The sequence below is a fragment of the Dasypus novemcinctus genome, chromosome 11 (assembly GCF_030445035.2).
Source record: "Dasypus novemcinctus isolate mDasNov1 chromosome 11, mDasNov1.1.hap2, whole genome shotgun sequence".
Classification (NCBI taxonomy): Eukaryota; Metazoa; Chordata; class Mammalia; order Cingulata; family Dasypodidae; genus Dasypus; species Dasypus novemcinctus.
In genome coordinates this window covers 103203165-103491522 of record NC_080683.1, presented here as the reverse complement: position 1 = coordinate 103491522, position 288358 = coordinate 103203165, and the positions used below count along the sequence as shown (strand labels likewise).

General features: G+C 40.4%; 2 protein-coding genes and 3 long non-coding RNA genes across 9 annotated transcripts; 1 reads left to right on the top strand and 4 right to left on the bottom strand.

Annotated features, from left to right (window-relative positions):
• Positions 1–52851: 52851 nt before the first annotated feature.
• Positions 52852–60655, bottom strand: LOC139440016 (uncharacterized). The gene is made up of 3 exons (XR_011650132.1): positions 60441–60655; positions 55344–55466; positions 52852–55022 (listed from the first exon to the last, which is right to left on the bottom strand). It is a non-coding gene; the product is annotated as an uncharacterized lncRNA (long non-coding RNA).
• Positions 60656–61680: 1025 nt separating this feature from the next.
• On the bottom strand, positions 61681–84224 carry LOC131280445 (uncharacterized). The gene is made up of 3 exons (XR_011650131.1): positions 84017–84224; positions 67400–67498; positions 61681–65440 (listed from the first exon to the last, which is right to left on the bottom strand). It is a non-coding gene; the product is annotated as an uncharacterized lncRNA (long non-coding RNA).
• On the top strand, positions 82631–109735 carry HDDC2 (HD domain containing 2). 3 transcript variants are annotated; one of them, XM_071218648.1, is made up of 7 exons: positions 82792–83424; positions 83757–84191; positions 88319–88440; positions 90671–90773; positions 97699–97767; positions 104316–104454; positions 106832–109735. In XM_071218648.1, exons 2-7 carry the CDS (start codon positions 84075–84077, stop codon positions 106927–106929), a joined length of 648 nt encoding a protein of 215 aa, XP_071074749.1. In that variant the 5' UTR covers positions 82792–83424; positions 83757–84074; the 3' UTR covers positions 106930–109735. The 3 variants fall into 3 exon arrangements, with proteins under 3 accessions (XP_004466853.1, XP_071074749.1, XP_004466852.1); XM_004466796.4 differs by lacking the exons at positions 82792–83424; positions 83757–84191 and adding an exon at positions 82631–82789; XM_004466795.4 differs by having other exon boundaries at positions 82827–84191.
• A 4536-nt stretch (positions 109736–114271) lies between these two features.
• Positions 114272–235007, bottom strand: TPD52L1 (TPD52 like 1). 3 transcript variants are annotated; one of them, XM_004466791.4, is made up of 8 exons: positions 234763–235007; positions 166821–166936; positions 143803–143951; positions 129021–129122; positions 124626–124640; positions 123096–123134; positions 120098–120158; positions 114272–114514 (listed from the first exon to the last, which is right to left on the bottom strand). In XM_004466791.4, exons 1-8 carry the CDS (start codon positions 234779–234781, stop codon positions 114386–114388), a joined length of 630 nt encoding a protein of 209 aa, XP_004466848.1. In that variant the 5' UTR covers positions 234782–235007; the 3' UTR covers positions 114272–114385. The 3 variants fall into 3 exon arrangements, with proteins under 3 accessions (XP_004466848.1, XP_004466849.1, XP_004466850.1); XM_004466792.5 differs by lacking the exon at positions 124626–124640 and having other exon boundaries at positions 234763–234915; XM_004466793.4 differs by lacking the exons at positions 123096–123134; positions 124626–124640.
• LOC131280446 (uncharacterized) lies at positions 226654–231512 on the bottom strand. The gene is made up of 2 exons (XR_009188043.2): positions 231406–231512; positions 226654–230199 (listed from the first exon to the last, which is right to left on the bottom strand). It is a non-coding gene; the product is annotated as an uncharacterized lncRNA (long non-coding RNA).
• Positions 235008–288358: the final 53351 nt, after the last annotated feature.

The window sequence follows — 288358 nt, the reverse complement described above, 5'->3', positions numbered from 1 at the left end:
AGAGAGAGCATGACCCTCCCAACACTTGATTGTGGACTTCTAGCCTCCAGAATGGTTAAGACAATAAATTTCTCTTGTTTCAAGGCACCCAGTTTACAGTACTTTGTTATGGCACCCTAGGGTTTTAGTTCCCAGCTGCTAAAACCAATACCATGCAACAGATTGGCTTAACAACAGGAATTTATTGGCTTACAGTTTCAGAAACTAGAAGGCTTGCTTCCTTCCAGCGATGGTATCTTTAGCTGGCTGGCAATCTTGGCAGTTCCTTGTCTTTTCTGTCACATGGCAATGCACATGGTGGCATCTTCTCCCTTCTCTTCTGGGTTATGTTTACTTCCAGTTTCTTGCTTCCTCTGAGGCTTCTCTTTCTGTGTCCAGTATCCTTGCTTATAAGGAAATCAGCCATATGGCTTAAAGCCCACTCTCGTTCAGTTTGGGCACACCTTAATTAATATCATCTTCAAAAGTCCTATTTACAAATGGATTCACACTCACAGGATCAGGTGTTGGGAACTGAGCATGCCTTTTGCAGGAAGTATGATTCAATCACCAACAGGGAGTAAAGGAAAAAAAAAACATTATTCTAATTCCTCAATTCTAGCCACATCAAGCCCTGACTATGTCTCACCCTACTAGTCTCCCCAAGAGAACAGCCTACTCATTCCTGAGTTACCAGGACATCTCTGTGAGATATTTGACCCCTTGTTTTCCAGATGTCATTGGAAGCAAAACCACATGTGGTTTCTGAATGACTCAGAGTCAGCCTCCTTTATACGGAGAAGTTAGCTTGAACCTCATGGGCCCATGTATTCCCCAGGAGGAAAAGGGATACAACAGAAAACTCAGTTGTCCCTCTTCCTTGCCCAGGAGGAATAAGGAGAAGGGTTGAGCTACATCGTGTAGCGTGGCAAAATGTTTCTCCTCCAGGGTGACCATTGTGTGTCCCCTTTCTGTTAGCAGAACACTCTGGGTTCTGGGTTTCTAGGTTCTTGGCTATGTCACATAAAGGAATTTAAGAACATGCCATAGGGTAAGCAAGAGAGTAAAGAGTTTATTAAGAAACGAAAACAGGAAAAGGATACACCCGAGACATGGGTGTGGGCCATGCTACAGGGTGAGAGGCGTTCATGGGGCTCTGGGTGTATTAGCCACAGGGGTGTTGATGCAAAGTACCAGGATTCTGTTGGCTTTTATGTAGGGTATTTATATGGGCTAGAAGCTTACAGTCACAAAGCCATGAAGAGTAAGTTGCTTCCTTCACCAAGATCTGTGGCCATGTGTTGGCAGGTCTCTGTGAGGGTTCAGCCTTCCTCTTCTCCCAAGGCCCTATGATCCCAGCTTCTTCCCATCTCAGCTGTAGGCTGGCATAAAGCTCATCTGTCTTCCCTGGGCTCATTTCTTTCTTTGCTTAGCTGTTCACTTCTCTTCAGCTGCAAACTATCAGGCTCATCTCTCTTCCCAGGGAACCAGTGGGGAGGCCTTTCTGTTTGGGCCTATCCTGGGCTACTTCTTTTGAGCCTGAGAGTTTCAAGTGGGACCTCATGATGAGAGTCTTTGGTGGGCTTTTCGGCTGTAGGAGTTATGGCTTTGTTCTCAAGCAGCTGCCTTTCCTCAGGGGCTTTCCAGGCAGGGTCTCATGATGATGTTCATACCAGCAGCCTTCCCTGTTTCCTATACTAACCTGCCTTACTTCCTTTAGAGTAGCAGCTTTATTTATGTTTTATTTTTGCTGTGTGTGTATGTGTGTTTCAAGCCTAGCATGCTGCAAGTCTCTACTGACAGTGACAGCTTCCAAGAAGGCTGAGGAATGTTCCACCTGGTGAAACATGCCATGCTGAGATCTGGATTAGAGGAAGGCCCAATACACTTCTATTTATGACTTTTCTCCTTTAAAAGTTCATAGCAAAGTACTTAGTTTATGTATAACTTTCTGTCTCAGACTCATCTCAACATTATTCCTTATGCTTTTAGCTACTCACAAAGGGCCACCTATCATTAGCCTTGCGACCTGCTTAAACCATAGCCACTTCCTTCCATTATTCCTTGAACAGTCATTAAAGCATTTCAGATCCATCATCTCCTACTTCTTTGTGTTTTCCCATTATTTTCATTTCCATTGTTTTTCGGAGTGCCTTTTTCTTCACTGTTTGTTCTTTACAAAGGTTCCCATGACCATATTCATTCCTTTCCTTCCCCCTTGCTCTGGCTCGGCACTGACTAGAGATGATGGTCTTTAGTCTTTATTATGGCCCCATCAGTCTTTGGCCATTTTATTTCCTTGGCTCCTTCATCACTCATGGGACTCAAGGCCTAGGCTAACCTTCACTCTCATTTTCCCAAAACCCAAATGTGCAGCAATATCTGGCTAATAAAATGCTGGCTAATAAACATGCTCTCATACACTGCCATCCCTTTATTTAAAACTAATTGACCTTTCCAGCTATTTTGCTGCTTTATTCCTTCCAAATTAACTGTTTCCTTGAAGGGGGTCTTTCTTGGCTTGTCAAGAGAGGAAGTAGTATGCAGGGAAAAGGAGAGCAAAATTTCATAATCTAACTTGACTCCTCAGTGAGTCACGCAGTGCCCTGCCATTAGAGATATAGGTTTTTGCTGAATAAACTTCAGTGACCTCTTCAGTGAAGAAAAATTTCTCTCAGGCCATAATAACTAAAGACAGAGCAAGGATCCGTTTCACTTCATAAATTCACTGGCCCCTGCAACCCCCTCAAGGTAACTTATAAAATAACTGGCCAACATTTTCACTATACAACACAAAGCCATCCTCATGTGGGGGATTCTCTCACCTCCTTGAACAGCACCCCCCGCCCCACACACACACAGACAGATTTCCACAACTCCTGCATATTAGGTAGAAGTTTTGAAACAAAGAACCAATCAATGTTCTTTCCTTCTTCCTAGTTCTTTGAAGAAGGAAATGTGACTCTTTGGGTCACTGGGCCTATTCTGATTGGTCCCCAGGGTAAGCTGACCCTCTTCACTTGGGTTTCAAACTAGGGATGCTTAGATGACAAACTGGGATGAGGAGTATAATGGGGAGAGAGCTTTCACAGAAATTGGAGGAATTTCAATTGTTAAGAGATGAACTATCCTGTTTGGTCTCTGGTTTAAATTTAAGTTTACTGCTAAAGGTCACATGATGCAAGCAGTCATGCGGGCAGTCTTCAAGGCGCCCAAGGGACAGAGCCTATTCTCTATGAAGTGATGTCCAGGCAGGATGCCCTTTAGAAGTCTGTGGTTTCCACAGCAAGAGGCTGCATTGTGTTGCCATCTCTAATTCCAGCTTATAAAAGCATGCAAAAAGAGTATCCAAATCCTACAGTTTAGTAACAATATTGAAGACAGATTGGCTTTGAACATCAGTGGCCAAAATGATCAAGAAGATGAGAGAAGACAGAGGTGGAGTAGAATAGAAATTTCCATCTAAAAATTATATATCTTTAAGATTAAGCCATTTTTGAGAGATGTTTCCATACTCCCTGGACTTCATTCTGCTTTTGTATTTAGGAGATAACTTTGTTCATGTCTGCAAAGGAGAGACCTCAAAATATGAATTACCTGAAAATGGCAAATAAATCAATAAGCAGATATTCCTGTTACTATAGACATCATTCTGACATTGTTTTTGTGTGATAATTTAATCAGAGTCCTGAGGCACTCTTTAAAGATCAAAACCGGCACAATCTTTTTGGTTATTTGATGAGATCTATGTGAGCTCTGTATGTTAGTCAGAGTTCTCCAGAAAAACAGAACCAACAGGATATATATGTGTGTGTGTATATGTATACATATATATATATGATCTATCTATCTATCTATCTATCTATATATGATCTATCATAGGACTTGGTTCATGCAAACATGGGAGATTGGCAAGTTCAGATTCCACAGGGCATGCCCCAAGTTGAAACTCTGGTGAAGGTGAGGTTGAATTCCTAAGGGAGGCTGACTAGCTAAAGTGGAGACAGGAATTCTTCTGAAATCCTCATTTCTGTCTTTAAGACTGTTGATGATTGTATCATGTATCCCACAAAAGGCATGTTCAGATCCCAAACCCTGGTCCTGTGAGTATGAATCCATTTTTAAATAGGACTTTTTAAGATGTTATTTGTTAAGGGGAAACCAAATTGAATGAGGGTGGGCCTTAATGTAATATTGCTGAAGTCCTTATGAGCAAAAGAAATTGAACACAGAGAAGCTATGGGAGAAGCAAGAAGGTGACAGTCAGTGGAACATAGAAGAGAAAGGAGAAGACACTTCCAAAATTCTACCATTGTCATGTGGTGGAAAAGCCAAGGAACCCCAAAGATTGATGGCCAGCCAGACGATACTAAACCAGCGGTAAAAATAGCCCTCTAACCTCTGAAGCTGTGAGTCAATAAATTCCTGTTTTAAAACCAACCTATTGTATCGTATTTGTTTAAGCAGCCAGGAAACTAAAACAAAGACCTCCAACTAATTGGATGAGGAGACTATTCATTGTGGAGGGCAGTCTCCTTTGTTGATTGTAGATGCAATCAGTTATAGAAGCAATCAACAGACTATAGGTGTTTGCTACTATACCCTAACAGTACCAATCAGGACAGTCTTGCTTAACCAAACAACTAGATACCACAAATTGACAGGTGAAATGAACTGTGGTAATCTATCATAGTTATGATTGCAGATATACTTCTATGCAACAGTTTCAGTGTTAAGAATTTGCCCAACAAAAATACTCTTCTTTTTAGTTCAATAACATATGTTCAAGATAATTCATAGGTGAGAACTATTAAATATATTCTAAGGCATCTATCTATTCGAAGAAAGAACACAGCTGTAAACAAACAAACAAAACAAGAATGGCAGAGTTCTACGTGTATTTTTGTAGGGAGATATCCAAGATCTCTGAGTTTCAAACTCATGGAGTGAGTTGCTATACGGTATGTCGTGGGAACACAGGCTCAGGCACAACAAAAAGTTTCGGCAATTCACTGCTTTGTTCTTACATACCATAAAGGGTCCAAATAAGTAGGGACAGAGATCCCACTGTGGCCAGTTCCCCAGAGAAACCAAACTGCCCGTTCAGGAACACACTCCACTTCATGTTAGAAGGGAGAGATACCTGCACTGTCTGAGGGCGGGTATTTACACAGCTCAGGGGGAGGGGGCCCTGCCACTGCCAGCACCCGCACTGATAAGCACATGGGCTGCTCGTTCCCAGTGTCTAGGTTTAAAAGGTATGATCAGGCCTTTTCATCCCCACCCTCCCACCCACCCTGCAGAATGGAAACCTGCTGATGCATCTGTACCCAATAGAAAAAGAATGGGGTAGGTGAGGGCTGAGGGATAATCCCTAGTATGTCTGTGACTTCACCAGCAAGGCTTTTCTAATCCTGGTTTTCATATAATTCAGAGGGAAATTTAAATGCAGGTTGTATGAACACCTTCCTTCTTGAGGGAGGGCTTATGGTTCTATGAGAAATCTCCAGAAAGGGGCCATCGAGCTGAGGGTTTGGGAGTAAGACTGAGGGCTTCCAGCATATTATGTGCTGTGCAGTCAGGCTGCCTGGGTCCTCTGGTCATGTGACCCTGGCAATGCCTCTAACTTTAATTTGAAACTCTGCAAAATGAGGAAAATACTACGCCATCAGTTCTAAGAAGCCATCAATTGTAAGATGTACCATTAACTTATATATACCTAAGAAAGAAAAAGTCTATGACTTGTCACTGTAAGATGCATCCTAATTTAGGACATGTTCAAGTGTGAAAAAAGTACACCTTAGAATCCTCAAAATAAAGATATATACCTATAGAGTTGTGAGGAGTAAATGAGTGAATACAAGTAAATGGTTAGCACGGTGCTTAATGTTATGTGCCCAATAAACATGAGTTATTGTCATTATTATGATCCTCAGCTTGAATTATGATTTGTCTTTGGAAGGTTGTCTAGCTGGGTTGAAATCGATCAGACCCAGTGGCAAGGGGCAGAAGGAGAAGAGAGTAAAAGGTAAGCCATGTTGAATGAGGCCTGATTTCATCTCTCTTGATTCAGAGCTCTTTTGTAGCCATATATCTAGCTGGTCATATATGATGATGGAATAGCCACAAGGTTTAACTATAAGATAATTCATATATCAAAATTCTACCATACCAGGTGCAATGGATGTGTCATGATGATGGGAGAGAGTGTTGCGGTGGGGGGAGTGGAGGGTGGGGGTGTGGGGTTGAATGGGACTTCATATTTTTTGAATGTAATATTTTTTAAAAAATGAATTAAAAAAATAGGAAAAAAAAAGACAGTAATTGCAGTAAAACTGACACTAGATTATATATATATACTATTGTATATACTGTTTATAATCAGAAATAAACAGAAAATGTTTATGATGAAAAAAAAAAATTCTACCAGTGTTTATGATGTTGCTTCAAACCTGCTTTTTTTCCTTCTCATTTGTCATTTTTTAAAGCCTATTATTGACAGATAAATTGTAAAAGCTATTGTGATTTTTGCATAGGCCTAAAGTCATTCAGAAACAAATCTAATGACTAGGTAAAAACATTATAAAAACGAAAACCAGATAATCACAATAGGAAACAATAATAAGCCCCACAAAGCACCCCCACAGTTTTTGAGCTAGCTAAAATAAAAATCTCCTGACTAATGAAACTAGTTTTTAAAACATTCCTCAAATTTCAAGTGTTGAATATGGATGTCACTTAGGACAAGGGTATTATAATTATTTATTTCATTTTAATAAAATATTCTCTTTTATATATTCCTCCCTTGAAGTACATCTATACAATTGCAAGTTACCTGGGAATCGGAGCACTTGGATTCAAATTCTGCCTCTTTATCATGTTATTTATCCTTTCTGAGATTTGTTCCTGAAGCTCTATCTACATCAAACTTTAAAGTTCAAAAGGGTTTAAAATAAGAAAATACTATTTATCCTTAAGGCCTATGGTCAAGTTTATATTAAGAATTTATTATTATTGTCAGAATAAAGTCTCAGGCTTCAACATTTCATGCTGGGCAGACAACAGCTCTTCCCTATTTATTCAGCGTTTGTGAGAGGCCGACTTGTGGACATTGCTTGAAGAATTCTAGCTCCTGAAGAGAAGTTAACTCTCCACACCCGACACTTACTTGCCAAATTCACTCTTTCTTTACAGTCGCTTTGAAATGTTCCCCAGTGGCTTCAAAGTTCTTACCACTGCTGTGACTAAAATGGCTTGATCTTTTCCCTAGGAACTATTGCCATCTTGGGATTAAATCCACACTTGGCATTTCCTTCTCCTTAAAGCCACTTCATGGTTTTGAGGGCCAGTATTGTTCTCCTTCATCCAGTGCCATCTGCTGTGGGGAAACCTCAAGGACACATGCCCCTCAGCCTCCCATGGGGGGTCCTGGCCCTGTGGGTGCGATTGGCTTCCTGAGCTGCCCACTGTGGCAGCTCTACTGACCCACTCTCAGATGTCACAGACACCCACGGTCGCTGACAGAAAGCTTTCTGCAAATACACATGTGGGCCTGCCATGCAAAGTCCTTATCATCTGCAGATTATCGTCCAGAGTAGCTACGAGCTGTGGTGTGATCCTGTCACGCAGAAAGACTGGTCACAGTTTCAGAGTAACAGGAAACAGGTTCACCTGTAAGCTTGTATGTACACATTGGATTTTCAAAATTCTCCATGCAGCTTCATGAAAATTCAAATAAATGTAATCATTTACCTGCGAAGTAAATAATATGACAGGAATGCATCAACTCCCACTTTGGCTTTGCTTTTTTAAGTGGAAATGAAAACCAGGTGCAAAAAGAGTTTTTTAATTTACCATTATTTCCCCTGATAGTTTAGCAAAATTGATGGTACTAGAAAGCTTTGTAAAAGTACTTTCTGAGCTTCCTGTGATATTTTCTCTGTGGTATAAAAAGTCAATAGTTGATAGCTTAAATATCAATATGGACAGAAATAAAATTATTTAAGTAGAAACTCAGATAGTAAAACAACGATTTTATATAATACCCCTATATTTTAATATTTTTAAAGTCCTTGGGGCACAGTTATTCTTAACATGTGCTAAGCATTAGATATTACAAACACCACTCACAAGTTGTTTCGAGGTACCTCTTATATCCTGGCCATGTTTAAAACTTATGGCTTGTGGTCATCTGAATCACCGTTTAAATTTAAACTAGGAAAATGCCTAGGCTTCACCCAAAGCACCCCTCACTCTCCCTTTCACAGAAATATATATTATTTAAAGGGGGATCTGCTCTATGGTCTCGCAGAAACTTCTTGGGTGTTATTTAAAACCATTGATAAAAAATTATTTTAAATATTTAAATTATATGTGGTTTTGTTATTGGCTTTTCCTCTCATTTCCATTGTCATTGACTACCTACTTTTCTTTCTTTTTTTTTTAGATATGAAATGTCAAACTTGCAAATATACCACCAAAACAAACCAAACAATAACTCAAGATGGGTGGTTTTCTTTAAATAATTTCTTCCATCATTTCCCTATTTTCTACTTATTTTCTCTCTTCTTTTTCCTTTAATAACAATGTTCTGATCTGTTATTTATTTATTCTAAGAACATTTATAGTGTCTTGTTCCAAACTGTTAACTTTCATGGGTAACTTTTCATTCTTTAGCCTCTCACTCTAGCAATTCTTCATTTTGTATTCACTAAGCTTTATACTACTCCATTCCATATCCCTCATATGTCACTCCCCAAAACTCATACTATTATTCTCAGTACTCTCTGCTTTGTTTTTCTATTTATCATTACTAGGCATTCTCTCTCTTCGAAACAGAGCAAGCCAACACACAGCAATACCTTTTGTCTTTCTTAGTTCTTGATCAGTCATTTCCTATTATACCTCCACTTCTTCCTAGAGTGCTGTTTCCTTAGAATTTCTCAACATGTATTTAGTATTTGCTATCAAATTCAAGTTCATCTGCATAAGTTTCCTTCAAGGTATCTACATGAGTTATTTTCCATTTATAGGCTCAATTGCCATCTATTTATGACCTCCCCCTATCTCTACCAATCTTTTTATTACTCGACACTCTTGCCCCTTTTCCATGTTACTTCCTTTGAGAAGGGTCAACTCTCCCATCATGATTTCCAGTAGGAAAGTTGAAATAACTCTTTGCAACCTACCCTTTCCCTCTCCTTATTCAAATGGTAACAACAACAATAACAAAAAGTCTCTGTAAAGGGAAGGTCTCAACTCATTCTCCCCAGTCTTTTGCTCTCCTAAGAGAAAATTTCACTAGGATCATTTAAAGTCTGTTTGACCTACTGTTCATAAGGCAATAAAAAACTGTCTAAACAAGAGGTATCTTATTCAATTTAGGTGAAACGAAAGAAAAATTTGCATGTGTAACTATAAGCATATAGATAAAGGTGAAAAAACTTCAATAGAACAAGGAAGAAAGAACATTTAAAATCACATCTAAACAAGATTTGCCATGTGATTGGCAGGTAGACCATTTCTTCTATGAAGTTGTTTTTTTTTCCCTCATGACTGTATGTTGACCATGTGTCTTCCCTTTATCATATGAGTTTAATATCAAACACCTTAAAGAATACCTCTACAGGGAAGCAGACTTGGTCCAATGGATAGGGCGTCCGCCTACCACATGGGAGATCCATGGTTCAAACCCCAGGCCTCCTTGACCCATGTGGAGATGGCCCATGTGCAGTGCTGATGTGCGCAAAGAGTGCCATGCCACACAGGAGTGTCCCCACGTAGGGGAGCCCACGTGCGAGGAGTGCGCCCCATAAGGAGAGCCGTCTAGCGCAAAAGAAAGTGCAGCCTGCCCAAGAATGGTGCCACACACACAGAGAGCTGACCCAACAAGATGACGCAACAAAAAGAAACACAGATTCCCAGTGCCGCTGATAAGGATAGAAGTGGTCACAGAAGAACACACAGCAAATGGACACAGAGAGCAGAAAACGGGGGTGGGGAAGGGGAGAGAAATAAATAAAAAAATAAATCTTTAAAAAAAAATAGCTCTATATTCTGACACATACTTTGTCTGACAGTAAAGGCACACTATACAGGTGAAGCTTTTTTGTCCCCAATACTAAAATACATTGAAAATAATTTACCTTCAGATTTTAAAAAAAATTTTGTACAATCCTGTGACGTATTGTCAGTTTTCCACAACTACTTTGTGAGGAAGCCGAGGTAGGTGTTATTATCCTCCCAAAATTTTAGATAATCCTGGAACAAAGACTACATAATTTGTCCAGCATTGCTGAGCAGTCGATAGAGCTGGAACTTGAGTGAGCTCTGCTCCCGACAAAGTCAGGGTTCTGTGCACTCTGAGACTTATGTAAGGAAAATGGCCTTTCAGACCATATTCTAAATTTAAACGCCTTTGAACAGTTACAACCCGTTTATCCTTTGGAAGAACACTTAACTTCTCTCTGTCTCACTTTCTACTCTCATAAAATTAGCAGGTGCTTCCTGGTGGTTTCTCTGTTGCTCTGGCTTCCAAAGTCCCTAAAGTCCCCAAAGCACTAGCACCAGTGGTGTGTCTTAACACCAATAACTTTTTAAAAAAATTTTATTGAAGTATATCATTTGTGAACATACATGAACAATAAGTATATAGTAAAAGTTGTAAACGTACAACACAAACATGCATAACATCATACAGGGGTCCCATACATCATATCACCACCAACATGTTGCATTGTTATGAAAAAGTTATTACAAATTATGAAAGAATATCATCAAAATATTACTGCTAACTTTAGTCCATATCTTACCTTTGGTATATTCTCCTCCAACCCACCTTATTATTAATATTTTTTGGTATATTTTTGTTACAGAAGTTGTGAACTTACAAAACAATCATCCACATGTGTAGAATTACCATACAATACCCCTTCACCAACACATAACACTGTAGTGGAAAATTTATTATAGATTATGAGATAATATGATCAGACTATTACCATCAACCATGGTCCATATCATACATATGGCACACTTTTCCATATCCCCCATTATCAACATAGTACATCGTTGGCATTGAAGCAAGAATATTACAGTATTGCTGTTAACCACCATCCAGAGGTCATACCAGTTGTATCCTTCTATGCTTCACTGCAATAGTGATGTACATCTGCTCTAGCAAACAGGAGGACACTCTTGCATCTGTACCATCAACCACAATTCTCATCCACCTCTGGGTTCGCTGTGTTATTCAGTCACTAGATTTTTCTCTAACTTTCTTTCAGTTGACATTTATATCCTTAAACTACTAATGCCAATAATTTTTACCACCTGGGATCATTTATGTCTGTTGTTAATTACTCACCCATGACTCATACTACAGAGTCATCATTAACTTTTTCCATTTCCTTTTCTGCCTTCAGTTTTTCATTTGAGAACATCACATATTTATTGAGCATCTGCTACTTCAGATGATGTGCTAGGTACCACAGCTGGAGATCTGAACAAGGGGTAATTCTTTCCCTCAAGTCAAGATACCACTCTCTGAGATGCATCTGCCTGCCTCTTCCCTTTTCTCCAGAATTAGGGCTCAGGGAACCAGCATTTCATCTCCTGTGCTTGGTCCATGATAGACTTGCTTAAATTTACCCTTAAGCACTTTCCTTCTGAGAGAACCAGCACCACAGCTTTTCATTATTTTGCCACCGCTCATACATTTTTCTTCCCCATTTCCACTTCAGGTTCAATGTGTGATCTGCAGTTTCTAACAATCCAGGCTTACTCTGCCAAACCATCCTTTCTGCCCTAGCAACAAATGCTTTTCCTGAGCCCTGGAAGGGCCAAGAGCTGCTCACAGATATGAGCAAAAGGAGAAAGTAGATGCCCCAACAGCAGTGGCAGCACCTCTTTCCTATGCAGCCACCTTGTCAGTGTGGAGAATGAGGGGCTTAGAGTAAGAAGGAGAATTCTCCATGGCAAATGCACCCTAGGGAATCAGAGTTCTGTGTACTTGAGTTCAAGTCTCAGCTCTGACATTTCCTTCCTGAACAAATTTGGGGCAAAAAACATAACCTCCTTATAAAATAGTAGGCCTGCTAACAGCACACACATTTTAAACTCTGTTATGGTATGACTCAAATGAGCTACGTTATATGGAAGGGTTTTGGGAAGCTGCTACAGATTAGTTACTGAGAATAGTGGGGGAGGGGCCGGGGGTGGAAAGAGTATCTAGGATGCAGGAGAAGGAGCAAGAAGTGGGAGAGAACCAGCAAACGAGGTGAAAGAGGCACAAAGACTAGTTCTGCTTATTTTGTAGTTTTGCACAGATATTGCTGCTTTAGATCTTGGTGCCAGAATTAGGAAATTCTGACCCATTGAAAGGCTGCAGGCTCCAGCTTCTCTCAGTTCAGGCAGGTACACTCATGAGGGTTTGCAGGTACATCTCTTAATTCATGCTCACAACAGGCAAGTCCCTTCTGCAGTCTTGCCCAGTGCTCCCATCCAATTCTATCTCTTCTCCAGGAGAAATTGAAAGAAGAAGGACTGTGTCCTATCTCCCCAATCATGAGGTTGTACATGAAGAGTCTCTCCCTGCTCAAGAAAGCCTTCAGAAAAAGCTTGCTCTTGGAATGCAGAGGTTCTGTCCGCCATCCTCTTTGAACATCTGTCCTCCAGCTTCTACCGCCTTTCCTTCTTTACTTTCTTTTTCTTTTGCGTCCTTTCCTCTTGCATCTTTGTTGGCCATTCCTGGAGAACTTCAGTGTGGCTGTCCTGTAATTCTTTCTTTAGTCTCTGGTTCTCAGTACTGATCTGCCATTCCTTAACCAGATGAGGATTCAAAAAAAATTTTTTTGGTGACTATCTCATATCGAAAGACTTGCTTCCTTCATGTCATCAGAAATTTGAGAGGTTTGCTCTCTCTCTGTTCAGAAAATGTTGCTGGCAATATGTCTTCTCTTGCCTCATCTAATACGCGCCTCCCTCACAGTTATATTTTCCTGACTGTCAAAGTCTTGATCATCTGGTTTATGATTTTGCAGCATTTCTTTAGCCATCTGACTGCCTTTTCTGGCAGCCATTCAGATACTCTGAACATAGGACAGTTTATCTGTGACCTACTTATAATAATAGTGCTGCAAGCAAGCCAGAAGTTCTCTTTCTTTTCCAGAATTTTTTCCCCAAATCATCATCCGTTTCCTTTCTCTTAAAACTGACCTCATATGAGCTCACTCATGGTCTCTTTCTGGTGCCTTTATAACCAAACTTCCTGCATTGTTATCCTTGCATAATAGTTGTTGATCTACCTCTTTTTTAAAAGACTCACTATTCTATAGGATAATGGAGTTTCTTTTCCCCTATGTAACTCTAAATGAACCCCTCTTTCTCTTTGTTCCTTTTATTTTCTTTCTGGGATTTTTGAGGAATGAACTGGTTATACTTGGCACCAATGGTTACGAGCACCTGCTGTACACAGGCACAGTTCTAAGTGTTGAAAATACAGTCTTGCCTTCGAGAAAATTATAAACTAGTTGTGGGAACAGGTCATGAATAAGCTCTGTGCTATACTAATTAAAGACCTGAATTAGGAATCCAGACTCCTGGAGACTGTTCCAGTTCTGTCCCTGACTTAATTTTGAGACCTTGATGGAAGTTTGCTTTTTCTGTATAAACTAATGCCCACCTCAGTAACAAAGAATTTCTAAGGTTAACCTGGGTTCAAGAGAATTGAAGAATACCTGGGGGTTGCTAAACAAAAATAAAAGCAGAAACAAGATTAGAGAGACCATGTTTCAAATAGCCCTAAGAATGCCACTAAATGAATTGTTCATAATTAATTTAATTATAATTGTCTTGTTTATTCATTTTATCAGATCCTGAAGGGACTTCTAAAGTTTATTATGAGAAAATACATGCGTATGGAAGTCGTCATATGAGTGTACACATGACAATGTGTATTGTGTGTATGCTCATATCCCCACTTGAAAGTAATTAACAGGACTTTGTTCTATGAAATTGATCATTCACGAAGCATTAGTCTTTTCCCAGATGGTGGGAGCTCAGATTATTTTGCTACCTCTCCCCTGGATTATGTCATGGAGGGCATCTGAGTATTGATGAAAAGGGGAAATTGACCGCAGGGCAATCAGAGGGGACAGCCTAAGGTTAGAGAGCATGTTAGGGACAGAGCCAGGAATAGCCCAGAGCAGGATTCCTGAGTGATAATCAGGCCCTGTGACCTCCGGGCAGGGTTCCCTGACTGCAGCTGGAAAGCTTATCAGTCCTCATCCCCAGCAGTGCCTCCTGAGAGAGGTGCTGCCGGCTGCTGGAGTGAGCGGCAGAAGTCAGGCCAAGCTTGGCTCGCCCTCCTTGGGCCAGCACGTCCTTGTCAAGGACCTTCCAGGCCCCCCGTGGCTGGCTCTTTGCCCAAGCCCAGCAGGAGGTGCATAAGCCAGCCTGGTGGGAAGACCAGACAGACGTGCGCCTCCCTTTCAGCCCTCGCTGCCCTATCATTCACTGGGTGACAGATGCATTGTTCTCCCTGCGAAGCGGGCAGCTGGACTGGGGCGCTGGCCACCCACTATCCCTTCCCTGCAGCCGGCTGGCCAGGCTGCCCGCGGCACACGCACGTTGCAAGCAGGAGGGTCTCAGCTGGGTGATTGGGGCTCCCTGGGCTTTTAAAAACACCTGCTAGGAGAGTGTCTGTTGGTGGCATGAATAAAGCTTGCTGTTTGTATAGGCATGTTTTTATTTATTACCCTGAGGCGGAAGTCCTGGAGCTGTCCTGTGGGACCGGAAGGCAACAAGAATGGGCGGGAGGGAGAAAGCCCTGGAGCTGCAGATAAACTGGGTGCCCTGGAAACCCTTCATGGAGCCCAGGCTAAACAGAGCTGTGTGGGACCTGCCCTCTTCCTCTTACCTGGCATGGAAAGACAAAGACAACTTACATTATCTTTGGAAGTTTCAAATCAGCTCCTTTGCCATATTGCAAGGAAAACAGTTGGGCACATGGAAATGGAATCTGCAAACAGAGTTTCCTTTCTGAGGGAGCTTTTCAGCGTGTGACTCATGCTCTTTTCTTGGGCAGGAAGAACTCTGAGGGAATAAAATTTAATTAATTGAAAAAAAAACGGATTATTGATTTGTTTTAGGCAAATGCACTTCCAAATGCCTGTTGAAATTTCCTCCTCCAATCACTTAAAATAAGACATATAAAAAAATTGAACTTGGTGTTTTCTCTCTTCTAACTGGCTTCACTGTTCAGCTTACTTATTGTATTAAAAAATATTACCATCGTCATCCAGATTTGTACATCTGAGGTCCTCTTGACTTTGCCCTCTACTTTGTCTGGCACATCCTACTTTTTAGGAAATTCTTCACCTCCTCCTATCTACCATCTTTCACAGTGGTCTTGTCCTTTCTTTTTCCAAGGACATCATCCTAGCTCAGACAATGATCACTCTTTCCCTCGCAGACTGTTGCCGCTGTCCCTTACTCCCTGGACCCACCTCCCTCCAGCCCAGTGGCATGGTGCTGTCATATTGTCATATACTGTCATCTCAATGGCATTAGATGACTCCCTATTTTCTGTAGCAAAAATGGGCAACTCCTTAATCTGACATTTGAAGTGTGTCCAGACTTTGATTTACCAACATGGTTTACCTCCTCACTATTCAAACTCCTTGCTTCAGTCAAAATAATCTATCAAAAATTCCCTGAAAATATCTCATGCTTTTTCTGCTTCTGTCTCATATGCCCTATTTACCGTGCCTTTCACCTCTCTGTTGAAATTTTGTCCATCCTTCAAAGTCCAGGCCAAGTGTCCCCTTTACTACAAACTCTATCCCAACTTCTCAGAGGAAAATGATGCTTCCCTTCTCGAAATATCTAACACTTGTTTGCATAATGCTTGGGCCATTATTATACATTGTAGTATTTTTTCCCCATATCTTGTCTATCTATATGTCCTCTGACATGTCCTGGGAAAGATGGACAAAATGTTTAGTCACTTGCTTACTTGACGCAAGCCTTGAAAATACCCATTAATTGTCCTTGAAGTGTTTAACGCTGTTCACAAATGAATGAGCTACTTAATGCAAAATAAGAGATTGCTTTTTTTCTTTTTTTTTTTTTTTTTGAGTTACCAGGGGCCAGGAATTGAGCTTGGGACCTTGTATGTGGGAAGCTGGTGCTCATCCATTGGGCCACATTGGCTTTCCTGAGTTGGTCTTTTCTTTTTTTTGCTTGTTGTTTGTATTTGTTTTCTCAGGAGCCTGTGGGAACTGAACCTGGGACCTCCCATGTAGAAAGTGGAAACTTAACTGCTTGAGCCACATCTGCTCCCCCTGACACATTTTGAAGGGTCAAAGATAAAGCTACAGCTCTTTCCCAAGCGCTTTCCAGTGCTGAGCCTGGCTGTGCTTCTTACCACACCCATTTCGAACCAAAGGCATGTATTTGCATAGTCTATAGGTCTGGAAGGACAGAAGAGATCAGTTTATATTGAAATATTGGGCTTAGTGGTGCTGCAGCAGAAGCCAAATGACCTAACCACACCTAATGACCTAACAAGGGGTTATAGTATGGTCTATAAACCCTATAGTATGGTCACATAGATCCCAAGTTAGAGCCATTTAGTGATCTTGAAAAACCTTTTCAGGAGAACAGGTGTAGCTCAGGGGTTTGAGTATATGCCTCCCATGTATAACATCTTGGGTTCAATCCCTGGTACCTCCTTTAAAAACAATAATAATACTTTATAAAAGTTAACATAAATTACATATTTTGGGGAGCAGATGAAACTCAGTGGTTGAACGCCTGCTTCCCATGTATGAGGTCCTGGGTTCATTCCCCAGTGCCGCTTTAGAAAAAAAAATCACTTCAGCTATTAGATTTTATCTGATATAATCTGAATAAGCATATGTGTGCCTCAATTGAGCAATATTTCCAATGCTTGAAGTTCTCCAGAAAATGTTCTTTTTTATTTCATTAGTTTACCTAAATTTGGAGATAAGATAAAATCCACTAATCTTCCTTCAAAATGCTTTGTAACCAGAAGGGTCCACAAGCCCAAATGGCCCTAAATGGTATTCTTTCTGAGTTGAGGCTATCGGTGTGGCTTCAGGTCAGCTGAGCTGGAAGGTCAAAGGTGAGTGAAGTGTGAAGGAGAAAGAACCCCAGACAGCCCAGTGGGTCCTAGAGACGGCCATGTTCTCAAAGCCAATGGCTGCGCCAATGCTCCCCGGAGAGGGCGAGGGAATGAACATGGCTTGGAAGGAGAGGAAGGACTAGTTTTGACCAAAAGAAATATAGAAGTACGATTGGAGGGCTCAGGTATATTTGTATTGCTTGAGAAAAAAACACGGCCTGAGGTGTGGGAAGAGGTAAGAGAAATAAGGGAGAATCAAATGAAAGCATTAGAACCGACACTTGTCTATTTTAATTTCACTCTATAAAAAACCTTGGGAGAAAAGACACAATCATATTCAACCACAGCACAGGCCCAAGCTATTGATGATCAGTAACAAGAGATGTAAGAACTAATGTGATAAATGATATACCCAAATGTAAGTAGATACCTCTGTTCTTTCAAAACATGGGATTCTGTCTAAAATTTTGATTATTGAAATATTGTCATTTCAGGAAATTCAAACAGTGGAGTGTTACATGAAATACATTATTCTGTGCCCCAGTTATGCAGGTAGGTGTACTTCCAAACATATCCTCTGCATAACAAAGACATATATGTGCATACTATTTACATGTAAATAGAATCATGCTATTCATACTGCTCAGCTACTTGCTCTTTTAAAAATTTTGTTTACTTTTAAAGAAGCTTTAGATTACATAAAAAAAATAGGGGATTCCCATATGCCCCACTCCCCCACCCTCCCACACTTTCTCACATTAACAACATCCTTCATTAGTGTGATATATTTGTTACAATTGATGAACACATATTGAAACATTGCTACTAACCGTGGACTATAGTTTACATTACAGTTTACACTCTTTCCCACACAATTTTGTTGTTTATGACCAAACATATAATGGACCGTATCCATCATGCATAATGTCATGCAGGACAATTCCAATGTCCCAAAAATGCCCCCATATTACACCTACTCTTCCTTCTCCTTCCCCTCAGAACCTCTGGTGGCCACTGCCTATATAGCAATGACAAAGTTCTTTCATTGCTGGAGTAATAAGTCTACTTTAGTCCATTGCTTATTTCCCAGTCTTGAGGATTTGGGAAAGGTGATTCCCACTCTGCTTCTAATTGAGAGGGGCCTTAGATTCCATAGGGGTAGATGGCTGGAAATGACACTCTCTGTTCCTTGGGATGGGTGTTGTCTATCATCATTTCCTGGTTAGTTGTCCTGGGTGAGTCTAATGAACTGGAGAGTGAGAGTCAGGGTTCAAATGGCACATGGATGGACCAAAGATTTAAGTCTCTGGGACAAATTTTTATCAAATATAGTGCTAATTATAGGTTCAAATAAAAGAGGCAGAAGAGCCATATTATGTGTGGGGAAACTGTAAGTGAGTATAACTCTGTTACACTGGGGAGCATAAATTCCAAAGTAAGGCCCACTGACGGGTGCCAGATTCCTGAGCTGTCTGCCCTGCTTATAGTATCTGGATGTCTCTAGAGCCCTAGGAGCCACACTATTTGAGGCACTGTTTACTGTGGCATCTGCTACTTGCTTTTATACTTTTAAAACATTAGGGACAATTTTATATAATTGTATGTAAAGATTTCAGGTTCTCTTTTTTTAGGAGGTACTGGGGATTGAACCCAGACCCTCATACATGGGAAGCAGGCATTCAACCACTTGAGCTACACCCACTCCCCTCAGTTTCATTTTCTAAAAACGAATGATGGAATGACATTCCACCTAATGAATGCAGCATGATTTATTTAAATGCACATTATGATAGTACTTTTCTAGGTTTTGCTTTCTTTATTTCACTTCCCAACATTAGGAAAACACACAGTTTTTATGTTCAGAGGGGTCACGTTTATGCAATTCTCAGCAGGATCCCAGAGACAGCCAAAGTAGATATAACCCCAGGTACTGGTGCTCCTAAGGGCTACAGAGACACACAGGTTCTATGGTCATGGCAGATGGCACTGGAGTTCAGTGCCTTGTCAGTGGGCCCTACTTTGGAATTTGTGCTCCTGAGTGTGATGGAGTTGGACTCAGATGTGACCTTTCTACACATGCCTCTTCTGTCACTTTACTGAACCATTACTGGTTCATGCTGGAGTGGGTGTATGCTCAGGAGACTTGAATCTTTGGACTGGCCATGTACCAGCTGGACCCTGAGCCTCAGCAGAATTGCAACACCTACTGTCTGGTTCATTGGACTTACCCAGGTCAGCTAACAGGGAAGTGAATATGGTCAACCACCGCACCAGGGAACCAAGAATGCATACAACTGCAAGCAGGAGAATTGCATCCAACCACCATGTGGGATCTAAATCTCCTCTTGATTTAGAGGTTGAGTGGACATCACCATCCCAGGGTCTACAGGATGGAGGAATAGAATATGAATTAGAGTGGACTTACTGGTATTCAACTACAGAACTATTGTGACTCTAGCAATGGAGGAAATTGTATCATCGATGTGGAGACAGTGACCACAGTAGTTGCTGAGGGCAGGGAGAGGGAAGAAGAAATAAGATGTGGGGGCATTTTCGGGACTTGGAGTTGTCCTAAATGATATTGCAGGGACAGATGCCGGACATTATATATCCTGCTATTACCCACTGAATGGACTGGGGGAGAGTGTCAACTACAGTGTAAACTATAATCCATGCAGTACATCAGTGCTCCAAAATGTCTTCACCAAATGCAATGAATGTGCCACAATGATGAAAGAGGTTGTTGATGTGGGAAGAGTGTGTGTGTGGATATATGGTAACCTCTTATATTTTTTAATACAACATTTTTTGTGATTTATATATCTTCAAAAAGAAAGACAATAAAAATTAAAAAATAATGAATCTCTCAAGAACCACAATAAAAATGGTCAAATCTCCACCCATATTAGAAGTTTTATTTCCCTTCCATTAAAGCTGCTAAGAATAAAATAAATATATGTATAATATAACACAGCATGTTTAAACAGGTAAGGTATTCATCAGCAGTCCTACATAAGCTTATAATCTTTTTTAAAAAAGATTATTTATTTATTTATTTCTCTCCCCTTCCCCTTGCCCCCACAGTTGTCTGCTCTCTGTGTCCATTTGCTGTGTGTTCTATGTCCACTTGTTTCATCAGTGGCACCGGCAATCTGTGTCTCTTTGTTGCATCATCTTGCTGTGTCATCTCTCCATGTGTATGGCACTGCTCCTGGTCAGGCTGCGCTTTTTTTTGCACAAGGTGGCTCTCCTTATGGGGTACACTCCTTGTGCATGGTGCTCCCCTACATGGGGGGATACCCCTTCATGGCACGGTACTCCTTGTGCACATCAGCACTGCGCATGGACCAGCTCACCACATGGGTCAGGAGGCCCAGGGTTTGAACCCTGGACTTCCCATATGGTAGGCGGCTACTCTATCAGTTGAGCCAAATCCACTTCCCAACTTATAATCTTTTTTAAAAAGCAAATTAACTCAGGAAAAGTTGGTTAAAAAGTGATCAGATTACTCCAGCATACAAAAACATTGACAAATGTGTGAAATAATGGTGGGAAATATTCATTTTTAACCAATGAGTTTTCAAACAATTTACTTGGAGTCATAGACAAAATTTTAAGGAATTTCATGAAAATCTAAATACATGAACAAAGCAGATGTAACTGGCAAAAATCATTGAATAGTGCTGATTTAATAAAAAATCTAAAGAGTGCATGGAAGATTTAGCACTGCCCCAGGGGTCAAAAAAATGTATAAAACACTTAATTTTTAAAATCAGTGATCCAATATGCACATAATATTCATGGGGGGATTATAAGCATGTGGAAAAACAGAAATTACAACTGTTCAATTTGACCTGTGTATCAGTTTGATCATCTTTTTTTTTTTAAACTGATTTGCTTTTGAACCATTTTTTAGAGCCCCATTTCTCACTGATATGGATGGGGAACCAGAAGGTCTGGGAAGTGTTTCCTCAGATCAGACATCTCAGTGTGCTACCATGTACACTTTTACAAGCTGTGGAAATATATTGGTACATTCCATTGATTAGTTTCTGGAGTAACAAACAAATGGCGGGTATAGTCTGCATTTCACCTTTATATACAGGTGTCCTGAAACACATAAATATACAACATGCTATTGTACATTAGTATTGGTCATTAGTATATATCCTTAAAAGGAATAATTCTTTTACATTTCCCTTTTAAAACTGCAGCCACAGTGGTCTCTTCATCTCAGAATGCCTCTTGCCAGGCCAACAGAACTCTCCTTTGACAACAAGAAACAGTTCCCTAAATCCAACTCCTGTAAGAAAGTTTGCAGTGCCACTTCATACCACTAAGATGGCTATAATTCAAACACAGACAATAACAAGCCTTAGTGAGCATATGGGGAAACTAGAACTCTCATATATTGCTTGTGGGAATACAAAATGGTGAAGCCCCTTTGGAAAACAGTTGGGAGGTTTCTAGCATGCAAAACATAAATTTACCATATGACCCAGCAATTCCACTCTTAGATATCTACCCAAGAGAAATGGAAACATATATCCACATAAATTCTTGCACACTAATGTTCATAGCAGCAGTATTCATCAAAGCCAAAAAATTGGAATTAATCTGAATATCCATCATCTGATGAATAAACAAAATCCATACAATGGATTACTATTTGGCAATCAAAAGAAATGAAGTATTCACACATTAGACAACACGGACGAAACTTTAAAACATTTTGTTAAATGAAAGAAGTCAGAAACAACAACAACAACAAAAAAAACACATTGCATGATTCCATTTATATGAAATGCCCGTAAAAGACAAATCCATAGAGACAAAAAGTAGTTTAGTGCATGCCTGAGCTGGGGATGGAGAGTGGCTGCTAAGAGACAAGAGGGCTCTTTGTGAGGTGATGGAAATTTCTAAAATTGGATTTTGGTGATGGTTGCACAACTCTGTAAATTTAATAATGATCACTGAATTGAAATTCACTTAAAACAAGTGAATTTATGGTATGCAAATTATGTCTCAACAAAGCTTTATGAAAGAAATGAAGAAGAGAAAGAGAGAAAAAAGAAAGAAAGAGAGAGAGAGAGAAAGAAGGAAAGAGCTGCAATGGAACACCCCTCTAGGCGGGGAGCTTTGCCTTGTAAGCACCCAACAACCACAACACACAATGCCCTATCAGATTCTCCTATTTCTGGAAGAATGAGCAAGTTATGTACAGGACTAAGGAAGTTTACAGGCTTCTACGGGTGGAAAAAACAATCTTTCCTTTCATCTATTTTTGTAAAAATAGCAGAAGCTATAAACATCTTTGCTTTCCTGGCTTGATAATTTTATCCTTAGTGACCTGTCTTTAGCCCCAGAAAAGGAAGTCATTTAATCGGAGCCATGGTGATGGAGAGGCACTTGCAGCCTTCTCACGCTCTCCTTGTTAGCACACAGCTCCCTCTGTTGCCACATCGTCTTCTCTCACCTGCTTCTGGCTTTAATCTTGCCAATCAGCTGCAAGAGAGAACAGAACAATTAGCTCGGAGCTGTGACCCGACACAATGAACTGACCCAGGGGCCGGAGAGCAGTTTATTTGTTTGACATGGTTTCCTCAGAGCTGACCAGGCAGCCCTTCCTTCTGAAATCACTCTGGGGTCACCAGTCCACTCAGATACCAACTGTACACAGCTGGGAGCAGGCCAGCTTCGTCCTTCATCATCGCTATATGTTTTCCTAGCAACAAACCAAAGGCTGTGTCAGAGCGTTGCTTACTGCAGGGTGAACCTCCCAGGGGCCACCAAGCTGCTACAGGGAGGAAAAGAAAGAGGAAAGCACTAAATACAGGAAAGTTCAAGACACAAACCTTCTCTAGAAGTGAAGAAAACCAGTGAAGGAGTAACATGTGGAATCTCTGCTTGTCCTTGGGGTTATAGACACACCCATACTTGTTCACATCTACCCAAGGAAGAGCTCATTCTTTGTAAGCACATCCTGTGCCCCTTGAAAACCTAAGGTTAGATGCAATGTACACCTTTTGGTCAAAGCAGTGTTCAGTGTTTTCTGTTTTCAAGCACTCATTTCCAAGAGGATCATTTCCCTATTACAGCAAGTCAAATATCATATATGGGGGGTTGGTAGGGTGGAGGGAGCAGTTAGTCGATTTGAGATAAATGGTTGCTTATTTTCACATCTTTGGCATCAATATAAAGATTTCTCTAAAGAAGCATATCCCTAAAGCTCTATGGATGTGGATGAGTGGGAAATTGGCCTGCTTCACATCCTGGGATGCCTGCTCCTGAGTGACAGGTAGAGGCCTGAGAATGCTGGTGCAGTCGAAATTGTCACAACATAATGAGACACATCTAGACAGAGCTGTGCTTAAGGTGTGTAGGGGGCACAAAGGTTGAGTACCTAACCCAGACTTAGAAGGTGACATCAGCATTCCTGGAGCAAGGGGCATGGGCTAAGTCCCATCACATACAGATGGTCTCGGATCACTCCAGTACAAAAGAAACACCCTCATTTGCCCCACATACTCTTCGAGCTTCTGTCCGCCTTCCTCTGATCTTCTGTAGAACAACATTTCTAGAGTGAATGTTTTACCCATGGTACGTTTTACCCTTCCTCACCTCCTCACCTCCTACTTACTTGTCCACTTCCTTCTACCTGCCTTTTGTGCTAAGCAATCTCCTGAATCCACCCTGGCACAAGTCACTATGACTTTGTGGTTTTAAATCCAAAGGATGTTGTTTGGGACTCATCTAACTCAACTTTTTGACAGCATTTGATGTAGCTGTCGTTTCCCCCTTTTGGAACACTCCTTCCTAGGATTCAGGGTATCTTAGTTTCCTATCTTCTAAAACAAGTACCTTACAATGGGTTGGCTTGACAGTAGGAATTTACTGGCTCACTGTTTCAGAAGCTAGAAGGCTTGCTTCCTCCTGGAGTAGGTATCTTCTGGCTGGCTGGAACTCTTTGGGGTTCCTTGGCTTTTTCATCACATGGCAGTGTCTTCTCCTTTCTTTCTTTCTTTTTTTTTAAGATTTATTTTTTATTTATTTCCCTCCCCTTCCCCTCCCTCCAGTTGTCTGCTCTCTCTGTCCATTCACTGTGTGTTCTTCTGTGTCCACTTGTATTCTTGTAGTGGCACCAGGAATCTGTGTCTCTTTTTGTTGTGTCATCTTACTGTGTCGGCTCTCCATGTGTACAGTGCCACTCCTGGGCAGGCTTCACTTTTTTTGTGCTGGGCGGCTCGCCTTACGGGGTGCACTCCTTGCACGTGGGGCTCCCCTATATGGGGGACACCCCTGTGTGCCACGGCACTCCTTGCATGCATCAGCACAGCATGTGGGCCAGCTCACCACATGGGTCAGGAGGCCCTGGGTTTAAACCCTTGACCTCCCATGTGGTAGGCGGATGCTCTATCCCTTGAGCCAAATCCACTTTCCAGTGTCTTCTCCTTTCTCTTCATGTTTCCATTAACTTTCAGCTTCTGGTTGCTCTCTGTGGTTTCTCTTTCTGTGTTCAAATTTCCTTTGCTTATAGGACTTAGGCAATTTTGGATGAAGGCCCACCCTCATTCAGTTTGGGCACTCCTTACTAATAACATCTTCAAAGCTCCTGTTTACAAATGGGTTCACACTCATAGGACCACGGGTTGGGACCTGACAGTGCCTTTTGTGGGGACATGGTTCAATCCCCATACAGGACCACTCCCCTTCACTAGTTTTCCTTCAGCCTTACTGGCTCTTCCTTCTCAGGTTCGGCTTTTGGTCCTTCTCTTGTACATGAAACTGACATTGAAGAAATTGGACTGTCCCTTGGGCTCTGTCTTTCCCTCTTTGCATTGATCCCATCCATTCTTATGACTTTCAATATCTTCAAAATGCTAACAACTCCAAAATGTGTTCGTCCTACTCCTCAGCTCTCCTCTGATCTCAACTGGTTTATACAAATTCTTACTTGACATTACCTATTAGTTATCCATTGTGTGATTCACATTTATATGGCCAAAATGGAACTCTTGATTTCTCCTCTCACCCTCACCCCACCACCAAATCTGGACCAGTTCTATGGCACCAGACCCTCCAAGTCTTGCAGAGGGGGTGATGGAGCCTAAAATCCAGCCTGCCCTTCCCTAAACAGTCCTAGCATGGGGCTGCATCTGCCTGAAGGCAAGAGGGCTTGTTTTCCCATCAAGACATCAAGGCGTCTGTTCAACAAGCTGGGCACTCAAGAGGCTGTGTCTGCCCAGATAAGGCATAATTTTTAATCCCCATAAAGATCCTTTTTAGGTACCAAAGATGGAAACCCAGGGTCATTCTTGGCAACTGCCATTTCACTAGAAATTTCTATGATCCCACCTCATCTCCACATCCTAGTTGAATCAGCATCCTCTATCAGGCAGTCTACCACTCAGACCTTCATCAGATTCCCCTTTTCATATGTGTCCATTCTGATCTATTCTTTACAAAGTAGCAAAATGTATTTGATTGAAAACAAAATCTAATGTTTATTAGCAGCTCCCTGCTTCCCTACAAAAAACATTGTAATAATTTCCTATTACCCTTAGAATTAAATTCAATTACCATGACCTACAAAGGGGCCCTCCATGGCTGGGCCCCCTTTGCCTCTCCAGTCTCATCTCCTCTTGCTCCTTACCTTGCTCATCAGGCATCAGCAACAATAGCCTTTTGTCTGTTCCCAGAATGACCATGCTTCTTGCCCACGTCAGGGTTTTATGTGCTTTTGCCTCTAGAAACAGTCTCTAGGTAATATATTAATTTATTTATTTTCTGCTTTCTGCCCAAGACTGAAGGTTCCCAAGAGTAGATCCCTTGCCCAACCTGTGTTCCTTCTTACCTTCTGGGCTCACACTTTCTGGATCATAACAGGTACTTGGTATGCATTTGTTGAATGAACACTTGAATGATTCTGAGTTTTATTTCTGAATTTGGAAAGATAAAGAAGTTACCCACGTGAGGAACTTTCAAGAGCCATTCTCAACTGAAAGAAGCAAGAGCAAAAACTAATGAGAAAGAGCTTGCAAAGAGGTGGGTCTTTGTCTGTATGGGGAGGTGTGGGCTAGAATGTAAATTGGTGGGAAAGAGTGACCTAAAACAGGCCAATGAGTCTTAGACTACGTTGGGCCAAGAATTAAATTCTGGAAGAGATATAAGATGACCATCTTCCTTTAGAACAGAGCTAAGTGACTTTTGAAAGCAACTGAAATCTTCTGATTGTATTATTACTTGGTCTTTGATGCAATTTTGAAACAGGAAATTTCATGATAATTATTGCACAGTTGAGCATTCAAGTCACTTAGTTTGATGTTAAACTTCCAAGTGTATTTTTCTCTTGGATTTAAAGTTTGGCTAAGAGAACCCTTGCAAATTTAATATCAGATCCATTATTCAGTTCTGGAATCCATTTGCCTGCTTTGCTATTTATCAACTTTGCAACTTGAGCAAGATAACATCTCTGAGCTGTGATCGCCTTGTTTGTAAGTGGACAGGGAGGAGTTAATGATGTTGTGAGTAGCAGGATACCTATACAAATTTAAGTTATCCAAACAAGGTGAATATTATGTAGTGTATGCAAATTGTGTGTGTGAAAATGAGGCAGGGATAAATATAGGTTATTTGCTTATATTGGAATAGAATTGAAGCTGCTCTGGTGGGCACAGGGGTTGGTGAAAGAATTTTCACAGTATGTTCTTTTGTCCTTCCAACTCTTCTCCCTCCTCTTCCTCCATCTATTACTGTCTTTTTCATGACCTATGACAGCTATTTTTAAGTATATCCCTTTTCTCCATGACTCTCATCTTATATCACAGAACTGTGCCTTTTAATTCACAAAAAATATAGTGAGTATCTCCAGAGAGTGCCTCAGTTTTATGAGCATTTTCTTACCTGCATTGACACTAGATTTAACTTCATTTCTCCCATTTCAGGGGATGAGGTCCCTTTCTTGTGTTCCTTCTCCCCATTGCTCTCTGCCCCTCACCCTGTCCATCTCTATCTCTATCATCTCTGTCTCTATCTCTCCTTGCACTTTGTTGACAGTATTGAAATATCCTCATATGTTTCCTTCCTGGAAAATGTCTCTCCATACTCTCAACCTCTTTAGCTGTCATTTCTGCCTCTTTTCCACCCTTTTAAGACAAGTTTCTTTAAGAGTTTTCTATATTTTCTCTCTCTGCTTCAATATTAACCATTCACACCCCACCCCACTGGCTTCAATTCCCTCCACATCCCTGAAATAGTGTTCTCCAAGTTCACTAAAGTCTTCTTCGATTAATAAGCCCAATGAACACTTTTCTATCTTGATCTTATTCAACCTCTCTGCAATGTATTGTCACTGTAGGCTACTTACTCCTTTCCATTTGCTTTCATGGCTTCCATAATATCATCTTCCTCTGATTTTCATCTAGGTAGGTATAACATTTTCATTCTCATTTATAAGCTGCTTTTCCACTGGCCCCTCTTTAAAAGCTGATATTCCCTAGTAATCCAATTTTAACATGCTTCTCTATCTCTGAAGTGCATCCACATTCAAAGTCAATTCCATGCTCTACCAACTCTTGCTATTTCTTCCCTCACATTTTCAGCTATGATCCCATGAAACCATTATATTTGAAGTTTCAGGAACAAACCATGTTTTTTCTGTCATTCTACTGTACTTATCATCCTCTCTTGAAATATCCTTTCTAGTTGCTTTTCACCTGGTTAATTGGGTTGTTAATTGGGTTGTCAAGAATCTAGACATTATTTCCTCTTGAAAGTATTAAGTCATCTTCCTTTCTCTAATCCTTGTCTGAATGGGCAGCTTGTCTTAATCGTTCTTGTAGAAATCCAAATATACCTCTATTATGTAAGTGTCTAAGGCCATGAATATCTCCTCCATTAGACTATAATATTCTTGAGGGCAGGATCTGTGCCATTTTGATCCTTTGAATCCTTAGTGCCTAGGGCAGTATCTACAACATAATCAGCAAATATTGGTTTATTGAAGGTTGAATAAATGAGAAAATATTCTTCTATAACTTTAGTTTTACTATTAAATATGATAGGAACTGTTAATGGCTTTGCAATATCCATTCTCCCCCTTCCTTTTGTAACAGAACCTTGAATGTGCTCAGCTGAAAATTACATTTTTCAGCCTCCCTGTATAACCATGTCTTAGTTTGTCAGGGCTGCTATGACAAATATCTTGGACCGGTTGACTTAAAAAACAGGAATTAATTGTCTCACAGTTTTGTAGATCAGAAGTCCAAACTCAAGGTGTCAGCAGAGTCATGCTTCCTCCAAAGTCTGTAAAGTTGTGGTGGGGGCTTGCCAGAGACCCATAACTTAATCTGTATTCCACCATATAGCCACCCATCCCTGTTTCCTCCACACTTCTCCTGCCATGTCCAAATTTCCTTTGCTTATAAGGATTCCAGTCATATTGGATTAAGGCCCATCTTGATTCAGTTTGTGTTCATCTTAATAGGATCTTTCAAGATCTTATGTACAAAAGAATTCCCACCATAGGACAAAGGGTTAGGATGGGAACATGGCCTTGTGGAGGTCATAATTCAATCCAAACCACCATGTAAAGATAGGGCAGTGAGACAAAGGCAGAAATACTCTGCAGTGCTTCCAAGAGGCTCTTAGGAAGGAAGGGCACCCTTCTCTCTTGTCTCCTCAAATGTGAACTAAATGGCTGGAGTTCTATCAGCCCATTTGTGACCTTGAGAACAGTGGCCGAGCAGCAAGAAAGAAGGGGTGTGGGTCCCTGATATCTTTGTAGAGCTAACACAGCAGGCCTGTACTGAATATCTCTGGACTTATGTTAGATATTAGACCCTTAAATTGTTTAATTCACTGTAGATGGGTTTATGTTACTAGTAACCAAGCATAATCCTAACTTACACACATTCTAAAATTTAAAATTCTTAAGATAGGTTAGAACATCTGAGTGTTTTCTAGCTCACTTTCTGCAGTAGGGAAGATGAAGGACAACAGCTTAAATTTAGGGACAACACAGAAGCCAGAAGATCTCTAGCATGTTTGATGCCCATGGCTTAATGGGTTTCTCCAGAGCAGCGGGTTCCTGAAGGAAAAAAGTGGGAGCTAAAGCCATAACTAATGACAGATTGGACCCAGATTAAGATACATGGTTTTTGGTGGCTAATCTTGGAGAGGAAATGTAATTGGATCAAATCTACACTATATTAACCCACCACCCCCCCCCCCCCAAAAAAAATAGGGGAGGAAGATTGGATTAAATAGATCAGTTAATTCAGTCCAAGTCATTCTCTTCTTTTAAAAAAATTCTAAATTGGAATTTTTGCAAGAAGATAATCCCAAAACCAAATGGAAATTCAGTCACAAAATGGGGTATTTCAACACCACAGGAGCATGCCAGTAGGGTCCAGGGGGGTGCGTGCTTTCTAGTTATGAGAACTGAAAGTAATGTAAGGAGGAGGCCTCCTGGATCAAAAAGGCTTGGACCACAACAGTCCAGGTGGTAACTCATGTGTTAATTAATGCCTTGGAAAGCTATGCACTTGATTTATCCTTAGCAGCTTTCGAAATATTTAGCAGCCATAATCTTAAAATAGATTTTGAAATAATTTGAATACCTGAATGTATGTGAAAGAGTCCAGACTTATGTTTTTACCCTGGAAAGCCTGATAAGCTAGAGTTTTTCCCATATAGGCAAGCAATTGATTTAACTATAGGCTTGACCCATGGAATTCCCTTGTAAACTGACAGCATGAGAAAACCCACTCTTGCTGTTGAGCACTTCTCCTGAAAATAGAGCAGACATTTCTTGCCCTTTCTCACAGTCCTCTTGGCTGCATGGAAACAAGAATGCTCTTTGTCAAGGCATACCCAGGAGAAGCATTTTGGAGCTCAATTTTCTCATGGAGCATTAAAAACAAAAAATGAAGATAATTCAATTTGAAACATGTCCAAGTATTCCTAGTATCATCTTTGTACTGTGGCATGTTTCTGAAGCAAATAAGATAGTAAGGAATCCAATATGGAGAATGTCAGCTGAATGTTTAATGTCCAAAAAATGGCCATTGATAGACCCTTTCTAGAACTTGCCTTGGCTTTTCTTTTTACCCTCCTTTTCTGAAATAAAATGTTTCACAATCTGGTCTCCTCAATTGAAGAAAACCAGAGATGGTTACCAAAAATGGTCATTATATCTGTGACATATAAAGTACTAATTTGTTCAGTAGTCTTGCTTCTTAACTTCTTTCCAGACACAGTGAATGGATCCAAGGAGAGAGTCTCTAATGGAGAAAGGGGACCTGGTCAAGGCTTCATCACCTGCATTGGAATCTATAAAGTACGGCTGCTAGGGGTCTTGAAGTCATCCCACCCCCCACCAGGAGCCTTGGTTAAAGGTAGTACCTGCTCAGAACCTGGTCTAGCAACTTACCACTGCTCTTGGCCTTGGACCAATATGTAAATGCAGTTAGGGACAGCACATAGTAGGCACTTGGTTAAGATGAAATATGTAAGGGAGTGTGAAGTTTTAATTACTCTCTATTATTAGGTAATCTGGGTAAAATCCTTATTTTGTTGTTGTTCATTTTCCGCTTTACTGCTGGACAGTGAACTCATATATTCACCAGTAAAGGTGTCCACCAAATTACTGATTCAATGCTAATGACTGAAAACTATTTTTACATAAGCACATGAAGTGTCTTAAAATTTTCTTAATGTGATTTCCATGCTGCTAACATATCAAGAAGGTTAAGAACCAAGGCTCTGGAAGCAGAGTGCTTAGGACTGGATCCTAGAAATACCACTTTCTAGTAGTGTGATCTTGGAAAGTTCCTTTACCTTGCTGTGCGTATTAAGTTGTATGTAATAAATGGGTATAACAACGATAGCATGTACTGCTACATAACAAGTATTCAATATACTTGACAACATACAGTGGGAGGCATCAATGTTGCAGGATGCAAATTAAACTGCTATACACATGGGGGAAAATCCAATGTTACAATTCATGTCTGTGACTGCAGTTTGAGTTTTGGAGTCAGTCTGATTCAGTTTTTGCACAACCATTATAGAACTCTCTAGGTAATAGGTCTTTAACTGGATGGCAGCAAATAGTCTGGTAATTCATTTGGCCTGCTGTAATGACATTCCAGGTGTAATTAGAAAGTCGTAGAATGGATTAACTAAAAAAAAAAAAAACTATGCCAAAATTTACATCAGAAAGACTGTAGACCTTCAAAGCTGTTGCCCTAAAATGTTTCTACACATTCATTCTAATTTTGCTATTGTTCCTGAAAATGTTACTGGTTCTTCTGTTTGGGAAAGGCCCTCAGAGACAGTTTACAGCTACAGGCAAAAATAAATCTAATCCATTTTACTCCCCCTTCACATCTGACATTGATTTTGTGACTATTTCCCAAAATCGTATTTACCCTTAAAAAGAATGGGAACACTAATAAAAGTCCAAAGAGTGAATAACTGGCCCTGAAAGCAATGAATGAATTTATTCCTCATTCAGTCAGTCAGTCATTTTTATTTCAATGCAGTATTAAAGGTGATTTTGTAATAACATCCCCATCAGTTTAAGTGCATTATTTCCTCAAGTGATTGTTTTGATGGGAACGTGTATAAATTCTAACACACATTTTTTTTTAAGATTTTATTTTATTTTTCTCCCCTTCTCCCCTGCCTCCTCCCCGCCCCACACCTCAATTGTCTGTTCTCTGTGTCCATTTTGCTGCGTGTTCTTTTATTTTCTGTCCGCTTCTGTTGTTGTCAGCGGCATGGGAATCTGTGTTTCTTTTTGTTGTGTCATCTTGCTGTGCCAACTCTTCATGTGTGTGGCGCCATTCTTGGGCAGGCTGCACTTTCTTTCGCGCTGGGCGGCTCTCCTTAAGGGGCATACTCCTTGTGCGTGGGGCTCCCCTACACGGGGGACACCCCTGCGTGGCAGGGCACTCCTTGCGCACATCAGTACTGCGCGTGGGCCAGCTCCACATGGGTCAAGGAGGCCTGGGGTTTGAACCGCGGACCTCCCATGTGGTAGACTGACGCCCTAACCACTGGGCCAAGTCCGCTTCCCAACACACATTGAATTAAATAAAAACTATCCAAATTAGTTTACAGACACATCTCAGACTTGAGAAGTCCCACAAAGATGCCACTGCTGAGAACGCTGCATGAAAGTCCTAAGAATCCTTTTTTTTCCAAAGTAAATGAAATTTTGATGTTGGTGAAATATGCATCATTTACATTTATTATCATTTAGTGTTATTTTAAAGACACCATAATGGTCAGTTTTTCTGTGTGAACTTGGCTAGGCCATATTCCCAGTTATTCAATCCAAAATAAATCTAGGTATTTCTATGAAGGAATATTGTACATGTGATTAAAATCTATAGTCAATTTACTTGAAGGAAGATTATCCCAAACATTCTGGGTGGGTCTGACTAAATCAGTTAAAAAGCCTTTCAAGCAGAACTAAGGCTTCCCTGCAGAAGCAATTCAGCCTGTGGATGGCAGCTTCAGCTTCTGCCCAAGAATTCCAGCTTCTCCCTCCAGCCCACCTACCCAGCAGATTTCAGACACGCCTCGCCAGCTCCCACAATCGCGTAAACCGATAGCTTGCAATCAATCTAATGGTAGAGCCCTGCCTGATACAATGCCTAAAGGAGTAGAATGTCTCTTGAAATCAAACTTTCCTTCTTCAGAAAACTTTTGCTGAGCACATGCACTACATCCTGCAGGAGGGGAGAGGGGCTAAGTGTGGGGAGAGGGCTCTGAAGTCAGGCTGCCTGGGCACACAGCCTGGCTCCACTGCCTACTGGCTCTGTCCCCTTTGGTAAGTAACATCTTCAAGCCTCCCTTTCCTCATCCAGATGAAGGAGAATAATAGTAGTGCCACTGAAATACTTACAGCACTTAATTCTAGTTAACACCTATAGCGGGAAACGGACTTTGGCCCAGTGGTTAGGGCGTCCGTCTACCACATGGGAGGCCCACGGTTCAAGCCCCGGGCCTCCTTGACCCGTGTGGAGCTGGCCCATGTGCAGTGCTGATGCGCGCAAGGAGTGCTGTGCCACGCAGGGGTGTCCCCAGCGTAGGGGAGACCCACGTGCAAGGAGTGCACCCATAAGGAGAGCCACCCAGCGCGAAGGAGGGAGCAGCCTGCCAAGGAATGGCGCCGCCACACTTCCTGTGCTGCTGACGACAACAGAAGCGGACAAAGAAACACGACGCAGCAAAAAGACACAGAAAACAGACAACCGGGGGAGGGGAATTAAATAAATAAAAATAAATCTTTAAAAAAAAAAAAAAACACCTATAGCAAGGGGTGTGTTAAAGCCGACTCATACTGGCTCAGGAGAGTCGATTGAGTTTCAAGAACTTTCATAGCCTCAACTCAGCCATGGTAGGAATATTCTGACACCATAGAAAGTGACAAACACTGTAAGTCAGAGTATTGTGGGCTGTTTTGTTTTGCTTTGATTTTGTTTCATTTTTAAAGAGCTGTTTCATCATCACACCCTTGCTTGTAATAGTGTCTGATACAAAGTTGTCCCTCTGTAAACAGTAACTGTTCTAGTAGGTAAAATGCAATAAGAAAAAAAAAGTGGATAAAATTCATTCCTTACCCTGAAAAAGAGTGATTATTGCTCTTCCATATGGTCCTTTGTGCAAAATAGAAAGAGGCACTTCCTTCCAGACACTTCACTGACATCTGCAGGAAGCCATCATATTAAATATAAATATATAGTGTGAATGGAGCTGCCTAGAGTTATGCACTACAGAGCCTAGCTAGCTAACTACACATAGTGGCACTTCAAGAAACCCCACCTAGGGTCACTATTTCATTTTCCATCATTGCTTTAAGGGCAATTCTTCCCACTCAGTAAGTGTGTGAGGTGTTACTTTATTTCATTTTATCCTCAAATATAATTTAACTCCTATAAAGAAACTGAAACTTTATTGAAAAGATGTTTAATTCTTAACTAAAGCAAACATTTTCTATCCCAGGATATTTTGAAAGATCTTGTTGGTCGTGAAAAGGACGCCAGCAAGAGGAAGGAAAGCGAAATAAATGGTGGCTGGAGACAGTAATGGTGGAGGGAGGAACAGGGACAGGGATTCACAGAACACTGGCCCAAAGCTGGATAACGCTTGAGGACAGCAGCAAGAGCAGGAACAACAAGGAGGACTTTAACAGCGATGGGCTTTTAGGACACTTTTGAGAACGAATTCCCCCTGGCCGAGGACCCCAACTTTGCATCGTGGTGCCCAGCAGTCGATCCCGCAGAGCGCAGGGCCAGCCAAGCTGCCAGTTTCTATAGGCCAACGGTGGCCATCCTGGAGGGGCACTGTGCCCACAGCCCCTGCCTCGACGGCCAAAGCGTCCCCAGGCTCTGCTGCTTCCCACATCTTCAAGATGGGAACTAAAACCTCCAGGGCTGCTTTAACAAGGACCCCAAACCCTCGCAGCCAAAGGCTCAGCCCTGAGGGCCGAATCATCCTGGATTCCCACGAGAACCTTCTGACTCTAGTTCCTCTAGGCCACAGCACTTTGCAAACAGGAGGCTCCAAGAGTTTAAAAATACCGTGACTGCTGGAGACTGCCCTGGCCCTGTTCAGTTCAGCATCTCATGGCAACAGGGAAGAAGCTGGAAAGAGACAGAGGGAGGCCAAGGACACAAGGGCTGCGGCTGCCCGCGCTGGACATCAGGACACAAGCCTCCCTTGCCCTGGCCAGCGAGGCTCTCTTGGGTGCTTGTTTTCTCTCCAAGGGAACTGGAGCCTGGGGTACTCCTCCGCCATCCCTGGACATCTGCTTGCCTGTCTATTTTCTGCCACGGGCAGAGAACAGGAAGGAAGAGTTTGTTTCCTGTAAATAGAGGGAGAGAAAATTACAGCTATTATTGTTTTGACAACGGAAGCCCTCCCCGAAGCTCGCACCAGGCTTCATTCCTGACAGACAGCAGGTCGGAGTTGCCCGGTTCTCGGCAGAGAGTCCTCCAGAGGGGTCCTCAGGGGAAAGCTGAAAGCCTTGATGGCTTTGCATTAGATGTTTAATGGCATGAAGATGTAATTTAGCCTGGCTGCTGGGCTGTGGAAATGGAATGCCGCCTGTGCTGTGATTGTTTTGGTGCCCACCTCTGCTGCCACATGAGCATGCTGGAGCTTGACCCTAAGCCCACTCGCCAGCTGATGCCAACACACACCCCATGGCTGAAAACTCCTTGATAACACAGATTATTTTTATTTACGTTTTAACCCTCTTTCCCTGTTGCCTACTCTCCCAGACTTTGTTTCTTCTGAAGATATTTTGGCCGTTTAAACATATAGATACATACATGTTCAATGCAGAACTGTGACATCACCTACCACCTCCTCACTGGGTAGCCTGCCACTTACTTTCCATATTTGATGTATCCATGTATATTTGCCCTTGATCCTCAGGCCTAAGTTGGTTATTTTTAGACATTTTGCATCTATCTTTGACCTGATCTGTGTCTGAAATCTAAAAAGGAAGGTGGCGAGGAGCTAAGTGTTCCTGTTGGGTTGGGAGCCAGATGAAATCTACTGCCATGTCCACTGGCGATTGGGAATGAGATTTGTTACTCAAGGGGCGTGGTTATTGCTTCTTGTTATGAGAAATACAGTTAATTTTGATAGTTGAAGAAGGATTCATGTCTTTTTAAAATATGTTATGATGTGGTCATTTGGATTTCTTTGCTGAAATTGCCCCATTAATAGAATATCCTAAGCAGAATTAATTTAATGTGATATTTTTATTCCTGGCTTTCTTGATACCACAGCCGTCAGATTGTCCTCTTTCATTAGGTACTCCTTTTTAGCATTCTTTGCTGGCTTGTTCCTCTCTGATCCACCTCCAGATGATATTATACCCCAAATTTAGGTCCTGGTCCCTCTTCATTTCTCCATCTAGTCCTACAGCTTTAAATGACATCTATATACTCATGATTTACAAATTTATGATACCAGCCATCACCTGTCACCTGCCTTCCAGATTCTTACAAGCCACAGCATCCCTGACACATCCACTTGGCTGTCTAGGACATCTCCTAAACTTTACATGCTCAAAAGAGAACTCTTGTTTTCCTATCTCTAAAGCTGCCCCCTTCCCCAACCTCTTCCACCCCACCACCTCCCCTATCTCAATAATTGCTATCATCATTCACCTATATGCTCAATTGTGAAATTTTTTCCCTTCTGCTCTACATCCAATCCACCAGCAATTTCTTTCTGCTCTACTTCCCACATACACCCTCTATTAGTCTATCTTTCTCAAATCCCATTGCTACTATCCTAGTCCAAGCCACCATCCTTTTTCATCTGAACTTCTGCAATAGCCCCCATCTGATACCTCTGCTTAGACCCTTTCACAACCCAAATCCTTCTACACACAACAAAGTGAATTTTTGAAAATGTAAATTGGAACATATCATTTCCTGTTTATAGCCCTCCAGGGCTTTCTTCCCACTACATTCAGAAGAAAATGCAAACACCTTACCCTGATGTGCATAATCCTGTTTCCCCCCCTCCCCATTGTCTCCCTTACATCATCTATCCATCTTCCTCTTCTCTAGAGCCATCCCTTCCACCCTAGGACCTTCACTTGGATCCTTTCCCATGGAATTTTATACCCATGGCTCCTTCTTGACACTCAGGGCTAAGCTTAGATGACCACTTCTCAGAGAAGTCTAATGGTCACTCATTTCTATTTCTGGCACTTCCTGGTGACTTCTTATTCATTTACTTGTATATTAATTCTCTCCTTCAACTACACTATAAGCTACATGAGAAGAGGCCTTGTCTGTCATGTCCAGTGATGAGTAGATGGCACATAGTGATGTTTGGCAATGGTTGAATGAATGAAAGACTTGATAATCATAATGTCAGGGGTTCTGATCTCTTCTGGAATATCAGGAAAGTCTTTCCTGAAGAAGTTTTGTTTGAGCCAAATCCTGAATGATGAGAGGTAATTCACTGGAAGAATATGTAGAGAGAGAAAAGGAAAGAGGGGGAGAAAAGCATTCTAGGGAAAAGAAAAAATAGTTGCAAAAACCCAGGGATGGGAGGAACATAACTCATTTGTTATACCATAAGAAGGTACCAGGTTTGGAAGCAAAGGAAGGAGAGTAGTGTGAGCCGAGAAATGGGGAAGTATGCAAGGCATCTAGACCAAGTTAAAGATTCCAGGCTTTCCTTTGAGGACTTTGGCAAACCATTGTATTTTTAAGCAGCCAATGGCATGGCATCATCAGATTTGCTTTCTAAATATATCCCTTTTGTTATGTGTAAAGAAGAGTCTGAGTGTGGGCAGTGTGGCTACTGCCCTTAGGAGGTTGCTGCAGTGAGCTACAGGAAAGATCATGCTGATGTGGATAAACATAGTACTGGAGGAGATGGAGAAAATGGGACCATCTCCAGGAATATTTAGGGAGTAAAATAAATAGTGATGCTTAATGAATGAGATAGAAGTGGAGTGATGGGGAGAGGATGGAGAGATGGAGATGTGAAGTCTGAAATGCAGAGTTTTGGCTTTCATGCATACTTGGATGGATGGTGGCACCACATTCATGGAGAAAGGGAACATGAAAGAAAATAAAAGACAAAAAAAAATTGAAAAAAAACCCTCAAAAGTTTGTTTTTGAGTATGTTGAGTCTGAACATCTTTCAGATACCCTAGTGGAGAGGTGGAAGTAGACAGTAGGATTCAGGAGTAAGGAGGTCAAAGAAAAAGTGTACTAGGCAGGTGTAACAGTTTGATATTATTGATGAATTCCAAAAAGAAATATTGGATTATGTTTGTAAACTGATCTTTTCCTCTGGGCATATTAGATTATATTGGATTCATAGGTTTACTTGATTAAGTAATTATGTAAACCTCTTGTGCCAGTAGGGCATTGAGTCCCCACCCTTTAGTGGGTGGGGACTCACAGATAAAAGGCATGGCAAAGGACAGAGTTGAGGGCTTTTAATGCTGGAGTTTGTTGCTGAAGCTGGAGACCCAGGGAGAGACAGTATGCCTAATAGTCTACAGCTGACCTTGTGGAGCGAGGCAAAGCCTAGAGAGCCTTATAGTCTACAGCGGACCTTATAGAGAAATCAGAGGAGCTGAGCCCAAAGGAACCCTTGCAGATACTGGCAACCATCTTGCTCCAACATGTGAAAATAGACTTTGGTGAGGGAAGTAACTTACACTTTTTTTGGCCTGGTATCTGAAAGCTCCTACCCCAAAAAACACTCTTTATAAAAACCAACTGACTTCTGGTATTTTGCATCAGCACCCCTTTGGCTGACTAAAACAGCAGGCGACATAAAATGGGGCACACAGGCATACAGCCTTTAGACATTCTGATGACAAGGACCACATTTTATTATTTGTTCTTGGCATAGAGTCTAACACAAATATGAGCTACCATGCCTGTGGCAAAAAGCAAATATGTAGAGGATAAACATAGATACATCTTAAAGAAGCAAAGATTTATTTAAAACATAGTCATTTTAGAAATTAGAATATAGGTTGCCAGGGCCAGGGGATAGTGGGAATGAGGAGTTAATGCAAAATAGGTGTAGGGTTTCTGTTTGGGGAGATGGGAAAATTTTAGTAATGGAGGATGGTGAGAGAGTACTACCACATAGTGAAAACCATTAATCCCACTGAATAGTATGCTGGGGAGTGGTTGAGATGGGAAAGTTTATATATATGTTTCCACAATTTAAAAAAAGAACAACTAAAAGAGACAATGACAATAAATGCAATATATGATCTTGGATGGGATATCTAGCACGGGAGGAGAGAAGACTCAAAAGGAATTTATTGGGACAGATGAAAAAATGGAATATAGACTAAAAGCTTTATATCAATGAATCAATGTTAAATTTATTGAACTTAAAAACTGTACTTAAGGTGGGTACATAGTGAATGTATTTGTTCTTAGGAAATGTACATGGCAGTATTAAATGTTCAAGGAGCATGATGCATACAATCTACATTCAAGTGTCCAGAAAATGGATTGTTAAATAGACAGACAGATGAATGGATAGATAGATGGATTAACAGATTGATGGATAGATAGAACCACATAGCAAATGTGGCAAAATATTAAAAATGGTGGATCTTGGTATTTTGGGGGAAAGGGGTATATTGGAATTCTCTGTATGGGGTTTATATTATTTTTATAGCTGTCCTGTAAGTTTGAAAGGATTTCAAAATAAAAAGTTTAAAACTAAAAAGAAAAACTTTATATTCAGCATGTCAAAAAATGACTCCACAATGGGAAAAAAACCCACAATAGTCATTTTTAAAGAACCATAAATGATAGGAAAATAACACATTTTACGCTTGCTGTGGATATTCACAACATGTTTTTCAGCCAAAAACTTGAATGGTTAAAATTGTTACATAAAAATTCCCAAAGTTACTTTGCTTATGGACAAGTTTACTAGGGTTCTAAAATTAGGTTAATGATGGGACAAATATATTCAAAGTGAAGAGTTTTGCTGTAATTCTGTCATAACTTTTCTGGGTTGGAGAATCTTAATGAAAGGGGGAGATTTTCCTAACTTCTAAAGCAGTGTTCAAAGTGGTTGTTGCCCACCTTGCAATTCTGACTCATCCTTAATCTTACTCAGAGCAGGACAGCTGGACATGAGCTATTTGTAGGAGTACATGAGTGTTTAAGTTTCTATGACTTTAAGTGAGACGTAAACATGAGTGTGGAAGGATGCCAGAAGATACATGCATGAAGGGCCCTAAGTGTGAGGATGTCCATATCATGGAAGTGAACCAGGGGTGACAATAGAACTCTGCACATGAGTGTGCAAGTGTGGACTGAGTGCATGGGAGTGTGTGTCTGTGAGTTTTTATACGAGTGTGTGTGCACGTACTCAAGAAGTAGAACCTAGTAACCAGTTCGTTGATCTCTATTTCACTTCCTGATTCTTGTTTTCAGTGGTTGCTTGGCTGGCTTTTATGCTGTCCCATGACTCCATTCACCATGAGTAATGAATGGTTTCCAGGCTCTCACATGTAGCTGCTCTTGGCTGTATGCATCCCTTGCTGAGGTCATAATGGCTGTTGGTAATGTAATTTATTACTCTGTCAGGCATGCTCTGGAACTCTCAGTGTGAAGACCATTTTTGCAAGTGCCAAAGTGGTGCAAGGCAGGCCTTTCTTGGTAAGGTAATATGTTCCATAGCTCCTGGGCCTTGGCATAATGAGGCATCAAAGTCACAATGGTTCCACCGGAATGCTGTAAAGATTTCCAACCACAGAACCATCTGGTGGGAGGGACAGTAGACTACTGTTTGAACAAGTACTACTGCTTATGACCTGAAATTGGAATAGCAAGAGATCACCCCTGAAATGATCAGAACACTGTATTATTATTATTTTATTTGCCTTAGAATTATTCAGAGGGTGACAAAATTCCATCTAAGAAAGAAAGAAAAAAATACCCTAAAAGCAATATTGAGGGTGTCTGGGGGATGGCAGGTGCCAAAGCCCTTGCATGCCCTGCAGTGAGGTCACTCAGGCAGCCTACTTGAGGACTCAACTCTGTACTACCCATGAACTTACCAAATTAGCTCTACAAGATGAAGCCGTCTTGTTTCTCTAGAGGATCAAAGTAGCTGGACCCAGTCCCAGTCCTCTATAGATACCCAGGTCACAGGATACGTTTGCACCCTGTCCTGCTCCTGGTACACCATGAAGCAGATTCTTCTGTATTCCCAGTTTATAGCCATAGAGGGAACTTGGGTTCATGCACTTCTCCATTATCTGCACTAATCTGGTGACCTGAGATTATTTATGTCCCCTCCACTCTTGTTACAATGCTTCTGGAATGGCATAACATTTTTTCCTCCTGTGTGAGGCTACTGTTCCCAACCAAGTCCTTTTATCCTTCTATAATAACTTTTGTAATAGTAACAGCACCTCCTTGTAACACTTAAAATGCTTGTCTCACAAGGGTAGCATGACAAGGGAAAGTATGTCAATATGATATTTAAATGACATCTGAATAGTGACAAATCACAAGACTATGTAGAGCCAAAGTAATAAATAACAATGACAGTGAAAAAATGTAATAAAATAATAAATAAAGAATGGAAAAGAATAATTTAAGTTAGAACAGCTTCCATCTGTTCAAGGGTGGGTAGCGCTGGATGATACACTGTGCTTGGCTTCCTTCTCTGTTTTTCTGCTGCTCAATTCACATGTACTTAAGATCACACTCTACAGACATCCACATATGCAAATACATAGTAAATGTGCAATAAAGTAGTAAGATCAACTTTTTAAAATATAACAGAAGTTATATCTCAAAATTATTACTTTCCCCAATCCTGGAAGCACTGGTTATTCCAATGCTGCTGACTTCACCTAAAAGTTTTTTTGGAACTGCTCTTTTAGAAGCACACTTTAATCTAATTTATGAAAACTGCAGACAAAAAGCAGGCTCATTACTTTGTTGTTACATCTCAAATTTGTCATCACACTGTTTAATCATCTTGGATAGTCATCATTTTCAAAGAGTTGGTTCCAAATGACTTTGGCTTTTCCTCTTCCCAAAAATCAAGCAAGCCTTCTTTAGATGAACTTTTATCATCATATATTTTAAACTTTATTAGACATTTGTCATGACAAAAGTGATACATGCTCATTATAACAAGTCAAAGAGGTGTATGAGGAAAAAATAATCTCCATCCTTCCAATCTCATTCTTATGAAACTAATAAAATATGGTATATCCATGCTAAAATAAAATAAGCAGCTTTACGTATTAAGCTGGAGGAATGTCCAAGATAGATTTTAAATAAAAAATAAAGGGAAGGATATATACAGTATGACCTTGTTTTTATTTTTAATTTTGTCTATACATGCATTTATCTCTAACATGGATGTGCCATTTTTTTTCCTAACACCTGCCTATAGATGGGCAATCAAAATATTTGCAATTCACTACCTCTGCAAGCAATGCTCTAGGAGACTACTTTAATTATGAACCTTGATGTCTAAGTGCCTTTATTTCTGTAGACTAGATTCCGTATGTGGAGTAGCTGGGTGAAAATGTATGTCAGATTTTTCCATTACTCTTAGGAAGAGGAAAAAATACTTAGAACTGGTAAAAACATTACTGAAATTCAATTAATAGAAAAATGAAAAACCCAGTCTGTGTTTCCTTGTGCCCATAACCAGAGAATACTAGCCAGAGTACTGTTTGATATTTGGTGAGAATGAGTTCAGATCATACAACAAATCCATTACAGTCCTGGTCAGTTAAGATTGCCATACTTAAATTATTTTTCCAGTGTCTAAAGTCAAGTTTCAAAATGAAAATGACAGTGATACAGGACGAAAAAAGTACAAGCCTATATTATTAGATATAACCATACCAAAAGTACCCAGTAGGCCCGATGTGAATGGGATGATACTATTTTACAATAGCCAAAACCTAGCATGTTATTAAAACATTGTGAATTTTGCCTGAAAAGGCAACAATTTTAATTCATCTGTAACATTTTCTAGAGTCACTCCATAATAACTACTAAAGCCCTGTTTTTCAGGTTGAGTCGTGCTAGTCCTATCACCTTCCTAATGTCTGCACAATGACTATGTAATGTCTGCACAGTGAGTATGTAAGTTACACACTGACGGGAAACGCTGGCTACCTGGTTCCAAAGAGCAACCTGAACAGAGACCAGCAGAATATTGTGTCTACCAATAGTCATGGACTGTTTTCTTCAGTCGGCATATTTTTATTATAATTTAATGTCTCAACCATTTAAGAAAGAGAGCATACTGGTCAGGCTTTATAAAATAATGAGGATCAAGGTCATTACTGAAGAAAAGTTCTAGTGTGTCCCTAAAATTATCATTTTAATTCCATTCCATAAACATTTATTGAGAGCTTCCTCTCGGCCAGGAATAGTCCCAGGCATAAGGGATATACGGATGGACAAAATGGTCATGGGCCCCAAGGTGTAAGAATCCAGCAGCAGAAACAAACCAATAACCACATTAACAGCACAGTGTGGCAGGTGCGATGGAGGAGACGTGCAAATTGTGCTGGAAACCAGACACTGATCACCTCTGTACTTAAGATGGTCTAAAATACTTGCAGAGTAACCACACTGACCAAGGAAGCACACAGAGCTGAATACAGTGGAAGAGCAACTTGACCAATCAGTGATCTAATAGTAAGTTGAAAATAGTAAAGTTATGTTTAAATTTTCATTCTGAGAAAATCAAAGAGAGACTCACATGTGTTTACAGACGGGCCTCATTATAATCCTCATGTTGGGAACAGGAACAACACAAGCTTTCTAACCTGTGAAATCAATTTAAGAAACAATATTCTTCTTTGACTCCCACTATATCCACATCCATGGAATACTAAGCCATTGTATAATGAAGTTTGGCTATATATGTACAATCTTAATGAACCAAGGTTATTGAAAACATAAATCTTACCTTTTGATTTAGTTTTTGTTGACATGGATAGATTTTCATGTGACGCAGCACTTAAAGTTTAATTCAGCTTCAAAGATGAGCTATAAAAGAATCCCAGGGAATATATGTATTTTTTAAATGGATGATGTGTTAGTTTTAAGAACATCTGCATAATCCACTTAAAAGGAAATAGTAAAAAATGTGGATGTAAAGAAACACTTCATAAAATATTTCCATCAATGTTTATGTTCAATCTAAAAACATAATAGTCTATAAAAGCAAAATTTTAACCCTTGAACTTTCTTTTGAAAAATCTGTTTTTCTCAGTTTTTTGTTCCCACACAGCAGAGTGTTAGTTGTTGGTTTTGCATTTGAATATATAACATGAAGAGTTCCTAAGTAGTTTGCTTAACTGAAATATTGTACACAATTAGTTTTTTTCCCTGCAAGGGAGTAAAGGAAATGATTTTAATTTTTTTTCCCCTAGGGTCATTTTGTAGGGATCATAGTATATCCACACCTAGCACTCATCTACATACCAGTGAATGATGGTTAATTCCTTCTTCCTTCCTCCTTTTCTATCCTTTCTTCCTTCTAGCCTTCCATCAGTGGAATTGACCAATAATAACTGCATGCTTATCATGGTGCCACTTAGATATTTCCCAAAAGCAGGCTTAAAAATTAAAGGGATTTATACAGCAGTCTGGTATCAGATTGCAAATGTGTTTAGAAAAGTTTAACATGTCTGACTCAGCATTGTCTAATAACTTCATTAATAGAATGAATGACTGACTAGAAGCCTAGTTATTGGTATGCAGGGACCAAACCCATTTTCCTCTGCCTTTAAGGATAGGTTCTATATTCCAGGTGATCAAGGTAGGTTGAAAAGGAGGTCAAATGGAAACCGATTAAAGTCAACACTAAGTTAGAAGTGGAGAAACACATGCACAATTAAAATTACTGAGAATGACAGAAAAGTATCTTTTAGCCTTGGACTCACAGTGGATACGAAATGACTTACAGCAGTGTAGAATTGTCATTTTCCAAAGCCAGCATGACAGAATGTAGGAGCCCAAAGGTAATTTTACTTAACATTCACTCACAGTATTACCAAAGTAACTATTTAGTTGAAATATATTCAATGAGAGAAACATTGAGCAACCTATAGAAGATGCATAGAAATGTCTGTATTTGTGATATAAAGATTATTATATCTCTTGGAAAAGGTTGTCAAGTAGTCTCTGAGTATAATCACAATGTGACCCCAAAAAGACCATTCTCTTCCTCCATTGAAGATGGACTCAAGGGACATATATGTGGAGAAAAACACAAAGGTGAAGGGAACAGGCAAGAAATGAAAGTTGCTTCTCTGGTTTGAGATCAGTCCAGATTCTCATCTTTCTGAGATGTTTGCCGTGTGGTCATTCCTAAATGCAGGGAGAAGTGAAATCCAAAGCGCTGACTTTCAAGAGCTACTAATAAGCAAGCAGCTTCTCAGGAACTCTCTACAAAAGCATAGGTATATTTCTACCCTCTTTAGACTACAGTATATGGATATATATGAATTTCTCACATTAAACATAAAGCCTTCTGAGATATATCAGGGAGAGCTTTAAATTTTATTTATTCATTTGTTTTATAACATGGCTTGGTTCAAAAAGGATTTAAAATGACTTACAAACATTCTAGAATGATGACAGTGGCAGAATATTTAAATATTCTTGAATCCCCTCATAAAAGCAGGCAGAAGAACTAGGACAGAAAATCCCCCCAAAACTTAAATGAAACATAAATGAAATGAAGAAAATTATAGAAGATATGAAGAATAATGTAAATCAAAAATCGAATTAGGAAAACTCAAAAATGAAGAGATTGGAGAAAAGAAATATTAGAAAAGAGAGGTGACTGAACTTTTATAAAAGAATTAGAAATAAAAGAAAAAAGATGCCATTATTTAGGACTAAACTAGAGGGAACGCAAGAGGAAAAAACACAACAGATAGTATCTTTCAAGAATTAGATGACTCAACAAACTAGGAATAGAAGTGAACTACCTCAATCTGATAAAGGGCATCTATGAAAAACTCACAGCTAACATCACTAACATCATATTTAATGGTTAAAGATTAAACGTTTTTTTCCTAAAATGAGGAACAAGACAAGGATGTCTGCTCTCGTCACTTTTATTCAACATTCACTAGAGGTTTTAACCAGGAAAATTAGGCAAGAAAATAAATTAAAGGGCATCCAGATTGGAAATAAAGAGGTAAAACTATCTGATTACATCATCTTGTGTACAGAAAATACTAAAAATGTACTAAAAAACTATTAGAACTAATAAATGCAGACAGCAAATTTGTATAATGCAAAGTCAATAAATTTATCCTAAATTCATAGAGAAATCCAAGGAACCCAAATTAGCCTGAAGAAAAATAAAGTTGGAGGACTAACACTTCCTGGTTTCAACAAATTGTGCTGGGACAACTGTAAATTCACATGAGAAATGATTAAATTGGACTCTTACCTCATACCAGATATAAAAATTCATTCAAAATAGATCAAAGACCCAAGTGTAAGCGCTAAAACAAATTCTTACAAGAAAATTACAGTTTCCTGGGCTGCTCAAGAAAATATAACAATGGGTTGGGTTAAACAATAGGAATTTATCTGCTCATTGTTTTGAAGCTAAAAGAAAGTCCAATTCGAGGTGTCACCAAGGCGATGCTTTCATCTGAAGGATCTGGAACTGCTGTTGGCCATCTTCTGTCCTTCGCTTGTCATATGGCAAGGCACGCGGTGGCTTCTCCTGGTCTCTCCTGGATTCTATTGATGTTCAACTTCTTGCTTCCTGTGGCTTTCTCGCTGTCTGAATTTCATTCTGCTTATAAAGGACTCCAGTATGAGGACGAAGACCATCCTGATTAGGCTGGCTCACACCTGAACAGAAGTAACCTCATCAATAGATCCTACTTGCAAGGTAATCACACTCACTGGAATGGATTAGATTTAAGAATGTTTTCCTGGGGTATTTACAGCTTCAAATCATCACAAAAATATAGGCATAAATCTTCATTACCTTGTATTAGGCAATGATTTCTTAGATGTGACCCCAAAGCAAACACAACAGATGCAATAAATAGGTAAGTTAGACTCCATCAAAATTAAACCTTTTGTGTTTCAAAGTAAACTACCAAGAAAGTGAAAAGACAACCCGCAGAATGAGGGAAAATATTTGTAAACCACATGTACAATAAGTGACTTGTATCTAGAATACATAAGGAATAAGTACAACTCAGGAACAAAAAAGACAACCCAATTGAAAAATGGGCAAAGGAGCTGAACAGAATTTTTCCAAAGATATATAAAAGGCCAATAAACCCATGAAAAGATGCTCAATAGTATTAGCCATTAAGGAAACATAAATCAAAACCTTAATGAGATACCACTTCATGCCTACTAGAATGGTTATAATAAAAAAAGACAAATAATAACAAATGTTGGCAAGAATGTGGAGAAATTGGAACCCTCATACACTGCTGGTGGGGCTGTAAAATGGTGCAGCCACTCTGAAATGCATTCTAACTGTCTCTCCAATGGTTAGGCAGAGTTATCACTTGACCAAACAATTCCACGCCAGAGAAATGGGAACATTTGTCCACAAAAACTGGAACATGAATGTTCATGGTAGCATTATTTGTGATAGCCAAAATATGGAAACAACTCAAATACCCATCTATTAGTGAAAGGATAAATAAAATGTGGCTTATCCATACAATGGAATATTATTTGGAAATAAAAATAGTGTTGATTCATATTAAAACATGGATTTGCCTAGAAAACGTAATGCTAAATGACAGAAACTCATGTTGAAGTACCATATATTTTATGATTCTATTTATATGAAATGTCCAGAATAAGGAAATCTAAATAGATAGAAAGTAAATTAGTAGATGCCTAGGGCTGGGCAGGAGGGGGATGAGGGAAAGTGGGGAGGGACTGTTCATGGGTAGGGAGTTTTTTGTTGGGGTATTGAAAATGTACTAAAATCGATTAAAAAAAAATTTTTTTTTAATTGATTTTGTAAAAATATTATATTAAAAAAAAAAATGAGGTCCCATTCAACCCCACCACCCCCACCCCACCACTCCACCCCCCAGCCACATTCACTCCCATCATCATGACACATCCATTGCACTTGGTAAGTACATCTCTGTGCATCTCTGCACCTCATGGTCAATGGTCCACATCATGGCCCATACTCTCCCCCATTCCATCCAGTGGGCCCTGGGTGGACTTTCAATGTCCGGTGATTGCCCCTGAAGCACCGTCCAGGGCAACTCCAAGTCCCAAAGGCACCTCCACATCTCATCTCTTCCTGCCATTCCCCATACCCATATCAGCCACCATGTCCACTTTTCCCACTCCAATGCCACCTTTTCTCTGTGGACCTTGGATTGGTTGTGTCCGTTGCACCTCTATATCAAGAGGAGGCTCAGATTCCACATGGATACTGGATGCAATACTCCTGCTTTCAGTTGTAGGCTCTCTAGGCTCCATGGTGTGGTGGTTGTCCTTCTTCAACTCCATCTTAGCTGAGTGAGGTGAGTCCAATAAATCCGATTGTAGGAGCTGGAGTCTGTTGAGGCTCAGGGCCTGGCTATCATATTGTCAGTCCAGAGATTCAAATCCCCTAATTATATCTTAAACCCCAACACCAACTACAATTCCAGTAAAGTAGCATGAAAGTCTTATGAAAAGAGATCCCATCTGAGTCCAGTTTCATCACGCAGAAACACCAGCTCCAAAGAAGGGCCATCTGACATGGCAGTGAACCCCTTCTGCCATGACCATAGAACCCGTGGGTCTCTTTAGCCCTCCAAGGAACCAATACCTGGGGATTGTATCTACTTTATCTGTCTCTTAGACTCTGCTCAGTTGTGCATAAGGGCAATCCTTCTGACAGCCAGACTCTTTTTTAGAGACTCGTAGCCATATAAACTCATTTCTCCTTTCCTTTTCCCCCTTACATTAGGTCAAACAGCATTTTAAAGCCATGTTATTATATGTAGACAGGGATATTCTGCTGATCCGCATCGAACCTTCAATTCAAGGTCATTTTCCAGTTGCATCATCAGTTGGTAGTTGATAGTGATCCCTCGGTGCCAGGGAGGCTCATCCCCAGGTGTCATGTCCCACGCTGGGGGGAAGGCATTGCATTTATATGCTGAGTTTGGCTTCGAGACTGGCCACATTTGAGTAACATGAAGGCTGTCAGGAGGAAATTCCCAGGCATCGATTTTGATGATAGTTGCACAGCTCTGTGCTTATACGAAAACCTTTGAATGGTACATTTTAAAGGGGTGAATTGTATGATATATGAACTATATCTCAATAAAACTTTTATAAAAATATATTTTAGGGGAGTAGATGTAGCTTAAGCAGTTGGGCACCTGCCTCCCAGATTGGAGGTCCCAGGCTCAGTTCCTGGTGCCACCTAAAGAAGACGAGCAGACCAGTTCATTGGTCTCACCCAGAACAACTAACAAGTAGATGATAATGGACAACGGCCATCCCAAGGAATGGAGAGAGTCTGAAACTGCAAACAAGACAGTCCCATCCATTGGGCTAAATGGATCGCAGTTCCCTCTCAACTACAGGTGGAGTGGACAGCACCATCCCAGAACTGTCAGGATTGCAGAATGAACTATGGACTAAAGTAGACTTACTGGTATTCTACTATAGACTTACTGTGATTCTAGCAATGGAAGAACTTATATCATTGGTATGGAGGTAGTGTCCACCAGAGGTTCTGAGGGCAGGGACAGGGAAAAAGAGGTGTAATATGGGGACATTTTCAGGACTTGGGAATTGTCCTGAATGACATTGCAAAAGACAGATATAGGTCATTATCTATCTTGCCATAATCCACAGAATTGGGGGAGAAAGTGTAAACTATAATGTAAACTTTAATCATCACTTCGTGGCAATGCTCCAAAATGTGTTCATCAATTGCAATGACTGTACCACACCGATGAAGGATGTTGTTAATGTGGAAAAATGTGGGAGGTGTGGGGAGCAGGGCATATAGGAATCTCCTATAATTTTTATGTAACATTTTTGTAACCTAAATATCTTTTTAAAAAATAAGTATAATATGGCTGCATTTTCAGGACATTGGAATTGTTCTGAATGATGTTGCTGGATGGATACAGGCTATTATATATCTTGTCATAACTTACAAAAATGTGTGGGAGAAAGTTTAAACTATAATGTAAATGATAATCCACATTTAGTGGCAATGCTCCAATATGTATTCATCAATTGTAACAAATGTACCACACTAATGAATGATGTTGTTAATGTGGGAAAGAGTGGGAGGGGTAGGGAATGGGGCATATGGGAATTCCCTACATTTTTTATGTAACATTTATGTAATCTGAGTATCTTTTTAAAAATGAAAAAAATAAAATAAAAAAAGATGACCAGACACAATGAGTAGACACAAAAGCAGACACAACAAACAGACACAATGAGCAGAGACAATGAGCAGACACAATGAGGGGAAGAGAACTATTTGAAATGGCTTTAAAACCATACATTTAATGGGATACACTGAAAGGGAAAAAAAGGTACAGTAAAAAATCTCAAATGGTCTTCAAGAAGTTTTTGGATAATGCAAATGGGTAATTATATTTTTGAGGTTGAAAACCAGATTTTTGGTGTAGGAGAAATGAGATACAGTGGTCATGTCAACAAGTTTAAGTAAAAACGCTGTAACTTTAAATTTGAATCAGAATTTTCACTATGACCTCCTGATGCATTTATCTTTTTTAAAAATACGTATTTCTTAATTCTGTCTACTTGAAAATGTCCACATAAAACATTTTTAAACTAATGTCAATGAGCACTCCTAGAGCTTTAACTTTGATTTCTAAATACTATTTTTCACTGAAAGGAATCAGAACTACTTGGACAAATGGTTAAATCCATGTCTGGGACAGAAAAAAATACAAGACAAGCCTGGAACATCTTGTCATCCCAGAAATAAGATAGCTATCAAAGGGTCATGTCAAAAGAACTCCAAACTCAATTTAAGTAGGATCCCTCTGGTCAAAGATGAAACTGTTTGAGCATCAGTTACTATTAATATACATCAAATATGTTTAAATTCATGAATACATGATGTGTTAAAAGAACACTCATTGCCAACTTTGGAGGATGTTAGCTACTTATTGTGGATTGAATCATTTCCCCACGAAAGAAATATTCAGGTCCCAACTCCTGGTCCTGTGAGTGTGAACCCATTTGTAAAAAGGACTTTTGACAATTAGCCAAATAGTTGATGAGAGGATGTTTCCCTTTATATATTTATATAAATATATATATTATATATTCTTTTTATATATTATATATTCTCTTTATATATTCAACTAACAAAAGAAAAAGGAATGGTAGAATCAGAATACAACCATATATTATAATAAATTAATGATCATCAGTGGCTGCTAGCATGGGATTGGGGAGGGAGAGTTGGAAAGAGAGACTGAATGAAAGAGGAAGAGAGAAAGAACTAAACATAAGTAACATGGATGTACTTATGAAGTAATCTTGCCAAAAAAGGAAACCTAAATTTGAACAAGCCTCTAGATTTCATTACCAATTTACAAAGAATATAGGGATAACAGAGACAAGTTGAACAACATTTCACAGATACAATCAGCAATATCCAGACCATGGGACAAACTACAGGGCTAATGACCCAATGTTCAACAGAAAATAGCAAGGGAAAAAAATCAAAGAAAGAAATGGAGGATGAATCCAGAGATCAAAGGAGACTTAAAAGACCTATTAAACATTCCCAGTGTATAGAAAAACTATTTTATATATTTAAAGACAATTTGCAAAATGTAAACACTGATGAGATATTTGTTGGTAAGAAATTACTATTTTTAGGCATGAAAATATTTTGGTTATATTTTTATTTTTAAAGTGTTTATTTTAGAGAAATGTTTTTAATATTTACAAGTCCTATGATGTCTAGAATTTGTTTTTCAGTAATTTGGGGTAGGGAGTGGAGTAGAGAATGGGAGTGATAGATGAAACAATATTGGTCATGTGTTGATAACAGTTGAAGCTGGGTGATTGGTACATGGGACCTCATTATACTATTCTCTCTCTCTTTTGGATATGTTTTAAGCTTTGTGTACTAAAATAGTTAAAAATAAACATAATCATAAAAGTCCTAGAAAAATAAAGAAATATGTAAAATGGCTGTGTCTTCATTTGTCAAAGACTGCCAATACAGAAATACCAGAAATGGGTTGGCTTTTACAATAGGAATTTATTAGATTTATTAGAATCTTATAGTTTTGAGGCTGTGAAATGTCCAAATCAAGGTACCATCAGAGGTAATTTCTCACCAAGGTTGTCTGCTGGTAGATCCTGTAGTCCCACCATGTGGCAAAGAAAGATGGCAGTCAATCTCTGCTGAGACCCCTGCCTTCCCCTCAAGGCTCACCATCTCCCAGAGCTCAGATATGGGTGATTAGGCATATGGCTTGTCTGTTTCCAAGCATGCTCTCTCAGCCTTGGCTGCTCTAGTCTGTCCCCGAGTTCAGCTGTGGGCAATCAGGCATAACAGGGTTTGTCTCCTGAGCCTTGAATGGCTCCATGGGCCCAGCCACTTGGGGACCTCTTTCCATGACTCACTCTGTGCTCTGCTGATTCCAGACTCTGAGATCCCTCTTAGCCTCTTGGGACTTCTCCGTCTTGTTGCAGTCCTTTCTCACACATTGCAGGATCAAAATGGCTGCTTCCTTTCTCTCTGTCCTTCTTTGTGTTTTCAGTTTATATAAGACTCCAGTAAGAGGGCAGAGACACAACCTCACTGATATAGTCCAATCAAAAGTGATCTAATCACACAAAAGAACATTCTAAGTGAAGAAATCCAGACACAGAGTACTACATATTGTATGATTCCATTTATAGAAAATGTAAATATAAATCAATTTATAAATATGAAAGGAGATTAGTGGTTATGTAGGTCTAAGAAAGGAATGCTAAGGGGTCTGGAGTCTTTTTGGAGTAATGAAATTGTTCTAAAATTTTTGAGATGATGAATGTACAACATTGTGATTGTAGTAAAAGCCATTGATTATATAATTTGGACAGAATAGCCAGAAACAGCAGCTATATACAGTGGGGGTAGCAAAAGGGATTGAGAGGTGAGGAATTTTCTTGTTTGTTTGTCTGTTTTTTATTATTATTATTGCTGAAATAATGAAAATGCTCTAATAATGATTGTGATTGAAGTGCTGAATGCACAACTATGTGATTATAACAAATACCATCAATTGTACACACGTTGGATGAATTGTATGTTTATTAATATGTATCAATAAAATTCATTTGTTAAAAAAAGCAATCTAATCAAGTGATCAAGGTCCCTTAACAGAATCAGTGCAATCAAAGGGCTGTGCCACACTCACCTGAATGGAATAGTTCAAGAACAATCTTTTCTGGGATTCACAAAATTCAAACTGTCGCAATGGAAAAAAGATGTTTACAAGGATATATAAAAAGAAGAGAGAGCATGAGAAAGGCTAGACAAACAAATGAGGAAAAATAAAGGTGAAACAAGGTACAATTAGGAACAAAGCTAAAAATGCATATCATGAAGATCTACGTACACAGGCTACTGGCAGTCAGAAATATGCTTAGAACTTTCCAGTAGTTAATGTAAAAAGTGAAATCATTTGAGTACAAAGTTCATAATGCCCATTAGCTAATGCCAATTGCTTAGGAAAAGCCACTTGCTTCTCACATCTAATGAATCCAAAACCCATTCCAATTTTGTCTCAAAACTTGCTCCTCTTCCAGTCTTTCCAGGTCAATAATGGCCACTCTGTCCTTTTTGGTACTCAGACCAAAAACTGTAGGGACATTTTTGGCACCTCTTTCTCTCACAATCCAATCTGTCAGCAAAATTTTAAGCATAACAGGACTCTGGCCCCTTCTCACCACCCACTGCCACTGCCATTATATCTTGCCTGGATTATTTTACAGCCTCTTCCCACCTGATCTTCCTGATTTTATCCTCAGTCTCCCACAATGCGCAAGACTAGTGGCTGGAGGAATGTTTGTTTTTTTTTTTAATATAAGTCAGATGAAAGCATTCCTTTACTCAAACCTCAATGACTTCCTCACTTACTTAGAATAAAATTCAAAGTCCCTATAATCATCCACAGTTCCTACATATTCTGGTCTTAGTCTATCTCTCTGACTTCATTTCTTACAACTCTACCCTAGTCCATTAGCAACCTCCTTGCTTTTCTTCAAATATGCCAAGCACATTTAGTTATTAGATACAGAATTTGTTCTTACTGATACCTCTGTTTTCAATACTCTTACATCAGATACCCCCATGGTTCTCTCTTACTTTGTTCAGGTCTTTGCTTATATCTTACCTAAATATCATCTTGTGAGTGAGGTTTTCCCTAGTCATACTACATGAAATAGTGATGCTTCTCTCCCAGGTTTCCCCATTTCCTTATCTCAATGTTTTTTTCTACATAGCACTCATGACTTACTGTACACTTTCTGCTAATAAAATAACCCCCAGATTTCAGTAGCTAATGCAATAAGCACATTTATTTTTCATGCAACATGTGCCTGACTAGCAGTTTGATATTATTGATGAATTCCAAAAAGAAATATTGGATTGTTTGTAGATGGCCTTTTCCTCTGGGCATAGTAGAGTGTATTGGATTCAGAGGTTTTACTTTACTTGATTAAATAATGATTAGGGCTTTGATTGGACCATGTGAGATAAAAGGTATGTCAAAGGGCAGAGTTGGAGTTTTTGCTGCTGAAGGTTTGAGCTGGGTCCAAGAAGTGAACACACAGGAGAAGAATTCAGAGGAATAGAGATGGCTCTTTAGACACAGCAGAAGCCCCAGGGAGAGAGACAAAGCCAGTCTCCCGATAGCCTACGGCTGGCCTTGTGGAGAGAGGCAAAGCCTAGAGAGCCTCATAGTCTACAGCTAACCTTGTGGAGAAACAGAAGCGCCGAACCGAGAGAGAAATGAACCCTGGGATGAGAGGAACCTAGGAAGCCTGAACCATGGTAGACATTGGCAGCCATCTTGCTCCAACACGTGGCAAAAGACTTTGGTGAGGGAAATAACTTATGCTTTATGGCCTTGTAACTGTATGCTTCTACCCCCAAATAAATACTCTTTATAAAAACCAACTGATTACTGGTGTTTTACATCAGCACATTTTTGGCTGACTATACACTGACCAAGCATCATTTCAAGGTGACTCACCTCTTAGCAGTAATTCAGGAGTCAAGCTCCATTGATCTGTGACATCTCCATCAACTCAGACCTCTGAATCCACTGCTATTACTTGCTGCACTTTCCCTAAAATGGGTGCAGTAGGAGCAATGGAAGATAACACTGGAGTTCATTTTATGGGTTAAACCTAGGAACAGCACACATCACCTCTACCCATATTCCAGTGGCTGGAATAACATGGCTACACTCAACTACAAGGGAATATGGGAAATATAGTCTAGTTCTGTGCCCAGGGGAAAAAACAGCATGGTGAGCTCTTAGCCAATCTTTACCATACTCTGCCATTTATGGACACCAAAAATCTGCTTCACTCTTCTACCCGTATGTAGAGTACCTCACTTTTTCCCCATGAGAAGAGTCCTAGTTCCATTCAGTCAGTGCATTCACCTTAAAAAGTCCAAGATTTCTGGGTGATGTACAGTCCCATCTTCATATGGTCTGTGATCCATGATCTAAAGGATGAGTTATTGGCCCTCGTATCCAATATTCAAGAGTGGACAGGAAAATTCCCTGTTCAGAAAAGGGAAAAATAAGAAATACTGAACAGTCACTGCTGGAAACAGTTCTTAAATCTTGCCAGGACTGGGAAGTTTTTGCACTCCTGTACAGTGATTCTGCTCTCTAGAAAGAACTTTTTATCCATTGTTCTCTGTAATTCCTTGCTCCTCCTTCTGATAAATTCCTTCTTGTCCATTATCCCCCATAACCACTTCTGAGTTGGGGAATATGACCTCCTTGAAGAGAGTAAAGGTTTTAGTGCCTCCTTCCTGTTGGTGCAAATATGAGGCCCAAAGGATGTTTTAAGCTATAAACAGTTAAAAGTTTTGTTTTTTTCTTTTTTCTTTTTTTCTGGATCATGGTTTATTTGGCTATTTAATTTTCTCAAAAATTTAGTAGGTTTTCAGTCTGTTTGTTTAGAATCAGTTTCATGTGCCAACAATCAAACTCCAAGTTCATTCTTAGGCATAGTTCTCAAGCCTGTTTTCATTACTGTGCTTTCTTGCCCCATGTCTTGGTATTTCAATATATTGCCAGTTTTTCAAGGTCATCTGAAACAATAGGCAGGAAAGCCACAACTTAATTTGATCTTATTCTAAGCCTAATTAATTTTGTCTGAGAAATTTTACTGGGCTCTTATCGCTCAGTCTTTTTTATTCCTATGTCTTACTGTTATGTATTTAGCTGCAATGGATTTTCCCAGCCCTGCAATACACCCAATTTTATAACTAGTTTTTTCTTTTTCTTTTCTCTCACAAAGAGGTCAATTTCCAATTTCATTTCTTAAATACAATAATTTGGCAAAATAGCCCATAGTAGTTCACACAATCCAACATCTGATTTCTCCTGACCACCTCCATTAGAGCTATCAGTTCAGTAGGCACTTAACTCTGTCTTCCAAGTGATTGTAGGCAATAGGTTTAAAAAATATTTTACCAATGTATAACATTGATGATCATATTTCCTGCCTCAAATGTTGTTTTTATCATTGCCTCATATAGCATTTGACTGCTAAGATACTACTCCATATTCTAGGTTCTTTGTAATAGCAGCCCTTCATTCCTGGTGACTAGCTGTTCTCCACTTATATGAGGACAGTGCAAGGAAATCAGCCCTGTGCCTGGCACACCGCAGACAGGGTAAATGTCTTGGTAAGTTATCTATTCCTTAAAGTCTTTAAAGACCAAGTATTTAGAATAGTTTAGATTTAGGGGTGATATTTCTTGGAAGCGGACAAAGGACTTGAAACCCAGATTAGACATTCCTTACGCAGCATAGGACTAGTGCTTTCTCTTAGTTCACTCCCCATTAACCAAACTTCTCAAAGCAGAGCCCATTATGCTCAGCCGTTCCTTGGGCCCTAAACTGCTATTCCCTCAGGAAAATGTGCCACTAATACTTAGCCAATCCCACCCATTCCACACTCTGTGATCTCAAGAGATGAATCTCACATTCCTAAGTCAATCACTGAATCAGAATTTTAGAGGTAAATGGTATTGAACCAAGAAAGGGAGAAAAAAAGGATAGTGACTTTTAAACAAGCCTGAACATTGAGGATTGTTAAATCATATCTCTTAATTATTCAGGATGATGTACAACACTTGCAAGCCATTCCATGAATGCCCAGGCCTTCTTGCACTGGCATTAAAAGTCAAAGTAAGGACTTGCTTGGGGCAATGCAATGATGTAGAGTTAAGTTCAATAGCTTAGACCTGCTTAGTCCTAACTCAAATAATGCTTTACAAAAATTGTCTCATATTAACTCATCTGAAGAATATATCATGTAATAATGTTCCATATAAGAGACAATCTGTTATGGTTTGAATTGTGTTTCCCACAAAGATATGCTCAAGTCCTAACCTCTAGTCCTGTGAAGGTGAACTTATTTGTAAGTAGGATCTTTGATGGTATTAGTGGAGAGGAGGCTAAAGTGAATTAGGGTGGGTCCTAATCCAAAATGGCTGGTGTCTTTGTCTGGAGAAGAAATTTGGACACAGTATGAGAAAGAGAGAGAGACAGAGACAGAGACAGAGACAGAGCTCCATGTGATGGAGACAGAGATTGAGTTATGGTGCAAGCTGAGGGGCACCATGATTGCTGGCCACCCACCAGAACCCTACATCCGTCAGAGGAAGCATGGCCCTGCCAACACCTTGAGTAGGACTTCTAGCCTACTTCTACCCTCTGGAACCAATAGACAATACATTTATGTTGCTTAAGCCAACTAGTCTGTGGTACTTTGTTACAGCAGCACTGGGAAACCAAGACACTATCTTTATTCAGAATCATCAAGCTAATTCACATCCCACTGGAATAAATCCCAATGCAGCCCTCAAATTAGACAGAGAAGTACACTATGTATTGAAATGCAACCATTTTTATGCATGTGTGGTAGAACACAGAAGCTATTTTGTTTCACAAGTATAACATGATGGTTTTTATGGGGGAAGCGAAGAATAATTTATCCAGTGGGGGAGGAATGTAATTAGCCTGAATACAGAGTATTGGAATTTGGCCAGCACAATGGCCCAGTTATTGAGGGAAAAAAAATATTCTGTTTTAGATTATACCAAAAATTAAAATTAAAACTGTGTCTCCTGGTAGAACCTTGTATCTCATGGTTATTTTTCTCTCTCTTTCAAAGGAGAAAATATCATCCAGCAAAATATGAAGGGAACATATCAGAATGAACATTTGTTGAGCACCCACTGCTTGTTGGTTACTCTGCTAAGCATTCTCAGTCTTCAGGATACCTCTGAGCCAGGCTGCCCAGACAAACTCTGTCCATACCTCCTGAACACTTGCCCCATGGCCCCAGCTAGATCTAGGTGTGAAGTCACAGCAGTGCAAAGTACCTTCACAAAAATGAACCTCGGAAGGTGCTTGAGAAGGTAGGGTCCTTTGGGCAGGAAATTCCAGGGCCCCTGGTACCTGCACTGTCACCTAGAAGGCGGAGTAGTGCTGGGAGCACAGGTTCCAGGAGAGTGTACATCTTTACTTAGGCCCATAACAGGCTAGTGTTTGAGAGGCCAGAACAGGGCTCTTTAGAATGGGGGCTCAGTGCCTGTCTCCTGCTTGGGTCTAAGGCTAATCCTGCCAAACTGTGTCGAACTCCAAAGATTAGGCTCTTCACCACTGGGCTAAATAGCTTCATAGAACACAAGAGGTGTCCAATGAATACTGTTACAGTTGAATGAGAGACTGCACGACTGACAGTTCTTTTCCTCTAGGAGTTTAGCAGAAAAAGACGTGAACTATTAATAAGATGTCAAAGGCTGCTGAGCTAAGGGAGCAAGCAGTCTGCATGGGAGGCAGAAGTCCTGATGATGCACCACCGCCAGTGTCAAGACTCCACAGAGATGGGCTTTCAGACACTGAGTCAGCTCCTTAAAGCTCTAAGAGATTCCTTCCTTCTTGCTGCATCAAATCAAAAGGAGCACTCATCACTCCATGTAAGGTAAACAGAAAAATGATGTCAAGCAAGGGATTTTTCTCCTTTGGATTTTCCTATGTTTCAATGATAAATATCTGTGTGTGAAAAATCCAGGTTGGGAAAAATCAATGCCCAAAGCATTCACTTATGGAGTTTTCATGTCGATGACATTTGTTTGGACTTTCCACGAGGAACACTTTGTGGCTTAGCTGTCAATAAAGATACTTATTTCCCAGTGCACAGGCTTCAGCATGAGGATTTTCCACCATAGTTCAGGACCCAGCATTCTATCCATTGGGATTCAATGAAAACAAACCCAAAATATAATACTGGGGTAACAACGTGTACACAAGGTAAGTCCAGGTTATGTTGCTTAGCCTGTTGTATCCTCTTAGGGGTTGATCAAGAAGAAAATAAAGGAACTGAAAATACTCTAAGAAATCAGCATCAAACTATGTTCTCAGCAAACTGATAGTCTCAGCAGGGTCTCATGGTAGTAGATTAAGTTTGGATTGAACTCAAAAATAATAATCCCTAAGAGTAATGGAGGTGGGGACATGGAATCTTTTAAATTCTTACAACAAACAATTTTTTAAAATAAAGGTTTTCTTTTATGATTACGAAAAGTGATATATGCTATAAGGGAATAATTTTGAAAATGTGGAAATGTACAATGAAAAATGAACCATCATCCCACCACCCAAGACAATCACTACCAGCACTTTATTTCACTTATGCATACTACGATCATTACCAGCCACTCAATTATAGCTTCTCTTTTCACCTAACATTTAAATAATTATTCTCCTATATTATTAAAAATCTTTGGAAGCATCAATTTTAGTAGCTACATAAGATCCCATTTATGTAGAATTATTTAGGATTAACAATTTACCTAAACAATTACTCTATTGTTCTCATTTTGGTTGGGGCTTTGTTTTTTCATGTTGTTTGTTTTGGCTTTGATGAACACTATTGTATTTATTTTTACTTTAATATAATATAATAGGCACATAATATATACACATAAAATATATTTCAGGAAGCTGGGATAGCTGGATCAAAGGGCAAGACGATTATCAAGGTTCTGCTAAATTGCTTTCTAAAACTGTGGATCCAGTTTAAACACAATAGTCTCATTCCACTTTCCCCCACACTATCATCTGTTTAGTAAACATAGTATCATATTTTTGTAATTTAAAGAAATTAAAATTTAAAGAAATGAAATCACAATATACTCTCATTGAAATGTATTAAAAGATCATTTTATCTGATTATTAATAATATTTCCTAACTTTCAATCAAAGAGAAACACATGATAAATACTGCTGAATTTACTTGTTTTTAATGTTTTATTTTACTTACTGCTCTTTCAAAAATCAGAGTTGGAGGTGTCATTGGCTTGGTCTACAGAAAGTATAGACTTCTGGCTGCATATCCAGAATTGGAAATTGAGTTAAAAATGATTCCATTTTACATCTGGAAACTGTTTTTAACTCCCCAAATTCAATTCCTTAAGATCCACATTATTGCTTCTTGTCTTAGAAACTTACCTTAGTTTATCTTCTCATATTTGTGACATTTCATTTTTATCACACCTCCAATTCTCTAAAGAACTCAGATTTAATTTTCTGTAGGTCTTTATGAGGATTATGCATTCTTATTCCAGCTAACTGTTCTTAAAAACAAACAAACAAAAAGAAACCAGGTGTAGGGATAGCGGCTGGAAGGAAGACACACTCACTAGGAAAGCATCCTCACCAACTTCAGCAGGATGTGGGATTTTTGCCACTGACTTTTTTTCCATTCATGGTCTCCCTTGTGAAAAGTATAAGCAAAACGAGCTGGTTGGTGGTCTGCGCCTGTCCAGTCATTGCTGGGAACTGTCGGGATTACAATGCTCCTTTGTTGGCTGACTTGGCAGCGATGCCCAGGGCTGAATGGGCCACAGAGACTGAACCAATCGTGACGACTACTCGGTCCCCTTGAACGACCAGAAACCCCCCACGTCACAGCCCGGCCACCCTGAGATGACAGCAGAGACCGGCAGATATTCTGATTCCTCCCACCAGAATGCTGCACCGATTTGACTAATGGGAAATTTTGCCTTCCTAAGGAGCCAGACTTAAATTCCGGAGGAGCGCCATTCTCACTTGAAACCTGCAAGAAGAAAGCAAATAAACAAGACAGAAAGTAAATCACAAAATACTAGAGGGTGATGATGTGCTAATCTATTCCACCAATTGCACTGGGTAAATAGCAGAGGGGTTGGAGGGTAAAAGACTAAAAAATAAAATCAGAACTACACAGAAAAAGAAGGCACCCTATGATGTATCTGTGGGGCAAGGCTGGAGGAAAAGCTGGAGGTAGGCAGCTCCAAAGTCTGATCCAACTAATTTATGTCATAATGAACTTTTGTTTGTTTTTGTCCTATCAGATCTCCCAAGGCCCCAATTTTCAGATTTAAATCCAGCCTCTAATGACAGAGAGAAGGAAACTGATGATTATGAAGCAGGTAGGACAAAAAGATCATGAAACAAACAAAATAAATGAGTTGTTTTCTCTTCTAATAGCTTTCTCCTAACCCAGATTCCTGGTTCCATTTAAGAAGCCCACTGCCTTTGAAAATACACAGGGTCTTTTCAATAGCAAAAGATCAAATGATGTTAATCAGGCAGTGGGGCCTAATCCTTTAATGCAGCTGTCTCTTTATATTATAAACATTCCAGCTTTATAAGCTGGAATGATTTTTATCTTAGCTTGTCTTTTCTTCTGTCTCTCTCTCTCTTTAAATCTTAAGTTTTGACAATCAGTACAGAATTTGCTTTCTTCCACCTCCTTTCTAAGTGGCATCAAAGAACAATCTATTGTTGTGCCTTTGAAGAAAGGAAGACAAGAAGACGGAACAATATGGCCATCTCTTCCTTCTCTTCTCCACATTCCTCATACTTTTGGTTGACCATCTTAGACTATGTTCCATTGGGAAAACTTCATCCAGGGGTCACGAGCTGTAGCTCTGGTTTCTCCCTGCTCGCCATCTCTGCTCTTCCTCAGCTGTTGGTTCTACCAGGTGGATTAAGTTCCACTTAACACAGAGGTAAAAGCATTTGCAGCTGTCACCAACAGTTTCTGTGGAACCAATCTTTTCTTCAAGCACACAATACTTGTAGTTTGAATTTGTTGGCATTTTGAACCTGAATATGCCAACCTGAAGAAGAGACTGAGGTGACAGAGTCAGCTATAGGACAGTTGTCTTCAGATATTTGATCTGTCATCCTATGAGGTGGAATTGGACTTCTGCGGGTACATAGGGCCATGGAAGAAGTGATTCTTAAATGGTGGTATCATGGTTATTGGAGTCCATCGGGACTTTCTTCAGTTTACAATCCTTTTCTGTTATTGATGTGTGTGTGATCTATTTCTTAGTAGCAGTAGGACAGGAAAAAGTTGAGAAAGATCTATTGAATTGGGCTATAAATTCTCCATGATCACTTAAACTGAATATAATTTCTTCATTCTTTTATTCCTAATGCCTAACAGAAGCCAGCAAGTGGCAGAAGCTCAAAATGCTTTTTGAACAATGGTTTTTGTTGATGTTTAATTTAAAAAAACAAAACAAAACTTCAGGGAAGCAAATTTCATTTTGATATAAAGTAGAATGATCTAATAGGAAATACTGTCCAAGGTGGCTGCCATGACAGACAATGAGCTCCCCATCTTTGCAGCAGTTCAAGAATAAGCTGGGGATACTAGTACATAAGTTGGAGCATTGACCAAACCTGTAAGACTGACAGAGTAGCTGTCAATATGGCCTCAGGCCAAGAGAAAATTCCATCTCTTTCTATTTCATGACCATGAAGAGATTAGTTACTAGACGTGTATGAAAAGTACATACTGTTATCAGTTTAAATCAAGGGAAATACTTTTGCTTTTCTTTTCGGCTTTTCTGTGTTAAATTTGAAGCACAGTTTATTACATCCTCAGTTTTAAATTTCTTTTTATAAAACTTTGGATTTTGTTCCCAAGAACAATACTTGTACCTTTGAAAGATTCCAAGGACAAGATCTTTTTCTCTAGAGCACTGTATGAATGCTGAAACATCCTAGCACAGAGCTATGTCTCACAGGTCCGAAAACCTGATTCCTTCTCACTACAGAGACATCAAAGGTCCCTAATCTTACCTCTTTGTCACCATAATTTAGAAGTCAAATTTTCAAATAACCTTAAGAGTGGCCCACAAGAGAATTCCAACATTTCTCGATGTATTGGAAGTCTTTAAAGGCTTATTTTTCTCTTCCTCCTTCCCCTTAATTCTGAGTAAAGTTTTTCATCCAAGGGAATGTGGTACTTTGATAATCCCTTTTTAAATATCCATGCATGTCCAATTCATTTATGCTGAATGTCTGTGGCCCCTTAAAAGGCAGGAATAAAGTGCCAAGTCTCAGTGCCCACCAGGTCTGGCTGGCAGTTTTGCTGTGATGATCCTTTGGTCAAGAGCGCCACCTCTCATCAGCAAACCAAGGTGGCATCTCTGTGGACCAAGTCAGTGGAACCATTTGCCTATGGGTTGTTTCCAACATGCCTGACTTCAATGAAGACTTTTGAAGCTGTTCACTCCGAGTGCCAATGGAGGAAATTTTATCTCTGATAACATTATTTTCTGTCAAGGATGGTTCTGTGCAAGAGAAAGATAATGGACTAAAGGTGAGAACATTTGGCTTCAGATCCACTGTCTGCTACTTACAATTCTGTGACTTAATGCAAGCCACCTTAACTTTTCTTGGTGGAGGTCTAGGGGAAGGAGGGGCAGTGATAAGAACATCTAAATTGCCTTTCTCATTCAGCTGTTGTGAGGATTAAATCCAATAATGTACTAGAAACTTCTTTGAAAATTATAAATCAAATTCAACTTTATGCTAGTATTACAATGGCTCTGGCCATTGTAGGGGCAGGGTGTTCAAAGGCTGAGGTGGCCTCTTTAATCTACCAATTTGGATGGGATCCCAGCATCACCACTTACTAGCTGTGTGGTCTCTGGTGGGTCATAACCAGCCTAACCTTGTTATCTTGAAGGAATACTAATATAGCTCATATCTTTTGGGGTTGTGTTAAGACTAAATACGATGATGCATGCAAAGCATCAATGAATGTCCAGCCCATAGCAAATAAATGTTAGTTTATCTCAGTATTATGAAATTCTCAGCTCTTGTTTTCCATATGGAGCTCTGGGGTAAATAATCTGGGAGAGTTCAGCCTCTTAGCCCTCAAAATATTTTACTTATATAGAGCTCTGATAGAGACAGTACCTCAAAGAATATAGAATAAATTAATGGTCCATGAAATAAAATAATCAGCAATAAGGGTTAATAAGTTTGGGTGCTAAACCCAAGAATATCTGCTTTTAATTCTGCCACTCTTGTCTAGAAGTCCAGAAAAATTTTGCTCCAAGATAAGAGACTACATCAGGTGTCTTCTTTACCCTGAACCTAGCAAGTGTCCCTAATAATCTCAGGTCCTTTATCAACTTTATGACTTATTCATAAAATCATTATCTATTTTTTCATTTGTATTACACATAATTTGGTTCGTTTACTCTATTTCTCATTCCAGTTGTGAACTTCACAAGGGTTAGTCTCTTTCTATATTTCCCCACAATACTCAATATCTAAGGTACGAGTAAACCAAACATCACCAGTGCTTTGTGTTAGATAAACTTGGATTCATAATTTCCCTCTATTTATTTGTTGGATATTCTTGGGAAAGTTGATTCAATTCTCTGAAGTTCCATTGCTTTGCCTGTAAAATCCAAGCAACCTTGCAGGCTTCCTGTAAGGCTTGGAAGTGATACCTGGAAAGCTATTAACTCAACACGAGCGCTCAAAACAAGCTCACTATGATGATTTCTCTCTTTAAAGTTTTCAGTTCTATCATGACCATCACAGCCAGCTTTTCTCTGTCCACCCATAGACATTGGCCCAGATTCCCAAGAATGAAAGGAAAATGCAGGAAAAAGAAAAGATAGAGAAAGCCAGGGAAGTGAGGTGGGGGCAGAAGCCTCTACGCCATAGTCAGCAAACACGGCACAGTTAACTGTATTAGATGGTCCAGAAGGGCAGGGCAAGCAGGTTGCCGCGCACGGAAAGACAACACTAATGAGAGGGTGCCACTTAGTGGCCCTCTCCTAATACTACAGGTGGCTGCCGGAGAAGAAATGGGTATCATGGCCCAGGGAGCCTCAAATTCAGTCACTTCTTATCTTCATTGAATAGATGGAAGGACAAAAGCCACATTTTTAGGTGCACTGCTTGTTACACAGCCTTTGCTCTCACCCATCCCACAGGCTGTGCACAGCATAGGCTGTTCAGCAGTACTTCACTGCTTTGCTTGTAGCTCCTACGTTAATAATTAGATTCCTTCTGTCCATACAAACCAGCTTCTAGGCCATAACTAGCTAACATTTTAATGACAAAGTAACAAAGGATTACGAGATCCTTCTTGACATTTGCAAGTTAAACTGTGGTCTTGGTCTTCATTCACAATTCTTTTTCCCCATCTGAAAAGAGGAAAGAAAATACTCATCATTAATAATAAAAGATTAAGGAAGAATATTTTATCCGACAGTACATTCTTCCCATTGTTAGTAACAGTGATTATCTTTTAAACACAGGGAGGGGTCCCAATGTGCTCTGCAGACATTATCTCTGGGAAAGAATAAATGAGGAGATTCAGTTATCCTTATATTATTCAATCACTTGTTTATATTTGGATCTGAATCAAATTGCCAAGTAGAAAATATATCTTTCAATGATGAGGCAGTCCTGTTTTGAAGCTTTAAAATCAGAAGACACTTTAAAGATTAGATGATCCAGACCCTTCTTTTATAGATGACAGAGAGTTCTATGTTTAACTTGCTTATGTTTGTGCAGTTTTGCGCTTTAACCTGAATCGCCATGTTTGGTTTCACTGCAGAACCATCTGACTCTATTAACAAGCCAGTCTGTCAAACACCTTCTACAATGTGTCATTTATTGGGAGACAGTGGGCCAGGGAGAGAATTAGAAACAGCTGAACATGCACACAAGCCCATGGCTGCTTGTATTTTAAACGCAGGTTTAAAACTCAAATGAAGAGAGAATGGGAAGAAGCAGAAAACTAAAAGCAGAAGAGACATTGCTGCCGCTCCAGCTCTGGCAATCAAAAGCTTTTGGCCTTGGAGAGGTGGAAAGGCGACCCCTGGTTTTCAAAGAGCTTCCTCCGCAATGCCCTGCCAGCCCAGCCTCTTCCAGGAACAGCGAAGAGAAGAACAGGTGTATCCCGATCCTGAATGCCCTTGCTTTAGCGCAATGCCGTGGCCCTTGGACCAACAGCAGCTGTCCTGGTAGAAGCTGGGAAACATCTCCCAAGTAGACAGGTTTTTGTCCATTTAATTAGCCTTTTTGAGCTCCTGGTTCATGCCACTCTGCAAACATCCTGATCATTCACCCTCCTTGCTTTGGGGCAAAGTGATTCTGGCCCTTTCTATATTTCACAGTCCCCACCCCCCAACATCACTCCCACCCCCACCACCATTTTGGTGTTACCATATCTAGGGGATACCATGCCAGGTTCTTGCTTTGGGAGATAAAAGATGGATCAGACACAATGTTTACCCCGAAGAATCTTTCTGAAAAACATTCTAGGAACTTAGAAATGCAATTCCAAAAAGTTAGAGAATTCTGTCACTTCCTGGTTTGCTATTTGGTTTAAACACCTTCTAAGGTCAGGTCCCACATTGATATGAACAGGGCAGCCATCAGAATGGAAAATTGACCAAACTTACAAGCTAAAACACTTGCCTTTCCTGTTAGGGTTCAGATGAACCAGAAAAACCGAATGTATCCATAGAGAAAGCTTGAAATGCACTTTATATAGAAGGTTTTTACCCTACATTCCCTTCTGCACTCTAAAATATGATTCCCTGGCAATGCTGCCACCTTGGGTTTACTCAGTATTTACTTGGTAGAACCATATTTGACATAGCCTCTCACCACCTGAGGTGGTCTCCCCATCCAGAAGACCGGGGTGGTTGCCAGGCTTCCCACATTGCAATTCTGGAAAGTCCTCAGGGATAGTGTGGGTACTAGAAAATGCAAAAGCCCTGGCACTGCCAGTTTGAATCTTGACACAGCAATTTATTAGGCATCCTGCCGGGGCAAAGTATTTGACCTTTCTGAGCCTGTTCCCTCACCTGCAGAAAGGAGGCAATCATATTCTGAAGGTTTGCATGAATTTGGATAATATGGTAGAGTTCCAAAAAAGATGCCTGGCACTAATTAGATATTCTTTAAAGAAAGATGTTATCATTGCCATCTAAATACTCCTTGTACTCTCTCCCTGATGCCCTCTTTCCCTCTTTCCCCACCACCTGCCTCCCACCTGTCCTGTGAGGCAAAGCACTGGAGCTTTGGTATCTGCACTTTTATCAAATGCTCCCCCGGTGTCAATGTCTGCGGCCACCACTTGTGATACTCACCACTTGCTGCCTTTGGTATTTGTCACTTCCCTCTCTTGAAGTGTTTCTTGTTTTCTTCTCCCTTCCATCTTGTTTCCTCTTACGGGTTGACTTGTGTCCCTTAAAAAGACATGTTCAAGTTCTAACTCGCATCCCGTTCATGTGACCTTATTTGGAAATAGAGTCATTCAGATGGATTAAAGGAAGGTCAGACTAGAGTAGGGTGGGCCCTGGTTCAATATAACTAGTGGCCTTATAAGAAGCAGAGAATTGGACACAGTCAGAGAGGAGAAGGCCAAGTGATGACTGAGGCAGAGATGGAAGCTCAAGGAAGGCCAGCAACCCCCCAGTAGACAGGAGAGAGGCCCAGGACTGATTCTTCCTAGGGACCTTGAGGGAGCATAGCCTGCCAACACCTTGATTTTGGACTTCTGGTGTCCAGAACTGTGAGACAATAATGGTTTTAAGCCATGCAGTTTCTGGTACTCTGTTTTGGCAGCTCTCAGAAATGGGGATACTTCCTGTACACTTCTTGGCTTGCATGCTAAAGTTGTTTGCCTTTTATGACTATTTATAAGACAGTTCCATGGCACTGTTCCTTCTGGACATCAATCCAAGAGACCACTAAGTGCAAAGAGTCATCTTGGGCCAGATCCATATTAGTATTTTGGTTTCATGGCTTTCAGGCTGGATGCTTTAGATCTGCTTCTTCTCTGTTAGGTACACTTACAAGTTTTTTTCCCCTTTTAAGCTTCTGGGTTCTATGCCATTCCAGATGCATTAGGTTACTGGAATTTTGGCCTTTGGAGTAACAGAAGTATTGCTGCAAAACTTAAAGATCTGCTCTTTAGCAGGAAGAAATGCACTGGAACAACAATAGAATTTCCTTTACTTATAAATAAAGAAAAATATTCCAAATGATTGGAAACAATATTATCAAAAATTTTTTAACTTTCTTTTAATGTAACTTATTCTACATGTAACTTAATTTGCCACTGTTTTATATGAGTAACTGTATTTCTTTATTTAAAAAGAAAAACACCACTGGTCAGCAATATGCCATAGTTTTATCTCTTTCCCCTCTCTGGAGGACTGTGCTGCCAAGTATAAATTACCTGATAGCAGCTCCCAAAGGCACTGGCTGCAGCCAAGATCCTCTGGGAAATTCACCCAGAACCCTTGCTGTGTATCTGCTAATGATCAGAGTCCAGTCATAACTTTGGTCATGCTTAAGAGATAAAAAGGGCAAGTCTATCCCATATGAGAAGGATGGGGGCTATTGGACAGACAACTATTCTTGTACAGTTTTGAAAATCTTCAGTCACTGAAGAGAGTCATCTATGGGGTAGGTTTGAGGGTTTACCAGACGACTGGTATAAGGGATTATTTACTTCTCATAATTTAATTATTATTTAAAAAGTAAAACAATGATCAGGTCTTCATACACACAAACCCTCTCTACTCTGTAACCCAGATTGTCCAGAGTTGACTCTAAGACATATATTAATGGCAACTGGCTTGGGGACTAGAGACCAGACTAAATTTGTTTTGCTTATGGTTACCTGGAAAAGATGCACTTTTTCTCTGGCAATGTCTTCACAGTCCTTCCCAGCACCATAGGCTTAATTTGCTCGGCCACTGCTCATGGAGCAGAGAGCTGTCCCTTAGCTCTCCAGTTCATGGCTGGTTGGATGGGGGAAATGGTGGGCACCCACTGACTCTTTTTTTGTATGGCACTGCAATACCATGCCATGGGCAAGACAGTGGCAAAAAGCAACAAAGCCCAATTCCTTTACCTTGAATGAACATTCCTTTTTTTATTTAATTGTTTCTTTGCTCTCAGACTTAACATTCTCACATTTATCTTCTTTGAGCTGAGTTGCTGTACTTTAACCCAGTTACATAAATGATCAAAGCCATTCTCTAAGCTCCCTCATCTTATCATTGTCTCTGCCAAGGGCAAGCTTAGGAGCCTTGCTCTGCTAATTTAAAAAGAGACAGAATAATGTAAAATGTGTTTATTTTCTTTCCCTCACTCATTTTAGCCAATGCCTTGGCTTATACTTTTGGCCTCCAAAAGTAATAAATTTGTGTTGTTTAAGCCAGCCCATTGTGTGATAATTTGTCATAGCCTGGAAAATGAAAACATAGCCCAAATGAAGAATTTCTCTAATTAGAGCCATCTAATTTCAAACATCTTTTCTTCCAACTGACTTAATCGAATTGGTGCCAAATTGCTCCTTGCCTCTTGCTTTAAATCAGCATTCTCTTTTGTGGAAATAAATTAACTCCTGTTTCCTTTGATGCTTGGGGGGAGATGGTTGGCAAACATGTCCTTTAAATAAGTGATTGGTTTGATGGAATGGAAATACACTTGTCAATTTCCCTTCTTCAGGAAAAAGGTAAAGAAGGGTCACTGGTGAAAAGGAATGAAGGTCACCTAGTATGACTAGTATTGTATTAATTTCTTGTTACTGCTGTGACAAATTACCACAAACGTAGTGACTTAGAATGACACAAACTTATTATCTTACAGTTCTGAAGATCAGACGCCCAAAATGGGTCCAACTGGACTAAAACCAAGTTGTTGTCAGGGTTGCCTTCTATTCTGGAGGCTTTAAGAAATAATACATTTTCTTGCTTTTCCCAGCCTCTAGAAGCTGCCCACATTTTTTTTTTTTTTTTTGGTTCATGGCACCTTCCATCTTCAATGCCAGCAATAGCTAGCCAAGTCTTTTATATCACTCTGACACTCACTCTTCTGCCTCCTTCTTCCACCTTTAAGGATCATTATGTTTACAATGGATAATACACAATATTCTATGTTAAGGTCAGCTGATTTGCAACCTTAATTCCTTAATTCCATATGCTATCATTCCCCTTTGCCATGTAACTTAACATTAGCACATGGACATCTTTGGGAAGTAATTATTCATCCTACTACAGTCACTTTCTTCTTGGTATTTTTGATGACAAGGTAAGAATAAACACTGTTACAAGTTCTGGTGAACATATGCAGTTTAGAAAAGCAAGAAGTTGACAGTATGTTTTGAATTTTTACAATAACAATTGGTTGTGGGACAATAACATTCCCTTAAAAGATCCATATCATCTTTAAAATATGGCCCCTCAAAAGCTACATATACCCAATTCATAGTTTTAAGTTTCTCAGCAACTTAATGTCTTCTAATTCCTGGATGACTTGGACAACTGGAGAAATTTCTTACAACTCACTACAGAAAGTTAAAAGAAGCATGTATTCTGTTAAGAAAGTTTGCAATACTGATGTGGGCTATGGGTGGAAGGCTCTGTGTCTCTTCAGAGATAACTAAGTTGTTTGACTTGTGGGTGTGGAACGGTAAGAGGCTGCAGTCCTGCCCTTAGGGACAGTGACAGCGGCTCCAGTCCCAGGAAATGTTTAACAATGCAAGGGCTATAAACTTTAAGTATTTAGGGGAAATGCAAAAACCAAGGCTTATCTAGAATGTCTGGAGTCCATGCTAAAAGCTTACCTAAGATGTGGAAGAGATATATGCTAATTGAAGCCTATTGAGAACTGAAACAAAGGGACCATTTGGCCTTTCCTCTCTGTATAAAAGACGTTTGAAAATCTTGTTCGGGGCTCGGGATTCAAACTGAAAGCTCCCGAGTCCGGCCAGCCGTCAATAAACCATTTTTCCTTCTCAAAATCATTCCTGAGTCCTGGCCTCTCTATACTCAAATAATTGAACTTCTCTTAAATTCCACAACATTTTTGGCGACCCAGATGGGACAATAAATGAAGGCCAGAGACGGTAGCATTTTGCTGCCCCTTCCAAATCCCCGAGGAAGCCGGGAGGACTCGGGTGAACCCCAAATCTGGGCGCCCCTGGATTAAAATTTAATCCAGAAAAGATGTGGGCTCCACCAGAATCTTCCCGACAAAATCGAGGGCAATGGAAGGTCTGAAGAGAAAGATTCTGGGAACGAAAAAGAACTCCGAACATGGAAGAAGGTAAGACTCCCCAGGTGAGCACAGTCTGGAAGGCCCTAGCTTTAATTGCTAGGAAGGGGAGGCTGATCACCTCCCGAGAGAACCCTAGTAGCCCCAGAAGGCTGGGGGGAAGCCGTTCTCTCTAGGCTTGGGAAAAGGAGGAAAACCGGGGAAAAGCCCTGGTGTTTTGGGTTTGTCTAACTGCATGTTAGAATCTGGTACTGGTCTTATATCCACTAAAGGAGTGGAGTCTCGATTTTAATAGGAAGGGCTATTTATAGGTTCAAGTCCTAATGTCCTGGAAATTGGTCTAGATTAAGGGAAACAAAACTTGGTTACAGGAAAATGGATCGGCTTTTCTGGTGGAGCTTGGTCTAGGTGTAAAGTTTAAACAGTGGAAAAGTCTAGCTGAAATCTTTTGTTATGGTGCTAATTTGTGAATGAATTCGCTTTATACCAAATGTTAAGTGTTCTGAGGTTTGTGATGGCTGTGGGGGCAGCCATGGTGAAAATAAATATATAACTTGTGGGTCAGATTAGTGACCTTTGTGCTTCTGTCTGTGTCAGCTCAATGCTAGTGTTGGAGTTGTGTCCTTATGTAAAGTGGAATTACAGCTGAGCTGGAGCCCTCCCTTGCCATTGGCAAGGGAGTGAGATGATTCTGGGGCAAAAGCTGAGGAGTCTGGATGTTTGCGGAGTCTAGATGTTTGTGCATGCTCTGCTGTCTTGTCTCTGGTCTGGCCCTTTGCCGGGGCTTGGAGGCCATCTGTGTCCGCGCCACGCACCCAAGTTTGTTGGGGATGTCCCAGTCAGGGTGGCTGGGTCCCTGGGAGAGTTGCCAAATTTGAGTAGGTTCTGTCTGCCCATTTTGGCTGAAAGCTGGAAAGGGGGGAGAGGCTTGCCCCTTTCCAGTGAGTCCACCCTTCTATTCATAAGCCGCATTCCTGTTTGTTGTGCACCCGACTGCCTGGAAGGGGGGGAAGTGAAGGGGGTGAAAAGCAGAATCAGAATAAATGCAGTAAAGTTCCCCCCTTAGGGTGTCAAAGCCAAAATACCTTTGCATTCTGCCCAGGTTCTTAGAAGGTATTGTAGTAACTTTAAGTAAGAGAATGTGTTCTGTGAAGGTAAAATTTGCCTTAAGGGTATAAATAATTATAAAAGTTTTACAAAGCATTGTTTAAATTAAGGTATTTAAATGGCTAATTGCAGAAGGTCATTATTTTTAAAAAAAACTGTTTCTGGTATTACATGCTACTAAGTATTTAAAGTGAAGAAAAGTTCATTATTTTAACAAGCTTGTTTAGTATTAATGGCAATTATATGTTGTAAGAAGTTTGCCTGGTAACTTAGTATGTGGGATATATGGAGTGTGTTTTTATTGTTAAGGAAACAGAAGATGATTTTGTCCTAAGATAAAATGATTGATTATTGGAAAGAGTAGAGTGTGGGACAGAACCTGAATGAATACTGAAAGTGTAGAAGGTTTGTGGAAGGAAAATTTTTATGATTAAAATTGAATAAGATCAATATACAAAGAAAATCTTTTATCAATAGCTTCTTGTGCTTTAACCTCATCATTTCCTCAGTGTTTAAAGAAGAGTCTTACCTCTTTTAAAAGAACATTTATGTTCTAGAAATCAAATCCTGAAAAGTAGTTTTTTATTTCAAACTAACTGCAAGAGATTCATTCTTTTACTTTAAAGGAAAAATTAAGGTAATAAGTTCATTTAATATGTTATAAGTCGAATGAAAGGTATTTAAAGGTGTTATAAAATTAATAGGTTTTCAAAAAAATTAATAAAACTGTAACTAAGAGTTAAAATCATTTATAAATGCATTTATGTTATAAAATAGTGGAAAGGTAATAACTGAAATTATAGCTGGGTGAATTTAGCCTGAAATTATTAAGTGTAAACTCTAAACTAACCTTTCCTTTGTTTATGGTTACTTCAAGGCTAACCTCACCCTTTGCCTTTGCCTATGGTTATTTCATAACTGAGAAGAGCTGGGACATCACTGTCTCCTCTCCTGGTATTAGTAACCCTTTCTCTCATAAACTCAAGTGTAACTAAATAAACTGCTGCCTGATAGAATAAGGTTAAATGACCACTGGAGTTTTATTATCTCCAAAATCAAAAAGGGGGGTGGAGGGGGAGAAGTCTCCTGCCTTGACGGTCAGTGTTACTAAGAGTGGCAATTCATGAGAGAAAGCAGTCTGTCTCCCTGAGGCTTCAAATAGCCTCAGTAAATATATATATAAAATTAATCTTGTTGCTTATCCAAAATTCTGCTAATTTCAAAGTAAAATATAAAGTTCTAAAACAAAATGGTGCTAAGGCATTGAGAACATTTTGGTTATTACAATCCATTAAGTAAGAAGAAAAATTCTTGTGGTAAACTGCATGGTCATAGTGCAAATTAAGAAGAGTTTCAAAAGTCTTTGAAATGTTTTGCAGTCACACTTGTTTTGTAAGAATTAGAAGTTTAAAGTAACTAAAGTCATGTTGTTGTGTCAAACTATTCATGTCTGCCTATTTGCTCAAATTGTTGAGGTTAAATATGCAGTTATATAAGTAATATATATTTCGGGACCCCAAATTAAGCTAAACAGTATATAAAATAATGCAAATTATAAATAATATCAATAAGTTTTGTTTCTGTGTCTTAACTCTTTGTGTCTGCCCATTTGCTCAGTGTATGTCTTCATACATCAGGATAATAATATCAAATTAACAAATGAAAATTCTTAAAAGAGCTCTATTCAAATTGTTAATTGAATATGCAGTTATATATGTAAATAAATATTCTTAAAGCCCAAATTAAACTAAGCAGGATGAAAAAGTCATAGAAATCTGATTACAGAAACAATTGGGAAAGGGCCTCCTCTTTGCAAGAGCTTTAAAGGCAACACTAGGTGTAGCAGATCAAATCTATCTACTAGGCTAGGGAATTAAGAATCAGTTTGCCTAGTAATTTCCCAGTTTAAACCTTTTGTCAGCCATAAAATGCAAAAAAACAAAGATTAGGTTAATTTTCACATAAGAAAATGTTGATGTAACCTGGCGGCCTGCTGCCTCAGTCTCCCACTCCCGGGTTGGACAGCAGTGGAGGAGACCAGTTTAGGCCAGTCCTATGGGCAGTGGAAGGATGCCCAAGAAGGAGCTAACTAAGTCGGTGCCATTTCAGCACTAAATTCTATTCCTTATTTGACAAAGAGGGGAGCAGGTAAAAACTAAAATGGTTGAAATGTGATAGAGGAAGCAGTTAAATCAAACTTTTGCGTGGGAAAGTTAAATCTCAGATAAGCTGTAACTTCTGAAGTATCCAATCTATGGAAAAACAGAGAAAGAGCTTGCATGCTAGGCTTAGAGGTATAAATTGTGTCATTTTCCTTTGTTTGTGGCACCAGCCATATCTGGCTCTGTACCCCTTCTTGCAAGGTTGAGAATAAATTATTTTCTTCTCCACAATCTGGTGAGCCTTATTTTCTTCCAGAAGATTTCTTTCCAACAAAATAAAGGTAATTAGTGGCTCTATTAACAAATTTCAGTAAGTAAAGTCCATAAAAACCATGGAGAAATCTTTCCTGGGTTATGATTTTAAAAAATTAAGTAATTGTGTAATGTGTTTTAAAACCTGGTAGTCAGTATGCATGTATTTTAAAACCTGGTAGTCAGTTATGCTTTTAAATTAATAATTTTCATAACTTAAAGAAAAGAAGTTTTTAGCTTCCTGTAAGGGATAAAGAGAACATTCCTTGCATAAACTATTATGGTTTCAATTTTATTTAACTTAAGTGTAATCTCCAATAGTTAATTTATAAACTAAATTAACATTATGTATGAAATCTTTAATGAGTGAAATTAGGCTAAAGGAAAAAGATTGTAGATATGCTCTCAAATAAATAGTAAATTTCTTTGGTAATTGTAATTTAATAAGTTTATTTAAACATGAGGTGTCTAGTCAATGCGGTTATAGTCAATTATAAAGAGTTTGTAAAACATCCTCCAACTGAAAATGTTTAAATAGTTCTAGTTCTAGAAAAGTCATTGTTAACTAAAACTTAGATTGGTTACTGGTAGCAGAAATAACTTCATGATAATAAACCTGTCTGAAGGCCACTGCAAAGTACACATTTAAGTAAATGGTAATAAAAGGTTATCTTGATTATATTGGAAGTCTTCTGTTTTCATTTTAACAAGGAAAAATAATATTTTTCTTCTTACTAAAGTAAAGTACCTACTGTTATCTCCATAATAAAATTGTGTAAGTAGACAGTCATTTAATATATGATGTGTTGCATTAAATTGTTTAAAAGATATATATAAACAAGGAATAAACGTTAACATTATCAAACTCTTGTGCATTCGAACCAGGCCTTGTATACATTACAGGTGGCCTCTCCATGTGAGTTATTGGCTAGGCTGGTCACTGACCCCTCAATTAAAAATATGTGCTATATCAGTTTCTGGTTCTGCTCCTGAAGTCGATGGAAACTATATTGCAGTTTCAAGCTCCTGCAGCAGCCAATAATGACTCGGTACAGCCAAGTGTACAATGGATATCGCCTCCAGACTGGCACTGTTTCATGGTGCCAGAGAGCACTATGCACCAGGCTAGTAGAATACTGGAAAATCTCTCTAAGATGAAGGATGCTGCAACTTGCTCACTGCGTTGAAGAACATGCTAAGTGGAGCCATGATACCAGGATACTGTAAGTAAAACTTAAACACAATTGGCATTATGGCCTGCTCTCATGGAGAGATAACATGTAAGGTATTACAAACCTGAAACTCAAAACTAATAATTGCAACTCTGAATCCTTATGCATTAAGTAATACATTAGTTAATATTAAGTGCTGTACTTTTATCCTGTACTAAATATATGCCTAATAATTGTAATGTTATCTTTTCTATTTTGGATCAAGTGCAGAAGTATATTAGACATGTTAAATTCCTGGCAAAATCATTTTCTAAACAGTTAATAACATGTCTATAGAATAAGGTGGCAGTCTCAGCCAGTCTCAGTCAACTTCTATATTCTGCTGTACTCTGCTGTGTAGCAAAAGTGAGGCTTGCTTGCTGATGGTGAGTCACCTATTGAACAAGTCAAAATTGCTAGAAATTGTACAATGAAAACCAAGGTGTAAAAATCTTTATTCTGTAGTTCTGATCACTCCCACAGGTGAAAACTAAGAGTATTTCCAAATTAGTGTTCTAATCCTGAGTGAAGCCAGTTGCCCAAGGAGTGCCAGTTCACCAGGAGCATCTGACAGAGCGAATGAGTGTCAATCATTGAACAGCTTGGAATGTGTCTTCAGACAAAGCTAAGTGTCTGTTGCAATTTCTCTCTAAAGATGGATAACTTAAAAAAGAATATATGCTGTTCCCACCAGCTTTTAAGGAATGCCATCTTTATAGGCACCTAAGCTTGTCTACCTCTGTAATCCAATGTGTCCTCTTTTAAAAACAGGTATTCCAAATTTTTAATTAAGTTTGTTTCTTTCAGAGTGAACATCTTATTAACCATATGAAAACTTCATCCAACTTCGTACAGAATGCCACATCCATCTTCCTCCAGTTAGAATAAATTAAAGAGTTTTATACCTTATTAGGCAATGACTACAGCCCATGGCCAGCAGGAAGCAGTTACAGAAAAGAGATCGTCTCCCTTCAGCACCCCTTTTAAATTAAAGGTGTAAACTCTTTAAGAGTAAAATAAAAGTAATAGATGGATCTGGAACCTGACTGGAAATCCACGTGAGTGCCAGTGGCAGCAGAATAACTGCAGGAGGCCCCTGCCCAAGATTCTGCTGTCCAGAATGAAAAGTTCTAAACTTCTAAAAACAGTCCTGGATGCTGTACTAAAGACTGATAAATAATCAATCAAGACAACAAACAGCCATCCACCTCATAGCTCCAACAATAATTATGCCAAAGCTTAGCAAGTAAACTTTGGCAAAAGGGGGGGAATGATGTGGGCTATGGGTGGAAGGCTGTTTGTCTCTTCAGAGATAACTAAGTTGTTTGACTTGTGGGTGTGGAATGGTAAGAGGCTGCAGTCCTGCCTTTAGGGACAGTGGCAGCGGCTCCAGTCCCAGGAAATGTTTAACAATGCAAGGGCTATAAACTTTAAGTATTTAGGGGAAATGCAAAAACCAAATACGCTAAAGGCTTATCTAGAATGTCTGGAGTCCATGCTAAAAGCTTACCTAAGATGTGGAAGATATATGCTAATTGAAGCCTATTGAGAACTGAAACAAAGGGACTATTTGGCCTTTCCTCTCTGTATAAAAGACGTTTGAAAATCTTATTCAGGGCTCAGGATTCAAACAGAAAGCTCCCGAGTCTGGCCGGCCGTCAATAAACCATTTTTCCTTCTCAAAATCATTCCTGAGTCCTGGCCTCTCTATACTCAAATAATTGAACTTCTCTCTAATTCCACAACATCGGGAGGTGATCAGCCTCCCCTTCCTAGCAATTAAAGCTAGGGCCTTCCAGACTGTGCTCACCCGGGGAGTCTTACCTTCTTCCAAGTTCGGAGTTCTTTTTCGTTCCCAGAATCTTTCTCTTCAGACCTTCCATTGCCCTCGATTTTTGTCGGGAAGATTCTGGTGTAGCCCACATCTTTTCTGGATTAAATTTAATCCAGGGGCGCCCAGATTTGGGGTTCGCCCTAGTCCTCCCGGCTTCCTCGGGGATTTGGAAGGGGCAGCAAAATGCTACCGTCTCTGGCCTTCCTTTGTTGTCCCACCAGAGTCGCCAAAAATGTTGTAGAATTTAAGAGAAGTTCAATTATTTGAGTATAGAGAGGCCAGGACTCAGGAATGATTTTGAGAAGGAAAAATGATTTATTGATGGCCGGCCGGACTTGGGAACTTCTGTTTGAATCCCGAGCCCCGAACAAGATTTTCAAACGTCTTTTATACAGAGAGGAAAGGCCAAATGGTCCCTTTGTTTCAGTTCTCAATAGGCTTCAATTAGCATATATCTCTTCCACATCTTAGGTAAGCTTTTAGCATGGACTCCAGATATTCTAGATAAGCTTTTAGCATATTTACTTTTTGCATTTCCCCTAAATACTTAAAGTTTATAGCCCTTGCATTGTTAAACATTTCCTGGGACTGGAGCCGCTTCCACTGTCCCTAAGCGCAGGACTGCAGCCTCTTACCGTTCCACACCCACAAGTCAAACAACTTAGTTATCTCTGAAGAGACAAAGAGCCTTCCACCCATAGCCCACATCACCAGTACATCACCCAAACCATTTTTAACACAGGTCCCCTGTTCATGACATTCAGTTGGCTCTTAATTATATTTAGTACTAGTTCTGTCTCACTCTCCAGACTGCTATATTATGCCTTTCCTCTCTCTTTAAACTTCCAGTGTCTCCTCTTCCATTCCCAAATATTTTGGTTCTCCTCTTTTTCCAGGAACATGGTAAGACTGCACTTTACAGCGCCCTTTCAAGTTAGGTATGCCCATGTGGCTTACTTTGGCCAATGACATGTGAGCAGAAAGGTCATATATCCCTCAGTGACAAGCTTTAACAGGCAAGTAACACTTTTCCTCTTTCCAGTCTCTGCAGCAGAGAAGTACAGAGATGCTTAGCCGCATGAGTGGGGTTAAAGCAGTGTTTTAATTTGCTAAATTAATATATATATTGTTCTAAATTATATATATATATATTATATATATAATATTCTGATATATAGAAATATATCAGAAATGGATAGGCTTCTATAGTGAGATTTTATTATTATTAGGTTAAAAGTTTACAGTTCTGAGACTGTGAAAATGTCCAAATTAAGGCATCATCGGAGATGCTGTCTCACGAAATCAGCTGTGGATGATCAGGCACATGGCAATTTATCTAAAGATGCTTTCTCTCCTAGCCCAGATATGGGTGATCAGGCATATGGTTTGTCTCTCCCATCTTCTCCAGGTCTCTCTTTCAGACTCTTGGGGTCCTCTTTCTGTGCCTCTGTGCTCCGTTGATCCCAGCCTCCACTCTCTGGGACCTCTATCTAAGCCTTTAGTTTAGAAAGGACCAAGACCCACCCTGGGTCATACCTAACTGAAGTTAGCCCATCAAACTACCCCCCACCACCACCATTGACTCCAATCCAATCAAAAGGTCCCATACCCCCAGGAATGGATTAGTTTGAAGAACATGAGCTTTTCTTGGATCCACAGAAAGCTTCAAACTGTCACAAGCAGTATCTAGCTCACTTGCAATAGGTGGGGGCATGAAAGAGGAAGAATCCTCTGGTGGATCAACTGCTGAGAAACGAGGTTGGTTGTTACTACAATATAATGTGTGACTGAGACCCACCCTCACTCTCAGCTGATGATTTTGCTTTCTGTTTCAATGAGGAAACAGAAGCAAACAGAAAAGAATATCATCAACCTCCCACTACTACATCTACCATTGATTTGCCACCAAATATTTTGTCACCCTTCTGTTATTATGAGTGAATTCTCCATGCTCCTATCTAAGGCCAACCCTTCATTCTGTACACTGGCTCACACCCTCTTTTACCTACTCGAGGCCATTATCCAAGCATTTCTCTATTCTGTCTCTTACATCATCAATATTTCCTTCCCTAACTATATCATGCCCATCAGTAAATAAACACTCTCTCCTCTAGTTACTCTGACCTCCATCTCCATTTTGAGTTAGTTGTAATAACTCACTCCATTCTCTCCAGAATCATACCCAGATATGATTCTGCTCCATGCCATGACACTAAGACTGCCCTTGTCAAGGTCATCAATGACATCAAATTTGCTAAATCTGGAAGTCAAATCTTAGTCCTTATCTGACATCATATTGACTTGGTTGCCTATACTTTCTTCTGAAATATATATTTTTTAATTTGGCTTCCAGGATACAACTGTCTCTTAGCCTCCCATCGCACTCAGAATAAAAGCCAAAGTCCTTATACTGGCCTCCGAGGTTCTCCGTGAACCAGCCACTCGCATTCTTCTCACCTCATCCTCTGCTACTCTTTCATTCATTCTCTTGGCAACAGCCACACCAATCCCCTTGTGCTCCTGCAAATTTCTAAGTGTGTTTCTGCCTCTGGACTTTACATTGTGTTCTTTCCACCTAGAATCCTCTTTCCCAGTTAGACTCATGACTCACTCATTTTCTTCTAGTCTTTGCTCAAATCTCACCTTATCAGTGAGATCTTCTCTAACTACCTTATGTAAAACCATATCCCCACATCTCTAGTCTCCTTACTCTGCTTAGTTTTTTCCAAAGTACTCCTCACTATTTGACATACCTATTTGTTTTCTTCTTATTATGTTTTCCTCCAACTAGAATACAAGCTCCATGAAGGTAGGACCTTTTCCTGTTTTGTTCATGGATACATGCTCAGTGCCTAGATAGTGCTTGGAATAAGAGAAAACAGGGATAGGGATGGGCAACTTGTTGTTACTGCAAATTTTGTGAATAGTGGTGTCAGAAACTTGTACCCTTCTGTGCTTTTATTTTGGTGGAGAATTCCAAAAGTGTTTAACTACTTCTTTAGAGCTGCCCTTCCAGTTCTGGGGAGCCCTTAAAATATTGGAGTCCTTTCACCACATGTGGTTGTCTCAGGTAGGGATTCACAGAAGCTAGTCTGTGGTTTTCTGAACCATCAACTTATTGTTGCGAAGAATAAATAAAACCGCGTAGGTAAAAATTTTTAGTAGTTTCCACTGCAGAAGAGGCCCTGTTTAGACAGACTGTGGAACTGTAAGCAACCCAAGAAGCAAGGACCACCCTTGCGTAGTTCATCACAGTATCACCAGCACTTAGTACCAGGCACATAATAGGCATTCATCAATCATTTGTGGAAAGAACGAAAGAATTCCAATTCTTTTTCATGCTCTCCTCACAATCCTTGTCCATTACCCTTTCTCCCTGCATCCCTCAGTATGCTTGACCATTAACTGCCTTTATTTATTCAATTTATTTGTTCCTTACCCCCCGCCCCCCTACCATTGTCTGCTGTGTCCATTCGCTGTGTACTTTCTGCGTCCGCTTGCATTATGCTGTGGCACTGGAAAACTGCATCTTTTTTTATTGCATCATCTTGCTGCTTCAGCTCTCCGTGTGGGCGGGCCACTCCTGGGTGGGCTGCACTTTTTTCACACGGGGCGGCTCTCCTTGAGGGGTGCACTCCATGTGCGTGGGGGACCCCTACGTGGGGTCACCCCTCCATGACAGGGCACTCCTTGTGCGCAACAGCAGCACTGAGTATGGAACAGCTCACCACCACATGGGTCAGGAGGCCCTGGGGATCGAACCCTGGACCCTCCATATGGTACACGGACGCTCTATCAGTTGAGCCACGTCCGCTTCCCAAAACTTGGTACCATGGGTTGTTGATTGCATCAGGACAGAAGATCCTAACCATTGTTTTGGTGTAGGGCATTCTTCAGCATCTCAGGTGATAGCACAGAGGGACCACTTTGCCTTTCTAGCCCCTTTACCACTGCCTTTGAAGTCTCCCAGCATTCTGCCACTGCTCGTGAATTTCTCCCTTCCAAAGTACTTTCTTTGTGCCTTTATGAAAATGATTATCAGCCGCCTGCTTTTAATCAGTTACTTATTTCTCTGCCTATTATGGACCGAATTGTCCCCCTCCCGCCTTTAAAAAATACACTGAAGTCCTAACCCCCAGGGCTCCTGAATGTGAGCTTATTTGGAAATAGGATGATAGCACATGGAATTGGTTAGCTTAAAATGAAATCATACAGGAGTAGAGTGGGCCCTTAATCCAGTATGACTGAGGTCCTTGTAAAAAGGGGAGGCCACATGAAGAGTGAGACGATTAGAGTTATTCTGCCACAAGACAAGGCACGCCTGGCTCCATCAGAAACTGGAAGATGCAAGGAAAGATTCTTCCCTAGAGCCTTGAGCCACAGCATGCATGTCCCTGCCCACAGATTGATTTCCAACTGGTAGCCTCCAGAGCTGTGAGAGAATAAATTCCTCCTGTTTTAAACCACCTAGCTTATAGGTGCTGAGTTCCTAGAAGGCCAGATTTGGGGGGGGGGGGGGGGGGGGAGAGGGGAGACATTTCACAGCTTCCCCCCTCCCCAACACATTTGCTACTTCAAGTTGCCTCCGCCTGCCTTCAAATGGAATTCCTTCAGAAATTTTTTGGAGTTCAGCTGGGTGGAGTCGAGCAAACAGGTACTGAGTGCCTCCCGTGCCAAGCACGGCCAATGCCCGGGGCTGCTCACCGCCTAAGCAGCCGCCGCCAGGGCCAGGAGGAAGGGGGGAGGCGAGGGAGGGAGGGGGAGGAGCCACGAGCCGCGGCCTCGCTGCCGGCTCCGCCGCCTTTAGAATCCAGAAGCCACATGGCTGCGGCCCCGGCCGCAACCTCGGGCCCCGGGGCGCGGAGCCTGCTGCAGTTCCTGCGGCTCGTGGGGCAGCTCAAGGTGAGGGGGCGCCGCCATGCGCCCGGGAGGCCTGGACGGCGGCCGCAGGAAGGAGCTGGGCCTGCGCGGCGGCTCCCCACCTGTCTCGGCCCCGGCAGGCTGCGGTTGCATCCTGCCTGCTTGTCCTGGCCTCACCCCGCTCCCCGCGACCTTCCTCCACCCCCTTCCCCAGGCGCGCTCCCCACCCCACCTCCCCAGGCGCGCTCTCCCCAGCCTCCCTCCAGCCCTCTCCCCCCAGGCGCGCTCCCCGCGGCCTCCCTCCACCCCCCTTCCCCAGGCGCGCTCCCCGCGGCTTCCCTCCAGCCCCTCTCCCCCAGGCGCGCTCCCGCGACCTCCCTCCACCCCCCTCCCCCAGGCGCGCTCCCCGCGGCCTCCCTCCAGCCCCTCTCCCCCAGGCGCTCTCCCCGCGGCCTCCCTCCAGCCGCTCTCCCCCAGGCGCGCTCCCCGCGGCCTCCCTCCAGCCGCTCTCCCCCAGGCGCGCTCCCCGCGGCCTCCTTCCAGCCGCTCTCCCCCAGGCGCGCTCCCCACGGCCTCTCTCCAGCCCCTCTCCCCCAGGCGCTCTCCCCGCGGCCTCCCTCCAGCCGCTCTCCCCTAGGCGCTCTCCCCGCGGCCTCCCTCCAGCCGCTCTCCCCCAGGCGCTCTCCCCGTCGGCCGCGGCCTCCCTCCAGCCGCTCTCCCCCAGGCGCGCTCCCCGCGGCCTCCCTCCAGCCGCTCTCCCCCAGGCGCGCTCCCCGCGGCCTCCTTCCAGCCGCTCTCCCCCAGGCGCGCTCCCCACGGCCTCTCCAGCCCCTCTCCCCCAGGCGCTCTCCCCGCGGCCTCCCTCCAGCCGCTCTCCCCTAGGCGCTCTCCCCGCGGCCTCCCTCCAGCCGCTCTCCCCCAGGCGCTCTCCCCGTCGGCCGCGGCCTCCCTCCAGCCGCTCTCCCCCAGGCGCGCTCCCCGCGGCCTCCCTCCAGCCGCTCTCCCCCAGGCGCGCTCCCCGCGGCCTCCCTCCAGCCGTTCTCCCCCAGGCGCGCTCCCCGTCGGCCGCGGCCTTCCGCTGCCCCTTCCTTCCCTCCCACTCCCTCCTCTCCCCTTCCTCTGCTTCCACACGGCCCCTCCCCGGCCTTCCCCCTCGCCCTCAGCTCCCGGTTCCCCGCACCCTGCCCGGCGTGCCCCAGCACACCTCTCCGGCGGCCGCCTTCCGCCCCCCTCCTCCGCCCTTCCACCTCCCTCCTCTTTCCTGCCTGCCTCGCGGGGTGGGGGCACAGAGAGCACCCTCTAGTTGCGGCCGAGTCTTGCGTTGCGGATGGCAGAGGAGGACGAGGGTCGGGCTGGGGGGTGGGCGGGACACGGGTGGCAGATGCCCGGGCAGCCGGCTCGGAGAGGCGCGGGACCCTCCACCCAGGGCCGACCTGTGTCTGCAGTGAGTACCTTCCCGGGCCCTGACCCCAGAACTGGAGCGCGGGCTGGTGCTTGGGGGGCAGCAGGCGGAGGAACGGCATCCCTCGTGCAGATGTGAGGGGGGTGCTTTAAGTCTGTCTCGCAGTTACTTCCAGAAATAGCAAGACTTTGGGCTGAGGCTTTTATATAATACACACGTACCTCGACCCTTTTCAGTTAGTGGTTTTGTAGCCCTTCTCCAAATGCAAAGAGGATTATCCGATTCCTGCCACTGTTAGCACTGTTGATAAAATTCCTTAGAGATGTGGAATTCTTTAGAGAAAACGCATTCTCCTAAAGCTACATCATGGTCTGTATAAGAGGAAGAGTCAGGACTTGTGGAAGCACGAAGCAATTAGAAATCCTTCATCAGGCGTCAGAATTTAGGAGTCTGCTTCGTTCAGAACTTTAACCACCATGAACTGGAGTTGTTTGAAGGCAAAGAGCCCCGACTCTTGTAGTTGTGAAAAAATAGATTCTCTATAGTTTTGTGTATACATACCTACACACATGCATATATATACACAAGCATACATATATATGTACGTACATATATATATACAAAGGACTTGTACAAGTCTGTAATTATGCATCACCAATACAGAGTAGCTTGACTTTTATATTGCATACTTTAAAAAAAATCTTTTAATTTTGAAATGCTTTCAAACTTACAGGACAGTTACAAAAATAATACAGCCCCATACAGAGAACTCCAACATACTTCTACCCCCAGATACCCATATTCACCAATTTTAATATTTTGACACATTTGCCATATCATTCTATCTATATCTTTCTATTTGTCATTCCATGTTCTGAACATTTGAGTGTAGGTTGTATACATCATGCTACTTGAATACTTAATATTGCCATGTACATTTCCTGTTCATGTATACCACCACTTTAAATGCAGTTATTCAGTTCAAGAAATTTAACATTGATATAAAGCTTACAGTCTATATTCCAATTTTTTCATATATCCTAATGATACCCGTTTGAGCTTTTTCTCTTTTGTTAGATCCCATCCAGGATTATGTATGGCATGTAATTATCATTGTTTTTTCAGTTGTTCTTTTTTTTAAATTTTAAAATGAGGGAACATGTAAACAACATAAACTTTTCCATTCACTCACAACCAAGCCTACCATTCAAAGGGTGTTATCCCATTCACAATATTGCAGTACCCTCACCACCAAAACTTTCCCAGCACAACCTCAACAGCCCCCACCCCCTGACAATATGTAGTCTAATTTCTTTCCATGAGCTTACAAATACATTCTCCAATATTTTCTTGTAGTTACCATGGGGCTTGAACATACCATCCTAAATCTGTAATAATCTCATTTGCTCTGATACTAAATTGATAATTTGTTGTATACACAAATTAGGTTCCTATACCCCTGCAACCCCCTTGTCACAAATACATGTTTATACATTGTGAGTCTAAAAACACTGATTTATCATTACATTTCATGCATTTGCTTTTTAGATCTGTTGGGAAGTAAAAGTGGAGTTAGAAACTGAATATACAACTGGCATTAATATTTACCTATGTTTGCCCTTATAGAAGATCTTTATTTTTTCATGTGGCTTCCATCTATTGTCTCTTGTCCTTTGCTTTCAAGAGGGCTAAGACTAGTGGTGGCAAATTCCCTAAACTTTCTTTATCTGGGAATTTCTTAATCTCTCCCTCATTTTTGAAACACAGTTTTGCTGGATATATAACTCTTGATTGGCGATTTTTTGTTTTCAGTATTTTAAATATTTCAACTCACTCACTGACTTTATGCCTCCTTGTTTCATATAAGAAATAAGTACTGAATCTTACTGAGGCTCCCTTCAGTGTGACACGTTGCTTCTCTTATGGCTTCCAGAATTCTCTCTTTATCTTTGGCATTCAGCAATTTGATTATATTATGGCGTGGTGTGGGACTATTTGGGTTTATAACTGGAGTTCTTATTTATATTCATGTCTTTTGTTAAATCTGGCAAGTTTTCAGCCATTATTTCCTTGAATATCCTTTCTGCCCCTTTCTTTCTTCTGAGGCTTCCATGATGCATATATTGGTATGCTTGATGGTTCCCGAGGATTCCTTAGGCCCTGCTCATTTTTCTTCATTCTTTCTGTTCCTCAGACTGATGATTTCAATTATCTTATCTGCTGGCTCTCTGATTCTTTCTTCTGCCAGCTCCAATCTTCTGTTGAACCCCTCTAGAAAAAAAATTTAAATTTCTGTTACTGCGGTCATCAGCTCTGTTTGGTTCCTTTTCATAATGTCCATCTTTCTATTTATAGTCTATTTATGCTCACCTAATATTTTCCTGATATTCCTTAGTTCTGTGTCCATGTTTTCCTTTAGCTCTTCGAGCATATTTAGAACCATTTTTTAAAAGTGTTTGTCTGGTATATTCCCAGGTCTGGTCTTCCTCATTGATTTCTAATGCTTTAATCTTCTCCTTTGCCTGGTCCATAACTTCCTATTTCTTTGTATATTTTGTAACCTTTTGTTGAAACCTCAACATTTTGATATTTAAATGTGCTGTTGCTGAAATTTAGACTCTGAGGTGTCTGTTCCTTTTAGATTGTATCAGGCTAGTATTATGACAGCTTTCCTTGATTGCTCCAAGTTAAAAAAAGGAAAAAAAGAAAACACCTTTGTAGACTGACCTTTGTAGATTGACCTGCACAAGTGCTGTCCTTCAAGGCTTATCCATATAGTGCGTAGATACAGCTCCAGGCCAAAGGGGCCCCCCTGGACTTTCCTGGGCATGCCCTAGTAATATACAACTTACAAAATTCTAAATGCCTCCTCTTCCTTAGGAAATAGTCTCCTTACTGTCCCAGGCACTGTACCGTATGTCCTACAGCCAACAGTTCCTTGCCCCAGGCAGCACAACTTGACTGCTCTCCCATGGTGTTCTGTAGGAGAGTTTATTAGTCAGCCAGAAGGGGTGCTGATATAAAATAACAGAAATTGGTTGGTTTTTATAAAGGATATTTATTTGGGTTAGGAGTTTACAGATACCAGGCCATAAAGCATAAGTTACTTCCCTCATCAAAGTCTCTTTTCACGTATTGGAGCACAATGGCTGCCAAAGTCTACGAGGGCTCAAGCTTCCTGGGTTCCTCTCTTCCCGGAGCTTGCTTCTCTTTCCTCTGTGGGCTTACTTCCCAGGGCTCCAGCTTAAGACTTCAGCATCAAACTCCAACATCAAAACTCTAACATCAAAAACCCTCAACTCTGTCCTATGCCATGCCTTTTATCTGTAAGTCCCTACCCACCAAGGGGTAGGGACTCAATGCCCTAATGACATGGCCCAATCAAAGCTCTCATCATAACTTAATCATGCCCAGGTACAGACCAGATTACAAACATAATCCAATGTTTTTGGAATTCATAACAGTATGAAACTGCTGCAGAGAGCTCTCTGAACTGCCTTCTACACAAAGGGCAAGTTCTAGAATGGTGAAGCCCTTAGGCCATCACTCGACAGATTGGGCCATGCATACATGTTCCCTGTATTTGCATGAGGGCTGCTCTGCTTCCCGTGAAACCGGTGAGAGCTCTGTACTGAGTGTGTGGCTGGCTCCATGATGGGCTGGCAAGGGGGGGAGGGAGGTTTGGGGCCAGCCAGGGTACCAGGAGATCCTATGACTTTTAAGTAGCTTCTCTTCTTGACTCAGTGCTTGCCATTTACTGTAGTCCATTAACTGTTTTCTGGAGTTTTGAGAAAGATGTTTCTTCTAGTTCTTGCTAGTTGTTCAAAGCCTCTGTGTGTGGACAGAGCCTTGAAGCATCTCACTCTGCCATCTTGGATGGGATGGGGCCCTATGTTGTCTACTTTTCATTACTTTTGTAACCAGTGAGCACCTGAATCAGTCCATCTTAATTTTCTTTCTTTTTCTCTTTGGGCTCATTGGCTTATTTGAATGATTTGAATGAGAATATTGATCATTCTGATTAAAGTCAAGCATTGTTAAATTTGTTTTTGAAGCTATGGCATGACCTTGCTTCACCTAGTCCCTGGACATCTCTGAGAACAGTGCAGTGCAGATGGTTAATATGATAATTATTGTTTAAGCTTCTTTTTCTTTTTTATTATCAATAGAGGACCCCACGGACTGGCTGGGTATACAGAAATGTAGAGAAGCCAGAGAGTGTTTCGGATCACATGTACAGGATGGCAGTTATGGCTCTGGTGACCAGGGATGACCATCTTAACAAAGACCGGTAAGCAGACATGACCTTTGATGCTTGTAGGTCTCTAGGTTCGTACAACTTTCATGACTGGTACCTGGGTCAAATGCTTGATGGTTTATATATAAAAATTATTTAAGGCAAATCATACACATTCTGGGTGTGGAGAAGAGGAAGTATGTGTTGATTGTTGTAGCTGCAATCTGGATTTTCTGTTGGCAAGTTGCAGAGCCTGGTTTGGTTTCAGAGCAAACTAAAGGGTCATTAGGGTTTCCCAGGCCTCAGTTTCAAAGGAGTGTTAGTCTAAAGTCCCATCACTATATTAGTAAACTGTATGCTTTTATCTAGCACCTCCTGAGAATATTAGCATTTATAAAGTGAATTTTAGGAATTATATATGCAAGCTATGGCTGAGAAAGAGGTATCTTCTCTCCCTTCTCCTTCAGTCAATCAGCAAGTATTTAAAACACTTTTTTTTAAAAGCAGAACAAAAGTTTATTAACAATGTAAGGTATTAGATCAATCCCAAATGAATTACACAGACCAAATGTGGCTTCTATAAAAATTGCAAAATACGTTGTTAGAAATTTAGCTCAGCATGGATTATAATGGTAGGGGAAATCAACTGTTGTTGGTGGTCTTAATGGAGGGGGTGGAATCTGAGTTGAGCAGTAGGGTGTACATAGGTAGGGAAGCATAGCACACAGAGAGAAGGACATAGAAACCAAGCCCTGGTGGGGGAAGTAAAGGTATTGTATTGTTTAGGACTCTCCAGGGAAATAGAAGTAACAGGTTATGTGTATATATATGTATATGTCTTTATATGTTTTAACATATATACACACGTATATATATGTGCATGAATATACTTGTACACATACATATACTTACACATAGACAAAGAGATTTATTTTAAGGACCTGCTTCATACAATTGTGGGAGCTGGCAAATCTGAATTTTGTAGGGCAGGCTGCAGGTTGGAAATTCCAGTAAGGGTGATGAAGTTGAAGTTTTGAGTCCAAAAGAGTAGAGGGTGTAGTCTTGGCAGAATTTCTTCTGATTCCTGGAATTCTTACTTCTTTGTTCTTAAGACCTCCAGCTGATTGGATGACACCCACCCACATATAAAAGTCCTCTACTTTATTTAAAGCCAACCGATTGAAGATGCTAATCCTATCTACAAAATACCTCCGCAGTAATAACTCTAAATCAGTGTTTGACCCAACAACTCAGCATAACCTAGCCAAGTTGACACATTAAAGTCACCACTACAGCTATATTTTGGAAATGACAAGTAAATCAATTTTGACTGTGGCAGAGGGTTTATTTAGTGAGTTTGAGGAGTCCTATGACTGTAGAAGGTATGGAACTGAGGAGATTTTAGGGAAAGGGTACAAGATGAAAGTGGTGTCATGGAGATGAACCTCGGGAAGTCTGCAGAGATTTGAAATGGGTAAGAGACTGAGGCAGGTAAACCCAAGAGGAGGCTGCTAGGTCTCGCACTGCCTTGGTAATTGGGGAACATAAAACAGACTGGCCCTCAGGGGCCTTTGTATCAGGACCTACTTTTGTTATTTTGATGATGATTATCATAATTACTAATTATTTTCACTAATAATTGTAGCCATTTGTGGAATGATTAACATGTGCCAGGAACATAAATTAACACATTTTAATGTTCACATCAACCTTATGAAGTATTATTATCCCTTTTTTACAGATGATAAAATGAAGCTTGAAAAAATTGAGAACTTAAAGAAGTTTAGTAACTTGGCAAAGGTCACACAGCTAATAAATGGTGGTTGCTTGGTTCAAATGCGGATCTGTCCCACTGTAACCATTACTTTATAAACTGCCTCTTTTGGCATCTAACACTTGCCCAGAAGCAGGATGTTAAATACAGATGGGATAATGATTGTTTCTGACTTTTGTATCATTAAGTAAATGCTATAACCAGATCATCTCCTGGCTTTGTGATCTGAAGTGATCAGGTGAGATTTGAGAAACCAGCTATTTTTAAAAGAATTCATGTTAACTCTAATTATTTTTCCCTTGTTCACTCATGTATTGTGTTGAATATTAATTAGCAGTTTTGACTCAGACCTGTCCTAGGCTGGAAAGATAAACTTTAGAAAATTTTCCATTAAAATACTCTGTGAGGTTTGAGAAAGAAAAATATTTTATGTAACTTTACAACAGTATAAGAAGGTGCATGTAGTACATGTGATTCTGTGTAATTATTCAACATTTCTCACTTGGTCAGATGTGTACGCCTAGCCCTGGTTCATGATATGGCAGAGTCCATCGTTGGGGACATAGCTCCAGCAGATAACATCCCCAAAGAAGAAAAACACAGGCGAGAAGAGGTCAGTATTGACAATTGACTCTGCAAAAGGCCACTAGAACAACCTGTGGCTAAAGCAAGGCCAAGTTCATGCAACCTTCTGCTGTAGGGAGGACACCATCTTGACAGTCTTGGTAGTGTCTCAGGAAGAGGAAGGCTGGTGGAAAATTTTTATGGGGTTTTAGGGCCAGGGCTGGGAAATATTAAGATGGAACTTGCAAGGTGGATGAGTAGTTGGGATTGAATGGTTTTGAGGACATAATAGCTTTGGATTTGATGGGAGCAATGAGGGAAGGGTATTGAAGAGTCTAGAGTAGGCTGTTAGTTTTATTGAGGAAGCTATTTTAGGTGACTTACAGTCTCTCTTTCCAAAGGCGGAGATTTCCTGGATTAAGCAGCTAATTTATTTTTGCTTGTTCTCAGTCTTTTTTAGCACAGCAACAGGTAAGTATGCCTGCTCCCTCCTTTATTTAATACAGGGACAGAAAACTGTGGGTTTCAGTTCTCATTAGCTTTGGACACAGAGCATATGGCTTACCTTAGAACAATGGAAACAGATGGGACCTTAGTGAATTTTTGGAAATTTCCCATGCTAGTAAAGCACTTTGGTGAGAAGTTCTATAAATCACAAGCGCAATTGCTATTGTAATTATTATTTAGTAAATTTAAAGTTAGTCCTTTAACTTAGTGGATAGAAGTAAAGTAAGGAAAAATATTTGTATTAGGAAAAAATGAACAGCACCAATGAGGTATCCAGATTTGGGCTCCAAACACAGAGTCCGGGGCCAAAGTGAGAGACATCTGTGAAGCAGAGACTGGGAAATCCAGCAAGGGTTTTTTTTTCAGTGCCAGATGGCTGGTTCCCAATTCAGGGCTTATCATAAGCTGCATTTATTTTAAGCCAGAGAGATTGGTCCTAAGTGCTGAGTGGTTCAACAAGGGTGGACTGAAATGGCTGTCTCAGAGCTGGGGGAGACAAACTAAGTGGCCAATAGGTTTTTTGCTTCTCTAAGAACATTCATAAGGAATTGAATATCAATTTCAGAGTTTCAATCTACCCTGAAAACAGGAACAAGGGGAATGGTGTAAGGAATATGTTGTTCTTCCTGCCAAAATAAACCAAGGCTGCCCACCATGGCAAGAGAAGGGAAGAAAGGAGAAGGAATGTTTCACTATATGAGTCTAGACCATCTTGAATAAAGAATTCCTAGGTTGATTGGCAGTTTTAATATCTGTGTTTTTTTTTTTTTAAACCCAGTTAAATATAGAAAAGGACTTATCTACTGAATCAGGCTGATTAATAGCGGTTAATGGTATATGGCATTAGAAAGGTGAAAAAAAATCCACCCTCATTCTACAGCTCATATCAGGCTGGATGATTGCTCATTCAGAAAGAAAATCTGGGGAAACGGACTTTGGCCCAGTGGTTAGGGCGTCCGTCTACCATATGGGAGGTCCGCGGTTCAAACCCCGGGCCTCCTTGACCCGTGTGGAGCTGGCCATGCGCAGCGCTGATGCGCGCAAGGAGTGCCGTGCCATGCAAGGGCGTCCCCCGCGTGGGGGAGCCCCACGCACAAGGAGTGCGCCCGTGAGGAAAAAGCCGCCCAGCGTGAAAAGAAAGTGCAGCCTGCCCAGGAATGGCACCGCCCACACTTCCCGTGCCCGTGGACGACAACAGAAGCGGACAAAGAAACAAGACGCAGCAAATAGACACCAAGAACAGACAACCAGGGGAGGGGGGGAAATTAAATAAATAAATAAATCTTAAAAAAAAAAAAAAAAAAAAGAAAGAAAGAAAATCTGGACATTGTGGAGGAAAAGTAATGGCCTCTGTATCTGGGCTATAAAGAAAAACCTTTCTGCCTCATTGAGCCTCCTGATTGTTGCCCACTTCTGATTCATAGGGGAATAAATGTCACAATCAAAAGATGTCACCATCAAAAGGGACCAGGAAACATCTTAAAGAACCACAAGTTCTTGGACAAGAAACCAAAGGCTTAGAGAGGGCTGATATTCCATTGCTTCTTCCTGCTCTTGGTTTTGGAACAGAGGGGGATCTGGGAGGTGAACGACTCTATGCAGATGGTGTTTACGAATGAGATTTGGCTGTCTGCACCATGCATTAAGATAATTTAACGAGGGCTTCTTGGCTCGAGGTGGACCACACATAATGAGAACCGGGAAGCACTGTTTGCCCAGAGGCTGGCTGACTGGATCAGCAGGGCTTGAAACTGAAGGAGGAGGGAGGAAAAACACTTGATAAATCTGGAAGGTTTTTATTAAGATGAAAAAGGAGCAGAGGAACAAATTTAGGAAGGGGGCCAAAATCAACATTTATAGCCTGACCCTTTTCCTAAACATGCTAGAATAAACCTGCTCTTGTAACCCAAGTCGATCGATGCTGCCTAGTGCAGCATCAAGGGTTAGTAGGATGGGACTTGGGACAGTCATACAGAAATGGCAAGTTATATTCCCAAGTGAAGAGAAAAATCTCTCAAGATGGAGGGCATACTCGTGGTATGTATGTATCTTTTCAAGTTAAAGGTGCTGAAGAATACAAGGAAGGGTAAAAGAAGGGAATGAGCTTTTAACCTGGTTGTGAATGTGGCAAGATGGAGAAAAATGAAAAATAAAGTGCACCTTTATGGAATACTTATTATGTACCAGGTAACAAGCGATTTGTACATATTAGTCTATTAATGAGTACTCTGTAGCCATCCCATTCCATAGTACTATTGTTAATCCCATTTTATAGATGAGAAATTTGAAGCACAGAGAGACTAGGTAACTTTCTCAGCGTTCCTTGGCTAGTAAATGGCCAAGCTGGGTTTTGGATCTAGAATTTGAGTTTAACTACTATACCTTTTGGCCTCATCAGGGATGTGTGAATGATAATTAACGCTTCCCAGATACTTGTCACAAAATTGGCACAAGACATCTGCTGGAAACATTCAGCTGAGAACGTTTGGCAAATATTTGACATGCTATGTTAACAGAGGAAGGCACTCAGGAAATTGCCCCTCTAAACCTTTGAACAACAAGGTGAAACTCAGTGTGCAAGTGGAAGTGTCAGGACCCAGATCAGGGAGAGAAGGGCTGGCCTCTTCAGCCATGTGCCCTGGACCTTAGGGAAGTCAGAGTGCATTTGAGAAGGTAGGCGTGATTCCATGGTGGCATATGCTGCTAAACTAGGAAAGTGCACTTTCTAAGAGGTCTCAAAAATATGATTCTGATTGAATAATATCAGTCCTCCAGTAAGCTTACTCAAAATAATTTTTAGTTTTTCTGATTATGAAAGTAACAGATGTTGATTGTATAGATTTTAGAAAATATTAAAAAGCATATTGCAGACCATTCATAACACCATAGTTCTTCAAGTCCCTTTTTTATATGCTTGCGTGTTATTTATTTTGCATACTGGGGTCATGTTACTTTTAAAGTATTTTACTTTATCTTGGACTGATGAAATTGCTACTTTTGTAGGCCAAAGAAAGGCCATATTGGCCTCTCAAATGGCTCAACCTATTATACTGTAAACATTTTTCATGTCATTAAAAATCTTTATAGGGAAGTGGATGTGGCTCAAGCAATTGGGCTCCTGCCTATCATATAGGAGGTCCAGGGTTTGATGCCCAGGGCCTCTTGGTGAAGGCAAGCTGGCCTACGTGGAGTGCTGGTCTGTGTGGAATGCGGCCTGTGCAGAGTACTGCCCCATGCAGAAGTGCTGCCCCGCACTGGAGTGCTGGCTCACACAGAGAGCTGGCACAGCAAGATGATACAACAAAAGGAGACACAGAGGAGAGATAAAGATGCAGCAGATCAGGGAGCTGAGGTGGCGCAAGAGAATGATTACCTCTCTCCCACTCCAGAAGGTCCCCGGGTTGGTTCCCAGAGCCATCTAATGAGAATACAAGCAGACACAGAGTAACACACAGCAAATGGACATAGAGAGCCAGCAATGGGTGGGGTGGGGAGGAATAAAAAAAAGAAATGTTTGTAAATACAGATTTTTCATTAGCCATATCATATGTATGTACCATCATTTGTTTGAACTCTTATTGTTGAGTTTTTCCACATTTTTTTTTTTCTGCATACAAATCGTTCGTGTTTCTGATTTATTTCTTAGGACAGATTTCTAGAAGCAAAATGACTGAAATGACATATTTAAGGCCAGTGATACATTTTGGCAGATGGCTTTCTGGAACATTTAGACCGATACAACAGTATACGAGAATGCTCTTGATCTTGAGTCTTCACTAACATTAAGCGTTATTATCTTAAAAGTCTTTGCTAACTTGATAAGGATAGGATCTTCTCTCTAGTGAGAATAAAATTAGCATATTCAATTTCCTCTGTTAACTCTCTACTTCTGTGATTTGCTTGTTTTTCTATCAGGTTATTTATTTTCACCAGAGTAGGCAGTTAGGTTAGGTTGTGGCTTATTTATTACTGATTCTCTCCCTTGTATTCTGATATGATTTCTTGACTGGGAGATTAAGATGCATGTCATAAAGGACTGGAAATTGCCATGGCCCTGGCTACTTATCTGAGCATGCCCGTAGTATATGTTACATGTGTGGCTGTCCTGGGAAGAAGGGTTTGAATTGCTGGTCTGAGGGTCACATGCAGCTATGTGGATGGAATCTGGATGGACTGAATGTATCAGAAATTGGACAGAAATGTAAGATCTTGATCCTAGATCCAGAAAATACTGCTCAGTTTCAGGAAGGAAGCAACAGCATTTTGGTTGGTTGGTTGGTTAGTCTTGATCATTTAAAGGACATAGTAGTTTTAGTCAACAGGAAGTTGATTAATAAATCAGTTAATTGGATGTGATCTCCAAAAAGCCACTTTGGTTTTAGGCTGCATTTGTAGAAACATAACTCTAGCATGTGGGAGGTGGTGAATGGTTCCATTCTATTCCTCCTTAGCCAGATCGTATATGAATCAGTAAGTACTGTCTTATATGAATCATATTAAGGGAGAAAAATAATCCTGTAATCTCTTGTTGCTTCAGGAGCTTTATGTTTGTACTCTAAAAATTTAGATTTGATATACCTGTATAAAAGTGTTAAACAAAAGAAATGAGCAAACCTGTTTCTGGGACAGTGTAGGAAAAGGTGATCTCTATTAAAAAGTCTTTAATTTGTGAAAATGCGAAGTATTTGCACAAGCATTTTGCTAAAATTTCTGGAAAAGAAATGAGAGATTGCAAACAAAATTCACTAAGTTTCCTATCATTAATAGGTTTGAAAACTTAGTACTTAAAATGCTACTCGATGCTAGTCACTGTTCTAAGTAATTTGTACATGTTAACTCATTTAATCCTCAGAAAACCTTCAGAGGTTGATAGTAGAAATCTCTACATTGTACCTGAAGGAACTGAGGCACAGAGAAAACTTAAGTACTTGCTCAGGATCACCTAGGTACTGGTAGGTTCCAGAGATGGGATTTGAACTAGGGGTTGGGCTCAAGCAAACACTCTGTTATCTGTGTTGTACCCACACCCTGTGTGTATCCTCAGCAGACTGATACTAAAGCTCTGTTTGAACAAAACATTCATGATAGCAGTGATACCTAGAAGAACAGATTATTACCACTGCCAAATGTGGTTTCTGCTGGGTAATGAATACACACACGCAAATATCCATTTTTATTTTCATTGCTGTTCCCTAACTCTCTATGTTGCCCAAAATGGTTCTTATAACCTTAATTCTTTTCAAGGAACCTAGTCATTGCAGTAGGATACAGACCACATGCACAAAAGGTGATATTTTAGAGAGATACTGTAGTAACTCAGAAATGAGTCATGGGAACAAGAGTAGCCTTGGGACCTAGAGACTAGAAGTAAGTTGGGAACACCTTCAGCTCTCTCATTCTCTCATACTGGGTTTTGGTGAACTCTCAGGCCTCTCCTTGTTGGGGGGATGTAGCTTCTTTCAGCCTCTGCTAAACAAATCATGTAGGTGGTTCCCGATTGGCCTGGTCTGAGTTACGTGGCTGTCCCTCGGGCCAGTCGCTGACCAGCGAGATTGTGGCTCCACTGAGTCACTGCCCATGTGATTGACACAGGATTTGTACATGAGGGAAGGAACCGAGGGAGGGGGTTAGGCGTGGTAGAAGAACTACAGGGGCCTTTTTCAGTTGCATGTAAGAAAATCCTTTCTGCCAACACTGCTTAAAGCCCATGTGGGCAGCCTATGGAGGTGTTGCACTCCCTGCTACATGTTTATGGAGGGAGGACAAGAAATGGTCAGCCTTGTGTTTGAAGGGTTCAGATATTGCATAGACGGTCTAAGTGACTTTTTACTGTTATTGTTTTTACTGAACTCTTTGTCAGTAACCTAATTTCTAAGTGCCTTTCATTATCTCTTTTAAGCCCTTGAGTCTGTATATATACAAAATTCTATCATGTAATTTCCTTTATATTACTAATAATAATTTCCCATTTGTATAGTTTAAATTTTGCAATTAAAACATAACAATAGAAAATGAATATAGTATTATATAAAAACAATTCTTTGAGCTGTGTAATCCAGTCTCACTTTCTCATTCTCCCCATTCTTAGGTTTGTTTTGAACTCTTTTTTGTTTATGAATGAAATTTATGTGGGTAGTTGCGATTCATCCACATGATGTACAGTCATTATCCTTTCTTCTGGTTCTTCCATTGTCATCTCATAGATTAGTCATTGTCTTTTTTGGGGTCAGATGTGCTGCAGACCACAAAATAAGTGCTAAATGAAACCCATATGCATAAATACAGTTATTTATTTAAAACATGCAACTGCCCTCCCAGTAAGGTGTAATACCATTCAATACAGACTTCTACATTCTGCTGCCCCTCTAGGAGTTTATACGAATCTGAGCCCTTTAAATGACTTTTGTTGACTAATTGTTAACTTAGATAAATATAAACATAATTTTAACAATGGTTTGATATTTCAGAAAGCTATGAAACAACTAACCCAGCTCTTACCAGAGGACCTCAAGAAGGAGCTCTATGAACTTTGGGAGGTAAGTATATATAATGGATTACTTTTTATTTATCATAACTGACTTAATGTTACCCTTCACTGTTTTAGTTAGCTTATCTTAGGCTGTTTCTAACTTACTGCTTCTTGGTTTCTGCTTCAGAAATCTCTTTTGGCTGGTAGAAATTTCCTTTCCCTCCAAATTCTCCATTTTCCTTGCCACCACAATGCCTGGTACAGATCCTGACTCATGGACCCTGGATTTTCTGCTTTCCCCCACACGCCCCCACCCACCCACCCCGTTCTCATCCATGAAAGGAATATGGGCTTTGGGGGGGGGGGTTGGAACTGGGTTTGAATCCCATGCCTCCAGTTCCTGAGCCTGTGACCTTGGGCCTGTTCCTCTGGCCAAGCCTCTCCCACCCATTTAAAGAAAGCCTTGCAGGGCCGTTAGGGCTGAGCGAGACCAGGCAGGAAAGTGCTACTGTTACGCCTGGCATAGAACCGGCTCCATCAGCGCGCCTCCTCCCAGTGCTGCTGATAGCAAGGGCTGCGGGTGACCCCTGGGGCTGGAAGGAAAGGGCAGAGGAGTGGAGAGGGCCAGGAGTGGTGCTCCCACTGCTTCCGTCACCTAGAGCTGTTTTCGTTGGTGAAGGAAAAAACCCTGCCAGCCGCAGTTTCTCACCCTCCTTCTGGCCCTTCCTCGCTTGAGTCTCTCACCCACTCTTATTCCTTATTCTATGCCTTCCTTCCTTCTGTCTTCAGAGCCTGAAGGTCAGTCCTCTGTTGACCAGTACCCAAGCCCCCACTCTGCCTTGACCGCACCCGGGAACCTTACAGCTGGCAGTTTCCCTCCCAGTGCCTGGTGTGCTGAGTGAGTTCCTCCCCTGTCTAGGACAGACGGGAGCGAGATGGGAAGGGCCTGCACAGCGTGCACAGAGGTCTCCTAGAGGTGCCGTGTGACCCAGTGGTTAGGGTCAGTGGTGCACTGTCGTTTCCAAGGCTTGGCTGCATTATGGATAAACTGACCATTTTTAGGCAGATGGGAGTGGTGCAGAGACCAGGGGCTTGTGGCCTGAGACCTGGGTTCAGATCTCAACTCCTCAGCTTACTGGGTGTCCTTGGGTAAGTTAATCAATTTTTGAAAATCTCACTTTCCTTCTCTGCAAAATGAGAACAATATAGGTCCACATACTTACCACAATTAGGAAATTTAAAAAGCTCAAGAGCCAGTTTTTAAAGAATTTATTGGTGGTAAAACCTGACCTAACCTGAATTCATTTGACAGCAAATCTGAGCTGGACCAACATGAGGCTACTTTAGAGGCTCCATTTTTTCCCCCTTGGTGTGAAATTAATACACCTCGAAGTAGGATATCCATGTGTTTGGTAACTAAGTGCTGCCCCAGACCCTGCTAGAGGCATTCTGTAGTCTATACAGTATGTTTTATTATTTTTATAAAATAAAAAATGCTGACATCCGAAATAGTTCTGGCCTAGGGTTTCAGGAAGAGATGTTTGGCCTTTAAGACCTACCTTGTCAAATTTTAACTTGGCGAAGTAGGGGCAGGATCGTGGTCAGAACCTGCTGTAGGGTGGTATCTGTTACCAGGGAAAGTGTTCCTCTTTCATAGGAAAAAGTGTTCCTCTTTCCAAAGCTTGTACTTTTAAGTGATCTTTTGGAAGACTTTTTGTAAGTAGGGGGCTAGCAGAGAGGAATTAGATTGCACCTCATATATAAGAAGAAAAAACAAACACCTGTTTTGTCTCCTAAAGGGTAAACACTCATAATACTACCTTGTAAACATCGTTGGTTGGATCTGTTAAAGAAGATCTCAGGACAGGCACCCAGGGGTAGTATGCTAATTATCTTGTAGAATTGTTGCTGCTTGATCAACCAACAGTTTAAAAGATGAAGACAATGGGTTAACTTTTTTTAGGGGTAATAATGTGGGATGCCAGTGATTGACAGGGAGGAGAATAATCGTGAGCTTTTTAACTTTCTGATATGACCCCTCATCTTTGCGTGTTGTGAAAGGTTTGGGAAACCTTTTTTAATTCTATTAATGACCAGAGGGGGAAAATGGGGACATCATAAGTAAGCAGCAGCACATTGTTAAAATTGTAGCTGTGGATAGTAAATATTATTCATGGCTTTTAAACTCTCCTTAATACTTTGCAGAGCCTCTGTATGAAGTAGCTGCTGCACATCAGTAGGGTGAGATCCCAGGGGTACAGACTGGTAAACAATTTAAGCCTCCATTTTAATTCTCAAATGGACTTTGTGTGTGTAACACATGTGAGGATACGTGGTTATTTAAGCTTACCCGGAAATCATTAAACAGAAGGGAAGGAAGTATACACCCCTAATACCTAATGTTATACTATAGAGAGGGTTTGGGGCATTAGAATTTTCCCTAATTTCTTTGACCATTTCTCCCCATGCCTCTTAACCCTGCTATTTCAAGGACAAGAGGATTGTTCTCTTTTGTCCACAAAATGTGTTTTCATAGTCTTCCAGAATCTCCTGAGAAAAAAATCTAGCTCCGGGTGGTACCGGAAAAGGAGATATTGATGTCTTTCACCCTCTTGGATACTTTTGGTACTACACAGTGGCTACTTTACTATCTTCTTAACTATTCTCTAATTACCTGTACATTCTCTATTTTTGACTCTTTACTCTCCTAGAATTTTGTAAAGTTAAAACCAGAGGAAAAACTAGTTCCAGCTCCCCTAATTTATGTATAAGAAAACTAAGGGCCAAACCACAACCCTGACTCCTAGGTCACTTGTTTTCTTTGTGTCATCATGCTGTATGTTGATTAACTGAACAAGCATTTATGGTTCTCCTATTGTGTGCATGGCACTATGTCAAGTTACTTAAAAGTAGGGGACTATAATATTAATTTATGCATTTTTATAATTCCTCCTCCAATATTAGTTAAATGAGCTTTGATATCAGACTTCATGGTTCAAATACCAGCTCCCTTATTTACTAGCTGTGTCATCTTGGGCAATTTACTTTACCTAACTTCTGTGCCTTTATTTCCTTACTCGTAAAATGGCCACGAAAATTTCTGTCTGCCTACATACTTAAATCTATTTTATGAGTTGTTGTAGAAATTGAATTAATAAATGTAAAGCACTTAGAATGCTACTTGGTACATAGTAAGCTTTCGTTTTCCTGTCTCCAGTCCATATATCCTGATTTTGGTTTAAGAAAATATGGTTATTCTCTGCCCATGAAACTTAGAAAAGTACTGGTTACATAGAAAATGCCAGTTGATTGATTCTGAAATGTTAATCACAGCTATTCACTACTATAAATAGCTGTCAGTCCAGGGGGTCACATAAATTTAAAGCATTTAAATATCCTTGATTGTAATTTCTCTTTCACTGTAGACGTGTGAAATCAGATTTCAGCAAGCCAAGAGAAAACATTTCCACTTTTTCCCTTAAAGTTTCATAGAAAAACATTTGCCCCACCACCTGTATTTAGCTTTAAAGAAATATCTTTGTGAGCCCCAAGGCATAGCAGGGAGCTGCCTGCCCCGGGACTATTCCCCTCCTAAGACTGCTTCTCTACAGTGTCAGAAGTTCAATTGGAGATAGAGTTGGGCTAACAAGTACCCTTTTAAAAATAATGTCTTCTATTCCTCAAAATACCGTGCTGAGTTTTGTTGATGGTTTGATGGTCGTTTGATGTAGAGCAAGCATAGAGGAAGAGTCACTAGGATGTAGAAGATGCAAAAGGTGAACTTCCTGTAGATCAGAACTTTAGTTAGGGCCAATCTTTCCCCAGGGAAGAGGGAGGAAATGGATTATCCTCTTCCTTTCTCTTCCCTATTTAGCTCTCTATTATCAATTCTGATTCCTGAGAAGTTTTTTAAAAAATTGTTTACCGGTGTTATCTCCATTCTTGCCCTATTTTTGTGTCTGGCTTATACTCAACCTGATGTAGTCAAGGTTCATCCTTGTTGTCTCATGTATCAGAACTTCATTCCTTTTTAGGGCTGAGTAATATTCCATTTAATGTGTACACCACATTTTGTTTATTCATCTGTTGTTGGATACTTGGTTCGCTTCTACCTTTGGGCTGTTGTGAATAATGCTTCTGTGAACATTGGTGTGCAAATATCTCTTCCAGTCCCTGCTTTCAAGTCTTTTGGTTTTTACCTAGCAGGTTGCTGGGTCAAATGGTAATTCTATTTTTAGTTTTTTGAGGAACTGCCAGACTTTTCTGTAGCACCTGAACCATTTTACATTCCCACCATCAGTGTACGGAATTCCTATTTCTCTGTATGCTCACTAGCATTTGTTATTTTCTGTCTTGTTAATAATAGCCATACCAGTGACTGTGAGGTGGTATCTCATAGTGGTTTTGATTTGCATTTCCCTAATGGCTAATGATGTTGAACATCTTTTCATATGCTAATTGGCCACTTGTATATCTTTGGAGAAATGTCTATTCAAGTCCTTTGCCCATTTTTTAATTGGGTTGTTTTTGCCTTTTTGTTACTGAGTTGTAGGAGTTCATATATTTTAGATATTGAACCCTTATTAGACATTTGCTTTCCAAATATTTTCGCTTATTCTGTAGGATGTCTTTTCACTTTCTTGGTAATGTCCTTTGATGCACAGATGTTTTTAATTTTGATGAAGTCCCATTTATCTGTCTTTTCTTTTGTTGCTTGTGCTTTGGGCACAAAGTCCCCACCTATGTCTATTTTGGGATGTGTGAGGTCATCATGTCCCCTAGTTTGTTGTAAATGTTATCCATGAGGTTTTGGTTTTCTCTGACTTGACAAGTTTTTTTTCCATTCTCTTTTCATTCTCTATTTTACCCGAGCCAGAAACTAGGGAGTCCTTTTTGACTCTCCTTCTCATTCACTTTCATATTTCAGTCCATCATCCTTACCATTTCTCAAATCTGCCCACCTCTCCCCATCTTCAGTGCCACGATCTGAGGCCAGATTCTCATAAATTCTCAGCTAGGGCCACTAAGGCTCAGAACCTGATTTCTCTACTCCAGTCTAGCCATTATCTACTCTGCAGTAGAGTGGTTTTTCTAAAATGACCCTTCCTGCTCGAAACCCTCCAGTAATATCTAGTAGCTGCAGGATGAAGCTGAGACACTTTAGCTTCACCACAGACCTTGCAAGACCTGTCTTTTGCCTTCATCTCTAGCTTCTTCCTCCCTTAGCACTCTGTCCCATCATTTGAACCACTTGCTTCCCAAAGATGCCTTGGCTCCTTCTCAGCCCTAGAGCTTCATCTGCCTGCTATACTCTTCTCCCTGCGCTGCCTCCTTGGTGGAAAGTGAAACTGGGAAATGTCTGTGCCGTTATTTTTTGAGGGAAAAATCAAATAATTTCTATTTTTAAAAGAAATCTGTAAGATTATGTTATAAAATGTGTTGTACTTCCTACTGGTCCTTTTTTTTCCCTCACTTTAAACAGAAAAATCCTAGACTACTATGCTTGGAATGTTCCATATTTTTCATTAAATAATGAATTTGAATACATTAAATCTAAATCTATAATTATGAATGAGAATAAACGCTTAAATAAAATGTGATTATCTCTGTGCCACCGAAATAAAACACAGTGTATTTAAATGCTTCCCCTATACAATTTTGAGTTCTGTCAAAATCCAAAAAGCTGCCTTTTTAAGAATAAGGCATTCAATAAAAGACAAGAAACCTTTCAGCGATTCATATCACACCACCCTGCCAAGAAAGCATGACAGGTTCGTTGTCCAGACACGTCTGGGTGGAATTACAAGGGAGAGCTTGGCAGCGAAGCCCTTTGGGAACACTTGGGTCTTAATAGAAGGACGGTTCTACCTAGAGTCACCTGGGGCTGGTGGCCGTGGCCTGCGTGGTGCTGCAAGAAGGGGCCTCCCTCAGCCCTGGGTTCAGGCATGCCCTGGAGAGGTGGGGCCAGTGGGGCAGGGGAGGGAAGGAAGCCACATCCCTCCAGCTTCTCCCCTCCTTTCCCCAACACATGCCGACCTCACAGATCCTGGATATGCCTGCAGGCTCCCCGGAACTCAGAGCAACTTGATTAAATCATCAGTGGAAAGAAAGGAAAAACAGGTTGCCAGCACAAAGCAGTAATGGAAAGTAAGAGTGAAACTAGAAATTCACTGACGAAGGAAAGGAACCCGGCATTAAATGGAGAAGAAAGTAAAAGTTTGAGACGCTTAGAAATCTGTTGGAAGTTGAAAGGTTTAAGATCTAAGCGGCTCAGGTGGATTAAAGAATACTGATTTTGAGATGAAGTCAGGATATAAAGAGGGAGAAAAGAGCTTGAAGTATCAGGAGGCAGAAATGAGTCTTCCGAAGCAAAGGGCAGAATCTGTGAACACGTCCTTCCGGCAGGAGTCCTAGGGTCAAACTGGGAAACTACAGCTGAAGCCGCTCTGTGAAGAGTTGTTAGACAGAAATGTGGCCAGAATGTGGTTCAGAAATGTGGCCACTGCTGCATGTGCTTTTGGCTCTGGCTCTGATTTCAGGTACGGGAAATCAGGATTCCCCTGGAGTCCCCCGTCTTGCCAGCCCTAACACGCTGCTTTAATTGTCCCTTCACAGGAGTATGAGACCCAATCTAGTGCAGAAGCCAGGTTTGTGAAGCAGCTGGACCAGTGTGAGATGATTCTGCAGGCATCTGAATATGAAGACCTTGAAAACAAACCAGGGAGACTGCAGGACTTCTACAACTCCACAGCAGGTACTCCCCACTATTTTCAGCCAGAATCCACTTTGGTTTGGCTTACTTTTGGTGCTGTGCCTGAAGTCATGTTTCCAGAACCCACTGGTGGCACCCTCTGGCTGGCCCTTTTTTGTTGGAGCATACAAAAAGGAAACGGTGGGATTCCTGGCAAAAGGCGGGTTGACATAGGAGTTGCTGACTTGCAGGGTGAGTGTGGTGCCCACACTCTGGCTCTGTGGCCTCCTGGCTGTGCGCCCTGGGGCAGTCTCCTGCCCTCTGTGACCCAATGTCCTGATCTGAAAAATGGGAATCATAACATTCACCTTACGTCAGAGGTTGTTTTTGAGATTCAAGAGAGAGAATGTATTTGAGAGCACTGTCATTTGGAAGTATGACAAAGAAGATGGTGTAAGGCGTAGATGGTGTAAGGTGTAGACGTCAAGATTTGAAAAAGAGCCCAAGCAGCAGCTTTGCCTTCTTCACACGGGCACTTTGTAGCACAACCCTGGAGTTGCACCGCTTTGCTTTGAATCCTGGTTCTGCTGCCTACAAGTTGCGTAACCTTTGATAAATCGCTTAACCTCCCTGGGCCGTGAAATGAGGATAATAATGGGATCTACTTTCTAGGGTTGTTTGAGGATCTAGCAGGCTAATTCAGGGACATGCTTAGGACGTCGTAAACCTTTCATTCAACATCGCCTGTCTTTGTTTTGCAACAGTTCAGAGTGTGGCGCTAAGGAGGTTGTATTAGTGATGACTCTTTCATGTTGCTCTCTGGAACAAAATGCCGTCTGTCCCCCCTGGGATTTTTTCAGGCTTGGTGCCATCTCTGCACCCCTAGTGATAGATTTTCCCTGAACTCGCAGGGCCCTCCCGTGGCCTCACCGCGTGTGCCACAGCTCCCAGACCATGTTGCAAAATGTGATTTGCTTTATCGTGTGTCGATGCATTTCTCTTCTCTCCTTTCCAACCCCACTTCCTGTGCCCTGGAGCGGGCCCTTGTCATTTCTGAAGTGCGCTGCTACAGTCACTGCTTAATGCTTGACATCACCTGCCCGCAGGCTTGCAAATGCACCCTGCTGCTGGTCTCAGTGATTTCCTCCTTTGCAGGTAGAGGTATCATGCCATGTGTATTAAAGAATCTCCCATGGCTTTTCTCTTGTTAAACAACAAAACCCTGACAGTTTCTAGTGTCCTCAACGACCCTGCAGTCGAATGCCACCCATCCCTCTGGCCTCCTTTGTTGAGCCTCCTGGGCAGAAGTAATTGTTCCCTTCTTGCGCAGTCTGCCTTGGTCTACAGCTTGCCACAGTGTCCCAGTCTGCCTTGCATCTACTTCATGATGTTCCTCTCTGGTTCTTTCTCCCAACCCTCCACCTTTCTCCCTCTGAATGATGAGCTTTCTGAGGGCCAAGACTATGTCTTGTCTGTCCTTGATATGAGGGTGCTCAAAAACGTTTGACTACAGTTAAGGAGAATAACGCTCTAAACCAGTAGTCAGCAAACAATGGCCCATGGGCCAAATTGGCTTGTCACCTGTTTAGTAAAAATAAGGTTTTATTGGAACACAGCCACACCTATTTACATATTGTCTGTTCTGCTATTTGAATTATGATAACAGAGCTGAGTAGTTGCCCCAGAGACCATATTTCCCACAAAAATCTAAAATATTTGGCTATTTGCCAAAAAAAGTTTATTGCTCTCTTATAAACAATGATTAGGTTTGAAGGTAGCATGTTTTGTCAATAATATAAAATAGAATTTATGTTTATGTGGGTCTTTGCATTTTATACGCTGTTATGTAGTTCTATTCTGATACAGCCACAATGAAAATTAGGAAGTGAAACACAAGAATACTAGTGGACTCAGGGACTGTTTACTGGAAGGTTACCTAGTCTGAACTCCTTGTTTTACTGGTGGAGAACCTTGAGCCCTGGAAAATGGTGACTTGCTCATAGTAAAGGCAGAGAGCCTTTTGCATCCTTGTTTGCCTCCTGAAGGCCTGCCTAGAATGCTTTGTCTTCCCCCTTATCATTTTATATGTAGGTGCTTTGTCCCTCTTTACTTATTACAAGTTTTAATGGGCAGAGATGATGTTTTCAGCTTTTTCAGTGCTTTTCCCTTAGCTCTTGGCAGAGGCTTTCAGGGGCTGCCTGGTTCAGTTTCCCTTAGCTCTGATTGACGGCTCTGTGCCTGAGTCTCACCCAGCCTCGCTGGCATCAGGTGCCGGAGAGCACACCCCGCTTCAGGCCCGGGGATCGCAGTCTCCTGATGGGAGTGAAGTAGGGGTTGAACCCTAGAATAAAGCCCCCGAGTTGCCCTGGGATCAAGCTGTGCTACCTGGCTTCTTCTCTCACCAATATGAGAATGTCTTTCTGTCTTTTTTGCTTTGCAGGAAAATTCAGTCACCCTGAAATAGTCCAGCTTGTTTCTGAACTTGAAGTGGAAAGAAATGCAAAAAGAGCCATAGCTCCCAGTGAAGCTGGTTCCTGAGATGTCCCCAAGTCACTGTGCTCCTGAGACAGACTTTTCATTTTCCTGTTTCATGGCGTTGTGTTTTGCCACTGTTGGTCTGTTGATTTTTCCAATGTGAGTTTTTATTTTTGGGTGTCTGGGCTGCAGCAGGAGGTGTGATGGAATCTGAGCAATCAAAGAAGCTACAGGATGAACTGTGGTGATGACGGTACCATGGACGAAGACTCAGGGGTACCTTTTTTATGAACTAAATAAATGTTAAAAAGCTAAAACTTTGGAGTACTTACTGGAAATTTTAAGTCATCTTACTCAGAATTAATAACCTATATCCTTGAAGGCCAGATTCATTGAACAAGGGAAAATTTTAATTGTAATTGTTTTTAAAAACAAATCATTCAGCTGACTTAATAATGAGGAGCCAGGAAGAAAAAAAAAAGTTAAAAAAAAAAAAGGCAGATGAAATGCCTTATTCGAATGACCACTGTCTTGAGCCCAATTTTATGTTTCACTGTGACCTGCTTTATGTTCCTGCCGACAGGTTCTGTACCCTCCTCACCCCCATCCTTGTTTATATCCCTCACTTGGGTGTATAAATCAGAGCATCCAATCGCACATGCCACTTCTCTTCCTTTGTGTGTTTTTCCATTTCTGATTCCCAAATCTTGAGACCTTAATGAGGAGAACCAGGTGAGACGTAGATAATTGGAAGTGTATATTGTTGCGCCTTATGTTGGGAGCACATCATATCAGGCTGCTTCCTCTTATTTCCCTTCCTTCTGTCCTCCCTTCACTGATTTATTCCTATCCAAGGGGAAGGGGCCATTCGAGACAGGATACGTAGCCCCACCCTGGCTGGCCTACAAATGGCAGTTTTCCATTTGAAGGCCTTTTAGGCTGGAATTCTAGGTAGCATTTCTTTAGAAACTTCACATTGGCCATGGATCCCCAATTTGCAGGAAGCAAGGTGCATGAACTTTTCAGAAGCAATACAAATATGTACATGAGGTTGCTCTGCATTGAAAAGCAGAAAGAATGCCAAGTCTGATTATTATTGGAGAAGTGGTTGATAGGAAAACATTTCTAGCTGTCAGTGTTGTAGGTATTTTTTCCCCCTGGCATGAAAATGTGTGCAGATAAAAGTTCATACATTTATAGCCAATAGGGTTTCTGTATCCCTGGAATTTTATTAGGTTGGTGCCAAAGTAATTGCAGTTTGCATTGTTGAAATTTGCTGTTTCATATTGGCATATATTCTTAAATGGGGTTGTTATGCGTCATTTTAATGTGCATTTCTCACTTTATGTTCTTTTGCTAATGACTTATTACTTGCTATTTTATATTTATTTTAGACTATGGAAATGATGTTAGACAAAAAGCAAATTCAAGTGATTTTCTTATTTGAGTTCAAAAAATGGGTCTTAAAGCAGCAGAGACAACTCGCAACACAACACCACATTTGGCCCTGGAACTGCTAACAAACATACAGTGTGGTGGTTCAAGAAGTTTTGAAAAAGAGACAAGAGCCTTGAAGAGAGGAGTGTAGTGGCCAGACATTGGAAGTTGGCAGCATCCAATTGAGAGCATTCATTGAAGCTGATCCTCTTAGAGTACACAAGAAGTTCTGAAGAACTCAATGTCGATCATTCTGTGGTCCTCCAGCATTTATGCAAATTGGAAAGGTGAAAAAGCTTGATAAGTGTGTGCCTCATGAGCTGACCGAAAATTTTAAAAATTGTCGTTTTGAAGTGTCATCTTCTCTATTTCTATGCAACAACAATAAACCATTTCTCAATCGTGGATTGTGATGTGCTGCAAAAAATGGATTTCATATGACAACCAGCAACGACCAGCTTGGTGGTTGGACTGAGAAGAAGCTCCAAAGCACTTCCCAAAGCCAAACTTTCACCAAAAAAAGGTCATGGTCACTATTTGGTGGTCTTTTGCCACTACAGCTTTCTGACTCCCAGCAAAATCATTACATCTGCGAAGTATGCTCAGCAAATTGGTGAGATGCACTGAAAACTGCAATGCCTGCCTCCAGCATTGGTTAACAGAAAGGGCCCAATTCTTCCCCATGATATCGCCCAACCGCACATCGCACAACCAGTGCTGCAAAAGTTCAGTGAATTGGGCTGTGGAGTTTTGTCTCATCCTCCATAATCACCTGACCTCTCGCCACTTCTTCAAGCAGCTTGACAGCTTTTTTCAGGAAAAATGCTTCGACAACCAGCAGAATGCAGAAGATGCTTTCCAAGAGTTTGTCAAATCCCAAAGCTTGGATTTTTACACTACAGGAATAAACAAACTTATTTCTCATTGGCAAAATGTGTTGATTGTAATGGTTCCTATTTTGATTAATAAAGATGCATTTGAGTCTGGTTATGATTTAAAATTCACAGTCTGAAACCACAGTTCATTTTGCACCAACCTAAATATTTTGAATGCTTTGCCTGCTTTGTTTTCATAAATAGGCAGCATGGTTCATAGAGTGATCTTGAAAGCCTCTACTGGGTCAGCCTTACTATACTGGTCACTTAATCATTATTTCAGTTGATCTTTCAGGTTTAGTCATAAATCTTCCTTAATAAGGTAATGACTTACCAAAAAAGAAAAAAGAAAAAGAAAGAGAAGATGATGGTGCTACAATGAAATTGTACTTAAAAAGAAAAGAAAACGACGTGAAGAGGAATTAAAGAAGATAGCTATTGAATCTACCAGCAAAGTCTTTAAATATTTGAGCATTATTACTTAGATTTTTTTCTTTCACCCTTGGAAAAGAGGCCTGTCTGGAATTGGTCTTCTGAATAAAAAACTCCTAGAATTATGATGTAGTGTAAATTATTATTCTGGGGCTGAACTCCACAAAAAAGAATTTTTTGTTACCGTTTTACTTCTATTGACTGGTATTTCACCAGCTGTTAGATAATTCTCAATGTCCTTGTATATGAAAACTGTTGATTTCAAAAAAAGTCTAATCTTTCCAATCTCAAAGCCTTGTGGTGATGATCCATGCCCTTGAGATAAATGACTGGTGAAGTGCTTTGTGAAACAGCATCCTCTGTACCCGGCATTTTTATTTAAATATATTGCCAGTATTCATATTCAAAGGTGAGATTGTTGATGATTTCTGTGGGAGATTTATGACTTATTTTTGGCTTGCCTTATATACCCTTTATGATATGAACTAAAAGTCAAGTAGAAATGTAGTAATAAAGACTTTTATCATTTTTAGATAGAGATTATCAAAAGTAACTATAAGTAAGATGACGCAACAGTAGACAGAAGAGGAAAAACATAATGAGAGATACAACAAAGCAGGGAATGGAGATGGCTTAAGTTTGATTAGGTCCCTCCCTCTCACATCAGAGGTCCCAGGTTCAGTTCCCAGTGCCTCCTATAGAAACGACTAACAGATACAGCAAGTGCTAACAATGAGGGGGTGGGAAGAGATAAATAAATCTTTTTTTTTTTAAAGTAAGATTTTGCCAAGAATTACGATAGTTTCAAATATCATTTGAATATCAGGCTTGGAAAACATTTACATATTAAATCACTATTTAACCTTCCTCCTTTCTCTTCCTCTTTCTTCCCTCCCTCCCTCCCTCCCTTTCTCTTTCTCCTCTTCTTTCTTGGGTTTGAACCCAGGAACTTGTACATGTGAAGCAGGCGCTCAACCACTAGACTACATGTGCTCCCCACCACCTTTTTTTAGTCATTCAGGTGTCTTGAAACTGCATCTACTCCCAGGAAATCAAGTTAAACCTAATCTGTTCCTGTGGGTGTAAACCTCTTCTAAGTAGGGCCTTTGATGAGGTTACTTCAGTAAAGGCTTGGCCCAGCGTGGGTCTTAATCCTCTTACTGGAGTCCTTTATAAACAGGAAGTATATATATATTTAGAGAAAAGCCACAGAGGCAAGAAGCTGAAAGCAAGGAAACCCAGAACAGAAGGGGGAGATCAGCAGACACTGCCATGGGCCTTCCCATATGACAGGAGTCCAGGATCACTGGCAGCCGCTCTTTGGGGAGAAAGCATCGCCTGATGATGCCTTGATTTGGGCATTATTCTCAGCCATAAAAACTAAGCTCTTAAGCTAATAAATCCAATTGTTAAAGCCAACACATTTCATGGTATCTTCTTTAGGCAACTTAGCAAACTAAACCACACCCCAACTCCAATGGTGTTGGGACTGAAGTTCACAACTTTATTTTTATTTATTTATTTATTTTTAAAGATTTATTTTTATTTATTTAATTCCCCTCCCCTCCCCCGGTTGTCTGTTTTCTGTGTCTTTTTGCTGCGTCTTGTTTCTTTGTCTGCTTCTGTGGTCATCAGCGGCATGGGAAGTGTGGGTGGCGCCATTCCTGGGCAGGCTGCACTTTCTTTCGCACTGGGCGGCTCTCCTTACGGGGCGCACTCCTTGCGCGTGGGGCTCCCCTACGCGGGGGACACCCCTGCGTGGCAGGGCACTCCTTGCACGCATCAGCACTGCGCATGGGCCAGCTCCACACGGGTCAAGGAGGCCCGGGGTTTGAACCGTGGACCTCCCATATGGTAGACGGACGCCGTAACCACTGGGCCAAAGTCCATTTCCCCAAAGTTCACAACTTTATTCACCATTTTATATAAGTCCAACAAATTTCAAGCCAACAAGTAATTTTGGAACAATAAGCAGTGGCAGAAGAACAGCTTAAATCTCCAGTGTTCTCTCCATGTTAATCACAGGACAGCACAGTATAGCAAACTGTTCCATAATAGAGCATGCAGTTTGTTCTGTTTTCTGTAGTTCAAGAGCAGATTTATAAGAAAATGTGTAATTTAGAATAGGACACTGATTGCTTTGCTGGCATAGCCTACTGATAGTCATCTTCATGAGGTGTCAGTTGTAAGATAAAGTTGCAGTGTAACTTTATGAATATTTTCCATCATAGCAACAGTACTTAAAAAATAGTAAAGGGTTAAATTACAGAAGGGTTCACTTTTTAAAAAGCCAGTTTACTGGAACTTACTGGAATTTTTTATTGTTAAAATACATTTTTGTTGAGGTATCATTTCACCCACATGGTGTAGACCTGAAATCATTTTGATTTACTAGTAAAGGGTTATGGCCATTGTGTACAAATGCCTTTTAGCACTTGTGGAACAATTTAAACTGCTGCATGTGCACTGCTCAGCTGGACATCAATTTGGGATCAAATTGGGATGAGTTTGCACAAAGTAAGGGAAAACAGGCAGCTCTTAGGTGATTAAGTAGTAAGGTAATGAAACCTCTGTGCTGTACCCATTTACCAACTAATGACTGGATTATTTTCATCTGATCGAAGTGGCTTATTCACACACATCTAATGACAATGAAAAAAAAGGCAACTCATGGCCATTATGCACATGATTCTGAATAACAATTTTATAAAAAACCTTTTTTAGAAGTGATGAGAATATGGTTTTTACAAAACAGTAAATTAGAACTTTGAAGAATGACTTAAAATAGTTCAGATGTATTTGAAACTTTGAGATAGTATGTTACAACTAGTTTTCCTGATTGTTTTTCTGCTGTTTTAATACTGTTTCTAGATTGTGAGGCTGAGTCTTGTGCAGAAGTGGGACAGTAAAGATACTTGTTTACAGTTCCATGCCTAATATGTCTAATTTGTCTAATATGATGCAGCCAAATGGAAGGCGGCCATGAGTTTATAATGCCGACTATTTCAAACTCACTGAGCAACTGCAGTTTGGGCTCAGAGAAGTTGAGTGCCTGTCTGCGTCAGTGGGCAAACCAGCATGTTGCAAGCCAGCTGGGCAGTGCTTGGCTTTTGTGGGACCAAACTATGTGGGACTGTGACTTTAACCAACAAATTAGGGAGAAGGCCAACACTACTGGATGGGCTGCTTTGTCCACATTTGTCCATTCTTGTTCAAGTTCACAGTCCCATTCCTGCTGAGATTCCAGGCCTCAGAGATTGTGAGCCCTCAACTAGCTTGATTTTCAGTTAGGTGCACAAGTTGTCTAGCTCCATTAATTAAACGGAATTGTTCAGACTGGCTTTATTTCACTATAGCACAACCATCCACTTATATTTAAGAATACAAAAGAATGAACATGATAAAATGTATATGTGGATGTTTTCAGATTATGGTTTTTAGTTAGTAGACTTATTCAGTGTACATTTTCAAATGTCTCTTAAAGATATAACACTGCTACCTAATGAACATATGTTCCCGTTTAGAAGAAGAGTAGTGCATAGTGTGGAAGTTAAGATACTTGCTCCAGGAAATCTGATTGTATTAATATGATGCTCTTTTGATACACAGGAACAGTTTGCAAGCTGGAAGGGGTTGCAGAACTCTGCTTCTTCCATTTTCCACATGTCCCTTTCTCAGATATCTCACCTGAGTTAACTACAACTCTAGATTGGAGAGGATTTTAAAGTCAGAGTTTCTTTAAGCAGCCTAGGTTAGCTGAGGTGTATATATTTTTCCCTCAAGTTCACCAAATTAGTAATAACAGATGATTTCAAATAGCATCTCTGTAGACTCACAACTAACAACTTTAAGACTTAAATTAAGAATTCAGAGTCTAATCATTAAAATCAAGTGTTTTAATTGCTTAAACAGCTAATTTACGTCATGTATGTAAGTGAGGGAGTCACAAGTAATTTGGAGAATCTGCACGAAGTCTCTGCTGGAGATAGCAAGCTCTCTTCCATCCTGCCCCTCTGAGCTGAAAGGCTTATTCACTCAGCCTTCAAGGACAGGCGCTTTTTACTGTACGGGCATCAAAGCAAGTGATGGGGGAAGCAGATGTGGCTCAAGCAGTTGGGCTCCCATCTACCATATAGGAGGTCCAGGGTTCAATGCCCAGGGCCTCCAGGTGAAGGCAAGCTCACTTGTGTGGCAAGCTGGCCCATGCAGAGTGCCGCCTCTCACAGGAGTGCTGCCCTGCGCAGGAGTGCCGGCCCGTGCAGAGAGCTGGCAAAGCAAGATATACAACAAAAAAAGAGACACAGAGAAGAGATAATAAGGGACGCAGCAGACCAGGGAGCTGAGGTGGTGCAAGAGAATGATCACTTCTCTCCCACTCCAGGAGGTCCAAGGATCGGTTTCTGGAGCCTCCTAATGAGAATACAAGAAGACACAGAAGAACACACAGCGAATGAACACAGGAAGCAGACAATGGAGGGAGGGGGGAGAAATAAATAAAAAATCTTTAAAAAAAAGCAAGTAATAGGTACATGTTTGGGAAGTACACCTGACTTACAGGGAGAGGAGGATTCTGGCCACTTGTGCAACTGCTCAAGTGAGGACCTTTTAAAGGTAACCTATGAACACCAAAGTATGATGTCGATTGAGTCCATCAGAAACAATTGCCAGCGGAAATTATTTTATTCAACTCGGAGAGGCCGTTTGAATAGCAACACCAAGGCCTGGGATTTTCCCGAGGGGGCGGAGAGAGGGGCTGCTGCCCGGGCGGCAGGGGCCTAGCACTGCAGCTCCTGTGCCCCGTCCCGCCGCGGGCCCCCGGCCGAGCTCTGCGCGCTGGCGTGCGCCGTGGAGTTGAGGACCTCTTCAAAGCTGCCTCCGCTGTGGTTCGTCCCGCCTACTTTCGTCTGAAATGGGCAAAAACGCAGTCGGTTATTATTTTTGTCATGTTTTTGTAAGAATGCCATAGCTTGATTATGCTCAAATTTCGAAATACTTTTTTTTTCTTACGAGGAGATGAAAAGAATGTGGAGAAGTAGGTGTCCTTTAATAGGGTGCTAGAATGTCCGTTCTACTTGGGTTCTGAGGCAGAATGCGAATCTCGTTCTATACAAGGATTTTAGCCACTTTGCTGCATTTAAGGCGAGTCGTCAATCCCTTCAGGAGCTTACCCGGGTCAGTGGGCTCGCACGACACTGTCCACTCGGCCAGAGCACCTGTTTACACCATATGCAGCTTGGTTTTAGGATTAATTCCCCGATTTTACAGACTATAAATAAATGTCTCTAAGTGACTTAGGTGTAGGCCTTCCCCTGGGGCTTTGGCAGGGCAGTGTGGGTTTGGCGGGACTGTCTTGAAGAGCCAGTACTGGCTCAACTGAACAGGACTGTCTGCTAGAGAGGCGCTGGGTCGGGCTTAAGGCCCTGGGAATTTCACTTCCTTCTAGACTGGTGCCTTTATAGCAGAAATATCCCTTAAAACAAAGCTTTGGTGCTTTTCATGTCCTTGTTATCAGTTAATCAAAATAGAAACAGGAAGAAATCAACTTACAACTTAAAAACAAGTTTAATTTGGAAAACTTGTGGAAGAGCCCTTGAAAGAATATTTAGTAATCCAAACGCAAGTTTTATTAATATCAGCGTATGTGGATAAACGCTGTGGAGAAAGAAGGTAGAGATAAGAAGGGCTATTGCCAAAGTACTGCCTAGCCTCACCTGCGCCGAAATGTGTGCTCCGAGGAACGTGAGCAGCACCGCACCGCACCACCGCACAGCACCGCACCGCACCGCACCACAGCACAGCACCGCACCACAGCACCACACCGCACTGCACCACAGCACCGCACCACAGCACAGCACCACACCGCAGCACAGCACAGCACCACACCGCAGCACAGCACAGCACCGCACCGCACCACAGCACAGCACCGCACCGCACCGCACCACAGCACCGCACTGCACCACAGCACCGCACCACAGCACAGCACCACACCGCAGCACAGCACCGCACCGCACCACAGCACAGCACCGCACCGCACCGCACCGCACCACAGCACAGCACCACACCGCACCGCACCACAGCACCGCAGCACAGCACCACACCGCACCACAGCACAGCACCGCACCACAGCACAGCACAGCACAGCACAGCACCACACCGCACCACAGCACAGCACCGCACCGCACCACAGCACAGCACCGCACCGCACCGCACCACAGCACCGCACCGCACTGCACCACAGCACCGCACCACAGCACAGCACCACACCGCAGCACAGCACCGCACCGCACCGCACCACAGCACAGCACCGCACCGCACCGCACCGCACCACAGCACAGCACCACACTGCACCGCACCACAGCACCGCAGCACAGCACCACACCGCACCACAGCACAGCACCGCACCACAGCACAGCACAGCACAGCACAGCACTACACCGCACCACAGCACAGCACCGCAGCACCGCACCACAGCACCGCACCGCACCGCACCGCACGCACTGCCTGGCCTGCCCTTTAACTCGCCTTGACCAGGGTCTAAACGCAGTCCCGTCATTGCAAAATGAATACACGTTCCGCCAGTTGTCACTAAAATCCCTCTCTGCCTCAGCCCTTCCATTTACTAATTTCAGTTTTTCTGCTCTGCTCTACGGTTTAGAGCAGGAGCTGAAAACTTCTCTGTAATGGGCCAGACAGTCAATATTTCCGGCGTGGGGCCACACAGCCTCTATCGCCAAAGCTCAGCCCTCCGTCTGTAGTGGGAAAGCGGTCACAGACGGCGCCTAAGTGAAAGAGCGCGCTGGTCTGGCAAGTAAACGTTTACCTAAGGACACTGAAACGAGAATTTCAGTTTCACCTAAATGTCACGCCAAAAATATTATTCTACTTTTGATTTTTTTCAACTAATTAAAAATGTAAAATCATTCTTAGCTCACTGGTCACACAAAAGTAGGTGGCAGCCGGGATTGGGCGTTCGCTGCTGCTCTCTGGTGTAAAGCATTGATTTCCTCTCAGCTCTGTATGTGATCCTAATGAAGAGGGGGATGCTTTGTAATCTATTAACAGTCCCCACGCTCCTCTTTTTTCTTTTAAAATTCAAATTCTCTTTTGCAATAGAAGCCATAAACAGAATTGAGTCAGGTGAACAATTACTGTAGTTCTCTTTGAGGCTTTGTCTCATTCTTCTAGTTCTTGATTTCCTCAAAGCACAAGAATTAAGATAAAGAAGGTGGCAGCCACTTTGAAATAGAGCAATTTGGCAAAGAGCAGAATGGAGTGAAGGGATTTCTTTATCACATGGGCTTGATGGCTGTGCACTGGGATACTTAGGCGAGGACCTGCTTAAACAAAGACAAAGAAACCTCTCTGCACCCTTCCGGTCATAATGGCTTTCATCCAAGAATTTTTTGTCACTTTGTTCTAAAAATTGTAATTGTTCTTTGCATATAATTTCATTATAATTATTGAGTTGTACTTCCTAACCTCTCTCATAATAAAGTAGTTGATTGAGAGGACATAAAGAAACAAGAAGTATATCTGGCTTTTTAAAAAAAGGTGTTGATGTAGGCCATAGATGCTCAAAGAAATATGCTTGACATGGGTGCAGAGTAAAAGGGGTGTGGGTGCTGAGGCTTCATTGGAACACTGTAGGGTATACCAAGTGGGGTTCATGGGCATTAATTCTCAGTCTGAAGTTCTTGAAATTTCTTTAATTTGAATGAAATAGGAAGTATATTCAAGATACCTACTGAGATGTCATGAAGTAATGCTTTGCAAGGATTTAGGCAGAAAGGACTATATTTTATATGATTATAATGAATTTCATAGAGAATCAAATTAGCTACAGAACTGGGTATAAAGGAAGAACACTCTATTGGGTACAGATGCCATCTGGTGTGTGACAGATTGTGTGACAGGATGGCAAGAGAGTGGATTTTATTTCTAATAGGATGCAAATATGAACATGACTCACTTTAAGTGGTCATGTTCATCTCTGCTTTTTAAAATCATCCTTAACAGCAGTATGTGTGTCTAGAAATGAGGTATATAGACTTGCAAGGAACTTCACTCATTCTTACTGATCCGAGTCATACTTTGGCAGAAAGCAGCCTCAGGACCAATAATTGAAGAAAGATGGAGAAGTTGTGGAGGAGAGTTAGAACAAAAAACTAAACTATAGGAAATAAACTATATAAAAAAGCGTTGGCGGCGGACTTGGCCCAGTGGTTAGGGCATCTGTCTACCACATGGGAGGTCCGCGGTTCAAATCCCAGGCCTCCTTGACCCGTGTGGAGCTAGCCCATGCGCAGTGCTGATGCGCGCAAGGAGTGCCGTGCCATGTAGGGGTGTTCCTCACAAAGGGGAGCCCTGCGTGCAAGGACTACGCCCTGTAAGGAGAGCCGCCCAGTGCGAAAGAAAGTGCAGCCTGCCCAGGAATGGTGCCGCCCACACAGAGAGCTGACACAAGATGACACAACAAAAAGAAACACAGATTCCTGTGCTACTGACAACAACAGAAGCGGACAAAGAAGAACACACAGCAAATAGACACAGAGAACAGACAACCAGGGTGGGGGGAGGGGAGAGAAATAAAGCTTTTTAAAAAAAAGGTTAAACATATCTATTTTAGTCTGGGGAAAGAAAGGAATGAGAAATTTATAACTATCGAGGAAGTAAGAGGTTTTACACAAAGTGTAATTATCAGCTATTCTCTACAGCCTGGGTGGGCAGAAAAAGAGGAAGTAGGCATTGGCCACGGCAGAGAAGATGGGTGGGATGTTAGTCTGGTTAAACCCATAGACTGTCATGCAGGCAGAGAATCCACTTTCAAGAGGTCTTGACATTGGTGAGTATCAGTTTGGCTGAGTTAGACATGTGCATGTCAGAAGGAGGAGGTAGGCTCTATACCTTCCATCCCAGTCAGGTGAGAAATGTGAGAGACTTAGGGTGTGAATCAAACACTTGAATCATGTGAGCTGTGAGCTTACCAGAATTTCCTAAAAACAAATAAAAGTAGGTTGTCCTTTATTTTTCTTTTGTGTCTTCATATCCCCTTCTAAAGAAAAGCTAAAAAGTACTTTTCCTTTGTCAGGACTTGTCTCACAAGCAACAGGACCCACTCTGGGGATTGTCTAAGGCTGAAAATGAAATGTGGAGAAACTGATCCCTAGGATTTTTGAACCTTTTGTTTTGATACTAAGAGAAAAGTCCATGACCCCTGATGTCTCTTCCTTTCAAAAGTCTACCATACAAATGGGGTGATTTAATGACTTATTAAACTGTAAACTGAGTAAATGATGATTTTGACAAGCACGAGTAGTGAAACTGCACAATTAGAAATTGCCAGTGAGCGATCAACAATGAAGGCATGGTAATCGCTGAGTAATAATTTCATTTTTGGGCCTTAAACAGTTATCCCAGGTCTAATAAAGTAGAAGTCTATGGGAAAGACTTTGGGTCCAAATCAGGAAGAGTATCTGGGGCCTTTAGTGAGGAATATCATGCAACCTCAGACACTTTTTATCAGGCAGCACAAGCGAGTGCTCTACCGTGATAGAACTGAACCATCAGTGTGCATGTAAACCTGCTGGGGAGTTGTTTCAAAGGCAAACATATTCTCAGTTTTCCCTGTAATATCAAAATACAGAAACAATTTGCATATAAAACCATGCTAACAATATTAAGATGCAATTAAATCACTGTTTAGGAGGTATCTGCTTGTTAAAAATAATCTTAATAGTTTTGAATATTTTTCCTGTCTTTAAAAAGTTCTCTACAGTTTAAGACTCAGCTGGTTTTATTTTTGTTCTTTTCTCCTCCACTGTCTAGCTTATTTTATCTATGCACAAACAATAAATTCAATGAAATTTTTCAGCACCTACCATGTGACAGACAGCTTTTCAGTTTATACCCGGAAATCAAAAGCATTATTTTGAAGTAATACATTTTGAGACCCAGCTTAATCCTCCCTCCATGTAACCATCCTGTGCTCGATCTGTGAATGTAGTAAGCAATTCTGAATAGCTGACAGGAACTGAGTGGCAGTATCATGCATGACTCCAAGTTTGTTTTTGCTGGTCCATGTCCAAACCAGAGGAGCTCTTGGCTGTTATGAACTTCTACTCACACACTAAATTCAAAGTTCACAAGTCCTTTATCCCATCTACAGTTCTTTCTCATGCATTGACTTTTGGGGGATAGATTAAGAATTCTATCCAGCGATGAGATTAAGTGATAAACATCAACCCCAATTCACCGCAATGAACAGTTCACCCCTGAATGTTACATGGACCGCGCTGTAAGGATGCAGTAACACTGTTGCATACTAGTTTTATTTATAGATTTGGATGCAAGGAAAAAGGAGTATGTACATTTGCCTTCATGCCTGCACTGAATGCTGCCTGGCACACCACCTTAGGAACTAACTGCAGCAGTGGCTGAGCTGTCCTGATTCAACGGATGCAAGCACACACAATTCACTTCATCTGTACCTTCAGGCTTGTGACAGTTGTCTCAACCCTCTCCTCAAATGATTTGAAAGTAGGAGAATTCCTAAAATAACAAGAAAAGAGAGGTCAGCTCCAGAGACCTAGCTGTCTTGGCAATGATGCTGTTGGTTGTTGTCTGCTCTTATTTGGAAACATGAAAGCTAGCTGTCAGCATGCCACCTGCACCAACCATGTTTTAAAATATAATTTGCTTCTGCTAGGTTATATCCAGAAACCATAACCTGACATGTATTTATCCAAATAAAATGGTCAGATACTCAACTGCAGAATAGATAACACATTTGGCAATGATAACTCTAGAATAATTCCATGGTGTAAATCATTTCCAGTGAAACACAGGAGCTGTAGATAGCTTAATTTTTTCAATTAATGAAATGTTTCTAGCATAACACTCCTCCCAACTCAGTGTTTTGGTAATCAATGGAAAGTCGATGTCATGTTTGAATTTCCCACTTCAAGATTTAAAGTTATTATTATTTCAGTAAATGTCAGACAAGACAGAAAAATGGCTCAAAAGGAAAAAAAAAAGGTTCATAGTTTTTTCTTTCCCATTGCCTTACAAAGTAATCATTTTGTCAGTGTGCATGACGTGGTGTTCCTGAAAGTTAAAACTTTCATTATTTTAAATTGAAATACACCATTATTTGTCTAATGCCTGGTGACAAATGGTGTTATTGGCATGTGTTTTTATTTTCCCTTCCCAAAAGGATACACTTATTTGTTCTCTTACCAGACAGAACCTTCACAGCCTATTGGCATTTTATTTGCGACTCATTCATGGTGTTAACTAATCTATATACCATCTTATTGTTTTAAAAGTTAAGTACTTCATTTGGTGCTTTTTGATTTCCTCTATTGGATTTGGCCCCATGTCATTACAATTTAATGATACTGTTACCATTAAAAGTATCACCAAATCCAACTGAAAGAACTAAACTAAAAATTGATCTTCAGACTTGTGTCCATGCCAGCTTTCAGCAACTATTAATAACATTGCCAGCATTTTCCAGTCAACTAATTCAATGGAATGTTACTCTATTTGAGACACTGCTTTTTTTCTCTTGAGAGCAGAAAAAATAAGAGGAATGACCTAGAAAATCTTCATTAGGGAGCATGGCTAAAATTATGGGCTTCATTGTACAGTATGGGATGAAGCAGGGTCTAATACTATCAAGAAGAAACTAACATGGAGAAGATGTTTTTGGGTGAATTTGGCTGTTACATGCTGTTCCCTGAGCCTGTGACCTCCATGGGATCAGAAGAACATTTGCATTCGAGCTGCATGAATCAACAAGGGTGAGTTCAGAGGGCTGGAGCTTGGCATCACACCTGCTAGATGACTCAAACATCAGTCAAATTCCTGTGAGTGATCTTCCATAACGCCTCTTTTTCATGATGAAATATTAGTGGAGTTGTGCTTGAACGGTTCAAAATTACATACTTATTGGTCTTTTATGTCCATTGCAGGTTTTATTTCGTCAGGCTGCTCACTTGACCTATCATCCACCCATACACAGGACCATAGAGGGTTAAGCCTCATGGCTCATGGATGTATGTTAGATGAGTAAAATCCTTTTTTTAAAAAGTTAATTTCAGGCAATCCTTTGGCATCTGCATTTGACCCACCTGCCACTAGATGGATTCCTGGTTCACAGAAGAAAACTATGTTAATTTTTTGCAAGCACTCTTTGGACATTCAGACTCAAAATTTGACAAGTTGCTCAAAGTTGTAAGTTGTACTACTCAGTTTGTGGGTCCCTATGCTAGGGGGAGCAGGTCATTCAAAGATAAATTAAGTGATCTTGAATTAGTACCCCCCCGTTCATCACCAAATTAGGAAACAAAAATACTGTGGTTAAATTTCCAAGTCAACAAATTAACCAAGGAATGTCAGGGTGGAAGAGAGTTCATCGGACATAATAGAATAGATCTTCCTCTAATTAGATTACACTAGTGTGCCTGCTGGAAAACAGAAACTGTTTAATCAGATTTAATCATAGCACATACCACTCTAAATATTTAGTGCTGCTAAAATAACTGAACTCCTCTACAATAGAGTCACACACCAATATATAAAGCAGGAAGAAGAAACACAGTTCTTACCAAAGTGAGGGAGAATCCCAGTAGCTTGATTCCCTCCCCCCACCCTGCCATGCTAGTCTAAGGCAGCTCTAGGGCTCTGGAGAGTACTGTGGGAAAGCAGTAAGCTGGTCCTAGCCCCTTTTAAAAATTGCAATGAAACGGGTATCACTGAGGTGACTTTCCCAAGGCTACAAAGCTAATTCTTGGCAGAGCAGGACTACAACCTGCATCTTCTGGTTCCCAATTTCATACCCATTCTTCCCTACTCTATTACTATTAGTTTCACTTTATCTCACTGTCTCACTAAGCCATGCAAACTTGAAGGGCAACATTTAGCTGGAAACGTTTCTCGAACAAGTTTTCATCTAGCAGGTCATTTTAAGGACAGTTTTATTGCCCGCTTTAATAGCTACCTTAAAAAGACTAACGATATCCTTTCTAGAACTGTAGCCTTCTTCACCTTCTATCCTTCTCTTTAAACCTTCTCTCAGGCTAACATTTAATTCTGCTGAAACAGGAAACATATTTCATCTTTTGCAAGCATGCCCGGGATGATCCAGGCCCTGTGCTAAGGGCTTTACACAGGCTCCTTTGTTTACACCTCAGTACAACCCTATGTACAGCTAAGGCACTGATGATCGGCACAGGCTAAGCAACCTGTCTTGATTTGCACAACAGAGGCTGGATTTAAGCCGATCTGTCTGGTCAAAAGCCGAGCCCCTCATACTTTACAGAATCATCAGGCTTTGCTTAAGAGCATGGGAAAAGAGAGTGAGCTGGCCTGTCAGTAATTTCCTTTCATTTAAAGGAAGAATGCAAGCAAAGTAAATATCAGCACAGCAACAACTTCATATACATTCTGCATTAACATTCGGTAAAAATCATTTACACACATTACCTCATAGCAGGCATACTTATGGAATGGCGAATGGAGTAGCTTCAGGGCAAAAGCAGATTAAAGGGGAAAAGAAGGAAGAAAAAAGAAAACAGGACAATATAAGTACATGAAAAACTCCCTATTCACTGTTCTAACACAGCAATGTCAAATATCTGAAGTCTTCCCTGCCTTCCCCACAAGGATGATATTTGGTCCCCTTTGGAGTGATGGACGACAGTTTCCAAACTTCAAAAGGAAGAGTGGAGGGTCCATGTTGGTATATTCTTTCCTCGATGGTTCCCTGAACCATGCGATCTGAGCAGAGTGTCTGGGTCACCCACAGTCATCCTCTCCAGGCCTGACTAAGGTCTCCCCACTCAGGAGGAGTAAGGACGGGTGGGGAGACCCTGGGAGGGGAGCCAGGAAGAGGGAAGGAGGTAGTTGACATGGCATTTGGGGAAGCGCATGCCAGACAAACACAGTTCACACGGTGCAGTGAGGGCCTGCAGCATCTATTCTGGTTTCTGGTTTAATTTTCAAGGACTTCTAGCACAAATATAAATATTCCTGAGAATTCTAAGAGCTTCCCTCTGATTGCCTGTTATTATCTATGTCACTTCCACTCAGAAATCAGGGCTGGGAGGAAGCTGAAGAGGCAAATAGGGAAGCAAAAGATCCATGTTCCCCATCGCGCTTCAACACAGTCCCTGCTTTCTCTTCTCCCAGGAAGCTAACAGGTCAGGAATGAAACCCATCACCCTTCCCCAACCATATCAGCTGAGGTCATTAGTTTTGGCAGTGCTTTACCAGAACACAGAAAAAAAGAACGAGGAGATTCAGGGGGTACTTATGGTCTTACCCTTGACATTCCACTTATACTATAGGCAAAATATTTCCTCAGAAATTACATCAAGATAGACTTAATGAAAGAAATCTATCAGTATTACCAATCTACTCAGCTCTCAAAAGATAGGCAGTTTTTTAGAAAACTTTAAAAACATGATAAGATTCCAACTTAAAAAAAATAAAAGCTTAATTCCGAGGCCTGGGACCACTGCATACTTTATGACATGTCCAATTCCAACAATCTTTCTCTCCTACAATTTCAGAAGGTTCAGAGAATTGAAGGTTAAACACCCATACAATAACTGTGATAAATTCAGAGATGCACAACCATGTAGAGAAAATAACTTTCCCGTTCTCAACTCTACTTTCTATAAATTTGATACAAGTTACCCAACTTTAATTTGCACTTCCCCTTTTTTCTTTTCTCGGTTCTAAGGATGCATAAAACAAGGACCTTTATGGAACTGTCAGCAAGCCAGATACCTAAGAGATTGCTCAGCTATGGAAATTGGCCAAGGAAACACATATAAAATGAGATCAATATATCTCAGTGTAGCAGGTGCCCCAGCAGCTGCCCCTTCCAGGTCATGGACACTCTCTGGTAGAGGAGTCTGCTTTTGGTGTTGCAGCACGCTGGGAAAGCAGAGGACCTCAGGAGCAGCAAGGCAGCAGAAGGCAGCCCCGTCCAGGGCCAGCGGTGCTTACCCGATGGAGTGGGACCTGAGGCCATCGCAGCACGGAAGAGAAGAGCAGAGGCCGGTTAGCACATCAGCACACCCAAAGCAACTGCCCTTTCCAGCCCCTGCTTCCAGACCCAAAAGCAAAGTTTAGGTAACTCCATTCAGCCCTCAGTTTAGGTGTTTTGTTTCTTTTAATTTTTTTAAGTATACTCATTTGTTGGTATCTTAAAAAATATTTACCATAATAAATGTATAATACTAATACACGATGTTGGTAATTGGGTGGGTTGGGGGGAAAATACACCAAGTATAAGATATGGGCTATAGTTAGCAGTAATATTTTGACAATGTGTTTTTATAGTTTGTAGTAAATATTTCACAACAATGCAAGGTAGTAGTGGTGGGATGATGTATTGGAGCACTGTTTGATGATATGTTTGCTTGTTTTTTAAGTTCACAGTTTTTACTATACACATATATTGTTTACATATGTGCATGTACGTATAATATACTTCAATAACATTTTTTTAATGAAAAAAATCATTTTCCTGATGTCTTAGAATTTTGCTTCTGCCTATTATTCCCATGGATATAGAGAGATGGTTGAACCTATTTAATAAAATGATATGCCTCCTCCAAACATTTCATCACCCCTGGATCCCAGTTTGAACAAATTCATTGCAAAGTTCCAAGAAAATGCCAGTGTTATTGTAAAAATGACTCCAACAGCCTGAATTTCTTCAGAGTACTTTTCACATTGTGACCTCACTGTAATGTGACAGGAAGCATTTTCATTAGGTTAGTATTGACAATATTATTTTACAGACAAAGAGATGGAACAATTCCATGACTGGACCAAGGCGACTTCACTTAACAGTGATCAAGTTAAACTGAGAAACAGCTCTGGAAAGAGAACTTATTTTTAGAAAACATGTAAACTAAATGCTAACACTGTGCTTTGCCTTTTGTTTTGAAACCAAAGCCTAGGTTTTCAAAATTTATGGATATTAATTTGGAATTATTTTAAAGAAATACTGAGAGGTACTATTTTTCTTTCCAGGTACCTGAGTTTCATGGCAGTCTTTTTGAACAGGTTCACAAATTTGTTCCCAGAACGCACAAAAGAATTTAATAGTGGAACTAATAAAAAATTTTAATTAATACAATACTTTTAAACCAACAAGGGGTTTAAATAAAATGCTTGTGACAAAATTTTTAAATGTCCCCACTCTTATTTTATAAATTGGAACAGAAATTTGAACAGAAAAAATGACAGCCTACATATTTTTTCTAATTTAAAAATCTGTATTAAATTGAAGCAATTCTAAAATTTGACTTCTGTGTATACTGTTTTAACAATTTAAAACTTAAAAACTCATTGCAAAACTTGTTGCTTTCCTACATAGTTATCCTCACTTATATATAAATGTTAGCTATTATAGGTGGAAAAAAATACAGCTCTGAGTTTTTCAAATGCTACAAAGTCTTCCAGGACTATATTTGAGGCCCTAGTAACAGGCTGCATTTTCTAATATTTTTAGCTACAGTTTATAATGAAAGTGTTGTATCCTCTATATTGAGCAATGATTTAATGTAAAGTTGAGAAGTCAAAACCACATTAAAATGGGAGGAAAGCCACTGGACACAACCCAGATATTATACACAATCAGCATATGAATGTAAATATGCCATGTTCTTTGCTACATTGAAAAACTCACTAGCAGAGCCTTTATGTTAATGCACGCTCCCTAATTTCCATCCTGTGGGGCCACCTTGTAACTGAGAGGGTCACTTAGTATGGATAAAAACTAGCATTCATTTAGCGGTTGATAGATGCCAGGCTCTCTTCTAGCTGCAACTCTTATAATAACCCAATGACATCTTTATTCTTATCCCCATTTCGCATGTAAGGACACCCAGGTACATAACCTGTCCAGCAAAAGCAGAATCACCTGGGAGATGGTTGCATATGTGGATTCTTAGACTCACAATACTCAATCACAGTAGACTCACCTACTCAATCACAGTCTCTGTAAGGTGAATCTGGGAATATGCATTTTAAAGAAACTTCAGAGCTATTGTAAGGTCCCCTAAGGATGGGGAAACCCAAATCTAGTTGGGAGTCCTATGCTGAGGTCCCAGTGTTAAGTGAAAGGCTTTACCTAAGTATGGAGGGAACAAATTTTATAAATATGGCAAAATAGATTTCCTTGTGGATAAAAGGCAATAGGGTATTTCCTATTTTAAGGAATTGTTTAAATTGTTTAGGTAAATGTTTTAATGCCATTGAAATGACTGCAGTTTATTTATAATAAATTGTCATTAATTAACAACCCAGAAGGTATACCAGTCCAGCACACTCTGTCTCTGAAATTTTTCAATTGCTTTTCATTATTGCAATATTAGTAAAAATGAAGATTCATGCACATGTACTTACCTCACTCTAACCCCAAAAATGACAAGTTGTTAAGATGGTGCATGACTGCTGGGCACAAGCCACCAATTTTGGAAGCCACAAATAATTTAAACCCTAAGATATAAATATTTGCCTCCAGGTGTCAAACTACAGATAACATGATAGCGATAGTTTTTTTTAAGAATCCAGCAGTATAAATACACACAGCCTTTCAAAAAAAAAAATGTAAAATGTACTTGAAAATAAACTCAGATACCAAAACCACAAGGAAATACCATTTATTTCACACCCACCAGTATGATCATTATGTTAAAAAAAAAAAAGAGGGGGGAGATAACAAGTGTTGGCATAGACTCAAGGAAATAGGAAACTTCATGCACTGTTGGTGGGAATGTAAAATGGTGCAGCCACTGTGGACAAGTTTGTGATTCCTCAGAAAGTTTAAGAGAATTACCATACAGCCCAGCAATTCCATGCCTAGGTATATATCCAAAAGAACTGCAAGCAGGAACTCAGATAATTGTATACTGAGGTTAATAGCAGCACTATAAAAGGTGGAAGCAGCCCAAGTGTCCATCAACCGATGAATGAATAAACACAATGTGGTATGTGCATACAGTGGAATATTATTCAGTTGGAAAAAGGAATAAAGTTTTGATACATGCTACAACATGGATGAACCTTGAAGATGTCATGCTGAGTGAAATAAGCCAGGTACAAAAGGGCAGATGTTGTCTTATTTCAATATATGAACTATGAAGACAAAGAAAGTAGAGCACAGGTTACCAGGGGCTCGGTGGGGAAAGAGAATGGGGAGTTAGTTAATGTTCATTGGGTACAGTGATTCTGTTTGGGGTGATGACAAATTCTTGGTAATGGATGGTGGTGACAGCAGCGCAACATTGTGAATGTAATTAATACTACTGGATGATATAATTGAAAGTGGTTAAAGTAGGGAAACTTAAACTTTTATGTATGTTACCACAATAAAAATTTGAAAATTAAAAATTTTAAAAACCTACATAGACAGGAAAGTCTAGAAGGAAACACAACTAGGAATATTTCATGTTCTTTATCTCTTTCCATATTTTCTAATTATTCCACAGTAAACGTGTATGACTTTTAAAATAACAACAAAAAATAAAAATACACTATGATAGGTATTTTAACAAGCAAAAAAACGTCAGTTATTATATAAGATAACTTTCTAATATATAACATAAAAATAAAAATGGCCAATACCACTTTTTTTTCCTGGTATCTCTAGTATATTTGTTTCTGAGTTCAAAATCTACCGTGATATTCACCGCAGTTTTATGTAACAGAAAAATACTGAAAATAGCCAAAATATACAAGGGGACTTGTTTAAAAGTTCTGCTGCAGCTATGCTCTGGATGCTAATATAGCTACTGAAAATGAAAGTATAAGAAATCTTTTTAACGTATTCACAATATATTGCTAAAATAAAGAAAGAAAACAACCAGGAAGTATCTACTATATGATACTTTTTCAAAATAAAAGAATAAATATGTATATATTTAGCACAGGAAAAAAAACTAGATGTATATATACAAAAATACGTAGGATGTATAACCTGGGACAGTTTTTCAAAGCATATGCCACACATTACCTATTTTAGGGTAATCATTTAAATTATGGTAATGAAGGTTCAGCATGTACTTCATTTGTTTGAACCCCTCCCCTCCTCTTTGCAAATGATTAAGGGGATTTCAAGGCACACTCTACCTTCTATGTGTACAAGGTTGGGAATTGTGGAAAGGGTGTCTTTGGGACTGGTCCCACTATACTGACCTTAAGGTAGAAAAGTTCCCAACAGAAAAATTATCTCAGTCACCATGAAATTTTTAACCGTTAAGATTTTTAAAAGCCTTTTTCTTTTTTTTTAAGAAAGAATAAGACCCGTTGATAGGTACCGCTGCCCGCTGCCCTTTTTCTTGGAAAGCCAAGGCCTTCATACCTCCTTCCAGCCCTTTCCCACAGTACCTCATGTCTCCGAACTTCCTGCTGATGGCCGTCCCAACGTTGCTGAAAGCCGCAGTGGCCTTCTGCCCCGCATGACTCAGGGTTTCATGTGTTTTCTTGTAGCTAGAAATAAAACAGAACACCCTAAGTTACACGGTTTCTATATCATGATCTCCCATGAAATATTCATCTTCCTTCTCTCTCCTTATTTTGAAAATGCTCTGTAGCCAATAGATTTAGGGAGATGATGAGCCACAGAAGAAAATGTCTGGGGATGTCGGGCTGGGTGCCGTTCATTAGAGGGAGAGTCAGAGCCTTAGATCCGAACCCAGGAAGAACAGACAAGACAAACACAGAAAAGAAGGTGCAAACCGGAGCCCACATGGATGGAACTGCTCAGAGGATAGAGAGTTACCCTTAAAGACGTGTATTTGTGCTAGCACGAGATATTTTCCAATGCAAATTCTTGTCACCAAAGGCCACATGGAAATTAGAAAACATGGTTTCAAAGGGAAATTTAAGCTTTTACAGGTTGTTAGTAAGATTAACCATAAAAAGGCAAAATGTAACTGATTAACTTTTTCCCTAGTATTAAAGCTGAGAATAACAAGGGCACATTATCTGAAGATAATATAGTGGCTTTTTCAAAACACTTTTAGGAGTACAGTACTGCTATCATTTATAAGCCTGTGTCCCCACGAGCCTGCGACTCCCTGAGGGCTCGGAAGCCACTAATCCTTGTGTCCCTAGTAACTGGCAGAGAGATTTAGAAGAAACAAACAAACAAACAAAATGCTGGGTGAGTGAACTGGTGGCAATGAAGAGGATACTCTGCTCTGAACTGGAGTTTGGCAGTGGTTACAGAGAGAAGTAGGGTGTCAGACACAAAAAGATAATAGAAATAGAATGGATAGAACTTCACAGGAGACTGTAAGTAACAACTAAGAACAAGAAGAAAAGATTGTCCTGAGGTTTTGAGTATAGGTGACAGGAAGGATGGCAGTGCCATACATAGGACTGAGGAATTTGAGTTATATTAAATATATAATAAAAAGGTGCATAACTTTAGGAAATAAAAAGCAAGATTTATACAGATTCATTTTTTGGTATAAACTACTTCTTTAATGCACATACTATCTTCTCTTTTTGGTTTAATAGTATTAATCTTATTACTTTTTTCTCATTTTTTTTTATTTGAGAAGTTGTGAGTTAACAAAACAATCATGCATACCATACAGAATTCCTCTACCACCACATTTGTGGTGACACATTTGTTCCAAATGATGAAAAACATCATCATATTACCGCTCTCTATAGTCCATAGCTTATATTTGATGTATTTTCCCCACAAACCATCCTATTTTCAATACCATTTATTAATATTATATATTTGTCATAGTTCATGAAAGAATATTCTTATATTTATAATAACCACAGTTCATCACTCACCATGGGGTTTACTGTGTTATACAGTCCCCTGCCTTCTATAATACATCCGAAGTGTACACTCAGAGGCTCTCAGTTTCATCACAGTGTTGTGCTATCATCTGCTCAGTCCATTTCAGAATATTTTCATTACTCCAAAAGGAAAAATCCCATACCTCTTTATACTCCCCCATTAATGACCCTTAGCACTGATAGAGTACCTTCTTTGCCATAGCTGTAAAAATATTACAATAGTCCTGTTAACCATAGTCTATATGCTATATTAGTTATATTTTTCCCATGTCCTTCTATATACTTAATACCTTGTAATAGAAGAACATTCTTGTATTTGTATTATTAACCACAATCATCATCCACCACCAAAATCTGTTAAACAGTCCCTAGATTATCCTCTAGCTCTTTTTCAATTGCCATTAACCTCCCTAGACTACTCCCTTCAGCAGTGCTGATTATTCTCACTATAATATTAGATATATAATAATATAATGTATTACCATCAACTCTAACCATTTTCCCACATTTACAGTCTATCCTTATTAAACATTCTACATACATTTAGCATCAGCTCCCCCTTTTCAACCCACATTCTAACTCCTAGGAAAGTATATTCTATAGTTTAACTCCATGAGTTTACTCATCATATTTAGTTCATATTAGTGAGACCATACCATATTTTCCCTTTTGTGTTTGGCTTATTTCATTCAAAATAATGTCCTTCTGGTTCATCCATGTTGTATGCACCCCAATTTCATTTCTTCTTACAGCTGAATAGTATTCCATTGTGTGTATATACCACATATTATTTATCCATTCATTGGCTGGTGGACACTTGGGCTGGTTCCATATTTTATCAATTGTGAATAATGCTGCTATGAACATCAGTGTGCGAATGTCAATCCACATCCATGCTTTCAGTTCTTCTTAATATATACTTTGTAATGGGATTCCTGGATCATACAGAAGTTCTATATTCAGCTTCTTGAGGTACCATCAAACTTTTCCACAGAAGCTACACCATTCTACATTCCCACCAACAGTGGAGTGTTCCTATTTCTCAACACCCTCTCCCGCACTTGTAGTTTTCTGTTTGTTTTTTTTTAACAATGGCCATTCTATAAAGTAAATGATATCTCATTTTAGTTTTGCTCTACATTTTCCCTAATGAACCAGGTACTTTTTTAATGGAACACCATTGTTTGTATATATCACATATTGCTTATTATCTCTTCATTGGTTAATAGACATGAGTTGTTTCCATCTTTCAGCAATTGTGAATAATACTACTATGAACATTGGTGTGCAAATGTCTGTTCACATTCCTGCTTTCAGTTCTTCTGAATATATTCTTAGTGACAGGATTGCCAGATCATATAATAGTTCTAAAGTTAGCTTCCTAAGGAACACCAAACTGCCCTTCACAAAGGCTGCACCATTTTACATTCCCACCAACAGTGAAGGAGTATTCCCATTTCTCCGCATCTTCTCCAACATTTGTAGTTTTCTGCCTTTTTAATAATGGCCATTCTGTAAGGCATGGAATATCTCATTGTAGTTCTGATCTACAGATCCCTAAATGCTAGTGATGTTAAACATCCTTTTACATGCTTTTTGGCCATTAGTTTTTTTCTTTGGGAAAAGTTCTGTTCAGGTCTTTTTGCCCATTTTTAATCTGGGTTGCGTGTCTTTTTATGATAGAGTTGTACGATTGTTTTATATATTACTGGAGCTCAAATGCTTATTGGATATGTGATTTCTAAAACTTTTCTCCCAATGAGTAGGTGCCTTTTTACTTAATAGTCACATGAAGCACAAAGTGTTCAATTTTGGGGAGGTCCCATTTATCTATTTTTTCTTTTGTTACTTGTGCTTTGGGTGTAAGGTTTAAGAAACCACAACCTACCAAAGATCTTAAAGATGTTTCCCTGCATTTTCTAATAGCAGTTTTATGGTTCCAACTTTTATATTTAGGTCCTTGGTCCATTTTGAGTTAATTTTTGTATAAGGTGTGAGATAGGGGTCCTCCTTCTTTATTTTATCTATGGATATTATATACTATCTTCATTAGTATTTACACTACACCTAGGTAAGTTCCTCCAAAGCTACCTCCAAAGTTAACCTAAAATACTTACATGCAGAGGGTACCTGTGAGAACCATTTATATTGTAGGAAATCAGTTATCTTGGAACTTCCCCTATCCCTCCACCCTTACCCCTGACACTTCCATCTTGCATAGTCACCCTATATTCTAAATAGCAGATTCTAATGAAATGCTTTAAACATGTCTTTGCTCTTCCTTGGGAGCTGCAATCACTTTATTAATATGGTATTCTACAGTTCTCTTTTTGTTAACAGGATGGAGTGATGAGTATATATCACCAGCTCCTTATGTTATTTATTTACAAACTGCTTGCTTTTCATGAAGTGCAAAAACCATATTATCTAGACCAACAAAACAAATATTCACTTCCTAACAATTCTTTCTGTGTGCTACACTGTAATGGGTTTGCAGTTGTAAGGTAATTACAAATAAAATCCCTCCAAAAGGAGGTTACAGTTTGAGGGTGCCCAAATGTATTAGTTAGCTAAAGGGGTGCTGATGCAAAGTACCAGAAATCTGTTGGCATTTATAAAGGGTATTTATTTGGGGTAGAAGCTTGCACTCACAAGGTCATAAAGCATAAATTACTCCCTCACCAAAGTCTGTTGCCATGTGTTGAGCAAGATGGCTGCCAGTCTCTGAGAAGGTTCAGACTTCCTCTTCCTCCTAAGGCTCTGTGGTCCCAGCTCCTTCTGATTACAGCTGTAGGCGTGCATAAGGCTTATCTCTCTCCCCAGGGCTCATTTCTTTCTGGGCTCAGCTATTCTGCTCTCTTCACAAAGTCAGCTATAGACGATCAGACTCATTCCCTTTCTGGGGCCTCTGCCATGTCTAATGGAGCCTTCTCTCTTTCCTCACATATCTGCTTCTCTGTGCATTTGCTTTCTGGGGCTCCAGTATCAAAACTCCAACTCTCTCCTCTACTGTGTTGTTTGCTCTGTGAGTTCCTGCCCCTACTGACATGGCCAAATCAAAATCACAATCTTAATTTAATCAAGTAAAAGTGAAACCTCTGAATCTAATACACTCGAATACACCCAGAGGAACAGACCAGTTTATAAACATAATCCAATGTCTATTTTTGGAATTCATAAACAATACAAAACTGCTATACCATATAAATTTAGTTAAATTAGGAAAATCTTCTTGAGCAGGAAAAGCAGAGCCATCAACAGAAGGGAAGGAGGAGAACAGTGTTGATAAAGCCCAAAGACATAGTGTATTCAATACTATGGATGTGGAAAGACTAGGAGGAAGGAAGGTCAAAGAAGAATCTGATGAGGAGGAGGTAATTGTGTCACTGGACAGAGTCGTGGAAGTAGAATAAAGTACATGTCAGAGGGCACTGGGTTATGCAGCCAACGGGAGGTGAGAAAGTGGAAGAAATGCATAACTTTTAAAGAAGTCTGTCTAATCTTTTTTTTTTTTTTTTTTTTTTGCATTATAAAGGTCCCAGAATATCAGATTATTTAGATTACAATTTTATTTTCACATTTTACTACATCATTTTAAGTTTTCAATTATGGAAAAAAATCTTATCATATGAAACCATGGAATTTCAGGCATTCGATATATGAAATAACATGTTAATACCTAACTCATTTTTAGTGATATGGCAGTTAAAATAGTACCAAATGTCAAAGGCAAGAAATAAAAACATCATTATTTTAAGACTTTAGTGAGGTGTGACCTTGAAATGGCATGTGCTAGGAATTCTACAGGAAAAACATGCTAATAAATGTTTTCCCAAAGCTATGCTCCGAACACTTGGACACTGGGCTCAGAAATAGTCTATAATAAAATGATTTAAAGGTAGTGTTTTTTTGTCCTGGAAACTAAGAAGATTAATTGACAAATAAAGAAATAAAACTTTGGAATTCTTATTTTGGTTATATTCTCAGGATGTTTTCATGTAGGTATAATTGTGCCAAGAAACCAGATCTATGAAAATGCAATAAAACAATGGAATCCATTCCTTTTGGAATAGAGGAAAGCACAGTATTATATACAGATGAAATAGGTTCTTGCACTACAGAACCTTTCCATCTAAAGAGGAGAAAAGATAGTATTTCTCAATTTAGAGAAAAGTCTACAATTTGCAGGTCAAAAAGAAAACATTAGGTCAGAAATGGCTGTTGGATATCTTCTGACTCAACTCCCTCATTTTATTGGAATCCACCATCTAAATATGTTCTGAGATGTGTCTAATGCCCCACAAACATGGGGTTTCTCTTGATCGTTGGGAGTCCCTTGACTCTGAACCCAAGATCCTCTACTCACACTACAATTCTAAAAAACATGAAGAAAAATTTTAATACAAATTCCTCATGTGTAGTAGTGAGAAAATAGAACAATTGAAATAATTAGCATCATCTTTGCCTCTTCCATTTCTTTCACACTCCATGTCCAATCCATCAGGAAATGCTGTTGATTCAAACTTCAAAATATTTCCAATAGGGAGTTAAGGAAAAAAAAAAAGTTCCGGAATCTTTCTACTGTCTCAACCACCTCCACTCCACCTTGGTTTAAGTCACCATTGGCTTTCACCTGGGCTACTGCAATAACCTCTCCACTGGTCTCCCAACTCCTCCCCTTCCCTTCCCTTAGTATCACCTCCACACAGCAGCTAGAGGGATCCATTTTAAATGCTAGATCACGTGTCACTCCTGTGCTCCCAACCCTGCGATGGCTTCCCATTTCACTCAGAATAAAAGCCGGAGTCCGAACAGAGGGCCATAAGATGGCAGCCTGGTGTCCAAGCATAGCTCTCTCTCCTCCTCCTCATCGTCCTCCTCCTTCTTGCTCACTCTGCTCAGCCACCCTGAACTCCTTACTATTATCTAACACCCCAAGACCTATCCTGCCTGAGGGCTTCTGCTCCACCTGTTCTGCTGTGTGATGCCATCAACTTTGACAAGAAAATGGTTTCATTGTATTGCAGAAGTTTCACTTTGAAGAACCAAAAGACCTAAGCCTGCATCCCTAGGAAGGCCCTCAAAGCCACCTTTCCCTGTCCAAGCAGGGACCAGAGGTCCCTGGAGCCTTGGACAAGTGGGCGGGGGAGGCGGACAAGGTAGAAAAAGAAAAACGAGAGAGGCCGAGGGAAGGTCTATTGGGCATTTTCTCAGCTGACTCTGTATGGCCTGAACAGTGGCTCAAGGGAAAAATAAGGAGATATTCTGCACCATCTGTGGCCTTTGCGTGAGGGTGGGACTGGCTACCAGCTAGAGACCTTCCTTCCTTGTGATTGCATGTTCTTCAGACATTGTGCATCTAATCTTGTTTTCTTATAACTGTTCCATGTAGTTTAACTTTAGGTGTTTGACAATGGCTTGAATTTCCGACATTCATTTGGGATCAGAGATGACTTTTTGCACATATTTGTGTACGTTTCTGCGCCACCTTCTGCATTTGATGGCTTAATTTAAAAATAGCTCTCTAGAGAGAAGTGGAAATAGTAAGCATGCGTTGAGTTTTAGCCAAGTTGTGTTTTGAAGGCACTTTCAGGGCCACATGGGAGGTGGGTGTCTGCAGGGTCCCCACAGCCTTACTGTGGTGGCCATGACGGTCATGTCTGCACATGAAAATGTAACTCTATATCCATGTGACATTTCAAAGTTAAAATGTAGCTATATGGATCATTCAATGCAATTTTAGGATTTTAGGACTGGTCACCAGATTTTGAGGATTACATAATGTTAAATTTGGAAGGCCCTAGAGCCCAATCCCTTCCAACAGCAGGTGGTGAAACAGGCCCAGAAGGGCTATGAGTAGGTGACTCTTCACTGACAAGGTGTGGGTCAGAAGCAGGCCAGAGCGCTGCTTTCTACCTGGATGTCTCGTTGCCTGGGAGACGGTAGACATCTGAGGGCTTATTAAGTCAGCTTTCTATATATAGTTCCAGAAAAGAAACAATAATTCTGTACATCAAGAGTTCTAAGATGCATTGTTTTTTTTCTGATGTGTTTTACACCTCTGCTCTAAGCTAACCACAGTTCTAGAAAACAGTCAGTAGCCATTTACATACATTACCTAGACAACAATCATTGAGGGAAAGAGCTTTCCAGGGGGCAGGTAGTGAGAGGTGTTATATACAGAAAAAGATTTCCAAGAGCAAAGTAACCTGCGACCCCATGAGAAACAGGCCCCTGGGCTCAGAGCACTCACAAACCTCCCCGGGGCACCACTCACACCACAGCCTAAGTGCAGGGCCCTTCTGGAGTTGTGTATTACACAGATGCTGTAGCCTTATGCTGTCTCCTGACCAAGCTAGACAATTTTAAGCTAGATCTTAAAATTGAAAAGGGACTATACATGCCCATCCGGAGGCTAGGAGTCTAAATCTTGAAAAAAATTCCTCCTATTGGGCCTACCCCCCAAGAAAGTCAGTATACTTGCATTTTCTGCCCTTCATTATGCTACAGAACTTAGTGCATAGTTTGTACCAATGATACTTAAATTTTCTCAATATTACTTACAAAATTATGTTCAATAATATTTAAGTAATGAAAAATAATTAGATCCATCATTTCAATAACTTGAAACCTTGTAATTTAAATGGAAATGCTACTTAGCATTTTAGATTACTATTAACAGTATCTCTTATTTAAAGCCAAACATTTTTTCAAAAAGGATTTATTTATTTATTTATTTACTGCCCCCTCCCACCAGTTGTCTGCTCTCTATATCCATTCACTGTGTTCTTCTGTGACTGCTTCTATCCTTATCAGCGGCACCAGGAATCTGTGTCTCTTTTTGTTGCATCATCTTGTTATGTCAGCTCTCCATGTGTGCAGCACCATTCTTGGGCAGGCTGCACTTTCTTTTGCATTGGGTGGCTCCTTACGGGTGCACTCCTTGTGCGTGGGGCTCCCCTATGCGGGGGGCACCCCTGTGTGGCACTGCACATGGGCCAGCTCCACATGGGTCAAGGAGGCTCAGGGTTTGAACCGCGGACTTCCCATGTGGTAGATGGACACCCTAATCACTGGGCCAAGTTCATTTCCCTAAAGCCAAATATTGGTTCCACTATTGCTATCTTACATATTGATAAAGCAGAGGACCCAGGTGTAAATAAAAGTCAGAAATTTAAGATACCCTCAGGGTGCTGTCAATTGCGCATCAGAAAAATTGGGAGGAGCTGCTTCAAGAAGCCTGTGTTATGTGCCTCTTTGTGTTCCCATAATCTCCTTTGTACATCTTCAAAACATTTCCTCCTGTATTGCAATTATGGTTTTCAAATCTCTCCATGACCAGCCTGAACTTCCTGAGGGGAAGGCCACATCATTGCTATATCCACAACACCTGAATTAACCACAGCACGGTCCACATGAAGTTCAAAGGAAAGAAATAGAGTCCAGTTCGATTCCCAGACTTCAGCTTCAGATACAGATTTAGGATCTTCCAGTGTGAAGTTTCTCCCTTTGGAGAAGAGCAATTGAGGCCTTAAGGTAAATGAAGGGAAATTCTTCCTGTACTCCAAAGCAACTCCAGGAAATAACTCTGTAGGCATGCTGCATTTCCTAACAAGCGACCCATCCAGTTTAGTTCTGAATCTTTCTTTGGCAAAGATTTAGCCATGATAGCAATGACAACTAACATTTATTAAGTACTTTATGTACAATAACTCATTTAAGATAGTTTACCGGGAGATTTTTTTGAAAACAAGTAAACTTCATGTTCTTTAATGCCAGTCAACAGGAAAATAGGTTTTACTTTTCAGAGGTTCAGTTCTGCTGGAATGGATAGCATTTAACTGCCTGGACAGGTTAGCTGTTTACCCATCACACAGGCAGGGGGAGCTTCAGTAGTGTGGTATAAAGTTCTTTGCAAGCCAAATAAAAATCATTTTCTTGACTTTTCATGCAGATTCCTACTGTCATGTCTTACTAATTTGAAAGTCAGTGCTAATAATCAAAAGGAGAGAGCATGTCATCTTCTAAAATATTTTGACTTCAAGCATTTTTCTACACATAAATAGAAAAATTAAAACATCCAACAGTCTTTTTACAGGAAGATATTTCATAGCATGTATATAGACCCTATTATGAGCATTTTAAAAAGATGATTACCGCAAAGGTTGCATATGCAGCATCTCACTAAAGATACATACAGCCTTGGGGATTATTTTCTTCCAAAGGTACAGTAAACATGTTATCAAGATATAAATTTACATTTGAATATGGAAAAAAGACTATCTCCTGCCTTGTGTAGAAAGATGAGAGCCTAAAGGTAAGAAGAATGAGCAACTGAGTAAGATTGGTATGTGTGTGTTTCTCAGTTAAGTCTTTATTCACTGGCAACGGTGAATAACTCCATGGTGCCTCAAAGAGCTCCTCGTCAAAAGAAATAATAATCATTGCTGATCATTATGTGTAGGCTTGGAAGCACAGAATTGAAGAATAAGTAAATCATAAATTAAACTTCAATTTTTAAGCACTTGCATTTTTTAAAGCCAAATGTTAGGGTTTTACTCCTTTATATGTAGTATGAGGTTATTAAGTTTTCCAAAAAGATGAAATAGTTTAGAACCCTTTCCCAAACCTTCTCCCCTACCCCACCCCTGCAGACCTACCATTTGGTCTGTGGCACAACACAAAGGGTCTTACAAGTATGGGAATTTCATGGGTTAGCACAGGCACATTTAATAAAATGAAGCCTATTGGTTGTAATAGCTGACCACCAAGCTGTACTTCCTAATTTCTACTTCATTAATTTACAGAAGAGATTCAATTTCTCTTCCAGCAGCCTCCCAACCTCTCCCGGAAGCCTAAAGAAAATATAAAAAGGCAGCAGAAGACCAAAAAGGGAAGGAGGCTTTTTCTGTGTGTTCTGAGGTTCTCTCAAATGTAAGCCCTTAAAAAAAAGATGACAATTATAAAAATGTGCTTTCATCAATTGTCACAAATGTACCTCATCAATGGAAGGTGTTAATAATAGGGTCGTATATGGGAATTCTGTATTTTAGGCATGCTTGTTCTGTAAATCCTCACCTTCTCTAATTTAAAAAACAAACAAAAACCACAATGGTAAGATGAACAACGACAAGCCCCAGACTCAGATGATCTCTTGAACTTGTGTGTGGTTGAACTCAGAATCTATCAAGGAGATAATTTCAATCTGCTGTGCAATTATTCCGACCCATAGAGTCCTACTCCAATTTGAATCCTACCATAGACCAAATGCCAAGATCTTTCATTAACATACCACAGATTTTTCTTTCCATTTATAAATCAAACTAAATAGCTTGAGATTGCTTAATCAATATACAAAGTATTGTCTCTGGGAGTCACACACAATCTTCTGACAGCGAAAATTCTTTCTAGAGACTTAAAATTTAATTCCACCCAACCTAACCTGATGTCACCTCATAATTCTCTCACATCGAATTCTCCTTCACACAGGCATAGATCAGGTCCTGGAAGGGGCAGCCCAAGTACTAACAGATTAAGGCCTTAATTCTGGGGAAAGAGATTCTGTTGTATTCCTGGAGCTCTGAGACAACCTTTTTATCCAAATGTGGCTAAGGCCATCTCCACCGCCTTGGCAGCCAAGGAAAGAATGTTGAAGAAGACCTTTCCTGAAGGTATGTTATAGACAGACTTATGGCCTCTCCTTAAGAAAGGATTGATTCTTCCCTACAAAGGAAAGTTTACTTCATTCTTGTATGTTAGTGAGTCCAAGATTGTTCATGTTTATTTAAATAATCTGAGGACATTTCATCTAGTCTATGATTTTCAATAGCATCTATATACTGATGACTCCCAAATGCCCATTTCTGCCTGTGACTTCTCTGAGTTGCCTTCTCAATATATCAACTTGCTTGTCTAGTTGGCATTTTAGACTTCAACTTACCAAAACAGAATTCTTGGGTCTCTCCTGCAGACTTGTTCCTCTCAGTCTTTCCCACAGTAACAAACAATTACTGCATACCTACATCATGTCAGACACTCTCCTGCATACTTGGCAAATATGAATTCATTGAATCCTCCCTAGCTATGAAATATGTACTAACCAGACCCTCATTTCACAGATGCAGTGAGGCCCAGATTGTAACCCAAGCAATCAGACAGCATACCCCACAAGTTTATCCACAATGCTGTGTGCCCATCTCAGTAAGCAGTCCCAGTACTCACCCATTTAGTCCAACCCAAAGCCCTAGAGTCATACTTGACCCCTATATTTCCGTCGTCCCCCACATGCAAACCATCTGGAAGCTCTGTTGGCCCAACTTCCAAATCTTAGCCTCTCCCTATCCCAACTCTACCTCTCCAATGTTGGATCCATCACATCTACCTGGACCACTGCAAAAGCATCATAAATGATTTTCCAGTTTCTAGCCATGCCCCTTCACAATCTATATTATATGAGGAAACCAGAGTGACTACTTTATAGGTGAATCAGAACAAACCTTCTAATGGCATGCAAAGCCCTTGGAACAAAATCCCCATTCTTCTCCTGAGCATGGAGACCTCCGTGGTTCTTACCTCCTCTTTAGCTACAAGCACTTTCTTTGGTCTCCTCATACCTGCAAAGCTGGTGCTTGCTTTTGCATTAGCCTTCCCTTTGGCCTGAAACTCTCCCCCACAGACCTTCACTAGACTGGCTCTTGCCATTTAGGTCCCAGTTCACAGTAACCTCCTACAAAACAAGAATTTCCCTGACCACTCAATCGCAGTTCTATCCCCTTCCAGGCCACTCTCAGGCTCAATGCTCTGTGTTGTTTTCATCACAGCACTTCCTGATATTTCCTCATTCATTTATGTCTTTGCTTGTTTCTTGTGGCACTTTACTGAGTGCATAAAATGGTTGTGTCCCTTTAAAGAGTTTCTATTGCCCGTGGTTAAAAAATTGTCCTATTAACATATGTCACAGCCCTGGGTGATGGGATCCCACTGATGACCACTGGTTGACTAGACTGCTTTCCCAGTCACTCCTGCTTCAGGCCTTCCCCCAGGCTGTGACTCCACTGGGCTCCTCCTGCCCCTCCTGGCCTGACTAACTCTAGTTTATCCTTCCAGGTGCAGATTAAGCATCACTTAGCTATGGTAATGTCTCCTGAGACCCCAGACTAGCTTCCACGGCTTTACATTCCCACAATACCCTGCATTCTTCTTCTCATTAGTTTTCACCCATAATTTAATAGGTTATTTATAATTGCTCTTAAAGAAACTATCTTCCTAACTAGATGTAAAGTTCATAACCACAGGGAATAAATCTGTTCTATTCATCTAGCAAAAAGTTGAACACTAAATGGACTTCCTTTTGTTTTTCAAAATTGGGAAAAATGCAGACTATGTATTCTCTCACCCCTATACAAAGAAGCCAAAAGCCTTCCTTAAGTTTGCCTGCTCTAATCCCCTGTCCCAGTAAGAGTATGGACCTCTCTCCTCAGGGACCCACCTCCCACCTTGCCCCATCAGACCTAGGACAAACATGACCTTCCGTTTTGACATACTTTCTGCATAGATAGATATTCACAGTAGAACTGCCTGAACTGCCACCCCCTCCCACTTCTACTCTGTTAGTTTATCCCTGCAGCATGATTAGGGAGACCAAGCAGAAAGGTCCTTCCTTGTTCTTACACCCTAGAAGGAAGTTCAGATCAGTGTGGCATGAAGCCCTTGGGTCCTGGAATAAATACAGAGGCAACCCAACCCTGGGAAGTGGAGGCTGTTCAACCTCACATTGTCAAGGCCATTAACTGTTATAGGGCATCAGAGCGCAAAGACGAAAGGCCAGAACTACTGACAGATGCTCAAGTTGTAGTGCCTGTAAACCAGCTATCCTTGTCAGTGTTGTAACATCTAGTTTAAGCTGATATCGTCAATGTCTGCTTTCTTATCTTCTTCCACAATGGTCTTCTCAGGTTGGGGAAGATTGGGTAGCCTTTCGAGATAAGCTGATGTGCTCCTGGCTCCCTCCTGTCTTCCACAATGGTCTTCTCAGGTTGGGGAAGATTGGGTAGCCTTTCGAGATAAGTTGATGTGCTCCTGGCTCCCTCCTGCCGGGCTCTGGGCTGGGCCCACAACCTGTCTGGTTGAGTCCCTGTGGTGCCGAGCAGAAAAGCCTACACAACTGCCTGGCCCACATTACAGGGGCAGAGACACACTCTCATTCACATCAAACTACAGGAGCACACTGGGGAGACTTGTGATCCTTTTAGAACCTGCCTGTCATACCTACAAAGGCCCTCTTCACTGAAACAAAAGACCTTAGATATTAGCTCTTAGGGCCAGCAGGTAAAGTTGAGCCCCAGCAAAACTAGAATAACTGCTGTCCATCACTGGTACTTCTTCCTACCAGGAAGTGTCTGTAGGTCCAGGAGAAAAGTACCAGCAAAGAGAAAATCTGGTTCACACTTAGGTATCAGGAATGCAAAACCTGTATTTTCCAATGGGTAATACTAGGGAAGAAAATGCAGAACCCAAAGGAAAAACATTTCCTTTGAGGCTAACATTAGGACTAGGGATAGAAAGCCTCTGTAACTTCTCCAGCCTCCAACACACACAAAGAAAAATCATGTCACAGAGGTGGGCATCTTTTCACATTTGGTACAAGACCACCTGGCAGGCAAAGAGTATTAAATCACCAGAAAAGTACCACAATACTTAAATATTTAATGCAATGTAAAGAGGAATCCGATAAAAATAAAATTGTAGAGCAACCGTAGCTATTCTGTACATAGCCTGACACAAGACAAGATGATAAGGGAAAAGCCAAGAACTTTTCTGTTGGCTTAAATCCAACTCCAGATATTCCCTAAAGTCATGAGAATGTGAAGCACATCTACAGAAGATATGAGTGGTGCAATGTTTTCTTTCTAAATTAATTGCCAAGGAGGCTGTACTAAAATTTCTGGCCGTTTTTGACAGAAATTCAAAATATAATGTGAGTGTCAAATATTCTGAAGAAAAATCACTTGTGCATTTATAGTTTTTGAGAAAAAAGAAGGAAAAATGTATTTAACAAATGCTTAAACATTATAATAAAGAGAAAAAATTAAACCACAAAATCCCAGGAAAGTGGTCTGAGTTTAAATAGACAGTTTTAGTGAACTGAGCTTTATTTCATGAAGCCACTTCAGAGAGTCTTCTTCACATTTGATGTATTTAATAATTAAACACGTATCTTTATTTTGCATCTGTAGAAAATATTTTCCTTAGCTACAAGCACCAAATCAGCCTTGTAGAAAAAAAAGACCAGTGGTAAAAAAGCAGGCCAAGTAAATTTTTAAAAATCTGTTAATGTCATACATACGCAGTGGTAGTCTGCATGTCATGCCAGCTTTTGCTGAAGTTCTGTTTCAACTCATTCATCAGGTTCATGCCGAGTTTTTGCTTTATCTCAACCAGGTGCTTTTCTTTTGCTGATAAAACTTGCCGTAAAGTAGTAATTTCGTCTTCCAGCTATACACAGGAGGGAAAATGGTGAGGAAAAAAAGTCAGACAATCTGAAAAGTGCATTGCAAAAGTTTGCTGTGCTTCCAAGCAGCCCTCTGCATCTTGTTTAAGCAGTTCTGTGCTTGGCTATATCAAACATCCTACAGAGATGTTTGTACTATAGTTATCTACTATAATGCTTAAAAATACAAACAGATTTATTGGTCCGAACGATTATAAAACTAATCAATGCTTCTTATAAAAAAAAATCAGACTGTACAAAGATATAGAGAGGAAAATAAGTCACCTGTAATCCACTACAGAATAGCCACCACTGAAGTTATGTTGGTTTTTTAACTTTTTATTTTGAAATAATATCAAACTTATGGGACAGCTGTAAAAATAATACAAACCTCATACAGAGAATTCCAACATACTGCTATCCCCCCATATACCATCAATGTTAACATTTTGCCATATTTGCAGTATCTATCTATCTATCTATCTATCTATCTATCTATCTATCTATCTATCATCTTTGTCTTACGTATCTATCTTTTCGATTTTCTGAATATGTTCCTTGAACACATAATTCTTTCATGTACATTTCCTAAGAGCAAGGATATTCTCTTATGTTTCCTCCTTAAGTATAGTTATCAAGTTAAGAAATTTAACATTGATACAAGGTTTACAGTCTATATTCCAATTTTTTCACCTGTCCCAATGAAGTCCTTTTGAGTCTTTTCTCCTCCCTTGCTAGAGCTCATCCAGGACCATGCAATGCATTCAAATTGCCAGTCTTTTTTGGTTGCTTTTTAAAAAAATTATGGAAATATATATAAAACAAAGATTTTCCCATCTCAACCATTTCCCAGTGTATCATTCAATGGGATTAATTGCATTCACAGTATTACAGCATCCTTACCACTATCATCAGGACTTTCCCATCACCCCAAACAGAAATCCTATAACCATTACGCATTAATCCCATGCCCCCGTCCCCCTTCCCTGATCATCTGTATGCTACTTTCTGTCACTAGGAGTTTGCACATTCTCTATATTTTCCCTGTAGTTACCGAGGGCTTATATTTAACATCTTAAATCTATAACAATCCCATTTGGTTTGATAACAGCTTAACTTGAGTAGCATATACAAACTATGTTCCTATAATGCTCGATACCATCATCTTTATGTAGATCTTGTTGCAGATTCCATGTTTATACATCATGAGTCCTAAACCATTGATTTATCACTACTTTTTATGCATTTGCCTAAGTGGAGTTACAAACCAAAACTACAATAACACTGGCATTTATATATACCCATGTTATTACCTTTACTGGAGATCTTTATTGCTTCATGCAACTATGATTTGTTGTCTAGTGTCCTTTCCTTTCAACCTCCATAACTTCCCTTAGTGGAGTTTTAGGGCCAGTCTACTGGTGATGAAATACCTCAGCTTCTGTTTAATTGGGAATATCTTACTCTTTCCCTCATTTTTTTTTTTTTTTGTATTTTTTTAAGGTAAATTTTATTTCAACTTCAAAAATTAAAATAACAGAATAAAAAGCAGCTTAACCAATTATGGAAGCATTACTCTAAAAAATCTGTCCAGGCACCTTTAATCCTAAAAATAAACTCAATTGTTTCTCCAGTATTCAGAAAGATACATAAATGAGCACAGATTGGTAAATGACATGACCAAGGTCTCCTTGATAATGAAGAAAATGAAGAAAAAAATGTTTAATCATATCTCATAAAATAAGACCCAAATTCATTTTTGAAATACAATTTTGCCAGATAAATATTTCTTAGTTGTCAGATTTTCACTTTCAGCACTTTAAAACTGTCATCCTACTGCCTTCTTGCTTCCATGGTTTCCTATGAGAAATTGACATTTACTCTTGAGGTTCCCCTATATATGATATGTTGCTTCCCTCTTGTGGCTTCAGATTATTGTCTTTAGCTTTGGCATTTGACAGTTTGATTATAATATGTCACAGTGTGAGTTTAAGCTGTTTGGACATCACTGAATTTCTTGGATGTATATATTTCTATCTTTCATTAAATTTATGAAGTATTCAGTCATTAGTTCTTTGAATATTCTCTTTTCTCCTTCCTCTCTTCTTCTGGGATCGCCACAATGCATATACCCAAGTTTCCTCAAGTGCTGTTCACTTTTTTAAAATTTATTTTTCTTTCTGCTCTTCAGAATCAGATGATTTCAATAGTATTATCTGCAAGGTCACTCATTCTTTCTTCAGCCAGGGTCAATCTGCTGGTGAACTCCTCCAGGAATTTTTAAATTTCTGCTTCTATAGTCATAAGCTCTGTTTGATTGCTTTTCATAATTTCTATCTCTGATTGATATTCTCCTTGTGATCATCTATCATTTTCCTGATTACCTATTTTTCTTTGTCCATATTTTCCTGGAGCTCATTGAGCATATTTAGAACCATAGATTTTTAAATAATTTTTTCTTAAGCATTTTTTTTTCAATTGATACATATTAATCCATCCACAGAGTACAATCAATGGTATTCAGTGTAATCACTCCTTGAGTTTACAGTATATATTTAGTTCAAAATAGCTCAATCATACTTCATCTGTTCTTTTTTGTCTGGTTTGTTTCACTCAATATAATGTCTCCCACGTTCATCCATGTTGTCATATGCCTCACAACTTCATTTCTTCTTACTGTTGCATAATATTTCATTGTGTATATATACCAGAATTTGTTTATCCATTCATCAGTTGATGGATGCCTGAGTTGTTTCCATGTTTTGGCAATCATGAATAACACCACTATGAACATCAGTGTGCAGATGTCTGTTTGTGTCTCTGCTCTCAGTTCTTCTGGGTATATAGCTAGTATTGCTGGATCACATGGCAAGTCCATATTGTTTCCTTAGGAATTGACAAACAAGCCTCCACAGTAGTAGAACCATTCTACATTCCCAATTCCCACCAAGAGTGAATAATTGTTCCTATCTCTCCACATCTTCTCCAACATTTACAGTTTTCTAACTTTTTAATAGTAGTCAGCCTAATAGGTATGAAATGATATCTTGTTGTAGCTTTGATTTGCATTTTGCTAATCACTAGTGATGCTGAACATTTTTTCATGTGTTTCTTTGCCATTTGTATTTCTTCTTTGGACAACTGTCTTTTGCCCATTTTTTAATTGGGCAGCTTGTCCTTTTATTGTTGAGTTGTATGATCTCTTTGTATATCATAAATACTAAACCTTTATTGGATATGTGATTGCCAAATATTTTCTCCCATTGAGCTGGCTGCCTTTTCACCCTTTTGACAAAGTCTTTTGAGGTGAAAAAGTGTTTAATTTTGAAGAGGTTCCATTTATCTATTTTTTCTTTGGTTGCTCCTGCTTTGTGTGGATCTTGCCTACTACAAGATCTTGAAGATGTTTTCCTACATTTTTTTCTAGGAGTTTTATGGTTGTTGCTTTAATATTTAGGTCCTTGACCCATTTTGAGTTAATTTTTGTGTAAGGTGTGATATATGGGTCCTCTTTCTTTCTTTTGGATATGACTACCCAGTTTTCCTGGCACCTTCTGTTGAAGAGATTCTTCTGGCCCAGCTAGGAGGGCTTGACAACATTCTCAAAAATCATTTGACTGTAGATATGAGAGTCTATTTTTGAGTTGTCAATTCATTTCCATTGATAAATGTGTCTATCTTTATGCCAGTACCATGCTGTTTTTACCACTGTAGCTAGGTAATATGTTTTAAAATCTGGAAGTGACAGTTCTCCAACTTTGTTCTTTTTCAAGATCTTTTTGGCTATTCAGGGCCCCATATCCTTCCAAATAAATTTGATAATTGGTTTTCCCACTTCTGCAAAAAAGGCTGTTAGGATTTTTATTGGGATTGCATTGAATCTCTAAATCAATTTGGGTAGAACTGATCTACCCAATCTGTGAGCACGGAATGTCCTTCCATTTATTTGTCTTCTTCAGTTTCTTTTAGCAATGATTTGTAGTTTTCTGAATACAGGTCCTTTATGCCCTCGGTTAAGCTTATTCCTAAATATTTTATTGTTTTAGTAGCTATTCAAGTGGAATTTTTTTCTGATTTCTTCCTCAGATTGTATATCAGTAGTGTATAGAAACACTATTGATTTTTGTGTATTAATCTTGTAACCTGCCACTTTGTTGAGCTCCTCTATTAATTCTAGTATCTAGTTGTGGATTTTTCAGGAGATTCTGGATATAGGATCATATCAACAGCAAATCGTGAAAGTTTACTCCTTCCTTTCCTATTTGGGTGCCTTTTATTTCTTTATCTAGCCTAATTGCTGTAGCTAGTACATCAGCACAATACTAAATAACAATGATGACAGTAGGCATCCTTGTCTTGTTCCTGATCTCAGCAGGAAAACTTCCACTCTTCACCATGAGTACTAGGCTAGCTGTAGGTTTTTCATAAATGCACTTTCCCATTTTGAGAAAGTATCCTTCTAGTCCTATCTTTTGAAGTATTTTTACCAAGAAAGGGTGCTGTGGGAAGCAATGAGGCGCAAGTGAAAAAGAAGAAGAGAAAGCATGCCTGTATGACAAGCCGGTGCCCACGTGGTGAGCCAAATGCCTGCTGGTGAGCCGAGTACCCACATCATGAGCTGAGTGCCTATGCAGTGAACCAAGTGCCTGTGCCCATGTGGCAAGTGCCCATGTGGCAAGTTGAGTGCCCATGCAAGTGCCCATGTGGTGAGCCGAGTGCCCATGTGGTAAACAGAGAGCCCACATGAGTGCCCACGTGGCGAGCCAGTGCCTGCATGGCGAGCTGAGTGCCTGTGCAGTAAGCCAGCGCCCATGCAAGTGAGTCACGCAGCAAGATGATGACACAACAAAAAGAGAGATGAAGGGGAAAAGCAAGGTGAAGCACAGCAGAAACCAGGAAACCAGATATGAAGTGGTGCAGCTGACAGGGAACCACTTTCCACATCAGAGGTCCCTAGGATCGAATCCCGGTAAATCCCAGAGGAGAAAAAATGAGAAAAGAAGACAAAAAAAGAAAAATACGTACAGAAGATCACACAGTGAATGGAAACAGACAGCAAAAACAGCAGGGAGGGGGAAAGGGGAGGGGGAGGGGAAACAAGAAAATAAATAAATCTGTTTTTAAAAAAGGATGCTATAGTTTTGTCAAATGTCTTTTCTACATCAATAGAGATCACATGATTTTTCTTCTTCAGTTTATCAATGTAGTTTATTCTTGTTTTGAACTACCCAGACAAACCTGGGATAAAACCCACTTGATCATGGTATATAATTCTTTTAATGTGCTTTTGGATTCTGTGTGCAAGTATTTTGTTGAGAGGTTTTGCATCTATATTCATTAGAGTTATTGGTCTGTAATTTTCTTTTTTCGTAATTTCTTTACCTGGTTTTGGTAGTAGGGTGATGATGGCTTCATAGAATGAGTTTGGTATCATTCCTTCTTGTTCAATTTTTTAGAAGAGCTTGAGAAAGACTGGTATTAGATCATCTTTGAATTACTGGTAAAGTTCACCAGGAAGCCATCTTGTCTTGGGCTTTTCATCTTGGCAGGTTTGTTTGTTTTTTAACACCCTCTCCCCTTGTGGCTTTTTGCATGCTGCCTGCTCTCTATGTCCATTCACCGTGTGTTCTTCTGTGTCTGTATTTATTTTTATTTATCCCCCCCCTTCCAGCTTCCTTGCTGTCTGTTCTCTGTGTCCATTTGCTGCACTCTCTTCTGCGTTTTTGCTTGTCTTCCTTTTTGTTGCATCACCTTGCTGAGTAAGCTCTCTGTGGCACTTGTGGGCCAGTGGCACTCCATGGTGCTTGTGGGCTGGGCAGCACTCTGGAGCCTCCGGACTGGCAGCTCTCTGCGGCACCCAGGCCGGCAGCTCTCTACAGTGTGTGGGTGAGCCTGCCTTCATAAGGAGGCCCCGAGACATGAATCCAGGGCCTCCCCTATGGTAGACAGGAGCCCAACTGATTGAGCCACAGCCGCTTCCCTTTGGTAGGTTTTTGATGACTGTTTTAATCCCTTCACTGGTGATTAGTTTGTTGAGGTCCTCTGTTTCTTCTAGGTTCAGTGTACATGGTCTGTGTGTTTCTAGGAATTTGTCCATCTCATCTACATTGTCTAGTTTTTTGGCTTACAGTTATTCATAGCATCATCTTATGATCTCTCATTTCTGTGGGGTCACTGGCAATGTCTCCCCTCTCATTTCTGATTTTACTTATTTGTGTCTTCTCTCTTTTTTTCTTTGTCAGTCTACCTAAAGGTTTGTTCATTTTGTTGATCTTCTCAAAGAATCAACTTTTTATTTTTTTGATCCTATTGGGTTTTTTATTCCCTCGATTTCATTTATTTCTGCTCTATCTCTATGATTTCTTTCCTTCAACTTGGTTTGGGATTGGTTTGCTATCCTTTTCCTAGTTCTTCCAGGTGTGTGGTTAGATTTTCAATTTTAGCTCATTCTTTTTTAATATAAGCATTGAAGGCTATAAATTTCCCTCTCAGTACTGCCTTTGCAGTGTCCCATAGGTTTTGATATGTTGTGTTCTCATTTTCATTCATCTCAAGGTATTTATTGAATTCTCTTGCAATTTCTTCTTTGACCCACTGATTAAGAGTGTGTTGACTGATCTCCATATATTTAAGAATTTTCCCTTTTTCTGTCCATTATTGATTTCTAGCTTCATTCCATTATGATCATAGAAAGTGTTTTGTGTAATTTCCATCTTCTTAAATTTATTGATGCTTGTCTTGTGACCCAACATATGGTCTATCTTTGAGAAGGATCCATGAGCACTTGAAAAGAAAGTATGTCCTGCTGTTTCAGGATGCAATGCTCTATAGATGTCTGTTATGTCTAGTTCATTTATCATATAATTCAAGCTCTCTGTTTCTTTATTTATTCTCTGTCCAGATGTTCTATCCAATACTGAGTGACGGGTGTATTGAAGTCTCCAATTATTATTGTAGAGATATCTATCTTTCCCTTCAATTTTGCCAGTGTGTGCCTCATGTATCTTGGGGCACTCAGAATGGGTGCCTAAATATGTAGTAAAATTATTTCTTCTTGGTGAATTACCCCCTTTTATTAATATAAAATGATCTTCTTCATCAATTACAACAATTTTGTATTGGAAATCTATTTTGTCAGATATTAGTATCACTACTCCAGCTCTTTTTTGGTTACTATTTGCATGGAATACCTTTTTCCAACTTTTCATTTTTAACCTGATTTTGTCCTTACATCTGAGATGGGTCTCTTATAGAGAACATATAGATGGTTCATATTTTTTAATCCATTCTATCAGTCTATGTCTTTTTATTGGGAAGTTCAAGTCACTATCATTCAATATTATTACTGGAAAGGCATTACTTACTTCATTCATTTTGTCCTTCAGATCTCTGTTATCATATTGTTCTATAGTCTTTAGTTTACCCTTTATAATAATCTTCATTTCTAAATTCTTCTTCAGATCTCTTGCCCTTGCTTTTTCCTTTCAGGCTGCAGCACTCCCATTAGTATCTCTTGTAAATCTGGTCTTTTGGTAACATATTCTATCTGTTTTCATTTGTCTGTGAAGTCTTTGAACTCACCCTCATTTTTAAAGGATAGTGGTGTTGGTACAGAATTCTTGGCTAGCAGTTTTTCTCTTTCAGTTCCTTAAATACCTCATATCACTTCCTTCTTGCTTCTATGGTTTCTGATAAGAGGTCAGCACTTAATCTTATTGAGTTTCCCCTGTATGTGATGCTTTGCTTTTTTCTTGCTGCTTTCAGAAGCCTCTCTTTATCTCTAATATTTGTCATTCTGAATAGTAGGTGTCTCGGGATAGGTCTACTTGGATTTATTTTGTTTGGGGTGTGTTGTCCTTCTTGGATTTTGACGTTGATGTCCTTCATAAGGGTTGGGAAGTTTTTGGTCATTATATCCTCAAATATTCTTTCTCCCCCTTTCCCATTCTCTTCTCCTTCTGGAGAAACATTCACCAATAATGTGGATGTTTGTGCATTTCACATTGTCATTCAATTCCCTGAGACTCTGTTCCATTTTTTCCATTCTCTTCTCTTTCTGTTCTCCTGTCTTTTCTAGTTAAAATGTTCTGTCTTTGTAATCACTAATTCTGTCTTCAAGCCAGTCAAATCTGCTATGTGCCTTTGAAGACTTTTTAAATTTATTTTTTAAAAGAAACATTAGATTACATAAATGTTACATAAAAAATATAGAGGATTTCCATAAACCCCACTCCCTCTCCCTCCTACACTTTCCCACATTAACAACATCCTTCACTCGAGTGGTAAACCTGTTACAGTTGATGAACACATATTGAAGCACTGCCACCAACTGCAGATTATAGTTTACATATACTCTGTCATATGCAATTTTGTAATTTATGTCAAAATATATAATGGCCTGTATCCATCATTACAACAACATGCAAGACAATTCCAATGTCCCAAAAATGCCCCCGTATTACACCTATTATTCCCTCTCCCTCCCTTCAGAGCCTCTGGTGGCCACTGCCTCCACATCAATGATAAAAGTTCTTCCATTGCTAGAATAACAATAAGTCTATAGTAGAATAATAGTAAGTCTATTTTAGTCCATTGCTCATTCCCCAATCCTGAGGTTTTGGGATGGTGATGCCCACTCTGCCTCTAATTGAGAGGAGGCTTAGATCTCATGGGGCAGATGGATGCAACTGTCTTACTTGAAGTTGCAGACTCTCTCTGTTCCTTGGGATGGGCATTGTCCATCATTATCAACTTGTAAGTTGTCCTGGGTGAGTCCAATAAACTAGAGAGTAGGTGTTGCAACTCTGCTAAGCTTCAGGGCTCAAGAGGCACATGGATGGACCAAAGATTTAAGTCTCTTGGACACAGACCTAGCAAATATAGTACTAACTACAGGTTCAAAGAGAAGGGGCAGAAGAGCCATGTGTAGGGAAACCGTAAATGAGTCCAACTCGTCACACTGGGGAGCATAAATTGCAAGGTAAGGCCCACTGGCAGGCCATCAAACTCCTGAGCTGTCTGCCCTGCTTATAGTGTCTGGATATCTCTAGGGTCCTCAGGAGCCCTGTCACTTAAGACACTATTTACTGTGGCAGGCTATGAGGTCCTGTTGAGATGTGCATAAGTCTAACCTCTGGAATGGCCTCCCAACTCACTTTGAAATCACTTAGCCATAAAAACTCATTTGTATTTACCATTTCCCCCTTTAATCTCATTCATTGTGTCGTTCATTCTCATAAGGTCTGTTACTTTTCTTTGCAGGCCCTAAAATTGTTCTTTATGTTCTCCAAGTGTCTTCTTAATATCCTTTATTTCTTTAGTCATATCTTCTTTAAATTCTTTGAAGGGATTTAGGAGAGTTGTGTGATTATCACTGATTGTCTTAAATTCTGTACCTCTTTAGGATATTTGATTTGTTCTTTTGCCTGGGCCATCTCTTTCTGTTTCTTATGGCTTGTAATTTTTTGCTGATGTCTAGGTATCGGAATATGTTGGTGAATTTACTCTGAAGGCACAATTTCTCTCTCTTGTCTATTTTTTTCTTCACAGCTCTTCTTTGATATTTGGTAGAACTGTGTTTTTAAAGTCTTTATCTCATTGGTCCAGGTCTGGTCTTCATTAGTGGTTTCTAATGCCTTAATCTAGTTTGCATGGGCCATCCTTTCCCATTTGTCTGTACGTTTCATAATCTTTTGTTGCAACCAGGACATTTTGGTATTTTAATGTGTTTTCTCTGGAATTTCAACTCTGAGGTATCTGTTCATTAAGCTTGTATCCAGCCAGTGTTATGACAGAGATTTCCTTGGATGGCAGAGGATAAAAAAAAAAAAAAAAACCCAAAAACAAAAACACTGTTTCCAGTTTTTGCAGATTGGTCTATGTAAGTCCTTTCCTTTAGAGAATGGTTCCAGGCAAAATCATGTAGGTATTCATGGTGTTTTCTATACATGCATCTTGTCCTGGGCATATGGCTATTAGCCCTAGGAACTCCCTCATTTACTGGTATCTGAATATCTTCATTCCCCTAGGAAACTGTGTTTCCTCACAGTCTTTGACACTGCCCTGTATGCCCTGCAGCCTTTGCCCCAAGCAGCTGTGATTTGACTGCTCTGTAGCCATCTATAGAAGAGTTTTGGGTTTTGTGAGCTTCATGTATGCTCAGGGCAAGTTCTGGGATGGTAAGTGTGTAATGAGTGTCCTGGTGTAGTCCCTCAATTTGCCACCTGACAGACTGGCACAGTTAAACATGCTCCCAGTATGTGCATGGCGGTTACTTTTCTCCCTCTGGAACCAGGACCAGGGACCCACACTGGGAGTATGGGTAAGCTCTGTGCAGAGCCAGTGAGAGGGTGGGGGTGGGGTCAGCAAGGGCGCCACAAGATCCTACCATTTCTAAATTGTCTTTTTCTTGACTTGGCATTCGTCCTGTTAGTATAATCCTTTTAACTGTTTTCCTGGAGCTTTAAGAAAGGTGTTTCTACCAGTCGTGCTAGTAGTTCAAATGTTCTGTGGGGGCATGGAACCCTGGAGTGTCTCATCCCACAATCCCGATTGGGGTAGGGCTCTAATAATTAGTTTTTAACTTTCTAAAGGTATTTCTAAAGTTGTACATAAATATAATTTTTGAACAAAAATTGAATTTGGACTGTATACCTTATTTTGTAAACAATTTCTTTCAATTACCAACATGTCATAAGGATCTTCCTATATCAAAACAGTAATTGTACATCCATTTAATGACCAACGTCTATGCATTAGTAATTATATGGATGTAGAATAATTACCAGTTGGTAGTCAACAGATAATAGAATTTTTTCTATAGTGAACAATGATGTAATGGATATCCAGATTCATACACAGGAAATGGTCTGATTTTCCTGATGACACAAAGTAGAAATGGAAGGGCATTCATATTTTTAAAGACTTTGAAGCACATTTTCAATGTTCTACAGAATATATGTAGCAACTAATGCCCCATAACCATGAATGAAAATGGCCATCTCACCACTTTCTCAATATCAATGGACACTGCAGTTGTCATTGTTTGCTCATCTGATAAATGTAAATTACTACTTATTTCACTTGCTTTTTAATCATTATTGAGGATAAACAACTTTCCATAAGTTTAACTTTCCATTGAGCTTCTTTTTTAATTGCCTATTAGCGACACTTGACTATGCCCTTGGATATATGAGTCCTTTTTAGAAATATATTTGTTTCTATAATACATACCATATTACCTCACTTTCACTGTAGTTGCAAGTATTTCCCCCTTTTTCCATGTTGATATTTTAAATATTTTAGAGTACAATTTACACACTTTTCCTTCAAAAATTCTTCTGCCTTTAGTTTATATATAATAAATTACTAAACAATCTTGAAAGTTTATCAACTTCTTCTCAAAGCCTAATGTATTTTTAAATCAGTCCAAGAAGCATACACTGAGTATATACAATGTGTAAAATAAGATAATGTGTTAGTTTCATATATAAAAACAACTTTCCTCTAGAAATGCATTTTCTAGTAAAGGAAGGATACAACGTTCAAATAATTATACTACACTATGCAATGTCTTCAGTACAGTGGAGTTGGTAATAACTAACATTTATCAAGAGCTCACTGAGTGCCAGGAAGTCTTCTAAGTGTTTTATACCAGAGACACTTTTGATCGTCATAGAAACCCCACAGGGTATGTACCTCTGTTGCACCCAATTTAGAGGTAAGGACACAAAGACACAGAAAGGGTAAGTGGTTTCCAAGGTCACAGCCAGTTAATGGAAAAGTCAAGATTTGAACCCAGGAAGTCTGGCTCTAGAGCTTGTGCTCTTAACCATATACGCTCTACTCTTGCTATTCGGTGTTAGTTATTTCATTTTAAAAAACCAGGGCATACTTTGTAGCTTACAGGGCACATAAACTGGGTTTTAGGAATGGCAAACAAGCAGAGAAGAGGGAGCAGTGAGGCGGACAGCATTAACAAAGGTAATAAAAGTTGGGAAAGGAGAGGGCATGCTTGGGAAACTTCTGGTGTAGACAAAGTGCACAGAATGTTGGGGTAGACCAGAACTCCACTACCTGGAATAAGGGATATGCAACTATACACATATGAAATGCAATTATTTCTGTAGCTAAACTAAGTATTACTTACTAGCATGTAGTTTAACATACCTGTGCACAATGTACTCTAATTCAACTAAATGCACTCAGGGGGAAAAGAGATAGAGAAAGAAAAATATATTTCATATATACATCAATCCTAAATGCAAATGAACAACTTCACTTGGTGCTACTCAGACAAGGAGCAAACTTTCCAGTGCAGAGTGAATCTTATATTGTAGTTATTGAGAGATGTACAATATATATAATATCATAGAGATTTTATGGTGATCAAAGAGAATTTCAAACATAATTTTGACTACATACGATTTTCAACTGAGACTTAGACTTAGGAATTTAACTTCCTTGAAATATGTTATTCCACTATATAAGCATAACATCTTTAAATATGTACATATATATAATGAATATATATGTGTATGTGTGTGTTTAGTGTATATACATATTAAAACCCACACATCTTTATTCTCTTTATTTCTTAATATCTTCAACAAGAGTCACCTTTATTATCTGACAAAAGGTATCAGGAAGAGGAATTACATAGAAATCCATAAAAAGAATGCTGCTTTGTCTTGTGGTGTCATTTCAATAATTTTCTGTGTTGGCCACATTCAGAGGTGGTGAGTAATAACCATCATGGATGTCATAGTCACTAAATGTTAGTACTCTGAGACACATAAAAATTCTAACCATGCCTCTCATTCACAGACAGAGCTGGGACAAGAATCCAGTTTTGGTTTTTTCTTTCTTTATTGGTCTAGGTTATTTCAGGAAAATAGCCATTTTAAGAAACTAAATCTCTAGAATATCATAAACAAAATAAATTAATTCCCTTACATTATGATTTGATATATATATTATTTTAGTATTCTTTCTAAAGCCCTCTATTTTTAAACAAAATTACTCTTTTGATTTACTAAATCAAAATTTATTCTTAGATAGAGTAACAAATTCTTATGTGTCTTGCTAGAAAAAATATATTTTATAATAAAGGTTTTAAAAACATGTGCATTAGTGGTTCCTAAGACCATCCTCAGGTTCAGTGATTTCCTAGGAGGATGCACAAGACTCAGCATGTAGTCATACTCATGATTTATTGCAGTGAAAAGATATGAAGCAAAATCAGCGAAGGGAAAGAGCTGCACAGGGCAATGTCCAGAGTAAACCAGAACAAGCTTCCAAGAGTCTTCCCCTGTGGGGAGCTACACAGTACGTGCTTAATTCCTCCAGCATCAAACGTGAAAGGTCTACCAGGGAAGCGTACCTGAGCCTGGGTGTCCAGGGAGTGAGTCACATAGACACTCCCTGCATAGTTCATATCAAAATTCCAGGCTCCCAGAAGGAAACCACATTGTTTGTAAAAGCAGTTTAGGCACAATGAGCTGTTCTTAATCATTTAGGAATGGCAGGAACAACCCTGAAATACAATTGTCAGATGCCAGCCAAGGGCCAAACTTGTAAGCAGGTCATTTTTAAGGATAACAGTGTCAGACCTGCCAGGTTAACTCTTTTCTGCAAGCAAGGCTTGCTTTTTATTCATTCATCATTTCTTTGGGATGTGATATGTAGAAATATAGGATGACCATTAAAACTGACTAATATTTTAGCAAACACAAATAGGAAATATTCAAGTGGTTGTTTTCTCTTTAGTTATTGTGGAGATTATGTAATTAGCAATGTAGCAATCTAGGGGAGAATATTCCAGGCAGAACAACATTAGTAAAAAGGCTCTGAAGAAGGGGGTGTACTTGGCCTATTTAAGGATCAGCAAGGAGGTCAGTGTGGCTGGAGTGTAGGGATTGAGAGGAAATACTGCAGGAGGTCAGGCAGAGAGGTACCTGGGGATCCACCTTGGAGGCCCTCCTGGTTAGCAGAAGAAATGACATGCTGTGACTTTGATTTTATGGAAATCACTCAAACAACAGTATTGAGAATAAGTGGGGGATAGGATGTTGGGGGGGGGGAGGTGGCAGGAAGTGCAAAGAAGTAATGTGGCCCATAAGGAAGCATGGTGCCTTGGGGTTTTCTGGGAACACCCCAGAAAAACACATTTTTAATTTTAATTCATTCCTGCAGGTGCAAACCCATTATAGATAGGACTTCTTGAAGTTTTTATTTTTAGTTAAAATTTGTCCACCTGAGTTGTGAGTCTCCTATTCCTGGAGGCTTTAGAGAGAAGGCTATAGGGTAGAGGCTTGGGAAGAGGCTTGAAGTCAACAGAACCTGAAGGAGAAAGCAGAAGGCATTGCCACGTACATTGCCATGTGTCAGAAAAAGCCAAGGACCAAGGGTTACCAGCAGCCAGCCCCCACCATGCCACAGTCTTTGGGGAGAGAGCACCACCTTGCTGATGTCTTAATTTTGGACTTCTCTTAGTCTCAAGATTGTGAACCAATACATTCCCATTGTTTAAGCCAAACCATTGTAGGGTATTTGTTTTAGCAGCTGGGAAATTAAGACAGGAGGCTTAGGTAAGAAAGAAGAGTAGATTAGACCAGTGGAAGTGGAGAGAAGTAACCTGGATAAAGTTTGAAGAAAAGAGCAACAGGATTTCCTAAAGAATGGGATATGGTATGGGAGAGGGAACATCAAAATTGCAGACCTGAGCAAAGAAGAGTGGAGTTGTCATATAGTGAGACAGAGAGAGCTGAAGATAGGGTGGTTTTGATGTGTGAATGGTGGTGGGGGGGGGGGGGGTGAAATGGAAAGGAATGGAATATCCCAAGGTAAGTTTTGGATGGGTTGGCTTTGTCTCCACTTAAATGAAGATATCAAATTAGCAGTTAGATAGGAGGGTCCAGAGTTCAGAAGGGAGGTATGAGCTAGAGAAAGAAATCAGAGGCATCAGTATTTAAAGCCATGAGTCTGAATGAGATCACCAAGAGACAGAAAGATGATAGAGAAAAGAAGATGTTGATGGACAATCCAGTGTAAGTGCCAGGGAGAAGAGAAGAAGCTGACAAAGTAAGTTGAAAAGGAGTGGCCAGTATGGTGAAAAAAAAAAAAAAAGTGTGATGAGCTGGAAGTCAGATGGAAATAGCATCAAGGAGGAGAAAGAACAACTATGTGCAATGTTACTGACAGGTCCAAGAATTAACCTTTAAGGTCAGCAATGTGGAGGCAGCTGGAGACAACTCTGTGGAAGGTGGGGTGGAAAACCTAACTGGTGGTGTTGGAACATCCGGGTCTCTCTCACATTAATGCCACTCTATTTCTGACCACAAATTGCATCACTAACCCTGTCAGTTATCTCACAAATGTTTTCCTTGCATTGCCAGAGATACATCACAGGTAGAAAAGGAGCTCAAGAAAAATTTTTACCTTTGCAAAATAAATAAATAAATACATACATACATACATAAATACATAAATAGTGTTTTTACTAATGCAAAGAAGATATTGCCTTAATGGTGAACAGATAGAAACTACATTGTTAACCTTTATATATACAAAAAATCACTTAGGCAAAACAGGTAGAAATACATTTGAACACCACATTAGGAAATTTACTCAAAATTATAGGGGTACAGATGTAGCTCAAGTGGTTGAGTGCCTGTTTCCCATGTATGAGGTCCTGGGTTCAATCCCCAGTACCTCCTGAAAATAAAAAGGGGGGGGGGGAGAGGAGGGAAATGACATATTCATTGATTTGAGGGGGTTCATCAGATTTTTAAAGAAATCCTTGATCCCAAAAACGTGATACAAAGAAACCTGTAACTTGACTTTGAAGTGGCATATTTATCAAGCATCATCCTAAAGAAGGAAATATAAAGTCCCACACCTAATAATCTTAAAATAGAAGCATATCTTAAAATGCATTTGTGAAGGCAGGACCACTACTGATCGAGAAATGAACTTGGTCACTTCATTTGGTCAATTCACAGGTTCTATTATGAAATTCTTGACCATTGTAATAGAAAGAAATGTAACACTTCCCAATGCTTTTAGTATATTTATCAGAGATCTCAAATATGCCAAAAATCTATTACGCAAATCCTAGAAGTCTAAAAAACAGACGTTCCTAAATTATACTAACTTGCAAGATTCAAAATGGCCAATCACTTCCCTTTCCACAGAGCTGAGTCCTCCCACAACAGGAAGGTTTTCAATTGCACGTTCTTGTAGTGATGGTGACCAGGAAATTCAACCTTCATTTGACTGAGATTTTTTGGTCTAGTTATACCAGTTATTCTCAACCTCAGTTTACAGAAAAGTCTCCCAGCATATTTAAAATGCAGATTCCCAGGTGTATGTTCCTTTTAATGCCCTAACATATTAATGTGTCAATTTAATGGAGCTAGAATGCTTGCATTATTTAACAAGTACCCTGGTGATTTGATTGCAGGTCATATGGAGACTCTATATAGTAATTATCACTGTAAGCCAAGTCATATTCCTTTTGGGATGAGATGGCATATAGGCACATATTAACTAATTAGAATATTTAATAAATCCTTTCTCCTTTAATTTTAAATTAATCACGTTTTCATTAGAAACTAACAGTCTGGGTCTTTTGTTCCTTGACTCCCTAGACGATCCCTCTGTAGGATAAATATTTATGCGCAAGATTGGATATTTAAATTTGATTATTTAAATCTGAATTAGCTAATGACTTAGCTTCGATATGGGATGTATGTTATGAGATTGAAATTTTACTTCTCTATGCTATCTTCCAGATTATATGAAATTTCTAATTAAAATCTTGAAGAAGAAATACTTTCATAAGCCATTAATCACCAGCGTGATGAGTAGGAGTAACAGCCCTGGGTCTCTGTCTCACACACTGCTTGAAGGCCAGCCTCTTCTGGATCCCCTGCCTTCGCTAAGAATCTGGAAAAGTAAAGTTAAACTGCAGATAATATCTGGGAGGGCCATTTACAATAAGACATTATTGGTTATCAACACTTTAGTTGTCCATTATAGCTCAGTCCAGAAAGACTGAAGGTCTTGAAAAAAGGAACTGAGAGGGAAAGGTCCAGAGCCTAAGGCGCTTCTTTGCAAGTCTAAGGGCCCCCTAGGTTGCTTGAGAGCATTGTGCATTCTTCTTGGAGAACCACACACCAGAGGAAGAGGGAGGAGCCAAAGGGGAGATGGAGGGAGCATGAAAATAGGCTCAGCCTGCTTGATAATGCTGTATTTTTCCTACTCCTATTAATGTCTATTTTTCATTCAGTCATTTTATCCAGGGAACATTGGCAGTATTTGATCATTATGTAATCTCAGTGTTTCAGTACCAATGCCAACACTTCGTCCTTTTCAAAAGCCGACCCACATTATGGAATGCTAAGCATAGAACTCAGCTTAGTGAAATAAAAGTGGAGATGCTAGTAGCATAGAAATACTGAGCACATTTATTTAAAAAGACGAAAAAAAACTACCCAGAATAGATGTGTATGGACCCCAGAAAGATGTTTAGAGCAACCAGTGATAAAACTGGGAACAAATATCTGAAAACAAGAGTATGTCTTTATATATGTTGAAAAGGTGTAAAAACGCATATTATACCTCAGGTATTTACAAATATAAATGCTGGTTGAAGACATCAAATAATTTAAGCTAATTATAAATGTTAATTATGTGCTTTCTATGTACAGCCCCCCCCCATGCCAGGTCAGAGGCGATAGTGACTTCATATTCAAGGAAATTTAAGAACACACATACTGCATGACCACAAGAATAAATTAAAATTTTAGAACGCAGACTTTTCCAAGTAAGTCTTTTGTTTGTTTTTTTTTTCTTGTTTTTTTTTTTTTATTTAATCCCCTCCCTCCCCCCGTTGTCTGTTCTCTGTGTCTATTTGCTGCATCTTGTTTCTTTGTCCGCTTCTGTTGTCGTCAGCGGCACAGGAAGTATGGGCTGCGCCATTCCTGGGCAGGCTGCACTTTCTTTCTCGCGCTGGGCAGTTCTCCTGATGGGCGCACTCCTTACGCATGGGGCTCCCCTATGCAGGGGACACCCCTGCGTGGTAGAGCACTCCTTGCATGCATCAGCACTGCGCATGGGCCGGCTGCACACGGGTCAAGGAGGCCCGGGGTTTGAACCGCGGACCTCCCATGTGGTAGATGGATGCCCTAACCACTGGGCCAAGTCCGTTTCCCTCCAAGTAAGCCTTTTGGACACAACTGACTTAGTTTATGTCTTCCACCAAAAGGACACGTCTCCATATTGTCAGCACACAGTCCACAAATTAGTTGACTGTGTGGGTAAATAGATTTATAAGATCACCCAAAGTCCAAGGACTTCCACAGGGGAAGATTAACAACAAAACAACACAAGATACGACACGGTCCAGGAGGAAGAAGTGTGTGGGAGGGGAAGGATCCAGTCAAGCCAGAAGACAGGAGGAGGATACGGGGAAACCAGAGGGAAGAGGGAAGGAGAGACTGCACACCTGGAACACCACTAAACTCCTTTTGAGCCCAGCGGGAAAAAATTCGAAGTCTGTCCACAAAGGCCTGGCTTTGGATCATGGCTACAACTGACTTCCTGAACCAAAGACAACTATCTAATAGGCTGGCCAGCAGCCTGTGAGGTACGCTGTCACCAAGTGGCTGTCTGACCTGGTGGGATCTTCCCTCAGTCACAGAGACGGATGACCAGCAACCAGGGGCCCAGCAAGAGGAAGAGTTGAGACAGAGCTGCTGAGCCATCTAAGATACCTCCTAGTTCAGAAGGCCAGCTGTGGGATTACGGAGTTGGCCCTCTGCATATCCTTGTTATAATTAAACCCTAGCACCTGATATCATCTTAATGGTCTATAAGCTAAAAGAACCTGATTTACCCTGTGAAGTGTATGCGTGCAGGTACACATGACCGTAAAGGAGTGGGGAAAGGGGATTTAAGGAAAGAATGAGCATAAAGCAGAGGTGGCTTGAGGTAGAGGGAGAAGAAAGGAAGATGTGAAGAGAAAACCCACTAGAGGTACACTCGGGCTGGCTGTACAGTCATTCCCATGTGCTTCAGAAGTTACCTGATCGTACCTGTGGTGAGGTACAAAACTTCCTCATCTCTGAAGAACCCAGAATTAAGGAGCTGGAAGAATAGAGTTGAGTACATTCTGAAGGAGGCAAACATGAAATCTACTAAGCTGAACAAAGTAACAGGGAACCTGGTGATATTTTCAAAAGTCAGGCTCAAAAAGTCTCAGGAATGAGATGTGCTGGCTGCTTACTAATATGACTAACTGAAACAGGATTTCTGAAAACACTACTAGTTTTTCTGTTCATTGGGGCATCCCTTTAAAACTGCTTATTTTTTTCTTGATTGTTGTATTAGTCAAAGGGGTCCTGATGCGAAGTGCCAGAAATCTGCTGGCTTTTATAAAGGGTATTTATTTGGGGTGGAAGCTTACAGTTACCAGGCCATAAAGCGTAAGTTATTTCCCTCACCAACGTTTGTTGTCACGTGTTGGAGAAAGATGGCTGCTGACATCTGCAAGGGTTCAGCCTCCCTCTTTCCTCTTAAGGCTCCACGGTCCCAGCTTCTTCCAATATCAGCTGGAGGTTGGGATAAGTCTCATCTCGCTCCCAGGGCTCATTCCTCTCTGGGTTCAGCTGCTCTGTTCTCTCCACAAGGTCAGATGCAGACAATCAGGCTCTCTCTCTCTTCCCCAGGCCTCTGCCCTGTCTGTGGAGCTATCTCTATTCCTCTGTGTTCTTCTCCTGTGTGTTTACTTCCCAGGGTTCCAGCATCCAAAACTCCAATATCAAAACTCAAAACTCCACTCTCTGCTCTGCCATGTGGTTTCTCACATCCTAACAATGTGGCCCAATCAAGGCCTTAATCATTATTTAATCAAGTAAAAGTGAAACCTCTGAATCCAATATAATCTATTATGCTCAGAAGAACAGACCAGTTTACAGACATAACCCAGTATTTTTTTTTGAAATTCGTAAGTAATACCAAATTGCTACAATTGTGAATTAATATATGCTCATTGTTTAGGAAATATAGAATGCATAAAAACAAACACACATTGATGTGTGTATATTTGAGTAATCTCAGATCCCAGAAAAATCAAGGTATTTTATAATAGTTGATCTTTTACACAGATTGTGCCTCTACTTAAACTGGGGCTTTAACAGTGAAGGAGGGAAGTGGACATGGCCCAGTGGTTCGGGCGTCCAGCTATCACATGGGAGGTCTGCAGTTCAAACCCCGGGCCTTCTTGATTCGTGTGGAGCTGGCCCATGTGCAGTGCTGATGCGCGCAAGGAGTTCCGTGCCACGCAGGGGTCTCCCCACGTAGGGGAGCCCCATGCGCAAGGAGTGCGCCCCGTAAGGAGAGCTGCTCAGTGTGAAAGAAAGTGCAGCCTTCCCAGGAATGGCGCCGCACACACGGAGAGCTGACACAACAAGATGATGCAGCAAAAAGAAACACAGATTCCGGTGCCACTGACAACAACAGAAGCGGACAAAAGAAGAACACACAGCAAATAGACACAGAGAATAGACAACTGGGGTGGGGGGGCAAGGGGAAAGAAATAAAATTAAAAAAAACAGTGAAGGAGTTAAACTTTAGCTTTTAATGACTGTACACTGGTCTGCAGAACATAACTTTTGGACACCACAATTGACAAGCAAAGGTCATGACTCACAATTTCAGGCCTTAAGAAAATGTGGAGCTGGTATCATTGATTAATGATGACTTTGGCCTGTGCCCTGTGGCATGTGCGGCCAACGTGAAGTCAACTGTGGTTCAGGCTCAATGGCCAAGCTAAAGAATCAAGATTTGTGCTTACTGAAATAATGTCTGGCTATATCAGAAGAACCAGCTACTCTTTTATTTTGTAATAAAGTTTATTTCAGGTGTGTCTTGTGAAAGCACCTGAAAAGTCTCTGATATTATTATTAGTTAAACACAGGCTATCAGAATGTTAGCGATTCAAGAATCTGGAGTGGGCAATGGGGAATGGGCATAAGGTGGAGCTCACAGCTGTGGAACAGTCCAGAGCCAAGGAAAGCTTTGCTTCCAGCTGGAACAGGAGCTTCCTGCCCTAAGGGACACAGAATAGGGAGGGAATGCTCACCTTCTCCCCTCCTGTTTTGTGCTTAGTTTTTCTTCAGGAGCATCCCTTCTCTAACCCATGCCTTCTTAAATAATTATATTCATATACAGTCAATTTTTCTTATTCCAGCAGTTATGTTCCATAAGTCACCTCAAATGCTGTATTAGTGAACACTGAACCATTGATCTGGGGGAATATAGGGTTAGGGTCCTGTGAGGCTCTGCTCACATATAATATTTTAGACAACAGGTCAATACATAACCTAGTTTTATGTTTCTGTTTAAAGACACCATATACAGGTGATTCATTAACGTTGAACTAACAGCCAAGAGCACCACAGCTCACTCCTGAAGGAAGTTTATCCGACCCACATTTTCTCCATTAGGCAAATCACAGCCTTCTTGCACCTAGGAATGCTAGACAGCACTTCAGCTCTATACTTGGGGGCCCTTGTAAACAATGAAATCACTCTCAAAAGCACTAAAACATGAAACCATGTCACTAAATAAACCCTGAAAGGGACACTTGTTTATAGTATGAGTTCTGAAACAAGAAGGCAGAGTGTCAACTTGTTTGAACCTCAGCTGGGAATGTGGGCATCAAATGACTCAAATTTTTCACCACTCTTCATATGTCTGCAAATTATTGCAAGTGCCACAAATATTGATTTGGGAGTTACAAATAAATTTTAGCAAGTAAGCAAATTCACAAATACAGAAGGATTTGTGAATCCTTGTGAATAAAGTCAATAAAGATTGACTTTATTAAATAATAATATAGATAAGATCCATAAATTATATTTATATATAAAATCCATAAATAAAGTAAATAAAGGTTAAGAGTTAGAGAGTATTAAAAACAAAAAGCTCGAACAAAGATTGTGTTCATGATGAGCAAGTCCTCATTCCCACAGCAACTGCACAAAATCTAATTAAGCCAAAAGAGCTTTCCTCTGTACTCTCAGAGCTTTATTCTTTATGAAAGAGAGTACATAACTTGATATTCAGTTGTTACCATGGTTTACTTTTTGATTAAAAAATAAATTCATTCGAGAATATTTTTTGAGCTAAATTCTATCCTAAAACAAGCATGCCTCTAAGAAAGGAGCTTGTACCTGAATTCTAACAGGTTTTTAAAGTGACTTATTATTCCCCTAGTATTCTAAGAAAAATGAAAGGTGCATATTTAAAACAAATTACTATTATGGTTTATGTAGCACGGTCATTCATTTTACCACAGTAAGCGAAAGTCAATGGACCAAATGAAAATAAATCTAAAACAAGGGAAGCGGCTGTGGCTCAATCAGTTGGGCTCCCGTCTACCATATGGGAGGCCCTGGGTTCGCATCCCAGGGCCTCCTTGTGAAGGCAGGCTGGCCCACGCCCATGGAGGGCTGATGGCCGTGCCTATAGAGAGCTGGTACAGCAAGATGACCCAACAAAGGGAGACAAGCAGACACAGAAGAACATGCAGCGAATGGACACAGAGCAGAGAGCAAGCAAGTTGCAAGGGGGGGCGGGGAATAAAGAAAATAAAAATATATCTAAAAATGTTTTAAAAATAAAAAAAAAGTTAATGGACCATTAGCATTATAAGACTACCCCAGAAATTGACACATCTTGCAATAAATTCATCAAATTTTATTAAATGAAAGACAACATAATTGTAATATGGGACTTACATCCAACCAGTAATAACTCTCAAGATCCAAAGGCAGAAATGAGAACAATGAAAAGATTACCAGCCATACCTGAACTAATTCAGTCTTTAACTCTTCTTTTTCCTCCTCTGATAGCATGCTAGAGAAGTCAGCTCTGGCTACTGCATCTTCATCTCTTCCTTGCAATGGCTCAGTCTCCAGCAAACCTTTAGGCAAGATTGATAAAACATAATGCAATTTTTACAATGAATTCAGCCAACTTCTGTTTCCACAGCCTGGAGGACTAGATACCCTGACTGACCCCCACACTGAAAGCAACAAAAATTATAGGGAAAAATATCTTTATAAATGTGTGATGAGCTATGGAGAAAGTAAAGAACACTAAGAGGCCAAGAAACCAGGGAAAGCAGGAAAGTCAGAGATGTTCACAAAACAAGCTTTTAGCAAGTTCTACATCAGCCAAATAGGTAGGTTCCAGCTATGGTTTCACTGCCCTGAGGGGTGCAGGGGGCAGAAGACATAGCCCAAGGTCACCCATGGAGAGTTTAATGAGGCACCCCCTACATAAATCTGGGTCCCACAGGGTACACCCATAGAGAAGGTGAACTAGAAATAAATGCCTTCACTCCCCACAGGGCTCTGCAAGACCAATTGGCTGTCCTGAAACCTCAGTGCTAAATGGACAGTGAAAAATATCCTTCTCCTGAGAATTCATAACCTGGAGTGGGACATGCATGAGCTTGCCCTTGTATTACACTACCTGAGTGGTCCAAAACAACCTCAAGATAAGAATTTAAAGTATTAAAAAGACTTTTTCCACTTCAGATGTGGTATTAATAATATGCAGTTATGGACCTTGGAGCAATTACAGCTGTGAGAAAACATCACAGACAAATTGATCTTGGTGGAGCAGAGAGATGAGAAGTGCCAGGGTCTTGGGGTTCCCGAGTCACAGGCTAACCCTGGAGTGCCCTATTGTGAGAAATAATAATTCCTTTTATGTGAAAAATTAAGGCATTTCCCAGTAGGGTCTCTCCACGCTTGGCAGATTTAAATGCAGATAGATGTTTTTGGAGGCCCCAGGAAATAGACACACAAACAGGAAACTTCATTTATCATATTGTCTATGGCAGCACTAGCGTTTATATGATTGGGGGAGGGGGAATGGAAGTCTTTTAATAAATTGTCTTGGAATAGCTACCCACATGGAAAAACAATCAGACACTTTCCTACCTTTCACAGAGACAAACCTATAAGCATTTTAGAAGAAAAGATAGGAGTTTATATTTATGAATCTCTGAATAGGGAGGTATTTCTTAAGACACAAAAGAGGCAGACTATGAAAGAACAGATGGATAAAATCCAGAATGTCTCTTCATCATCACATGACAGGGAAAATGAAAAGACAAGACATTAATTGGAAGAAGAAATCTGCCCCATGTCTAACAAAAGATTAATTCCCAGAATCTACAGAATTTCTAGAAACCAATTTTTAAAAATACAAGTAACCCAATAGAAAAATGAGCAAAAAGACCTTTATGGGAAGGAATCAAACATGGTTAATAAAACTAAAACATCAATGAGGCAGTGAAGCCTCATTGATGTTCAGGGAGATACAAATTAAACCATTTCCTGTCCAGGAGATTAGCAAAAATCTACAAGTGTGACAATATTAAGTGCTGGCAACCATGTGGAGAATGGAAACCCTCATACACTGCCAGTGAGAATATAATTAGATATAATTTAGAAAATAATTTAGCATTATCTGGTAAAGTTCAACATTCATGTACCCTACAACTCAACAATTCTACTCCTATGTATATAACTGACAAAATTTTGTATATGATAACCAAAGTCATTAGTAAGAACTTTCATAGCAGTGAAGACATAAGTTATAAAAAAGTTCACAAAGCAAGGAAGGCATAAGTAAATCCTAGTACATTTATATCATGAAGACTTGATGGTAGTGAGGCAAGTAAATTATAACAACACACACTACATGGACGGGACTTGGGAGCATGACACTGAGTGAAAAACACAAGTTGTGAATAATAATCTGGTAAAATTATAAAGAAAAGTGAAGCAATGTTAAAAAATAATTTTGGCTCGTGGTTTTCTCTGAGGGGGGAGGGAAGGAGAGAAGGATGAGGGAATTGAGCAGGGACTCTAAGGTTCATGTTAAATGTTCCATTTCTGGGATGTGGTGGACAGTTCACTGAATTTTTGTGAATGAGGACTTTTCCATTTCATACGTATTTTGTAAACATTCTTCTACATATTATTATTTTAAAAAAACAATTACAAATGGATGTTGTCTAAAGTCAAAAGGAAAAGGTGAATAATTACCCAACAGTGTCAGAACATTTTAGGTAAGGAGAGTAAAACTCTGAACCAAGTCTGCATAGTTCTCCTCTAGCTGGCCCCACTCGTGAGTCCCTTGTCCCCATCCTTTTGTCAACATCAGCAGCATACCACTAACACTCTCGTGTCAGCACGGATACGTGAACATGTTAGCGAACAAGGCTTCTTGCTGATCCAAATTCATCAGTCCCTGTTCCCTCTCTCTCTCTACTTCAGAGCCCAGTTTAAAACTAAGTATTTTTAAAATAGGTGATATCTATTTATGGTAGAAAACAGTAAAATATAATTATTCATTATTAATTGAAATCACTACTAATCACACTACCCAGAAACAGTTTTCAGGATCTCATGATCCTTTCTGATCGTTCCTATATGCACATGTCCTCCATTTTCTTGTGTATATGTACTCCATTTACTGCTATGAAGTTAATTTATTTATTCAATACTATATAGTGAACATCTCTCCATGTCTAAAACCACATATCTACATTTATATATTTTGATAGTTGGACAGTATCTTGACTCATGCATGATCCATAAGTTTCCCTCTGTTGAGATGCCACATTGATCATCTCACACCTAAGTCATTAGGCAAAATCTTGATTATTTCCTATACATTGAATTACTGAGCCAAAGAGCATAGACATTTTGAAACCTATGCCAAATTATCCTCTAGAAAAGCTGTACCAGTTTTATGCTGCTATCAGCAATTTATGGGAATATCTCTATACTTTCTGTGAAACAATGTAACTAGGGCTTTTAAAGGGGAATAAAGCAGTGTCATTTATTTTTGCTAGCAAATATCTATGTTTACATATGGCTAATATCTTTTCAGTCAATGATCTTGCATAACTTCCTAAACCAGGAATCAGCAGCAATTCCATGCACAGGTACAAGGGATGGGCCTAGAAGCTAAGCTGTCTTCTGCATGACAGTCAAGGGTGTGGGGGAAGAGTAGGGGCTGGTTAGGAGAGAGCTGTAGTGGGATCCTGCAAATCTCAAATCTTCTGTCTGAGCCAGTCTGTCCCAACAATATAAGAATAGTGCTCAAACTTAGAAGTCAAATTCTCAATCTTCCTGTCTTGACAGTGCAAGAGGATGGGGAATAGACAATTGTTCCAGGCACTTAGACTTTCAGGCATTGAACATCTTTTGTATGTTCCTATTTTCTAGGAAGGAAAAAAAAATCACAATCCATTTTAATTGATAATTGAGGGAAAGGCACAGATCTAGTACCCCCAGCAGGTAGCTTCTGTGTTTCAGGGGAAGAAACATAAACATTATAAAGTGAGATATTCTGCACTGGGCTTCAGCTCTGGCTTGTCTAACGACCCACTCCTCAGGGACCATCATACATTTCTCAAAGCCTCACTCCCAGAAACCACCCATTCCAGGAATCTGCCCAGAGACCATGTTGCTGACTGGGTAAGCCTATGTCTAATTAGCCCGGTTACCTTCTGCATTCAAATCTTTGAAATTAAATGCCAGTTCCCTATCTTATTTTTCTACTCATGCCTATATTTTCCTGCTGCATCCCCTGGCAGTAGGTGTTTTCTGAGTTACACAGCTCAGCACAGGGCACCATGGAAATGCAGACCAAATGAAACACAGGACCCACTGTTTTCAGCAGAACATTGTTTGACTTGCTGGGTTAGGGAAGCAACAATCATTAGGAGGTCAAAGGGTAGTTCCAGAGTCAAGGAGATGGTGAAAGAGGAGTTGGATACAGGAGTGATTAGCCAGTGAAACTGAGTTGGAACCCAAAGGGGGGAAAAAAGCAAGAGGTAGAAGACTGTACATGACAAATGATGATGTAACAAGGGCAGTAAAGTGACTATAAAATTACCTAGTTACCATGGAAACAGGCATTAGAAAAGAGTAAAAACATTTTTTAAATAAAAGCAATTATCAGTGGGCCAAACTGCTTAAGAAGCACAATTTTTAGCAGCACTAGGACATTATAAACCAAGAGTATGAACGTGGTTTCCTCCTCCAAATGTGTAAACTGTGCCCTCTGAAGAAAAACCAATGCACTGGGACTGAGGAGTTCTGGAATTCCAGCCGTGGGTTTACCACTACTTAGCAGAATACATTTGATTTCAATTCTCATCCATGAAAACCTTCCTTACAGGATTGTTGATATGATTAAGCAATATTAAATAAGATAATATATATGAATGTGCTATAAACATTTTTAAATTTCCTTACAAATCTATGCAGCATATGGCATAATTGGGAGTAACAGTTTTTAAAATATCAGTGTGCTATATATTCTTTTGCCTTCCCCAAGAAGGTAATATTTTCCTAGCTGGCTTAAGGCCACCATCTGTCCGAAGTAGAGCAGTGATGCAAAAAAAGTGCACAAAAAGGGTCAATATTTAGATTTTGACTTTTAGAATCTTATTTGGCAGCAAGACAACAATTGCCTGGCAAAATAGGCACTTGCCTTAGGGATTTTCTAAATACCTTTATCTCCCTCTTTATACATCCAAAGCCAAGCCCTGGAAGGCCCAAGCAGACCCCTCAGGTACACAGCGTGCTAGGATTTACAGCTGAGTGCTGGGAGCAGGACTGCGAGCCTCCTGTTCTATCCCTGGGAGGTGGTGAGAAGAAGAAAGGGAGAAAAAGTGAGGAGAGAGCAGGCATGAGTTGCGTAGGTCCAATGTTCCTCTTTGGCTCGGAAGGGATGACATGTGTGAGATTTACAGAGGAGCCTGTTGGAGATACTGTTTGTCCCTCCAGTCCCACACACTATGCTCCTCCACTGTGAGCTGTGTGCTGGGAGAGTGGCTGAGGACGGCATCAACACAATTTCCTTGTCCTCCTCTTCCCCATTGTGTCGGCCACTGGGGAACCTCAGAAGGACACTGGTGGGCAGAAGAGAGGGTAGGGAATGTTCACCCCTGCCTGCTTCCCTCCCCACCAGACTGCATTTTGGTAAGCTTCCCCTTACCAAAGGTCACAGCTTCTGTTTGGTTGCCGTCTTCCACAGCTCTGCTCTTGCTGGGTTCCATGAGTCCCAACAAAGGGATTGTATCTACTTCCTGCCCTTGCTGTCCCGGGGTGCTTCAACGTCCCATGCTGGCTTCTCTTAACTCTTCTCATTGTTCTGTAGGTCCTTCATTAAACCTTCTTGAGTCAAGCTCCCTTTTGGAGCAAGCCTTTCACCTGCTTTTTCCTTGGACCCTGAGTGGTACAGAAAGCCGCTCCAATTTCCTTTTGGAGCTCTAAAAAGAAATCTCTCAGGCTATCCCACACCACCTGGTACACAGCAACAGCGCAGGATACTTGGCACGTGAAGGGTGGTCAGGCAGATTGGCCCTTGGGGCTTTGTTTCCTAACTCACTCTTCTGAAGTCAGTTAACCCTGGACAGGGCCCAAAACTTCCCACAGTATTTGGGAGAGACTTTCTTCCATGGCAAGGAGTTGGTGCCCCTGTAGCAGAGGCTGGGTTTACTGGCCCTGTTTATCCCAGAGGTCTGGACGGACAAGGTAGAGAGAATCTCCAACCACTGCAAGCCAAGGGGAGGCTGAATCATCTGCGGGAGAAAAGGTCACACGTACTATCACCAGAAAACTTCAGCATCAGAGGACGTCATGATCCCAGTTGCCAGAAACGCCAGCAGAGAGCTCAAGGGGCCTTCCTACTCCCATACACCAGATGCCACCTTAGCCGAAACAAGGAAGGGGGAATGGAAAAAGGAGAAATCTGAGCCAGAGGGAAATTTTAACCTAGGAACTGAGCATTATTTAAAGAGACTTTTAGACCTACTGCAATGGAATGGACTAAACCTATTTTGTTCCTCATAGGGGCTCATGGGAAAGACCAGATCAGGTATAGTTATACAAAAAAATTGTGCACCTGCCCAGGTGAGATGGCAGAGAGAGAAGCTTCAGGGTTTGGTCCTCACTTGGAAGCTTTGAACAATCAGCAAGAACTGGCAGAAACCTCTTTCTTATAGCTCCAAAAATCAGTTAGAGGTGTGCAGTAATAGGGCAAGTGCTGAATCAAGAAAAAGGCAGTAGGATTTCATGGTGCCTTGGGAAGCAGACTTGGCCCAATGGATTTCATGGTGCATGTGGCTGGCCGCCTCCCCATCCATCAATGGATCTGTGCAGCAACGCTTCCCACTTCCAGAGGAAACAGAGTAACCCCTGAGCACCTACGAGGAGTGTGTATGTCTGACTCAGTCTGGTGGTGGCTAAAGGGACTCGCTGTCTCAGAACTTGCTCTGCATGCAGAAGGTGGCTCACAGAGCTCTCCTACAGAATCCTGGGGGCTGCAGTCAAGTGGCTGCTGTAGGACATACAGTGCAGCGCCCAGGACTAAGAAGGAACTTGTTTCCTAGGCAAGTGGGGACATCCGTATCCCTCTAAACAAGAATTCCTAGGGTGACATGCGCATGTCCAAGGTAAAACACATGTGCAGAAAGGATTAGGAGGCAGGTAGGTTTTGGCCTGGAGCTATTCTCTAATCTTGTGTGAATAAACTCTAAAGGAGAGCTCTGTAGTGGTCAATCCCTAAAGACTGGAAAGCTGTTTTCTTTTCTTTTCTTTTTTTAATTATTAGATCCTGGCAAAGAAAGCTGTCATAACACTAACCAGATACAAGCTTAAGGAACAGACACCTCAGAGTCTAAATTTCAGACATAATACATTAAAATTCCAAAATGTCTAGCTTTAACAAACATTATAAGACATACATAGAAATAGGAAGTGGTATAATGATACACGCAAAGGAGAAATTAAAGCATTAGAAACCATCAGTGTGGAGGATCAGAACTGGGACATTCCAGAAAATTTGCTCTTAAGTATTCAGAAAATTGATAGAAAGATAGATAGAAAGATATAGAATGAAAATGACAAAGATGGCAAAATGTAAAAAGTAGTGGATCTGGGTATCTGGCAGGGTAGGAATATGCTGGAGTTCTCTGTATGGAATTTGAATTATTTTTGCAATTGTCTGGTATGTTTGAAATTATTTTCAAATGAAAAGTTAAAAAAAAATTATGCAAGATGTAGCGTGAATAAATTTTGTGACCCTGCTGTACAGGCCTTTTATAACCAATTTACTTTTTCTACATTTAATAAAATATATAGAATTGTTTTAAAATGATAACAAATATCCACAGTCTGAATCTCATGCAGGAATCTGGCTCTGCAATGGCCAAGTGAAATCTTTGGCTACCGGTAGGCCTTAAAGTACTTGCCAAATTCTACCCTGGGCCTCCTTTCACTATACCTAGCCAGTGATGATTCCATTTATGTCCCATATGTGGGACCCAAGAAACGGGTCCAGCTGAGAAGTCATGTGGTCCAGTCTGCTTGCTGAGGCTCTCACTCAGGCCCAGCTGGCTCCAATACCTATGACCTTCCTTATCCCCCAACCATCTGAAGATGAGTAAGAAAAACATTGGGTATTATGGATCAAGAGATGAGCTTTGGATTAAAGACCCTCCCTCAGCCTTGAAATGAAATCAGTCACTGGCATCAGCTTTCTTTCAGTGCACGGGGCAGGCACTCCTATGGACTGAGTTCCGTCTTGCTCAAGACAAACAGTATAGACAGCAATGAGTTAAAACTAAAATGATATAAAATGCTGATTTCAGTTCAGTAACCATATCCTGCATTGTTGGCAAATATGTAGAAGTCACAGAATTGCTTTTAAATAGTAAGATAATTTCGTGTGTATGTGTATGTGCACTATATTAGGGAATCAAAAAAAAATCCTACTGTATAACCAAGCAAATGGAAAAAAGTGTATAATTTCAGAAAGAATACAAAAATAGCCCTGGGCATAACAAATTAGGAATGCAATAAAATAGTATAATTAAAAATTGACCATGTTTTAAGTAATAAACTTAAAACTTTAATATCTATTGCTTAATTACATTTTTTTCAGGATGCTTGGTAAAATCTCTTAATGTATTGTACATTAGAGTTCCAACTTTGACTTCAGGATGTGGGGGTGGAAGTTTCCCATTGTATTATTCCTGGCATTTGAGACCTCTGCCAAAACTCAGGAATCTTTTAACATAAGACTTCAAAATATTCTTATCAAAACTTATACATGTTAACTCTAGAAAGGTAGAAATTTAATAAATTACAAAGTAATTCTGCTTTCTGCTCATTGAGTAAACCTACTGCAGAAGCCTAAATGTTATTTCTTATGCACCTCCATGATTGAACTGTTTTTCATTCATTTACCAATAACTTGAATCAGGCCTATTATCGATCCACATGTATAACAGATGTGGTTTTTAATGTATATATGTAAATATATATGTATTTTCCTGTTGCCTGGAGTTTTGGCAGAGGTCTCAAATGCCAGGAATAATACAATGGGTAACTTCCACCCCCAAATCCTAAAGTCAAGGTTTGAACTCTAATGTACAATAAATTAAGAGATTTTAACACTGGTTCTACTACCTCTAGCCTTTTAGATTAAGGTTAAAGAGTAAAGCAGGGAGAAAAATTGGTAGGAAATTTGAATACACAGACAGGAAATAATTTGTTAAAAATCATATGCTCACCATTCAGAGATTACCAGTATAATACCTTCAAGCACAGCTTTTCAGACTTTTTCCTATATACTACAGCATATTATAACATCCCTGAAATCAAAATGCCTCTTAAAAATCAATTGGCAGCATTTTTTCCTCATTCCTCAGAGTGGTTTAAAACAAACACTAAAAATCTTTGACATCATAGGTTTGAAAAATCGTGTAGATAAATCTACATCTATGTCTATATACCTAAAAATGAAATCACACTTTCTCAGTTGATTTTTTTTACACAATTTTCTCCTCTGCATCAATGTTTTTTGTTCATTCATCTAAAACGGGATCATATCAAAAGTATCCAGTTGGCCCATAATGTATTTAGAACTGGTTTTTCCTAAGCCAATATCCAGTCCAGGACACATGCCGTGCCTGGTTGTTACACGTCTTACTCTTTTTCCCTCTAGCTGACTAGTGAAGTGTGGGAGAGACCATTCTCTGTCTTGCAGCATTCATGCTGATATTTTGATTAATGACTCATTAGGTGATATGCAATGAAAATGGGCAGAGTATTCATTTTGGGGCAAATCAATCTCAGAAAGCATTCCAGCCCTACCCCTTTTTCATCTTTGTGTCTGTGATAGTTTGAATTTGGGTCTTTTCACCTATAGAATGGGTGCTATAACGCCTACCCACAAAAGTAGGTTGTTGTGAGAATTACATTTTTGCAAAATGCCTGGCATATAATAATCAGCAGATGTTAGCTCCCATCTGTCATACTTGAGTGACATCCCTCCTGGATCAGAAATATGTATGAAATTCAAGTGTTATGAGAAAACAAAATAGTAGCTGTTACTTTTTCCTTAAGGAGCTAAAAACTTCACTGTGGAGATTAGCCATTCAAAGATAGATCCGAAGCATCAGTACACAGCAGCATGTATTATGCACAAAATGAATGGCCTAGAGAAATATAAATCTGCATGTCGTGCTCAGCGTATCCTTCTTGCTTAGTCTGCCTGACCCCTGAAGGGATAGCCCTATGTTCATTTGGCACTACCTGCTCCAGCCATTGCTTATTGGACCCCAGGGGCGGCTTATGGATTCCTTTCTTAGGATTTTGAACTAGAGACAAAAGGCACACAAGTGGAGTACAGTTGAATCAGGTACTGACAAAACAGTAGAGTGCAGACCTAAATGCTCTTTCTCAGAACTGCCCTAGTTCATTTATTCATGCATTCATTTGTTCATTCATTCATCCATTCAACAAATATTTATTAAGCATGTCTCAGTGCTCATGGAATTTATAATCCTGCCTATCCTGAGACCTGGTGGCTTGAGTTCTGCAGTTCCGTGAGATTTCTCTTTACCCTTAAAAACAAATCTCATTTTTATGTGTGCTAGACTGAATGTCCTTTTTTTTTCATACACACAAACTCTGAATTAAACAAGCAAAGACAATACTATTATAAAATTAAGGTACAAGAGAGATTGTTATGAACGCTACCATGTTTCAGCCCCAGTAGTTCAATGACTTGCCATTACCAGAAATTAAATTAATTTAAAAAATCAACAAATCATTTTATTTTTGCCCCAAACTGGCTCTCTCTCTAAACCTACAGAAGTTTCATTGTCACTTGTATAGTCTTTAATATATTTTCTGATATAAATGGCCCAGGTTATATCCAGGTTTATAGGGTTTATGATATAAACCATACCTAAACAATAAATGATCATTTTCCTTTTTTGTTTGCCCTGAGTCATGGCACATCAAGCAGCATGACCGTCAGTTTGTGTTGGTTTCCCTTGGCACCAAGCCTCTTGAGGAGCAACATGCAGGGGCCCAGGTGGACGTCGAGCACACAAGGAGTTTGCATTACAGCTGCTAAACCTCGAGCTCTAGGAATTCGAATCTTTTATAAAAGGCAGTGAGCAGATGTGCCTGACCTTTGCTCTGGAGGAAGACATTATCTTTATTATGCTGGACAGTAAGCACACCTGACCTCTGCTCCAGAGGGAGGCACATGCTCTGTCTTCCAAGGTTGTTAAACATCCTTGACAAGGCAGTTCTGAGAAAAGGCTGTCAGTGGCACTATTCGCAAGATATGCAGAAATGCAAGAGACCCTGGGAGCATGGTCTTCCACAGGTGGTATTTTCTCATTTTTCAAATGAAGAAACAATGGTGCAGAAAGTTAAGTAACTTACATAGTTGATGAGTGGTGAACTTCAGATTTTAAATGCAAATCAATTAGGTCACAGGGTTCATGCCTTTTCTACCTGACCACAGCACCTTCTGCAGAGGTGCGCAGGGCGAAAGTCTAGCCTACTTAAAACCTTTTAAGACCCTCTCTAAACAGGGAAACCTGACCTTCACCAGGACCAGGACTTACTGAAGGCCAAGGTCCAGAGCTTTAACACTTGCAACCTCCCCATTGTTAAGAACTGGGAAGAGTCCAGCATGGGCTTACATCTCCCACACACCTTCTCAGTGCATGTGTGCTGAATTAATCCTCTGAAATTGAAAAACAATCAGAATTTCAAGTCTTCCTGATGCTCTTTTCATGATATCTACCTCTTTTATTTTCCTTGCTATGACAATTCCAACTTTTCTCACTGAATACTCAGACTATTGAAATCTCAGCTAAATTTCACCTCATTTCTTTTATTCTCTTTCCTCACTCTCCAGTCTCTACAACACTCAAATCAATATTTTGAATACATTATTTTCATCATGTCAAAACCCAGTTTAAAAAGCATGGATCCCCATTGCTTCCAGCTTAAATTTGAAAATCCGTACACTAACACTGAAAACCTTCCACAGCTGGTTTCAAGTAATGATTCCAACTGGACTGCCTATGATTCTCCCACCAAAGCCTTTGAACCAGCCAGGCAGTCATACCCAGTGTCCCTCACTTGTGTTCTATTCAACCTTGTGCCATTTTCTGGGCCACTTCACTCTCTAAAGGTCTTTCTTCTTCCTTCTCAGTTTCTCTTTAAGAATCCTACCAAGTTGTCGCCAACAGTAGAATAACAAACAAGTAACATGAGTGTGCCTTATTTTGACCTAAAATGTTGACGCTTTTATTCTCCCCATCTACTGATAAATATAGTATAAACTATATTATAAAGGGCATTAAGACACCTAATACTAAACATTACTCTAATTATAGTTAAAGCTTATGAGGACAATATTTCAGATAATGTCCTGAAAATTTAGTGACCTTCTTATGAAATATGAAGAACACACGGAGCACCACTATTAATAGCACTGCTTTCTAAAGCTTTGGTTTCATTTAATAATATAGCTTAAAAAAAAGAAATCCTATCTCAGTCTGAAAGTGTTTTTCTAATCACTTGAATAAAGATATGCTTTTTATCAAGTATTTTATCAGAAGATGCTTTTGAGGTTGCAGCAGATTAAATTAAATTCTTATATTCCATCTTCCCATTTTTAAAATATCTGTTTAGGTGACAATCCAAGTGCTTAGATGCTGATTAAAATGGACTCTTATCTCTAAAGATTCATTACTGTCCAACATCTAACTTTGGCTAAAGATGGAAGTGAGATGCTAAAACAGATTGAGATCAACATATATATGTAATTATACCCTTCCATTTTTCATTCATCCATATTCACCCATATTCATCCATATGTACAAGGTGATAAGAGGAAACATACCTTGAGATGAAATTCACAGGTTAACTATGTATTGTCAAAGTCACAAAAATTCAATGGAATTCTAAAGGTCACAGAAAGAACAGGGTACCCAATAGCAGCCAAGTATCAAAAGGTCATGAAGGGTGGCCAACTTTCAAAGAGCTCAACTACTTAAAGGGTTTGGGGGAGTGCATCAACCTCAATAATCAGTTCTGTGGCTAAGGACTGACCAAGACAATTACCTCCATGGTTAAGAGTCTCAGAAGGCCTAAATTGTCCTCACTTACCCCAGGCTTCCCTCTTCCCATGTCTTCAGTGGTCCTAAAGGCACTGGAAGCTGTGGGACGTTGGGATGATGGATAGGACCTAGGCATCCCATGACTATGGTGACACTGCCCAGGAGCATGGGAGTGGCTTGCTTTATGACATCATTTCTCTGGGCTAGCTATGCAAAACTACTTTTGTTATTGCATTAAGACAAGCTTTAATTACTGCAGAAAACCAGCTGACCATTCAGGTATGGATCCCAAGTCTCACAGGATTTTTGAGAGATCATCATCTTCCAAGATGTCATCCCTGTTTTCGTGGTCCAGAAAGTTTTATTTCACTAGTTCACACTGCGGTGATCAGCCTCTTACATGATAGTTGCTACTACCTAATCTTCTGGGAGATAGTTTTATCAAGTAGACTGAATATTATAGTAAGTACTATGTACTTTTATTCCTCAGCAGAAAGCCTACTTGAGAAAGCAAATGATAGCAAAAGATTATTTGGTAAGCATCGAGAAGAACGAAGAGGGTCAGATGACTTCAAGATAATTGTAGCATTGAATATGCTGGTCTTAATTTCATGATTCATTGTCTTTCTGTTTCTTATTTACTGTATAGCTACTACCTTGTTCATGTGAGATGCCCAATGAATATTTGTAGAATAATTTAATTAGCCACCATCGCCTTATATATGCACTATTCAAGTATCTGCAAGTTAAATTTGATACTTTGCCAGGGTGGGGGCACGTTTTCTCTTGTGGTATTGAAGATAAAATGACAAAGACTTAAAACCAGTACAGTGGTATTGACAGGGTTATCACATAACCTAGGACAGAGAATTAAAAACATTTTTGCTATCGTGTATAACCTTCAAGGACTACATTAAGTCAGAGGCTAGCTTTCATTCTAACAATACCCGACTTGAGTTGATACCTTTATATTCACAGATAACATAAATTCTAAAATCTCCACTTCCTTCAAAAGGCAACAAGTGAAGTGAGAAAGATTAAGATTAATTAAAATCTTCATGACATGATAGGTGACACTAGAATGTTAGTTCTAATTAGTAATAGAAGCCACCTATAGTAGAACCTTATCCAACATCCTGGCAAGCCAAAACTGAACATATACTTGGGAATGCTTATGGTAAAAAGATGTCTCTTCATGTCACCGGAACGTAGTTCTGTTGTTTTCTCATCTCTATGTTAATTTATATCTTTTAGGGTGTATCAGTATTGACTATTGAATAGTATTGACTAGTGAATATTATAGAAACTTTTAAGATATTGATTCACACGAAGGTTAAGGAAGCAAATAACAGAAGAAAAGAGATTTTCTGAAATGAAAGCCAGAAATAGAAGAGCTTAAGTTCCTTACAGATGGTGTGGTAGATGCATTCCTCCAGGGCTGGTTCTGAACTTCACTCCAGTGGAGCCACCTTGAATCACTCCCAAGAATGAGCTGCTCAGACCTGGGCTTTTATTCCTGAAGGGAGGTCACATGGGCTTATCCACACCAGTGGCTTCTGCTGTGTTATTGCCACACTCGAAACCACTGAGAAAAACATGACGTCACCTTTCAATCAAAAGATGTACACAACACGATGGACCCTAATTTAAACCATGGACTACACAGTTAATAGTACAATTATAAAATTGCAACAACTGAACCACACCAAGGCAAGGTGTTAATGACAGGTTGCTCTATGGGAATCCTGCATTTTATGCATGATTGTTCTGTAAACCCACTTCTCTAATAAAAAAACAAATGATGCAAAATATTTATTTGAAATCTCCTCAGCCAGTCCAACCTCCTACATTTCAAGTATAAAATTAAGGCATTTGGCTTCTGTTGTTGTCAGCGGCATGGGAATCTGTTTTTCTTTTTGTTGTGTCATCTTGCTGTGCCAACTCTTCATGTGTGTGGCGCCATTCTTGGGCAGGCTGCACTTTCTTTCGCGCTGGGCGGCTCTCCTTAAGGGGCATACTCCTTGTGCGTGGGGCTCCCCTACGCAGGGAACACCCCTGCGTGGCATGGCACTCCTTGTGCACATCAGTACTGCGCATGGACCAGCTCCAGACGGGTCAAGGAGGCCTGGGGTTTGAACCCTGGACCTCCCATGTGGTAGGTGGACACCCCATCCATTGGCCCAAGTCCGCTTCCCCAGCCTGGATTTTGTTTCAAGTTCTGCCGTGCTTCTACAACGTCAAGGCCATGGCGAGGGTTCGACAGTGGGGTCAGGATGCAGATGCTGGCACAGGAAGCCTGGACCCATTCTGCCTCTACCCCAGCTAAGCCTGCAGGCCTGAAGGTGTGAAAAGTATCTGTCAGAGGTTTAGGCAACTTTCCCTGGACTTTAAGGAAGCAGGTTTGTGTTCACTAACATTCCCATTTCTCCAGGTTCTCTTGTCAAATCTTTAGCAGTTAATACAGCTGCCACTGACAATGTCTAGCAGAATAGTTAGCCCTTTCCTCCTGAAACTGGATAGGAAAAGAAATGCTAAAAGGGATGGAAATATGTGGTTCTGAATTGGGAACCCTTATCATATTCAGCAAAAATAAAATACGCAAGAATTAGAAAAGTTTAAGGCAAGTCTCAGACAAGAAAATGCCATATGAAAGATGAGGACACTCGGCCTCACTAGGAATAAGGGAAATGCTAATTAAAATCACCAAGAGATGATATTTTTCATCTAAGAGATGAGCAGAAATCAACAGCTGGATGATAGCCTGGGTTAGCAAGTTTGTGGGGAAAAGGCTCCTCTAACACTTGATGGGTTTTGGACCATGACTGCTGATTGGGAAAGTGAAATACACATGCCCTTTGACCCAGCCAGCCCACCCTCGAGAATGGATCTTATAGGAATAAAGGACCAGACCCAAGGACAGGTGTATAAAATGCTCTCTGTGGCACTGTCAATAGTGGCAGAAAACTGCAAAACCCCACGTGCCCATCAACAGGGGACAATGGAAACAAGCAGAGTACACCCACTGTGCCCTATTTTTCAATTATTAAAAATACCGAGTTAGAGCTGCATGCATTGCCCAGGGGAGTGTTTCCTGTAGTATATCGTTAAATGTAAAAAAATGCTGCTGAGTCCTGCCTGTACATGAGTCATTCCGGGCAGGAACCAAAATTCCTCTTCCATGTGCACATGAGTGTCTGCATGAGCACTGTATGAGCACTGCAGTAAAAAAAGATTCACAATGAATGGGTAACACTGCTTAGCCCCGAAGGGTGAGACTGGATAAGGATTATTATCTGGAGAAGATTATTTACTCTGTTTTACCTTCCTCTGCAGTACCTGACTGGTTACAATAAGTATGCAATTGTTCGACATTTTTAAAAGTCAATCAAATTTAAAATAGAAATAAAAATTTTAAAGGGCTGTAGAAGTTAAAAATCTTATTGATAAACTTAAGCTATTATCTATTCTAATCCATTCTAATATGAAAGATAGCCCTAAAATTCTGGTCATCTGTTTTTATGCTATCCAGAGAATGGCGTTATAGGTTTAGGATTCACAGTGGCAAATACTGTCCCACAGAGGTTCAGGCAGGAGTCCTCCATGACGTCGAACCCCACTGCTCCCACCACCAGTGCAAGAGATGCCTCATTCCCATTCAGCTCCACCAACTTTTATTTATTATTATCCTTTCTTCAATGGAATTAGGGAACAAATTCACAATCTCACTAATGCAGCATTATTATGCTTTAACAATAGCAACTGGGATGTTCAACAAAGACTTGTTTAAGACAAACAACAGAAAGCAGAAATATTAGAAAAATTAGAGAGATAGTGATATACATTTTGCTAAATTCATTAGAGGGAACATTATGCCTCTCACAGAATCATTTTGCAGAAAAATTACAATAACATCCAAAGCTTATAATATCATGTTAATTTTTTAAAATACAAAACTGAAGTTTCAAATTGTTTTAAATATTGCATAAAATGCATATATTTCCATGCATAGAAAAGGACTGTAAGGAGGAAATCCACAAAACCCTCGATAGCAATTATTCCTGGGAGATTGACTTATTTGTGATTTGTTTTTCATTTTCTTCTAATTCTAGCCTGTATGCAAATTTTCTATGATACACATTTACTAGGAAAAAAACCAGGTAGAGCTGTCTAGATCAGACTCCTCAGGGCCCCTCCATCACGCCTCCCCCCACCTAACGTTAGCCCTGGTCTGTAACAACAGCAGAGCCTTTCTGGACTTTTCACCAGGTCCGGAATAAAATACAAGCCTCTTGACAGAGCATTCAGTGCTGGGCACAGCCCCTCAACACTGGGCCCTGCTGGCCTCCGTCCCTTAGGAGGGCATTTTCAAAGCACCACTACTCTGCTTCCCTTCTTTTGTTCCTACTAGTCTTTGGCAAGATACACCCTCTTCTGCCATCCTCATGAGTCCAACCGAACTTCATCCTCAAGACCCAAGCCAAACGGTCCTTATACAGGGAAGCTTTTCTCAACCTTCGTCTGCCTCTGAATAAACTGCGTCTTTGTGTCTGGGACCCACCCTTTCCATCCTGCGCTGTTCTAGCACTTACCACACAGAACGTGGTGCTTATTCATCCCTACCTGCTAGCCTATCAGCTCTGCAAGAGAGGCACTACCTTTTTTTTTTTTTTTTGACTCTTTCAAATATCTTTTTTTCTTTTAAAACAATTTACATATAGTGCAATCCACCTTCTTTTAGAGTACAGTTCTATGAGTTTTAACACACACAAAGATTTGTGTAGCCACCATCACTGGTATGTACCACATTTTGTTTATTCATCTATTGCTGGACACTCGGTTTGTTTCCACCTTTTGGCTATTGTGACTACTGCTGCCATAGACATTGGTGTACGAGTATCTGTTTGCAACCCTGTTTTCACTTTTTGGGTGTATACCTAGAAGCACTATCTTATTCACGTTTGAATTGCTAGCACTTAGAACCATGTAGCACATAACAGGTACTCAAAAGTGATTGAGGAATAAATGAACATGCAAATGAGCAGAAATGAAGTACTTTTTCATATATTGTGAAATCACAAAGAATTACTGGAACCTACAGTCAAAAATCACCAACAATTAGAAGAAAAGAAGAAGGACCCCTAGATTAGCAAGTTCTTCCTGAGCAAGAATATCATGGAGCTTATGTAAGAGAAACTGTTGGACAAACTGCAATTAAAAATAGGAGTTGAAGGCCTTTATTTTTCACCCATACTCAGAAAAGATAGCTCTTTACATGCACAAAAGCAGTAAGTATAGATGGCTTTTGGGGACTTTCTCTATATAGGATCATGCCATCTGCAAATATTTAAAGTTTTACTTCTTCCTTTGCAATTTGGATGCCTTTTCCTGTTGATTTTTGACAACGCTGCCAAGTCCACTCAATTGAGAAAGAATAGTCTCTTCAAGAAATGTGCTGGGAGAACTGGATATCCATATGCAGAAGAATGAAGGAGGACCCCGATTGCACACCACATACAAAAAGTAATTTGAAATGGATCAGTGACCTAAATATAAAAACCAGAACTATAAAACTCCTAGAAGAAAATGTAGGGAAGCATCTTCAGGATCTTGTGTTAGGCAATGGTTTATTAGACTTTGCATCCAAAGCACAAGAAATAAAAGAAAAAGTAAATATATGGCACCTCCTCAAAATTAAAAACTTTTGTGCTTCAAAGGACTGTGTCAACAAAGTGAAAAGGCAGCTTACTCAAGGGGAGAAAATATTTGGAAGCCACATATTCAATAAGGGTTTAATATCCAGAAATTATAAAGAAATCCTACAACTCAACAATACAAAGAAAAACAATCCAATTTAAATATGGGCAAAAGACTTGAATAAATATTTCTCTGAAGAGGTTATACAAATGGCTAAAAAGTACATGAAAAGAAAACCAACATCACTAACTATTAGGGAAATGTAAATCAAAACCACAGTGAGATACCATTCCACACCCACTAGAATGGCTACTATTAAAAAAAAAAACCAAGGGAAGCAGACTTGGCTCAATGGATAGGGCGTCCGCCTACCACATGGGAGGTCTGCAGTTCAAACCCCGGGCCTCCTTGATCCGTGTGGAGCTGGCCCATGCGCAGTGCTGATGCACACAAGGAGTGCCATGCCACATAGGTGTGTCCCCCACGTAGCAGAGCCCCACGCGCAAGGAGTGTGCCCCATAAGGAGAGCCGCCCAGCGTGAAAGAAATTGCAGCCTGCCCAAGAATGGCGCCACACACACAGAGAGCTGACACAGCAAGATGATGCAACAAAAAGAAACAGATTCCTGGTGCCACTGATAAGGATAGAAGCGGGTCACAGAAGAACACACAGCTAATGGACATAGAGAGCTGACAAATGGAGGGGGGGCGGGGGGGGAGAGAAATTAAAAAAAAAAAACAGAAAATTACAAGTGTTGGAGAGGATATGGAGATATAGGACACTCACTCATTGCTGGTGGGGATGTAAAATGATGCTGCTATCTGGAAGACAGTTTGGCAGTTCCTCAGAAAGCTAAGCATAGCATTACCATTTGACCTGGCAATCCCACTACTAGGTATATACCCAAAAGAATTGAAAGCAGGGACTCAAACAGATATTTGCATATCGATGTTCATAGCAGCATTATTCACAATTGTCAAAAGATGGAAGCAACCCAAGTGCCCATCAATTGATGAATGAAAAAAACATGTGGTATATACATATAATGGAATATTATTCAGCTGTAAAAAGCAATAAAATCTTGATACATGCAACAAAATGGATGAACCTTGAAGACACCATGATGGTTTGAAGCTGTATGTACCCCTGAAAGATATGTTCTTAGAGTTAATCCATTCCTGTGGGATAAACCCATTGGAAAAAGCACTTTTGATGAGGCTACGTCAGTTAAGGTATGACCCACCTCATTCAGGACGGATCTTAATCCTCTTACTGGAGTCTTTTATACACAGAATGCACACACACAGAGAAAGAAAGCCACGGAAGCAAGAAGTTGAAATCAAAACCTGGAAGAGAAGGTAGAGACCAGCAAACATCACTATGTGCCTTGCCATGTGGCAGAGGAGCCATGGATTGCTGGCAGCCAGTCTTTGGAAAGAAAGCATCAACTTGATGGTAGCTTTATTTGGACATTTTCTTGCCCTCAAACTGTAAACTAATAAATTCCCATTGTTTTAAGCCAACCTTTTTCATGGTATCTGTTTTAAGTAGCCTAGGAAATAAAAACATATATTATACCAAGTGAAATAAACCAGACACAAAAGGACAAATATTGTATGATCTCACTGATAGGAAATTATTAGAATAAGCAAATTTGTAGAATTAGAATCTAGAATATAGGTTACTGGGAGCTAAAGTGAGGTAGGAATGGGAAGTTAATGCTCAATTAGTAAAGAATTTCTATATAGTTTGATTGTAATGTTTTGTAAATGGATGGTAGTGATTGTAACAGAATATTGTATGTATAATTAAAAGCATTGAATTATATATGTGAATGTGGTTAAAAGGAGAAGTTTTAGATCATATATATGTTACTAGAATAAAAATTAAAGAATAAAACAAGACTATAAAACAGTGGACTGTAGTTAATAGTACAATAAAAAATGTTCTTTCATGTATTATATAACAAATGTATCACACTAATGCAAGGTGGTAATAATAGGGTGGTATATGGGAAAAACACAATAATGTAAACTATAAGCTATAGTTTACATTAATTTTAATATTCTTTCATCAATTGTAACAAAGGTACCACACTAATGGAAAGTGTCAACAATAGGGGGTATATGGGAACACCATATTTTTTACATGGTTTTTCTGTAAACCTACTTCTCTAAAAAAAAATTAAGGCAAAAAAGAATAGATGAGTCTTTTCAACTGCCTCAGTGTTATCATTAAAGAACAATATATGTTAGTATATGTATATATAAATATATAATTAATTCATTTCACTTTATACAATTTTGGTATCAGTGGGAGACAAATTTATGCCCTCCTAAATCATGACTGATTATTTTATGTTATATATAGAATGGGTGAAGGAACATGAATGAATAAATCTTAATACACACAAACCAAGCATCTACACAGCCAAAGTGGGTATGGATTTTAGAAGGTGGCTGAGGTGGCAATGCTTCTGGGATGGGGATAATCTGCTGGTCACAAAGTTCAACTCCCCAGTAATGGTCTCCTCCATGTCTCTCAGAGAGAACCACTCTTGTCCCTATCGGAATCATAACTGCTGGCCTGTCCCACTCTCGCAGACAAACAGCCTTTGCTGCCTCTGGATAAAGGACTACTGGCTCTCCCAGCTTTAGAAGAAATGGCCTCTTTGTGGGCCATGGGTTTGTTAAGTAGATTTTCCTATCACATGCATCCAAGCATATCCATCAGAAATAGAACTGGGGCAGCCACTGCCAGATGGAAAATGAAGGAAGGGAACTTTGTAAATTTCCGCCTCCAGAAAATAGCTGAAAAGTCACTTATCAACCCAGTCATTGCAGGTATCAAATACTAAGCTGAGGTATTTGCCTGAGAAGACAATAGACACATAAGATGCAAATTGCCTTCAGGTGTTTAAACCCCATAAAGAACCTCCAGGTGGCTGATGGTATCTTGGGTTGCCTCTGCTGTAATTGGAAATCAGTGGAGACTAACTGCAAACCCTGTGTCCTTGAAGGCAGACAGACTGAAGGCTCTTTCTTTTCTATGAGAAAACTGGGATTTAAGACCATACTAGGTCAGGCACCTACTTTCTAGTACTGTTCTTGCTCTGTTGACCTTCCATTTTTGTTTGCTAAAGCTGCTGGGAGCAAAATAACAGAAATGGGTTGGCTTTTATAATGGAATTTATTGGGGTAAAATCTTACAGTTCTGATACTGTGAAGTTGTCCAAATCAAGGCATCATCAGAGATACTTCCTCCCTCATGGCTCCCTCCTCTGTTGCTCATTGTTTGTTTGCACTCATTGTCTACTCCTTGTTTTGTTTGTTTGTTTGTACTTTGACCATTATCTGCTCATTGTCTATTTGTATTTTCTTTAGGAGGCACCGTGAACCAAATCCAAGACCTCCCATGTGCAAGGCAGGCATTTAGCTGCTTGAGACACATCTGCTCCCTGCTGGTTCTTTGCTTTTTGCTCGTTATCTGCTTATTATTTTTGTTTGTCATCTGCTCATTAATTTTGCTCATTGTCTGCTCATTGTTTTTGCTTGATGTCTGCTCATTGTCTACTTGTTCTTTGTCTTCTTTAGGAGGCATTGGACACCAAACTGGGACCTCCCATATGGGAGGTGGGCACCCAACTGCTTGAGCCACACCCATTCCCCAGAGATAACTTTCTTACCAAAGGCTGGCTGCTAGCAGATCCTGGACTCCTGCTAAGTGGCAAGGCAAAATGGTGGGTCTGCCGGTCTTTCTCTGCTTTCTCCTCCAGGTTCGCTTTCTCCCTGAGCTCAGCTGTGGGACATCAGGTACAGAGCTCATTTTTCCCCTCTCCTTATTTCAGTCTCCTCCACAGACCTAGCCTCTTATGGGGCCTCTTTGCTTCAGCTGCTCTGCTGATTCCATCCTCCAGCCTCTCAGCTTCTAGAGACCTCTTTGTCTTTCTGCTGCTGTAGGGAGATCCTGCCATCCTCTCTCACATGGAAAGGTAAAAGGGCAGCTCTCTTTGTCTCTCTGCATGTTTCTCCCATTTATAAAGGACTCCAGCAAGAGGGTCAAGACCCACCTTGGGTCATGCCTCCCTGAAGTGTTCCAATCAAAGGACTCCAACTAAAGCCAATGCAGTCAAAGGGTCCCACACCCACAGGAATGGATTGCTTCCAAGAACATGATCTTTTCTGGGATTCACAAAAGCTTCAGATTGTCACACCCTCCCAGATCCTGACCCTGCTTATATAACAGGGTCCCAGGTTTCACTCAAGGCATCCACGACTACCTGCAGCATCTGCCAAACCAAATGCCAGTTTTAGACTCTTTGAAATTTGGATGGTACAGCTCTTCACTCCTGAGATTTAGTTCACTTCAATTTCCTTTCTGATTTAATTACATCTTTACCATTATGTACACTTTGCTTGCTTACTTCCCACCATCCACTGATAATCTGCTTCCTTAGCACCAAAATGTAAAGAAAAGCAACTTGCCAAGTAATAATAATCTTTTAGGAGCTCTCCGTAGTTGAGAACAACCATTGAAAGGGTATTCTTTTTTTCAGAAGTATAGCTTCACCTTAAGAAAAAATTCAATTATATGTTATTTTATAAATAGCAAGAGTGTATATGGGTTAGTACTCTACCTTATCCTGGATAAAAAAATAGAACTTTCTTTAAAAAATCCTTCTAACTATTCTGTCTCTTAAGAGTTCTGAACCTTTCACTTTTCAAGAGTGTAATTTCTTTGGGGATGACAAGGGAGAATGAGGGGAATGTCCCCTAATTTGGGGGACATTCATTTCACTAAAGCAGCCTCCCTTGCAAGATAAGAACTCAAAATAGAAATGAAAATGAGTTGCAGAAATACAAGGAAAGTTCCATTTCTTGCACATCTGAGCCTGTGAACCTGATTCATAGCTGCTCTACTGAACAGGAAGTGTTTTCTGAGGTGGAGCCCGGCAGGTTAGAGAGACTGAAGGGAACACACCTACCAAGATGAAAGAGTCAAATAACTCCAGGGATCGGAAGATCAAACAGATAACACACAAAAGAAGATTTTAGTCTGGAAAAGGGATACCTCTAGAGACAGTTCATATAGGGAGTGTAGTTAAAAGGAAAAGGGCAACCAGCTCTTTTCTCAGCAACAGAGGAAGAATGGACTAGAATGGACCAAACTTAAACAGTAGCAAGCACAAGTATGAGTCTCTTCTAGGAACTATTTTTAATTATAAATGAAATATGGCTCCACAGAATAGGGAAAGGTTGGAAGAAATCTTTTCTGGAGATTTTTAATGGGAGATCTACTGCTTGATTATGGCTAATCAAAGCACAGTCCTAGCCAGAGATCTCTGAGGAATAGCTTTAAGGTTTTTGTTTTGTTTTGTTTGCCTTCCTTATGATTTACTAAGGGGGTGGAATTCCAGTACCATTTGTTTAGTTTGCCAAGGCTGTTGTAACAAAGCACCATTGACAGGTTGGCTTAAACAATAGGAATTGACTATCTTCCAGTTCTGGAGGCTAGAAGTTCACCTCAAGGTGTCAGCAGGGCCATGCTTTCTCCAAAGTCTGTAGTGCTTTGTTGGTGGCTGGCCGGCAAGCCAGAACCAATCTTTACCGCTGTCACATGGCCATCTGTCTCCTTCTGACTCCTACTCCTGTGTCCAAATGTCCTGCTTAGAAGGACTCCAGTTCTACCGCACTAAGGCCCATCTTCAGTTTGGCCTCACCTTAACTAACAGCAGGGGTTAGGACTTGAACATGTCTTCACAGGGGACATGATTCAGTCCCTAACACTGAGTCTGCCTCTAGTCAGCTAAGTGGTTCTGAGCGAGATTCTTGTTTGCTCTTATCTCATGTATAAAACAAGGGGCATCATATTTACAAATCTGCTTAGATACCACGGTGATGAGTGAGGTGGAGAGTACAAGAATAAAGCTTGACACGAAGTACACAAATGTGAGGAGAAAAGGAGAGTTCCGTTTTTGTGGAAATTTGTTGTACTAATTTAATCAAAACTGATAAACACCAATGCATATATTATGGAGAAACTAAGCATTTCTTTCAAATTATTCAGTGTCATATGCTTTACATTAGGTAACAGGAAACATGGTTCAATAACCATCTAATGTGTATTTCTTAAAAATACTTTGGAGATTGTAGGTCTTACCTTGAGACAGAAGCCCAGGTGACAATTGGTTGCCTTTCTTCTATTTATAAGACAACCTAACAAAACTTGTTTATACAAACTATAATTAAGCTCTCAAATTACGGAAACAGTAATTAAAACTTTGTAACTGCCCCAGATGTTTCTGTGGCTAATGTATGTTTGTCTTTGATATACTCATTCTCTCTCTGACAGTCATGAGGATTAAGGCCATGAGATGAGGGTTTTAAAATAAAATGTAGAAAGTCTGAAAAACAACCACAACTTTGGAAGGTGCAGAAAGGATATCTCTCCCCGTTTTCCTGAGTCTTTGATGATTCAAACATTTAGAGCCAAATATAAGGGCATTACCCCTACTGAATTGGAATCTTTGAGGTCAACTTTGTGAATCTGTGTGTTTTTGAGGTGACACTGATGGGCAGCCAATGTTGAAAACCGCTGGTTTTAGGTAATATAAGATGACGTAAGGGGCACCCACTGTATGCCCAGCGCTATTTTAGTACCTAGAGATACAAAGATTATCAGGGCAGACAGGGCCTCTGGTCTCACATGGTGACCAGATAAACAATAACTTACCTGGTAGTTAAGTGCTCTGATACCATGGTAACCAAAATAGAGTGATGGTTTTTTGATTTGAAAACTCAGAGAAAGCCTCAGACGGTCAGTTGGGCTAGCCGCAGAAGGTACTGCTGTGCAAAACCCCTGAAGAAAAGAGATTTGTAGGGAGAGGTAACAGCTGGTTTTAAAGTCAAGGTTAAACCATGTTGGTACTTCAAAGGAGCAAAAGATGCAAGTGTTCACTAGAGCATCACAAGACAACAAGGCTCCTTTGTCCAGTAGTATCAGGGGATTCCACATAAGTGCCCTTTCCTCAAATCTAAAATGTAATTCTTAATGTTAAATCATTACAAATAACTGATTTTATACAAAATCCTTCTCTTGCTAATGAGGGATACAAAAAACGTCTAGACAAGCTTCCCAACCTCAAAGAACTTAAAGAGTCGAGATCCTCAATGTACCTTGCTAACTATAAATCCAAAAGAATGTATTAAATGCTTTAGCCAAGGCCCCCACAAGTGCTATTAGCACAAATAAGAAACGTTTAAGTCCCAATAGCTGGTCCTAAAAGTCTTCACAGAGAAAATGTTTACATTTGGTCTTACAAAGTAAGAGGATTTGACATGCAGAGATGGGGAGGAGACCTTGTGGGGATAAGCTTGGGCAAAGTGTGGACATGAGATATGAAAGATAGCTGGGGGAAAGTTCCAAGAGAAGCAGGTAGGAAATGCACCACCAAGGACCTTTGGCCTGACCAGAGAGGCCATTGTAGCAACTTGCTCTACACAGAAGCTTTATGAGCAGGGGGATGATAGGATGAGCGTTGTGCCAAAGGAAAAAAGAGCACCTCTGTGGCACTGTGATGTACTTCACTGCTGACCACAGGGGCTGAGTTACAAAGGAAAATTCCACTCTTAAGCAAAACGTTCAGAAATGCTGAGGATGTAGAGTTGATGTTTCTTCCAGATCTTTCCATACTGTCAACTGCCATTTCTTATAAACTGTAAACTAGAAACTACCAAGGGAAACCAAAAAACCACACATAATATTAATCCTATAATTGAGTAAATAAACTTGAACTCCCAGGATGGTCGCAATCCACTCTTACGGACTAAAAAGCTTGGGGCCTTGGATGGGCTATTTTTCTTACTCTCCAAAAGACTTTTCCACAAAATTCCGATGACTTAAGAGAACTGCTCTATAAATTGAACTGGCAGTGCGATTTTTAAAGGGTTGTGAGCACCTTGAAGTTCTCGGCCAGGCCTTCCCACCAGCTTCCAGCTCATGTTATTCTGCAAGACCTGGAGCAGTTGCTCAAGGACAAAGACAAGTTGTTGCATAATGAATGTACTAACAGCTCTGCACCCCTAGTAACAACAATGGTGGAACTGGGAGAGGAAGAAATAGAAACTGAGAGCTTAAGGTATTTATTTTTTGACACATATGTTTATATTTCATACATGCATTTTCATGTGTATGTTTTTCATACATACGTTTTCATGTATATGGAGGTTTTCACATACATGTTTTACATGTATATACATATGCATATGTTTTTCAATGCTATGACTCTAAACTTGGAATCTATTTCAGGATCACCACACTCTCTAGGGACGATGTCTACTTATTTACCCTCTCACTCATAGACTCCTAGCTGGAGTGTGACACTTCAGCTTTTCACTTGGCTCCGATCTTAATGGGGGAGGTGTGTGCTAAAATGACCTCCAAGTCTCTGACTTCTGGGCACTGGGTAGTTTTCTGTCCTTCCTCAGCTAAGTGCCACCTCACTCAGGACACCACAGAAAAATTGCCTGGGGCTTTACCAGCCATCCTGCACCCCAAGGGTTCTCAGCTACTTTTCCATCACACCACTCCTGGGAGCTAAGGCTCCCATCAGGAAAGTGACTCACTGAGGCAGTGACATTCTTCAATGCTGAGGACAATCACTCTCACCCTACCCCACCCACGAAAGAATATCAGAATAGGGGGAGAGCTGGCCGGGTGAGAATGGGCAAGGGAGAATATCAACAGGCAGTTTGAAAAGCATTCCCTAAGTCTTTCTGAAATGCCCTACTGGGGCATATCCTTATTCCCCAAATTGAGAAACACAGAATAATTTAAGAATCAGGTCTTTGGAACTAGATAAGCTGATTCTAGTCCTAGTAACAGGACTTATTAGTGGAATGACCTGTCAACTTCTTCAGCTTCTCTAAGCTTTCACTTTCCTCATCTGTAAAATAGAGAAAATAATTGAATAGCTATTTGGAGGATTAAATGAAGTAAAATTACATAAACCATTGGGTACAATGTCCAACACCAAAGGATAATGAATAAATGTTAAGCAGTGAATATCATAAACAATCAGCCAAGCAGAGCTTGATGACACTGCCGGCAGCAATTATAATTAAATGTTTGAGATGGAGGACACGGATGCCAATAAAATCTCTCAAGAAATCGGGTGGCAGGGACACTTGTGATAGCTCCAGCTCTCATAAGCACAAGGAAGACAGTGGGGTGGCCACACCTGGTACTGGCTTTATCAGCAAGGTTTGTGGGCAAGTCAGGAGCACCCCGTGAGAGGGCCGAGGCCTTTGGGGTCAGTGCAGACTCAGGACCACACTTTGTTGGTTTATGGCACCATGGCTAGCATTCTTCTTTCTCTCTGGATCAGTAATAACTCTCAGAAAATCGAGCTCAGCCCTATCTGAGCTCGCACGAGGCGCTAGAAGATGAAGAGCTCCCTGGTGACAGTGTCCCCTGGTGGCCACAGGATGTCAGAGCAGGATTTTCTCCACGGAAGGAAAAAAGTCTTAGTGAATCATGTCATATCTGCCTTTACATTTCTCCTCCTTTAATAGATGGTATTTCAAGCTACCAGAAAGTAATTCTGAGAGCCTACTGAGGCACCATTAGATAAGTGAAAGCAGGATTTTCTTTTGTTCTCAAATTTTTGACGGCTCAGACTAATCCAGAAGAATTTGATGCTGCTAGGATCAGCTGGGTTCAGAAACTGGTCTCCTGAGTGCCAGCCAGGCTCAACAGGAAAACAAAACTCTCCCCTTGGAGTCAAAGGCATCCTCACCCCTTCCAGTATTCTCCTAAGGCAAAGGCCCTGGGGGAACCACTATGAACGGACACAGCATGCAGCAGTGCTCCAAAATGTACTCGTCAAATGCAATGAATGACCACACTAATGAAAGAAGTTGTCAACGTGGAAGCAGTGGGGTATATGGGAACCTCTTATACTTTTTAATGTAACATTTTGTGTGATCTATGTATCTTCAAAAAAAAGATAATAAAAAAATAAAAATAAAATTTTTTTTGAAAAAGACATAGGTGTTTCTTCAACAGCACATTAGAGCAGACAGCAGGAAGCTGGTGGCTGTGTAGTGACCATGCCAGAGTCCTTCGTTCATAACTTTGCTCAAGTATTACAGTTCCACTTAGATTTGGCCTTCCAATAACAAGTTCCATAGGCTACTGCACCCTGTCAATATTGGTTCCTTTTTCATTTTTCTTAAACTTACCTGATTCTAGTTATGAAAAGTAATAGCTCATCATGACAAAGTATGTTGGTATCCAATGAAGGCCACAGAGGACTCTGGGGTGTCCCACAGTTGTTCATCTCTTCCTTTGCTCATAGGTCTCTCTCCTCTGATGATGATGAGGAGGGAAGCATGCTCAGTCTACAGAGTAGTAGTGTGTGATCTCATACTCAGCATGTCCGCACAATATGCGGCAATTTCTCTATTTTGATAAACGAGATGTGCAAGTAGCCAGACAAATGGAAAACACTGTTCTTTTGAGCATCTGTAATACTTTACAAGTGACATTTGACAGTGGGTAGTTTCCTCTACACTGTTTCAGTAGAACAAGTAATACCATTCACTCAATTTTGAACACATCCTATCTGGTCATCATTTCCTTTTGAAATTAAGGAAAAAGGATTAAATCCATAGTTTGGTGGAACTCAGAAAAGGACATTCCACCAGGGAAACATGTCAAGCAAGAGCACAGTGGATGAAACGCAAGTACCAAAGGACAATTTGCTCTGCAAAGTCATTCACTAGGAAATAAGCCTAGGAATAGTACTTAGAATAAAAAATAAATGGGAAAAATATAACTTGAACAAAATAACAAAAACAAAATGCTAGCAGGGAATGATTCGATTTAAGAGAAAATGTTTATTGTTTGGAAAACCATTTAATTTAAAACCATATTAAGATTCCATATGCCATCATTTTATGTAATACAAATCCCTATAGTCAATATGTAGAGTGACAGTTCCATATCATTTCCTTGTTATAGCAAAAAAGAATGCTGTATTAAATACATCATAAATGCTCTAAAAAATGCTGAATGCTGAATGCTGTAATATTGGTGCCTCTCAGTTACAGCAATTTCCTGTCATAGATTGGTTGCTGTAGTGACTCCACGTGTCACCTCTGTCAGTATTATTTTAGAGACAATGGCCCAGGATCTAAGCAGAAAGTGGAGCACCAGGGACAATGGCCTGCTTCGTTTGGGGCTAGTTATAAGCATGGGGTCTTATATTTTGACAGTCCTACTCAGGCATATTAATTCCTGCCATTCACAAAGTCACAGCTGGTAGAAATAGTTCAAATTATGACCAATATAGTTCAGAGAAATTATTTCCAGCCTGGAACTTTCAGTTCCATTGAGGTTAATTGTCTTCAGCAATAGAATGAAGTGGCAGCTGTATTAGGAGCAGAAAGCTCTAATTATACTTCCTTTCTATCCTAACCCCTAATACTTCAGTGTTGGATAGAGAATTCAAGTAATGGAAGAAAAGTGGAGGTGTGAATTTTAGGAGTGCTTAGAACTTGACTTTCTATTAATACATCTCAGTGTACCCCAATGTTTTATGTGTTTTGTCAACTGTAAACTATTGCTGCTCTGACTTCTTGCTTTACATTCTTCTTTGTGTGGTGCTTATTAAACAACCTGAAAACAAAAAGAGCTCAATTCATGTCAAATAGTCAGGAAATAAAATTGCATTCCTGTAGTATCAGATTTGGAGCTACTTCAGAGTAAAAGGAAACAACAATAAGGCTGGTGAAAAGAGGCTTGTGGAAAAGTACCAAGGCAGAGAGGAGTCACCAACCCTTCTCCCTGCTCTTTCCCATATAATGAACTATTTTTTCTATAACACCCACAAAATCAAGTGCATCAATGTTAATCAATAGGAAAAAAATAAGCAAGCTTTAAAAAATAAAATTAGTTATAGAATATAACAGGTGTTCTTCTTCCCTAGTGACTATCTAAAACTGTTTCTTACAACACACCTGAAATAAGGCAAACTATAAGGACGCCATAGGTAGGGTTCATTTTCTGCTTTCTTTTTGAAATCTTTACACCCAATGCCAGTTAGATATAAGACACAACATTTTCCTTTGTCAGTCAAAGTATGAGGCAGGTTTTCAAACATTTACACTATAAATGTCTGCACGTAAGCCACCTGTGCTTATGACCCACACAAATCCTGTGTTTGGAACAGAGTGTACAACTGATCTCTCCTGCTTCTAAAAAGAATTAATCTAGCAATTTGCCCAACTGCGGTCCTTATTACAGAGGCCCAGATGTAATTTTTGTTTAGTTTGGTATAGGAAATACCTTTTTCCAACTTGAGCACATTATTTCAAAGCCTATGTGGGAAAGGTAATCCAAGAATGCTTAGGGCAGGAGGAAAATCGATGGAGATGCCACCTACTTATGCCAAGAGGGCCAGCCTTCTCACTACAGTCCCAAGTATTGGAGAAAATCATTACCTCAGGCATCTGCCACAGCTCAATAATTATTGGTCCCCAGTTTAAGCTGATTCTCTCAAAGAATTACAAGGCTTTACCTAGGATTTAAAAGTACCTTCAGGGACCTGCTATCAGATGTCCTCCACATAAGCAGGCCCCACTGGCATGTATGAAATGAGGCAAAACATCGCCAGGTCTGGACTGGAGCTCACACATAACTGCCTAACCAGCCAGTGGAAAGCTGCTGACTGTGGAATGCCACCCATGCAGGTTTTTTTTTAAGAAGTTGTAGGCTTGCAGAGCAATCATGCATAAAGTGCAGGATTCCCATATACCACCCTATTATTAGTCTCTTACATTGGTGTGGTACATTGGTGACAATTGATGAAAGCCCATTTTTATAACTGTACTACTGACCGGAGTCTGGGATTTAACATATCATTTGTGGTTTGTGTTGTGCAGTCTCACAGATTTTAAATTTTTATTCTAGTACCATATATAGAGACTAAAATTTCTCCTCGAAACCATATTCAAATATATAATTTGGTGCCATTAATTACATTCGCAATGTTGTACTTTTCCCGTATAATGAGCTATGCATCATCACCATCCATTACCAAAACTTTTCCATCACATGCAGTTTTGATGGGAGGTTTTAAATGCCGTGTTTTTCAAACTGCGGGTCACTGCCCACTCAGTGGGTCACTAAGCCAACTTAGTGGGCTGTGACCAGTATTTTTTAAAATGAAATGAGGAGAAGGAGAGGGAGTGAGAGGGGGAAGGGAAGTGGAGAGGGAAGGGGAAAGGAGAGTGATGTACATACTAAGGGTAGGTAAATGCTTCAGTGAAATTTCATTTGTTATAGTCATTATTTTATATACATATATATATATATAAATATACATACACATACTCCAACATAATGTAAAGCGATATAAAATGTATACATTAGTCTGTGTCAAGGTTTTAAAAAGTTGGAAAAACACCACTAAGAAGGATATTTAAATTTCTTGCTTCCTATAATGCCTAACTTATTACACTCAATATAACTCCCTCTCACCAACAAGGTAACGGTGGGAGTAGACAGGATGGGTGAGAACACGTTCAATTACACTCAGGACTCAGCTGGCGGAGAAGGAAGCGACGCTTGGGCCATGAAGACAGAGCCACAAGCCTTAAAATGTGCCTTTCTACTTGGATAGCAAGTTGATGATGCAGATATCTTACCAGAGGAGAGGGATATTATAAAGTTTCCACTTGAGTCACTGGTTTTTTTTTCAGATATGAGAACTTGTTTTGAAGCCTAACCAACTTTGAAGGCTTTGGCAGAATGGACAATAACTTCAATAACTACGGGCTACTTTTAATCAATAGATGATGCCATAAACCAGGCCACCTACTCCATAGAAACTTCCAAAACAAGACTTTTATTAATTACTTTTAAATATGAAATGCACTCCTACCTGTCCCTCCATCCCACAGAGAAAACTTTTAAACTATTAAAACCTCAGTATAAATTTCTAGTGTTGGAGAAAGTAATTTAATTCATTACTGCCTCTCTCTGAGGAGGTATACCAATAAAAGTGCATCTGACAGTTTCTGGAATTAAGATATAACAGTTAAGATTCCAATCCACATGAAATTAATTCTGTAATAAAGAAGATAAGAGTTCAATTTTATTTTATTTCAGATAGTCAGTTGTACTGGCCCTTGTTAGTCAATAAAGTGTTTTTGTGACTGAATTGCACATAGGAAATCCCAGAATATAATTTCTGGACTCTATAGTGTCTGGTGCTTATCTTGTATCAATACCAATGACACATGGTTTGATGCAAGTGGCTTTATGGTATATATTAATAGCCCATAAAAAGTCCACCTCCCTAGCTGTCTTTAGCATAGTGCCCAGTCAATTCTCACACACTTATTCTCCCAAAGGCACTCAAAAAGGATTTTATCCAATTCTAAAATATCCTCATTGGGACTTTAAATGGAATAACATTAAATAGTTATGAATTCACTAAATTCTCCTTGGATCAATTTTGATAGTTTCTATTTTGATATACTTCCTTTATGACAGAGATTGGCAAACTATGGCCTGCAGGCCAAATTTGACCACTGTCTGTTTTGGTAAATAAAGTTTTATTGGATCCCATCATGTCCATCTGATTATGCAATGCCTATGGATCCTACAATGGCAGAGCAGAGTAGTTGCAACAGATACCTCGTGGACCACAAAGCCTCATATAGTTAGTATCTGACCCTTTATAGAAAAGTTGACTGATCCCGGCTCTAGGTTTAAAATTTAGTTTCCAAAAACTTGTACATGTTATATCCTTTAGCTTCTAAAATCTCTTCAGTATTTTCATTGTTTCTTTTCCCATTCCTAACTTTACTCTCATTTTTCAGGAACTAGATAGATCCACAGGGGGTTTATATCTTTCCCCCCAAAAAAACTTTTGGATTTATTTATTTATCGTTTCAACTACTTTTGTCACTGTTTTCTATTTCATTAATTTCTGCTTACATCTTTATTAATTCTCTCTCTTTTTTTAGTGTTTCTTTTTTAAAGATTTATTTATTTATTTAATTTCCCCCCCTCCCCTGGTTGTCTGTTCTTGGTGTCTATTTGCTGCGTCTTGTTTCTTTGTCCGCTTCTGTTGTCGTCAGCGGCACGGGAAGTGTGGGCGGCGCCATTCCTGGGCAGGCTGCTCTTTCTTTTCACGCTGGGCGGCTTTCCTCACGGGCGCACTCCTTGCGCGTGGGGCTCCCCCACGCGGGGGACACCCTTGCGTGGCACGGCACTCCTTGCGCGCATCAGCACTGCGCGTGGCCAGCTCCACACGGGTCAAGGAGGCCCGGGGTTTGAACCGCGGACCTCCCATGTGGTAGACGGACGCCCTAACCACTGGGCCAAAGTCCGTTTCCCTTAGTGTTTCTTAAGTTCTGTTTTGTTTTCCCCTAATTTCTTTAAGTATCATCTTATTTATAGTCTTTCTGTGTCTCAGATTTTGGTGTGTTCTCCTATTCGTTGTTTTCTAGGTAGTTCAGAATTTGTTTTATCTTTGGCCCAAGTATGTTTCTTAGTTTCCAAGTTGTTGAAAACTTTTAGTAATGGTTAATATGTATAATTTTATTGCATAATATCTAAAGAGCCTGCAAAAGCTCTTTTGAATTTGGTAAAGTACTCTTTGGGTCAAATACTTGACAGTTTTTTCTCAATGTTTCATGGCCCTATGGGAGAGAAGAAAAGAGCACTGAGTTCTCTACAAAGTTCTATAATATATACCTAGTCAGCTGGTTTTGTTTACTGGCTCAGTCAAGGCTTCTCTGTCCTCACCTATTATCTTCTAGAAGGCTCATTTTGACTCATTAAACATGCCATTATGAAACTGAATTATTAACCAGTTCTCTGCAATTGCCAATAGCTTTTGCTTACATATTTATAGCTGCTGTGCTATTTGGGCATAAAGGTTATGATTTCATTGATTATGCTTCTTTATACTGTTTTGTGCTTTCTTTCAGAGATAAAATTGTTCCTGGTGCTTTCTTTCCATTTGCTTTTTTCCCTGTCTTTTTGCCTACTCTCTTTTTTGCCCCAACCTTTGAAAATATTTTTTGAATGTATTTCTTGTAAGCATACATTATCTAAGTTTTTATTTTTAACCCAACAATCTCTCTCTCTACATAAGGATATGCAGTCCTTTTATACTTTAATATAAAAATGGCATGCTTGAGTTTTTTTCCTTTTTATTTCTTATTTCATATTTACAATTTTAGTTTATTATTTTCTCCTTTTTTCCCCCTTTACTATTTGGTGTTGAGTTTCTGCTCATTCCTCTTTTTTGCTCTTTTTTTAATTTCAAAGTTCCACTTCTCTTTTCAGTGCTGTAAGTTGTTTCCTTCCCTTCGTGCATACCTGTTTAAAAATCTTCTGAAACAAAATACCTAACAGCAGTAACCAAACAAGGTCAAATTGTTTGCTATCATATCAAAACACAATGCTGACCTTTTCTTCCTTCCAGATACTTTCTACCTGCATTGCCTCCCGCTTTGCCCCTGCAAGACGTGAGCTCGGCTCACCCCTAGTGTGGATTTGCCTTCCCCTGCTGCAGCCTCTCAGAAGCTGGCCCCTCAGAGCCAGAGGCCAAAGGAGACTTTGGTTTGGTCAGTCAAACGCCGCCCCAGATCTGCAGACAGCAGTGAGGCAGCGGCTGCGCTCCGGGCACTTCTGCCATTTCTGCAGCCAAGCTCCATCTCAGAGCTCCATCACGTTTTCCCGTGGCTAAGGTCCCGATGTGAAGCCTCCAGCTCTGTGGCATCGAAAGGCCGGGTGTGGCCCACCCATCTTGCAGGGGCAGACAGGAGAAGGTGCAGCGCGGCTGTGGGATGGATGGCAGGGCAGCAGCTTGGCGAGGAGAACAGTGACCTCATGATCCCTACCACACTCTGGAAATAGCAATGACAACAGCAACATAGATCCCCCCAGCTTTGAAGGCTCAGTCTAGACGCTGTTATGTCAGTCACTGATGACTCTGTAACAGACACCTTCCCGTGTGAAACAGATGAGGGGGGTTCTGTCCTCTGCCAGTTGACCTTGAATGATACTCCCCCTCTCCTAGCCAAGCTCACAGATTTTGCTGAGAGAGCACTATTTTAGTACATTTGTGTTCCGACTAAGTTTTCCTTACAATATGTCTCTTCTGTACCAAGAAACCTTGTTTAGCTCTTATATTTCACATTCCTGGGCACTCTCATTATTTACTTCCATTCTGCCAATGCCTAAGTGTCAAACCTAGTTTCCAGGAATAGCGTCATATATTGTAGAAAAAAAGACTGGTAAGACTTGATCCCTATCTTATTGTTCTAAGTAGGCACCCCTGCAGATTTCATAAATGTTTTCCAATTTTATTCTCACACACTCCAGTGATGCTAAGTTCATTGTTTTCATTGAAAGTCCTTCCTTAAGATCTTCCAGTGGAGTCGTACAGAGAAGTATCACTTACATCCCTATGTGCTTCTATTCAAGGACTTTCACAAGGGATTCCCTGTCCATCTATATTTCTCAAATATTTATATCCTGTCATTTCTAACTCCAAAATCTGGCCCCAAACTCATCCCTCCAAGAAGTTCTACTGTATCATCTTGTTCAGGCTGGCTCTGCATGCCTCCAGGTGCTTCACTGTTCTACCTTTAATGCTACATAGAATTCCAAACATTCCAAATACTCTTATCTTTAAATTCCTATTTATTGTAAAGGACTGATTATAATGAAAATTCCTCAAAAATGAGGAATTTGTTCTTTTGGCTATACCCCTTGTTTATAACACGGTGACTGGCATGAAGTATGTACTCAAGAAATAACATTCCTTTCACTCTCATCCACCATATATGTATATGTGTGCTCATATGTGTGTATATAAACACACACATACAAAAACATATGCAATAATTTTTTAGTACTTGCTGCAAATAGAATTCTCTCAGCTGTCACTTATTCATCTGTGAGATGGAACTACTGTAACCTGCCACATATTTGTGCTTCTGTAAAGGTTAAATGGGACTGTGTATGGTGACGCTTGCATAGGATCCCGGTGCTAGAAAATTATAGAGAAGCTGATGTCTGATACCCTAGCTCCTAATATCCTGACTCCTTCAGCTCTTCTTGGTCTAATTATTAAAATGCCCCCTCTTTCAATTTACTTCAGAAATAAAAGCTACTTTAAGAAGTTGTACCCAAAGAATGAACCTTGAAGATATCATGTTGAGTGAAGAAAACCAGGCACAAAAAGACAGATAGTTTATGATTTCACTTATAGGAAATAACTAGAATATGCTAATTCTTTAGAGACTAAAAGTAGAGTACAGGTTACCAGGGACAGAGAGAAGGGGAAATGCAGAGTTAATGCACAATGGGTGTTGGGTTTGTCTGGGGTGATGGGAAAGTTCTGGTAATGGATGGTGGTGATGGAAGCACAACACTGGGACGTGATCAGTCCCACTGAACTGTGTACTTGGGAGTAATGGGAAATTTTAGGTTGTATATATGTTATCACAATTAAAAATAAAGAGAGACGAATGAGACAATGACAATTAAATGTCACACATGCTCATGCAAGGGACCTAATAATGGAGGAGAAAAGCCTTAAAAGGTCATTATTGGGTCAATTGCAAAAAATGGAATATAGACCGCATGCTTGACAGCAATGTGAAATTTCTTAAATTGATAACTGAACTTGACGTGAATATCCTTGTTCTTAAGATATAACATGGAAGTATTCAGTGTTAAAGGAGCATGATGGATGCAATCTACTCTCAAATATTTAGAAAACAGAAAGAGCTGGACAGACAGACAGATGCAGGTGATAGGTGGATCGACTGATAGAATGATATAGCAAATGTGGCAAAATGTTAAAGTTAGTAAACCTGAGTATCTGGATAGGGGATATACTGGAATTCTCTGTGTTGTTGTTGTATTATTTTTTGCAACTTTCCTGTAAGTTTGAAATTATTTCAACATAAAAAGTTTAAAAACGAAGCTGTAGCCAACACCTGGAATGTCGTCACGCATCCAGATGGCGGTTCCCTCCCTGTCTACCTTCAAGCAACTCTTTAAAACCACCCCCTCAACAACCCTCCCCCCTGACTATAAGAGGGAGCCACTCCTCTCCACCGCACCCTCTCTAAAAATGCAACTCCTACGATACTTTGCTCACGACTTCAGCTCACGACTCCTGAAAAAGGCAGCCTGTGCTTTTCCATAATGAAAAGAGACAGTGCCCTGCTCTTGCTCAGCGCCTGCAAACCTCCCCTCTGCCTGTCTGTGCTTTTGCTGTCTGCATGTCTGCCTTTGGGAAGGCATCGTTTCAGCTCCAATCAGCCCATACAATGCCCAGCTGAGTAAGACAGTTACAAATATTTACTTATTAAGGATCCTCCCTACTCCAGACAGTAACTCGGCACCCTGGGATCAGTGTATTACCCAATATTGACTCATTCCACAGTACTCCTGGAAAATCCGAACCTCTGAAAGCCTGGGAGAAAGGAGAAACTATCCAAAGATCTATGGTTCCCACCACACCAAGGGAAATGGATTTGAGGTGGATATTCAGAGTAAACTGGTCTGCCACATTTTAGCATCCATTCTAGTTCATCCCTGTATCTCCAGACTCAATATAATGCCTAAAGCATGGTAGGTATTCAGCAACTGTTTGTGAATCAATAAATATGATCATAAAAAACATACGCTTCTATCTAGGTTGGTCCTCAGTACCTGTAGAAAATACCAAATTCTGTACCTATGCACAGCTTGATATTTAAATTCCATGATACTGCTTAAGTCTCCGTTTGGTTTTCTCTCTGCCTATTCTCTCCAGAAAATACATAACATATACATAATAAGATAAAATAGCTAATTTGCCTCAACATTCTCTCAGCTCCTCAGCCATTAATTCCTTGTTGTATCCTGGCCTCAAAATCTCTTGGTTCTCTTGGATGGGCATATAATTTAGCTCTCTTGGTTATTCCTAAATCTTCCTGAAGAAGTACCTTATATTCTGACCTCTTAGTCTTCCTGAATTTTGGTCTGGCATAGTTCACTATGCTAATCTTTCAGCTAACATATTTTCAGGCTTGCTACTTAATTACTGCAAGTTAATTAATTACTACAGTGCATAAATAAATTATTACATCATATTCATCACCTGGTTCACTGCAGTCATCATCTTTACCTTTCTAGACCCTAACTGAACCCAACTTCTAAGATTATTTAGAGCTATCCTTTTTTTCACTCTCCGGGGTATAGCCTTGTAATCAGTCCAAGAGCAATCACTGCAGCGCAAAATCAGAACGGGCAGTGAACACTCTCAATTAGCTTCATTGAAACAAATACAAAGGGCTAGGGTAAAAGAAAGTCATTTTGGTGCAATTCTGTGGGCCCTCATGCCGGTAGGAAGCTGGTGTGATTCTGTTCCTTTCTTTAAAAGAACTCTGAGCAAGTAAGTAGAAAACATTCTTGATACCCAAATGTATCATTAAAAGGACCAGAAAACATAAGTCAAGCGTTTTATACAGATGCTAAACAGTGCAACTTCATGTTTTCAATTGTAATTTAAGTTGTACAAGAATGGTATAATTAACACTCCCCTTTATGTTCTTGACTCAAGAAACAGCTGAATAGCTGTACCCATAATGTAAACATGTATTAAAGAATTACATACCACAGTTAATTTGCAAATTCCTATGTGTCAGTAATTTCAGGACTTTCAAAGCTAAAGTACAATTTTACTTAACTTTAAAGAGTTATTAACTATACTAGGCACCAACTACATCCAATTACCCACAGCAGGTGGTAGGTGGGAGAAGACCTGCATTCAAATAAATCTGCCCTTGAAAATATAACAGTACAGGCCTGCCTTTCTTTTTCTCCTCTCCCTTTCTTCTACCTTCACTCCACAAAAGAGTTGTCGAGCCAGCTTACAACATCAAATGTGATGAGCTATATAACTACATAGAAATAAACCAGGGCTGGTGCTGTGGCTATTTAAAAAGGCAGAGGGAAACTGAGGCATTTGATGATTCCCAAAGACTCTGAGTGTAACAGCTATCCACCTGACGGAACAGGAACTGACAAACAGCACTGAGGAAAGCAACAGGTTTCTGGTAAGGAGCCGGGGGTGTCAGGACAGCAGCAGCAAGTTCAGGGACGCTCAGACTCCAGGCAGAGGGCGGCTCTTCTCAAACTGGCTTTCAAACACCCTCCCTTAGTGGCCCTGCACACATGGAGAGCTGATGCAGCAAGATGATGCAACAAAAAGAGCGAAAGATTCCCGGTGCCGCTGACAAGAATGTAAGTGGACACAGAAGAACACACAGCGAGTGAACACAGAGAGCAGACAGCTGCGGGGGGGGGGGGGGGGGGGGGGGGAAGGGCGGGGTTAGGGGAGAGAAATAAATAAAAAATAGATCTTAAAAAAAAAAAGTGATTTGCTTTAAAAAAAAAATCCTCCCTTGACCCAGTTGTGCAGAGGCTGCTGCTCCCACAGCCCTCTTAAAAACCATTTCTGAATTTTTCTTAGAAAGCTCAAACAATGAATGGTGCAATGCATGAGAGCAGAAAAGAGTGATTTTAAGTAAGATTCACCGTCAGAGCTTTTCCATTCATAGAAAAAGATCACTGGTATTAATGGTGGGTGAACTGAAACACTAGAATAAAGAAGCAAGTTAGTACTACAGTGTGAAACGAAAGAAATGAAAGTTCATTCTGCTGTAGCGAAGGAATCCTGTGCAAAAAGAACTTGTGCCTTCAACCCATACCAGGCATCTTAAAATGATAGCGCCGCAAAACTAAAATAGCGGTCCAACGCATGTCACCTTAAAACCAGAAAAGAGAGGGAAAGGGACTATCCCTTTGCTTTGAGGAACTTCAAAACTAAACATTCAGGCGGCGGACTTGGCCCAGTGGTTAGGGCGTCCGTCTACCACATGGGAGGTCCACGTTTTAAACCCCGGGCCTCCTTGACCCGTCTGCAGCTGGCCCATGCGCAGTGCTGATGCGCACAAGGAGTGTCGTGCCACGCAGGGGTGTCCCCGAGTAGGGGAACCCCATGTGCAAGGAGTGCGCCCCCGCAAGGAGAGCCGCCCAGCGCAAAAGAAAGTGCAGCCTGCCCAGGAAAGGTGCCGCACACACGGAGAGCTGATACAACAAGATGACGCAACAAAAAGAAACACAGATTCCTGTGCCGCTGACAACAACAGAAGTGGACAAACGCTGACAACAACAGAAGTGGGCAAAGAAGACGCAGCAAACAGACACAGAACAGACAACCGAGGTGGGGGGGAAGGGGAGATAAATAAATAAATAAAATAAATCCTAAAAAAAAAACAACTAAACATTCAACCATTAATGCTCAGGAAAACTAGTATTTGAATGGTGACTGCTAGTTTATACAGCGCTGGGGGGGCAGGCGGGAAGTATCTCAAGTCGGTTTGCTGTGGAGGCCGCCAGGCTCTGAGCAGCCGCCTGCAGCCGGGCTGCTGAGTGGGGACCCGGATGCTCGGCTGCACGCTGCTGCCCTAAAGAGAAGTTACTGAGGCTCTGCCTGGGAAAGCCACCGTGCTCTATGGAATACCGCGATAAGTGAGGACCAAAACAGAATGGAGACCAAGTTTGTGCTCCTGATGTTCACTGTCCCCTGAAGAGCTAAAATTAATCAAAAGTGCCCTTAGAAATTGGCCTGAACTTAAGCCCGATATACCTGCTAAGATTGTCTGAGGAATACAAATGAGTTCAGACTTAGAGGAAAGGCTTTTATAAATGGGTGGAAAGCACAGTTACATATTTTAAGAAGCAAAGAAATACAAAATGTAATCAAGAGAGGTGGGGGCTGCAGGTTTCCCTTTTGCAGTCAGTTCAAAACGTTCACTAGGTCACCAGGGGCAATGCAGGCAACTTCCCAACCCAAAGCCTGTGCAATCTCAAGTGCAATCTCAAGTGCGCGCAGAAGGGAGCTCCTCTCTGCTGGGAAGTAACTCCAGGTAATTGGGAAGGCAGCTGTCACTGGAGAAAGCAAGCATTTTCCAATCCCTGAAAGATGTAGAATTAAGAGTGTTATCTACCACGACCATTCCATGCCACCTCCTGAATTTCACATCCTCCTTTATCGATCTATTTTTCCTTAGTATTTATTAATACCAACTCCTAACCCACTACAGGTTTTATCTACTTACATTTCTTTCTATTTGCTCCCCTCCTAGAACGTTAGCTTCATGAGGGCAGGCATTTTGGTTTTGTTTGCTAGTGTCTTCCTAGAGCATAGAACAGTGCCTGACACATAGATATATGAGGTATTTATTGAATGAAGAAAGGAATACTCCAAAACAATAGAATTAGTGTATAAGAAGGAATCTGAATATTTGGTATTTTATGTTACATTTTGAGAGAACTGGGTCTACTGAAAGGCCATCAGGCTTACAATTCCAATTTAAAACATTTAATTGCACAATTTTGTTTATACTTGTGGCTTCTGAGTAGAAATTTTATTGTTTATAAATAATATTGGAACAATTAAGAGAATTTCAGTTTCATAATTTTTATATATTTGTTTTAGATTTATTAAGTACTTAGGAAGGCTAGTCAGTCAGAAAACCAAAGTACTAAAAATGAATTTAAGTAAGTTAACTGAATTTTTAAATCAGGTACTATCACAGGAGTTGAATGCCATACAATTCAAAGTTTTCTTAAAAGAGGTTATTATCATGCCAGTTTTATAAACTGAGTAAGATTTGTGAACTGTACATAAAGTTGAAGTTTTCTGAATCTGTAAACTTAATGGATAAAATGTTAAAGTTTAAATTAAAAAAAATAAGACTCCAAATATTCTTTTCAACAAGGAAGGCAGCTGAAGAACCAGGGCTTGGGAGAACTGCGACTGGCTTGTTCTTCGGGTGCCGGCCTTTACCAGGCCTCAGCAAAGCTAGGCGCCAGGGTCTGTCAGAGACCTGTCATCTCCGAAATGGGGGGAAGGACATCAGGCACTGATGAAGTCACTTCCAACGCCGGGATGCCTTTCCCTAAAGCCATGAAACAACCTCAAAATGCTGTGGGAGTTGAGAAGAGACAGGGATTACTCCCAGTGGGAAAACCGGGAATTCGTTGGTAGTAGGACTGGTGGGATCTGGCAAGTTGGATGGGGAAGGACTGGAGGGGGGTGACAGCACTCCAGGCCAAGCAAACCCTCCAACATGGGAAGGGGGAAAGCCAGTTTGAAGAATGAGGCCACGAAAATGGCGGTGGGTGAGCTGCCATCAAGCCTGGCCAAGAACGCCCTTCACCAATGCCTCCATGACCAGAGTCCACAGCTCAAAAAGCTAAAGTAGCAGTAGCAGCCTTACCTTATCTTCCAGGGTGTCCGAGATAGTTTAATAGCACAATGATAGTATTTACACAGGCCCTGAATAAATAGTTCATTAGCTGAAATATTATCTCTATGTGTATTAAGATTAGATTTTTGCCAGAAGGCTATTCTCCTAAATTACACAATCTTTATGTGACCTAAAATGACTTTATTAGTATGATTAATGATGACTCAAATATTTGTCTTACCGAATTCATCTTATGTGCTCCGAAACTGAAAGAATACCCCCATAACCTGATACTTCTCAAGGCGATTTCCTCTGCCCTGAATTCTCAACAAAGCTAAAAATACTCTCCATTGGAAGGTCAGTGAAATTTCAAGATGAATGGATTTATACTCATCAATATTTCAAACCCTCGGCAGGCTATCAGCCAGGACTTGGGGAGGTAGCACATTCTGGGAAGAAAATCAGCATTTTTTAAAGTTTAGTTCTATTAACGGCTTGCAGCATAGCATACAGAATTATTTTTTTCTTTTTATTTATTTCTCTTCCCTACCCCCCCACCCACCCACCCCTTGTCTGCTCTCTTGTGCCCATTCACTGCAGAACATTTTTCAGCAACACAAAAATACAGACATGTTTTCTCAAAAATCCCTATACAAGAGCTAAGCAGAGCAGGCCATGTGTGCATTATTGGAGAAAATGCCACCAAATTATTATAGGTTTTATTTCCAAAAATGAGACGTTTATGTGTCTGGTTAAAATAATTGAAACAGGGTTGCCAACACTAAATTTCCCACTTCACTAGAAATAAGCCGCCCGTGCAAACCAACCCCCACGGGAGTGGGCTGCGGTTCTCTCCCCCCACGTCCTGTCATGTTGGAGCCTCCACACAGGGACAGCCTGGAAAGCAGGGGCTCCAAAGGACAGGGGTCATTTGCACACCGTGCACAGACAGTTCTTAGGTATTGCCTCCATATTTGTTTAATGGGGGTGGGGAGAGAGCGTGCCCCGATTTCCTTGTTTGTAAAACATACAGCCACGGTCCAGGGACCTCTTTTCCATTATGAGCTCCGACAAGAGAAATAAAATCCTGTGAAAATCTGAATGAGCAGTGCAAAAATATACTAGAGATAATATAGGAGAAACTAAAAGGCAGTTTAGAGCATTTACTGGACACATCAGCATTAGGAGCTCTTGTTCTAAGTTGCTCTACTCAGTCTCCAGGTATCTCATCCTCTCTTCCCTATTTCTTCAGCTTCTTGCAAGACTCACCCTTTGTGGGTTCCTTCTTCCCTGCTTCTCATATCCCCCCTTATCGTCTCCACTGTCCCCTCACTCTCCCTTTCATAAGAAAAGACACCTCTTTTGATCACACTTTCTACCCTGAAGCTTAATATTGTCCTCAAGATTGTAAAAGCCATTAGGCTGAGGATAAGGCTTTGTTTGCCTTCAGTAAAGAACAAATATTCCAGTTACCAGGATCAACCCATTTTCCCTTAGAAGGCAGTGGAGACTGTAAGTTTTTTTTCCTGACAAATCTTTAAATTCAAAATAAAGAATTTCTTCTGTGCAGAATGGCAGCAACATCAACTAATTAAACGTAACCTCTAATACAAGGAGTCACATGTAGAAACCTGAGTCAGCTGGTACTCTATCCCCAATCCCACTGATGGTTTATATCCTTTACAGATTAGGCTCCCACTGGAAGCTGCCCTTAATCCAATTCTGCTTAGAAAAGTCTACTCAGCCCCCAATTGGGGTGTCTCACTGTAACAAATACAATTAATATATTTGGAAGATAAGAAGAAATGGTTTTCATTTTAGAATCCTCATAGGACGGCAACAAACCCTGTGCTAATAACATCTGTATAATATGATAAACTCTCCACACTTACACATAAACATTATGCCACCAGAGCCTCAATGATGACACACTCCATGCCCATCTATTCTGGAGTGTTGGGGGAGGGGCTGTCCAAGGAGAGAACGCATGCAGTCACTGTTAGAGCATCATAGCTTCAATTATTTCTATTTATTAAGATATGTGCTCTCCACTCACACTATACTAAATTTATTTTTTTTTTAACAAAACAAACAAAACCAATATATTGATTGCATTAGCTAATTTAGTGACTTTCTAACAAGAATGTTATGCCAAATGTACTCTTAGGAGTGTACTTTTTCCACTGAAACTTACCTGATGATTCATCCCTGTTTTCATGTGTAGCTATAGTTCATTAATTTCTACCGCCATTTAATAATATGGCAGATGGATATTACAACCTGCTTGCTTTGTATTTCATGTTGATGTTATTTAGATTGACTCCAGTTGAGCTGTCCTGAGCATTCTTATTTACCCCTCATTGTGTTCATAGGCAGAGGTTTCTCTGGGGCATATACCTAATATGAAATTACAAGTCACAGGGTATGTGAATGTCTTTACAGGTGTCTTGGTTTTCCAGGCTGACAAATACCACAGAATGGGTTGAAATTTATTGGCTTCTGGTTTTGATTCTAGGAGAAGAAGAAAACTGAGGCAACAACAAGGCAATGCTTTCTTCCCAAAGTCTGTGGTGTTCTGGGCTGCCTTGCTCCTTGGCTTGGGTACCTGCCTCGTGGTACATGGCGATGTCCTCTCCTTCCTCCTCAGGTTACATGGATTTTCAGCTTTGGCTTCTCCCATGGCTTTCCTTGGCCGTGTCCGAATTTCTTCTGCCTCTAAAGGACTTCATTCAGGTGGATAACGACCCAACCTCATCCAAATGGTCCACATCTTAACTAAAAAGAACTTCAAAAGGTCCTATTTGCAATGGGTTCATCATAGCAGATTGTGGAGTGAGATTAAGAACATGTCTAAAATGGGTTGCAAAGTTAAACCTACCGTAGAAGGTAAAACCCAGTGATTTTACAAAATGGTATACTAATGTACCTGCCTGCCAGCCTTGTCACAGAGATTCTGATGATTCACATCCTCTCCAGCACTTGGCTTTTCAACACTTCCAAATTTTTACCAGTACAACCAAGATAGCACAGTATCTTATTTCAGCCTTGATTGACTTTTTCTTGAGTACCAGTTGCCATGCATACATTGACGCATTTATTGACCATATGCATCCCTCTTGTATGAATCATGTCCTCTCCATTGCCCAATTTTTTCTATTGGAAAATTGTCCTTTCCTATCTGGTCTGTAGGAGGTCATTACATACATTCAATATAAAATTATGTTAGTTATATATATTGTAAATAACTTCTTTTAATGTGTGGCTTGTCATTTCATGTTTCTTAAGTAGACTTTTGCTGAACTTAAGTCTTTAATTTTGATGTAATCACATTAATTAAACTCTTTTAGAGAGTGATTTTTGTGCCGTGTTAAAGAAAATACATCCTGCTCCATGAGCAGAAATATATACACGTAGATTTTCTACAGAACACTTAAAATGTTTGCTTTTGACTTGCGGGTCATTAAGGTCTTAATCATTGTAGAGCTGAGATTTGTGTATTGTGTTAACAGCGAACCTGTTCCCGTGATTTCTGTGTGGAAGAGCATTTTCCCCTCCACCTTTTACAGGATAATCCCTCTTAATAACGTTGGGGAAAAATGAATTGTGGGTTAGGACCGTGATTTCCAAATCATTATATGTAGCGTCAAACACATCTTTATTAATCAAAATAGGAGTCATTACAATCAACACATTTTTGACAACGAAAAGTAAGTTTGCTTTTCCTGTAGCATAAAAACCCGTGGTTTTGGATTTGACAAACTCTTGGAAATCATTTTCTACATTCTTCTGATTGTGGAGATGTTTTCCCTGCAAAAATTGTTGAGATGTTTGAAGAAGTGGTAGTTGGTAGGTGAGAGCTCAGGTAAATATGGTGGATGAGGCAAAATTTAGTAGTCCAGTTCATTAAAATTGGAAGCATTGGTTGTGCAATGGGTGGCCAGATGTTGTCTTGGAGAAGAATTGGGCCCTTTCTGTTGACTATTGGCATCAGCAGGTGTTGTAGTTTATGGTGCATGTCATCATTTTGCTGATCATTCTTTTCAGATGTACTGGTTTCGCTGGATTCAGAAAGCCATAGTGGATTAGACCAGCAGCAGACCACCACACCATGAGCAAGATGTTTTTGGTGCAAGCTTGGCTTGTGAAGTGCTTTGGAGCTTCTTTTTGGTTTAACTGCTGAGCAGCTCATCACCATTTATAGTATAACATTCACTTTTCAACACACATTATAAGATGATGGAGAAATGGCCCATTGTTGTGTAGAATATGAGAAGCTGACACTTTAAAATGATGTTTTATTTAAATTTTTAGTCAGCTCATGGTACACCCACTTATGGAGCTTTTTCACCTCTCCAATTTCCTTCAAAAGCTGAATGACCATAGAATGGTCAACACTGAGTTCTTTAGCAACTTCTGTGTAGTTTAAGAGGATCAGCTTCAAGTATTGCTCTCATTTGGTCATTGTCAACTACTGATGTCTGGTCAATATCCTCCTCATCTTCCAGGCTCTCATCTCCTTTGCAAAACTTCTTTTTTTTTAAATTATTTATTTATTTTTAAAAATTACATTAAAAAAATATGAGGTCCCATTCAACCCCGCCGCCCCCACCCCCCACTCCCCCCACAGCAACACTCTCTCCCATCATCGTGACACATCCATTGCACCTGGTAAATACATCTCTGAGCATCACTGCACCCCTAGCCAATGGTCCACATCATAGCCCACACTCTCCCACGTTCCATCCAGTGGGCCTTGGGGGGATCTACAATGTCCCGTAATTGTCCGTGAAGCACCACCAGGACATCTCCTCGTCCGGAAAACGCCTCCACATCTCATCTCTTCCTCCCATTCCCCAAACCCGGCAGCCACCATGACTACCCTTCCCACACCCATTCCACATTTTCTCTGTGGACATTGGATTGGTTGTGTCCATTGCACATCTATGTCAAGTGGGGGCTTAGATTCCACATGGATACTGGATGCACTCCTCCTGCTTTCAGTTGTAGACACTCTAGGCTCCATGGTGTGGTGGTTGACCTTCTTCAACTCGATGTTAGCTGAGTGGGGTAAGTCCAATAAATCAAAGTGTAGGAGCTGAAGTCTGTTGAGGCTCTGGGCCTGGGTGTCATATTATCAGTCCAGAGATTCAAATCCCCTAAATGTATCTAAAACCCCAGCACCAACTACAATTCCATTAAAGTAGCATGCAAGTCTTGTGAAAAGAGATCCCCTCTGAGTCCAATTCCATCACACAGAAACACCAGCTCCAAAGAAGGGCCATCTGCCATGGCAGTGAACCCCATCTGCCATGATCATAGAACCTGTGGGTCTCTTTATTCCTCAAAAGAACCAATACCTGGGGTTGTATCTACTTTATCTGTCTCTCAGACTCTGCTCAGTTGTGCATAAGGGCATTCCTTCTGACAACCTCCAGACTCTTTTTTAGAGACTCATAGCCTTATATTCTCATTTCTCCTTTCCATTTCCCCCTTACATTAGGTCAAACAGCATTTTGAAGTCATGTTATTATATGGAGACAGGGATATTCTGCTGATCCGTGTTGACCCTTTAATTCAAGGTCCTTTTCTAGTTGCATCTTCAGCTGATATGTGGTAGTGATCCCTCGGTGCCAGGGAGGCTCATCCCCGGGTGTCATGTCCCATGCTGGGGGGACTGCACTGCATTTACATGCTGAGTTTGGCTGTGAGGGTGGCCACATTTGAGTAACATGAAGGCTGTCAGGAGGAAACTCCCAGGCACAGTGCTACTCTAGGCCTTATTCTTATTGCAGGTGTATAGGCTCAAAAGCATAGCCATAAGTATCAGGAGCCCACTTTTGGGCCCTCCTTCCTTCCTGGTTCTTGCCATTGCACCTGGGGGACTGCCGCTGCTCCCCCAGGGTCCACAACAGTGACCCCCCAGCCAGGGGCCCAGTACCCCCCCCCAGCTATTGTTTTTAATTGTTTCCACTATGAGTATATCTAGACATTACTATATGCCCTGGGCATATGCCCTGTATAACTCCCTGTCAACCATATATATCCTGTCAATAACATCCTATATCAGTATTCCTCCACTGCCATTGTTGAACCACTCTGTGATCCAAAACTTCCTGTAAAGTCAATCCCAGCATAATGTCAGCTTCACAAGAGTCTTAGATCACCGAAATTCATATATACAATATACAGTACTTCCCCAGATTCACCATAAAACCTTTTCTCTTCCACAGCGATAATCTCTTAACTTGTTCATATCATATTTTCTGAAACTGATGTACAGATTCCGAGCTTTCAAACAAGATGACATCTGTGCTTACTATGTGGTCCATACTTTAGGTTGTACAGTTTTCTAAATTTTGTAGTTATCCTATGTTTTGCCTTATGGTTTACATTATTAGTCTGTCATCCCCTATATGTTTTTGGAGTAATATTACATGTTTTATATTCATCTTCGTGTACTCTCACAAAACTCCTCTCTTGCCCCCATATTTACCTTGTTTCCATCCATTCCACATCCATTTTCCCCTCCCCTTGGGGCCCACAACACCAGCCAATCTCCATTTCCCAAGAAGCCATGTCCAGAGATACTTGCAGCAGTATTCAGGGCCTGACTTTCTCAACTGCCCTAATGCCCTGGGAGCCACCCTTTCTCATGAGAGATACAGTTCTCTCTATATGACAGTATTAGTCCTCCCCAGGATGTGGGTCCACCCCAGCTCTCACTTCTTGGGTCTCTTCCCAAATGGTACAACCCACCTTGGCAAAATGAGCCTTCAGCTATTGGCCCAGAGTCCGCCCCGCATCAGCCCATACCCCCTGAGCATCCTAAACAGGTAACCCTCCTACTTATACTTTGATACGATTTTCTCAACATTTTGTTCTCAACTAACACCTGACACTCTCCCATGTTCGTATGTTGCCCCTCCCTCTATACTAAATCTAAATCCAGTGGGGACTGCAGAGGAAGCCAAGAGATGGTTCTTGTTCTTAAGGATTATTTTTCAAGGCAAATGATGTGAAGATGATAGTCTGAATTTATCTCATATGATATACAATTCTATTTATTTAGCTTATACCCACTGAGGGTGGCACATGTTCAATCAAATTTCTCTTTTTTTAAAGGGTTTGAATTTCTTTAGTGGAACATTTAATGCCCTATTATTGAGTCCAGGCTTAAACAATGGGAACTGTATAAAATGCTTAGATCACTGTCTGGACCATATTAAGCTTTATACTGTGTAACATTTTGTTAAATAAAAAAAAAGTAAACCAAGAACATATACCATTCTAACAGATGGCTTCAGAAGCTGGTGGAATGAAGAAATATTACTGATTGTGAGTCCCAGATCTTGAATTTTGTGTATAATCTCTGGGTCTCACTTTATTATCCTGTAAAGCAAAGCTCAGGCTCCTTTCTATGACTTTATGGCCCCATGGAGAATCAGATGCATGCTCAAATGCACATGGTAGGTTTTGAATTTATCATTGTTAACTATGATAATATAACTAACCTGGTCTATTTTTAATTTCTAATTTGTGCATCATATTTTTCATGAGAATACATGGTACATATAAAAGGTTACACATGAATAGTTAAGCAATCCATTACTATTTAGCAGTTTGAGAGCACAAATCCCAAAGGTGCTCAAAAATCCTCTTGAGAAGAAAAGCTATCATTTGAATTTCATTTGATATTTTTACGTGCCCTTCCAAAGAATTCAGTATCATCTGAAGTCAATTTCTAGCATCTTTTGTAATTTAATGTGGTCTCAGAAGTAGACATAAATCTTGAGATTGTTTCATGAAAAAATGCATGGCTTAGATAAAGCATACTCCAATATTTCATACAAATAATAAAATTCAATCACCGTAGAAAATGTAATAAAGTGTATGTATGCTGGAATTAAAATGTACCCAGTATGTGTCATCCACAGTACATAATCTTTAATCAACCACTTCACTGCTTACATTACTCACACAAGAGAAGCTGACTGTGCTGGTAAGAATCCATTCTAGTAATGGTAACTGATTAGTTCCTATGGATAGTGTTTTGTTGTCATTGTTTTACTTAAGTCATTTGATTTTAGAATGTGAATTATATTATTAAATTAACTTGGTGATGCATTGCATATAATAAGAATTTAATTATATGGGCCAAAAAAAATGTAAGCATTTTTACTTTCATAACCACTGAAAATAAACAAGATATTCAATTTACTTCATTGGACTATACTTCTCATCTCAGTGTACAAATGCTATGAATTAATAGGCTTAACACTAGAAGTCAAACATACCTTAGGTTGAACCATATGAAATCGTGTTTTTGTGGTTAAAAAGTAGTCAAATAATAGCAATTTCATATGGTTTGACCTAAATAAGGTACTTTATGTGATGTAAGAGAATAATAGGTGGCAGAACCATTTATCTTCAGATAGGGGAAACAAATTTACAAGGAAAAAAACCTCCTTTCAAGTTTAATATGGAAAGCTGCAAAAGGAATTTGAGATCCAAAAATCTATGCCAATTAAGGAATCAGCAAACAGTCAATGGAGTGAACCTCCTGTGACATTTAATATGTTTAGGAGCAACATGTAGCAAAAATGGAAGAGTACTGAAAACTCTTACTGTCATTCTAGCACGTCTTTGATTTTAGGAACTTTTTTCAGACCTATAATAAAGTTGTGTTGCTGTTTTTAATGGCCATCCCCTTCCAGGATTATATATCACATTATCCACTGAGTACTATTCATTTATTAATTCATTCATTTCTCTCCCAGAAGTATTTTTGGAGTGCCTTCCACTCAGGAGTCATTCTTGACATTAGGCATACAGTAACAAAGTCTCTGCCCTCAAGGAGCTCGAATGCTAGACAGGAGAAAAAGAAAACAAATAACTATATGTCATAGAAAATGCCATAGTGCTATGAAAAAAAATAAGGCAAAGTAAGGGAGATGGAAATGATGGGGTTGCTCTTACATATATATATGAAAATTAAAATTTTGTATGTATGCACACTAAAAATTTTCATTTGTGCCATATTTTATTTTTGAAACATCAAAATTAGCAAGAGAGAAATCTGCATTTGCCATTTGAAGCTTTTCAGAATCCTAAGAAATCCCTAGTATGCTGCAACAGACACCAGGATATTCAAAGTCCTGCCATCTAGAACATTCACCTTTCTCAGTAAGTTTTACCCTCCGTCAGCAAGGTTGTACCTTAAAATTGACACCCAGGATCAGAACTAAGATCTGCTAACTGAGAAGATAAGTGCAACCAGCATTTCTCCCTCCATGCTTTCTTAAATTATTATGAGAGAAGCAATGGAAATAGAGCAAAAAATACAACCTGTTCATCCTTAAAATGAACATTACTTTGTATGTTTAATTTTCACTGCTGCTATGCATGTCTTTAGGCTTTCATCCAAAGTAAATGAAGAAGAACCAAACACAGCAACCACTGAAAATATTTATCCTTCGTTAAAAAAATTCCAGTGTTTCAGTAGGTAAAGTTTATGCTTCAGAAGAGAACTCTGCATGTGGGCCAACTGTTCAAATTCCATCAACATAGAGACTGACTGACTTCTACCTTCAGCCTACTCATCTTTTCCTAGCTCCAGAAAGCTAATTTTAATTTTGTGGTAGGTGGTTGTACAAAACCCAAAGAATTTTCTGATAAAAGAATGTGTTAAAAATAGTAGCTCAACACCTAATTGCTGCAACCAAAATAAGGTGGTAAGCTCACAAGGGAGGGCCTTTGGCTCCGTCCCCGTCTTCTCTAACACCAAGTACACAATCCGCAGGGGGACTGCTACAGCATGCTTTGTGAGAAGCTAATAAATGAATCTTACCTTTCTTTTCAATTGCCATAATACACCCAGGCACTGCCACGAGCACCTCACTTGTATCGTCTCACTCAGTGGTAACAAAATTGACTTGGCAGCCACCGTTTTCACCATTTTAGAGCTAAGCAACTGAGATGTGGGTAAGTCTACACAGCTAACAAGCGCTTGAACAGGGCCATGAATCCGAATCTTTGCCACAACACCCACACTCTTCAACCTCTCTGCTGGACTCCCTTTCAATGACAGAACCTTTATTTTGCTTTCTTTTTTCTTCATCGTGCCTTCTCCCCATAGGACCCCATTCATCTCCTTATACTGGAGAAATAGCTTTTGTGGGTATGTAGTCATTCTTTAAGTGAGAAGTCTCAGTATCAAGAATAAAATTTTAGGAAGTATACTAGAAAACTGAAAATATTTAATGGGCCTGTAGAGTTTCCACAGAGGAAATGGAATTATCACTTTCATGCAAGCCAACAGAGTTGAAGGACAGCTTTATGCATGTGTACATAATATTTAAAGAGCAACTCGTTTTAGAAAGAATTTAAGTGGATCTCTCAACATTGAGTGAGTCAGGACCTAGAAGGGCATCTGGTCCCCTCCCAGGTGAGAGGTGAGCAAACTGAGGACTTGAGAGGCAGGTGAAGGAGCTGTAATATGGGAGAGTGGGAGGAGAGTGGGGGGAGAGTGGGGGAGGGGGGAAAGTCAGAGCCAGAACCCAGACCTCCTGACCCCAGTCCAGTGCACTCTCTCTGCCTCAGGTTGCCTCCCAAAAGTGTTTGATCAAGAGAGGAATGACAGAGAATAACAGAAAATAACCAAATAAGAGAAGTTTTGATTTACATTGGGAAGGGCAACCAGCTCCCTCTACAGACCATTCCTTAGACCAGGTGGCTAACTCAAAGTGGAAAATTCTTTGGCTCAAATGACTGAGCCTGGCACAAAATCTTATAATAGAGGGGGGAGAGAGAGAGAGAGAGATTGGAAAATGAGGCACTGAGGCACTCACTGATCAACGGGAAGGTGGACTCTTCATACCTCCTGGTTTCCTTCTGTGAACATGTGCTCACACCTACACACAAACACCAAACACAGAGCAGTCAGGGCTGCTATGGAAGAAGATGAGACCAGCTGACAGAAATTAAGGGTTACATTCAATAAAGACATTGATAGATGGATTCTGATTTTCTAAGGACAGAAAATTCATGTTCGATTTATTTTGGGGGGGCAGGGAAAGGGGACAGGGAGTGGAACTGAATGTTTCATTTCCTTAAATACTTTAAATGATTTCCTTCAGGTTTATTTTTACCTTTCATGCAACTATATGATTCAGAACTAAGAAAACAAAGAGCCTGTTGATTTCCATCAAGAATTTATAGGGAACGAGTCACCTTTCAAAAAAATCCTAGCTTAGTTCATTCATTCAGTAGTGTAGCAGTTTGATATGGTTATGAATTCCAAAAACAGATATTGGATTAGGCTTTTAATCTGATCTGTACTGGGCATGACTGAGTTATGATTCGGGCATTGAGTCCCTACCTCTTGGTGGGTAGGGACTCACAGATAAAAGGCAAGGCAAAGAACAGAGTTGAGGGCTTTTAATGGTGGTGTTTTGATTTTGGAGCTTGATGCTGAAGACTTAAACCGGAGCCCTGGGAAGTCAGCTTGCAGAGGAAAGAGAAGCCAACCCCAGGAAGAAAGAAACCTTGAACCCAGAGAAAAGCAAGTCCCAGGAACATAGGAACCCAGGAAGCCTGAACCCTCGCAGACATTGGCAGCCATCTTGCTCCAAATAGACTTTGCTGAGAGAATTAACTTATGCTTTATGGCCTGGTATTGTAAGCTTGTACTCCAAATAAATATCCTTTATAAAAACCAACCAATTTCTGGTATTTTGCATCAGCGACTCTTTAGCTGACTAATACAAGTAGATACTGACAAATTCCTACTAGGTATCAGGCTCTGCTCAAGGTGCTGGAGAGTAAGTAGTGACCAAAACAATAAAATATCTCGGGTTTCATGGAACTTATATTTGGGATGAGTGGAAAGAGACCATGAGCAAATTGCACTAATAGAGTGGATAAATGCAGACAATAGCTAGAAAGAAAAACAAAGCAGGTAAGTGTTTCTGGGTGTGAGGTAAGGAGGCAGGGATGCAATTCTGTGTCAACGGTCCAGGACATGCCCCTCACCAACATTTATAGGGTCTGAGGCAGGAGTACAAATTAAGGCCAGTGGCCTCTCAGCCATCCTCTCTTCCCATACAGGCCCCTGTGCTGCATTAGTTTCCTATTGCTGCAGAGCAAATTACCACAAAAGTAGTGGCTTAAAACAACACACACTTATCATGGTAGAGTGTCTGTGGGTCAGGGGTCAGGGCACAGCTTGGCTGGATCCTCCTTGTGGGGCTGGAACCAAGGTCGCAGCCTGGATGCATTTTCACCTGGAGGCTCAAAAAGGGGAGCAGCCACTTCGGAGCTCACTCAGGTTGTTGGAAGATTCATTTCTTTGCAGCTATAGGAGCGAGGGCCGTTAGATGTGGGACACCCTCTAGAAACACTGCCAGTTTCTAGGACCTGTCTGCAGCTCCTTGCCGTGTGGTTTTCTCCAACATGGCCACTCACTTCATCAACCCATAAGAAGACTCTAGCTCCATCCTGCTCAGATGGGGTCTTATTAACCTAACATAATATCGGGGTGACATGCCCCACAGAGGCTACATCCCATCACCTTTGTCACATTCTATTGGTTAGAAGCCAATCACAGGCCTTTCCCATACTCTAGGGGAGAGGATGATACAAGGGTGTGATTTCTAGAAGTCAGAAATCATCAGGGCTCACTGTATTCTCAAAATTGTGTATGCATCAAAATTATCTGGAAGGCCTAATAAAGCAAGATGGCCCATCCTCATCTAATTCAGTAGGCTTAGGGTGGGGCCTAAGAATTTGCTTTTCTTACAAGTTCCTGGGTGAAGGTGATACTGGTGGGCTAGTGGTTAAGGGACCACACTTTGAGAACCAGTTTCCTATTCTACATATTCAAAACCCACCCCCAAAACAGCCACCTCTCAGTCATCGCTCAAGATCAGGAATGTCCATGCCGGCAGTGTGGTCTGCCTATGGAAGGACCCTACAAACCTGGCCACATTCTAAGGGCTGTCTGGGTAGAGAATTCTGGAGTTCCAGGCACCTAGGGTATGGTCCAGAAGAGGGGGCACAAGTGTTACGTGGACTACCCACTTGAACAAATGCTCAGCTAGAGGAGGGGTAAAGATGGGCCCTCTAAAGGCAAAGGCTCACACAGGTATCAAGAAGTGTGAAGGGTCTGAGATTTTACCCCACTTGCAAGAAAACAGTAGGTAGACTGTTTCATGAATGCTGGCAGAGGACCCAAGACTCCTGGGTCACAGACACGAGACAATGTATTAGTCACAGCAATAGCAGTAGCCAGAGACATCATTGTGCCAGTTCCCTGAGTCCTGATTCCCACAGGGTGACGTGATGAGTTCCAAGTGTTGCCTTCTCATCCAGCGGGTGCACTGCAGGAGAGTAACACTGAGAGTAGGAAGCCCTGATCTTAGATAGGGGCTGCTAGCAAATCTGCCTAGCATCTGCTCTAGAGGGAGAGCTCATCTTTATTATTCTGGACAGTAAATAAATCTGCTCCTATGGGATTCAGTCTCTATCTTCCAAGGCTGTCAAACAAACAACTTTGGAAAAAATAGTTCAGAGAAAAACAACTGTCAATACCTTTGCTCAGAAGACAAATTGTGCAGAAACTTGAAAGACCTATGGAGAATTAAGTCCCAACAGTTCCAGGTCTAAGACCAGCCAGGGAGATTTTGGTAGGAACCAGGGAAGGTGAGTAAGCAAGCCAGGAAGACAGATATGTGGGGAAGAAAGGTTGAGGTAGAGAGATCAGTAAATGCAAATGCTCTAAGGAGGAAGCAAAGGGAGTTGAGGTGGGTGGGAGCATTAGGAGATGAGGTCAGGGAGCAATGGAGGGAAGAGAGGAGCAGATCACGCAGCACCCTCATGGGCCAGTGTCAGGACTTTGCCCCCCTTATCCTAGTGAAATGGAATGTTATCGGAGAGATTCAGAGGGAGGAGTGACATGACACTAAAGGTTTTAAGAGGCTCACTCTGGCTGTTATGTTGAAAAGAGACTGAAGGTAGGTCAAAGCCAAAGCAAGGACACCAACTAGGAGACCCGTGCAGCAATCTAGGTGAAAGATGGAGGAAGCCTGGTTCAGGGCAGTATCAGCAGAGGTGATGGGAATTCATCCCACTTTGGATATTTTTTGAAACTAGAGTTGATCTGACAGAGTGAAAATGGGGGACAAAAGGGAAAACCCCTCAAGGAGTAGTTTTGGGATATCTGCATTTGGAACAGAGTTGCCGTTAACTGACTCGGGGATGACTCAGGGAGAACTAGGGGTATTTTGGAGGAGGGAGGCTGGGAGATCGATGTTAAACATGTTAACTTCAAGATGTTCCCAGAGAGTCAGGCAGACATATCAAGTAGGTGGTCTGAAGACGAGGGGGTGAGGTCTGGCCTGGAGAGATACATTTGGGAGTTGCCAGTATAGGGATGGAATTTAGAACCGTACATATCGATGTGATCACTAAGAGAATGAGTATAGATAGAAAAGAGAAGCAGGTTAAGAAATGAATTTGGGAATGCCAATATAGCAAAGGAGACTGAGGCAGTGCTTGTGAAGAAAGAGGAAAACAAGGAACGTTTGGTGTCTGGGAAACCAAGTGAACACAGCGCTCTGAGGAGATAACAAGCAAATGTGCCAATGATGCAGGCAGGGCAAGTCAGGTGAAGACGAGAACCAATCACTGGATTGGGTATGTTAAAAACAACAGAGCTATTTTCCTCTTTCCCCAAATCAAAATGGAACCCAAATTTCAAGGCTATTAGAGGGGACCATTATTCCTCCAGAATATATAACAGGGCCCATGACATTAAGCCAAAACATTGATTTTCCCTCAGCCTAGAGGAAGGGATAAGAAGAAGGGACTAAAATCTGAGAAGGGCAGAGGTCAGCTGTGCACAAGCAGGGTGGGGGCATGGGTCTGAGAGGAGAGTGTGCTAAGTCCCATTCGATGGGTCAAGAGTCAGAGAACTGGCCGCAGATACTTTCTCTTCCAGAGTTCAGAGCTCCATAATCTGGTAGCTTTTTTGTGTTTTTTGTTTTTTACTTTTATATGATACAAATTCCTGGGTCATGGCAAACAAGCATATATAATGGTAAGTATACAAAACTCAGGATGAAACTAATATAAATTGATTTCCGATTAAGTACCATCACAGATCCTGTCAACTACCATTACCCTACATTCAAAAAGTTCATAAAAAATCCTATTTGTATATAATCATAAGGCTTGGGATAGCACAGAAGATGGGAATGCAAGAGATAAACTCTTGGCCCAGATTTCTTACTGAAGGAAGTCAGCAACTCCAAATCAAAAGAATTTAAGTCAAAGCAGAAACAATATTGTGACTTCAATTCTTATCAAATGTATGTCTGAATTTTTTTTCAGATGCATGTTTTCCCTCTGTTTATCCTTACTGCCCTAATCCCTTTTATTTTCAATATTAAGACTCACTTTTCAAATGCATACATTTGTTTACTTGCAAGTGCAAGAGCTTTCCTCCCAGTGGATGCCAAAACAATTTTTGGAAAGAAGGAGGCAGCATCTTGGTCTTGGGCTCTTCTCCTGTTTTCCAGAAAAACCGTGAAATGCAGGTGTTAAGCACTGTGGCAAAGTAATCGCCTGACTTCTGGCTGGTGATTATTCCTCTTATTTTTTTCTACATGCAGATTTTTTGAAATAGCACAAGTCATATTTCAAAAAATTCTGAATGTGTGTTCTTAATTTTTCACATTCCCTAAGCTGTCACAGTGGAAATTTGACATACCAATCCTCAGAATATGTTTCTTCTTTTCAGGGGCAATATTGCTGAGTGGACCGCAGGGACCTGACCAGCGTCTTACAGATGAGTGGAATTATGCCTAGAACCCAGGAGGCCCACAATAAACATTAGATATTTCCCTTGGCACTAATGCCTTTCATGAATTGGGGTAAATAGGAGAAAGCAGTGAGTGCCCATGAGACGTTCCAACCATTTGAAGAGTAATAACCAAGACGAAGGACTCCACTTTCCTCCTTGCCTATCCTAATTCTTAAGGGAGGGAACGCATCTTTCCATGATGTCTTCACATAGAAAGGAACCCATACTGGAAGTCAAAATGTCAGGAAATATTTATAGACAATTTTGATTTCAGCTCTCGGTAAAGCTGCTCTCAGCTAATTCAGGTACAAGTAGGAAAACTTAGTGAAAACCTGAAAAATTTACAACAGTCGGAGAAATTGAGACTCAGAAAAAGTTCCTCCCACCACCTCCATCCCAACTTGTCTTTCTCTGTTGAATGAATCGATTCCACTCCCAGGATCCTTGACAAGGTGCTATAGCTATTGATTAAAAAAAAGAAATATCTAATCACAAGGAAAATGAATTTTGAAATTTTCAAGAGATTGAAGAGGATTCTATATTTTAGATTTACGCCAGGGAAAAGGTACTTCATGTAAGACAGAAATAATCATAGGCAAGTTTGGAGATGGAGGTGTAACATGCATTTTCAGAGTGTGGCACATTATCTGGCCACATCACAAATAGCAAAGTGCCAGATTTTTGCCTTTTGAGAAAGAAACAACACATTGGTGAATAAGGGGTATTCTTGAAGATTTGTGGTTTTATTCTGGGAATTTCACTTCCTCTGCATCAAAATGCAACACTCATAAATGTTTCACACTGTAAGAAAACTATTTTAAAATTCATCTTTCCTTGAGGATCCAAACCCTCCTTTTAGCCGATTTAAATTCATTAAAATGTTCTGCTGTCTTCCCTGGTGCATTAACAATGACTCTAATTTACCTCATAAATTGTAAAGAAATTATACTTCATTTCTTAAATATTCCATGAAAAGCAGAATAATGAGATTGAATCTGCACAGTTTGGGGTGATCCTTTATGTGTTCTTAGCAGTAACCTAACTCTAAATTTAAGAAATGGCTACAAAATATCATCTTTGATGGGTACTGTAAGAGGCATTCCATGTAATGTTTCATGCATACATAGTTCATACATATTTGGAAAGCAAACCAAACCAACTATTTTTTTCACTTACCCCCTTAGACCACAAAAATTTAACCCAGAGACTGAGATAGTAGTTTAAGGGCTGTCTTACGTTCCTAGGGCTACCACAGTAAAGTACCAAAAACTGGATGGCTTGAAACAACAGAAATTTATTCTCACAGTTCTACAAGTTAGAAGTCTAAAACATGTAGAGGAAAATCCCTTCTTGCCTCTTCCTGGCTTCTGGTGATTTTCCTGCATTCCTTGGGCTTTAATCTCTGCCTGTCTCCTGCCTTCTTGCAAGGACACAAGTCATGTTGGATTAAGGACACATGCTACTCCAGTGTGAGCTCATTTCAACTTGCCTAATTCTATCTGTAAGGACCCTATTTCCAAAAAGATCCATTCCAAGGTGTTATCAATTAGGACTTCAACATTTCTTTTAGGGGGACACAGTACATCTCATCATAAGGACAGATCCTCTGACTATTCATTTTCCAACAATTTTGTTAGATACCTACTTTAAAGTAGGTATTACACTTGATATGCTTAGGAAGTGGTTAAATGAATAAATCATATTTATGTAAACAATTATAATGCTCATGAAACTATGAAAATCTTTCCTTTGGGGAGCCCAATAAGATTAGTCCTTTGAGCCAGCATCTAAAGAATACAGATTCTACTTTCTGGAAACAAGTACATAGATCCTATACCTTTTCTTTATTTTAAGACTTGAGACTACTGGGTAAGGATGAATACCAAGAAGAACAACATATTTGAACCATTCCACATTTTTTGAACTGGCTTTTCCCTGAAGCTAGTGATAAAAATTCTATACTGGTTTTAAGAATTACACGTTATCTGACTTAAGCAGAATTCTTCATCTTGAATACATAATTAAAATAGCAAGTTCACCATATTATGCCACTTATTCTTTCAGACCTCAAGGACTCTGGGTCATGTTCATTTTCCTAATCCTAGACTACAAATGGGATGGACAATGCAATAAAATGCTGCCCTTTTAAAATCTCTTTGGGGAGTAGATATAGCTCAAGTGGTTGACTGCCTGCTTCCCATGTATGAAATCCCAGGTTCAATCCCGTAACTCCTAAAAAACAAACCAATGAATGAAAAAAAAACAACTCTCACTGGGGAGCAGATGTAGTTCAGTGGTTGAGCTCCTGTTCCCACATACCAGGCCCTGGGTTCATTTCCCGGTGCCTCCTTAAAAAAATTTTTTAAATCCTCTTTGGCCATGTAGAATATATAGAATATAAAGAATATAAAACAAAACATACCATCTGTAACTTTACACACTAACAGTTTATGCATACCCATTATTGGAGATGGTCTAAAATAGTAATTAAAATCCCAAAATACGGAGTCTGTAGCTTCCTAGGACTGCCATAGCAAAGTACCACAAACTTGGTGGCTTAAAACAATAGAAATGTATTGTCTCACAGTTTTGAGGCCAAAGTCCAAAACCAAGGTGTTGGCCAGGCCACGGTTCATTTAAACCTGTCAGCGAGAATCCTTCCTGGCCTCTTCCCAGCCTCTGATGATTTGCTGGCAATCCTTGGCGCTTCTTGGCTTGCAGGGGTAGCATGTCAGTCTCGGCATCTGTCATCACGTGGTCTTCTCTTCTCTGTCTGTCCAGGTCAGCTTGCCTCTGTCCAAATTTCCCTCTTAAAAGGACAGCGGGGTATTGGAGTAGACACCCCCAATCCGTTTTGGCCTCACCTTAACTCGTCAAATCTCCAAAGACGCTATCTCTAAATAAGGTCACACTCACAGGACCGAGGGTGAGAACTTGAAGATGTCTTTTAGGGGACACAGTTCAACTCATAACAGAGTCAAAGTCTCTGATATCAAACTTTGGCTGCAACATTTCCAAGCTGTGTGAAGGAGAAAGTTGTATAACTGCTCTGCAGTTCACTTTCCTCACCTGTTCAATGACAGTAACACTACATTCCTCATGAGTTTGTTGCATATATTAAATAAGATATTTTTTAAACAGTTTTATTGAAAAAAAACTCATATATCATACAATCCATCCAAAGTGTACAATCAGTGGCTTTTAGTGTAATCACAGAGTTGTATATTGACCACCACAATCAATTTTGGAACATGTTCATTACTCAAAAAGAATAACGCCATACCCATTAGCAGTCGCCTCTCAATCCCTTTATTCCTCCCCAGCCCTACATGACCACTAATCTAATTCTGTCTCTATAGATTTATTTATATTTACATTTTATACAAATGGAATATACCATACGTAATGCCTTGTGTCTGATTTCTTTCACTTAGCATGTTTTTTTAATTACTACAATTTTTAATTAGAGCAGTTGTAAGTTTATATAAAAGCCATATTAAAAAAATAAACATTCCCATATGATGCTTGGTTTTTAAATGCATAGCATTGTATTCAGATTTTTTTTTAAGTCCCTAAAATGTTATTATCACTCTCGATGTGGATTAGTTCTAATTAGCACTCTAAGCACCCTAAAAATCCCATTGGGATGGGAATATGTCAATTCAACGGTTCTATGTGCTAGTTCACATAGGGACAATTCTCAGCTCTTCTTTGCTACTCTCCTGAAAAGATGACCCATGTCAACTGCACCTTTGTTCCCCCTTTGGCACTTACTGCCCAGCGTGTACTGAGAGATGGTGCAGTAGCACAGCTAAGCTCATACTCGACTTGGATGGACCGAAAGTTGAATGCTGTCTTTCTCACTTAATTTCTCTGAGCCACAGTTTCCCTGTCTGTAAAATGAATTGAAAGTATGATACCTATCTCCCAGTGTTATTATAAGGATTCAATAAAATAATGCAGGCAAAGTTCTTGGCATATGCTCATAAAAGCAAGAGCAAACATTTACATGGTAATTACCATGCGCCAAGCTCTGCTTTAAGCACTTTGCATGGATATGCTCATTTAACCCTCATTACAATCCTATGAGCTAGGAACTATAATTATGCCCATTTTATTGATAGGGAAACTCTGGCCGGGACAGATCAAGTGCCTCGTTGAAGGTCATGACAACGGCAATGTGCCTTGGTTCTGGGACCTTAGCCACTCTACCCTAGGGCCTCTCAACAGCAGGTGCTTGTTGAATGTTTGCCATGATTACAGAAATTAATAAATATTTATTTATATAACAAATGTATTTATATAACAAATGCATATTTGTTGACATACTTATTCATTACTGTATATCACTAAACAGCAAATCTTATGGTGGCAAAAATGGATTTTCTTGCTTATCAGTTTTTTCAAGAAACGTCTCAGATTCTGCCTACCCAGAATACTGAGAAAAGAAGGTGTATATTAAGGAAGGCAATTTAAAATAGATTCCAATCAACTATAATAACTATATTTGTAATGATTAGATTTCATAAGAATTTCAGTTGCAACAATAGTGTGATTTGTTGCAAATGAATGACTTCAATATTGTATTCATCACTATCTACCTCCAAATGAGGGAAAAACAAAACCATACGGGGTAGTTTGAAGACAGTAAAAATACTCTAAATAACATTCTTATTCATAAATCAAAATGTATGACGTCTAAGGAAGCAGATGTGGCTCAGGCAACTGGGCTCCTGCCTGCCACATGGAAGGTCGCTGGTTTGAATCCTGGTGTCTCCTAAAGACGACAGTGATCTGGCATGATGGGCAGGTGCGGCAAGCTGACAACACAAGAGACACAAGAAGAAAAAGCATGATGAGAGACACAACTTAGAAGGGAACAGAGGTTCCCTAAAGAAGAAAGCCATCTGATGGGATGGGCAGGCATGGCAAGCTGGTGCAACAAGATGACACAACAAGAGATGCAGGGAGGAAAAAATGATGACAGACACAACAAGTTAGGGAGCAGAGGTGGCTCAGGTGATTAGGCACCTCCTTCCCACATCAGAGGTCCTGGGTTTGGTTCCCGGGACCTCCTAAAGAGACAGGGAAGACGAACAGATACGGCAAGAGAAAAACAACAAGGGGATGGGGAGAAATAAATAAAATTAAATTTAAAAAATGTGTGACACCTAGCTTCCACAGTTTGAGGTTTTTGAACAATTATATCATCTGAAAATAGTTTCTTTTGCCTGGGTAATCTGATCCCTAAGAAAATGGGCTTGTTATGTGGGGATAGGGATTATTTAATCATTTGCTAACAAAATACCATACTCTGTTTACAAAGCAAGAAAGAGCCTTTTCCCCCCATGTAATCTCAATAACACAATATAATTACAAACATTCTTCTAGAGCTTCATCCCTTGTTTCATTTTCTGTTCTTATTCTTGTCCTGTTCTTTTTCTTCCATCTACTTCTAATTCACATTATCTTGCTGCATTTTATGTATCTGTGTAAACTGCCCTAAGTCCTTCCTGGAACAAGATGAGGGGAAATAAACTTCTGGTGAGCAAAGGATAATGGACTATAGGACAATTTCAGGTAAGTACAGCTTGAAAACAGTCGGGATGAATCTAACATTCACTACTTTACATCATTCATGAGCTTCAGAGAATCCTTCTGAGCAGAATGTTTGAATATAAAAACGATACTCTAGGAGGCTGCATAACGGCCCCAAAGATGTCAGGTGCAAATGTCTGGAAGCTATAAACATGATCTGATGCAGATGTGATTAAACTTAAGGAACCTGAGATGGGGAGATTATCCTGTATTACTGGTGCGGACCTTAAATGTAATCACCAGTGTCCTTCTAAGAGAGGCAGAGGGGACTGACCAGGAGACCATGGGGCAGAGACTGGAGTGAAACCTCAGAAGCAGCCATGGCCCCTCGAGGCTCGTTGCCCAAGGCACACAGGAGTTAGTGCTAAGTCAGGGTTTTAAGAAAAGAAAGAGCACAAATGTTACAGAGAAGCAAAGCTGCTACTAACTGATTTTGGGTGATTTCGAGGAGCCAGGAACAAGTTCTCCCTTTAGAAGCTCTGGATGGAGCCCGGCCCTGTGGACACCTTGATTTCGGACTTCCGGCCTCCAGAACCTTGAGACAATACATTTCTGTCATTTAAAGCCATGGGGCTTGTGGTCATTTGCTACAGCGGCCCTAAGGGAACCGAAACAGGTATCAATTTGAATGTACAGAAGTGTGAAGAAGACAGAACCTTTTCCTTTAGCATTAAAAACGCTGGGAAAGGCAAAAACAACAAATTGTTTCCATGTAGAATAATGAGAGATTTAAAGTAGTTTACTAGTTTAAAAGAATCAGGGAGTTTTTATTTTAAGGGACAGTCATATACTTCAGGATACTGTATATTTCTTACCAAAATCCCACTCACATATATCACTTCTATTAAAGCAAAATTGTCCAATCCCAATGGAAAGCGAGACGGAGGGGGGCCTTTCGTGGAATGCCCTGTCACACTGTCCTCCAGCCCCTCCTCACTGAATCATTCCACTGGTAATCCTACTTCTCCCTTCTCTGTTCTAACAACTCCCCGGAATGCTTCTTGTTTTGCTGGAAGTAATCTGTTCTTTTACAGCGTCAAGGAACCTATTTTCACAATGTCACTTATGGGAGCATTATTAGGACCCCCTGGTATATTTATTGAGCTATACATGCAAATAATGTCCATAGCAACTGAGTGGTCCCCTGAAACTCCAAGGGGCATCTCATAAGCAGCTGCTTACTTAACCTGGCTCGTTCTTGTTTGCCTCAGATTAAGAGGTGGTAAGATAAACCATCCCCACTCTAGGTAATTCTAAATTAAACTGTGCTGGACTTAGAAGCTTGCCCTTTGGACATCACAGGAGTATCTTAGAATCTAAGAGGCACACATTCATTTAGCCACAAAAACGTGCCAAGGGGAAAGATTTTCCCTTTAACATAAAAAAACCCTAAAAACATTGTGAAAAGCTTTTTTTTCTCAAAGAACCTTCTATGCCTGCTGCTTAAAGGACAAAAAGAAAGTGAAAATGAAGAACTTAAAATACTGGGAAAATGAGGATTTAAAGAGATAAATTCATCACCTGGTTGTATAAGTAAGAAGTTGGGGTCATCCTTGACTACAATCCTCCCCCCACCCCCATATTCCAATACACGTCATTTTGATTTTACTCCCTTAGTATTTGTGGAACCTGTTCGCTTTGATCATCCTGGCTGACCATCACCAGGATGAGTCCAAATCTCCCCTGAACCACTTCCTTTGCTTTTAACTGGTGCTCCCCACCCACTCGGGCTCCATCCAGCCAGGAGGAGGCCGCTGGAGACTTAGGTGGGGACTCAGACAGTGTCTTTCCTCTAGAAGTGGTAGGCACTGAGTGCTGATGGGAGTTCACAGCATCAACTCTGCTACTCCTTCTCCCTGTGACGGTAAACACCTCCTTTACTCCCTGTCTGCTTCCTCTCTGTAGAATGGGAATGAGAACATAACTGCCTCCTGGAATTCGTGAAGATGAAATGAGTCGTCCATGTAAATAAAAACACATGCAAATAAGAACAGGGACAAGGACACAGTATACTATTACTCTTAGCTATTCTGGTGATTTTGCTATTGTTCTAAATACAGCCTAAAGTATACATTGTAAACAGTATATTTCTCTATAAATATGGCCTACTGTATACATACTTTTTTAGGCTCTACTCCGTGGCCCTCTTTCATAGCATTAATACAGCTACCATTTCACTTTTGAGTTATCAAATAACTATCAAGTTAATTTCCAGTAAATTTCATGAAGATAGTGCCTGGCAAAGGCAAGAACTGGAATATCTGTAAAGCTTGGAAGTAAAAACCATGGGAAAATAGGAGTGCTCAGCTGGTAGCCTCAGAAATCGCCCAAGTTTGAACAAGGGTCTCCTTATGCGCTGCAGGTTTTCTCCACCCTCACTGCACAACAGAATCACCAGGGAAGTTTTCACACATACCCAGAGATTGATATTTGATTGGCCTGGAGTCAGACCAGTGTTTAGGGGTCTCCAAGCGACTCTGACGCGCAAATCAGGTTGAAAAACTCCAGTAGTGTGCCTAATGCTTCAGCTTGGAGGTGAAGGTCAAAACCGGCCTCTGGTTTATTATGATTTGGACCAACTAGCCCCACTCTTGAAGTCTCCTTTCCTATTTAGATAATGGAAAAATTTTGGCAGCGGCGGCTTTATGGTTAGGGTATCAGCTGATGGAAATAACGAGGATGGCTCTTGCTGTTCAAACATCGTAATCCCGGCAGCAAACCTGTTGGGTGGCTCCAGGCCCACGCACCCGCGAAACCGCTCGCATTAGGCAGGATGCAGCTCCCGCCCCTAGAGGGCGAGCACACGGGGTCAGGAACCTTCAGGGTTTTGCTTGTTTGTTTTTAAACAGGTTTTCTTTTCTTTTTTCTTTTCTTTTCTTAATATTAAAGGCTACCGCAGAATTTCCCACCTTGTAGAGGAAAAGTGGCGATAACGGCTTTAAGGCTTAATCCCGCAATCCAGCCCTTGTTGGCGGCAGTTTCCTTACCTGTCTCACGCACCACATCCATCCCCCTCTGTTCTTCCCCAGTGTCTGTTTACTCCCATCCCCGCACCGCCGCATCGGGACCCCATCCCTGGTCCCAGGGTGACCCCAATACACGCGGCCGCCCTTCGTGAAGCCGTCGCGACTCCTGCAGCAGGGAGCGTGGAGTGGAGCGGCCGGGGGACCCCGCGCACCGGGAAAGGCAGAAGTCGCTCCCCCATCCTGGGAGACCCCCAACACAGGGGCCCATCTGGAGGGAGGGTCGGCGGCCGGTAACGCTCACCTCGCCGGGAAGGCCGGTCCTCGCGCGGGAAGCCCCTCTCCCAGCAGGGAGACCCGGGTCGCCGCAGAGCCACCAACTGGGGTGCGCGCCCCGCTCGCCCCCCAACTTCAGAGTCGAGGGATGTGAGCCCCCCGGCCCGCGCGAGAGGAGTCGAGCTCCATCCCCACTCCCGGAGGAAAGGGGAACGAAGGCTGATTCCGGACCCTAAACAACAGGTCCTCTGGCACCCGCGAGGTTCCGGGAGTGGGGGCAACTGACTGCGGGGCCTGACAGAGCATTCCGTGGGCGCATTTCCTGCGGAGGGACCTCTCCACTCAACGGCTTCAGGACTGGTCCCCAGACCCACCGCGAATCCCGGGCTGGGAAGCAGGAATGACCCCGAGTGCGCGGGGGGGAGCGGAGTCCCAGATGTCTGGGGACGGCACCGATCCGCTCGGAGAGCAAAGTTAGGAGACGCAGGACGAGCGTTTCTGTGCGGGCCCCAGGACCCGGTCCTCGGGCGTTCGGCGCCCACTCACCTTGTGCCTGCGCCTCCATGGTGGCCGTCCTCCGACCGAGCGCGGCGGGGACGTCCCGGCGCTTTGCTTAGCAGCTGGCAGCGGTGGCCGCGCTCAGAAGGCAGCTGGCCCTGCCGCTCGCGCCCTCTCCCGGGCACGCGTGTCACCAGCGCTGCGTGGCGGGGGCGGGCCAGGGCGGCGGCGGCGGCTACCACTCAGCGCTGGTTACATCCGCCCTTTCCAGTCCACCTGGCCCAGACCGGGCTGGGAACGCGCTGGCCGCTGGGCGCCACCTACCGACCGTGCCGCACAGCGCGCGGGGGCGCCCACTCCAGGCCCAGCGAATGCCGGGTGGAGCCCAAATGCGCCCTACCCAGCGCCAGCCTAGGAGAGGCAAGGAGGGGTGGATGTACACAGCCCACGAGCCCAGGTACCTGGTGGAGAGTTGAGAGAGACCTGGGGGCCAGACACGACAGATTTGGGCAACAGAGGAGCTATATATTTTACGGATGAAAGAAACATTTAATTCGGAAAGAACTGCTTGAAGACAATCCGGAACAGTTAAAAATTCCATTGGAGTCGTTCCAGATCCTGGAACCCGTTTGTGCACCCCATTCTTTCCCCTCCTCTCCCAACCAACTCTTACGTTTTTTTCCTAGCTGCTTTTATTGTTTGGTTTTTTCCTTCCATTTCTTTGAACCACATTTAAAACAAAACAAAAATCACTGGCCCTGTCTCCTCTTTGGGTACAGAGTGAAACCAGTTTTGGGAAGGAAGAGGGATTTGATAAATGGAAGACAGCTGTTAACCAGCTGCAGCCTTGGCCTTGGCTTCAAGTCCAGGTCCTTGGGCTAGTGTGAATGAATGCAGCCATCTCCCTTCAGAGATAACTACAAGAGGGTCATTGATTGCTGTACTTTAAACAAAAAGATAATCTTGTGTTCTTAAGGAGACAATTAAAATCTACAAAGAAAGAAAATTGTAGGAGATTTTTGTAAGAACAGAGGACTTAGCATAAATGATAGGAGAATGAAAGGAGGAAGAAAAAGTGGAGGTTTATACATGTTAAAATATAATGATATAATATATATCAACTATGAAAATATATGCCATATACTGTAATAAATAATATGATTCAGGCATACCTCATTTTGTTGAGCATCACTCTATTACACTTCATGGATATTGCATTTTTTAAAATTTAAAGGCTTGTGGCAACTGTGCATCAAGCAAGTCTATTGGCACCATTTTTCCAACAGCATATGCTCATTTCATGTCTCTGTGTCACATTTTAACTAAGGTATATACATTGGTTTTTTTAGATATTAAACTATTGCACACTTAATAGACTACAATATAGTGCAAACATAACTTTTATATGCACTGGGAGACCAAAAAATTCATGTGACTAATTTTATTGTAAAATATGCTTATTATGGTTGTCTAGAACCAGTCCAGTGATATCGCCAAGGTATGCCTGTACAGCTAACACCAAAGAATCATGTTCTTTTTATTAATAGGGAGAGTGCCAAGAAATTTAATCAGATTCCACAGGATTTGTTGGAAGAAAAGTTTTTAAATTGCTGAGTAATTCAGTCAGCTTCTGCTAGGTTATGCTGCAATAACAGACAGCTCCCCAAATCACTGAGGCTTACAACTCTGGAGGCTTCTTTTTTAGAGAGGCTACACATCTTCCTCAGGCTAGCTTTGGCAGTGCACCACATCTTCTTCATTCTGGGAGGAAGCTAAAGAAGCAGCCCCTACTATCTGGGGCAGGCTGAATTCATGGCAGGCAGGTAAAAGTGAAGACAGACTCTCACAAGGGCTCTCACAGCTTCTGCCTAAAAGTGTCATCTGTCACTTTCAAGCATCACTTTCAAGCATGTTTCCATGGCTTTAGAAAGTCACATAGCCAAGCCTGATGCCAATAAGGTGGAGATTTATCTTGCTCCTACAGGAAGAAAGAACAAAACCTTGAGGACAAGAAGAAAATCTACTACCTGTACTAAATGTACATCTAATTCCTCATTACATGGATCAGAATCTCACAAGTTTTGGGCAAAGGTGATTGTATTAGTTTCCTATGGTCGCTATGACAAATTTCACTAGCTAGGTGGCTTAAAAAAAAAAAACATGGCAGCCACAAGTCTGGAGGCCAGAAGGCTGAAATCACTACCATTGGGCTGAAATCAAGGTGTGGGTGGGGAAGTAGATTTGGTTCAATGGATAGGGCATCCACCTACCACATGAGAGGTCCAGGTTCAAACCCAGGGCCTCCTGACCTGTGTGATGAGCTGGCCCACGCCCAGTGCTCATGCACACAAGGAGTGCCATGCCACGGAGGGGTGTGCCCCACATAGGGGAGCCCCACGCTCAAAGGAGTGCACCCCATAAGGAGAGCCGCCCAGCGCGAGGAAGGTACAGCCTGCCCAGGAGTGGTGCTGCACACATGGAGAGCTGACAAAGCAAGATGACACAACAAAAAGAAACACAGAGGGAAGCAGACTTGGCCCAGTGGATAGGGTGTCCACCTACCACATGGGAGGTCCACGGTTCAAACCCCGGACCTCCATTACCTGTGCAGAGCTGGCCCATGCTCAGCGCTGATGCACGCAAGGAGTGCTGTGCCACGCAGAGGTGCCCCCCATGTAGGGGAGACCCACGATCAAAGAGTGCACCCCATAAGGAGAGCTGCCCAGTGCGAAAGAAAGTGCAGCCTGCCCAAGAATGGCGCCACACACACGGAGAGATGACACAGCAAGATGACACAACAAAAAGAGACATAGTTTCCTGTGCCACTGACAACAACAGAAGCAGGCAAAAAGAAGAACATGTAGCAAATGGACACAGAAAACAGACAGCTTGTGGGGGGGTGGGGCGGAGGGAAGGGGAGAGAAATAAATAAAAAAATAAATCTTAAAAAAAGAAAAAAAAGAGACACAGATTCCCCCGGTGCCGCTGACAAGAATACATGCGGACACAGAAGAACACACAGCGAATGGACACAGAGAGCAGACAACTGGGGGGGGGGGGCAGGGTGGGGAAGGGGAGAGAAATAAATAAAAAATAAATCTTAAAAAAAAAAAGGGTATGGGCAGGCCCTGCTACCTCCGGAGGCCCTAAGAAAGAATCTGCTCCTTGCCTCTTGCAGCTCCTGGTGGCTACAGGCCTTTCTTGTCCTCTATTTCAAACCTCCCTCTGTCACTCTCTTTTAAGAATACATGTGACTGCAATTAGGGCCCACCAGAATAACCCAAATAAGCTCTTCCTCCCATGATCTTTAATTTAATCACATCTTTTGCCATAGAAGGTAGTATTCACAGGTGCAGGGGATTAGGTAGTGAACACATCTTTGGGGGGAGGGACTTTTTTTTTTCCTACCACAGTGCCGTAAGTTGTTTCTTTCTGTAAGAGTCAGGAACATTGCTACATACATATGATTTTCTTCATATTATTTTCAAGGGACGATTAGACAAGTGATATAAAATTTCAAAAAAGTAGCTGAAAAATAACAGAGAAATACAAAACCTAGTGTTTAAACTAAAGTTTGGAACATTCCAAAAGATTCATTACAACCAGACATTATTTCTATTATTTCTCTATGTCACTGGTTTCTTTGGGCCATTGCTTCCTGTGGTTTTGAAACAGGACAAGCTTCTGCAAAATTTGGAAATAAGAGAAATGTTTTCAGACTTTCTCTTTCAGTTTCCCTTTTGCTCCACATCACCTTAGAAACCCAAATGCCCAAGCTCTGGCCTCCTTCACCCAGAGCTCTGCACTCCCTTTTCCCCTCAAGATCCTTCACCCAGCCTGACCCAACCTCGTCTGAGGTAGACAAGGTGTGTTACAGTCTCAGAATCCACTTCCTGCGTCCCATCCTCATTAAATCTCTCCTCCTGGAAACATTGTTCCTAGAGCCTGGCTCTCTGTTGCTGACATATTTATGGTAGAAGATGAAATGAGAATATTACATGGCAGACTTGTGAAGAACAAATTTGCAGACAAGGGCACCGGGTGATGCTTCAGGTACACACTCAATCCTGGCTATGGGTCAGCTGGGGCTCCACAGGTCTAGAACTTATTGCAGGAATAAACATTTACCTGTGGCAGAGGCTACTGTGTGGGCAGAAAAACCCAATTCCTTTTCTTCCTGGCACACAACTAGACCATATTTCTCGTTTCTCTTGTGTGAGCTGGGGCCACACAGGTGAATTCTGGCCAATGGATTATTGGCAGAGTTAAGGGGCAATTCCAGGCATTGTCAATGAAAAAAATTTTTTTTTAATTAATAAAACAACATACTTCCTAAATGAACCTCTCTGTACTCTACTCCCCTTGACTGTTGGGATAGAGGGAAGGCACTTGGGCCCTGACTTGTCATGTGGAATCTGCCCACTGCACAGTCAATGGATTTTATGTGCGAGAGAAATAAATTTCTATTGGGTTTAAACAGTGAGATTCCAGACAGGGCTCATCGGTTATAGTGTTTAGCTTTACTTGCCCTACCTAATACAATATTTCTGTCAAACTTCTGGATAGCTGATTTCTGTTTGGAGCTGTTCAGTTTGTTTGTTTCTGTTTTGTTCCAGTGACCGGTGTCCATTTCTTCATCCTTTGGGGAACAGCTCCTCTCCCATTTCTAAGCTTATGCTTTCTAGGATGAAGCACAATCAGAGCTATTATGATTGGTCCAAGGATGGGCCCATGACCAAATTTGGACCAATGAGAGTCTGCCCTACTTTTTTAGTGGCTGATACTCATTAGTGGGTCATGCAATAGAATTTTTAAAAATAGAATAGGAAATACGCAGAGAACATTGCATGTAATATTGAATTGTGAAGCTCTTGTTACAGTGGTAAATATTGAATATTGTATATATGCATGCACTTCCAATTTGAAGTGCCAAGTGAAAATGATTTCTTATGGTGGGTGATGGTCAATAATATTTAATATATACTGTTCTCAGTGGGTCCCTACAATTCCATAGAGGGACATAATAATGTAAAGAACTCAGAGGTTGGCACTAACTTTGTTACTGCCTTGCTAGTGACTTTGGGTTTACTTACTTTCTGAGACTCTAGTTTTCTTATCTCAGTATTGAGTGTGAGTTTCAATGGCAGGCAGTGTGGTCTTGGAGTCAGAATCCAGATGAAGACTTGGCCATGTGAACCCAGATGAAGACTTGGCCACCCCCAGGGTGGGAAGCTGCTGATACAGGTGTGGGTTTATGTTACTGGAAGGACCCTGGTGCCTCCAGTCAGTTACTGGAACTGCTGCTTCTCCACAGATGCCAAGGCAGGCAGTTTCCACTCCCCACCGCCCTGCAGACCTGCCACCTGACCCTCACTGCTGCGGGCCCCAGGGGGCAAGTCTTCCCCAGCCCAAGCCAGGCTCCTTGGGAAGCCTTTCTCCCTCTGATAACTCCCGCATCCGGGGGTCAGGAGGGGCTCGTTATGATTGCTCCCAATCCTTTCAGGCCTGGGGGGCAGTATGCCAGGTACTAAAACTCCACACTTAACCCATCTCCTGCCCCCCTGGCATTTTCTTCTGGCATCTCCCCTTTTGGGGCTTTCCCCACATAATTTAGGGGGAAAAGGGACTCATTCTGAGTTTGTAGATTTTAGTTATTTACAATTAGCATTGCTATATTTACTGTAAAACATTCAAGTAGTGGGCTGGATAATATTAGTTAATGTTTGCCAAGGTTGTTTTATTTAAGGTGTTTTGAATAATTGCATTTTCTACAATGATAAGGATATGCTATGGATATAGGTATGCATCAAGATGGAGATAGACAAATAGACATCTTCTAATCTGAAACCTGCAGGTTGATGAGGCAACCACCTTACAAAAAAAAATAGATAAAATCTTACTTTCCTTCCTGAAAAGTTAAATATAGAATTACCATATGACCCAGCAATTCTGCTTCTAGGTATATACCCCAAAGAAATTAAAATAGGGACTCAAATAGACACTTTTTTTTAGGTTTATTTCTCTCCCCTTCCCTCCCCCACACCTCCCCTTTGTCTGCTCTCTGTGTCCATTAGCTGTGTGTTCTTCTGTGTCCGCTTGCATTCTTATCAGCGACACTGGGAATCTGTGTCTCATTTTGTTGTGTCATCTTGCTGCATCAGCTCTCCATGTGTGTGGCACCACTCCTGGGCACGCTGCACCTTTTTTTACCCTGGGCGGCTCTCCTTATGGGGTGCATTCCTTGCATGTGGGGCGCCCCTACGTAGGGGACACCCCTGCGTGACACGACACTCTTGTGCACATCAGCACTATGCATGGGCCAGCTCACCACATGGGTCAGGAGGCCCTGGGTTTGAACCCTGGACCTCCCATGTGGTAGGCAGATGCTCTATCAGTTGAGCCAAATCCGCTTCCCTGAAATAGATACCTGTACACCACTGTTCATGGCACCATTATTCACAATAACCAAAAGGCAGAAGCAACCCAAGTGTCCATCAACAGATTAATGGGTAAACAAAATATGGTATATAATCACAACAGAATATTATTCAGCCGTGAAAAGGAAGGAAGTTCTAAGACTTGCTGCAACATGGATGAACCTTGAAAACATTATGCTGAGTGAAAATTGCAAGGTACACAAGGCAAATACCATATGATTTGACTTATATGAAATATCTAGAAATAACAAATTCATAGAAACAAAGTATATTAGACCTTGTCAAGGGATGGCAAATGGGGGGGCTGTTGTTTGTTGCTTGGTGAGTATAAAGTATTTGGAAATTTTAGAAAATTTTGAAGTTACAAAATAAACACAATTGTTGAATGGCAAATTTTATGTTATATATAATTTAGCACAATAAAGAAAAAGTGATTTCACCCTGAGAAATAACAACAATTTAGAGTCCTGTCCCCAAGGCTTACCCGGTACTATGATGAGAAAGCATCCCAAAGACCAAGAAAAAACCCATGTTCCACTTCATCAGGCCGATAGCCATTACATAGCTCACTTTTTCTCAACATTTACATAATCATTAGGCTGTAAAATGCAATGCAGCGCTTATTTACATTTGGTCATGAATGGCTTTCCATTTTTTCATGTTTTTATTTTCTTTTCCTAAAATAATGATAATGTTCTCAAGGACCGTGTGGGACTCATATTGCATCTCCCATATTTCCTACCACAGGGCCTTATACAAATCCATAGCTGAAAGAAGATTTACAGAATAGACCATTAACTAACCAGCAGGGCTTGTTTTACCCATACCCAAGTTATTCTCAGCACAGAGTAATCAACAAAAATGGAGCCTTACAGTTTTGCTTGAAAGAGGGGAAGCTCATGTCTTCCTGGAAGATGTATAAATATATTATTGTTTCTCTTATGCTGAAGATTTCACTGATATGTAATGATTGCCATTAAAATTGCTGCATAGAACACTTTTAGAGGGCTTTTAAAGGATTTTTGGTAAGAGTGCCTGCGGAAGTGTGAACTAGAGAATCGGCGAGTTCCCTCTGAGAGTCAATTCAGTTGTTCTGGTCCTCTCTACCTTGGGAATTAAACACCAGGTTAGAGTTGAACTCCCAGCTGTTAGAATGAGCTAAAAATAGTTCATGACTTCCCAGCTTGAGTCATCTCACCGTCCTTTAAACTCTGACTCACTTTCCTAACTTATCAAATCTTAAACTACTACTCCCTTCACAATTTTCATCATTTGCTTTAGTTTGCCAGGCCTGCTTAACAAAGTACCACAGGATTCAACTACAGAAATGGATTCTGGACGTTTGGAGTTCAAAACCAAGGGAGCTTGCTCTTTGAGGGCAGAATCCATTCCATGCCTCTCCTGCTGGCTTCTGGTGGGTGGCCATCCATCCGCGGGCTTGTTGGCTTGTCGTGTCCTAAACCCATTCTCTACCTCCAGCACACCGAGTGTCTCTTTCCGCCTAAGCCAAATATCCTCTGCTTATAAGGACCATATTGAATTAAATGTCCACCTTAATCTGCTTTGGCCTCATCTTAACTAATAACATCTTAAAGATCCTATGTACAAGTAAGTTCACGTTCATGGGACTGGGGCGAGGACTTAAACGTGTCCTTTTGGAGGACAAAATTCCAACCATAACATCATTGTTAATAATAATAAAATGTTGACATGCATTCCAAAACATTTACTGAACCTCTTTTATGTGGCAGGAACTGTGCTCGATGCTCAGGAATTGATGGTCTGTTGAAAAGAGGAGTAAACAGATTCTTTCCGCAGCAGTGCAGTGCGGTAAGTGCTGTGCCAGCGGTAGGCCAGCAGGTCTGTAAGCAGTGAGGGAGCCCCCAACTCAGACTGGGGAAAAGGAGATAAGAGATGCCACAACTAGTTGGCTGAAATGACAGGAATTTATTGTCTCGGAGCTTTGGAGGCTAGAAGTCTAGAATCTAGGTGTTGGCAGGTCTATGGTTTCTCTGAAGGCTGTGGCATTCTGGTGGTGGCTTGCCAACAATGCATAACTCAGTCTCGACATTTGCCACATGGCCATTTTTCTCCCTCTGTATCCTCCTCACTCCTACTGCTGTGCCCCAATTTCCTCTGCTTTAAGGACTGAAGCCATATTAGGTCAAGGTCTACTCTTATTCAGTTTGGCCTCATCTTAGTAGGATCTTCAAAGGTTCTATGTGCAAATGGGGCCACAACCACAGGACTGGAGCTTAGGACTTGAACACAGCTTGGTGGGGGATGCTATTCCCATAGCAGGGCTGCACAAAGGGATGGGCAGTTAGGCGGCAGCTATGCCAACGTCACCCCACGTCATGCTACTGAGTAGGGGCAAAAAGAAACAGCGAGAGTGAATTTGGTGAGCTATTGCTCACATTTGGGACCAGGACCACTGACCCCTTTTCCTCTCCTCCACAAATGTCCCAGTTTTCTGAAGGTCTGGAAGATGGGGCCACCGGCCAGAGCCTTGACTGTGGAGGCCAGAAGAGATTAGTGGGCTGCAGTCTGGCCAGGGAGCCAACTAGCTAACACCAGGGGAGCGAGTGGCGCCTGAGACCTTTGGCTGGGGTCCACCAGAGCGTAGGGGAGCTGCAGGGCTCTCAACACACTATCGCTCTCCTCCAGTCAAGCAAGCAGTCGTTTGTTCTTTTCCCTTCCTCTCAGTCCCTCCCTCCCCGTCACCCTGCTAAGAGGAGCTAGTGCCTAGGAGAGGGTGCCAGGAGCTTTCACTCCCTAACCCCCCAACACACACACTCACTCAGCCACACACAGACACACACACATTTTCCAAGCAGTGCTGGGAGAGAAGAACTTTACACTGAGCTTCAGACTGAAAAGGCAACTAGGTCATTTATCCAAAAAAGACTCTTCTAATAATCAAAACCTGACTACTGAATCTAGATCAGCTGCCTGTAATGAGCCACTCTCAAGCCAGGTGAAAGACAGTTATTGGAAAAAGGACAACCATTTCATGCTATGCTTCAAAAAGTTGTGACTCCTCAATAAGCCGATTATACTCCATAAAATGCTTTACAGAAAACTCAGTGAACGAATTTGTTTTTTTGTCATTTCCATATTAACTGGCTCCATAGGTTACACATGGATATTCAGAGAAGTTAGAACATACATGATGAAGAAGCATCTTAGTTCACTGTATCGTAAGATTCCCATATACACGAATTTCCTAAGTAACAAAAGCTTATTCTTTTAGACTTTAAAGTATACAATCATTTTCAAATAGCAATCTCTAGAATATATTTTACATCTGTTGGCCTTATCATGCTTTCATGAAGGAGTCCTCGCCCTCAGCACTACTGACACTTTTTTTTACTGGATTATTCTTTGTCGTGTTGTAGGATGTTCGGCAGCATCCCGGGCCACTACCCGCTAGAAGCTAGCAGCACCCCAGAAATTGTGACCATCAAAAATGTCTCCAGACATTGTCAAAGGCCTCCTCGAGGGCAAAATCACCCCCTGGGTGAGAACGACTGCTTGAGCCCCTTCTTGAAGACTCAGAATCATTAATAATGGGAATTATTATGCTCTGCCTTAGTATAGGGACATCCTCGGAGCTTAGCCAGGCGTGGGGTTTTTTGCCCCTCATCCCCACAGCCCCATACAGGGGTGCACTTGGAGTTTTCCTGTCTCCTATCATCATCACTCATGCCTCATCTGCTGCTGAACTGATGCCATTGCCCCAGAAATGTCCAAGAGGGACTTTGCCTCTTTCCCACAGCGAGAGGGTATGAGCAAGTACAGGCAGCATGACTGGTGTGGCGATGGCAAAGTAGCTGGAAGTACTAAAAGTTCTTTCTCCTTTTGGGGGTTGAACATATCTACCCAGGGCTACTCTTGACTTTAGAGTGACCTGCTTTCTTAGCACAGTCTCTTTTCTTGAGAGAAGGGCAGCAAAGGAGAAAAGGGACAGGTCATTTATATGGGCCATTGGGGGGAAAAATCTAAGCTGCTGGGAGGAAAGAAGCTATCTTAAGGTTAACATTAGATTCCAAAACCAGTACTTTGCAAAACTCATTATTTTCGGGCTGCTTGCATAGCCTTTGTTTATTTTTTTTCTGTTTAGGTTTTATTACATTTCCTTTTAAAAAGTTAGACCCTTCCACTAGCACTAAGGAGAGGAAGAAAACAGATATGTTGTTGCCAACTGAAGTGAAGTAGATGCCGGACTATGGCAGGGGTAATAGAAATAAGACAACCTCAACATGGAACAGAAAGGGACACAACAAAGAGCCAAAGTCCTCCACCACACATTACTTTCCCTTGGTTTTTCTCTTTCCCTAATTGATTTTTTTTTTTCTTATTTATTCAAAGGAGCAATTCTTGATCGCTTCCGGAAGACATTTGCTGGCCAGAGGACTATTGTTGGTTACTGGCTATGTTTCAGGTGGCTGCCTTGCCAGGAGCTTGACCTCTGGACAATGGATATCACTATATTCTTCCTATGGCACAAAACCAGTCACAAAGTCAGGTGCTCTCAGATTCTTGTTCAAACACAGCATAAACTTCTGGCTTCATTGTTTATAAGTAACATTGAAAAACTGGAGAAAGGTCAAGTAGAATATCAAAAAGATTATTGCTAAGTTCCTTAGGGAAAGTTAAAGGAGCCAGGTGGCTCATTTCTTTTGGCCAGCAGAAATCGAGATGACTTCTTGGTAACAGCACAAACATCTACTGTCCAGTCACAGGATAGATCATAACCACTAGAAATGGTAAAGAATTGGTTAGTGACCGCCATAGCTATTGTTTTCCAGATTTCAAAGTGACATTGACACTTTGAAATTGTGACTAAAGTAAATGAAGGAGACAATAGAAAATGATCATAAAAACTGCTCAACCGATCAATAGAACACACCAAGAGAAACCCTGTTATACTAGCTTACATCAAGTTCAAAGACCTGGCCTGGTGAGAAGATTTTGTTAAGACCCAATCAGAAAGCCAGTCCTGTTAGAGATGTAAATAATATTAACCTTTGATTTTGCAAACTATAAAATAGAAGGAAACAATTTAAATTTGAATTTGAAATAGTGTATATTAATTACCCAATGGATTGCAACATTCTATGGCAAAAGAAAAAAAATAAATCTGTAATAAATAATAATTAAAGATAATCATTTTGGAATTGAAAAATTCTCAAAAACACCATAAATTTCTTCAAATTATCCACTATGAAATTTAAAAATAAAAGCTAGCAGAGAAAATACAATTGCAGAGTTGGGCAGAGAAAAACATTTTCTTAAGATCCTTCTCAGGAGGTCTTGCTCTCTGGTGGTGAATGTTCCTCATGAGTGAACACCGAGGAACCGAACTCTTTCTCAAGGGAACTTTCCTGCAATACATTGGTGAAGCAAATTTGTATGGGAAAAATTAGTAAAATATGTTCCATATAGTATTGTCATAATTAACCAAAAATTATCTATACTTTAAATTAATTAATTCTAATCATATGCATAGCCTATATAAAATATGTAAATTTTATTTTATGGCTCTCACACACAGAGTTGTTCTAAGTCAATTTCAAACCTTTAAAAAACAGTCGTTTAAACATAAAAGGATCACGAAAATGTGTGAGGAACTTTAAAAAGTTCATTTTAAAATGGTAAAAAATCCAATAGTTGGGGCAAAGAATTTTTATCATCTTTAATGATTCTGATTTGACACGGTCTATATCCATCCTTCTGCCCCATGGGATCTAAGCCCCCTCTTAATTAGAGGTGGAATGGGTATCACCATCACAGAATCCTCAGGATTGAGGAATGGACAATGGACTAGAGTAGACCTACAGTTGTTCTACTGTAGACTTGTTGCAATCCTAGCAATGGAAGAACTTTTATCATGGATGTAGAGGGAGTGGCCACTGGAAATTTTGAGGGGAGGGAGAGGGATAAATAGTGGTAATTTGGGGGCATTTGGGGGACTTGGGAATTATCCTGAATGACATTGCAATGACAGATACAGGCCATTGTATATCTTGTAATAACTTACAAAAATGTGCAGGAGAGAGTGCAAACTACAATGTAAACTATAATCATTGCTTAGTGGCAATGCTCCAAGATGTGTTCATCAATTGTGGCAAATGTACCACACTAATGAAGGATGTTGTTGATGTAGGAAAACTTGGGAGGAGTAGGGAGCAGGGCATATGGGAATATATTTTTGTAACATTTATGTAATCTAAGTTTCCTTTAAAAAATAAAAATTAAAAAGTATATTTTAAAAATTAATAGGGGGAGGGAAAGATCATATGATCATTTCATTGAAAGCAGAAAATAGTTAATAATATTTAATATTCAATATTGATAAAAAGCTCTTACGTCAACTTGGAAGAGCAGGGAACTACCTTAACTTGATAAAAGGTATTTATAAAAAAACTATTAGCAGTCATAATATTAATGGTAAAACTTTAGAAGCTCTTTCCATTAAAATCATGTTCTAAGTTCTACTCAATACTGTACTGAAAGGTTCAAAGAAAAAAACAAAACACAAAATGTGGAAGCAAAGAAACACAAAAATATCATATGTTCAGGAAAATGGATGACCTTTGTATAAAATCCAAGATAACCTACATGCAAATTATTGAGATTAGGAAGAGTTTACCAAGGTTCCTAGATACAACAGCAACAAACAAAAAATGGCTTTGCTGTCAGTATTATTGCTACCAGTAATAAGCAATTAGAATAGTTACTAGGAAAAGTTTCCCTTCAAAATAGCAAGAAATTCTATAGATAATTTTTAAAATAGTGTGGCAGTTTGAGATTATTTATGAATTCCAAAAAAAGAGCTTATGTTTGTAAACTGGTCTGTTCCTCTGGGTTTGATGACCCTTTGATTGTATTAGATTCAGCTGAAATGTCTGATTAAATTATATTAAGATTAGGGCTTTGAGTCAAACATATCATTAGAGTGCAACTCAGTGTTGAGTCCCAGCCCCCTTGGTGGCCTGATAAGACAGACTCTCACACAGAAGTAGACATACAGAGAAGAATAACACAGAGGAAGAGAGACAGCTCATTAGACATAGCAGAGGCCCCAGGAAGAGAGATGAGCCTGATAGTCTACAGCTGACCTTGTAAAGAGAACAGAGCAGCAGAGCCCAGAAAGAAACAAGCCCCAGGAAGATAGATGAGCCTTATGCCAGCCTACAGAAGAAGCTGGGACCAAGGAGTCTTAAGAGGAAGAAGGAAGGTTGAACACCCACAGACATCGCCCACCATCTTGCTTCAAAACGTGGCCAATGACTTTGGGTGAGAAAGCACCTCTTATGGTACCTTGAGTTGGACTTTTTAGGGCCTTGTGATTGTAGGCTTTTACCACCCCCCCAAAACATACCCTTTATACAAGCCAACAGATTTCTGAAACATTGTATCAGCACCCCTTTGGGCTGACTAATACAAATGCTAACCTAATCCTTACAGTCACATAGAAGAACAAAGGACAAAGAATAGGTTAGATAATTTTGAAGAAAGAGTGACTTGCCAAAATGTATAAAGACTGAGTATTAAAGCTTTGAGGAATTAAAATAGTGTGTATCAGCATAAAGGTAGTAACTAAACCAACGTAAAAGAATAAAGAGTCCAGAAAAATACCGATATATACATAGCAAAAAGGAGTATGTAATATATGGTGTTGGAAACTCATTGAAAAATTAAATTCAATTAAATGACCACTTCACACCATACACAAAATTATGTCCTGGTGTGTTTATTAATAAATAACTAAATGTGAAGTAAAAAAAAAATTGATGATCTTTGGAAGAAACTATAGGGAAATATCTTTATATCCTTAGAGTAAGGGAGGGTTGCTTAAAATAAAACGTAAAAAGGATTAAAAATAAATGAGATTATTAAATACTTTTGAAACCAAAGATAACATAAAGTGAAAGTCAAACCTAGGCTGGGAGAGAATATTTGCAAAATATAAATGATAAGAGATATTATCCAGAATTTATAAAGAATTCTTACAAATATATTACAACATCCACCTATGATAATAACAAAATGGGAAATTCAAATCATACCACTCCCACAATGAGGATATCTAGAGAACCTGACAAAATTCTGCTTAAATGTATTGCAGAATTAACAGGGAGCAAAAACTTAATGGATCAAATAGGAGAAAATGGAAATCTAGAAAAGTAAGATGGATTAGTCAGCCAAAGGGGTGCTGATGCAAAATAACAAAATTTGTTGACTTTTATAGAGGGTAATTATTTGGGGTAGAAGCTTACAGTTACCAGGCCATAAAGTGTAAATTACTTCCCTCACCAAACTCTGTTGTTGAAGCAAGATGGCTGCTGACATCTGCAAGGGTTCAGACTGCCTTCTTCCTCTTAAGGCCCTATGGTTCCAGCTTCTTCCAATATCAGCTGTAGACTGGGATGCATCTTGTCTCTCTCAGAACGGGGCTCCAAAATCAAAACTCACTAACTCTCTTTTCTGCCATGTGCCTTTTTTCTTTGAGTCCCTGCCCACCAAGGGCCCTGACATGGTCCAGTCAAAGCCCTAATCATAATTTAATCACACCCAGAGGAAAGGACCAGTTTATAAACATAATCCAATATCTATTTTTGGAATTCATAAACAATGCCAAACTACTACAATTAGCTCACAATTTAAGACTGTTTTTGCCCTTGAGAGAATTTATCAGTTCTGAAAAGGGCAACTGAGAGGCTGAGCAGCATTTTGGCAGTCTTGCAAGATGAGGGAGACCACAGTTGGAGGCCATTATTATTCAAGGTTTGGGGCTGTGGTAAACTCCTGGCTCTTTGGTTTAGGATCCCAAAGGTCTGCACCCTAAGAGAAAGGGTGAAACAAAAGCAAATCTGCCTTTGCTCAAATTATAGCCCTGCTTTAAACATGTGGGTAGTTCAGAAAGTTTGAAATCTTGACATTGGATTAAGGTAGACTAGATTACTAGTGATTCCAGGCATCTGCCTGAATCCAACAAAAATGAAAAACATGAAGAAAAGAAAACTTCTCTCTAAGGAGTTAACATTATCCTGGGCCTCAAAATACTTCTGAAAACAATATTTCAAATGTAATTTTTGGCATACACTCAAGTATAAAGAGGCACACAAGGAGCTGAACAAGAATAACAAAAATAACAGAGATTCCAGGTATTGGAATTATCAAAAGTAAACCTTAAAATAGCTATGCTTATTATGCTCAAGAAAATGAGAGCAGATTTAAAATTCTGATAGAAAATTGGAAGCTATAAAAAAATGCCAATACATATTTAAGGAAAAGATCAAATAGAAATTTTAGAACTGAAAAATAAAAGAACCAAAATTAAGATCTCAAAGATTTAACAGCAGATTCAACAGAGATGGAGAGAAAACTTAGTAAACTGAAATATAGGGCAGAAAAATAATGAGAATGAAACATGAAGGGGAAAAATTTTTTTTAAAAACTAAAGAAATAGTACACAGCAAAGATGATACAGTAATATGATTAGAAGGTGTAACAAATGTTTAATCGAAGACTCAGGAGAAGAGATATAGAGAATTGGGCAGAAGAAATGTCTTATAAAGATAATGGCTAGAGGTTTTGGGAGATGACATTGAAGTAGGTAGGCAGGCTCAGGTCTCTTGTAAGAATAGTGGAGGAGGGGCAGAAACTGGCCAAAGGAATTGTTTGGGGATCTCCTGACCAGGAGAATGCCATACATAATCCAGTAGGCAGTGCAGACAGAGAGATGAAGAGGCCAAAAAGAAAACCATGAGTTACCCCACAGACAGGAGCAGCATCCACCCGTCACCCTTGAGGGAAAGAGCCTCGGTAAAACTAGTGGCTGATAGTGACCAAATGAAAGGAGAATGGATATGTTCCTCTCTGGGAAGAGGGAGGGTGTAGCAAAGGGATGAGTGTGATTTCCCTTCAGCAAATTTAAGCAGCAGGGCCCCTGCTTTGAATTGCGTCTCTAACCAGTTCAGAAACACAAGCCAGTAGAGGTTGAAAGAATCACCTCTGTGGAAAGATAGCAAAGAATGCCATCTGTCGGCAGGCCAGGAAAGTGAAGGAAAACAAGAATTTTGTATTCTCTCTTGTCCCAATCTCCAGGCCACCTTGAATCTTATCTGCACCCCATTAGGGATTCCAGGCCCTGTTTCAGTAACTTAAACAGGGCAATTTTAAAGTTTTAGAATAATTTGAACCAAAAATCAAAGAACTATGAAACAAAGCCACTAGGCAAGAGAAAGAAATGGACCATCAGAGTAAACTCACTAACATAATCAGTTGCTTAGATATCAGCAAAAAACTACAAGTCAGGACAACCAGCAAGATGGTGGAGGAGTAAGGAGCTCCTAGAGTCAGCTCCTGCTACAGGGCAGTTAGTAAATACTCAGAGCTCTCTGAAGCTAGCTGAAGCACCTGTTTGGGGGCTCCAAGACCAGAAGATCATCCTGCCACATTCTTGAAGGAATGGAAGGAGGAGACTGTCCATCTGCAGAGAAGATTCATAGGTAGAGCGCTCCACACCACAGAGGCTGGTGCTTATCCTCCACTGGAGGCACAAGCTGCCTTAGGAGTCGTTCTGCAGCTGGGATTGAAAGCTCCACTTCCCCAAAATGGGGGAGGAAGAGATGGCTGGGCACCAACTTCAGGTACTGATGAGTAAATTCAGTGAGCTAAAGTATAATCCTGAGAACAGCTAAAGTTTGAGCCTGTCCAAGTCAGAAAGAGGCCAGGAGCCACCATCTTAACTTGGCACCTACAACGAGGGGAAGTGGGGCAGACTGAAAATCACAATGCTGGAGGGGACCAGCTTCTTTCCACCCAGATCAGATTGCAGGTCTAGCCCCAGCCCCACCTCTGGGTGGGAGGAAGCTGGGGAGCTCTGCAGTGGCCTCTCCAGGAGATTACTGGCCAAGTCACAGAGGCCAGTGATTGTCCAACTTTGGCAGCACAAGATGACCCAGGAGCTATTCTGTGACTGGAATTGGAAGCTCTATTTCCCCCAAAAAAGGGGAGGAGGAGATGTTTGGCCACCGATTTTAGCTACTGATTGATGGACTCAGCTGGCTAAGGTATGGCATCAGGAACAGCTAGGGTGTGAATCTGTCCAAGTCAGAAAAGAGGCCAGTAGTCACCATTATGACTCTGCCCCAGCCTGAGGGGAAGCTAGGACCAAAAATCACAGTGACAGTAGGAACCAGATTCTTTCACCCAGATTGGTCTGCAGCCTTAGCCTAAACTTTAGCTCCACCTAGGCAGGGAGGAGACTGAAAGGCCCTGTCCCAGCCTATCCAGATAACTGCAGGTACATTTGGCTGGCACAGACTGAGTAATCAGAAGTCTACTAGGGAAACTGTGGTCATCTTGGACCCACACTGCATAGCTTGCTGCCCACACCTGCAGTTCCATCCCTGCCCCAGGCATGGGAGAAAGGGGCATGAAGCTTCATCAGTCTCTCTGAGCAACTACTGTCTAGGCCTGCATGACTTGGATTATTCCATACAGCTGTGATTCTGTCCTACCTCTGGCAAAGGAGAAAGTTGGGAGAAACTTCATTGGTTCCTGGGGCAATGAAGGCAGTTTGAGCCTCCATAGCTCATAGCACCATCTACATTCTTGGCTCCTACTGCATAACCGGCAATGAAGAAAGGGCAGGAAACCCTAAACTAAAGAGAAAAACTGCACCCAGAATAAATACTCTAGTAAGCCAGATGCCAAGACACCAACAAAAAACTACAATCCACACCAAGAAACCAGAAGATATGGCCCAGTTAGAGGAACAAGAAAAGCCACTAGATGCCATTAAGGAGTTGAGACAACTAATCACAGATGTTCAAACAAATCTCATTAATAAATTCAGTGAGATGGCTAAAGAGATTAAGGATATTAAGAAGACATTGGATGAACACAAAGAAGAATTTGAAAGCATACATAGAAAAATGGCAGATCTTATGGGAAAAGAAGGTGCAATAAATGAAATTTAAAAAACATTGGAATCATATAATAGATTTGAGGAGACAGAGAAAGGATTGGTGAGCTTGAAGAAATGACCTCTGAAAGTGAACATACAAAAGAACAGATGAAAAAAAGAAGGGAAAAATTGAACAAGGTCTCAGGGAACTTAAAGACAGCAAAAGACATGCAAACATACATGTCCTGGGTGTCCCAGAAGGAGAAGAGAAGGGAAAAGGGGCAGAAGGAATATTTGAAGAAATAATGGTAGAAAATTTCCCAAGCCTATAGAAGGACATAAATATCCATGTCCAAGAACCACAATATATTCCCACCCAAAAAAATCCAAATAAACCAACTCCAAGACACATACTAATCAGAATGTCAAATGCCAAAGACAAAGAGAGAATTCCAAAAACAGCAAGAGAAAAGCAATGCATAACATATAAGGGATACCTAATAAGATTAAGGGCTGATTTCTCACCAGAAACCATAGAGCCTAGAAGACAGTGGTATGGTATATTTAAGATACTACAAGAGAAAAACTTCCAGCCAAGAATCTTATATCCAGCAAGATTGTCTTTCAAAAAGGAGGGCAAGATTAGAATATTCACAGATAAACAGAAACTGAGAGAATTTCTAACCAAGAGACCAGATTTTAAGGAAATGCTAAAGGGTGTGCTAAAGCATGAAAAGAAAAGACAGGAGAGAAAAGCCTGGAAGAGAGTCTAGAAATGAAGATTATATCAATAAAAGTAACCAAAAGTGTCAAAAGAGTGTGGAAAATAAAATATGACAGATAAAACTCAAATAGGAATAAACTTAACCAACAGTGTAAAGCACTTGTATTCAGAAAACTGCAACTCAATGTTAAAGGAAATCAAAAAAGTCCTAAATAACTGGAAGAACATTCCATGCTCATGGATTGGAAGACTAAATATCATAAATATGTCAATTCTACTCAAATTGATAAACAGATTCAATGCAATCCTGATAATTCCACCAGCTTTTAAAAAAAAAACAACTGAAAACACAATTATCAAATTTATTTGAAAGGCTAAGGGGCCCTGAATAGCCAGAAACATCTTAAAAAGGAAAAAACAAACTCTCATCTCCAGACTTTAAATTATATTACCTAGCTATAGTGGTAAAAACAGCATGGTACTAGCATAAAGACAGACACATAGAACAATGGAACCCAAATTTATGGTTCAGAAACAGACCCTCACATCTGTGGTCAAGTGATTTTTGACTAGCCTATCAAACCCACACAACTTGCATGGAACAGTCCAGTCAACAAATGGTGCTGAAAAAACTGGCTATCCATAGCCAAAAGAATGAAAGAAGATTCCTATCTCACACCTTATCCAAAAATTAACTCAAAATGAATAAAAAACCTTAAATATAGGGAAGCAGACTTGGCTCAATGGATAGAGCATCCGTCTACCACATGGGAGGTCCACAGTTCAAACCCAGGACCCCCTTGACCCGTGTGGAGCTGGCCCACATGCAGTGCTTATGCACGCAAGGAGTGCTGTGCCATGCAGGGGTGTCCCCCACATAGGGCAGCCCCATGCACTAGGAGTGCACCCCGTACAGACAGCCGCCCAGTGCGGAAGAAAGTCCAGCCTGCCCAGGAGTGGCACCACACAAAGAGTTGATGCAGCAAGATGATGGAACAAAAAGAGACACAGATTCCTGGGCCACTGACAAAAATAGAAGCAGACACAGAAGAATACACAGCAAATGGACACAGAGAGCAGACAACTGGTGGGGGTGGTGAGGAGAAGGGGAGAGAAATTTTTAAAAAACACACACACAAAAACCCTAAAAATAAAAGCAAGAACCATAAAGCTTCCAGAAGAAATTATAGGAAAATATCTTCAAGCCCTGGTGATAAGTGGTGGATCCTTTTTTTTTTTTTAAGATTTATTTTTATTTATTTCTCACCCCTTCCCCCCACCCCCACCCCACCCCAGTTGTCTGTTCTCTGTGTTCATGTGCTGCATGTTCTTTTGTCCGCAGTACAGGAATCTGTGTCTCTTTTTGTTGCATCATCTTGATGCATCAGCTTTCTGTGTGTGCGGTACCATTCCTGGGCAGGCTGAACTTTCTTTCACACTGGATGTCTCTCCTTATAGGGCGCACTACTTGCACATGGGACTCCCCTATGTGAGGGACACCCCTGCGTGGCACGGCACTCCTTGCATGCATCAGCACTGTGCATGGGCCAGCTCCACATGGGTCAAGGAGGCCCAGGGTTTGAACTGCAGACCTCCCATGTGGTAGGCAGATGACCTATCCATTGGGCCAAGTCAGCTTCCCAGGTGACGGATTCTTAAAGGACATAGAGGAGGACTGGGATGAACTACTGGTGTTTAATGATATGTAGAAGTTTTAATTCACTTTAATGTAAAAATGTGGAAATGTATAGAGTGGCTGGTAACAAATAGTAACAGCTAGTTTATAAATGGGATGTGGCTGAAAACGGTAGTCCAGGGATGTAAATGCCAACTGACAGAATGCTAGAGACTAATCTAGGAACTGAATAGCACAGTAAACGAAGAGGTGGATGAGAATTGTGGTTGATGGAACAGATGCAAGAGTGTCCTTTGTGAACTAGAGCAAATGTACATCACTACTGCAGAGTGGTGGGAATGTGGAAAAGCATGGGAAAAATCCAACTGGAGTGACCTATGGACTGTGGTTAGCAGTGATAATGTAATAAGCTTGCATCTATGCCAAAGATGTACTGCATTGATAATAAGGCAGTATGGAGCATGTGAGCCAAATGTACACTATGGACATGGTAACAATCAGATGATATTATTTTATCTGTAACAAGTGTTCCACCACAGTGTGGTGTGTTGATAGAGGGGTGTTGTTTGGGAATTATGCACATGTACTTGATTGTTTTATAAGCTTACATCTTCTGTCATTAAAAATATATTTAAAAAATAATAAAAGGGTGGGTTGGGGGAAAAATACACCAAATGTAAGATAAGGACTATAATTACTAGTAAGATTTTACAATATTCTTTCACAATCTGTAACAAATGTCTCACAATAATGCAAGGTGTTGGTGGAGGGTTGATATATGGGACCCCTGTATAATGTTACGAATGTTTGCTTTGTAAGTCCACAACTTTTACTATATACTTATTGTTTATGTATGTTCATATATAAATGATATAAAGATAATAACAGTAGGATGGGTTGGGGGAAAACACTCTGGTTTGTAGTAATATTTTGACAATGCTCTTTAATCATTACTTTAAAATGTTTAACAACAATGCAAAGTATTGGTGGTAGGGTGAATTATGAGAGTCCTGTATGATGCTATGTATGTTTGTTTTGTAAGTTCACAACTATTACAATACACTTATTGCTTATGTATGTTTATGTGTGAGTGATATACTTCAATAAATTTTTTAAAAAATTTTAATTACAAATCATACTAAGAAACAGGAAAATATGGCCCAAGAAAGGTACGAATAAAAGTCCTGATGAGACACAGATTTAAAACAGCAAATCAATGATATTCCACAAATCACCTAAATCAAATCAAAGATTTAAAGGGAAATATGGCTAGAGAGATAAAGGATATTAAGAAGATACAGGGTTGAGCATAAAGAAGAAATTGAAAGCTTGCAAAGAAAAGTAGTAGATCTTATGAGAATGAAAGAAAAATTTAAAATACATGAGAGGCATATAACAGCAGATTTGAATTGGTCAAAGAACATACAAGTAAACTGGAAGACAAAGCATCTGAACTTGAAAAGACAGAAGAACAGAAAGAGAAAAAATTGAACAGGGTCTCAGGATATTGAATGATAGTATGAAGCACACAAACATGCATGTTACAGCTGTCCCAGAAAGGGAAAAGAACATAAAAGAGGCACAAAAAATATTGAGGAAATAGTGCCTGAAAATGTCCCAAACCTTACGAGAGACATAAATATCAATATCCAAGAAGGTCAATATATTAGTCAGCCAAAGTGGTGCTGGTGCAAAATACCAGAAATTTGTTGGCTTTTATAAAAGGTATTTGTTTCAGGTAGAAGCTCAGAGTTACCAGGCCATAAAACATAAGTTACTTCCCTCACCAATATCTGTTGCCATGTGTTGGAGCAAGATAGCTGCTGATATCTGCGAGGGTTCAGGCTTCCTGGGATCTTCTCTTCCTAGGGCTCATTTCCAAAATTCCAAAAATAGATATTGAATTATGTTTGTAAACTGGTCTGTTTCTCTGGACATGATTAAATTATGATTAAGACTTTGATTGGGCCATCAGTAGGACATAGAGTCCCTGCCCCCTTGGTGGGCAGGGACTGACAGAGAAACCATACTGCAGAGAAGGGAGGTTGGAGCTTTGATCCTGGAGTCTGGGAAGTAAACACATAGAGGAGCAGATACGTGAGGAAGGAAAGAAGGCTACATTAGACATGGCAGAGGCCCCAGGAAGAGAGATGAACCATTCACCTGATAGTTTACACCTGGCCTTGTGGAGAGAGAAGAGCATCTGAGCCTAGAAAAAATGAGGCCTTGGAGAGAGATAAGACTTATCCCAGTCTACATCTGATATTGGAAGAAGCTGGGACCATGGAGCTTTATGAGGAAGAGGAAGAGGAAGCCTGAACCCTTGCAGACATCGAGAGTCATCTTGCTCCAACATGTGGCAACAGACTTTGGTGAGGGAAGTAACTTACACTTAATGGTCTGGTAACTGGGGTACCTTGGTAGCTTCAAGCCCAAATAAATACCCTTTATAAAAGCTGACAGATTTCTGGTACTCTGAATCAGCACCCCTCTGGCTGACTAATATGAATGGTAAGCTATATTAAAGGTACTGAAAGAGAAAAATTGCCAGCCAAGAATACTTTATCCAGGAAAACTATCCTTCAAAATGAGTGTGAATTTAAAGTCTCCACAGATAAATGAAAACTGAGAGAGTATGTTACCAAGAGACTAGATTTACAAGAGATACTAAAGGGACTACTGCAGCCTGAAAGGAAAAGATAGGAGAGACAGGCATGAAGAAGAGTATAGAAAAGAAGATTATTAGTAACAGTAAGTAAAAGGATAAACAGACAATAGTAAGATATGACAATGGAAAGTCAAAAGATAAAATGGAGGAAGTAAGTAATGCCTTTACAATACTAACATTGAAGGGTAATGAATTGAAATACCAATCAAAAGACACAGACTGGCAGAATGGATAAAAAAATATGAGCCTTATATATGTTGTCTACAAGAGATTCACCTTAGATGCAAGTACAAAAATAGACTGAAAGTGAAAGATTGGAAAAAGAGAGTCCATGCAAATGAGAACCAAAAAAGAGCTGGGATAGCAACACTAGTATCAGACAAAATAGATTTTTAAGTACAAAACTGTTATGTTTTAGTCTGTCAAAGGGCTGCTAATGCAAAGTACAAAAAAGTGTTGGTTTATATAAAGGATATTTTTTGGGGTAAAAGCTTACTGTCCTGAGGCCATAAAATATCTAAATTAAGGCACCATCAGAGGTGCTTTCTCATTGAAGTCAACTGCCATGTGGTGAAGGTAGATGGTCACTGATCTCTGCTAAGGTTTGAGCTCAGTTGAGGGCAATCAGGCATATAGCTTTTCTCTTTCCAGACCTCCTCTGTCTAGGCTGCTCCTCATTTTTCCCAAGTTCAGCTGCAAGCTATTAGGCATGTGGCTCATCTCTCCTTTGGCTCCTTGAGCCTGTCTGAGGTTTCTCTCCTTGCAGCTCAGCTGCAAGTGAAACTCGAGTTTTATTTCTCATATGGCAGGATCAAATATGGTGGCTCCTTTTTCCTGTGTCTCTGTTTTATCAGACCCAGAAAGAGGGCAGAGATTCAGCCTGAGGCACACCACACTGACTAGTCCGGTTGAAAGGGTTTCACACACACAGGAATGGATTTATTTCACAAACATAACCTTTCTCTTTTGTGATTTATAAAAGAATTTCCAAATAGTGACATGTTATAAGAGATGAAGAAGGTCATTATATATTACTAAAAAGGGTAATTCACCAAGAAAAAATAACAATAATGAATGCATATGCACCAAACCTAGGTGCTCCACAATACATGAAACAAACACTGACAAAACTGAAGGGAGAAATAGCTGTTTCTACAATTATAGTTGGAGATTAACACATCACTCTCATCATTGGATAGAACATCTGGACAGAGGATCAATAAGGAACAAAGAACTTAAGTAATAAAATAAATAAACTGGATCAAATAGACATTTATAGAACATTACACCCAAAAACAGAGGGTATACATTCTTCTCAAGTGCTCATGGATCTTTCTCTAGAAGAGACTATATGTTGGTTCATAAAACAGGCCTCAATAAATTTAAAAAGACTGAAATTATACAAAGCACTTTCTCTGATCATAAAGGAATGAAGCTGGAAATCCATAACAGGCAGAAAAAGGGAAAATTCACAAATATATGGAGATTTAAAAATACATTATTAAATAACCAGAGGGCCAAGAAGAAATTGCAAAAGAAATACATAGATCAAGAACATACCATATCAAACCCTATGTGATTCAACAAAGGCAGTGCTGATAGGGAAATTTATAGTCTTAGATGCTTACATTAGAAAAGAAAAATTCTGGGAATTGTGGGACAATGGTGTTGGATTAGTCAGGTAGTGCTCAACTCTTTCAAAAAAACAATGGAGGAAAAGCAAAAAGCTGTCCAAGAGACCTGCTTAAGGGTTAGCAGACCAGGACAGTGCATCACAACTCCCAGGAGGGTGAGAGCAGAAACAAAGAACCCAAAACAACAAATGTGAGTTACCAAACCTCCACAATGGTTGGGAAAGTTTCCCCTCCCCCACCCCCAAGATATTAAGCTGGGGTAAAACCCCTGACTTACTGCAGATGACTGAGAGGAGAATAGACATCTTCCTCCCAGTCAGCTGTTACAAGGAAAAATGAAGGGGTAGTCAGAGGGCTTTTCCTCAGTGAATTTGGCCAGCAGAGCCCACTTTCAATCTTGGCTTTGGCTGGACCAAAACACAGGAAAATGGAGATTGAAAGAAACACCTCTGTGGAAAGGTGCACCAATGAGTGCCATCTGCTGGCTGGTATGGAAATTGCATGTTTAAAAACTGCTTTTGGTTCTTTTGGTTCTGTACTTTAACTCCTGAGTGAATATCTGCACCCCATTAGTGAGTCCCTGGAATGATTTTGATAGCTTAAGCTGGGCAATATTAAGTACTTAGAATAAGTTGAACCAAATATCAAAGAAGAGTTATAAAAGCAAAACAAACAAAAAAATCATTAGGCAAGAGAGAGAAATTGGCTATGAGAGTAAATTCACCAACATATTCAGATATGTTCAGGCATCAACAAAAAATTATAAGTCATACTAGGAAACAGGAAGAGATGGCACAGCCAAATGAACATATCATGTTGAGATAGCTCCCTTCTATATGTATCTTTTGGAATGTTTTTATCAAGAAAGGATGCTGCATTTTGTCAAACGCTTTTTCTACATCAATCAAGATGATCTAATAATTTGGTGTATTACACTGATTGGTTTTCTCATGTTGAACTGCCATTGCATTCCTGGGATAAAACCCACTTGATCATGATGTATAATTCTTTCATTTTAAAAAAATAAATTATTTATTTATTTTTAAAAGATACTTAGATTACATAAAATTTCACATTAAAAATTATAAGGAATTCTCATATGCCCCGCTTCCCACACCTCCCACTTTTCCCCACATTAATAACTTTCATTAGTGTGGTACATTCATTACAATCGATGAACGCATTTTGGAGCTTTGCCACCAAGCATGGACTATAGTTTACATTGTAGTCTACACTCTCTCCCACTCAATTCAATAGGTTATGGAAGGATTATAATGGCCTGTATCTGTCATTGCATTAAGAAGACAATGGGTGAGCATAAAGAACAATTTGAAAGTCTGCAAAGAAAAGTAACAGACCTTATGAGAATGAAAGACATGATGGATGTGATTAAAAATACATTAGAAGCACATAAGAGCAGATTTGAATTGCTCAAAGATAAAATTAGTGATTTTGAAGACAGAAAATCTGGAAAATACAAGAGAACAGAAAGAGAAGAGAATGGAAAAAATGGAACAGGATCTCAGGGAAGTGAATGACAATGCAAAACACACAAACATACACATTATCGGTGCCACAGAAGGAGAAGAGAATGGAAAAGAGGAAGATAGAATATTTGAGGAAATAATGACTGAAAACATCTCAACCCTTCTGAAAGACATAAGTATCACTTTTCAGAAAAGTCAACACACCCCAAACAAAATACAAATAGACCTACCCTGAGGCATCTATATTCAGAATGACAATTATCAGAGATAAAGAGAGGATTCTGAAAGTATCAAGAGATAAGCAAAGTTATTACACACAAGGAAATTTTGATAAGATTAAGTGCCAACTTCTCATCAGAAACTGTGGAGGAAAGAAGAAAGTGGTATGATGTATTTAAGGCACTAAAAGAGAAAATCTGCAAGTGAAGAATAATGTATTTGGCAAAGCCGTCCTTCAAAAGTCAGGATGAGTTCAAAGTCTTCACAGACAAAGAAAAACTGATAGAATATGTTACCAAAGACCAGAATTACAAGAGCTACTACAGGGAGTGCACAGACTGAAATGAAAAAACAAGGGCAAGAGACTTGGAGAAGAGTATAGAACTGAAGAGGTAGGAAAGGTAAGTTAGAGGGTAAAAAGACAGACAAGAGTATGACATGACAAAAGAAAGCCAAAGGAAAAAATGGATGAAGTAAATAATGTCCTTACAGTAATAACATTGAATGTTAATGACTTGAGCTCTGCAATCAAAACACATGGGCTGATTGAAAGGATAGAAAAAATATGAGTGACCTGTATGTAATCTACAAGAAACTCACCTCAGATGTAAGGGTATAACAAGATTAAGTAAAAAAGAAATTCCATGCAAATAGTAATAAAAAGAAGAGCTGGAATAACAATGCTAAGATCGGACAAAATAGATTTTAAATACAAAACTGTTAAAAGGGATGAGGAATGTCATTATATATTAATAAAAGAAGCAATTTACCAGAAAGTGATAACTATACTAAATATTTATTCACCTAACCTGAGTGCCCCCAAGATACATGAGGCAAACACTGACAAAGCTGAAATGAGAAATAGATGTCACTACATTAACATGTGGAGACAGTGGCCAAGGTAGTTGCTGAAGGTTGGGAGAGGGAAAAGGAGGTGTGGTATGGGGGCACTTTTGGGACTTGGAGTTGTCCTAAATGATATTGTAGGGACTGAGGCAGGATATTATATATCCTGTCATAGCCCACTGAATGGACTGGGAGAGAGTGTAAACTACAATGTAAACTATAATCCATGCTATGTAGCAGTGCTCCAAAATGTATTTATCAAATGCAATGAATGTACCACACTAATGAAAGAAGTTGTTGATGTGGGAAAAGAGGGGGTTGTGGGGAGTGGGGCATATGGGAATCTTCTATATTTTTTAATGTAACATTTAAAGTGATTTATGTATCTTTTAAAAATAAATTAAAAATATATTTTAAAAAAAGAATGAAGCTGGAAGACTCCCACTTCCTGACTTTAAAGCATAGTCCTTAGCTACAGTGGTAAACAAATAAACTTACAAACAAAAGCATGGTACAGGCATAAAGACAGACAGATTGACCAACGGAGTCAAATCCAGAACTCAGAAATAAACCCTGACATCTACAGTCAAGTGATTTTTGACAAGGATGTTTAGCCCACCCACCTGGGCCAGAAAAGTCTAGTCAACAAATGGCACTGGGAGAACTGGATTGCTATATCCAAAAGAAAGAAAGAGGACCCCTATCTCACACCTTATACAAAAATTAACTCAAAATGGATCAAGGACCTAAATATAAAAGCAACAACCACAAAACTCCTAGAAGAAAATGTAGGAAAATATCTTCAAGATCCTATGGTAGGCAGTAGTTTCTTAAACAGTACAGGTGAAGCATGAGCAACAAAAGAAAAAATACTTAAGTGGGACCTCCTCAAAATACAACATTTTTGCACATCAAAGGACTTTGTCAAAAGGGTGAAAAGACAGCTGACTCAATGGGAGAAAATATTTGGCAATCACATATCTGATAAGGGTTTAATATCCATGATATATAAAGAGACCCTACAACTCAACAATAAAAAGAGAAACTGCCCAATTTAAAAAATGGGCAAAAGGCTTGAAAAGACAATTGTCCAAAGCAGAAATAGAAATGGGGAAAAACACACAATAAAATGTTCAACATCACTAGTAACTAGGGAAATGCAAGTCAAACTACAATGAGATAACATTTCATGCCCATTAGACCAGCCACTGTTAAAAAGTTGGAAAACTGTAAATGTTGGAGAGGATGGGGAGATATAGGAACACTTATTCATTGTTGGTGATAATGTAGAATGGTATACCCACTGTGGAGGATGGTTTGGCAGTTCCTAAGAAAGTTGAAATATAGACTTGCCATGTGACCTGGCAATACCTTTACTTGGTATATACCCAGAACTGAGAACAGTGACATGAACAGACATCTGCACACTGATGTTCATAGTAGTGTTATTCACAATGGCTAAAAGTTGAAAACAACCCAGGGGGCCATCAACTGATGAATGAATAAACAAATTGTGGTATATACACATGATGGAATATTATGCAGCCATAAGAAAAAGTGAAGTTGTGAAGCATATGACAACATGGATGAACTGGAGGACATTATGCTGAGTGAAGAAAGCCAGGTACAAAAGGACAAATAATGTATGATTGTGCTATTATGAACTAAATATATTATGTAAACTCATGGAGTTAATAATTAGAATATAGGTCAACAGAAAATAGAACGAGGATAGAGAATGGAAAGTTGAGGATTAATCTGTGCAGAATTGGCAAAAAGGGTTTTGTAAATCTTTGGAAACAAATAGAAATGGTGAGAGCACATCATGGTGTTTGTAATTAGCAGAACTAGTATATTCATATGACTGGTTGAAAGGGAAAGTCTAAGGTCATGCATATTTCTAGAAGGAAAGCTAAAAACTGTAACATGGAACTGTATCACATAGTGAAAACAAGAGTAAGGGCAATATTGCATATTTAATATTATTTTTAAATATGAATACGAATAAACTACAGAGAAGGAAACATAAGAGTGGCTATGTACAGCAAGGGAAACAGAGAGAGATTGAGAGGTGAGTTTGATTGGTTGTTTTTTGTTTCTTCTTATTATTATTATTACTGAAACAATGAAAGTGCTCTAAAAATTATGGGAGTGGTGAATATACAACAGTGTGATTATACCAAATATCATTGATTGTACACTTTGGATGGGTTTACACTTTATTATTATGTATCAATAAAATTTATTTGCTAAAAAAAATGCAAAAAATCTAAAACCAAAGACCTAACTACACATCAAGAGGAACTAGACAAATAACAGCAAACTAATCCCAAAGCAAACAGGAGGGAAGAACTAACAAAGATTAGAGCAGAAATAATTGAAATGGAGGGGAAAAAATACAATAGAAAGAATCAACAAAACCGAGAGTTGGTACTTTGAGAAGATTAACAAAATTGACAAACACTTAGCATCACTGAAATAGGAAAAAAAAAGACAGATGCAAAGAAATAAACTAAAAAATGAGGAGGGGTATATTACTACAGACCTCAGAGAGATAAAAGAGATCATAAGAGAATACTATGAACACCATGGTAAACAGGAACAGGAAGGAATGCTACCAAATTACCAACTTATTCTGTGAAGCCAACATCACCCTAATACAAAAGTCAGATAAAGATACTACAAAAAAGAAAGTTATAGGCCAATTTCTTAAATGAATATAGATGCAAAAACCCTCAACAAAATAATTGCTACCAAATCCAAAAGCACATTAAAAGAATCATACAGAATGGAGACTGTGGCCATTGGAGGTGCTGAAGTCAGGGAAAGGGAAAAAGAGGTGTACTATGGGGCATTTTCTGGGCTTGGAATTGTCCTGAATGACATTGTAATGACAGAAAAAGGCCATTACAATCCTGCCATAACCTATGGAATTGAGTGGGAGAGAGCGCAGACTACAATGTAAACTATAGTCCATGCTTGGTGGCAAAGCTCCAAAATGCGTTCATCGATTGTGATGAATGTACCACACTAATGAAAGAAGTTGTTAATGTGGGGAAAAGTGGGAGGTGTGGGAAGCTGGGCATATGAGAATTCCTTATATTTTTTAATGTGAAATTTTATGTAATCTAAGTATCTTTTAAAAATAAATAAATAATTTATTTTTTTAAAATGAAAGAATTATACATCATGATCAAGTGGGTTTTATCCCAGGAATGCAATGGCAGTTCAACATGAGAAAACCAATCAGTGTAATACACCAAATTATTAGATCATCTTGATTGATGTAGAAAAAGCGTTTGACAAAATGCAGCAGCCTTTCTTGATAAAAACATTCCAAAAGATACATATAGAAGGGAGCTATCTCAACACAATAAAGTGCATATATGAAAGCACACAGCTAACATCATACTCAGCAGTAAAAGACTGAAAGCTTTTCCACTGAGATAGGGAACAAGACAAGAATGTCCACTGTCACCACTGTTATTCAATATTGGGATAGATGTTCTAGCTAGAACAATTAGGCAAGAAAAAGAAATAAAAGTCACTCAAATAGGAAAGGAAGAAGTAAAACTCTTGCTATTCACTTATGATATGACCCTATACCTAGAAAATCCAAAAAAAAAACCCACAATAAAGCTATTAGAGCAAATAAATGAGTTCAGTAAAGTGGTGGGATATGAGATTAATAAGCAAAAATCAGTAGCATTCTTTTACATTATTAATGAGCAATCTGAGGAGGAAGTTAGGAAAAACATTCCATTTACAATAGCAATTAAAATAAGCAAATATTTAGGAATAAACTTAACCAAGGACATAAAGGGCTTATATTCAAAAAACTATAAAACATTGCTAAAAACAAATCAAAGATGGCCTAAACAAATGGGAGGACATCCCATGTTCATGGATTGGATGACTAGATATTGTTAATTCTACCCAAAAGCTTACAGAATCAATGCAATCCCAATAAAAATCCCAAGAGCCTTTATTGCAGAAATGGAAAAGCCAGTTACCAAATTTATTTGGAAGAGTAAAGGGCCCCAAATAGCCAACACTATCTTTAAACAGAAGAACAAATTTGGAAAACTCTCTCTTCCCAACTTTAAAGAAAATTACTTAGCTACAGTGATTTTTAAAAATTATGTTACTGACATAAAAATAGACATATTGGCCAATGGAATCAAACTGGAAGCTCAGAAATAGACATAGATCCTCACATCTATGGTCAAGTGATTTTTGATAAGGTTTTCAAGCCCACCCAGATGGGTCAGAACAGTCTATTCAAAAAATGGTACTGGGACAACTGGATATGTTATCTAAAAGTGAGAAAGAGGACCCCTATCTCAAACCTTATATAAAACTTAACTCAAAATGGATCAAGGATTTAAATATAAAAGGAACAACCATAAGACTCCCAGAAGAAAATGTAGGGAAACATCTTCAAGGACTTCGGTACGTCGTGGTTTCTTAAACCTTACACCCAAAGCATGAGCAATGAAAGAAAAAAATAGCTAACTTGACCTCTTTAAGATTAAACACTTTAGTTTTCCACATGAGTTTGTTAAGAAGGTGAAAAGTCATCTTACCCAATGGGAGAAAATACTTGGAAATCACATATCTGATAAAGATTTGATTTCCATATTATATAAAGAGATCACACAACTCAGTAATAAAAAGATAAGCAACCCAATTTAAAATGGGCAAAAGACTTGCACAGACATCTTTTTTTCAGTGAGGAGGTACAAATGGCCAAAAAGCACATGAAGGGATAATCAGCATAACTGAATTACAAGTGTTAAGAATATGGGGATACTTGGGGAAAATACAACAAATGTAACTTAGAGAATATATGAATAATATTATTGTAATATTTTTGTAGCAAAGACAAAGTATTATATCAATACTAAAAGTAAAAAAAATAAGGGATTTAGTTTTATGAGATGTGAATATGATCAAGCTTTTTTTTCCTTTTCCTTATTTGTTACTAATAGTGTTTGTGCTATCTTTCATTCTTTCTTAATTAGCATTGCTAGATGCTTATCAATTTTATTAGCCTTTTCAGGAAATAAACCGTCTTTTGTATTATTTTTTCTCTTTCATTAATTTCTGCTTTTTATTATTATTAATGTCTTTCATCTACATTCTTTGGGTTATTCTCTTCCTATTTTTTAACTTGGATAATTAGCTTTTATGTTGCCTGTCTTTTCTTCTGATATATGCATTAAGGGTATTATATTTCCTTCTAAGCATTGCTATCTGAATAGCTAAAGTTTTGCCATGTAATCCTTTGTGATTCTGCTTTAATTTGAAATTTTTTGACCCAAAACTTTTCTAGAATTATGTCTTAACTTTAATAAATATATGGGTCATTTTCTTTTTGGGTTTTATTTTGTTTCCAATTTAATTACATTGTGTCTAAAATATGTGGTTTATGAATCAATTCTTTTTAATTTATTGAGATAGGCTAGATGGTCTATTAGATATAAGTGATTTTTGTAAATGTTCCATTTATGTTTGAAAAGAATGTGAATACTCCTATTGACAGATATGTATATGTCCTTTGTGTTCTTAACATTTTCTACATTGATTTTTTTCCTGCACATTCAATCAATTAGTGAGAGAGGTGTTAAGGTTTCCACTATAATTTTGCAGTTGTGAATTTCTCCTATTTGGAATTGTTACATTCTCCCAGTGAACTTAATCTTTTATCTTTATATAATGTTCCTCTTTATTTTGCCTTAAATCTATTTTAGCAGATATTAATATAAGTACTCTACATTTCTTTGTGTTTGAATTTACTTTATATACATTTCCCCAACTTTTTACTTTCAATTTCTCATCTCTTGTAAAGGAATTGTTCTGGATTTTTAAATTTTATATAGTCTGACAATATCTTCCTTTAACATTGATTGTAGTTATTCATGTATGTGTATTAATTTATTTCTCTCATCTTATTTTATGCATTTTATTCATTCTAATTTGTTGCTTCTTTTTTCCTGTAATCTTGTCTTTTTATCTTATTCCATTTATTTACCTGTAATTGTTTGGATATATGCACAATAATTTTACTCTTTCAGTGATCATCCTTCATATTTTAACATATAGCTTAAGACTAAAGGTAGCTAATATCTTTATCCTTCTCTTGCACAAAACAAAGAATTTAGAAATTTTTACCTCTGATCACTTCTTTCACCTTTTATATACTATTTCAGTCCATTTTTTTTAAGCTATTATGCTATTTTTTTTGTTATGTTATTTTTTGTCTCCTTAAATTAAAAATGTATATTGCTTTATATCATCACATGCTTCTTAATTCACTCTCTTGCATCTCACACCTTTCATATGGGGTCATTTCACTTCATATTAATGTACATCCTTTAGCAGTTCCTTTCTCTCTGGTTTCTGAAATAGTTTGTTACTCAATTCTAAGTTGACTTTTTTTTTCTTTCAGCATATTAAAATATTATTACAATGTCTTTTATCTTTTATTGTGGCAAGTCAAAAGGGAGCTATCATACTGATTTTTGTTCTTTATAAGTTATCTCTATTTTTAGTCTGGTTGCTATTAAAATCTTCTCCATTTCCTTGGTTCTGAATTCCTCCAGTAATTTTCTATATTTGTATTTCTTTATGTTTTTATACGTAGATTTGCTGTGCTACTATTCCATCAAGTCTCTCTACCAGCTTTTTATGTAAGTGTGGCTTTATGTATAATGGATTATTATATTCAAATCTCCATCTATTTTAAGCTTTTTTCATGTATTCCATCTCCTTGTGTCATTGTCTTTTTTTAAAAGATTTACTTATTTACTTTTATTAATCCCTCTCCCCACCCTCCACTGGTTCTCTGGTCTGTCTGCTCATGGTTTGCTCACCTTCTCCAGGGGTCACCAGGAACTGAACCTAGGACCTCTCACATGGGAGGCGAGTGCCCAATCACTTGAGCCACTTCTGCAGCATCTGCTGGCTCATGGCATCTGCTCATTGGGGCATCTAGCTTGCTAATCTTCTTTAGGAGGCACTGGGATCTGAACCTGGGACCTCCCATATCATAGGCAGTTGCCCAACTGGTTGAGCCACATCTGCTTCCCTGACATTGTCTTTTTTTTTTCTATCTGGTTGCATCATCATCTTTTTGATGTGTCACTGCACTGTGTGGGGGCCTGCGCCTCTCTATGCAGGTCTGGAACATCTTTTTTCTTTTTTTTACCAGGAGGTCCCAGGGATCAAACCCAGGTATCCATATGGTAAACAGGAGCTCAATTGCTTGAGCCATAGCCACTTCCCTGTCATTGTCTTTTGATCTATAGAATTATTCAGTTCTATCTTGTAGCACTATTTTTCTCTACTGTGTCAAACTTCTTTACCTCCTTATATTTATATAACAGTTTTTTTATATTACATAATTTTAATTTCTTTTTAAATTTATATAATTATATTTAGAGACATTAACTATATTTTTCATTTCTAAAAGTTCAATCTTGTTCTGTTTTTAATGTCCCTTAGTTTTTATTGTCTCTTTCTCCTTAATTATTATATTAGTTTCCTTTGTCTTCTGAAACAAATTACCACAAACTTGGTAGCTTAAACAACCCAAACTCTCACTGTTCTGGAGCAAAGATATCCAAAATCAGTACAGTTGGACCAGAATCAAGGTGTCGGCAGGGACACACTCTCTGGAGGCTGTAGGGCGAATCCATTCTTTGCCTCTCCCACTCCTGGTGGCTGCCAGCACTCCTTGATTGTGGCCACATCACTCTAATCTCCATCTCCGTGGTCTCATTGCCTTCTCCTCTTCTGTCTGTGTCCAACTTTCTGCTCTTGCCCTTTTATAAGGATACATGTGATAGCCTTTACGATGTACCTGGATAATTCCAGATAATATCTGCACCCCAAGATTCTTAACTTAGTCACATTTGCAAAGTCCATATTTTTTTTCCCATAAAAGATAACATTCACAGGCTTCAGGAATTAGAACATGAATATAATGGGAGGGAGTGTGTGTGGGGGGGTGCTCAATACTCAGCCTACCACAATCCTGATCTCAGTTCTTATTTTAATGTTTGAAATGTCCTAAACATTTGTATTCTGTTCTGGTCATTCTTTTAGCTGAAGTCATTAATTCTGTTGATTCTCACTAACGAAAATCAACATTTTATGTTTTCTGATTTTCAGTTTTGATATCACAGTTCCTCAAACTCTTCCTGCAGGATGTTTGTGCCTTGCGGTGAGCATGTGTTCATCCAGTAAGGATTTGTACTTGCTTCTGCCAGGCAACTGAAGGGCCACCTTAAGTAACAATTCCAGGCTTATGAATTTTGAACTAACTCAATAGTGTTAACTGAGTCCTTATCTCACAAGGTGGCCAGCACTGTGTACACATCGCACGCTCTGACCTACAGCCAGAGCCAGACCTGAGTCATTTTCCTTACTGAGTGTCTGGGGCTCAGAGTTGGCTTGAACTCAGCCTTGAACTAAAGTTATAGCTCTGTTTGAATCCAAACTTTAAAAAGGATTTCTCACATTTGGCTTCCCATTCAAGGTTTTCTCCTCTTCATTTCTCTCTGAATGGAAATAATCTGTATCAGCTTCTGAGGTATCTTCCCGCCCCAAATATCTGCTCACACTTCACTCCTGTCCTCAGCATGTGTCCCTTATTATTATTATTATTCTTTTTAGGAGTTATCAGGGATTGAACTTAGGACCTCATACACACGAAGCAGATGTTCAACCACTGAGCTACACGCACTCTTCCCTTATTTTCTAAAGCCCCATATTTCTTCATCTACAAAGTATATTTATCATTTTTTAATACTCGAAGAATATTTAGATTAGTAATTGTCGGGATGGTATTAAGCTCTCTAGTCTATAATATTATCAGAATTAGAGATTTACAAGTTTTCATTTACCAAATTCAAATTTATTAGTGAATTCTTATTCTGTTTTTTTCTTTTTTATTCTTCAGTCTTTGAGGAAGCAATAGTCTTTGTATTTAAAGATTACCCTGTTGATCTAGGATGAGCTGATAGATCGGCAGAATGAACAGACATGTGCTCTGAGTGGTTTAGGAGGTGGCAGTACAGCTCTTTGCCAAAAATAACTCCTGACTCTTAAGATGATGCTCGAAATCCTTACACTAGGTACAAACCTGGACGACTTGAAGGCCCTTGTTAAAAAGCAAACATGTTCTTGCAGGTGGATAATATATTAATTCATTACCATACATTAATGCCTTAAAAGAAAATTAGGAACCTGCATTTGATAAGGTTTGAAGGGGGAAAGTGAAGATACGGTGCTGCCTCAAAGCAAAGGGTCAGCTGGAGTTCTTAGAGATTGGAGTCATCGAAAGCAAGCAAGATGGTACCAGAGAATGTGGGAAAAATATTAAAAACACATGTATCAAGTTCTCTTTCATCATTTATAATATGGTGGTTATACTTACAAAGAAATATAGAATTGTTAGCTATTATTACAATTGGGATTCCAAAAGTTTTAGAATCACCATATCTAAAAGCAGCATGTTAGGCAGGTCTCCATGCACAAGTAAGTAGATCTTCATGCAAGCAAATACGTGTATTAAGATGGTTAGTGAGAAGAAAGGGATTTCTAAGGAAATGGAAAACGTATGGGGGCAGATGCAAGGATGGTACAGGTAGAGGAAGGCCAGTAAAGAAGACCAGCCCCAGGAGGGTTAATTCTGGGAATTATTATCCATAAAGTTGAGTATAAAATTGGAACCCAAGGAAAATCTGGAAAACCAGAGTGTTTTGTTACCATTATTATTAGAGGTCATGCTTCAGTTTTTTGTGTTTTTTTTTGAAAGATAAAACCCAAAATAATAATAATATGGATTTAAACACTGGCAATTTTATTCTGGGTTTTGTCAAAATACTAGTCATACACACACACACACACACACACACACACACACACATGCATACTCATGTTGAGTATATGTGTAAAATCTCTTCCTTGGAAGTAGATATTTTCATGGGCAAGAAAACTGAACCTTAGGTCATTTACCTGGCTTAGATCACGTAACTAAAAGAAGCAGAGTGGGGATATGAACCCAGATCAAATTCTTAAACTTGTGTTCTTAAACCATTACATCTGACTGTGTACAGTTTCTCATTTTCTTGCCTTTCCATTTCTGGGAACAGTTAAAAAGTTACAGTTCATTCTATATAAACGTTAGGGAATGCCCAGTGAAAATACAAACTAAAAACCAGTTAATGAATTAAATTCACCAGAAAAAAAATGTTAGACAATGTAAGTGAAAGAGTCTGAAAAAAAGAAAAAAATATGTTGATATTATCTTAAAATACTGACTTAACATTTATACCAGGATACTCCACCTTCTGAGTATCTACTGATATCTATTAACCAATGACCTGGTTTTTCAGAGGAAGCAAAAGCCTGCACTGTCTACGAGCTGGTTCCACAGTTTAAAGCATTCAACTAGAAAAATCAAGTAAAATGAAGACAGTCTGACAAGCTGTAGTAAATCTCAAGCAATGTGACATTTCAAACCAGTTCCGTAAGGAAAATGTGTAATTATTCCCTATAATCAAATAACTAAGTCAGTCCCTCAAATGATAGTTAATAAAATTAATTTGAGAGCAAACAGGATCTATCACACTGCTTGCCTAATTCAACGTCCTGCAGAAAAAATATTTTCTTCTCTTTTTACTCATGTGTTCAAAAGGTTTTTCTTTCTACCTTACTTCTTTATGCTATTCCACCTCTCCCTATCTCCAATCCAGTATTGCCAAAACGCTATCGGGTGCCAACACACACGTACACATTCGCTTTGTGGACTGCTAACTCCCATGGGTAAGCTTTCCGCTTGCTTTCTAGTATTTCACATGCACAAGTGTTCCTTCTAGATTGGTTGTTTTACTCAAAAGGAACAAGAGAATTCTGAAGCACACAATATAATTTACTCAAATAAAAGGAAAATCATGTTTCCTATACTTTATATGTTGCAGTTGTGCATTTATTGTACCTTTAACTGTGAAATGTATCCTCCATCAGCTCTTTACGTCTTGTAGGTTGTGCCACCTCTTTCACAAATAATCCTTACTTTACTAAATGTCTTTTTTTAAAAGGGCATAAATTTCTGCCATTGAGTTTGCAATGCCCCAAAAATATTTTTAGCTCTCATATTTTAAAATTCATGACCTATGCAATGATTGTGTTGTGTTTTCTAAATGTGGAGCATGAGTGAGTCAACCACCATCTAACTCATCTGGCAGCCGCTAGTTTTCTCCCTTCAAGTCAGCCACCGTACTGTAACCAGAATGGGCTTTCTAACGAACACACACATCGATGTTATCATGGTCTTTATAAATTATATATATTTAAAAACCTCTCCATACCTTCAAGAGCATTTCTTAGAATTTGTTCTGCCTCACATTGTGTGTGTTGCCTCTAAAATAAATAAATAAGACAACATTTTTAAAAGTATACATGCCAAGATCAAACACATGGGAAATCTGAAAATTATAATTTCCTCTTAGAGTTTTACAATGAGCTGATAATTCCTGAAATAAAAAGTACTGCTTAATATAGTTTAACTCAGCATTTCCAGCATTTGACCGTGCGCCTGCAGACCCGCACATGTCAGGAAATTACTAAAATCTCGTGGACTGTATTTGGAAGTCTCCTTATGGGGAAATAACTTGATTTCAAGTAAGTCCGCGTGCCCCATGGGACATGCCACGTGTCACATGCCCGCAGACGTCTTTCCAGGTTACCTCCCGCTTCTCTTTTCCATCTACACCCCCTTGCCCTCAGGGATCCAGCCACTTAGAACGACTTGCCTCTTCTCCATTGTGGCCGACGCTCCCACAACTCTGCTTTTACCTGTGCTTGAATCTCAGCCAGGAAAGTCCTTGGGTCTCCTGTCCATCAAGCTCGCTTCCCGGAATTCCTTAAGGTTCAATTTTTCAAGCTTACTTCCTTATGAAGCTTTACCTGACGCCTCATATCATGAAATCCATTAATTCAAGAGAGGGTTTTACAAAATGTTGTATGAGAGATGATTCTGGTTTGTGCTCAGATTGTCAATAGTTACATATTTTTAATGTATGTTAAAAAACCTACTAGGGACGCGGACTTGGTCCAGTAGATAGGGCGTCTGCCTACCACATGGGAGGTCCGCAGTTCAAACCCCAGGCCTCCTTGACCCGTGTGGAGCTGGCCATGCGCAGTGCTACTGTGCGCCAGGAGTGTCTGTGCCACCCAGGGGTGTCCCCCGCGTAGGGGAGCCCCACGCACAAGGAGTGTGCCCCATAAGGAGAGCCGCCCAGTGAGAAAGAAAGTGCAGCCTGCCCAGGAATGGCGACACACACACGGAGAGCTGACACAGCAAGATGACGCAACAAAAAGAAACACAGATTCCCGGTACCGCTGGTAAGGATAGAAGTGGTCACAGAAGAACACACAGCAAATGGACACAGAGAGCAGACAACTGAGAGGGGAGCGGGGAAGGGGAGAGAAATAAATAAAAAAATAAATCTTAAAAAAAAAACCTACTAAATTCCGTTTAACATAATGATGGAAAGTTGGCTTAGAAAATACATTGATTTTACCTTATGAAGTAAGTCAATTTAAATAAAATAAAATATTAAGTAAGAGCTTATTTGGATATAACAAAACATAATATGTAAATAATTACAGCTTGGGAAAATACTGGTGTAAGTAATGAGCATAACACTTAAACGATTCAAAATTGCTGTGACCAACCTGAACACGAGATGGCGCCACATCATAAACTCTTTAAAACAAGGCTTGCGAAAGATGAATTTATTTCAAAGGTAATAAATCCCATGATAATAATAGCTATCATTTCTTGGTTATCTCCATTGTTCTAAGCATTTTTCTAAGCAATGCACATGTATCAACTTGTTTATTCCTCACCATATACCTTAAAATTAGATATTATCTCAATTTTGTAGATGAGAATGCCTGTTTTATTTCTATTTTGACTCTCAGCATTTAACGTGTTGTATGCTCTGTGTTGAGGCTTTGATACATATTATAGTTTTCATTCGTGAATGAGGTTGTATTGAATTCCCTATTTGTAAATAAAGAAGTGAGGCTTTAAGAGATTAATTAACTTGCCCCAGATTACATGCTGAGCAGGTTTCTTGGAGGAAACAAGGTTATCTGAAACTAAAGCAGCCTTTTTCACTAAATCAAACAATCTGTCAAGACCCCTAGAATAAATTCTTTCCCTTTATATCTTCCTGCCTTTCTTCATTTGCATTAAATACATAACATTTAACATGCTAATTACCTTTGGTATGTAGCAGTGTGGTTAAAGTTTTATAATAATTAGCATATAAGCAATAGTAATATTGATACAAGTGATGGAAATTCATTACCTTGTCTTCCTTTTAACGTTCATTTCCTAATTTCTGGTAATAAAAATTCCCTTATGAATATTTATTAGGAAAACAACAACAACACAGGTAAGAGCAAGAGAGCCTGTGCTGCAGTAAATTCACGATTGTACACTAGAAGAAGTTCATTTCATGATATAATAAAGTGACTCGTAACCAGGTTAGAAGAAATTCAAGTCAAACCAATGTGTTCTACAGGATTTGGGGTCATTTCAGAAACGCAATGATTAGAGTCAGGGCCAGGAGAGTGTTCTATTTAAAACCAAAACAACAATAAAAACAAAAAACCACAAGGAGAGAGTACAGGGTAATAATTATAATTATTGTGACTTTAAAACTATTTTTCAGTTAATATTTATGCTGCTAAATATATTTCACTGAAGCCCAGAATGTTCACCACAAAGCTTATATTTTAGTGTACTTTAGAATAGAAACTCCATCAGAGATATTTAATATGTGAAAATAAAAATGTGATAACAGCCCTACATTAGGATATCTGCTTTACTAATAAATCACCTTGGAAAAACATAAACAGAACAGCCTTAATTCCTGACGGCAAAGATATTTATAGAACAGAAGCATTTGCCTTTTGGAGGTTTCTCCCCTTTGGGTGTTGTGGACCCTCTAAACAAATACTCTCTTGAACCAGCCTCTCTACTTTTGATCAGCAGAGTGTCCTCTCCAGTGGTTGAAGGCTGTGGATCTGAAGTTATAAGGAAGATCTTGCAAATTGCAGAATGTGACAAGAAATATAAGCACAGTAGTTTGAATTCAAGCCCCAAATTGCTACGCTTGGATTGTGGGTGAAGTTTTTAACAAGGGACTTTGAAGGATTAGACGACCGCTTCTACTGTATGGCCCAGTCCTTCCTTGGCTGTCTGGTACGTTCCATGAGCCCCCAGTTGCCGTAACAGAATGTCTGTGGCCCTCTCTCCAGGCTGCCTGGGGCTCAGGGCCTCCTCTCGTTGCTGAAGGTGCTGTCCCGCCCCTGCCTGTCAAGCCAGGCCTGTTACTCCTCAGGAGCTCTCCCAGCTTCGGTTTCTGCCCGACCCCCATCAGTTTTCCCCGCCTGGAGGGATCAGAATTGTGATAGGACTGTTCCCTGAGCCAGTGTCTTTTTCTCTTCCTTACTTAATCTGTGGGCTGGCAGGAGGTGGCCTTAACATTTCTGCTCAAACCTTAAAGTCTATTTCTTTACAGAAGAACTGGTCTGGATCGTTTTCATTTTTGGAGCCAGAAAATTAGTCTTTACTTAAAATCAAAATACAATTTATAAATAAGCCATAGTTTTATCATGTGTGTTTATGTTCACATACGCACATCCTCACCCACATATATATTCAGACCTAAGCACACGCATGGCAATGGGGTGATGCTAAAACAGGTCTTTGCTAAAAAAAAACAAACAAACCAGAAAAACAACTCCAGATTGTAGGGTTTGCCAACTTCTGTGGTGTAAGCACTCCTACCTTGGCAGATTTCAAACTACCATCTTGATGTCCCTGAACTTGGAGTCTGGAAGATATTATTAGTGAATATGTGGCCACACTGAATCGGGGTGGAACTTAATCCGGATGACTGGAAGTCTTATAGAAAGAGGAAATTTAGACCAGTCAGTCAGTGGAAGTCAGAGAAAGCCACTGGAAGAAGGCAATCGGTGCGGAGAGCCAGCACCTGGCGGCCTCTTTCCTTGGGTTTCCATCTTGGGTGTCCTTTGCTTCCATCTCGTGGGATGCCCCGCGGAGCATGTTGGGCTTTGGGAGTTGTGTAGAAACATGGAGGTGTGAGGGACTTAGTGCCTGTGGAGCAGCCCTGGGGCCAGAGCAGGTGGATAAATACTGTTCTTCTGCCTTTGGGGAGGACAATTTGGAGTCACTTTCCACATGACTCCTCAGAGGCTCCTCTGGGGCAGCCTAGAGGACCCCGGCTTGATAATGACCTTGGGATGGACTTTCCTTCCTCTCTTGTTTTCATTCTTCCCAGTCGCTCTCTTCTGTTCCTTGTATTCACACCCCAAAATGAACATTCCCTTCAAGCAAAATCAGTCTTGTGCCCCACTTTTTGCAGGGAGCACAGCTTAAGACCCTAGGTTTATTGCTGTGGCTATACAATGACGGTGAATTGTTCAAATGCAATTACCACAGCATTAATCAGGTTATTGATTACATTTTTGTTTATAAAAATTTAAATTGCTTTATCTTTACTTTAATTCCGAATGAAGACTACTGTAGCGTCAATAAAGAAAAAGTTTTATGGTGTTAAACTGTAGAGTTAGGCTAGTAGGAGACAGAATGTGGGTTGAAAAGGGAAAGCTGATGCTGAATATACGTGGAATGTTTAATAAGGTTGATTGTAAATATGTGGAAATGGATAGAGTTGATGGCGACACTTTATAATGAGTTTAACTAACACTGCTGATTTATAAATTTGATTGTGGCTGAAAGGGGTAATCTAGGGAGGTTAGTTTTAATTGCAAGATAGCTAGAGGATAATCTAGGAACTGTATAATATAGTGATTTTGGTGATGGATGAGGATTGTGGTTACTACAAGAATGTTCCTGTATTATAAGGTGTAAAGAATATGATGATATATGGGGAAAATGCAACTAATATAACTTAGAGAATATAGTTAACAATAATATTGTAATATTTTTGTAACAAAGACAAAGAAGGTACTATATCAATGCTAAAAGCCAAAAAAATATGGGATTTACTTTTATGAGTTGTGGCTATGATCAAGCATTTTTTTTTCATTTTCTTCCTTAACAGACCTTGAGCATGTCATTTAACCAATCTGTGCTCACTTATTTAACTTGTGGAACAATGGAGGAACAATTGAGTTTGTTTTTAGGATTAAATAAGATAAATGTGCCGGGACAGGATTTTAAAGTAATGCTTCCGTAATTTGTTGAGCTGCCGTTTGTTATTCTATTTTTTGAAGTTGAAATAAAGTTGCAGAAAATACATTTACTCAGGAAGCTATGTATTTCTTCTGCCCACATTAAAGAATTTTGAGTTCTCATCACATAGTGAAAGTAATATGTTTAAGGACACAAAAAAATTCATACTTAGTGTTTGAAATGGTTTGGAAACAATTGTTAAAATATTTTAATAGAAAAATATTGTGATTAAGCTAATATCCATAGCTGTAAGTAAAAGAAAGCCATGAATAATAAACTCAGAACATATTATAACCTTTACTCATTTTAGGGTATAGATTGGGTTATACTATTTTTTACTTAAGTTTGAATTATGATAAGGCAGTTATTTCTGATGAATGTATTTTTGTGACTTTTTTCTGTATCATATAGACAGGAACCAAAAACTTAATATGAAGGAATATTTCTCATGATAATTCAAATAAAATGAAATAAGAAATACTTTAAACACACTAAAAATATAATAGATAAGACAAATATAAATTTTACATCTTTCTTTAATGAAAAATTCCCAAATATACAACCAGATGAGAACTACTATATTTAATTTATTTAGGAAAAATAGCTTTAATTTTACAATTTTAAAATATAAAACAAATACAAAAGAAACACATGTAAATAATGTGGATTTAGAAAGTATAGAGAGAAATAACGGAAGAAGAGAGAAATTGCTTGATTTTATTTGGGTGTAGGAACATTCATTTTTTGTTTATGTGTGGGTATGTACATTTTAAAACTTTTACAACAATTTAATTGAAGTACAATAGCCATTAAACTCTTACATTTAAAGTATATAATTAATATTTCCACATATGCGTAAGTTTTCACTCTGGTCAAACTTAACGAATATTCCCATCACCAAGAAAGTTTCCTCATGCCCCTTCATAATCTATCCCCCAATGTTTTTCTTTTCTATACCTAGGATTTCAAGTTTCACATTTTAATAGTTTTGATATTGTCCAAAATTCCTTAAAATTTTATTCACTTTTCCTCAATCATTTTTCTGTTTTTCAGAGAGACTATTTTTTATTAATCTAGCTTCAAGTTTCCTGACTCTTTATCTCCATTATACTACTGAATTTAGTCAGTGAATTTTTCATTTCAGATATTGTATTTTTGGGTCTACCATTTTCATTTTTTAATTATTTCTATTTCTCTGCTGAGATTTCCTCTTTTCATTTTATTCCATTCTCCAGCTCTCTTTCTCTATCACTCTCCCTCGCACTCTTCGGCTTGCCCCACTTTCTCTCTGTGGATCGGAAGGCCTGGAAGATGGCAGAGGTTTCTCTTGGAGTTTTAACCATCATGCCCTCTATAATTGTGCCCTTGGGATAAAACAACAGAGGGGAAAAAGGAAACCTTATCTCCATGGGGTTGCTTCTCCACATTTTGACTCCTCTCTGCAATCTGCCTGGATTTGTTTCTTTTTCAGCATCTTCAGGTAGTTTTAAATTTTTGTTACGTTCAGCAGGAAGGATCAGCATAGGAGGTTTATGCCACCTTAGCAGAACCCAAACTCATCAGGAGCATTTCTTTTTATTTTATAAAACAAATTTGAGACATATGAAAACAATTGTATTATGCAAAAAGCTAGAATTTTGTCATTAAAAACTGGTTACCTGCAGCTTTAAACCCATTTGTTCCGAATCAGAGAAGTTCTTGGATTAGAAGATTTTGGGCGCATTCCCCCCTCCCCCCTTTTTTTTTTTAAGCATCAACTTTAGCTGAAATGGTCATCAGCAAATGAGTCTTGATTGGACTTGACACATCCCAGTTCTGCTCCTGGACACATGCCTAATGAATTTGATTATTGCCTTTTTCCAGGCTTTCATTAATTCATTTGTGGAATGTAAACAGTAAGAATGATTTTCTCAAGGGCTCTTAGCAATGATAGAGAGGCATTTGGAGTTGTTTCTTAATGAACTGCAAATTTTTTAGCAATGATGTGGGAAGCTTCTTATTGCCTCCCTGTGGCCTTAAAAATCTATTTCTGTTTTCTCTTTATTTTCATAATTACTGTTGGTCTAATACAGAGTTTGTATACAGAGCAGAGTTTGAATGCAAAGAAATGGGAAGTAAGAACAATTGGATCAACGAGTCTTTTTTCATGCTCTTCATTTAACAAACCACGGTCTACATTTAGCCACAGACTGGATAAGTAAAAATCATCATTAGGAAGCAGCCCTGAGAATAATGGAAGGATTCTGAGAGCCCCGGTGCGTACAGGCAATTTTACATTGATGCGTGTGTTTAGTTCGCAGATCCAAAGGGTCTCAGAGCAGCCTTTAGTCTTGGAGCTCAGGATTCAGGCTTTTAGCCTCCTGGGGTTAACTGCAGTGCCAGGCTTTCCTGCGGAGCCTGCTGCTTTTTATGGTCAGAGGAGATAAACAGGCTCAGAGGGATCTATTTCTGGGTGTTGAAAGGACCTCTGTGCTGCAGGTTGAGGGAGAAATAATCCAACCTCCCGTGCTGAATGCTCCGATGACTTCTCCGGGCTAGACTCTTTATACTGGCGTTTCCTGTGCCCAATTTAAACACTAGACGGACTAAGAGGCATAAAATAAGCTTTAAAAAGTCTGAAAGTATGCAATCATGTCTAACGTGGCAACCTCAAATTTTGATTTGGACATGAAAAGGTGTTGAATCACTGCTGAATTAATGGTCAGTCCAGGAAGCATATTAGTTTGGGGTCACGGTGACAACCCAGCAGTGGTTAATAACATACTCTTGGGCCCAGGATTATTGGCTGGGAGGAAGGGAGAAGGGAGTCTATCCATTCATTGACTACTTGGAGCTTCCTGGGTAAATAATCTCCACAGCTGTTTATTCCCATTGCTGTGTAGCTGATAAAGCTAAAATGGAAGTTTCAAAAAGTGCAAAAAATTGATAATTGCTGTAGTTTGATTTTATTAGATATTTTGGCCATATACTCTGTTATAGGAGGTTAGAGAACTGGTGCCTCCTCATTCAAGGGAAGGAAACGTGGTGACAGAGAGGCTGGGTCCCACGAGGCAGGCCTCTCCCCACCCCCCACCCCATGCCACCCTATTTGCCAGTGTTAGATTCTCAGTGAGACCACAAGACAAAAGCAAAATCCCTAGGTACGAAAGTAGCATTATGAGAAAATATCTCTTTTGACAATGATTTTTATTTCTGAAAAGAAACAGCTATCTGTTCAATAAGTAATACACTTCTTAGATATTTTCACTATTATCAATTAATTATACAATAAGGAATACTGTTACGAGGAGAAAGAACAAATTGATTTCTGCTCTAGGGATTGTAAAGTCACTGTTCCGATGATTTTCTAATACAATGGAATCTGCCTGTCTCGCTATTTAAGAACATCGTAGATTCATTTAAATTCATTAGCATCACCTTCACAAGATGGAGGGTGCTTATAGTTCCACTGCGAGGCTCTGGGAGGTAGGGGACCTTTTTGCATTTTACTGGAAGATGCAGCTGCCCCTGTGTTGCAATCAGACAGCCCATCAGCCGTTTTCTAGAGTGATAACGGGGCTTCTATGGAAGTGGCTGTGTGTCTTAGGGAAGAATTCCCCGGGGTCGTAGGACCAGGTTCTTCTGGGGACACAGGACGTGGAGTGGATTTTCCCTAGAGAGGCCTGGAGGTGCTCCCTGGGCCCTGCCGTGGCCTGTCTTAGGGCCTACTCTTGTAGGGTGGCTGGAAACTGTCCCAGCCCTCCAGAGAATTCCATATAGGGAAGAGGGGGAGTGCTCGCTCATTCTTTCAAAAATATTTGTGGAGCAATCGATTACTGATGCTTCAGAACTGTTCTAGTTACTAAGGAACAATATACCGGGCACTGTCAACTCACAACCGCCCGTCTTCAGCGTGTTCTCATTTAACAGACATGGATCTGCGGCACAGAGAGGCTGAGCCAGGAGCCCCACTTCCCTCAGCTGAACAGCAGAGTCCAGCTGGGTTCTCTTCCCGTCTGCGTCCAAAGTCTGTCTGTACTTTCTACTCTGCCTGGGCTAAATCAGGGACATACGTATGCTAACAATTATTAGTTGTTTATCTGAAATTACATTTTAACGGGATGGCCTGAATTTAATCTGGTAACCCTGGGGGGGGGGGCAGGGGGGGTTTCTCTATGAACAGCAAAGAGACAACACTGGTCATCGTTTTCTTTTCCTTAGCAGGTTTCAAAGTGCATTGTGTACACGGACAAATTCAGATACCTTAAGCAATCCGTTGTCCAGGAACAATAGTGTTTTGTTTTGAAAGACAGTTACTGAAACAGAGAAAGGAAGAAAGCCTGGATTCCTTCCTTCCTTTCTCATCCTTCTTTCCCTCCTCCCCTCCTCTCTCCTCCCCTCCTTCTCCCCTTCCCCATTCCCTCCTCCCCTCCTCTCCCCTCCCCTCCCCTCTCCCTTCTCTTCTTTCAGCTGTCACTTCTTTCCTTCCCTCTTTTGTATATTAAAGGCCAGGTCCTGCCAGCTGCTGGGGATACTTTTTCCTGCCGCGGAGGAACTCTTAGACTTGAAAAGGGAAATGTGGTAAATGCTACAGGTTGGATAATGTACGCACCCCCCAACTCCCATATTCACGTTCACCTGGAATTTGAGCACATGACCGTATTTGGGAAATACTCCTTTTCCCTCCTTTACATTTTGTGGGTGTATTTAGGGAAGCTCAGAGGAGGGCAGCGTGGAGTAGGGTGTCCTTACAAGAAGGCCATGCGAGGAGCAGGCAGGGCTGGGACAGGCGTCTACAGTCCAAGGCCGCCAGGAGACACGAGCCGATTCTCCTTCTGGTCGCTGGAGGGAACCAATCCTGCTCATACCTTGATTTTTGGACTTCAGGACTCCAGAACTTTGAAAGAACAAGTTTCTGTTGTTCTAAACCACCCAGTTGGTGGTAAATGGTTACAGCAGCCTCAGAAAACTAAGACAAGTGTCTCAAGGGTAGTGGGGTGCAGAGGGCCCTGCAGAGGAGGCCCCGTGCTGGCACTGGGTATGGGGGCAGGCGTCCTGCAGGGGCTGCCGGAGGCGGCGTGCTACAGCTTCAGCCTGTGCAGAGGCACTGGGGCCGCCCAGAGCCACTGGGGCCGCCCAGAGCCTGTGCCGGGAGAGATGCTGGAACCGGATGGCATGGGCCACCTTTTAAAAGGAGGGTGCACAGATTAAAAGCTGAGAATGGAAAGAGGCCTCAGCGATGGTCCCTGCGCGCACTCAAGTTGAATAAATAAGCAAGCAAGCAAAGAAGGAAGTTGGGAAAGGATACACCGACTAACGCCAAAGCACAAAGCAAAACTAGACCTTGGACGTACAACCCCCTGGTGCCACTCAGTATTTTACAGCAGGGAAGTGGACTTGGCCCAGTGGTTAGGGCATTCGCCTATCACATGGGAGGTCCACTGTTCAAACCCCGGGCCTCCTTGACCCGTGTGCAGCTGGCCCATGCGCAGAGTTGATGCATGCAAGGAGTGCCCTGCCAAAGGGGTGTCCCCCATGTAGGGGTGCCCCACGCGCAAGAAGTGTGCCCCTGTAAGGAGAGCCGCCCAGCGCCAAAGAAAGTGCAGCCTGCCTAGGAATGGCGCCACCCATACAGAGAGCTGTCGCAGCAAGATGACACAACAAAAACAGACACAGATTCCTGGTGCCGCTGATAAGGATGAAAGTGGTCCAGAAAAACACACAGTGAATGGACACAGAGAGCAGACAACGGGGGGCTGGGGAGGGAGAAATAAATGAAAAACAAATCTTTTTTTAAAAAAAAATAAATAAATTACGGCAAGGAGTGCTTCCCACCTTTCATCTGGCCCCAGGCAGGACTGTTTCTGGAAACTCGTGGCCCCTCTTTCCTACTGATTCTTCTTCTTGGCTTTCTCTTTCTCTTCCTCTTTTCTTCTCTTTCTCTACTCCTTCCGTTTCCTTTTCTTTTCAACGAGATGTTGAACGATTTATCACCCAGGTGTATGAGAAGTAACCTGGCAAAGAGAGTCGTAACCAGGGCCCTTCGGGTAACTAATGTCTACCCTCCCTACCAATATTAAACTAGATTTAAAATTTTTAAATTCACCTCTTCCAATCGTATAAAACACTTTCTTCTTTTGAGCATGCAGGTAACAGGCGCTGGGGGTGCTCCTGGGTGTCGCTGGCCCAGCTCACCCCCTGGGAGGTCCCCCCTCCTGGGCCTCTCCTCCAGGCAGGGCCTATTAGCCTGGGACCAGGTGGTCGGTGGCGGGTAGAGGCTTCGAGCTTGAGGACGCTCGTGGGCACCAATCCTGCTTCCCTGCAAGAGGGCCTTTGCAGCCCTGCAGCCCAGGGACGCAGAGGGTGACACCGGGGGTCCTGTGTCTCCTCCCAACAGGGGGTGTTCCTGCCCGGTGCGCTGGGAGGGACGAGCGAGGGGACCGTGCGCTCTGCGTGGACGCCCTGCCCTGCCCAGGTCCCTCAACCTTGCACAGAGGCAATCCGGGTCTGTGTTAGCATTTGTTTCGGATGGGCGTGGAGGAGTGGAGAGAAAAGAACCATGTTGAAATTGTCAAAGGGTCTTTCCCTCTTCCATTGTTTTTGCTTGTTTTCAAAAGATGTTGGCATTTTCCACAGGGCAATGAACAGCAGACTCGCAAGCAAAAAGCTTTGAGTTTAAATTAAAGCTTTTGCTGCATCTTGGCTGTGAGACTTCAGAAAATCACTGAATGTTTCTGTTTGGTAGTTTTAGTGGTTTTTTTAATGTATAAAATAAGAATAATAACATCACCTGCACAGGAGCTCATGTAAGGGTTACATAAGAATGTGTGTGAACTTCCTGATATGTAGTAAGTGCTAGATACATTTTTGCTCTCAATTCATCCCAAGCAATCCCTCCAATTTAAGGAAGAAATCACAGAGGAGGCCCAGATGGGTGCACTAGGTTTCCCATCTCCTATCGTGTGCTCTTGTGTTTGAGACTTCAAACCAAATGAGCAAACACGTGGAGTGGGAAAACCTAGATCTGAATCTCTGGCTCCAGCACTTACGGAGTTGACTAATTTTGGACAAGTCTCTTCGGCTTTTAGAATTTCACAGTTTTGTCATTTATTCTACAAGTATTTTGGTGTCTGTGACATCCTTGCCAGTTACTGTAGAAGGTGCAGGGGACACAAAAATGAGACAAATAGCACCCTGATCCATATTCTTGCTCAAAAGCTTCCGACACCATACAAGAAAAAATAATGAATCTGTTGGCAGAAAAGAGTTTCACTGTATGGTGGGGTGGGGCCTGGCACCATGACGGGGAATGTGCTGCCACATCCTGTCCCTGCCCTTGGACCCCAGGACGGAGGTCCTCAGTGTCCCCCAGAGTGTGAGGACCGACAGCTCTCAGCTGAGCAACCCCCCCCCCCCAGGACCCCAGGAATCTTCTCAGGTGAAGCAGCCCCTGTCTGCCAAGGCCATGTCCCTTCCCGGGAACTGCTCACTTTCTAGGACTGGTCTCTGGGGGAAGGTGAGAGGATATCAAGGCCTGCCTACTTTCCTCACCTTGGAACAACTCTCTGCAGGGCCTTCTCAGCTCCAGAGAGTCTCAAGGACGGGGACTTCACTGCAGCCCGCCTTCTCTCCCTGCCCAGCCCTCTTGGGTCACACCTCACAGGAGTTCCTCCCGAGAGCACTTAGCAGTGACCACTCCTGCAGGTTTCTATTTCAGAGTCTGCTTCTCGGGGCCCAGCTCTGAGAGGGGAGTGGTGAAGTCAGATTGTGTGAGTAATGTCAACTTGACAGCTCTGAAAAGGACCCTTTTGTCCAGCTAACTTGCATCGGGTGCCTGTTATGGGTGCTCCCTGTGACAGGCATGGGATCCAGAGCGGTTGCCTGAAGGCCAGAATACCAGTGGTCACAGTGATCAGGAACCGAACACGAAACGACAGCAACTCAATAAGGGGGGTGAAGGTATGAATAGAGAGAAGTCCCTCAGAGGTTCTTCTATATCATTATGTCATCCGTTGGCTGGCCTTGGTGATGGATTGGGTTAGGCTAAGTGAAAGGAAGCAATTTAGGATGAATCCTGGATTTCTGGGATCCATGTCAAAAGAGATGTAGACTTCTCAGGTGTCCTTCAAGTACCTGATGGTCTGAACATCAAAGCCCATTAAATATTTCACGCCAAGAGCAAAACAGCTGTGCAACTTTATTCTAGGGTAGTTTTTAAGATGTTTTCCTAAATTCTGAGTCCAGCCCTGCAGTGGCCAGAGAAGCTTTATTCAGTGGCCCCAGCTCCTTCCCCCATGCACACAGGAGGAGCTTTGGGCACCCAATGAGAACATGAGCCTCCTCCTGTTGGTGCCCAGTACTGATATTTGCTGAATGAACAAAGGAGAAAAGGTAGGCCCTGTTACCAAGGAAATGATTGGGTTTTCTTTTTGGATGATGGGAGGAGCCCATTATCAGTTTTGCAGCTGTCCTTTGGGCAAGGAGAAATGTACTTTTTTCTTCCAGTGCTTCCGTAGACTCTTGCTCATTTGTTGAGTTGGACCCATGGAGTGCTCCAAGTTCTTTTGCTCCCACATTTTAATTTTACTTTTTAATCATGCTTTTAAAATCAATTCTTGCTTCTGACACTACGATGTTTCCAGAGATAAGCACTGTCTGAAGTCCAACCAGTGGCTTCCTTACAAGGCACGCCCAGGCGTGGGAAACCTGATGAGAAGCAGGAGAATCTGCCCAGGCCCACATTGCCCAGAACCAGGGCCATCAGGCTAGTGTTCCTAGTTTTCCAGGAGCTACTGATGTCTAGTGGGCTTCTTTCTGAAGAGTCATCTGCTTAGGGTCCCAGACTGCCTTACCTGGCTATGGCTGGGAGGGGGATGGCGGGGGGAGGCAGACAGTCCAGTCTTGGAAGCCACCAAGATCTGGAATTCCTGATTTCACTGATGCCGAGTCTTTCTGCTATTATAATATTCTGGATAAAGCCAGAAATGTCTTGTTGAATGAAATACAGAACTTGCTTCTTCAGTGCTTTAGCAAATCCTATTAGTTCTGTCAAAATACACGTTGAACCAACAGTTTCTCACCACACCTACTGCCACTCACCTGGTCCAGCTCTCAGCTTTATTATTGTGGTAGCCTCCTGGCTGGTCTCCTGCGTCTCACCTGGGCTTCTGGGGGTAGATTGAATCATGTACCCCAACAAAAGACATGTTCTTAATTTTAATCTGGGTTCCTGTGCATGTGAATGTATATGTAAACAGGACTTTTGGAAGAGGTAACTAATTATAAGTTAAGATGTGGCCAAATTGAATCGGGGTGGGTCTTAATCCTATTACTGGAGGCCTAATAAAGACAGGAATTTCAGAAGCGGTTAGGGAAGCCAGGAGACAGAGCAGCTAGAGTCAGAAGAAACCACAGGAGGAGACCAAGGGCATTGTTATGTGATGGAGGCAGAGTGGAAGTCAAGGAACCCATGGATTGCCTGCACCTGAAACCTACAGACTCAGAGAGAGCAGGGCCTTACCAAAGCCTTGATTTGGGACTTCTAGCCTCTCAAACCACAAGGCAAAAAATTCTTGTTCAGGTCAACCCCTTAAGTGGTATTTGTCATAGCAGACCTGGCAAACTGAGGCACCTTCCTTTGGTCTATTCTCATTGTAGCAGCCAGAGAGATCTTGTTAGTACTAGGCCTTCTAAGGGTGACCATGTCATTGCTCCACTTACCACCTTCATTGGACTCATACAATTATCCACCTGTATCCGTAGGACTGCCCACCTCCCACTCCGTT

Excerpts from the sequence above, each read along its gene's own strand:
- HDDC2 (XM_071218648.1), top strand. The coding sequence starts at position 84,075 with ATGGCAGAGGAGGACGAGGGTCGGGCTGGGGGGTGGGCGGGACACGGG. Across the intron at positions 84,192-88,318 it reads AGGGCCGACCTGTGTCTGCA|AGGACCCCACGGACTGGCTG; the intron begins GTGAGTACCTTC and ends TATTATCAATAG. Across the intron at positions 90,774-97,698 it reads AAAAACACAGGCGAGAAGAG|AAAGCTATGAAACAACTAAC; the intron begins GTCAGTATTGAC and ends TTGATATTTCAG.
- TPD52L1 (XM_004466791.4), bottom strand. Across the intron at positions 120,159-123,095 it reads ATAAGTATGCCTGCTATGAG|GAATTCTCCTACTTTCAAAT; the intron begins GTAATGTGTGTA and ends TTGTTATTTTAG. Across the intron at positions 114,515-120,097 it reads CAACTGTCACAAGCCTGAAG|ACGAAAGTAGGCGGGACGAA; the intron begins GTACAGATGAAG and ends TGCCCATTTCAG.